This window comes from Callithrix jacchus, chromosome 6 (assembly GCF_049354715.1).
Source record: "Callithrix jacchus isolate 240 chromosome 6, calJac240_pri, whole genome shotgun sequence".
Classification (NCBI taxonomy): Eukaryota; Metazoa; Chordata; class Mammalia; order Primates; family Cebidae; genus Callithrix; species Callithrix jacchus.
The window spans coordinates 122,788,181-123,076,538 of NC_133507.1; the positions used below are offsets into that span (position 1 = coordinate 122,788,181).

General features: G+C 39.7%; 4 protein-coding genes, 1 long non-coding RNA gene and 2 pseudogenes across 23 annotated transcripts; 4 read left to right on the forward strand and 3 right to left on the reverse strand.

The window, feature by feature from the left end:
- Positions 1-435: 435 nt before the first annotated feature.
- On the reverse strand, positions 436-23,708 carry TMEM237 (transmembrane protein 237). The gene is given in 14 exon segments (XM_002749644.7): positions 436-1,656; positions 3,082-3,203; positions 4,356-4,449; positions 5,106-5,179; positions 6,252-6,443; positions 6,770-6,893; positions 12,525-12,682; positions 13,818-13,938; positions 16,928-17,065; positions 19,720-19,776; positions 20,992-20,996; positions 21,665-21,696; positions 23,493-23,546; positions 23,548-23,708. Coding segments are annotated over 14 exon segments (1,296 nt in total). The 5' UTR covers positions 23,605-23,708; the 3' UTR covers positions 436-1,588.
- Positions 23,709-26,449: 2,741 nt separating this feature from the next.
- On the reverse strand, positions 26,450-79,792 carry MPP4 (MAGUK p55 scaffold protein 4). 7 transcript variants are annotated; one of them, XM_078328175.1, is made up of 22 exons: positions 79,671-79,770; positions 74,841-74,933; positions 73,573-73,694; positions 69,785-69,862; positions 66,927-67,007; positions 65,590-65,721; positions 64,827-64,908; positions 62,915-63,000; positions 61,330-61,401; positions 60,604-60,800; positions 55,010-55,074; positions 49,311-49,328; positions 47,030-47,068; positions 44,960-44,980; positions 41,372-41,386; positions 39,411-39,452; positions 37,174-37,344; positions 35,822-35,902; positions 31,218-31,311; positions 30,724-30,832; positions 28,778-28,912; positions 26,450-26,977 (listed from the first exon to the last, which is right to left on the reverse strand). In XM_078328175.1, exons 2-22 carry the CDS (start codon positions 74,917-74,919, stop codon positions 26,786-26,788), a joined length of 1,911 nt encoding a protein of 636 aa, XP_078184301.1. In that variant the 5' UTR covers positions 74,920-74,933; positions 79,671-79,770; the 3' UTR covers positions 26,450-26,785. The 7 variants fall into 7 exon arrangements, with proteins under 7 accessions (XP_078184301.1, XP_078184304.1, XP_078184303.1 ...); XM_078328178.1 differs by having other exon boundaries at positions 74,841-74,953; XM_078328177.1 differs by lacking the exon at positions 74,841-74,933 and having other exon boundaries at positions 79,671-79,792.
- On the forward strand, positions 27,778-27,878 carry LOC118154936 (U6 spliceosomal RNA; annotated as a pseudogene).
- LOC128932412 (uncharacterized) lies at positions 68,786-70,730 on the forward strand. Its single transcript, XR_008482242.2, has 3 exons — positions 68,786-68,922; positions 69,037-69,102; positions 70,605-70,730. It is a non-coding gene; the product is annotated as an uncharacterized LOC128932412 (long non-coding RNA).
- Positions 79,793-81,625: 1,833 nt separating the features above from the next.
- On the reverse strand, positions 81,626-162,266 carry ALS2 (alsin Rho guanine nucleotide exchange factor ALS2). 7 transcript variants are annotated; one of them, XM_078328141.1, is made up of 35 exons: positions 162,221-162,266; positions 151,206-151,286; positions 149,587-149,741; positions 144,198-144,428; positions 142,429-143,366; positions 139,044-139,401; positions 135,917-136,085; positions 134,591-134,687; positions 131,002-131,079; positions 127,768-127,950; positions 125,515-125,686; positions 122,915-123,095; positions 119,950-120,015; positions 113,847-114,009; positions 109,887-110,018; positions 109,352-109,480; positions 108,856-108,926; positions 108,363-108,429; positions 107,815-108,017; positions 107,635-107,700; positions 106,512-106,610; positions 105,744-105,908; positions 104,789-104,900; positions 104,508-104,585; positions 99,781-99,914; positions 96,875-97,042; positions 92,311-92,428; positions 91,205-91,362; positions 89,192-89,314; positions 87,839-88,015; positions 86,524-86,569; positions 86,245-86,306; positions 85,572-85,721; positions 85,237-85,333; positions 81,626-82,940 (listed from the first exon to the last, which is right to left on the reverse strand). In XM_078328141.1, the coding sequence occupies exons 5-35, from the start codon at positions 143,200-143,202 to the stop codon at positions 82,902-82,904; spliced, it is 4,635 nt and encodes a 1,544-aa protein (XP_078184267.1). In that variant the 5' UTR covers positions 143,203-143,366; positions 144,198-144,428; positions 149,587-149,741; positions 151,206-151,286; positions 162,221-162,266; the 3' UTR covers positions 81,626-82,901. The 7 variants fall into 7 exon arrangements, with proteins under 7 accessions (XP_078184267.1, XP_078184268.1, XP_078184265.1 ...); XM_078328142.1 differs by having other exon boundaries at positions 96,875-97,039; positions 144,198-144,469; XM_078328139.1 differs by having other exon boundaries at positions 144,198-144,469.
- Positions 162,267-187,167: 24,901 nt separating this feature from the next.
- On the forward strand, positions 187,168-277,132 carry CDK15 (cyclin dependent kinase 15). Of its 7 annotated transcripts, XR_013519036.1 has the most exons (15): positions 187,168-187,372; positions 188,086-188,235; positions 188,446-188,543; positions 193,444-193,523; positions 203,184-203,278; positions 204,040-204,102; positions 215,214-215,337; positions 217,022-217,142; positions 231,633-231,726; positions 236,951-237,014; positions 253,305-253,353; positions 260,984-261,123; positions 272,099-272,241; positions 274,351-275,433; positions 276,641-277,132. XR_013519036.1 is itself a non-coding variant. In XM_035305320.3 (14 exons), the coding sequence occupies exons 1-13, from the start codon at positions 187,250-187,252 to the stop codon at positions 272,206-272,208; spliced, it is 1,311 nt and encodes a 436-aa protein (XP_035161211.2). In that variant the 5' UTR covers positions 187,168-187,249; the 3' UTR covers positions 272,209-272,241; positions 274,351-276,496. The 7 variants fall into 7 exon arrangements, 4 of the variants coding, with proteins under 4 accessions (XP_035161211.2, XP_035161212.2, XP_054113769.1 ...); XM_035305320.3 differs by lacking the exon at positions 276,641-277,132 and having other exon boundaries at positions 274,351-276,496; XM_035305321.3 differs by lacking the exon at positions 276,641-277,132 and having other exon boundaries at positions 188,449-188,543; positions 274,351-276,496.
- LOC108592062 (ubiquitin-conjugating enzyme E2 variant 1 pseudogene) lies at positions 204,366-205,399 on the forward strand (annotated as a pseudogene).
- Positions 277,133-288,358: the final 11,226 nt, after the last annotated feature.

The window sequence follows — 288,358 nt, forward strand, 5'->3', positions numbered from 1 at the left end:
CTGGAACTGGCAGGGTGCCTTCAGAACTGCCAGCAAATTAACAATTCTGTGGCAGCAGGGAGAATCCCTTTCAGCAGCTCCAGCCTTACAAACAGCAAGAGATTCCTAGTATAATGTTCACACCAAATTTAGACCTATTCTCAGGGCCACCCATCTCTATCATCAATTTGTCAGTCCTCTTCTGTTCTGACATTCAGTTTCTTGCTAATCAGGGCAGGCCCAATAGTTTTATCGTTGTACTCAATGGCCTTTGGGATATTTTTTCCCGTAGCTAGTCTTCTCATCATCTTGACCTCTATGGTCTCACACGCAACAGCTGAAGTATCACTGGATATAGCTCTGAAGAGATCTTTTCCAGTTCAGGACCCATCTCAAGAGTGGGATTTCCTGGAAAGCCAAAAACCTCTCTGACAAAGAGCTGGAGAATAGAGATGGTGAATTTCTACTCAAATTTATTGTTGCTCAAAAAAAAGACACAGAGGAAAGGGTACTGCAGATGTCAACTGGGAGCCCAGGAAGCTCACAGGTCTCTCCTTTGTTCCCCTGAGCCTTGCCCTGTTCAGCCTCTTTTGCTACATAGATTTTTTTTGAAACTCCCTCTATGATCCTGATGTACCACCAGATAAGAGAACCACTAGTACAATTTATAATGAGAAGCAACTTTTTAGTTACCTCTAGGTAAAAATTTTAGGTTATATTATACAATTTTTCAAACAAAAGATATTCTCTTATTAGCCATAATGTAAAGCATCTTTAAAGCTAAATTACATAATTATTCATGATACTCAATCACTAAGCCAGTTTCGAAAAGACAAATTTTGTTTTTCAATTTATTCAGTAAGGGGATGTCAAAAATGAAGGCCCTTCCTCCCCCCACCAAAAAAAAAAAAAAATGAAGGCCTTTTGTTTCCCTCTATGTATTCACTAAATTTACATTTAAACATGATATATATTTCATAACACTATTTAAGTTACGGCTTTTTCTGAACTGGTGCTTTTTTTTTTTCCAGACAGTCTCGCGCCATCACCTGGGCTGGAGTGCAGTGGTGCAATCTCGACTCACTGCAACTTCCACCTCCCAGGTTCAACCAATTCTCCTGCCTCGGCCTCCTGAGTAGCTGGGATTACAGGCGCCCACCACCACACCTGGCTAATTTTTTTTTTGTATTTTCAGTAGAGACAGGGTTCCACTATGTTGACCAGGCTGGTCGCAAATGCCTGACCACGTGACCACCCGCCTCAGCCTCCCAAAGTGCTGGGATTACAGGCGTGAGCCACTGCGCCCTGCCCCACCAGTGCTTTTTAAGATAATGATTATAAATACAACTATTTTGAGAAAACAGGAAATACAAATTTTCATTTGCTGGTTTTCTAGCTCATTATTCCCTTTGTAAGATGATAATGCTGTACAAATTAATATTTGGACATAAACAGCAAATACAATTTTAACATTTTTCATATTGAGAAATGTTTCAGTATTAATTTAAAAATCTATTACAAATACACATGTACACATCTTATAAAAATACATTTAAAAATAAAAATGGGACAAATACTGGGTCATTATTCCTCCAAAGGTGAGCTGGTATTACGAAGAGGCTTTGATTTCTTTATCTTTATCAGGATATTCTTCCACCTCTGAGGAGAACATTAACTCTGGAGAAGAAAATGATCAGATCATACTTAAAATTGTTTGCCAGTGCCTCCAACAGAGTTGTGTAGCTTATTTATAAATAGTCTCTTAAAATACTGACATAATATATAGTAATAGAAAGCCCTGAACATTTCTTGACAGTGAAATATGATTTAAAAGATAAGCTGATAACAAATGTATATGTTTTACATTTTAAAATATTCAAATTTTAAATTTATTATAAACCCCTTAAAAGTAAAACATATATAATAGAGATAATACACAAAATCCTACCTGGAAATTTAAGTCACTTTGAGAATGAAAGATCACTAAACAGCTAAAAGGTCTAATTCTACAGTGATTGGATCATCTAAAATATAGGCGACAGATACAGAGGAAGGACTTGGAACTAACAAGAGATGTGTGCCAGGATATTTTAAATGAGTCATCCCATTTCATCATCAAAACAACTCAATAAGCCAGGTATTATCATCTTATTTTAGATTTACTTTTTAAATCCACATGTTGTATGAGTAACATGGCCTGGAAAGAACAGGATTCTAGAAATATTTACTAAGTAATACACACTTTGTGATTTAGACTGTACAACCCAAATGCAGTTTTGATGCCAACCACAATGTAGAATGTTATTAGCTGACGTTTTCTACATTTAAACTATTACTTAGCATAGATGTTGGCAAAATTCTCCATGCTAAGGCTTCTGAGGCAGACAGATTGTAAATTGTTTATCAAATCAAAATTAAATTAATAACCAAGGTCCAGAAAATATCCATAAAAGATGTTCAAGAGTGAAACTACTGAACATTGGCCAAGGAAATATGATTTACAATACAAATACCTAACAGTTCCTCAAGCAGCATAAAATGTTAGCAGCTTGCTAATATGATGATTCTTCTTCAGGTGTTCCAGAAGAAGTCTGAGGACTAGAGATGAGTGAATCACTGCACACTGAGCATGTTGAAACTAAGAGTACTAAACACTGTGTCAGACAATGAAGGGTTAAGAATTTGTACCAAATAGAGGAGGTAAGTATAATTTGAGTATGTGTCTGTAGTCTGACAGAGAGGCTATGTAGATGAAGCATGATTTATTTCAAATTAAGAGATACTTATCAGCAGGAGACTAAGAGAAGCAAAGACTTTCTCTAAATTACTTGAATGGTTCCAAGAGAAGAAATACCTCCTGAATATGAATAAGGACCACAGAAGCCCCTCATTAAGCAGCTCCAGACTCCAGTCCTCCTAGACACTCCTCCCTGCTTCTCTTGGCATTCTGTTACACCACTTTATTTTCTCTCTGCTTGTATCATTTTAATTTAAATGTGTCTTTGTTATTGGAATGTTATAAGCTATACCCATTGAAAGAAGGTTTATAAAATCATTATAGGAGATTTCAGGATATTCTTATACTGTTTTTTTCTGTAATACCTTCACTAAGATCCATGCCTGGCCTATAAGACAAAAATAGCCAAGATAATCCAACCAGAAGAGCCACCACGAGATTCACCACAATCCATGGCTGCAGAATCTGTTCCTCAATTCCTGCTTCCCTAAAAATGTAGAAATACTCATTAGAATGTCTTCAATTTGGTTCATATATACAAATATATCTACTTTATGAACTTTAAGAAAAAACAGCAGTCCTCTCCTAGAGAAAAACTAGTAAAGCATGAAAGAAAATATAATTTTCCTGTAAAATATACCATATATATATCATGAGAACAAGTGTTCAAAGGTTATTTAAACTCTAAACAGATCTGTTCTATACATTAATATAAATGCAAAATTAGTATTCCCAAGAAAATTTTCTCAAAGTTTCCCTTCCAACTACCATGACATTACTCATCAATAAAGTATCTTTGCCTTCTCTTCACCCAATGTCCCTAGCCACTCTCTCAAAATGCTGCTACATGCAGCATTTTGCAGGAGGGGAAGACTGCTCCTCTGAGTTTTAAGAACTAGAATCTCAGCCATCATGTCAGCTTCATGGCTTGTCACTAATCTGCACATGTTGGTTCTCCCTATTCTGCTCTTTCTAGCATTGCTTCGTTTTCTGAATCTATCCCAGCTACTCACTCCCACCACTGTTCTGGGATATGAAACTCCCTGATAGTGAGTAAGGATGCAGGGCTCCTTCCATTCATCATATGATGACTTATTTTAAAACTATAACTTGGTTGGGCACAGTGGCTCACGCTTATAATCCCAATACTTTGGGAGTCCAAGGTGGGCAGATCACCTGAGGTCAGAAGTTCAAGACCAGCCTGGCCAACATGGTGAAACCCAGTTGCTACAAAAATACAAAAATTAGCCAGGCATGATGGCGGGTGCTCTAATCCCAGCTACTTGGGAGGCTATGACTACAGAATTGCTTGAACCCGGGAGGTGGAGATTGCAGTGAACCAAGATCACACCATTGCACTCCAGCCGGGGCAACAGAGCAAGACTCTGTCTCAACAAACAAACAAACAAAAAGTATAACTTGAAGATCTAAAACAGATTTTTAAAAAGAAGATATTTCATTAAAAATCCAGGTGAATATAACAATAGTTACCCATTAACTGAAGGAATAAGTATTTTCTTGCCATAGGTTTGGAAACAAAAGCAGAGCCTTCATTATTTATAGATAAAAAAGAATGAAAGGATAAGAAAAGTTGCTGTTATTGCCATTAAAAATTGCGAAAGTCATTGTGAATTCTTACCAGATGCTCCCATTAACGGAAGACGGTGTGTAAAGGTGGATTCTGTCACTTGTCATTTGCTGACTCAGAGATAGTATTAGAGCAGTAAAGTATACTGAGGAAAAGACAAATGAAATTACTAAAAATTTTTAACAACCTGGTTTATTTTGAATTTATAGATGAATATCAAAAATAATCTGTACTTTGGTGACTGATGATATAAAAGAAATTTATTTGACCAAATAAATATATTTCAATAGGCTAGATATTCTTATATAAATTTCCAAGAACAATAGGTGCAGAAGGATCTCTTTAGACGTTCACTATTTCATCACTAGAAGTGACAAGAACCTAGAAGATCTTTTTAAAAGTTAAATGACTTTCTCAAGATCTTAAAACTGGTTTTATTAATATTCTCAAAACTTACAACAAAATGCATTCCAAATGATCAGAAAGATATAAAATAGTGTTTGTTATTAAAAGGCCATATCAGCTGCATCTGTTTAATGTCAAGTAGAAAATACGAGTTTAAAAGTAAGTAATATAGTACAACAAATGAAGCTTTTCAAAATTATTTAGATGAACCTCTTGAAAAATAATTCTATCAATATTATGTCTACTCTGCTTCTAATTACAAAGTCACTGAACATCTCTAGGCAATGTTTAAAAGAAGCAATAATACAACTTGTTAAAAAAATTATATTTTTCCTGGTTCAAAATTATGGTATAACTCAAGCATTACACAGTTCTCAAGTTAAACTGTTTACTCACAGAAAGATGCTAAAGCTGTAGGATCCAGGGCCAAAAAGTTTCTGACTGCTATTGATATTTTAGCAAAGTCAATCCTAAAAAATATAAGAGCTTCTTGTCACAGTGCAGTTATAAACTTTCAAACAAAACATACTTTCTTGACTATAGTTTTTTCCTTCTCTATTCTAATGCTACCACATATACTATTACTAGGTTTTAAGTAGCTACAGTTTATACTTAACACGCATGGAAAGATTATCTTCTTTACAAAGGCCACATAAAAACATCTAATCAGACTACTTTGGGCAACATTCCTTTGAGGTTAAGACATCCTAAAGAAAAACTTGATCTATAATATGTGATTAGTTTCTACCTCTTCCTATTACCCATATCATTAGGCTATAGTTAGGTGGGTTTTTTAAAAAACGGGTTAAACTGTGTTCCCAAAAAGATATGTTGAACTCCTCACCCAGAATACTTACAAATGTGACCTTATTTGGAATCAGGGTCTTTGCAGATGTAATAAAGTTAGGATAAGGTCATTAGGATGAACCCTAATCCAGTATGACTGGTGTCCTTATTAGAAGAGACACAGATATAGAGATAACGGGGGAAAGCACTGTGTGACAATAGAAGCAAACATTGGAATGACGCATCTACAGCCAAGGAATGCCGAGGATTGTCAGCAGCCACTGGAAGTGAGGGGAAGGGTATGAACCAGACTCTCCCTCGGAGCCCTCAAAAAAGGAATCAACCCTGGCCACATCCTGATTGCAGACTGCTCACATCCAGACCTGAGAGAGAATAAATGTGCTGTTTTCAGCCACCCAGTGTGTGGTACTTTCTTACAGCAGTGCTAGGAAACAAATACAAACGCCCTGAGTCTCACCTGATGTAGACAATATTTAGGAACTTCTGAGTTGATTATATTTGGAAGACATTTCGGACTTATGAATCAATGCTGGAATGGGTGAAGTCTTTTGGGAATATTTTCTTTACAATAGTCTCATCTCCTCAAAAAAGAACAGAGGTAGACTGGCCTAAAAACTTTTTGAAGTAATATTGATACTCTATTATTCTATTTTGAAAACTGTCATGGTCAGTGACACATTTTGCCCAGCATTTCCTCCTGAAGAAGTTAGATAGATCTGGAGTCACTGGCATTACCTGTCAAAAGCTGAAATTGTACTCAGAGTCAAAAGCAAGTAGAGAAGACTCTGGAACGGATACACTAGGGTCTTGTACTGTTGCAGAAGGTTTGTGAGGTTGGATAGCTGATCTCCTGCTAAAATATATATCACAACAATATTCCACACAGCACAGCCAGCCAAGAATCCATGAGAAAAGAGACCAATCATCCTGAATGGAAAAGGGTTTCATTATTATACATGAATTACTAAAGTAAAAAGCTAAAACATGTTTAAAATATCTTCATATGCAAGAATAACATTCAACAGTTCATGACAAGTAAAAGCAAGCTTTTTCTTTTTAGTTACACTGATAGGTAGATGATTCTATTCCAAAAGGATGTTTGAAAAATATAACTACCTACCATTTTAAGTTGTCATTTCTTTAACAATATTGAACAACCAAGACATTTGTTTTTTCTTTAATTATGGAACTCAGTTAACGTTTGTTTTTCTTTTTTTAAAAAAAAAAAGTCCAACGAAAGCAAAAGCATCCACCTGAAAGCCCGGTGCACTGTAAGTGCCACATCTCTGGTGGTCCAGGAAGGCTTCATGTCCATTGACACATCTATGGTTTCTGTGGTCTTTATCAACTCTGAACGATCAGCAGCCTGGAATCTCCCTAAGAACACATAATGTAATTACTAACAACTAGTGAGAGAGAACACTGGTAACCTCTTTTTTAATTCCACACTCAGGAAGCCACAAACTGAGACCGAAATATTGCTGTTCTATCTAAAAATTCACTTTGACTCAGTACCTATTTCAGAAGGATCTTTTCTTTGGGTTCCTCAAACATAATATTTTTTCTTCTTGAAGAAAAATAAGCAATGTCAATATATTTCTTCTCAAACCAAAATGAATATTAAATAACAACTTCAGAAAATATATAAACTTTTAACTCAGAATAAAGTCTAGAAACCTTTAATATGACCTAGTCTACAAAATTCTAATTTAGAGACTTTAGAAGCTTTAAAGTTTATATGTCTATACTATTGCGGTAAGTCAATATTTGAAATCTAACTTTCTTAGGAAAAGATGTCAGGATGTGTAGCATGACTTTCTGGGATGACAGAACAGAAATGGGCTGCTTCGCCACACTGTATTTATTCTAAAATCGACCACATAATAGGAAGTAAAACACTCCTCAGCAAATGCAAAAGAACGGAAATCATAAAAAACAGTCTCTCAGACCACAGTGCAATCAAATTAGAATTCAGGATTAAGAAACTCACTCAAACCCACACAACTACATGGAAACTGAACAACCTGCTCCTGAATGACTACTGGGTAAATGATGAAATTAAGGAAGAAATAAGTAAGTTCTTTGAAACCAGTGACAACAAAGACACAATGTACCAGAATCTCTGGGACACAGCTAAAGCAGTGTTTAGAGGGAAATGTATAGCACTAACTGCCCACAGGAGAAAGCAGGAAAGATCTAAATTCGACACCCTAATATCACAATTAAAAGCACTTAGAGAGGCAAGAACAAACATATTCAAAAACTAGCAGAAGACAAGAAATAACTAAGATCAGAGCAGAACTGAAGGGGATAGAGACATGAACAACCCTTCAAAAAAAATCAGTGAATCTAGGAGCTGGTTCTTTGAAAAGATTGACAAAATAGATACACTACTAGCGAGACTAATAAAGAAGAAAAGAGGACACAATAAAAAATTATAAAAGGGCTATCACCACTGATCCCACAGAAATACAAACTACCATCAGAGAATACTATAAACACCTCTATGCAAATACACCAGAAAGTCTAGAATAAATAGATAAATTCTTGGACACATACACACTCCCAAGACTAAACCAGAAGAAGTCAAATCGCTGAATAGACCAATAACAAGTTCTGAAACTGAGGCAGTAATTAATAGCCTATCAACCAAAAAAAGCCCAGGACCAGATGAATTCACAGCCAAATTCTACCAGAGGAACAAAGAGGAGCTGGTACCACTCCTTCTGAAACTATTCCAAAACAGAAAAAGAGGGACTCCTCCCTAACTCATTTTATGAGGCCAGCCTCACCCTGATACCAAAACCTGTCAGAGACATAACAAAATAAGAAAATTTCAGGTCAATATCCTTGATGAACATTGATGCAAAAATCCTCAATAAAATACCGGCAAACCGAATCTAGCAGCACATTGAAAAGCTTATCCACCATGATCAAGTCAGCTTCATCCCTGGGATGTAAGACTGATTCAACATATGCAAATTAATAAACGTCATCCACCACATAAACAGAACCAATGACAAAAACCACATGATTATCTCAATAGATGCAGAAAAGGCCTTTGATAAAATTCAACACCACTTCATGCTAAAAACTCTCAATAAACTAGGTACTGATGGAGTCTATCTAAAAATAATAACTATTTATGCCAAACCCACAGCCAATATCATACTCAATGGGCAAAAACTGGAAGCATTCCCTTTGAAAATTGGCACAAGAAAAGGATGCCCTTTCTTACCACTCCTATTCAACACAGTATTTGAAGTTCTGGCCAGGGCAATCAGACAAGAAAAAGAAATAAAGAGTATTCAAATAGGAAGAGAGGAAGTCAAATTGTCTCTGTTTGCAGATGATATGATTGTATATTTAGAAAACCCCATCATCTCAGCCCAAAATCTCTTCAAGCTGATAAGCAATTTCAGCAGTCTCACAATACAAAATCAATGTGCAAAAATCACAAGCATTCCTATACACCAATAGTAGACAAACAGCCAAATCATGAGTGAACTCCCATTCACAATTACTACAAAGAATAAAATACCTAGGAATACAACTTACAAGGAGTGTGAAGAACCTCTTCAAGGAGAACTACAAACCACTGCTCAAGGAAATAAGAGAGAGCACAAACAAATGGAAAAACATTCCATGCTTATGGATAGGAAGAATCAATATCATGAAAATGGCCATACTGCCCAAAGTAATTTATAGATTCAATGCTATCCCCATCAAGCTACCATTGACTTTCTTCACAGAATCGAAAAAAAAAAACCTTAACCTTCATGTGGAACCAAAAAAGGGTCTGTATAGCCAAGACAATCCTAAGCAAAAAGAACAAAGCTGCAGGCATCATGCTACCTGACTTCAAACTATATACAAGGCTACAGTAACCAAAACAGCATGGTACTGGTACCAAAACAGACATACAAACCAATGGAACAGGGCAGAGGCCTCAGAAATAATGCTACATATCTACAACCATCTGATCTTTGACAAACCTGACAAAAACAAGCAATGGGGAAAGGATTCCCTATCTAATAAATGGTGCTGGTTTTATCTGGCTAGCCATATGCAGAAAACTGAAACTGGATCCCTTCCTTACATCTTACACAAAGAGTAACTCAAGATGGATTAAATACTTAAACATAAGACCTAAAATCATGAAAACCCTAGAAGAAGACCTAGGCAATACCATTCAGGACATAGGGATAGGCAAAGACTTCATGACTAAAACCCAAAAGCAATGGTAATAAAAGCCAAAATTGACAAATGGGATCTATTTAAACTAAAGAGCTTCTGCACAGCAAAAGAACTATCATCAAAGTGAAAAGGCAATCTATAGAATGGGAGAAAATTTTTGCAATCTATCCCTCTGACAAAGGGCTAATATCCAGAATCTACAAAGAACTAAAACAGATATACAAGAAAAAACAAACAACCCCATTCAAAAGTGGGCAAAGGGTATGAACAGACACTTTTCAAAAGAGGACATATATGAGGCCAACAAACATGAAAAAAAGCTCATCATCACTAGTCATTAGAGAAATGCAAATCAAAACCACATTGAGATACCATCTCATACCAGTTAGAATGGTGAACATCAAAAAGTCAGGAAACAGATGCTGGAGAGGACGTGAAGATATAGAATGCTTTCACACTGTTGATGGGAGTGTAAACTAGTTCAACCATTCTAGAAGACAGTGTGGCAATTCCTCAAGCATCTAGAACCAGAAATACCATTTGACCCAACAATCTCATTACTGGGTATATACCCAAAGGGTTATAAATCATTCTGTTATAAAGACACATGCACACCTATGTTTATTGCAGCACTGTTCACAATAGCAAAGACTTGGAACCAACCCAAATACCCATCAATGATAAACTGGATAAAGGAAATGTGGTACATGTATACCATGGAATACCATACAGCCATAAAAAAGGATAAATTCATGTCCTTTGCAGGGACATGGCTGAAGCTGGAAACCATCATTCTCAGCAAACTAATACAGGAACAGAAAACCAAACACCACATGTTCTCACTCATAAGTGGGAGTTGAACAATGAGAATAGACGGACACAGGGAGGATACATCACACACCAGGATCTGTTGGGGGTGGAGGTTAGGGGAGGGATAGCATTAGGAGAAATGCTAATGTAGATGATGGACTGATGGATGCAGCAAACCATCATGGCACATATATATCTACGTAACGAACCTGCACATTCTGCACATGTATCCCAGAACTTAAAGTATAATAAAAATAAATAAATAAATGGGCTGCTTCATAAATTTCTCTTTAGAACATTCCCGTGAAGAACATCAGTTCAAGAATCAGCACTGCAATATTGTGTGAGCAGAGCTTCAGCCTTTTTACTGTTGATTCAAAGGCTCCTTCTTATATATCTAGCAGTCCACAAATAGAGTTCAGGACGCAGGAAAGGTTCCATTTCAATTATCCTCACCAAACCAGGTTCTCAGGTGTTTGGGAGGATGAAAGACAGGGGTATGACAATTTTCCCTAAGAAAAGACAACTTCTGGGCAGACAATAGAACCACTGGTGATTTTTATGGCCAGTTACTCTAGTAGGGAAATTTCTATGCTAAGTAAAGCAAGAATAAAAATGAGGATTGAGTGATATTGCTTGAAAAAGAACTGGAGTAAATTAAATAGCCACATGGTAGATGAATAAAACCACATGACTAGAAATCATAAAACGGCAGTTCAAGTTCCAGTTCCACCCTAACCAACTGTGAGACACTGGGTAAGTCAGCCTCTCTAGACCACAGATTTCTTATTGGCCAAGAACTGCAAGATCCCTTAGATGCGATCTTATGAAGTCAGAGGTTTAAAACAATGTACACAAAATCTAAATTATAAATTTTAAGGACTAACCTTTTTGTTTCAGGTGAATTATTTAGGCAGCATATCCTTAACATATCCATGGTAGTATATGGTCATGACCATGCTTTGGGTACGTTTTTATTAAACACTGTGTTACAGACTGAATGTGTCCCCTAACCCCCCAAAGAGTTGGTATTTGGAAGTGAGGCCACTGGGAGGTAATTAGATTTAGAGGAAGTCATGAGGGTGAGGCTCTCATGATGAAATTAATGTCCTTTTAAGAAGAGGAAGAGACACCGAGCTCTCTTTGCCACATGAGGACACAGTAGCAGCCATCAGCAAGTCAGGAAGGGGCCTTCACCAGTAACCCAACCTGCTGGAACCTTGTCGTAGACTTCCTAGCATGTGGTTTAAACCACTCAGTCGGTGGTATTTTGTTATAGCAGCCTGAGCTAAAATGCACTGCAAACCCAGTCTTATAGCCAGTATGTATTATACAATGTCAGAACTATTTTGCAAAAGAATCTATACCTATAATGTTGTATTTCTTATTTAATATGGTAGTATCATCATGTATTTTCTCTCTTATTTTCAGTTTTAAAATTTATATCATTATCTGCCCCACCACAACTACTACCAATTGCAGAAAACTAGTAAAGCACAAGAAAGAATAAAGAATCAGGCAGGGGTGGGGAAGATTTTTTACATTACCCATAACCCTATAAATCCAGAAACAACCAGCATTAATATTCAAGCCTATTTCCTTCAAGTCTTTTGTGGTATGCATAGATCAAACTCTGTGTGTGTGTGTGTGTGTGTGTGTGTGTGTGTGTGTGTGTGCACGCACGCACACGAACACGCGCACAAGTGTATATGCTCATATTTTATCAGAATCTTTCCATAAAATGAAAAATTCGCCCTAAACATTATGTTTAATGAAGAATATTATTATATAGATACACAACTTACTGAAATCATCCCTCTCCTATTTCACATTTAGGTTGTTTCCAGTTTTTCACTCTCACGAATCATAGCATGATGATTAGCTTTGTGTATAAATTGTTGTACATATTTTTGCTTAATTCCTTAATTCAGATTTCCAGAAGTATAAAGGATATCCTTGTACAATTTTTAAAGAGCTCATATTCTAAAACAAGGAACTTACGGCTTTTTTCCACAAATACTTTGCCTACAGGCTGGCTAATGCCTGTGGGTGCAGTGAATACAGACTGCTGTTCCAGAGTAGTTGGCTCATCAGTGATTATGTCTTCATCTTCTACTCCTAGCTCATTGGCATACTGTAATTCTGCTGGCTGGGTTTTCCTGTAATAAGGAAGCATGTAAGAAAAATGGATGACTATTGAATTTTTACAGACTTACAGAAGGAACTAACTATAAATATAATGGAAAGAACCCTGGACTTGGAATTAAGAAATTTGGTTTTACTCAAATAAATCTGTTATTAACTGTTATATGCAGTAAGTCACTTACATTTCTGAGGGCTTCAGTTTTCTCATTTGAAAACTGAAGTGACTGAACTAGATCTGTAAGCTTGTTTCTAAATTTAAAATTGTATGATTCTATATAGACACTGATATGGTTTGGCTGTGTCCCCACCCAAAATCTCATCTTGAATTGTAATAATCCCCACCTGTCAAGGGTGGGACCAGGTGGAGATAACTGAATCATGAGGGCAGATTCCCCCATACTGTTCTGGTGATAATGAGTTCTCAGGAGAGCTGATGATTTTATAAGAGGCTTCCCCCTTCACTCAGCTCTAATTCTTCTCCTTCCTGCTGCCCTGTGATGAAGGATGTGTTTGCTTCACCTTCTGCCATGATTTTAAGTTTCCTGAGGCCTTCTCAGTCATGCTGAATTGTGAGTCAATTAAATCTATTTCCTTTATAAATTACCCAGTCTCAGGTATGTCTTTATTAGCAGCATGAGAACGAATTAACACAGACATTGATCACTATTTGTAGGTTCATTTCAAATACAAACAACAGTGCTATACATATACCTTTCACTGTTATTTCTTTAAAGTATACTACTCATTTTAGCTTAATGCTAAAATACAGTTTTACTTATTGCTGAAATAATCATAATTTGAATTCTGTTAACATGAAAAAATAAGTCACAATAGCCTATTTTATTATCTTTAAAAATATTTTTAATGTTTAATTTTGCTACTTACGTATTCTATTTGTGTTCCTCTTTTTTAGAAATGGCTCCTAAGTTTATTTAAGTACAATCTTAATATTTTTACTTTCTCAGTGGTTTACTCTTCTCAAATTTATCATTAGATTGGTTTAACTGATATTTTGTTAATACTACCTATCCTAGAGATATACAAATACAAGCATTTAATAAGACTTAATGAGAAGCTACTGTTTGGGAGCTCCAAACAAAGCATCAGGGTAATCCTGGAGAATAGTTAGAAGGATAAATAAATTCTTACTTTGTCTTCCTCCGAGGTTTTTGAATAACTGCCTCCTCAGCTGGCTCTGCATCAATACCATTTTCATTTCGTAATAAAGATGAACTAGATGCCTTTTTTTGGGTGGAAGAAGTCTCCAATTCTGAAAACAAAATAAACTTTTCAAATAACTAAAGCAAAAAAGAAAAGTAATGTACAAGATTTGTATAAGGCAAAATAACTTTAAGAATTTTAATTGGGCAAAAATATTTTCACTATCTTACAAATTTTTAACTTTTAAAAAATGTTACACATCTAAACTTTCAATGTAAAAATTGAAATTGTAATGCCAAACAATATGGAAAAGAAAATTAAGTACCCCAACACTCAGGCTGTGTGGAAGATCCCCAAGATTATCTTCAGGTTCACTGACTTTCTAGAAGGGCTCACAGGACTTGGAAATCATTACATTCACAATTATGCTTTACTACAGCAAATAGATATAAAGCAGAATCAGAAAAAGGAAAAAGTACATGACCAAGTCCAGAGGAAACCAAGTACAAGCTTCCGAGAGTCCTCTATCAGTGGAGTCAAACAGGATGCACCAATCTCTCCAGCAATGAGTTGTGACAACACATGCGACACATGTTCTGCAATGGAAGCTCACAAGAGACAGTGCCCAAGGTTAGGGGCTAGTCACATAAGCCTAGCACATACCAAAATTCCAGATGCCCAGAAGGAAAGCAGATGCTCATCAAAAATCACTTTGTATGCACAAATGCACAGTGAGCCACCTTATAATTTAAGGAAAGTTTCCTATCAGTGTAGGGAGCTGCATATCATCCAAGTTCCCAGATGCCAGCTAACGGCCAATCTTATAAGCAGGCCTTTCCAAGGATAGCAGTCTCAGGCCTGCTATATTAATTTTTCCTGCACACTGGGTAGGTATTAAGTTTAAACAAGTCAGTGAAGCCTTCTTCTAATCCACTAGCTACTCTTCCTACCTGGAAATACTAGCTTCCTAGAATACCTTCAAGACCTTATAATTCTATTGTAATAAAACACTTAACCAGCCTGGACTGGAAATATAATGCAGGCAGTAGAGCCTACCATGGTCATCCTGAACAAAATAAAATGAAAACACCATTTTTAAATCCAGAAATTTAGAAAGCTGAACCTGCCAGGCTTGGTGTACTTTGGAATGGCAATGACAGGTCCTTTTTGGTCCAAAACTTAATTGGGTTCTACATTTTCTAAAAAAGGTCACTTCTGTAAAGACACTTTTCACAAATGATAGAACTAAGTATTGGTATCCATCTTGATTTTTAAACTTGTATCCTAACTAAATTACTAAAAGGGCAGTTTTAATTAAACTACATTTACTACTAAGGAAATAAATTGTAGCATAGTTAAAACTAGTCTGAGCATCATTTCTGCCTCTTCTTCTCCTGCCATCTTCCATCCTTTCCTTCTCCTCACAGATCCTCAGTGACCATACCCCACTTCAACTTGCCTTCCAAAATTATGTTCCAGTCTCCTGACTTTTCTAGTTCCTGCCCTTTTACTCCTATCATCCTTCCATCCAATCAAAACATGCTGTTTTCTAAGAGGACAAGTAATGAGTCAGGAGAATTAATTTACAATAAATTATTCACAGGGGCCGATGTTAATAGGAGAGCCTAATCTCTCTATCTTTGTTTCTTCCCTGTGTTTCACTTTAACCCTTTGTTCTTTTTCTAATTATTATAAAAGTCATGATGCTCAAAATATAAAAACTTAGCAAAATATAAATGAAGAAAATTTTAAAAATCATATTTCCTTCTTCTAAAAATTCTACCACTTTAACACTGCTATATTCTTCAATTCTTTTTACTATGTATATGTATTTATATATTTATGTTCTGGGTTGAACCGTGCTCCAAAAAAAAGATATGTTCAAGTCGTAACTCGTAATACCTGTGAATGTAATCATATTTGGAAATAGGGTCTTTGCAGGTGTAATCAAGTTAAGATGAGGTCATGCTAGATTAGAATGGGCCCTAAATCCAATGACTGATCTAAGAAGAGGGAAATGTGAACACAGACACACAAGGAAAAATGTGAAGATGGAGGCAGAGACTGGCATAATGCTGCCACAAGTCAAAGAATGCCAAGGACTGTCAACAACCATTAGAATCTAGAAGACACAAGGAAGGATTCTTTTCTAGAGACTTCAGAGGGAGCACAGTCTGCAGACAACTTGATTTTGGACTTCTAACCTCAAGAACTGTGAAAAAATAACTGTTGTTTTCAGTCCCTCAGTTTGTGGTAATTTCTTATGTGAACCCTAAGAAATTAACATAGTATATTTTACAAAAATGGGATCTTCCAATACCTACTATTTTATAACCTTTGTTTTTTTATTTAATAATACATAACTGATGATTATCTGTGTCACTCTTTAACGTTCCTTTTAATAGGTATCTGATTTCTATTTATGGATAAAGTATGATTTATTTAGCTGGTTTCACACTGTTAAATATTTGCATCATTACCAATTTCTACTCTTATAAATAATGTTACAATTAACATCCTTAAATTACTGTAGCTATTGAATTTACTACTATTCCTAGAAATCCGGACAGGCTGTATCTATGCGCCCATGAACAAAACATGAGTGAACCCATTTCCCAGCAGTATTGGATTTTACAATTTGAAAAAAGCATTGCCAATTCGATAGGCCAAAAAATGGTACAGTATTTTATTTACCTTGTAAACTGCCCGGGACATAGAAAGACTGAACAAATGTTAGCTGTTGTTTCATTATATTGTTGTTAATACAGAATCTATCATTTCCCTACTAATCTGAAATGTGCATTTCATCATTTACTTGATTTTTCTATGCATTGAGATCTGAACTTTCTGTTTTAGTCTTGCATTTGTAGCCTTCCTTTCATAATCTATCTATCTATATATATATATATGATCAAAAGAGACCTGTAAAGTATTCTTGGCTTAAGCCTTGGAGTTATTCTAGTGAGAAATATTTTACACACAAAAACAAGAAACCACTTATGGGATATGGATGGGAGAAAAAATGAGAGCAGAGAGGTTTTTTCATGCCACCAAAATGACAACTGCTATCACAACCTAACCTTGGTTTCTTCACATACCAAGAGGTAGCCTTGTCTTTTTCTGTCTCCTTTGAACAGGAGCCTCTGGGTGCTCTTTGAGTTCTTTAGTTGATGGCTCGCTGTCCTCAGAGGGCCTTCGACCAGCAGTCTGAGCAAGGCCTTCCAAAGAAGCACTGGCTATAGAAAAAACAGAGTATAAAAAAACGAGATTACTTGAGCAAAGATCACTGAATCTTAAAAAGATGGAGGAAAAGGTAACTAGAATGTTTCCTATGGAATAACCCCATCTCTTTCAAAACTAATTGTCCCACAAATGTTTACTTCCTCCTCACCTGTTAAGCTGGGAAAAGAAATAAATGAAGAAATAAGAAAGGCTGAGGAAGAAGAAAGAGGGGGCTAAAAAGAAGAGCAAAAGATAGGAGGAGGAGAAATTGCTTCAGAACATTTAGAATTTTCAAAAAGGTGGAAAACATAATAAAAACTGACACCATAGAGTATTCTCTTACTTGTCTGTTGCCTAAAAATACAAATTAGCTGGGCATGGTGGCATGTGCCTGTAATCCCAGCTACTCAGGAGACTGAGGCAGGAGAATTGCCCCAGGAGGTGGAGGTTGTGGTGAGTCGAGATAGCGCCATTGCACTCTAGCCTGGGTAACAAGAGCAAAACTCCGTCTCAAAATAAATAAACAAATAAATAAATAAATAAGAATTTTCATCAGCCTCTATATAGTAAAGTCCCTCATTAATAAATTAAAGAATGATAAAATCATCATGGATAACTGGAGTTAACAGGTAATTTATAAATTTATTTGGTCATTCATTTCAACTTCTTCCCTCATGAAATCTTTAAAAAGAATTTCAGCACATTTTGGCAGATTTGGATTTTACCTGACTACATTCCCTTCCTTGCTTTTCTTCACAAAAGAAGAAACAGAAATGTGCCGGGCGTGGTGACTCACGCCTGTAATCCCAGCACTTTGGCAGGCGGAGGCGGGCAGATTACCTGAGGTCAGAAGTTCAAGACCAGCTGCCTAACATGGCAAAACCCCATTTCTACTAAAAATAGAAAAATTAGCCAGATGTGGTGGCATGTGCCTATAGTCCCAGCTACTTGAGGAGGCTAAGGCAGGAAAATTGCTTGAACCCAGGAGGTGGAGGTTGCAGTGAGCTGAGATCACACCACTGTACTCCAGCCTGGGCAAAAGAGCAAGACTCTGTCTCAAAAAAAGAAAAAAATATATATAAATATATTAATAGACAAATGAGAAGATGCTTAGCCTCACTAGTATTTAGAGAAATGCAAACTAAAGTAAGCTACTTTTTGCCCACTAAATTAACAAAAAAAATTTTAATAATTAATATTGTCCAATATTGTTAAGGATTTAAACAATGAGACACTCTCAGACTCTACAGGGACCAAGATAAAAACTAAAGCTTCCTTGAAAGTAATTTAGCAGAGTCTATCATACCAATAATGCACACATCCTTCACCTAGCAATTCTACTGCTAGCAATCCATCCTACAAAAATACCTCTTCCCTACCACCCACTATTTTATGTAGAAGGGCAATGTTTGGAGTGAAAACTTTGCAATAATCTAAATAACCTAAAATTTTGAAATAGCCTAAATAAAGAACAGAGCAGTGATTATGGTATAATCTTACCATGTAATACAATGAAGTCACTGTTTAAGAACACAGAGGACTCTGTGTATTAAGAAACAAAGACTGTACGTATGATTCCTTTTATGCTATCTATCTATCTATCTATCTATCTATCTATCTATTTATTTATTTATTTAAAAGGGGCAGCAAACACAGAAACCTCTTAGGAATGCGAGAGGTCACAAGCAAAGTTAAAGGATCAGTTAAAGATAACTTTGAGGGGACAGGTGTGGTGGTTTACGCCTATAATCCCAGCACTTTGAGAGGCCAAGGCAGGCGAATCACGAGGCAGGCGAATCACGGGGCCAGAAGTTCAAGATCACTCTGACCAACACGGTGAAACCTGTCTCTACTAAAAATACAAAAAATTAGCTGGGTGTGGTGGCACATGCCTGTCCCAGTTACTTAGGAAGCTGAGGCAGGAGAATTGCTTGAATCCAGGATGCGGAGGTTGCAGTGAGCTGAGATAGCGCCATTGCACTCCAGCCTGGGTGACAGAGCAAGACTCCATCTCAAAAAAAAAATAAAGAAAGCTAATCTTGAGGTTTCAAGCCTGAGTGCTGGGAAAATGGCAAGTTCCATTAACATAAAATCATGAGATGTAAACAATCATTTATTCTTAAAGCCGATGATGGACTCTAGATGTGCTGAGTTTAGAGTGACTGATACAATGTCCAGGATTATTAGTGGATGACTAGGACAAAAAGGAGTTCTGCTCATTGCCAAAGCTTTAATATTTAAATGACAATGGGGCCATGCCTTCAGACTCATGCTCTAATGTAGAGATATTCTGACTGAAGTAAGATTTAAGAGCTCTGTTTCTAAATCCAGTATCTTGTTCAAGGGTCTAGAATCAACCATAGCTTAAAACCATATATGTTGTCTAGGAATAAAAGACCTTAAAGAGTCTAAGAATATCATGGAAATAAGAGTTTAGATGGCACCACCTTTTATTCCATGACTGTGTCCAGATACTTGGGCTGCCCACTGCCCTGCACCTCACCACCACCAGGAATACCACTGCTTCAAACTGGCCTTAATTCTATCCTCAATGAAGTGGTGATTCAGGGCTGCTGGGGCCTTACCTCTCCCTGATCTGGGATGTTTACTATGTTTACAAGGTTCTGAGAAAACTTGTGCTCCCACACAACAAAGAATAACATCTTACCTGGTGTGTTTTTTATTCTGGGCTTCTTTTTCTTAGGACGACTAAGTGGAATATCATCTATAAAGCAGAAAAAAAGTCAACAGAAAAGGCTGCCTAAAATCCGATGCAGAGAACAGTGGGAACTTTAAGTAGGGAAAAATTTTCCCTCCCTTCCCTGGGCCTAGCAAACTTTTACAGATTAGGGGAAGAAGGCAAGAAATTGAGAAAATCAGACAGAGCCCACAGTGTGGTACCAGTAGCACACAGCGGGTTAGTGATGTTAGAAACTGTGATACAGAAAGTGGGTGCAACAAAGATTCATCTGATACCCTACATTTCCCAGCCCCCCTGCACATAGGTGTGGTCTATGACTGGTTCTGACCTATAGGCTGTGAGCAGAAGTGATTTGTGTCATTTCAGAGCCAAACATTGAAAGAGCCAGTGAGTAATCTTCCAGCTTTCTCTTCCCTTGTGGTGACTGAGGAAGCCTCACCTAAGATGGTGGGACCACAGCACAGAAGTAGCCTAGATGCAGGCCAGGCATGGTGGCTTATGCCTGTAATCCCAGCACTTTGGGAGGCCAAGAAAAGGCAGATCACTTGAGCTCAGAAGTTCAAGGCAAGCCTGGTCAATGTGGCGAAACTGTGTGTCTACTAAAAATACAAAAAGTAGCCAGGCGGGGTAGCACGTGCCTGTAATCTCAGCTACTTGAGAGGCTGAGGCAGGAGAATCACTTGAAACCAGAAGGCAGAGGTTGCAATGAGCTGAGATCACACCACTGCATTCCAGGGTGGGTGACAAGAGTCTCACTCTGTCTCAAAAAAAAAAAAAAGAGCCTAGATTTCTGTATCAATAGTAAAAAGGCAGTGAAAAGCAACTGTCCTCTATTTTTGCCACAGCAGACTTTGTATTAATTAGAAATAACCCTGTGTGATACTAAGTCACTAAGATTTGGGGGTTTAAGTATAATATAACCTTGCCTACCCTGACGAAATGAGACAAAGGAAGGTGCAGTCCCTAATACAGAGCTACAAACTAGCCAAAAGTTATGTGCTGGGTGATCCCATTCAGGGATGAAGTGCTTTTATAATGGTAAGGTCATCCAGTGCTATATACCAATGTTAATTTTTAAATGGTAGTCATGGGAGATTATTATGACAAAAAGATATCATAGAATTATAAATTACACCATTCAGATTCAATTTTCAGAGAAACAAACCAAGGAATCAAACTAACTTTTGAACACCAAATACTATATTTAGAAAATTTCATATTGACATTAAACTAACTCACCTTGACTAACACGTCATGTAACACCGAACATATTTAACCAGCAGGACAAAGACAAAAAAAAAGAAACAATTGGAAACCTGTTATTATTCACAATGAAAACTCACTTATTACAAATTTAAAATAAAATTAGCTTCACAGTGTATCAGCTAGTTTACAAACTAGCTTATTGTTTATAATTCAATAAGCTGTTTAATAACACTGCTAATAAAATAATGCCAATATTTCCTGAACCTACATATACATATTCCCTACTGTCTATTAATAAAGTGGATTAAGCAGATTAAGAACTCTTACTTGACACTGATTAAAATCAGCTTAAACTCTGAGGAAACTATTCTCACAAACAAAAGATCAGGATTTTGATATTAAAAAAAACAGCTTCAAATAAGGTAATATTCTAAGGTTAAAAAAAATACACTAAAACAGTTAGAATGGGAATGGATCCATTATCCTGCTATGTTGATATTCAGGCTTTTAAATATAACATTCAATTATAACTGTTAGTCTTATAATTCAAGAATTTTTCACCTTCAAAATTTTAGAAAATCCCTAAATTTTTCAGAAGATTTTCCTGAATCATTATAATTTTGCAATGGTACTAGTCAAAAATTTTTCCACTGTCTTCATTTTCCATTTTTAAAGCTCAATAATGAAATTACTATATATTTTTTACCTTGGCACAGGTGGAAGGGCTCGTGGAGGACGCTGTGGGAGGAAAGAAAATGAAATTTGCTTGTAAGTAAAAGCCTAGAGAATCTTTACTTCATGTATCCCAAATATCATAAAGCTATTCTTTTTTTTTCTTTTTGGGATGAATCCTGCTTTGTTGCCTAGGCTGGAAGGCACTGGCACGATCTTGGCTCATTGCAACCTCTGCCTCCTGGGCTCAGGCGATTCTCCTCTCCAAGTATCTGGGATTATAGGCACCAGCTACCATGCCTGGCTAATTTTTGTATTTTTAGTAGTGATGAGGTTTCAACATGTTGGCCAGGCTGGTCTTGAACTCCTGACCTCAGGTAATCCGCCCAGCTCAGCCTCCCAAAGTGCTGGGATTATAGGAGTGAGCCACTGTGCCCAGACAAAGCTATTCTTTCATGTCTGTTGTTCTGACATGACAGAAAAATATAATGGATCAGAAATGGGATCTTCAAATCTCTTGATAATCCTGTTTATCAGTGATACTTGAGAGGTACTGATGAAAAACATAGGCAATTTAAAATTCGTTCTGCCATTCTAAATTTCATATAAAATTCTTTCCTTCCTACATTCCTTTCTATCTCTAGGCCAGGCTCTTTTCTAAGCATTTGGGATACACTAATGAACAAAACAGAGAGAATCCTGCTTTTATGGAACTTACATTCTAGTGGTTGAGTATTAGAAACAATGTTAAAAATATATATGATAATATATACTATCATGTGCAGCATATATGATAAAATATATATTATATGCTACATTTAAGACATCTTGTATACATATATATCTCTTGTATAGATATGTGTATATGTATACACACACATAAGAATACTATATATTATGTGCAGCATATATGATAAAATATATATTTATATGCTACATTTAAGACATCTTGTATACATATACACACACACACACACACAAGATGTATGTATATATATACACAAAATGTAATGAATGAGGAGACTGAGTGCTACTTTTGTTGGGGAAAGTTTCTCTGAGATATTTGAGCTGAGACCTGAATAAGAAAAGAGCAACAGGAACAAATGCAAAGGTTTTTAGGGAAAATTGGGCTTGGAATGTTCCAGGTAAAAGGACAGCAAGGCTGAAGCACAATTATCAAGGAGAGGTGGTCAGGAGCCAGAGTAGTTAGAGCCTTGCCCAAAGGAAGGAGTCTGGATTTTGTTTTAATTCAATGGGAAACCAATGGAGGTTTTAAACCACATTCTAACACAATTTTTTAAAAGGCCACTTGAAAATACGGGGAAGAAACAGTTTTAGGGCAGAAAGAATGATGGGGGAAACCATTCTAAATGCTCATTTACATGAATAAGAAAAGTGAAGTTCAGAGAGCCTTAGTGTTGAGAAGTGTTTTCAGAATCAAATACTAACAGAAATGCCTAGAAGCCGATTTAATGTTCCAAGTATCTCATGCTGCTTGCAAAAGATATTTATTCAAAATGGTTAAATTTTAGATACTCTTGTAGTTTGTCTCATTTAGCAATCTATTCGTTAGAACAGGTTAATGCAGATTCTACAAGATTAGGACGGGGCAAGCTGCCGTAATACCATCGGGTAGTCAAAATTACATCCGTAAAAGAAACAGTCACGGGAATGCGTTATTGTTCTAAAGATGCTACCAAACGCGCGATCGATCTAAGGAATCAGTTCACGTCACTGATTTCAAAAGTCCCGCAAAAATGACGTTCCACCCACCCAAAAACCCAATCTTTAATCCTCAAAAGTAGGACGACTCAACTGAAGACAAAAATCCTAACAGCTAAAAGTAGCTAAGGCTAGCTTACCACAGGCTTCTTCCCCATTCCGCGTATAGCCAGCCCCGGCCGCCGCCGGCCCCCAGGCGCAGGGCACCCCACCCGTCTTGGCTCGGCCGCGCGCGCAGGCGCAATGCGTCATCGGGCCGCGCCGCTGGGCTAATTCCCGGCGCTCAACCCCCTGGGGGGATGTCGGGGTAAGAGGCACGCTGGGACGTGGACTGGCCGTCCCAGACTAGCCCTGCCGAAAAGGGGACCTCGGAGTTGGGGGTGATATGCCCAGGAGCAGAGATCCGGCGGCCGTAGCGCTCCAATCAGTTCCCGTGGTTTCCTAAGTAGTCGCCGTGATTTGTTTGCGGGGAGTGGGGAGTGAAAGAAGACCTTGGTTAAAGAACTCCGCAGGCAAACAGCGATCTCTCTTCTGGGCGGCTACAGCCTTCTCCTCCAAGGAGTTTAGGAGAGGCCCAGCTGGAAGCCCCGGAACCCACCGGGCCCCAGACCCCAGAGAAGTGAAGCGTTGTTGTGGCAACGCGGGCTCAGGCCCCCGGAAACTTCATGGCAGTCCCCTCTCCCACTCCTAGAGTTCGGGTCCCGGCCTCGCTTGGGTCCCCGTCCTACTCCTAGAGGGGCGGATGCGCTCACTCCACGAACAAGGCCCTCCTCTAGTCATCCTCAGCTCGTTGGCGCCGCCCTCCCATTCGCCCTGCCTGGGTAGCTGCTGATCCTCCACCTCTCGAGGTCGACCCGCCCCTCGCCGCTCACCAGGTGGCCCTCCTCCAGCCGAGGCCGGGAGTCAGCTCTCATGGTGCTCTCCCCGCGGGGCTCTCCCGGCGCAACCGCCGGCGGTCCGAGCCCAGCTCCCCACGACGCCGCGGCCTCCGGGACCTGCGGGGACGCCGGGCTTCTGGGTGCTTGGCGAGGCCACTGCCTGCTGAGCCAGATCACCGCCCGCCTCGGCTCTGCCAGACCCTTCTGGGTTACAGACGAACGCGTTTACTCTCCAGTACCAACAAGTCTTTGCGGGCCTGGGTGTGTGGATGTGTATTAATACAGGCAATTCTCCCATTTCCTCCAGTTGCTTGCCCTTCATCCCGCAACCGTGTAAATCAGATTTGGAAAAACTTTTTCTCAAAGAACCTTAAAATCAAATCCGACCTCACATAAATATCACTACAAACGACTTAATTTCCATCGTTTTGTTTGGTTGGGTGTTGGTTTGTTTTCGTTTTTGTTTTTTTAACATAACTTTAGCAGAAAACTACAATTTTTTTTATTATACTTTAAGTTCTGGGGTACATGTGCAGATCGTGCAGGTTTGCTACATAGGTATACACGTGCATGGTGGTTTGCTGCACCCATCCCCACCCTCCTTAGGTATTTTTCCTAATATTAGCCCTCCCCAATCCTCCCACCCCCTGCTATCCCTCACCTAACCCCCCGCCCCACAGCAGGCCCCAGTGTGTGATGTTCCCCTCCCTGTGTCCATGTGTTATTGTTCAACACCCACTTATGAGTGAGAATATGTGGTGTTTGGTTTTCTGTTCCTGTGTCAGTTTGCTGAGAATGATGGTTTCCAACTTCATCCATGTCCCTGCAAAGGACATGAACTCATCCCTTTTTATGGCTGCACAGTATTCCATGGTGTATATGTGCCACATTTTTTTTAATCCAGTCTATCTTTTTTGGGCATTTGGGTTGGTTCGAAGTCTTTGCTACTGTGAACAGTGCTGCAATAAACATACGTGTGCATGTGTCTTTATAGTTGAATGTTTTATAATCCTTTGGATATATACCCAGTAATGGGATTGCTGGGTCAAATGGTATTTCTTGTTCCAGATCCTTGAGGAATCGCCACACTGTCTTCCACAATGGTTGGACTAATTTACACTCCCACCAACTGTGTAAAAGTGTTCCTATGTCTCCACATACTCTCCAGCATCTGTTGACTCATTTTTTAATGATTGCCATTCTAACACGTGAAATGGTACCTCAATGTGGTTTTGATTTGCATTTCTCTACAATTATTTTGAATCGTGCATTCTGTTTACAGTTAAAGAGGTGGGAAACATGGAATAATTGTGTAAATAAGGAGAAGAGAATGATGCAGAAGATGAACATATACAGGGACAGGGAAAGCACCTAGAAATCTCAAATCTGGGGGGAAGAAAGAGAAACAAGACTTTGTAATGGCATCCTAATCTTGCTGCCAAACAGTCTTGTTGCCCTAGACACACAGAAGCAAGTGTTATGGCACTGGCTTTTTGAGAAAAGTTTTTATTGTGAATCAACTAACAAGGAGAGAGGATTATAGCTCTAATCTGTCTCCCTGTGCTGGCTTTAAGACAGTATTTTTATTAGAAAAGGTTTAGGGAGTAGATTCTGGGATTAGTAGGTGGTTGGTAGAAGGAAATAAGCGGTCTGGAAAATCCTCCGGCGTTCAGTTATTTCATGTCCCTTCATGGGATGCATGTGCAAATTCTGGAGGAAGTCAGTGTGAAACATGGGGGTAGATTCGAGCTGTGATGCCAGCAAGCTCATTTTGTACAGACTCCAAGTAGCGATTTGTGTTAGTACTAACCAATTTCAGCCTTTTTTTTTTTTTTTTTTTTTTGGTTTTTAATCTCACAATGGAAGAAGTTTCAACATTTTAGCTTGTTTTTTATCTGCCATCCTGCATGCTCAAGAATTTCTGTTAGTCCTGGTTTCTTTAATTCTGAGACACGGCTTCAATCTTGTGATTTTCTACATATAGGTAGGTCTCTAGGACCAATCCATTGCCTTTTTCTAATTTAGGCATGCATGTAGATATTGGCTGTAAGGAAAATTAGTGTTTGTCACACCTCTGATGAAGGCAGTGCAGTTTTTCGTAGGTTTTGATGTTAGGTGTGTGAAAATGTGTATATTAAACCTTTCTTGCTGAGTTAGTCAAGTAGGCACTTTTTGTAAAAGATGTTTTCATAAAACACATTTCATAGAGTAGAATACAATTTCTAAAATTAAATGTTGCTTATTTTATTTAGGAAAGCTCCTTATTTGAATCTTAAAAGATCATGTGAAATCTGCAAAAGTCTCATACTCAGTGTCTTAACATTATTCAGATTTCTACCACAGCTTCATATGAGGTAAATGAAAAAAAATTAATAGCCAAATAGGTAACTACATAACCATACAATAAATTTTTTTCCAAATAAGATTAATAAACTGCTGCACTTTTAAAGTTGTACACATTATAGTGGGTCAAATACTGCTGTTTTAGATTGCAGTTGTAGATGGCTGTGACAAGGGTACAGTGTTAAAACTCTGGCATTCAACGAGAAGTCTCATTAAGACTCAGTATCTGAGGAAATCCATGTTGCTGGTACCCACTGAGGCTCCTCCTGAGCCTTCTGTATGGCAGACAACAACTGGGCACATGCATCTTGCAAGCTGTCATTCACAATCACATGATCAAAAAATTGACCAAACTGAGTTTCCATTCTTTGGGCCAAATTTTCCATCTCTTGTAGGTCTTCATCCTTTAGGAAAAATAGAAAAATACGGATAGTACAGACTTAGACAAATGGAAAAAATACGGTTTGCTATGCTGTCACATTCAGTTGTGTAACTACAACCAGTGAGGTCCAATAAATGTCTTCTAAATTACAAAACGTATGTTTCCATCTTTACTCTTAATGTCTGGTTGATGTTTTGTAAAATTTAGTAATAGTTTACAGACAGATTGCTCCCTTCAACTTCCCATGTGAATTAATTTTACTCTTATCTAAACATGAAGCTCTCTAACCATATACAACATAAAACGAAAGAAAATGTACCAGTTTAAGTAAAATTTAAACATAAATTTCAAGTGAACATTAATCTGATAGTAATAATATTATTTTAAAGATATAAAATGGCCACTTTCAACATGAGAATGGTATAAGCCAGTTATATTATCTATTTCTACTATTGTGAAATGTTCATTTAATGAAGATAGTTTGGCCTTCACTTGGCCCTAATACACCAAATTCATTGCTGCTATTTTCTTATTAGTTCATGACAAAATAGTAAAACTTGTCACCAATACAATCTGAAACACAAATACAAATGCAGGCACTGAAATCTTATGGCTTTACAAAGTGACTATACATACAATCCAGAAACAATTTTGTTAATTTGTTTAGACTGTCATAAAAAGAAAAAGTTAAATGCCCATAAGATTCAGCAAATACATTCATGGACTCCACTGTTCACAAGGCAAGCTGGAAAATCAGACCTCCAAAGTCATTGAAAAAAAAATAAGAAAAATAAATAAGAGAAAGAATAAAGATACCTGTGGTTGCTTTGGCAGCATATATACTAAAACTGAAACAATGCAGAAATTAGCATGGCCCTTGTACAAGGATGACATACAAATTTTTAGTGTATCATTCATATTTTTAGTTTCTGTTTTGCCAGGTAAATAAATTCTGGAGATCTGTTTCACAACAATGTGAATATACTTAATGTTAACTTAATATTAACGCTGAACTTACACTTAAAACAGTTAAAATGGTAAGTTGTATGTGTTTTTAACACACACACACACACAAAATAAGTGGCTATAATATCTTTATCTGGGTAATGGTTTTCTGGGTGCATACACAGATAAAAATTCATTAAATTGTACTCATTTTATACACCTTACTGAATATATGTTATGACTCGCAATATTTAAAGTGTGTTTAATGTAAAATATATGTATCCAACTGGAAAACCTCCCCTGTTCTGGGATGAGATCACTGATTAATTTTACCTGGCTTGCCCCTTTATTACCATTATCATTAATAAAACTTTTTGTGAGATGCCTCCTTTTACAGATGAGATATACTCCCTAGAGCATTTTTAAAGTAAGCTTTTAAGTAAAATCTGTTTAAAATACAAATATCAGGCTTGCATATGCCCAATTTCTGTTTGGCTGTTCAAACTATGGCTCAAGGATTTTTTTAAGCTAGTCCAAAAAAAAAGAAAAAAGGATAGCATCATAGCATTTATTAAACTTTATTTTTATATAAGTGATGTCTATCAAAAAGGATAAATCATAAGGGCATTACCATTAGAAACAAAAAGTACATTCTCTAACACAGGTCCTGTAGAAACAATACAGTTTTAAATTTTTTTATAGATTTTTTTTGGTAAAATAATATTATAGTAATAATTTTATTGAGGACCTTTTAGGGAGGGGGTTCAAAAAGAAGGAGGAGGACAATGAGATCAGAGATCCTTGGCCTGACCCAACCCAAATCTCTCTCACTCAGAAGTCACTGAAAGCAATACAGTAATTTTTGACTTGCTCTTACCTTGAACTTCATGTCCACAAAGTAGTCAGTAATAATCTTGGCATTTTTCCGAGATTGTTTCATACACCTCATATTAGATGGCTTTATAAATATCACATAGGGCTTCAGTTCATGTGTTCGAGCCACTTGAATATCCTACATAGAAAAATTAAATGCACATTTATTTTTTGTTTGTTTTGTTTTGAGACATGGTCTTGCTCTCTCACCCAGGCTGGAGTACGGTGGTATAATCATAGTTCACTGTAGCCTCATCCTCCCAGGCTCAAACAATCCACCCATCTCAGCCTCCTGAGTAGCTGGGACACAGGCACATGCCACCATTCCCAGCTATTTTATTTTGTTTTGTTTTTGAGACAGTGTCAATCTGTCACCCAAGCTGGAGTGCAATGGTGCCGTCTCGGCTCACTGCAACCTCTGCCTTCCAGGTTCAAGCAATTCTCATGCCTCAGGCTCCCTAGTAGCTGGGATTACAGGCATGTGCCACCATGCCCAGCTAATTTTTGTATTTTTAGTAGAGATGGGGTTTCACCATGTTGGCCAGGCTGATCTCAAACTCCTGACCTCAAGTAATCTGCCTGTCTCAGCCTCCCAAAGTGCTGGGATTACAGACGTGAGCCACCACACCCAGCCCCAGCTAATTTTTTATTTTTTGTAGTGATAGAGTTTTACTGTGTTGCCCAGACTGGTCTCAAATACCTGTCCTCAAGAAATCCTCCCAGGTTGGCCTCCCAAAGTGCTGGGATTATAGGCATGAGCCACTGCACCTGACCACTGCACCTAACTTTCTAGAGTCAAAATGAAGCTTCTCAAAATTTCTAAGACCAGAAATTAGGAATTATTTTTAGTTAGAATATAGTCTCATGTGCCCCAATTCCTCAATTCTAAAAAACATTTTAATAATTTAGAGATGGGGTTTTATACTAAAAATGAAGGTCAAATCCTGACTCTTACTAGCTACGACTAGCTACTGAAATCTTACTAGATGAGTAAGAGTCTATACATGTGAGAATCCCATGTACTAAGAGTAGGATTCTATACATTATCTCATATGACAAAGACAAACCGTCAAGATGGATGAGCTCTGTTTCACCTTCACTTCCCTTTCCTCTTGCTATTATCTCACATTGGATACTACTGCCATCTTTTTTCCTCTGATTCTCTAGAAACAATGTAAATTTCTAAATGACTAAGAAAACGTGGCTGGGCGCAGTAGCTCACGCCTATAATCTCAGCACTTTGGGAGGCTGAGGCAGGAGGATTGCTTAAGCCTAGGAGTTCTATTGCCAGACCAGCCTGGCAAACATGGCGAAACCCTATCTCTACTAAAAATACAAAAATTAGCCAGGCATGGTGGCTTGCGCTTGTAGTCCCAGCTACTTGAGAGGCTGAGGCACAAGAGTTGCTTGAACCCAGGAGGTGGAGGTTGCAGTGAGCTAAGATTGGGCCACTGCACTCTAGTCTGGACTACAGAGGAGGGCCTTGTCTCAAAAAACAAAACAAACAAACATACACACACAGAGAGAAAATACAAAGGTCATAAAAATTGGGCCTACAGATTGCATGTTCTTTATCTTACCTTAATTCACTTACCCCTGCTCCATTCTACATGTGGTCTCAGGAAGGTAGCCACAGACAACATAGAAACCTCACCTCCTTGTACAAAGCAACAAGAAGTTACCTTGATGCCTTTGTGATCAAGGTTAAAGCAAGAAAGATACTCGCTTCTCTTCTTGGCCACCCACTCAGTTCTGCTTTTCTGTCTGAGAAGCAAGACTTCTTTCTCAACTAAAAGCAAAATGTTGTCAACTGACATATTATGTAAGATCTTAGATATGAGAAATGGCCTTATTCTTAAAAGCCTAACAGAATAAATGTCTCAACTATAACTTACAGCATGTGCACAAAAAAATGAATGACATGCATTCAGTATTCTACCATGGACCCACCTGGGGCTCTAAGTCCATGACACAGACCTTTCCTTCGTCAAGAACTGTTTGAACGGCATCCGCACTAGTGCCATACAGGTGGCCTTTGTACTCACCATGCTCCAGCATCCTGCAAGGGCAAGCCAAACAAAACAGAATGCTTTCTACAAGGAAAATATTATTAGTAGTAATATGAGGATAAATTGTACTAGAGTTGAATATAAATATGTGAACTTTATTAGCACAGAAAGAATTAATAGATATTCAGGAGGTGAAAATGAGGATATCTAAAGTTTATGTATTTCCTCAAGTTCTCCTAGGTTTGCAAACTCCATTCTGATCCCTTTCCAAACCCAGTGAGTTGGTGTGTTGGTATATCAATGTACATTTCTTGCTTAACTCCTCAGAAACAAAAGGAATTACTCAGGAGCTTTGGAAAATACATAAAAATAGGGAATCTATTTCAAATGTAAAACAACCAGAGGCAAGAATTAGCTTCTGAACCTCTACTTTACCTGTGACTATATATGAGGCTTTCAAATGTTTCCTTGGACACATAGTGATACTCACGCCCATTCATTTCATAACTCTTTTTAGTACGAGTAGTGTCTATCAAAAAAAAGGGAATGAAAGGTTTCAGAGTCTTCAAAATTCTTTATTACCAATATGCATTTGAATAGAGATAGCTAATCAAAATAAATAGATGAATATATAATCAAATAGATAAAGAAAATGCTAGAACTAAAGAGAAGAAGTCTGAATTGGTGGCAAGGTCTTATATCAAAATCAGTTAGTCTATAAACCTTTATTGAGTGCTGATGGTGTGGAAAAGAATGCACTAGATAGTAAGCCAGGATGAGAAAGACCTCAGGGGACACCTGTTATTACTTCAAAACAAGTGCTAGTGAATTATGTGTGAACTCTAAGATGCGTAAAGATTCCTAGGTAGCAATACCAATAATATCTTACATTTCGATAGTGCATTTCCCATGATCTAATTTCATCTTCCACACTCTTATCCTAGGTAAACTATTAATATCTATAATTTACTCACAAGTAAAGCTTTTGGAGAAACTTGCTCCAAAAAAAGTCATGAAAAACGAAGTTGAATTAGAACCTCTCTTCTGACTCCTCTTAGATGAATATTTCCTATGACAATAGATTCTTAAATTTGAAATGGAAAAAGCCTATGACATTCTGCAGTCTTGACCAGATGCATTATGGTCAAGACTGATGCATTAATACCCAAGTGAGTGGTGATTCATTTAGGGATCTCTAGGAGGGAAAGATTGGATGAGTCTAGATTCAGTCTGATTCTTTGATATGGCCACTTTGATTACAGACCCTTCAACTTAAATAGTGCCAGGTGGTAGAGAATATAGGAGTTCATCAAGTATCTAAAAGTTATTTGTAATCTGCTCATCATTTATTCAACTAGTGTGTGCTGAATACCTTCTATGTTCCAGGTATCATGTTAGGTTCTGAAAACCCAAAGATAAGTAAGACACAGTTTCAGCTCTGCATCCTATATGCTGTAAAGCTAGTCCCTTAATCTACATTACCACCAATTACCTTTATTCATAAAGAATTTGTATTTTTGCATTTGACAGAGTTTAAGGATGCAATAGATCAACATCAGCTAATATCAATACAGGGAAATGATCAAGTAGGAGCTCAAACCAGCCTTAAATTATCAAAGGAGTTACCAACCTTTAATGGGGTCTAAAAGCATATGCCATTTTGGAGTCATTTTTGTTTTTCCTAATTCAAGCCTCTCATCAGATCCTCAGCATTCCTGCAGTTATGCCACATCTCCCATAACTTCTTACTTAAAAAAATTCTAGTAAAACCTTATAGCTCTCAGGTGATGGTGAATTATGTCAATATAAACCCAAGATGACTCCTCCTCTTTTGCTTGCATTGGACTAATATTTACATGGTATAAAGTCTGTGAATTGATGTATAACTCAAGGTATTAATTTTAAGCTTAAAACTTCAATTTAAAAAGCAGAATATGGGCAGTATTTTCTCACTTTGAATAATTAAAATTCTATGTTGAAATTCTTAAAATTCTTTCATATTCTGTGGGCATTTTTATCCAGACCATCCAAAAATGGCGATTTCAGCCAGGTATGGTGGCTCATGCCTGTAATCCCAGCACACTGGGTGGCCCAGGCGGGTGGATCACCTGAGGTCATGAGTTTGAGACCAGCCTGGCCAACATGGTGAAACCTCATCTCTACTAAAAATACAAAAATTAGCTGGACATGGTGGCATACATCTGTAATCCCTGCTACTCAGGAAGCTGAGGCAGGAGAATCGCTTGAACCTGGGAGGCAGAGGTTGCAGTGCCGAGATCGTGCCATGACGGCACCCCAGCCTGGGTGACAGAGTGAGACTCTGTCTCAAAAAAAAAAAAAAAGAAAGAAAAAGAAAAATGGTGATTTATTTGGTAATTGTTGTTTTTGAGATGAATGCCCATTCCTGTACATAGAAGCAGTACTTCAGAAAGCACAGCCTATGGGATGTGATCATAAAGCAACTTCTTTGTCTCCCACTGCTCTTCTGTGAGGCAAGATCTTCCCAAGCCCCTGCATAAAAATCTAGCAGTTTCCTGGCTGGGCTCAGTGGCTGACACCTGTAATTCCAGCACTTTGGGAGGCTGAGGCAGATCACTTGAGGTAAGGAGTTCGACACCAGAGTGGCCAACATGGTGAAACCCTGTCTCTACTAAAACTACAAAAATTAGCTGAGCATGGTGGTACGTGCCTGTAATCCCAGCTATCTGAGAGACTGAGGTAGGAGAATCACTTGAACCCCGGAGGTGGAGGTGCAGTGAGCCGAGATCACACCACTGCACTCCAGACTGGGCGACAGAGTGAGACTCTGATTCAAAAAAAAACTAACAGTTTCCATGATTCTCTCACTCAGGTTTAATTTTAAAAGTCTATCATCACTCATGCCACAATTTCATTTTCATCATCCAGTCTCAACTGAGTAATTAAAATTCCATTCCCACATAATCATCAAAATTATAAACTTCCCTTAGATTTTAGGCTGCTTCTCCACACATGTGGCTCAGATTTGCTGCACCAGGGAAGCCTGCGCTCAGAGAAGCCAGACATCAGGAAGGAGAGTATGAGTCACTTCTCTTTCCTTTCATCAACTTCTACTGCTCCTGCTTCTCCCTGCCCCCAACCAATCTCTCTCCCGCTGGTTCAGAACTCTCCAAGCCTAGAGTGTGGACAGGGAGAGGAAAGCAGGAAGGAAGGTTCTGGTTTGGCAAATACTGATGCTGGCTGCTATTGGCTCCCTTTAGATTTGGCAGATGCTTAAATCTGGCTCTTTCTCTCCTAAACGATATGTTGGGTTATTTTGCAAACCCTCTCACCACCACCACCAGGCCTCTCAAATCCATTCCTATTCCAGTTCATCATCTGTGATTCCTTCCAAAGCCTGATGTATTTGGGAGCCCACTTTTGGCCTTTTTCTCCTTGAGGCTTCTTCCTGGGCAGTCATCAGCTAATCCTGGGCTGAGTTTCTTACACGTTATCTGCCCAGGTCTGGTCCTTGGGGAATATCACAAGTATAGCTGTGATGGGCCCTACAAGGACAGCTACTTCCCAAATTACAGCCATTGGCCACTTCCTGTAAGCTCTCCTCCTTTGGATTTTTCAGGTATAATTTGGGCACCATTCTTCAGTGTCCCCTAAAGTGCAGGGGACATAGGAAGCTCTCTAAGTGGTCCCCCTAAGTTCCTCTGTCTTGCCTTGAGTGGGAGGGGAAGCAGGTACACACACACTCACACACTCCTCCCACACCCAGTGGTTCAGGAACACACAGCACAGCTCTCTCCAATAAAAGCCTCCCTGAAAAGCCACCATCAATCTCCCTCCCCAAGCCTTTTATACCTTCCAGCTGTGTGAAGAGTTTAACTTGTTTTCACATTCCTCATTTAAAGATGTACATCTTAGTGTCTCAGTCAAAATTTTAACTTCCTTTTACACATATTAGAAACTATGCATTATTATGCATTATGATAAACATGCATTATTATGAACTTTCTATTTTCTTGAAATCAGGAATTCTATCTCAAGTCTTCATCTTTTCTATTTTTATAATAAAACAGGTTTTCTTAGAGTGATTCTAAAGCTTTTTTTTAAAGGCTGGATCTCCATATGTAGAATTAGAATTTAGAATTGTAGCTCTCAAATGTCTTAAAGCTTAAAAAAAACCTTCATACAACAACTCTAAATGGGTAAAAAAAAACCTCACACAATTCTACGTAGAAGAAAGCCTAGAAGATTATGTTTCAGGAGTTGGTTTGGAGCTGCTGGTAGTGTATGGGGAGCTTAGGAGAAATAAAGGAGTTATGAATAAAAGGAAATAAGAAAACACCCCCCCTTTTTTTTGAGTCAGAATCTCACTTTCTTGCCCAGAATGGAATGCAATGGCATGATCTCAGCTCACTGCAACCCCTGCCTCCCAGGTTCAAAGGATTCTCTGCCTCGGCCCCCCAAGGAGCTGGGATTACAGGCATGCAGCACCACACCCAGCTAATTTTTATATTTTAAGTAGAGATGGGGTTTCACCATGTTAGCCAGGCTGGTCTTGAACTCCCGACCTCAGGAGATCTGCCCAATTTGGCCTCCCAAAGTGCTGGGATTACAGATGTGAGCCACCATGCCCAGCCAAAAGACCATTTTTAAAATGGCTATGTATTATATAATCATACTCATAAATTGATATAAAATTATGTGTGCATATATCAATTTTTAGATTAAAAAATAGATAAGGCATTTAAAGAGCCAAGCACAGTGCTGGGAGGATAGTGAGCACTGAGTGTACATGAGCTATTATTGCTAACTATTAGTTTACCTGAAAGGCCAGCCATATAATTGTTAAGAAATAGAAAAAAAGACCTTTTAAAAGCCTAGCTGCTTATATTCCAATAGGTCAATTTTCCTTACTAAAATAAATTGGTTAGAAATACTAAATTCTTCAAGAATCCCTTGAGTTGTATACTTTTACAGCAAAGATGGAATGACATAGTTAAATGAGACCAGCAAAGGATGTTTTAGCAAAATACAAACCATTATGAAAGAAAAACTAAACATACGTGGCACAGCACTTTGAAAATGGCTGGGATTAAATTCAATAAGTTGTCTTCTGAGCTCATTTACTCCAACACCAGAGGGTCCTAAACACAAAAAGTCACACACAGAAATCATCAGATGTGGATAAATATAATTATGTGATGAATTCATTTTAGTCCTTCTATTGAAGAAACTGGAGAGCAAATATTTTTAGGGAAATTATTTAACTTCCTTTCTCATAACTTGGAACAACCCCAGAAAACTCTTGGGAATTTTCCCATGAATGGAATAACCCACATTGCTTCAACATTCAGAAATGAGGTAAGGAATCACAGTAACCTGACCCTCAGCAAACTTCGTCTAATGTTGAGTGCCAGGAGAATTAGCTGATCTCATTTTAGAGAATCAGAGAGCTCTGCCTTTCTTCTTCAAATGAAGTATTTATCAAGTCACAACCAAAAATCAGCCTCAACAATTATAGATTCTGTGACTTACAGAATGCAGGGGCACATTCCTGACAGGTGATTGAGTCAGCACCCCAATGTCCAACTGGAGGCAGGGCTGACTTCATGTCTATAGAACCTGTGCAGTTACACAGGGTCCATGCTTAGAAGGACGCCGTGCTTGGATGAGTTCACTGCTAATGGATCTTGAAATCCTTGATAATTTTTTAACAAGGCATCCTTGTATTTGCATTTTATGATGGGGCCTGCAAATGATACTGCTGGTCCCAGCTGTAAGGCACATTGTTCTGCTCTTCAGGGACCTGCCTTACTCATGAAGCTGAACATGAACACAGGAAGGCAGTAGGATACAAGTTGCTACTGCTACAGCGACCAGCTTTGCAAAAGTCATGGTCACAAAAGCAGGTCACTCCTGCACTATATTTTTCCTGATCCTTATAAAGCACCAAAGATACAGTCCAGAAGACGTTAGATATTTTTCTAAAATAAGTAGTTACAAATTTCTTAGGGAATGGACTTTAAGGATTTAACACAGTTCTCAGAGAAATGAACTTTAAGGATTTATTTTCATGATGCAGGCTAATGATCTGTCTCAGGGAACACTCATCTATGTTTACAGAACAATTCTAAGCAGGCAAAAAAAAAATCTCAATTATTACCACATCATGCTTGTTATATAAGTTCATGGACACCATGGTACATCACATTCACTTGTAGATTTTTTTAAAAGCCTGATACAATAAAATTTTACTTATGAACACACATGTACAATGGCTTTTGTTTTTTAAAAAAGGTATTTGTATGGGGTCCATAAAAAATTCTACTTTTACCATTATTCCCAATGCAAGACACCTGAATCTAGAAGGAAAAATTCTCAAGGATGAGGAGAGATAGTACATGCTGGGACATACCCACAAGCACTATGAGGCGGTACTTGTCTGAAGGGCGTCGCTGGTACTTCACCACCTCTTCATAAGGGGCACCCACTGCACTGTAGCAGCTGCCATTGCAGCACACACTGGCATGCAGGGGGCTGACGTGAGATTTCCTGCGACAAAGGCGCATGCTGCGGCGGAAGCCAGCTGGGGAGGGGAAGCACACAGAACATAAGATTCAGGCAGGAGAGATCACTTCTAGCTTCATATCTGATGAAATGTGTTGCAACCATGATCCTAAAGTGTTCATTAATATAGTCATGTCTGTCTGAAGTTAGAAGATGGGAAGCAATATGAGGGAAACATACAAAAATGCCCTCTGTACTAGCCCATCTAGCACCCACTCCAGGCCAGGCATTGTCCTGGGTACTGAGGATAAAGGGGTCAACTAATCCAAGGCCATTTTCTCATGAAATTTATGTTTTATAGAAGAGGAGAGACAAACATAAAAAACAACAAAAAATAAGTACTTAGAGGAAGACTGGGTGGATAGAGAGTAATAAAGGTGCTTTTTCAGATAGGCAGTAAGGTTAGAGTATCTCTGAAAGGTTGGCATTGAGTAGACATCTGGATGAAGGCAGGGAGCAGATGGGGAAGCCTCTGTGGGGATGAGCAAGCCAGGCCGAGGGAACAGCAAGTGCAGTGGTGTGGAGAAAGGGACTGTGCTTGGAGCATTTGAGAACCCCAAGGAACCCTGTGTAGCTACAGGGCAGTAAGCAACAGGGAGTGTGGAAATGGGGTTGGGGAAATGGCTGGAGCCAGATCACACGGGGCCTCTGAAAAGTGCTGGATTGTGGGTGAAAGTGTGACGGGAAGCTGTTGGCGGTGACATGATTTGATTCATGATTCTGAAAGACTACTCTGGTTTCTGCAGGAAGGGTGTAAACTGTAGGGAGAGTAAGTGTGGCCTTAGGAGAGAGCAGTTAGGAGGCTACTGCAGTGGTCTGGGTGAGAGATGAGGGTGGCTTAGGCCAGGGTAGAAAGACTGGAGCAGATGCATTTTTCATATTTTTCAGGTGCCTTCACTAAGACACAGACAGGTTACATGGTTGATTAGGGCTGTGTTATCAGTGGCAAAGCTGGACACATGGATCATGATTTCTGAGCTCCTAGATTCCTGCTTAATCTGCCTCTGGAATCACAGGGCTTTCTGGTATCTTCAGAGCTGTTCCCAGGTCCTCTCAGGAGACAGAGTTAGCAACTCTATGTGTACTTATAAATACACATGCACACTTCCATCTATATTTGTATGTCTATATATTGAAAACCATGAGTTCACACCAACACCACAGGATTCACTCTAGACTTTCCCTTTCCATGCTTATGACTCCCTTCTCTAACAGCAATAACCCTGGCCCTTGTCATCCTCAATACATTTGCATATTGTATCAATCAAGAGCACTTGTGCAAGATGGGAGACAGACAGTGTCGATAGCTGGCAGAAAGTGTCAGAGCCCAAGCTAGATGAGGCAGGGATCTTTGTAAAACCTGTTGGGTATCAGAGGCCAAATGAAGGCAGCTGACCTCTTGATTTTTCTCTGGCTGTGACAATCTGCACCAGGCTACCATTGTCCCCTGCACAGATGCCTTCATCACCCTGCTCATGCTCCGTATTCTCTACCTCTGTGTAGCTGCCTACTCTGCTCAGCTTTACCTAAGAGCATTTAGGCTGAATGATTCTGAAAGCAATACAGAAAGGTGCCGCCACCTTTTTTTTTTCACGCTCCCCTGATGATTCCAACATGCATCCAGCTTGCGAAATAACCTTCTAGTTTACAGACCCTGCAGCTCTGCTAGTCTCCCCCTGCCTCCCTGTAGAAGGAAGCCCAGAATGATTTTAGATGAGTGGTACCTGGTCTTTCACAAAGCTCTGCCCAGGTGACAGATTAGAGAAATGTGGCCATAAGAAGTAAGTTAAAAGTCAGAGACTTTGTCTCTTTAGCATAAGTTAAATAGATTATGAAACAGTCTAGAAGAAAACAAAAAGATTTGTGTTTGATGAGTAATTAATAGATACCCAGTGGAAATTAGATGAATAACAATGAATGCTTAATAGATCAGAATATTGACAAGGAAATAAGGACAGAAAGAAAAGGAAACTAGAACAGGTTTGGAAAGGTCCATAAGCAAAAGAAACTTTCAAAACAGAGTCAGGCTTGGAAACATAATTTAACAAGTGACAGAGACCCACCTCTTATTAATTTACCACCTACCTATAAAGAACTTCTGACCATAGCCAACAAATTCTTCCTTGTCTGGAACACAGAGTACAGCAGGAGCAGATTATGTGAGAGCAAGAAGTTTATTTAGGCAAATTCATGAAATCATCTTCAACATTTCAAGTGACTACCTTAGTAGATGGCAGTCTAGTTGAATTTAGGAGATGGAGAGGCTCATTGAGTGCTCTAAGCATTTTTCATTCTATTATTCACACACAACAAACTGTAGAGACGCACTTCACAGAATTTGAGCATTACAGCGAATGTATTCTGTCTAGTATGGTTAAAGCCAAAACCAGTTTATTAATTTTTTAAGATAAGTTTCCTTAGGATCTGTTTAAAAACACACACCCAGTTTTTATGTTTTTACTATGATTCAATATCTTATAACTTTAAACAAGTTTAAAGTAGCTTTTTATTTTATTTTTTTTTCTTCTGCTCTTGTTGCTCAGTCTGGAGTGCAATGGCGTGATCTTGGCTCACTGCAACCTCCACCTCCCAGGTTCAAGCAATTCTCCTGTCTCAGCCTCCCGAGCAGCTGGGATTATGGGCATATACCACCACGCCCAGCTAATTTTTGTATTCTTAGTAAAGATGGAGTTTCACCACGTTGGTCCGGCTGGTCTTGAACTCCTGATGTCAGGTGATCCACCTGCCTCAGCCCCCCAAAGTGCTGGGACTATAGGGATGAGCCACCATGCCCAGGCTTGTTCTTAACCATACTGTATTTATAACATTATTTTTTCTGCATGTCCTATAATTAATCTCTTTGCTAGATATGGGTTTTTATTTTCTTCCTCTCAAACTGGTTTATTCTATAGCAAATTATCTTTGCTCTATGGCTGCCAAATGTCTCTAACTGGCCAGGACTCTGAGAGACAAAATGAGGAAAACTGCCCAATGCCTCTGAAGCATTGAGAGCTAGTTCAGACTCCTGTTTCTCCTTTCACTGAGACCTCAGAAAAAACTCCAGAAAAAAATATTATAACAATATTATTTTCAAACTACTTTTTACTTAGGTTCCTTCTCATTTATATAGCTCTGCTCTGATCATTGAAATAATATATGGCTGGTCATGGTGGCTCACACCTGTAATTCCATCACTCAAGGAAGCCAAGGCAGGCAGATCACTTGAGGTCAGGATTTCAAGACCAGCCGGCCCAACATGAAACCCTGCCTTTACTAAAAACACAAAAATCAGCCAGGCATGGTGGCTTGTGCCTGTAGTCCTGGCTACTTGGGAGGCTGAGGCAGGAGAATCTCTTGAACCTGGGAGATGGAGATTGCAGTGAGCTGAGATTGTACCACTGTACTCCAGCCTGGGCAAGAGAGAGAGACTTTGTCTAAAAAAAAAAAAAAAAATATATATATATATATATATATATATATATATAGAGAGAGAGAGAGAGAGAGAGAGAGAGGGAGAGAGAGAGATTTTGTTCATAGAATAAAACTTTTTTTCTTAACCTTTTTTTAAAAACGTGTTTTAAAATACAAAGTAAGAAAACACACCAATATCAATTCTATCTTCTGGTAAGTAAGCACATTTTCTCATTTAGGTATGTCAGTAAGTTTAAAAGGAAATGTTTTCTTGGGAGTACATTCATAAAGCTTAATTATTTTCATAGTTCTTTTAAATGTTGTCTATGAAACTGAATATTTAATCATAGATTTCACCCTTAAAATATCTTATCCTTGGAGAAACCTCACAAACTTAGTTTGGAAGTATGTTTCCTGAGGAAAAAATGTAAATATTAGGGGGAAACTGTAAACAACAACAACAAATACCATATCGTTTTTTTCTTTTTCTTTTTTGCCATATTCTACCATGCTGTCACGTTCAACAAATATCTTATCTTCATCTGAAACACCATCCTGTCAAGTATTCATTTTGAGGCACTGAGAGATTTTAAACATAGTTCTATTTGGCATATCTAGGAAATAAAAACAATTACCTTCTGAAAGTTCCTCTGGATATTTGGGTAAGTGCAGAAACAGACATGATAAAGTTAAGCCTTTAAGATCATGTTAGCCACCAAATCAAGGCAAATTACATAAGCAAGCATTCACATCACCACTAGCAAAAGGTAACTCAGATAAGGCCTGGCAAGGCAAATGAATACCACACAACTCACAACTGGGACTGAGAAACCCATTCACCCTGACTCCGCTGCTTGGGACAGTAACTGTTTCTCAAAGTTGCCTATCAAGACTCTCCCTGAAGGCTTTTTTTTTTTTTTTTGAGACGGAGTCTTGCTCTGTTGCCAGGCTGGAGTGCAGTGGTGTGATCTGGGCTCACTGCAATCTCTGCCTCCCAGGTTCAAGTGATTCTCTTGCCTCAGCTTCCTGAGTAGCTGAGATTACAGACAGGTGCCACCACACCCAGCTAATTTTTGTAATTGTAGTAGAGATGGGGTTTCACCATGCTGGCTGGGATGGTCTCGATGTCCTGACCTTGTGATCTACCTGCCTCGGCCTCCCAAAGTGCTGGGATTACAGGCATGAGCCACCTCGCCTGGCCCTGAAGGCTTGGTTGGCACAAAATGGGGCTTCAAAGGGAGAGGTTATAGGAAGGTAACAGGTTTGAGCCTTCTCTCTCCTCTCCCCGAGGCAGTACTGCCAGCTCTGTGAAGCGGGTGGGGGGATGTGGTAGAAATGGCGCTGGGGCTGGCAATGCAGCAGCCTTTGGCACAAGTGAGAGTCCTCATTCCTTCCCCTTCCTGTGTCTCACACACTTCCATTCCCTGCTGCCCCTTGAAGACAGAGGCAACCAAATACAAACCAAACTGTTTAATTTGTTTTCCAGACATCACAAAACAGCCATATTCTGTTTTTTGGGTTGTTTTGAGATGCAGTCTCCTTTGTCACCCAGGCTGGAGTGCAATGTCACTATCTTGGCTCAACTGCAACCTCCACCTCCCGGGTTCAGGCGATTCTCCGGTCTCAGCCTCCTGAGTAGCTGAGATTACAGGCATGAGCCACCATGCTCTACTAATTTTTGTATTTTTAGTAGAGATGGGGTTTCATCATGTTGGTGAGGCTGGTCTCAAACTCCTGACCTCAAGTGATCTGCCAGCCTCAGCTTCCCAAAGTGCTGGGATTACAGGCATGAGCCACCATGCCTGGCCTTTTTTTTTTTTAATGGTGTTTCTGATTAAATAAACGATATCATCACCTCATCACCTCCCGGAGAAATTCAAGGAAGTCACATTATACTTTATTCAGACTAGAGACCGAAACTGAAGAACCTTGATTGCTCACTAAGCGGTCTAAGTAACAGAGTTAAGCATCACGGAATGAAGCCAAGCATCCTTCGCTTAGAAAATATGCCAGCTGGGTGCTATTTGTTCCTTAATTGAGCTCCTAAGAAAGCTGGGTTCAGAACATATTAACTTTTTCAGCCAAGAGGAGTCAACAAAGGGTGCTTTACAGTAGGCACCTCCCTCTGCAGGGCTGCTCTGAAAACACTAGCTGCTGACTCATGCAAGGAACAAGATTTCACAATAATAACACCCACTAACACTCGTGTAGCACTTCCTGTATGCTAGGCACTGTTCTAAGCACTTTACTCATATAAACCATTGATCCCATTTTAGAGATGGGGAACCCGAAGGGCAGAGAGGTTAAGAGCCAGAGAACCCGCAGTTAGTGAGTAATGAACCCAGGATTCAAACTGGCCAATCTAGCTGGAGTCCGCAGTCTTACCCACAGACTCCCAAACTCCCCAGCCTCAATCACAGGCTTCGAATGTGGAGTGTCTTCCAGATAGACAGAACAAAGAAGGATGAGAATAAGCTAGAGGAATGAAAAACTAAGCCAATTCCAAACACTGAGCAAGTATAAATAATCAATTAAGTTATTCCTAACAGGCCAACCATCTAATGGAAAATAGGAAATTTCAAAACAACATAAATGTAAATAATTTAGAAAAGTGGTTCACAACTCATCTGCCTCAATGGTGTCTTTCTTATAACCAATATTTGTAGCACTCTCTCTTTTATGAAAGGAAAATCATAGATAGTGTAATATACAACAAATGTAATTTAAAAAATCAGTACAATGCTCCAGGTATAATATAAAGAAACATTTAAAAGGAAATAATTTATATTTTAAAAGTATTTATATCAGCCCAGGCACAATGGCTCATGCCTGTAATCCCAGCACTTTGGGAGGCTGAAGCAGGTGGATCACTTTAGGCCAGGAGTTTGGTACCAGCCTGAGCAACATGGAAACCTGTCTCTACTAAAAATGCAAAAATTAGCTGGGTGTGGTGGTGCACACCTGTAATCCCAGCTACTCAAGAGGCTGAGGCAGGAGAATCACCTGAGCCTGACAGGCAGAGATTGCAGTGAGCCCATATCACACCACTGCACTCCAGCTTAAAAGTAAAATTCTGTGAGGCCTATTTTGTTTTTAAGAATGTCAACATTATTTTGAGGGACAGATATTTGCCATATGTGATCAATAATAACAAATAATATATTAAAGAAAAAGAAAATTTAGTATAAATGTCATACTTTCCAGTTTATTTACTAGCAATATCGAGCAGACAGGATATGTGGATCATTCAATAATTGCAAGGCAATGTCTGCATTCTGTTTGAATGTCTCCTTCCATAATGACCATCTTCTAAACCACTGTGCTTCTCATGCTAAATCTTATGAAAACCTTTTGTGTTAAAGATTGACCCGTTTATATTTATGATGAGTTTTGTCCAGCAGGACATTCAGAAGACCTGTGGGTCAAGAGATACCAGTCAAAGCCCAGGAGTATCCTCAATCAATGTGGCAATTAAAAAAAAAATGCTCCCATAGAGTTCCGAAATGCTGCATCAGGGACAGAACCAGCCCTGTGAGAAGTACTGGTTAAGGTAAAAGCTACGTCTCACAACTGCACTGTTCCTGTATTTTTAAAAATACATTTTACTGGGACCAGGCATGGTGGCTCACTTTGAGAGGTCAAGGTGGGAGAACCGTTGAGGTCTGGAGTTGGAGACAAGCCTGGACAACACAGGGAGACCCTGTTTCTACAAAACATTTAAAAATTAGCCCTGTATGGTGGCATGGAACTGTAGTCCCAGCTACTTGGGAGGCTGAAATGGGAGGATCACCCAAGCCAAAGAAGTCAAGGCTGCAGTGAGCTATGATCATCCCTCTCGCACCTCAGCTTGGACAGCAGAGTGTAAGACTCTGTCTCAAAATAAATAAATAAAGTAGCCAGGTGTGATGCTATATGCCTATAGTTCCAGCTATTTGAAAGGCTGAGGTGGGAGGATCACTTGAGCTCAGGAGTTCGAGGCTGCAGTGAGCCATGATCACAGCACTGCACTCCAGCCTCAGTGACAGAGAAACCTCATCTCAAAAAAATTTATAATGTATATTTGAGGTTGACAACATGATGTGGGATACATGTAGTTACTTTTTAATTGTTTTACTGTTGATATATTTAACCTATTATTATAACCCTAAATATGTGTCTAAATTGTATGAAAATGTGGAATATACATTTAAAAATCAATACCAAATATTCATTTTTTTACTTACCAGATTCAAATGTTTCTTCATCTATGATTTTCCATAGAGGCAAAAACCAAAAATGTTATTACATGACCATCTAAACTGAGTCTATATTTTAAGTCTAATTCTCCGGCCCCTACTTCTGCCCATACACCACCTTTAAAGTTTTTTTCCTAAATCAAGATTATATTAATGGTGTCTCAAAGGCATATATAAACTTTAAATAAAGGACGTGGTATTCGGCAGTTGAGCCATGATGACAGTCAGGGGTGCAGCAGAGCTTAAAATAAATATGTAAAATAATAGAGACTAAATAAAACAAAATGTAAAAGAAGCTCAGAGGGAAGGGGAAAGTGGAAACCCCCATAGATGGTTGGATCCTACTCAGCTTTGCTGCAGAGGGCCTGCAGATGTGGGAGGGGTGCATCCTGCCTGAAGAGTAGGGCACCCGCAAGAGGAGGGAGTGAGCATAGGAATGGCTTGATCAGGTGACTGAGAAGGATGTGAGATAAACAAATTCCTCGTTAGTTAAAACAACTCTTGTTTGCATTTTAAATGTGGGTGAAGGGGAGAAGGAAAGAAAAGCACACTGCCATGTGTGTCCCTACGCAACTGTCTTACACGCTCTGCTCATGTACCCCAAAACCTAAAATCCAATAATAAAAAAAAAATAATAAAAAAAAATAAAAAAATTAAAAAAAAAGAGATGAAGGATTAAGAAACAAGAAAGTATACGAAATTTGAAATATATGGCAACATTACCAGTGCATGCATCCTTAGATCAGGCAATGCTGCATCTAAGGTATTCTCACACATGTGAAATGATATATTTATGAAGCAATTCACTGTAACACTGTTTATAATAGAAACAAATGGACATAAGACAAATGCCTACAAATAAGTGACTGTATAAGTATATAATAAACAGTAAGCTGTTAAAAAAAATAAAGACTGAGGCTCTTTATGTGCTAAGAATCACCTCCAATATATGGAATGTTAAATTAGAAAAGCCAGGAACAGAAGAGTGTGTGCATTTTATGCCATCAAAGGGTATGTGCATTTGGATTTGGGGAAAAAAAAGATGGGAATGATGAGGGAACGAGGAGAGATGTATACATCATTGCTTTTATGTGCACAGAATTATGTCTGGGGTGATACTGAAGAAACTATTAACATTTATTTCTCCAAGAAAGAAACTGAGGAGGAGAACAGGGAAAGAGAGGAACTTCTTACTGAATATACCTTTGTAGCTTTAAAATTTTGTGAATTTTAACATAGCTTTAAAACTATGTGAATGTACTACCTGATAAAATTGTAATGAAAATTATGGAAAATAAATGAATATTACTGCAAGTTTAACAAACAATGTGTGCTTGGTAAAATAAACATAATGTCAGCAGTATTCTGCAGTTGTTCTGGAAAATATATGTGAATCATTGAAATGCCCACTGTTTTAAAATTTTATATTGTTTTTTCACTTCTAAAAACTAGATTAGCCCATAAAGCAAAGGCAGATGCACCTGTCAGACTAAAGTTCTCCAACTAGTCTCCCAACAAAATCCTAGTGATTCTTAAGCCAATCTTAGTTCTGCCACTAAATTTGAAAAATCTTTTCCCAATTTACAAAACAGTTAAAGAATAGAAATGTAAAACCTTTCATGCATGTCTCATAATTTTGGAACCTACTATTTATCTATACTAGAATCTACCAGAAGACGGCATCAAACTTAATAACAAAATATATATTGCTCTTTAAAAATTTGATACTGCAATATGTTATGGTATTTCACAAAGAGCAGAGGTTTCCAAGTGTTCCACCATCTGACACACTGAGTGTTCCTAAGTGTTCCTGAGATCATTTTCAAAGCACTGCTTTCTAGGACATTTTCTAGTACATTGGTGGGAACCTGGAGACATTACCACAGCTTCTCCTTCCAAGTGCCAGAACTACAGAAGAAAGATGGTGTGGGTGGTCATTTTACACATTTCTCCCAGAGGAAAGGTCCATGGCCCTTTGGACACCTCTGCTTCAGATAATCTGTAATTAACATGCTTCATATTTCTTCTAACAGCAAAGCAATCAAGAGAAAATGTTACCTGCTTCCACACATTTCTCGTCAATCTTCATGTCATCTTCTATAAAAGAGTATAGAAAGGGAGAAATAGAACTTAAAATGTATCTGCATTAAAAACAAAATTCCCAGCCAGGCATGCTGGCTCATGACTGTAATCCCAGCACTTTGGGAGATTGAGGTGGGCAGATCATCTGATGTCAGGAGTTCCAGACCAGCCTGACCAACACGGTGAAACCCCATCTCTACTAAAAATACAAAACTTAATCAGGCCTGGTAGTGCATGCCTGTAATCCCAGTTACCAGGGAGCCTGAGGCAGGAGAATCGCTTGAATCTGGGAGGCGGAGGTTGCAGTGAATTGAGATAGCTCCATTGCACTCCAGCCTGGGCAACAAGAATGAAATTCCATCTCAAAAAAAAAAAAAAAAATCCCTATATATGTCAATAAAACTCATAAAATAAAAATAAAACTATGTCAATAAAACTCAGGCCACCTTATGATAAAGTTACTTTTACAATTAATGCTCACTTGGAGAGATAAAAAGGGCTCTGCATTAAATGAAAATGTATGACAGGGTAGGCTATGTAACATTAAATGGTTAAAAATGTATAGCCATAGGCTTCTGCACAATTAGTTGATCTCTAAGCCCCTGTTCTTCATCTGCAAATGGGGATAGTAATAGTACCTACCACATAGGCTAGGACTGAGAAAATGTATGAAATGCTCAGGCATATGGCAAATAATAAATGTGAGCTCTCTTTACCTTTACCTGAAGTATGTATAAGAGAATAAATGAATATAACATTAAAAACTATTTATCATAATTCTGAAAACTCTCCACAGCATGATCTGAACCCAGCTTGGAAGGGTTCAAATCAATAATTCCACATTATCAGCTAGGATAATATACTGAATTGTGTTCCCCCCAATATTCATATGTTGAAGCCCCTGCCCTCTCGGTATGGCTGTATTTAGAGATAGGGCCTTTAAGGAGGTAATTAAGGTTAAATGAGGTCATATGGTTGCAGCCCTCATTTGATAAAACTGGTGGCCTTATAGGAAGAAAACACACCAAATCAATCTCTCTCCCTCTCTCCCACCTCATCTCCCTCTAAGCATGCACAGAGGCAACACCACATGAGCACACCGCAAGAGGGTGGCCGTCTGCAAGCCAGGAAGGGAGGCCTCACCAGAAACCAACCTTGGTGGAACCTTAATCTTAGACTTCAGCCTCCAGAACTGTGAGAAAATAAATATCTGTTGTTTAAATCACTTAGTCTATGGTATCTTATTGTGGAAGCTCAAAGCTAAGCCAGTGGCCTGATCACCCACCAAGACCATAGAGTTCCCAACACCCCTTCCCCTCAAGGGCCATGCCCAAGCTCCCCTTCACAACTCGTAACAGTGGAGCCTGTAACATGACCCTGAGTAAACAAACCAGAAGCAGGCACCCTGGACTTGCCCCCCTCTCCCTCACCTTCTGCTCTTGTCTTCCTGTGTCATATACCTTTTTTGTTTTGGGGGTGACACAGATTGGAACCTTATACTCATAGATCAGCCTTCAAAAGTCATTCTGCAGTTCTCTGGTTTCCCTTTCCAAATTCAAGGATGAAATGTGGGTACTGGTGGCTAAAGGGACTCCTCTTCTTTTCCCTCTCTGGAAGCAGACAGCATCTTGCTTTGTTGCATGCATGCGCGCGCGCGTTGTGTGTGTGTGTGTGTGTGTGTGAGAGAGAGAGAGAGAGAGCACGTCATCAAAATGAGTCATTCAGTTGGTTGGGCATGGAGAAGGGGAAAGACTAGTAACTGAAGGTCCCATTTGTTCCCTAATGCAGGGCCTTTTAGACAGATGGAATCTTGAATCCATACTACACTGTTTGCAACTGACAACTGTTTTTACCTTCTCTGAATGTCAATCTTTTCATCCATAAAATGGGAATAATAATAACAATTTCACTATGATGTTATTGTTAGGTAATGTGTATAACGCAGTTGAAACAAAACATCTCATCAGTTTCACAGTTTTATTGAGTTATTTCCATATGCTGTGCTTAACTCTGGAGATGCACATAAATGTTACTTCCCTTTTCTTTATTCATCTCAGTGTCAGGACAATTATACTTTGCATACATATTTTTAAATGACATATTTTTGCAAATTAAGATGTCAATGACTACCACACCATTAGTTATATAGGAAGAGCTTAATAAATAGCTGAACTGAATTAATGTGAATTTTTTTAACTACAAGAAATTTCTAAAAGACTTTGGAGATAAGAGTTTTTTCCCAAATACTATTTCTTACCTTCTTCCATAGAAATTGCTGAGTACAAGCAAATGATTGAAGCAGGGGAGAAAAAAAGAACACAATATATGTGCTATAGTTTCTCAGATTAATTTAAAATAAGAAATGTACTGTGCAAAAATTATTCTAATTAGTATTCTGGGTTTATTCTCTAGAAATTCAAGGAAGATTTAGAAATAAAATGATAAATGAATACCTCAAAACTGAAACATTTGTGAGCCTTGTAGGAAATGGGGATCTACTTGCTTCTGGTAAACCCCACCCTTTTCCATCCCAGCTAGCTCTACAAGGGTAGCATCCTATGAATTTCTGAATTAACATGCTTAGTTCAGCATATTTTAGGAACCAAAATTTTGAATGGGAGGAAGGAAAGAAGACAGAGAGATGGAGGGAAGAAGGAAGGGAGGGAGGAAGGGAAAGAAAGAGGGAAGACAACTGTAAGTGTACCTTCAGTAAATTTTTTAATAACCATCTGCAAACTAACATCAGTAACACTTGATTAATAAAACTGCCTATTCCTTTGGACTCAGTAGCCTGCCCCTAATATTTTTTGGTGGAGAGGAGGGTATCATAAGATTTAGGCAGAGCAGAAACATACAAAATAATATTAATTGTAGGATCATCTACAATAGTTGAAAAGAAATGATCTTTTTAGTTGTTTAGAAAATAATTATGTCTATCAGAAACATTCCATGAGAGAGGGGACCCTTTAAGTCAGTGGCTCCAACCCTGAGGCTCATGGACCTAGAGATTTGTAAAGATAATAATACAGTGTTGCAAACTATTTTCAGCATGGACTTCTATAAAGTCTGATATAAATCACACAGGCCACACAAGCAAATTAAATCCCAACCAGAAGTTACACTACAGGTAATTATCGGATGCTAATTAGAAACTGTAATTAGCATTTTCATATGCCTTTGATAAATGAAATAGAAAGTTTGGTTTAAAAAAAAAACTTTTTCAAAACATGGAAGAAGTAACTCAAATATCACTATGAAGATTGTGTCATGAAAAATGTTTCTGATAAGATGTTAAGTAGCTGTCAAGCTGACCGAATAGGAACAGCTCTGGTCTGCAGCTCCCAGCAAGATCAATGCAGAAGGCAGGTGATTCCCGTATTTCCAACTGAGGTACCCGACTCATCTCACTGGGACTGATTAGACAATGGGCACAGCCCACAGACAGTGAGCCAAAGCAGGGTGGGGTATTGCCTCACCTGGGAAGCACAAGGGGTCCAGGAACTCCCTCCCTAACCAAGGGAAGCTGTGAGGGACTGTGATGTGAGGAATGGTGCCTCTGGCTGCTTTTCCCACGGTTGTCACAACCTGCAGACCAGTAGATTCCCTGGGGTGCATACACCACCAGGGCCCTGGGTTTCAAGCATAAAACTGGGCAGCCATTTGGGCAGACATCAATCTAGCTGCAGTTTTTTTCATGCCCCAGGGGCACCTGGAACACAAGCAAGAGAGAACCACTCGCTCCCCTGGAAAGGGAGCTAAAGCCAGGAAGCCAAGTGGTCTATCTCAGAGGATCCCACCCACACAGAGTTCAGCAAGCTAAGATCCACTGGCTTGAAATTCTCACTGCCAGCACAGCAGTCTGAAGTTGACCTGGGATGCTCGAGCTTGGTGGAGGGAGGGGCATCCACCATTGCTGAGGCTTGAGTAGGTGGCTTTCCCCTCACAGTGTAAACAAAGCTACCAGGAAGTTTGAACTGGGCAGAGCCCATCACAGCTCAGCAAAGCTGCTGTAGCCAGACTGATTCCTCCTCTCTGGCCAGGGCATCTCTGAAATAAAGGCAACAGCCCCAGTCAGGGGCTTATAAATAAAACTTCCATCTCCCTGGGACAGAGCACCTGGGGGAAGGGGCGGCTGTGGGCACAGCTTCATTACACTTAAATGTTCCTGCTTGCTGGCTCTGAAGAGAGCAGTGGATCTCCCAGCACAGCACTGGAGCTCTGTTAAGGGACAGACTGCCTCCTCAAGTGGGTCCTTGACCCCTGTGCCTCCTGACTGGGAGACACCTCCCAGCAGAGGTGAACAGACACCTCATACAGGAGAGCTCTAGCTAGCATCTGGTGGGTGTTCCTCTGGGACAAAGCTTCCAGAGGAAGGAGCAGGCAGCAATCTTTGCTGTTCTGCAGCTTCATTGGTGATACCCAGGCAAACTCTGGAGTGGACCTCCAGCAAACTCCAGCAAACCTGCAGCAGAGGGGCCTGACAGTTAGAAGGAAAACTAACAAACAGAAAAGAATAGCATCAACATCAACAAAAAGGACATCCACACAAAAACCCCATCTAAAGGTCACCAACATTAAAGATCAAAGGTAGATAAATCCATGAAGAAGAGAAAAAACCAGTGCAAAAAGGCTCACCAGCAAGGGAACAAAACTGGACAGAGACTAAGTTTGACAAATTGACAGAAGCGGGCTTCAAAAGATGGGTAATAACAAACTCTTCTGAGCTAAAGCAGCATGTTCTAACCCAATGCAAGGAAGCTAAGAACTTTGCAAAGAGCTAAGAGGAATTGCTAACTAGAATAACCAGTTTAGAAAAGAACATAAATGACCCAATGGGGCTGAAAAACACAGCATAAAAACTTTGTGAAGCAAACATGAGTATCAATAGCCAAATCGATCAAGCAGAAGAAAGGATATCAAAGATCAACTTAATGAAATAAACCGTGAAGACAAGATTAGAAAATAAAGAATGAAAAGGGAAAAGCCTCCAAGAAATTTGGGACTATGTGAAAAGACCAAACCTACATTTGATTGGTGTACCTGAAAGTGACAGGGAGAATGGAACCAAGTTGAAAAACACACTTCAGGATATCATCCAGGAGAACTTCCCCAACCTAGCAAGGCAGGCCTACATTCCATTTGAGAAAATACAGAGAACACCACAAACATACACCTTGAGAAGAGCAACCCGAAGACACATAATCATCAGATTCACCAAGGTTGAAATGAAGGAAAAAATGTTGAGGGCAGCCAGAGAGAAAGGTCGGGTTACCCACAAAGGGAAGCCCATCAAACTCACAGCAGATCTCTCTGCAGTAACCCTGCAAGCCAGAAGAGAGTAGGGGCCAATATTCAACAATATAAAGAAAAGAAGTTTCAACCCAGAATTTCATATCTAGCCAAACTAAGCTTCATAAGTGAAAGAGAAATAAAATTCTTCATGGACAAGCAACTGCTAAGAGATTTTGTGAGCACCAGGCCTGCCTTACAAGAACACCTAAAGGAAGCACTAAATATGGAAAGGAAAAACCAGTACCAGCTGCTACAAAAACACACCAAATTGTAAAGACCATTGACATTATGAAAAAACAGCATCAACTAATGGGCAAAATAACCAGCTAGTATCATAATGACAGAATCAAATTCACAGATAACAATATTAACCTTAAATGTAAATGGGCTAAATGTTCCAATTAAAAGACACAGACTGGCAAATTAAATAAAGTCAAGATCCATCAGTGTGCTGTATTCAGAGACCCATCTCATGTGAAAATACAAACATAGGCTCAAAATGAGGGATGGAAGAAGATTAACCAAGCAAATGAAGAGCCAAAAAAAGCAGGGGTTGCAATCCCAGTCTCTGATAAAACAGACTTTAAACCAACAAAGATAAAAAAAGAGAGAGAAGGGCATTACATAATGCTAAAGGGATCAATGCAACAAGAAGAGCTAACTATCCTAAATATATATACACCCAATACAGGAGCATTCAGATTCATAAAGCAAGTTCTTAGGAATCTACAGATACTTAGATTCCCACACAATAATAGTGGGAGACTTTAACACCCCACTGTCAATATTAGGCAGATTAATGAGATGGAAAACTAACAAGGATATTCAAGAGTTGAACTCAGCTCTGGACCAAGTGGACCTAATAGACATCTACAGAACTCTCCACCCCAAATCAACAGAATATACATTCTCCTCAGCACCACATCTCACTTATTCTAAAACTGACCACACAATTGAAAGTAAAACACTCATCAGTGAATGCAAAGAACAGAAATCATAACAATCAGTCTCTCAGACCACAGTGCAATCAAATTAGAACTCAGGATTAAGAAACTCACTCCTGATGCCTGATGTAGGCGACAAGGGGATGGAGACTGCAAACCACCATGTCATGTGTGTATCTATGCAACAACCCTGCAGGATGTGCACATGAACCCCAGAGCTTAAAGTACAATTTAAAAAAAAGAAACAGAAAATAATTTTTAAAGAGAAAAAAAGAAACTCACTCAAAACCACACAACTAATTGAAACCGAACAACCTGCTCCTGAATGACTATCAGATAAATAACAAAATTAAGGCAGAAATAAATAAGTTCTTTGAAACCAATGACAACAAAGACACAATGTACCAGAATCTCTGGGACACAGTTACAGCAGCAGTGTTTAGAAGGAAATTTATAGCACAAAATGCCCATAGGAGACAGCAAAAAGATCTAAAATTGACACGCTAACACCACAATTAAAAGAACTAAAGAAGCAAGAGCAAACAAATTCAGAAGCTAGCAGAAGATAAGAAATAACTAAGATCAGAGCAGAACTGAAGGAGATAGAGACATGAACAACCCTTCAAAATGTCAATGAATCCAGGAGCTGGTTTTTTGAGAAGATTATTAAAATAGATAGACAACTAGCCAGACAAAGAAGAAAAGAGAAAAGCATCAAAGAGACACATTAAAAAATAATAAAGGGGATGTTACCACTGATCCCATGGAAATACAAACTATCATTGGAGAATACTAATAACATCTGTATGCAAACCATCTACAAAATCTAGAAGAAATAAATAAATTTTGGACACATGCATGCTCCCGAGACTAAAACAGAAAGAAGATGAATCCCTGAATAGACCAATAACAAGTTCTGAAACTGAGGCAGTAATTAATAGCCTACCAACCAAAAAAAGCCAGGAACAGACGGATTCACAGCTGAATTCTACAAGAGGTACAAAGAGGAGCTGGTACCATTCCTTCTGAAGCTATTCCAAACAATAGAAAAAGAGGGACTCCTCCCTAACTCGTGTTATGAGGCCAGCATCATCCTGATACCAAATTCTGGCAGAGATACAACAAAAAAAGAAAGTTTCAGGCCAGTATTCTTGGTGAACAACGATGTGAAAATCATCAATAAAATACTGGCAGCCGCTTAAACTCAGCAGCCTTTATAAAGCTAATAAGAGATTATCAGGTTAGTGGGAGGAGAGGAGCCTGAATTCTGCTAAGGTGTAGACTGTTATAAGATATGCAATTTCCCTAATAATTTCTGCCAATAACATCACTATTGTAGAACCTAAAATTGGCCTTTTGTGACATCTTTTTAGGTTTTTTGCATGTCTGGCAACTGTGACTCCATCTGGACCCACCAACCAATGGTTCCTGTGACTCCACCCAGAAGCAACTCAGTGCAAGAGGACAGCTTCAACTCCCTATGATTTCATCTCTGATCCAACCAATCAGCAGCAAGCACTCATTGCATAGCACCTCCTTCCTCTCCCAAACTACCCTACCCTAACCTAGGGGGCTTCAAGGAGATTGATTTGAATAGCAACTCCATCTTTCACGTGGCATGCCCAGCCTCACATCAATTGGACCCTTTATTTACTGCAATGCCACAGTCTTTATTTGTGCAGCAAACAGGAAAAACCTGTTGGGCAGTTGCAATACTCACATAGAGTTGATTTGAGGCAGGTGTGAGGCTGGTATGGCTGAGACCACCAGAATTCCCGTTGCTTCCTATGGGGGAAAACAAAAACTGCGAGACAAAACACAAAATACAAAAAGCCGACCCCAGTTAACCCAGGTGAAAACGTCCCAGGACAACCACAAACAGAATGATTCTTAGAATTCTGGTGCCTTCACCCAAGTGAAAAGGGTAATCACTTCTCCAAATACATTGTCAAATACATTTTCCAAACATATAGCCTCTCTCATCTCTTTTTATGCCTCACAGGATCTTTTCAGAACAACAGAGACTAAGAGTGAGAATCTTGCCCATGATCACAGATTTGCACATGGAGTTTCAGTAAATGACCATAGTAAGCTGCCTCTCAGGCATGTTAGCCTGTCTCTGCAGTCTCCTTCAAATTCTCGTGACGTGTTCAGGTTTCCCTCCCAGACTGTTAGAGGCTCTCTACAGTTTCTTTAGATGACTTTGCTCCTTTCTTGATCTCTAGAATCACCCCTGGGCTCCAGGGCAAGGCTTCCCCTTTTCTTGGCACCTGAGACCTCTGTTGACTTGTTCCTCTTCCCTTGGGTCCCCCAGCAATTCCTTTGGGCAGCTTTTCCTTGCCTTGCCTACTTCAAAGCAACTTTCTAAGCAAAGTTTCTCTTCCTTCTTCTTTATTCAACACCGTTTGGAGCAAGAGAAGACCTTGAAGATGCTCCATTCTTTGTATTCCCAGAACTGCAGCATCACCTTCACCTGGGAACTTGTGAGAACTGCAAATCTGTCTCCACCAGAAGGCTTCCAAATTAGAATCTCTATTTTAATAAGAGCCCAGATAAGTCATATCTATGTTACAGGTGAGAAGCTCTAATTTAATCTCTCAAACTTTGGAATGCATCTGAGGTTTTGTTAAAATGCAGATATCAGGGCCTCTGAGATCTCCTGTCTCCAATTCTCTGGAGATAAGGCCAGGGCATCTGCATGTGTAAATCAGACTCTCCATGTGATTCTAATTCACAAGGCAGTTTAAAAAGGGCCAATTTAGTCCACCTTCCTCACTTTAGAAATGAGAAAAACGATCAAGGGTAGTCAAGCAATGTGATGGAGGTTGAACAGTTCGCAGCAGGAGGCATCTATGTCGTAATCTACAAAGTGATGGGCTGGAATTCAAAAGACCTGGATTCCAAGCATGCTTCCCCTCCTTAGGATCTTGGAAAAATCTCCTAACATCTGAAACTTAGTTCCCCACTTATGAAATGGGGCTCAGTGCATTTGAGGGATTGTGAGGACTAAATGATACATGAAACCTTACTGTAAACTCAATTAGCATGGACATGCAGGGCATTCAGATTCATTAATTTTATGAAGAGATAACATATAACATAGTAAAAATCTTAACAGCCTAAAAAGTAGGCCAAATGTGGCTCACGCTTGTAATCCCAGCACTTTGGGAGGCTAAGGCAGGTGGATCATGAGGTCAGGAGATTGAGACCATCCTGGCCAATATGGCAAAACCCTGTCTCTGCTAAAATACAACAAATTATCTGGGTGTGGTGGCGCGCACCTACAGTTCCAACTACTCAAGAGTCTGAGGCAGGGGAATCACTTGAACCCGAGATGCAGAGGTTGCAGTGAGCTGAGATCGAGGACTCCAGCCTGGCAACAGAGCAAGACTTCGTCTCAAAAATAATAATAATAATAAAAATGTAAGGCTTTTTCCCTTCCTTCCACCCAGTTCCTTGTGCATTCTTCCAGAAATATTTTCTGCATAATTAAAGTGCTTTAATTCACAGCACATGCAGGCCTGAAACCAAGATTCTTGATGCCTAGTTATGATGAGCTCTCTAAATATCTGTGTTTCCTGTTTTTCAACCTTCTGTACCTTCCCTTGGCTGCTCCATGGTTAATTTATCCAGTAGTCTGCCCTCTCTCTATCTCTGTCTCTGTGTCTCTCATTCTCTATCAGCTTCCTCACAAGGCTTCATCCTCGCCTTTCTCCTCCAGGAGGTCCTGGTTTTTTATTCTTCTACAATGATATCCTATAAGTCTTCACATATTCCCTTTGGAGGAAACTCGAGAGGAATGGGGCCTCTCACTGGAAAGTCATGTCCACTTGCCAAAAATATTTGCTACTCTGGTACAAACAAACCAACAACATCTAACTCCCCCAATTTATAATATAGACATCCAAACTCCTTTAGATGTGTATTATTTTCCACCCATATGCCCTTTTTGGAGAAGCCTTCCTCCTCACTCTTTCTCAATCTTCTAAACTCAGATGTAAATTTTCTACCTGTTGAAAGTAAAAACAAAAACAAAACCCCCAGCTACTTGCATTCAAATCTGTCACTCTTCTAAAGAGCTCAAAAAGTATTGCATGTGCTCATTCACTATTCCTAAGCACAGTGCTGCTCTTTGTATCATACTCTGAGCACCTGAGGTGCTTGGTGAAGATGCAGATTCCTGGCTCAGTCCATATCTACTGAATCCCCTCAGGGAGGGAAGGGCAGAGCCCAAGAATCCATATTTTTAAAAATACCCAGCTCATTGTTACTCATAGTAAAGTTGGAGAGGTGGGAAGACAGAAAAATTGTAGATATCAAGGACCTCATTTATTGAGGCTCTAAGAAACTGACTTCTCAAAAGCCACATCCGCCTGTACTGGGGACAGGCCTCTTGTGCAGATGTGGTAGTCGGTTTAGTCTCAACACCCTCCCCCAGTCCTCCGATGAGCCTCTTGGTTTTCTGAATGAGATTCAGGAGAACCCAAGGTGCCTTCCATCATTCCATCCCCAACAAGACATTTGTGTAGACTCTGCTATTGATATTTTGCTTCTAAATGAGATTGTTTAATTTCTTATTTTCATATTAGGTTTTCATGTGGCAATGACTCCAAGCAGCATGAGAACTTCCTATCAACCTTTATTTGTGTGCTCCCCCAATAAACTCATAATTGCATTCTGTGTGCTCCTTGCAAGACCCCTACTGGACCCTCCTCACCTATTTCTGACCTGAAACCACGAGTACTAATCTCATTAGGCCTTTATCCCTGCTCATGTCCTTCAGCCCCCTAGTTCAGTTCACCTCTCATCCCTGTGCTTTAATCCCTATAAGACCCCTGCCACCAACCCACGCCTTCTGGAACTCACAGCAAATCTTCACCAAACTTTCTCAGACTTCAGCCTCTTCTTTGAGCCTTTTCTTCTTGTTCTAACTGAAGCCCAACTCTCCCTGCCGTCTGCTTCCCCCGCAACCTTCAAGAGGAGGGGATGTTTCCTTTCCCATTCCCAGTGGAGTGCTGGTGAAACAGCTCCGGGGGAAGGGAGCCCTGACTCAGAGCCTCGGCTGATTTCTGCAGTGCTGATGCTCTCACCATGGCTGATTTCAAGCTACCACCCTGACTTCACTGAATGTGGATGTGTGAAGAGGTGGCTCATGTCAGATGGCTCCAGCACATCACCGTGTGGATGTGCCTTCCTTCCACTGGGCCTGGAGGTGGGGGGTGTGTCCCTGCTTCTCACTGCCATTTCCAGATGATTCTTCTTCCCTAGGAGCCCCAGCTTTGAACATCATCCCACTACTTTTCTGGTAGCCATCGCCAGCTCACGCCTGCTCGCTCCCAGGTCTCAACAGTGTGCTGTCACAGTTCTCAATGATTTTATCACACATACAAATGTCCCTTCCACCACCCTGGCCTCTTGGGTGCTTGATCCCCTCTTTTCCAATGACCTTTCCCTCATCCAACCTCAGCCACTGCCTCCCACTGTCATACCCCAGATCTCATCAGTACCGATACCAGCAATCTCTTTTTCATTTTGACTTCCAGTATCACGTTCTTCTACCAACACCTCCCATCTTCCCAGCCCCAATGCACTGTTGACCTGATAAAGACCTGCGATCCATTGATCTCACTTCCTTCTCACCAATCCTCACCTGCTTCATTTCCTCATCTCCCTCCTAAGCAGCTTACCTGTCACACTCCATCTTATAATCTCTCCCTTGGCCCCCTCTTGATTTGCTGTTAAATCCAACCCTCTGTCTAATCTGGATCCGAACCCTAGAAGCACTTCAAATGTGTGACCTTTAACTTAAGAGCGCACTTAATGCTGATCATGCTATGTTTTACCTAATCTGTTTGCTCTCCAACTCTCACGGAAACTTTTCAAGCTTTCTACTCTCTCTTTCCCAATGTCTCCTTCCCACCCTGCTCTCTGCTTATGGCTTCTCATTTCACTGAGAAAATAACAGGAGAGAACTTCCACAAGTGCCGGACATATGCTCCATCCTCAGCTGTGCCCTGTACTCAGCCTTCCCTCTAGTACCATTGCTATGGATGAGCTGCTTATGATCCTAGGTTAGGCCAAGCCCTCTTCTTGAACACTAAAACTTATCTCCTTCCACCTGCTCAAAGACTGCAACAACAGCAATTCTCTTCTCTTTCTCCCATATCATCAAAATGTTCCCTCTCAGTGGATTACTACGCCATCTAAACATTTCGCTCACACCACTCCACACTCCCCTGTAGCTATTTCTCCATTGTTCTGCTCTGCTTTATCCCAAAATGTCTCAAAGAGTTTCCCATGCTCATTGTCATCCATTTCTTCAAATCCCACCCTGATAAGGAGTTTGGCCCCATTCCTCCACTGAAATTGCTTTTATTAAGATCACTAATGACTGTCATACTGCTAAATCCAATGGTCACTTCTCAGCCTTCTCAGCAGGAGGTAATATAGCTGATGAGGGCCCCATACACTCTTGATTTTCATCCTACCTTATTGGTCCTTCCTTCTCAATATCCTTTACTCGTTCCATTTTTCTTCTTGATCTCTTAACAGTGGCTGCACCTGGGACTGCTTCTTTCTATTTGCATGCCCTCCCTTGGTATCTTGTCAACCCTCAGCAGCATAAGGTGAGGGTATTCGGTTGAAATTTAGTAATTGAGGTCTCAACTCAGCCTTGAAAGATGAATCCTTTTTTGTCTTAGCCTGTGCAAGTTGCTATAATGAAGTACCATAAACTGGATCACTTATAAATGACAGAAATGTATTTGCTCTTAGTTCTGGAAGCAGGGAAGTCCAAGATTGAGAAGCCAGTGGATTCAGTGTCTGGTGAGGGCCCGCTCTGTGCCTCATAGATGGCGCCTGTTAGCTGTGTCCTCACATGGTGGAAGGGGCAAATAAAGTTCCCCAGGCCTCCTTTATAAGGCCACTAATCCCCTTCATGAGGGCAGTGCTCATGACCTAATCACCTCTTAAAGGCCCACCTCTTAATACTATCGCATGTGGGATTAGGTTTCAACATATGAATTTTGGAGGGAAAAGAAACATTCAGGCCATAGCACTTCTTTAGTTTAATTTAGTTTCCTAAGACTTTTCCCTGTTTTCTAGCTGATATGATTATTCTCATCTCCTTGGTAGTTTAAGATGCTTAGGGTTTTATCAATAAGATGACATTTGGATTTATAAACCGGTGTGTGTGTGTTCATTCATCTGCTCGTCTCTCTTGATCTCATCTTAACTGTGGTAACAGAAGCCTGAGAAAAACATTTTGTTTCCTGATGGTTCAGCCCTGAGTCCAGGAGTGATGACGTTCCTTACCTCTTCAGAAGGTGGTTAGAAGGGACAAGTCCAGCACAGGTGGCAGGGTCTGAGATTTTTCGGGCTTGCCACCAGAGGGCATCATTCTGGTCCACAATCTGGAGGATGTCCCCCTTCTGGAAAGGCAATCCAGCGTCCATGCAGGGGATGTCGGGGTCCTCCTGGGGCCAGTACTCAGTCATGGCACGAACGTACACCTGATGGCAGGTGCATATTGGCACTATCAGAAGAACCCTTGCACATGGCTATCATGACTTAAAACCATTTCTCCCACTCCTCCACCTGCTACTCCTAACTTTCCTCTCCACCCTCACCAAAAAAGAGAACTTGCCTCCTGAGCCTAAGTACCATGACAAAAGGTATGTTTGGGAACAGAATCTCTTAGCCTATTGAAGTTTAGGCTCAAATTTTCACCATTTTTGATGTTGCTGCTTTACTTCTTAGTATCCCATCTTTCTTTCTTTCTTTCTTTCTTTCTTTCTTTCTTTCTTTCTTTCTTTCTTACCCAATTTAATGATATTCTGTTATAAGCAGTATCCCATCATCTCATACTGTACTCATTTACCCATTTGCGCTTTTCAGGTTATCAGTATTGAAAAATATCCAACACAGTCTTGAACCCACGTCCAACACAGTACAAAGGATAGGATTATTATGTGTCATATTTAGTTGCTGTTACTTAGGGGATTTACTGTGTGTGAGATTGAAGGCTCGGTAAATTCTTACCATCTTCTGGCTATTCACAGGAGGGTCAGACACTGGAACCACCTTGAACATGATGGTGCCTCGAGACATGGCCTGGAAAATGAGAGGAGAAAGCATGACTGGGGCTCAGTAGACAGAGTTACAGTGGAATGTGTCCAGGTCTAATGGTGACATTGCCCAAGAGCTTTTCAAAGGGCTCTACAGCTAACTGTCACCATTCAGAAATGGAAATTAGGAAGCAATTTACCCTGCATCTGCCCTGCTGTGAGGCTCTGGGGTCACTGGTCTGCTAAAAGCCACGGGTCCGCTCTGTGACTGAGGTGGCTTCTTCCAGGGACCACCCTACCACCACCACCACTGCCACACTGCTAACAGAAACACCCGTCCAGCAAGGTTTTCTTCACATAGTCCCTGGGGAGAAAGGATCTCTGTCTGACCTTCCCTCCTTATACCCTTACTCAGTAAGCATTTCCTGAATGCCTGTTTCTACACCAGATACTCCAGTCTGATGGGGAAGAAGAGGGGCTCCTAGGTTTTCTGGGAGAACTGACAACCTTCCAAACTAATGGCGGAAATAGGGAGCTCTCAGACTGGGGAAGGAAGAATTCCCCTGTTACATGCACTGTGACAGGCATTAAATATCTAGAGATTAAGACCCTGTTTGTACTCAGGAATTTCATAATCCCACTATCCTGGTAACATCACAGCTGGTACCAGGTGGGAGAAGCCATGCATATGGGTGATTTCTAGTACTTCAAGCTTCCTTCGCAGCACCTTCTAGACCACACAGAATCTTGCAGCGGTGGCTCACGAAGTATTTAGGTGCTGGTCTCATAGCACCACTGCTCACCTCAGTCTCTAAGTCACTGCTATGAAATCCCAGCAGGGACCCAGCTTGAGAACCACTGGTCTATCCACGATACCATATAGTGATCAACCCAGACCCCACACCTGGGCTGTGCATGGGGGAGGCAGGAGGGGCATACTGCTATGGTTATTAACAGCTGAACTGCCATTCAGGGAATGGCATGAAGGGCAGGAATAGGAAACTGAGAAAGAGCAAATGCTCACTGATCAGGTTATCAATCCTTAGCTCCAACCACAAGGAACAGTGGCAGGGTCACCAAGGATGTCCCCGTCCCTATATGCTGCCGTCTGGTGACTCCTTTCTTCCCCCAAAGCTGCCCTCAAGGAAGATGTTAAACATTTCAGCTGTAGAAAGTGTTTGTGGGGGAAGGAGTGGTTTTCTCAGGTTCAGACTCTCCTACAAAGTCTCACTCTGTCCACCCCAGGCTCAGTTTCCAACGGAGCAACCCAGGTGATGAGGGAGCTGGGCTGAGGGCCCTGGCAGTCTTCCAGAGGCTGAAGGAAGAAGGAGCAGCTTGGGAAGGGAAATTTCCCAGCCAGGACCAGAACTTCTCGGAGTAGAGGAGGGAGGTCAGCAAGCGACAGGGGTGACAGAAAAGATCTGGGAGCCTGGAGGGAGAAAGCTGCCGAGAGAACTCGAGTCCCTGGCACATCCCAGTGCACACAAACGTGGGCTTGATGGGCCCAGTTCAGCCTTGGCATTTCACCAAGACATAAACAAAAAGGCAAAAATATTTACCAGAATATGGATCACTTGTTCAGGGTTCAGTCCCTCCACTGAAACTCCGTTCACTTCTACCAGTTTGTCTCCAGCATACAGCAACCCTAAGCAGACAGTAACACAAAACAAAGAAAGATACAAAGAAGTCGGATGAAAATAGCAGCAGCTACCCCAACAGCTATTTAACAAACTCACTAACCGAAGCATGTTCTAAAAATGTTTAATTTAATATAAGATAATAATAGAAAACTGGTCATTTCAACTTACACCACCACCAGAAATGTGTGAGCAGTCCATTTTTCTACCTCGTCACCAATACCTGGCATTGACTTATGGAAATATTTTTATTTTTGCTAGCCTGATGTCATAATATAGAACCAGAATACTGGTAAGAAAATAGCACTAAAAACAAAGATGTCAGGGTCATAAGTAAATGACAGATATAAAGGAAATGGGGTGGGTATTCTTTAAAAGAGAAAATGTGGAGAAACTTGGGGTTTAAGCTAAGACTTGAGAACTGTGAGGTAAAACAGTGGAGTTGTCAGATGGTTGAGAGGCGAAGCAGGATGACGTCATGGAACGGAAACCAAGGATGATGAAGAATTGAAGAAAGATATCAATAGCACCAGATGTGGTGAAGAAGTAGAAATAAAACTGACAAGGGGCCGGGTGTGGTGGCTCATGCCTGTAATCCTAGCATTTTGGGAGGCTGAGGTGGGAGATAACTTGAGGCCAGAAGTTGGAGGCCAAACTGGCCAACATGACGAAACCCTGACTCTATTAAAAATACAAAAAAAAAAAAATTATCGTGGGAGTGGTGGTACATGCCTGTAATCCCAGCTCCTTGGGAGACTGAGGCAGGGAAATTGCTTGAACCCAGGAGGTGGAGGTTGCAATGAGCAGTGTGATTGCCCCACTGCACTCCAGCCTAGGTGACAGATTGAGACTCTGTCACAAAAAAAAAAAAAAAAAAAAAAACCTGAGGAGGAAGAAAGGGACAGTGAACTTAGCAACTATGAAATCCTTGCTATTTACAATGAGAATGTTGAGATATAAAGCATGTGCCAGGTTTAGAGGTTCAGGGTACTGAGAATGTACATCAGGTATAGAACCACTCATTGGAGAAGCACAACAATAGCCAGGTGTGGTGGCTCACACCTGTGATCCCAACACTCTGGGAGGCCAAGGCAGGAGGACCGCTTGAGCCCAGGAGGTTGAGACCAGCCTGGGTAACATAGCAAGACCTTATCTCAACAAAAAACTGAAAATTTGGCTGGACATGGTAATGTGCACCAGTGGTCCCAGCTACTGGGAGGGCTGAGGTGGATCACTTGAGCCCAGGAGGTTGAGGCTGCAGTGAGTCATGATTATACCACTGCACTCCAGGCTGAGTGACAGAGTGAGACCCTATCTCAAAAAAAAAAAAAAGTTTTAAAAAGGACAGCAGTGAAAGGATAAAAATCTGGTTAATTGGTAGAAAGTGTGAGTAAAAGACATTTCAAGATGGGGAAGAGCTATGCCTTTCTGAAAGTAGGACAAAGTGCAGAGAAAAAGTTGGAAATAGACCCAGGCAGATCTGGACTTGAATTCTGACTCAAATGGTATAACTTTGAGCAAGTCAGTTTCATCATCTTTTTGAGCCTCAGTTTCCTCATCTATAAAATGACATTATAATACTTACCTTTGAGGTTGCCTTGAGAATGTAAAGTGAGAGACTTTAATGTGGTACCTAGAATGGGAAGGACTCAGTGGAGAGGAGTAACATTTCTCTGGAATATGTTTCTTCTTTCTTTACTGCTCTATCCAAGCAACGGAACTTACTAAAGCCCTGACCCAAGTTAAGAAAGAGGGATCTCTCTGGAAAGAAGCCTGAATAGTCAAGGGTTTCCTGTTTTTCTGGTGACACTTGATCCCTGCTGCTCCAGCTTACCACTCCTCTCCGCCAGCCCACCATGGATGACCCTGGCCACCAAGATGTCCCCTGTCATCTCATGGCGCTTGATGGTGGCTCCCTGAAGAGAGAATAGACGAGATCCCTCTATTACCAAATGTGACCATTTTTCAGGTGGCTTCCCTCAATCAATGCAGCTCTGGTCTTTCAAATGAGGCTATTCATGCCAACCAGGGACAGAGGGGCCACACAGTACCCTGTGGCCTGTCAGCTATAGCATGCCATCAAAAAGGAAAGGCCATTCAACTTTGGATTCCTGTGGTGTCATTCCAACTACATAGACATAAAATAATATTTAGATTCTTCCAAAGATACAGAAACCCCCCTCAATTAAAACCTAATTAGAGAAACTGTTCTTAGGAAATCAAATTAATGCCTTCCTCAGCTTCTCTTTAATACATGAGGAAACAGGCAAATGCATTGGAATTGAGTGAAATACATGCATAGGTCAGAAAGCCAAATATTAAAATAAAACAGATATGTCTTATTTCTCACAAAAATGTCTTATAAATCTCATCTTGCTTTTTACAAAACAAAAACAGCCAAAATTTTTCCTTAGCAAAAACACTACGACATGTAACATATTTGAAACCACAGGCAAGACTAGTGGAGTTTACAGCCGTTATTTTCACTGTATGTGTGATCGCAGGCAAGACTACTGCCCAAGTAACCACAGATATAATTTGGTTCACAGTTAACATAGGCATATCCTAAATAGAAAGATAAAAAGTGATTTCCTTACCAGGGGCTGTTGGTTTTTTACCAAACAAACAATCCTCATTGCTTCCTCACTCTCAGGGATATTGTCTGGCAGTGGAGGGAGAAGGGGTTCAAAATCTTTCTGAGCTATCGTGTCATGGGCACTGAGCAAGGCCTGGGCACAGGGAAAGAAAAGGTGAGCACATGTCACACATGAGTCACACCCTTCTAGAAGACAGTGACATAATACTGTCTAATACACACAACCACAACAAACATCGATACAGCCATGCCAGACACAGCGCAAAGCGTCTTACAGGAATGAATTCAATCTTCACAATAATTCTATGAGGCAGGTACACTAATTGTCCTCAATTTGTAGATAAGGAAATAAGGTGCAGAGAGGTAAAGCCATGCACAACACACTCTTTCATTTCTGCTAAAATGTATTATGACACAACATTCCTATTTCCTGGCAGCCTGTGTAATCTGTGGTGCTCCTATGGAGTTTGAACTACAAAATAACTTTTGTAACAGTTTCCCTAATTAAGGCAGAATGAAGGGCAGTCATCAAAATATCTTGCTGATTTAATTTGTCAGTAACACCCAAGGGTTCATGTGGTCCACAATGAGAAGTTTAGGATATAATCAAAGAGTTTCTTTGACTAGCCCACTAGGTTACGTTTTTCATTCCATGGGGTGGGGAAGCTGTCCTTCTGCAGCCCTGACTGACACTGGTAGACAGAATTTAGCTGGAACGCAGAAAATTCTCTAAGTAGTGTGTGCTGTTGAGGATATTGGATGACTGATGGTTATGTTGTGAACTATAATTTTTGACTACTAAATTTCAGCACTCCAAATGCAAACATTCTCTTAAAGTTCTAATTTATTGATAAGTTGGTCTCAAATCTGTAGGTACCAAGAGATAGGTTTCTGTTCTACAATCAAATGTTCCTCATAAACCCTCTCACACAGACAATCATCATTATACTGTGTATTCCAAATACCTTACAAACATTACCTAAAACTTAAAATAATCCCACTTTGGAAAGGAAGCATGGAGCTATTCCTCTATAACTAGAAGGTTCCCTGTTTGCTACCCAAGATTTTTAGATGGGCAATAGCTTTGTAGAGGAAACAAGGCAGCGTGGAAAGTTCTGGATGCCTCCTCATAAACACAGCAGGCTTGGCTACATGATTGACAACACCGAGCTAGTCACATCTGAGTCCCACATAAATTTAAGTACAATCTGTTGGTCACTCATGTACAGTAATAGAACAACTATTCAGAGAGAACACTTTCCATCACATACATTTCTCCTTCCCAACTTTGTCTATGTGCCAGATGAAGACATCTTTTCTATCTTAGCAGGAACTTGCCTTAAAGTGTGGAGCCTGGAGTGTTTGTCTCAGCTCTTGGATCTCAGAGGAAGAAGGAGTTTCACGTAACAACTCTACTACCTGGTTCATGGAAAAGCATACATTATAAAAATTTTTTAAAAATCTTTATCACCTACTTAACCTCACCCAGGTTCGATAACATATATACTGACTAACATGATATTGACCTTTTAAAAGCTATTATTGGAGCCTTCTTTTTCATCTTTAAAGCCAGAACATACCATCCTTCTTTATTCATTAAAATTGCTACTTTACTATGGCAAATAGAATTCAATATCTGAGATGGATCTAAGCCCAATGCCCCATCCTGGCACATAGGGATGGAGGATGTACCAATTTTGTAATAGCATATGAACCAAGGCACTTTTCCTCCTGTGTCTCTTAAAGCATAATAGCTGTTTGATGATGTCAATGCTTTGCTGGCCTGTGAAGCTACATGAGTTTCTCTAGGAATGTACCTGGGGAACTCAAATAGCTTAATCCCATGGGATGCTCCATTCTTCACATAGAAAATGAGAATAATAATTTCTATTTCAGAGTATCAATTGATTAGCAATTTTAATGATTGTTACAATAAAAGATGCTAAGCAGAAAATAATTCTGATCTCTCTACTGTGGTTTCGGAGTAGATCTGCTTTCAGAGGACATAAGACCTTTCAAGACTTCAGTCAACCCCATTACATGCAGTCAAAGGAAAACAAGCATTTACAAAGCTTTCTCTCCACTCACTGGGATTACAACTGAATAAAATATTATATGTGTGCTTTTCCTGCGGAAAAGCTGAGAACAATTTGAGTTGTTGATTACTGGAATTGAGAGTAGAGTTCTTTCTTTTTTGCTATTTCTCTTAATATGGCTTGGGCAATAAATAATAAAATGGATATTTATTCATTCATTCAACAAATATTTATTGAACACTACTGTGTGCTGGACACTGTTTTAGGTGATGTGAAAACAGCAGTAAACAGGTAGACAAAAATCTCCATTCTCCTGGAGTTTACGTTCTAGGGAGGAAACAGAACAAATGAAATATGTGAGTACAATCATTTTGTTTGATGGTGACAAGTGTTAAGAAAAATAAAGCAGGGAATGTGCCTCGGGAGTGCTAAGAGGAGCATAGTTTTTGATAGGTGACCAGGAAAAGCCTCACCGAAAAGGTGGCATTTGAGTGGAGACTGGAAGGAGATGAGGGACACATCATGTGGATACCTGGGCAGGAGCAGTGCAGATACAGGGAAACTCCCCAGGCAGAAGCTTGTTTTTTTTTTTTTGTTTTTTTGTTTTGTGTGTGTGTGTGTGTGTGTGTGTGTGTGTGTGTGTGTGTGTGAGACAAAGTCTCCCTCTGTTACCCAAACTGGAGTGCAGTGGTACAATCTTAGCTCACTGCAACCTCCACTCCTGGGTTCAGCAATTCTCATGCCTCAGCCTCTGGGATTACAGGCATGCGCCACCAAACCCAGCTAATTCTTTTTGTGTATATGTATTTTTAGTAGAGATGGGGTTTCACTATGATGGCCAGGCTGGTCTTAAACTCCAGGGCTCAAGTGATTCGCCTGCGTCAGGCTCCCAAAATGCTAGGATTATAGGCACGAGCTACCACACCTGGCCTGATGAATTTAAACAACAAGGGGTCAATGTGGCTGGAGCAGAGTGAGTGGGGAAAGCACTGAGTGTGAAGTCACACAGCTTGACTGTGTTCAGCTATGTAAGAACATAGGCACAGTGGCTCATGCCTGTAACCCCAGCACTTTGGGAGGCCAAGGCAGGTGGATAGCTTAGGGTCAGGAGTTCGAGACCAGCCTGGCCAACATGGTCAAACCCCGTCTCTACCAAAAATACAAAAATTAGCCAAGTGTAATGGGTTCCTGTAGTCCTAGCTACTCAGGAGGCTGAGGCATGAGAATTGCTTAAACCCAGGAGGCAGAGGTTGCAGTGAGCTGAGATCATGCCACTACACTCCAGCCTGGGCAACAGAGTAAGACTGTGTTTCCAAAAAAAAAAGAACTTTGGTGTTTACTCTCAGACGGGAAGTCATTTGAAGGGTTTGAGTGTTAGTGAAGAAGTGACATGATCTGACTTGCTTTCAAAGGGGATATCTTTGGTTGCTGAATTGAGAGTAGACAATACAGGAGCAAGAGTGGACACAAGAGACCAGGTAGGTGGCTATTTTATGATTGTTTATGTAAGAGATGATGATGATGGTATGGGGTGGTAAGATCCTGGATATATTTTGAAAGTAGAGCTGAGAGGATTTGCTATCTGATTAGGTATGAGGTATCAGAGAGAGAGAGAGAGAGTCAGAATGACCCCAAAGATTCTGAGCTGAGCACTGCAAGAACAGAGGTTTCATTTCTGAGACAGAAAAGGCTGCCAGAAGAATGGGTGGGGGTGACTGGTGGATGGGGAAGATCGGGAGCTCAGTTTAGAACCTGTGAACTTGGAAGAGTCCATTAGACACCAGAGTAAGATGGAGAAGAGGCAGTTGGATATTTGAAACTGGAATTTGGGGACATCTCCAGGATCAAGATATAAATCTGAGAATTATTACTATAAAATTACCCTGTTTATGTAGGCCAAATAGAGTACAAGGTTTAGGAAAAAAGAAAGAAATGCACACATGCTAAAAATGATGTAGATGCCGGGCAGGGAGTGTTTTAATTTGGGGAGATATCCAGCTAATGTTCTTCCTTATAATAAACTTCAATGAAAAACATTTATTAGATGCATAATCATCAATACAACTTTTCCTTAGAATCTTTCATTCATTTGAACTAGCAGTGCAGGTTAAATGGCACCACATCAGAGTTCTGCCAGGCTGTGGAATAAAATCTCCTTACCTCATAGGATAACGCCTGTGCATGGGGTGTGGCAGGAACTAGTTTCTTTTCTTTAAATTCCTGAAGGCAGTCATAAATCTGCAGAAGGAAATGGAGGGGAAATTGACATTGACAATACAACTACTACCATTTTGGATTTAAGACTCTCAAAGGGAAGAAACAGCCCAGACCACTGCACCAATAGCTGAACAGCATGGTGTGTGTTGGTGTTTAGTAAGTTGTGTCTCCAGTTGCCAAAGAGAAATGAACTTGAATTTGGTGGCCTTGTGCTTCAAAGGCTTAATAGTTGGGTGCCACTGGGAAATTGATCTTCCCCAAGAATTTCAGTAATAAAAAGAAATTCAAACTTTTACTCCTGTTAAACAGAGTGAGGGTAGGATATCTGAGACTGAAACCAATGGGGATTCATAGATGACGTGTAAAGGGGCAGCTTAAAGGAGGGGCCCTTTGGGACCAGACATCTGTGAGGACCTTATGTTGGTCGTGCTGTGTGGCTCAGGGCCACTGAAGATTCTGAATAAGAGGTGGGCATGCTCTTTGGGGCTGTTTCCCATTCATCTCCTAATTCTCCAATACGAGTTAATTTTTTAACATTCTAACTTCATCTCTGCAGACCCTTGGGAATTTTTTTCCATACCAAGATCTAGGGTTGGGTTAAGGACACCAAAGCCTGCCTAGCTCTGCATTGCAGCCCTTGATCTTATGTTAGGAATTGAGTTTATCTTACAGATGAATAAATAAATAAAACCCAAGGGGCCAGCTCAGCCCCAGTCTTTTCTATCCAGATCTGTGATGATGCTGCTTCCCTGCTCTATCTCAGGGCTCACACTCAGGTTTACCTGGAAGTGATGAAGGCTGATTGGATGACTAACTAAAGGCCTAGAAGTGGTGAGCAAGGGCAATGCCCACCATGAAATTGAAACTCCTGTCTTAGCTGATCCTGTGGGACAATGCCTGATAGAAATCAGGCGTTTTAAAACAAGTGCTGTGAGTACTACTTCTTTTTCATGCCAAAGATGTTGCCACTTTTATTGTATAATATTAACACGCATTATAAGACAGACCACATTTCACACTTAAGTGAAGGAAATACCCACATCCCAAAAAAACAACTTCAAAAGGATCTTCCTTAATAATATTTGTTCAGAACAACAAAATTACAGTAGTAGCATCTACTAGATAGTAGATGCTATTTTTCTAGTATCTACTAGATGCTATTGTATAGTGCATGGAATTTTAGCCAAATTAAAAAATAATAAACTTTATTTATTCTATTTTATTTATTTTGAAATGGAGCCTCTCTCTGATGCCCAGGCTGGAGTGCAGTGGCTCAATCTCGGTTCACTGCAACCTCTGCCTCCCCAGTTCAAGTGATTCTCATGCCTCAGCTTTCCAAGTAGCTGGGATTACAAGTGCATGCCACTGCATCTGGCCAATTTTTTGTACTTTTAATAGAGACAGGGTTTCACCATGTTGTCCAGGCTGATCTCGAACTCCTGACCTCAGGTGATCCACCCACCTCAGCCTTCCAAAATGTTGGGATTACAGGTGTGAGCTATCACACTCAACCAGAAGAAACTTTAGAATAAGAAATTTTAGGGTGCCTAAACAGAATTGTAGATAGCTTGCTTTCTAACTTTAACAAACAGGAATATTTTTTTCAAGTATTTTTATTTATTCAGAGTTGTTGCAAGGACAAACGGTTGTAGCCAGTTGATAAAGTGTTGCCAATGACCATTTGGTGGCCGTTTTGTGATTCCAGTGGGGCTCTGGAAGAAAAAGAGCTGTGGGGAGAAAAGGAAGGGGCTACCATATTCTTTACCTAAGTTAATTCCTTCCTAAGCTAAGAAGTTTGTGTAGCTCTTCTCTGAGAGTTATCTTCTAAGAACCTTTTCCAAGTTGAAATTTCCTGCCAGTTGATAAACGACACCATTGAATAAGTAGTTGCTATGATGTGAATGTGTACTTTCAAAATTCATAAGTCAAAATCCTCACTCCCAAGGTGATGATATTAAACGGTAAGGCTGGCAGGGAGCAGAGGCTCATGCCTGTAATCCCAGCACTTTAGGAGGCCCAGGTGGGTGGATCACTTGAGGTCAGGCGTTCCAGACTAGCCTGGCCAACATGGTGAAATGCTGTCTCTACTAAAAATACGAAAATTAGTCTGGGCACGGTGGCCCATGCCTGTAATCTTAGTACTTTGGCAGGCCGAGGCGGGGGGATCACCTGAGGTCAAGAGTTCGAGACCAGCCTGGCCAACATGGTGAAATCCCGTCTCTACCAAAAATACAAAAATCAGCTGGGTGTGGTGGCGCACGCCTGTAATTTCAGCTACTCGGGAGGCTGAGGCAGGAGAATTGGCTTAACCCAGGAGGCGGAGGTTGTAGTGAGCCGAGATGGCGCCACTGCACTCCATCCTGGGTGAGAAAGTAAGACTCCATCTCCAAAAAAAAAACAAAACAAAAATCAGCCAGACGTGGTGGCACTTTCCTGTAATCCCAGCTACTCAGGAGAAGCACTTGAACCCAGGAGGCAGAGTTTGCAGTGGCTTCCCGGAGAGAATGCTGTGGGTTTTTGGCCTCCTTTTTTTTTTTTTTTTTTTTGAGATGGAGTTTCGCTCTTGTTACCCAGGCTGGAGTGCAATGGCGTGATCTCAGCTCACTGCAACCTCCGCCTCCTGGGTTCAGGCAATTCTCCAGCCTCAGCTTCCTGAGTAGCTGGGATTACAGGCATGCGCCACCATGCCCAGCTAATTTTTTGTATCTTTAGTAGAGACGGGGTTTCACCATTTTGACCAGGATGGTCTCTATCTCTTGAGCTCGTGATCCACCCGCCTCGGCCTCCCAAAGTGCTGGGATTACAGGCTTGAGCCACGGCGCCCAGCCCTCCAATCTCTTAAAGAATAAGCGATGGGACCACTGCAGGTGCACTGTATGCTCGTAAAAGTATCAGACCCAGGAAGTGTTGCAGAAAGGTGATTTTATTTAGGTAGTAAAAAGAGAAGGAAAAGGAGAAAACTTCCACGAAGAGTGTGGAAGGGGATTCCAGAGGGAAAATCCCAGAGGGGTAAGGAAGCTCCCACCATATGGGAGGGGATTCCAGAGAGCTGGAAATCCGGCATGGGTGAAAGAGCAGGGGAATTTATCGTAGGAGAAATTTCCACCTTCCCAAGTTCCTCTGGCCAATGAAAGGAGTTCCTTTAAACTTCCGCTGGGGTCATTGACTCTTAGTTTCTTCCCGCGCCCGGTGAAATTTAAACATAAACAGTTAAATCTCCCAGATGGAGAGAGATGGGAGCGGGGCATGAAGCTGGGAAATTTTTGCCCTTAAAACTACGTCCCCTGGTGAACCCGGAAGGAGAATACCTTCCCTCAAGATCAGGCCGCTGTACTCCAGCCTGGGCAAAAGAGAGAGACTGTGTCTTTAAAAAAAAAAAAAAAAAAAAAAAAAAGTAAGGTCTTTAGGAGGTGATAGGTCATCAGGGTTCTGCCCTCATGAATATGGAATTAATGTCCTTATACAAGAAACCTTAGAGAGCTGGCTAGCCCTTGCCACTATGTGAGAACACAGTTACTATTTATAAACCAGAGAGGGAGCCCTCAACAGACACTGAATCTGCTGGCGACTTAATTTTGTACTTTCTGGCCTCCTGAACTGTGAGATATCAATTTCTGTTGTTTATAAGCTATTCAGCTATTCAGCCTGAATGGACTGATGGTCCATTCAATGGTTTTCTGCACACTCCCCACAATCCCTTCAGCAAAGGCTTCCAAGCAAAGCAGCACTACCTTTAGCAGAGCCTGCAGCCATGGCGAGTGGAGGAGATCGTACAAGAGACATACTCCATTCACGTCCCGGCTGTAGAACAGACTCAGCTCTTGCAGCACAAGCCTCAGGATCTGGGAGAGGCCTAGGAAAGGAAGAGAGCAGAGATGGGGTGGCTGGTGTGGGTGTAACTGTGAAAGGCAACTCGGAAAGGCATGCCGTGGGCTCTCACGAGGAGTGGAAATGACACAGGATTTCAGGCCAAAAGATCTGGCTTCAAGCCCTGTTCCATCTCTCTGTGAACGTTACAAAGCCACGTAACTATCCAAAACCCAGTTTCTTTGCCCAAGATGAGAAGGTGCTAGCTTTGTCATCGTGTCGTTCTTAATATTAGGTAAAATAATGGATCATGATGTGCAGAAGTAAGATATCATGAAAGGAAAACGATTGCTTTCCCCTCCCCCATCTTACCAGCCTGTCTTTTATCCCAAAATTATCTAGTTGTATTCTGTATCCTCTTTCTCTAACTCAAACATAAGAGTTATTTATTCCTCTCAAAAAATTCTTATTGAGGCCGGACGCGGTGGCTCACGCCTATAATCCCAGCACTTTGGGAGGCCGAGGCAGGTGGATCACGAGGTCAAGAGATCGAGACCATCCTGGTCAACAAGGTGAAACCCCATCTCTACTAAAAATACAAAAATTAGCTGGGCATGGTGGTGCGCGCCTCTAGTCCCAGCTACTCAGGAGGTTGAGGCAGGAGAATTTCTTGAACCCAGAAGGCGGAGGTTGCGGTGAGCCGAGATCGTGCCATTGCACTCCAGCCGGGGTAACAACAACGAAATTCCGTCTCAAAAAAAAAAAAAAAAAAAATCTTATTGAGAGTGATACTGAAAAATGCTAACTCCCAATAGATCTTTAATGCAAATCTCAGTATTCTCCTGATTAAAGGGTCTAAACAGATTTCAGTAAATATTCTATTTTTTTACAGTATTTTCATAGTGCTGGAGTGATATTTTAAATGTGAACAACTTAAGAAATTCTAAGTTTTACATAAAATATTGTTGGGTAAAAGAAAAAAGGTTTTTGAATCCACCATGTCAATTTATTTCCTTCCTGTCTTCAACTTTGCTCGTAAAGTTATCGCTGGTAGGGCAGTCATGCAACCGAAAGTGTACAGATCCTAATAGGATTCACAGTAAATCTGTCAGAATTTCTGCCTATTCATTTGATCACAGGTCAGAGGTGCTGTTATTTTCTGGTCCAGAAAAGGAACCCTGGTGGCACATACCATTCTGCGGATTGGTGGCGGTAGAAAGTTTCATGTCCTTCTTGTCTGGTGCATCTGCTCCTTTGTCTGACTGTATCATCCTCCTTGCTGGAGCTTCCAAAAGGAATTCAGGACTAGGAAGCAGGTCAATAAACAGCACACAGCTCACTCAGCCACAGTGGCCACCAGCCCTCAGCACGCTGGGATATATTTTCAACAGCATTTCCTGAGCAAGCTAGGCCCTGTACTACACACTGGGATACACATCCAATGAAACACAGTCTTCCCTTGTGGGCCTACTCTTAACCATCACCAGTGATGTGAAACAGAAAACTACTGTTGCATAAAATGCTCCCCCTAACTCCATGTTTTAAACGTTTTTTTAGCCTTTGAGAAGGATTTATTTCCTGGAAACCACCCCCACCCACTTTTTAAAAAAAAATGACAAATACTGTGTTTATTTATCTTTTACCTCTTTACCCAGTTGACTTTACCCATCATTAGAGCTGAGAAGAATCTTCCATGGACCAGCTCCACTCAGGTGCCCCATTTCCTCTCATCTCACCTTATAGTTCTTCATAGAACTAGCTGGTCTGGTCATAATTGCAAGAATTATGGGTTATTACCAAGGCACAGTCTTAGAATTTAGAGACAACCGTGTAATGATCTGTGTTTGTTTTTGTTTTCCTTCCTAGAGTGCTTTCCTGGCTCAATCCCATAATCTGTCTTGATTCTAGACAGTTTCTTTTTTTTTTTTTTTGAGGCAGGGTCTCCTCACTCTGTTGCTCAGGCTGGAGTGCAGTGGCATGAGCATGACTCGTGATCAGCACCCCGCACCCTAGGTTCAAACGATCCTCCCACCTCAGCCACCCGAGTATCTGGGACCACAGGCATGTGCCACCACACTGAGTAATTTTTAACTTTTTGTAGATAGGATCTCACCATGTTGCTCAGGCTGGTCTCCAACTTCTGGGCTCAAGCAGTCTTCCCACCTTACCTGAGTGCTGGGATTATAGGTGTGAGCCATCGCACCTGGCCTACACAGTTTTCTTAACCCTATCAGGTTTAATCTGTCTTTAAAAACTGGTATGTAAGATGACATGAAAGGAAAATGATTGCTTTCTCCTCTTACAGCCTGTCATTTATCCCAAAATTATGTAGTTGTGTTCTATATCCTCTTTCTCTAACTCAAACATAAGAGTCATTTCATTTAAAACTAGTTTGAAATGCTTAATGTTTATTTTTGATATTGCTTTAGGTAGATTTAGTTTCAAGAAGTAGAAACCCAAAGTAATTTTGGCTTAGCAGAGTAGTTTATACCTTGTTCATGTGAAAGTTCAGAGACAGAGAGAATCCAGAGCTAACGGGCAGCCTTACTCCCTGAAGTCCTCAGGGAATAGGTTCCTTCCGACTCACTGCTCTGCCACCCTAGGGTGTAGTATGGTTCTCGTCTACCTGCTCCAGGATGGCAGCTGCAGCTCCAGCCATCACGTCTACATTTCAGCCAGCAGGATATGGATTAAGAAAACATGGGCAAAGGAAATATGCCTACTGCTCTTTAAGCAAAGTTGCCCTGCACAATGAACAATTGCCTCATGCCCTGTATAATTTTCAAATGTCCCACTGAACTTTCATGTCACTGAAAAGCAAACAAACCTGTAGTTATCTGAATCTAGACACTAACTTTTCTTTACATATAAACACGAGACACTTTTACACAGGTTTAATACACAATGTAAGGATCTGAATCTAGACACCAACTTTTCTTTATATATAAACACAAGACACTTTTGCACAGGTTTAATACACAATGCAGAGTAGCGTATTGAGGCAGGGAAGATGAAAAAGCCAGTAATAGGTTGCTGTCAAGAAGTAACCACTGTGGGCAACTGGAGCTTAATCCCATGGGGGAACACAGGCCAAGGGAGTGAGGGTATTTATACACCAATGGCAACAGGAGGGTTTTTATGCACCAATGGCAACCTTGGTGTGTAAACACCTTCACTCCCTTGGCCCCTGTTGAGAGCTAACAGGTTGAGACCTCTTCCCAGAGAGCACTATTTCTGGCTTTTCCAGCATGCAACATGTATACCTTCAGATAGCAAGTGAAGAGGCTGGCAGATGGAGTGGGCCCAGTGTGTGCCAAAATGGTAAGGACTAAGGAGCGTGGGCAGGGACCAACAACATTCTTATATTAGGACAATAAATAATAAATTACGAGATTTTTAATAAAAGGAATATTTCAAATTGTTGGTTAAAGACTAGAGTATTGAATCTGATAGGCTTGAGAACCACTGTCTAGAACCTAGACAGATTGTGAGTTGAAGCCAGGAAGGCTATCTAAAAGAAGAAAATATCATGATTATTTTGTCTCTAAATTCTAAGGCAGTGAGAAGAGCAACACAGAAAGCTGTTGCAGGATTTTAGATAACTTTCCTGTATATACACATTCCTTTCCAGTCACCCGAAGTCTTCTAGTTTGCTAGGTCCTACCAAAGCTTGACATTGTTATGCTTTTTGATTTACCTCCCACCACCCACCCTGCCCACTTGCAATTGAGTCAGATTAAACCATGCATTTTCCTCTGTTCTGCGTTTTTGCCTCTCTTGATTCATTAAGCATCACAGTTGCATATATGACTCATCTTCCTCCCTGGAGGGGAGAACTTCCAGGGTTAGAAATTGAAATGGGAGATGGAGTGCCTGCCAGACAGCTGACAAAAGTCAGAGCAGACAGATGAGGCTGACACTCAGGCTGACTCTTACAGTTGATTCCCTGCCAGCATCTCACAAATCACATGTCCTTGACAAAGCAGTGCAGATTAAACAAGCCAGCTGTTGTTTACACATCATAAGGTGGACCACAGTCAATGCCCAGATGATTGTGCTGAGATAGGCCTACCCATTCAGCAGTTGGGGGCATGCACTAAGGACTGCAAATTTCTGAGATGAATTTATTGTGAGGGAGCTTTACAGATGGACTATGCTTCATAGATAGGCAGTGGTTTCTTGAGTGAATGCAATAGTTAAAATAGCTTCTAATAAATCCAGAGCCAACTTCAGGACTACCTAGTAACGAATTCATATATTCTAAAAAGCTCATTTTGACCCAAAGTTTCTCAGCCACAGAGGCAAAAACAGTAATTATAGTAATCTATAGCTTACATTAATTCTAAAAATTCTGTTTGCCTATTTATCTTGAGGTTTCTTTGACAAATTTACTGTGTACTGAATGTTGCCTCCCCACCCCCAATTCATATGTTGAAACTGTAATCCCAGTGTTGAGGGTATTTGAAGATGGGGCCTTTGGGAGATAACCAGGTTTAGTTAAGGTCATGAGGGTAGCGCCCTCAGGATGGCATTAGTGTCTGTGTAAGAGCCATCAGAGCTCGTGTGTTCTCTCTCTCCCTGCTAAGTGAGGGCACAGTGAGAATGCGGCCATCCGAAAGCCAGGAAGAGAACTCTCACAAGAACGCAACCATGCTGGCACCTGGATCTTCAACTTCCAGCCTCCAGAACTCTATGAGAAAATACATTTCTGTTGTTTAAGCCACTGTCTATGGTATTTTATTATGGCAGCCAACGCTAAGACAAAACTCATAGAAAGAAATTTCCAGAAAATGATTTTCCCTCCCTCCGGGTAGCTATGAAAACAGTTGCAACTCATTGTCCTCATTTTCCCAGTTTTCTTATCCATTGGTTCACTCAGTGTGTCTCCCGCAGGTGGAAGGTCTGCAGAGGGCCTAAGGAGCAGAGACGTTGCTTATTTTGTTCATGCTGCAGCTTCACCTGAAACAGTGCTTGGGCCATAGCAAGCACTCGGTATGTTCAGTTGTTGCTGGGAAGCGATAGAACAAGGAGGGGCCAAGACCCGGAAGTAAAAGACTGGTACCTCCTTCAAGGCATTGGCCAGCAGGCAGCTGGGACTTCAGTCCTGAGGTGGGAGGCAGCTGAACTCCAGACACCGTTGCCCTCCCTTCCTCTCCTCCCTGGCCTAGTATCCTGACTTAAACCTCTTTCCCTAACAAACTTTAAAACTGGGGGCAGAAGGGGATCTTAGAGATTATCAAATGCAACACCTTTGTTTTACAGATACGGAATCTGACATTCAGAGGTATTCAGTAGAGTTAACATGTAGTAATATCCAGTTTTCCTCTTTCGTTTCCTTAGTCCTGAAAGATGCTAATGCCTGGCAAGACTTGCCTTCCTTTCCATGACTTCTCTACCACATTTGTCGGTTGAAATTTATCTATTTCTGCTGTCTTGAGAGTGAGAATTCTTGATTGAGACTGCAAATAAGTAAGCACCCCACCACATGCAATTCTAGACTCAGTAAACCAGAAAGGATGGCCAGTTCTTGGCTCAGAAGATGCATTAGTGCGACTGACTCCTAAGGAATTTGTCCTAAATATTATTTTAAAAACCAGTATGTCCATTAGCTTTTTAAAATGTACTATTGAATGCCACAACCCGTACCCCTACCATGCTTTTCAAAATAATGCTTTTTGCTAGACAAACCCTAAAAAAGCACTTGAAAACTTAATGATGAGAAACGGCCCTTACAAAAACGGCTGGCTTCCTGTGTCCAAAGGCTGCTGATTAGGACCAGGGCAAATACCCAATTATACTCAATCTTTCTGACAACCATTATTCCATACTTAAGAAATGACTTCTCAAAGCAAAACCTGCTGTTTCAAATTCATAAAATTCCCTATATAATTTACATTAAAACTAAGTCATTTGAGTTAGATTACCCTGATTTATATTTTACCTATTAAAAACTGACAGGCAAGCTAGGCAGTTATGGGATACATCTTCCAGTAACTGAGGATTATTTGGCAAGGTCTCTTACCTGCAAGACTGTAAACACGCAATGTTGCTCCTATCCAGACAAAAGCTTTAGTGGAAGATACTAGTGGTCTGTTAGCTGCCAAAGTCACCTCACTGCTCTCGATAAAATCTCTGCACATCCTCTTTGATTTAATCCACAGATGCCTAACCCAGCCTAACAACTAAATTACTCACCAGCCTTTCCTGCCACAAATCTTCTTACATATTCCTTGCACTGAAGTCTAATTTATAATTTTCAGTCTACATTCTAGTATTTTCTCTCAAATTGCCAACACATGGTTAACAGCAGAAAACACGAATATTTTTGTTGACTATTTCAAGATGACAGACATTCCACAACAGAAGAGAGCATTTTTAATTAAAGAAAAAAATATGGCGGAACCAGAAATCAAGCCAATAACCTACTAACCTTATTAAATCTCTCAGGTAATGGTGAGAAAACAACGGAAGACTCTTCAGCTAATAATAGAAGCCAATCAAAAACAGTACCTTCTGGTCAATCCCCTCCCAAGCCAGTGTTCTGAACTTAATAAACAGCCTGTTTTCTACCTCAGATAGCAGCTACTTCTTTATCTGAAAACTTGATATTGTAGGGAGTGGTCAGTGGGAAGAGCATTTGGAAGGGGATATCACAGAAAGCAGATGAAGGGTACCGCTGACAGCAAGGCAAAAGGTAGAGACCAAATGGCAATTAGAGAGTCTTCAGCTTTTCTATCCCACATTAAACACATGGCTTCTTATCTCTCTGTCACAGATGAAAACACAAGCTGGGAATGTGATACATTTGTGAGTGTTTTAAGTACAGGGTATTTTGTGAAAAGCACTTGATTTTAATATGACTTTCATTTTTAACTCTAAGAACTTTCAATGCATAATCAGCTATGAAATGACATCTCTGGCAGCTACAGTAGCAAAAAACACTGAACTTAGAAGGTAGGTAAGTTCTAGGCTAGAGTCCCGGCTCTGGCAGTGAACAAATCTTGGCCACTGCTTGTCTGAAAAACGGGGAGAAATGGGGATAACACCTGTGTCCTTGGGCTGTGAGCGTTCATCATGCACGTGAATGATCATGGTAAACTGCTGCAGGAGGGCCGGGGACTTCTATTTGCACACATTGGCCTGGAGATTTAGGGTTTTTCTCCAAGACACTTCAAAATTTATCATTTTAATGTGCTATCTGAAAAGCATAAAGTAGGAAGAATCCAAAGTAACTGAACAGTTTCATTCAAGATTCCAGTAAAAGGATGAATGGTGACATGGCTTTTCTTAGAACTGAGACAGCTTATCATCACTGGAAAATTTCTCAGTGGGTTAATTTGCTTCAAATAAAGTTTTTGCTTGTCTATTTCCACCTATTATCCACCCCCCTCTCCAGTCAAGATATTTGGTAAATTTGTCTTTACTGGCCAAATGTGATTATTTATGTGTTTGTTGAGAAACTCAAAACAATCTCTAATGTAAATGCAAAGTATTTCACATAAATGAATCTTTAAGGGTTGGTCCCCTTCCAACAATGGATAGGCACATTCTGGGAGAGAAAGCAAAAAGATGGAAAGGCCTCTTGAGAAAACATGACAACTGGGAGATAATTAATACCTAATATTCCTAACCAGAATTTGAAAGCCTCACCTTCCCTGAATCTGTTTAGGAGGAAAAAAAATAACAAGTAAATATCAAAACATGCTTTTTATTCAAAGAAATAGTAGATTTCTTTTGAGACATTGTCCTTGGATTACTGGGGTCAGAAAGTTAATTTGCTCTTTGCTAGAAAGGGTTCTATAACTATTGGCTTATGGTGATTTTAAAGAGAGAGATTTCTAAAACCTCAGAGGGACTTCTGAGGCCAATACGTAGAGGCATGGATTACGATGTGGGCTACAGAAATACTAAGTCTGGGTTTCCTTTCATTTTTTAGGCTGCCCTGTTCATTTCTTCCACAATCCTAGAACAACCACATAAAGATGAATGACTTTTATTATGAAAATTGCTGTTACATTACAGCCAACATTCCAAAACAGTATTTTAATAAACACTTGTCTTGATTATAAAGTAGAGCAAAAACCATGATCCTTTTTCAAAAGTAATTAACATCTTCAGAGTCACTTAACATAAATCAGGACACTCCATATGCTCACCACGGTGTAGGAGATGAGATGAGGAAGAGCACCTATGTTATTCAAAACAGCTTCTAGTGTTACTCATACAGTAAAACCAACAACTTACAATGGGGCATTTTTTTAAAAAAGCAAAACACTGAAATGTTGAGGTGCCACAATACTTTTGAGATGGAAAAAGCCAAAGCTTGTTTCCTTTTCCTTCCCATCCTAAGTTCAGTGCGAGGTATAGGGAAGAACAACACCAGGCTGGGGAATCAAAGCAGTTTTTTGCTTATTTCCCAATTGTTAGTCCTACATGCAAAACCTCCTCAGGCTGTCATTCACAGGTCTCGGAATACAGCGTTTGTACATGGACAAATGAGGTTTCTAGCAGCTCAGAGTCGGTGTATGAATTCCAGTGCATTCACTCTCTGCAGCGTGATGAAACCAAAAACAAAATTCCTATGTTCCTTTTAGTGAAGAGGCAGAAGACTATTTGGATGCATTCCACATTCTGGGGACAGGATGTGGTAGTTTTGCACAGAACCTCTCCCATCGAGAAAAAGCTTAGAAAAAGTTAAAACTGCAGTTTAAAAGTTCCTTTTTCCCTTCCCCCAGCAAAGAAGCATGATGCACACATGCCTGGACGGACTGAGGAAGGCAGAGTGTGGCCACTAGTTGCAAGTACGATCTGGTTCTTGCAACAGGATCGGGGTAACTGCAGGTGGATTCAGGCAAACCAGAAATTCAAAAATATCCATCAACTTCTTTAATACAAGAAGGTCTCCTGGAAACTTTTCTTACAACTTCATATAGCAGACATACCCTTTACTGTAGGAAGGAATATCCTCTTCTTTTTTCAAATAGTAGATGAATGGTATTTTTGGAACTTAACATAGGCCAAGAACTGGTTTAATCTGATTTTTTTACCTCCTTTTCAATCCTCCCTTTAAGCTATACAGTCTTTTTTTTCTGGGCTCAGCGCTCTTATTATTAGTAAGGCTCATTTTAACAACCTAAATAACACAAAGTCCTTTCCAATTTCAACACTGTTCTTTTTTGCCACTACAGGAAGACTCCAGATGGTGTTATAACATTCTGTAGCAGATAATCCAGTTTTCAAGCTGTTATGCAGCCTAGTTAAGCTTCTCACGCTGAATCTGGTAGTAACATGCCTGGAAAAAAAGTTCAAAACAATTGCAAATTTACTTTTAAAGAAATTACATAAAGAGAGCAATGCATATGGGACTAAAGAAACAAATATTCATATCCTTCATGAATACATTCAGTTGATGGCCCAACAGGTTTAGCTGATTTTACTTTTCCCTGTTCCCTTCTGGTTCCCCTATCTAGTGGCTATCTCTTGCCTACTTCTAATTAGTATAGACAAAATTTTTTCATTTCCCCTCTAATTCTAAAACAGTCAAAAAAGTTTTTTTTATAAGCTATCTAATATTGTTCACCAAGTAGAGACATCATGATTTGCCATTATTGATTGGACGTTTAGAGTATACCAATCATTAAAAGGTACAACTCTAATTAGAATCACCCAGTATGATTAATAAATGCACAGATTAAGCATCATTGCAGACCTGATGAGTCATAACTTCCAGGACTGCAGTTTTAAGAAGCACCCTGAATAAGTTTCCAGGTATGGGAATTACTCATACCCCAATGAATAGTACATCTAGATAACATGTAATTTTTCCATTCTTTAATTTCTTAGGATAAATTCCCAGGGGCAGAACCATTGAGTCAAAACTCCACATTTTTTGATGTTGTTGATATCTATGTTAATAACAATTGCTTCCCAAAAGGGTAATGGCTGCTTGCCCCATTATCAGCAATGTGGGAATAATGACTTCACTATAACCCCACCAGTAATTTTAAAACATTTTTGCTAATTTAGGAACACAAAATGGTACCTTACTTAAATCTTCAGTACTATGATTTTCAGTGAGGTTGAGTATTTATTTTTCTGCATGTGAACTTACTAGTTCAATTTCTTCTTTGGTGATCTGTTTAGAGACACTTTTCATGCAATGTAAACACTAATAATCTAAGTCATCTGTGGCCAGTATTTTCCCCAGTTTCTCCCCTTTTTCAGTTTATTTAATAGAAGTGTTAATGGTAGGCTGGGCACAGTGGCTCATGCCTGTAATCCCAGCACTTTGGGAGGCTGAGGCAGGTGGATCACCTGAGGTCAAGGGTTCGAGACCAGCCTGGTCAACCTGGTGAAATCCCAACTCTGCTAAAAATACAAAAATTATCCAGGCACGATGGCAGGCACTTGTAATCCCAAGTACTCAGGAGGCTGAGGCAGGAGAATCACTTGACCCTGGGAAGTGGAGGTTGCAGTGAGCCAAGACTGTACCACTGCACTCCAGCCTAGGTGACAGAGTGAGACTCTATCTCGAAAAAAAAAAAAAAAAAAAAAAAACAAAGGTGTTAATATTTTAGTTGAAAAGCATAAAAAGTGAACCCATGTCAGAAACTTGACATTGAAGTCTAGTTCTTTTTCTCATTTTAATTTACCTGTCTTTCCTTCTCTCTTCCTTTCTCTATATTTAAACCCCAAAGCATCTATAATTTGCTATTCTACCCTCCCTCCAAAACTGCTAATAAGCTATCCAATACTTTGTTTTACCATTTGTTAAATAATTCCTCTTTTCCATTTTTTGTGTTTGATGTTTCCATTTTCATGTGAAGTTTTTATTATGATAGTGTTTACATGGGAGATATCCCTTCTCTTTAGGTATCTGTCTATTCCTGTGACAGTTACATACTATTTTATCTTCGTATTAAAATTTTACAAATTTTACTAACTAGAAGGCTAGGTCTATTCTTTCTCTTTTTTTCACAAGTGTTTCTGCACTTTCTATCTGCTGTTCTTTCAATAAACTTTAGAGCAATTCTTCCATATTCCAACAAAAATCAAGGTGGGAAACAAATGACTTCTAACAATCTCTCCAGGCCACCCAGATCGAAGGAGCTCATTTGTAATCTATTGGTTACAGATTACAAGGGAAAGAAAGAAGATGGAATTCAAATTCATTATTTGCCTACTGGCTTCTGTGTTTTACCCTTGTTCCAATAAATAGCTCTCCTGTTGGAAACTTTCTTGGACACTAAGAATCCTTTCTGTTTCTTTTTTAGAGTTACAATTCTTTATATAAATGTAAGCATTTATAACAGTTTGAATGATTCTTTATATAAATGTAAGCATTTATAACAATTTACAAGGAGGATTAGATAATGAAGAATTTGCTTTAGTATTCTGAGGAACAACTGGCTTATCCTACTTTAATGTACCATATCATGTTTTAAAGTATAGAACAAAATGTGTTCTAAAGGTATTTAAGGTTTGCATTAACTTTTATACAAAAAAAAAGGTGGTTAATGACATTTCTAATATGGTAAACAAAGGACGGATATGAAGATAGGAATGTATTAAGTAATAACTACACTTACCTTCAAAGTGGTGAACATTATACCCTGTTCCCCATGCTGAAGATAGGGGTCCATTAGATCCTCAATGAGGTGTACCTCAGAGCCTAAATTCCTAATCCTGCCCCAAAGAGAAAAAGATGCTGAGTTATTTTCATTTATATGTCCATTCTCCTTCTGAATCTAGCTGATGGGAAAAAGAAAGAACAGCTCGGCAAAAAGGTAATGGCTCAGTGGAATGGGTTTATCGATTTTTCTTCTAGTGGAAGAGCATACTCCTGCCATCAGTTCAGAAAATGTAAGCAGCAGACTTTTAAAAATAACGACTCACTAATAATAAAGTCAGAAAACACTGTTACCTGGCCCGTAGCACCACATATAAGAAAACAGGAAATAAGTCATCCATGGACCACAAGAAGTCTTCCTGGAGTGATGCCAGGACACTCTGAGAGATCTCCTCAAAAGCCTGGTGGATGACCTTAAGTTTGTCTGATGGGGTAAATGTTGTGCTGTTATAGAAACAATGACAAAAAGATATCCTATAATTTTCTTAATAAAGCCATTTGATCATGCTTTTTTCACAATATCCCTTGCTAAGGTTCACATGCCTTAACCTGGACACTTAGGCATTATGAATTGCTGGTAAGAATGACTTTGTATTCCCATGGTGCTATGACAAAAGAAGCCTCCAACTGTCTATGATTCACATATTGTTTCCTTTTACCCATGTGAAATCTCTTTCTTCTAATATATGCTCTTTACTGAATGAGAAATTTGGTTAATTCCCAATTGGGTAAAGATGTGATTATATGAATAAATTTCTGGATAGGCTCTCCACTACTTTTGAAAATGCAAGGTCATTTTAGAGTAAAAGATAGTCCAAGGCTTTCAAAGGAGTTTTTCTGATTTCCAGGTTGAGTTTGACACTATCAGCATACAGAGTGCAGATGGTTAAGGCTTAGATAAAGATAAGATCTTAATAGGCCAAGCACTACTTGGATTTGTGTGGCTTTGCAACAAATCAGAGATTACCTGATCTGCTGCAGACATTCTACTGCTGAGGCAAAACAAGCATCTTTTGTGGTTGGCAAAACCTGCAAAAAAGAGAGTGAAGGTCAAGGAGGAAAACTATCTTCTGCAACAATAACAAAAATCAGTGATATCGATGTCAGAGTGCAGGTCTTTGGTGAATAACTGATACAAACGCAAGCTTGGTTACTGTTCTATCAAAGTGAAATGAAAGTTTTGCTATCTCCAATCCTTGCCATTACAGAAAAGCATATTTGCTCAGGAAACGAAAATCTACTGTACCTTTTTACTCTCTCCAAGGGTTGACAAGGTTGCTGGCCAAAATTTCCTATAATGGAATTGATAAATTGTTAATACAAGTTGTTACTTATGGTAGACAACATTTCCATAAAAATACTTGACAGCTATATTGGCTTCTCTGTCCCCATTAAAAAGAACAATTCCACAGTAGGTTAAATTTTAATAAACATTCCAGATTTAAGAGTTTTTATCAACTGCCTAAGGGATTTGTCATTCTAAACCCCAATAGCCATACACATTACAGATATTACCAAATATATTTCCTTCACTTAGTTTTATCTCATTTCTACTACTGAATTATTCCATTGAAAACAATTAAAGGACAAAAATACAAAAATTAGCTGGGCATGTTAACACAGGCATGTAATCCAGCTACTTGGGAGGCTGAGGCACAAGAATCACTTGAACCTGGGACGCAGAGGTTGCAGTAAGCCAAGACAGCACCACTGCACTCCATCCTGGGCAACAAAGCAAAACTCCATCTCAAAAACAAAAACAAAAAACAAAACAGTTGAGGCTTATTCACTTTTCTCAATAGCACAAATAAATAATGATTGGGGAGGTGGAATCAGTTTTATCACTGCACTAGAAAGAAAACATAATCATTTAGTATTCCCTGGACAACAAGCAATAATGCCTTCTAATAAAAACAGCAGGGCCAGGCACAGTGGCTCATACCGAAAATTCCAGCACTCTGAGAGGTTGAGGCGAGATCACTTGAGGCCAAGAGTTTGAGACCAGCCTAGCCAACATGGCAAAACTCCATCTGTACTAAAAATACAAAAATGAGCTGAGCATGGTGGTGCATGCCTGTAATCCCAGCTACCTGGGAGGCTGGGGCGTGAGAACTGCTTGAACCTGGCAGGTGGAGGTTGCACCACTGCACTCCTGCCTGCAAGACAGAGCAAGACTCTGTTTCAAAAAAACACTTCAAAATTTTTAACTTAAAAATTGCAAATGGGAAGGAAGGGGAGAAAAGAAGAGAAGGAAGAATTCCAAAGATAGGTATTCTGCTCTTAAGAACTATAAAACACCAGGCAAGATAGCTCACACTTACTTTATACATATATATGAAAACATAAGAATAAAAAACACATTCCAGAGACTCAGGTTTCATACTCACCCCCAAATATTCTCAGAAATACAGATTATATTATTAACTATCACAATTTTGTTAAATCAGACATATGCAAACATGTAAATAATTGCAAGCCATATATATAATTAGATATCAAAGTGCCAAGTTTCCAATAATGCAGTTTTGCATTTTAAATTAAAACCATTTGGTTGTGCTTACCTCTGCACCCCAAGAAACCCCAGGAGAGCAATATCTGGCTGCTTATTTAGTCGAAGAACACATTCCCAGTAAATGTCTTCCTCCCGATCATTATCCAAAGCATAAAGCATAAACAGTGGTGGGTAGAGCCGAGGTAGCAGCACAGGCAGCAATAATCCAGAACTTGTTACTACGTAACTACAAAATAATGGAGTGGGAGGAGAGGAACATTTTTCATATTAAAACTGAATACAGAATCCAAAATAGAGCTTCAGTTTTAAAAAGTCCAAAGCAGAGATGGGAAGTTTTTAAAAAGTTATATTACTCTGCTCTTTTCATAAGGAGTTGACATGAAGACCTTACCACCTATCATTTTGACTTAGAGGAAACTGAATTCTTTTCATGAATTAAAAATCTAACTGAAAAGCTACTATGTTTCCATTTTGAGGCTGATTTCTCTGAGGTTATTCTAGGTCAGTGTGATGTTACCTCCTTTGCTCAGCAGCCTGTGTGCTCAGATCATCTGTGGTTGCATTTTCCTGGTGTATAGCTAATAGTGCTTCAGAGACCCAAAAGGGAACTCAGAGAGGTCACCTACCCAACCACATTTTTTTTTTTTTTTTGAGACAGGTCTCGCTTTGTCACCCAGGCTGGAGTGCAATGGTTTAGTCACAGCTCACTGCAACCTTTAACCTCCCAGGCTCAAGTGATCCTCTTATCTCAGCCTTCAAATAGCAGAGCCCACAGGTGTGCGCCACCATGTCCCGCTAATCTTTTTTTTATTTTTGTAGAGATGGGGTTTCCCTATGTTGCCCAGGCTGGTTTTGAACTCCTGGGCTCAAGCAATTCTCCCGCTTCTGCCTCCCAAAGTGTGGGATTATAAGTATGAGTCACTGTGGCTGCCCCCAACCCTCCTGGCCCCAACCACATCATTTTAGAAATGAGGGCCAGGTGCAGTGGCTTACGCCTGTAATCCCAGCACTTTGGGAGGCCGAGGCAGGTGGATCACAAGGTCAGGAGTTTGAGACCAGCTTCACCAACATGGTGAAACCCCATCTTTACTAAAAATACAAAAATTAGCCAGGCATGGTGATGCACATCTGTAATCCCAGCTACTCAGGAGGCTGAGGCAGGAGAATCACTTGAACCTGGGAGGCGGAGGTTGTGCTGAGCCGAGATCATGCTACTGCACTCCAGCCTGGGCAACAGAGCGAGACTCCATTCCCTCCTCCCACCCCGCACCCCCGCCAAAAAAAAAAAAGGAAAGAAATGAGGAAAGAGACCTAGAAAACACACCTTCTCCCTGGGACTCTTTGGGTAAGATCATCTAGTCCCCACTCCCTTTCTTCACTATCCCTACCCAACTCCATTTACCCTGGCTCTGGTGATTCAGAGCGGGAATCTGACTTCCCAGTGCAAAAAGACTTCCTTTCGGTTGGCAGAGGAGCAGAGAGAGGGATTGTGCTGCCTTCTTCAGGAAGCTCAGGAAATAAGAACCTAAGGAATAATAAAAAACATAATTATACAATTACACCTCTAGGGGGGTTGAAAAGCATAAAAACACATTTCCATTAGCTATGAAAGCAAGCTTTATTATCAACTAAGTACTTTAGTTCCCTGAGAAAACTGATGTTTCTTACAAGATAAAATTAAGACTGCAGTTAACGAATAATATACCACTACAAGATCTTCATGTGCTATGGTTTTCTTCTGTTGAATTACTAAGGAAAGGAGAATTCTGATCTAAATGAGATATGTGTTCCTTACTGGGAAATCTCATCTGAGGTCAATTTATATTAAATCTGAGCAAGGACCACTATTCTCCAAATATAAGCACATACTTACGGAAAAAATGATTAATTACAGAAGACAGAATGTAAAGTTTTTATTTTATTTGTATAAATCGGGGATACATATGCAGTCATGTTACATGGACACATCAGACAGTGGTGAAGTCTGGGCTTTTGGTGCACCCAACACCCAAATAGTGAACACCGTTTCCAGCAAGTCATTTTTCAGCCCCCACCCTCCCACACACACTCCCCACTTTTAGAGTCCCCAGTTCCCTCTGTACTCAATATAAAATTTAAAAATGTGTTTTTAAAAGTTATTGAAAATTAATTTTTCAAAAACAAGGAAACAAAAGGATAAACTGGAGAGGTTGTTTTTTTCCCCTGGGCTTTGAGTTTTGCCCTAGATTTTCTCTCTGACTTCTTGTATGTTGGTTGACTCTACCATAAACAAGTTTAGTTTATCTTATTTTTATAGGCTTACATTTTGACCCTTTAAAGGCAATATGCAGTCTTCTCTCTGTAGACTTACATCTTGCACCTCCATCTGCCCTAATTTTATAGTTGAAACACCTGAAAAAGGTTAGGAAACTTACTATACTCATCTAGCTAATGTCAGAGCTAGCCCAGGCTAGTGATCTTTTTAATAGATCTCACTTCTCCCTCAAAACCTGAAACATTTCCAAATGTTGAGGCAAACAATGTATGGAAGTTCTGGGATGAATTTATAATCTTCTGTATAATTATCTCACTATAGTATCTACTTGTTAGCTTCAACTCAGTAAAAGATCTTATATCTCACAAGCTCAAACTGTTTGCTGTCTGGAACTCTCTTCCCAAAGATGCTTACTATCTCATTTAATTGCCTTCTTTGAAGTCTCTGCCCAAAAACCACCACCTTATTAGTTAGGCTGCTCTGACCTTCTATTTAAAATAATAGCATCTCACATCTAGTGCCATCCTTTCTCCCTTTTTCTCTGTAGCACTAATCACCATCTGACATACTATATATTTTTTATGTTTACTCTTTTCCCCCCAAAGAATGTAAGCTCCATGAGAACAAAGACTGTTGGTTTGTCTTTGTTCACTGATAAATTTCTTGAGAGCCCAGAATGATGGCTATTCATAGAAACACTCAATAAATATTTGTTAAATAAATGAATGTACGTGATACTGTTGCCAAAGGACAAGACATAAAAACTATGTCTTGATCAAGATTAGTAATTCTATTAGGAACTCCATCTGTTAAACTTTATCTACTCTGTGGTTGGGTTTTAGACACATAATTTTTTGCCAAGAGACTGAATTCAAATAAGACAACTACTATACTTCATACCAAAATTAGAATTAAAAAACCCCACACATTTATTTTACCCTTCTGTTACACTTAATAAGACACACACAAGAAAAAAACAATAGCTAATTGTTCATCTTTTTGATGTTTCTAGCTTACACATACATTTAAAACATGTTTATTTAATCTATTAAAGGACTCTGGCATAAAACTATTTCCTTGATGATTCAGGGTGAAACTAGCCAAGCACTGGTATAATGTAGTATTCAACAGCTTGCAGACTTCAGTGAAAAGCTGGCTTACCTCACCAGCTGGAAAATTCGCTTAAGATAGGACTTAATCTCCTTTACAGCCTCTTGCAATAACCGGCGGTTGGCTCCTACACCCACGTATGTCATTCTATACACTGCAACCAGTGTCTCCACAAGCCTGCCCAGGGGGTGCAGGGGAGTGTCACAGGCCTGAGTAGGAAGAGAATCAATGAAATCAGTCAATGTGCATTAACAGCAGAAACAATCAATTAATAAGAAACAACTTCATAAATGCCAAACAACTGTCAAAATGTCAAGAGTCAATTTTCAGACCAGGAATATTCAAATACTTTAATTTTTCTGAAAGTACTGAGTCTAGCCCAATTACATAGAGCCAGAGGTCCTAATCTTGATCAAAGACTCTCCTTAACATTTTGGGCAAATAGCTTTGGAAGTGCTGATATGGAATATCACTAAAAGAGATTTTGCCAGATATGGTGGCTCATGCCTATAGTCCCAGCTACTACGGAGGCTGAGGCAGGAGGATCAACTGAGCTCAGGAGTTTGAGGCCAACCTGAGCAACACAGTGAGACCTCCATCTCTAAAAAGGAAATAAGAGAATACAAAATTTTAAAAAGATTCAAATATACTTTAAACTTCACAAAAATGATACGAAATGTTACCATGGAGAAAACTAAACACTGACTGTTAATGACACTCTGAAATGGTCACTCTTCAGTGCCCTTGACGTCTCAGAAAACTCCTTCCTGCACTTCCCATCAATATATGACAGACTTTAAATTGTAGCTGCTCTTACAAGGTTTAGAAAGAAGCAAAGAGCCTATCCAGGGGTGACAGCAGCATGCTTTACTTATACAATCTCTAGTTTGCTAATATTATTAACAAAAAGCCTTTTAAACTCCAATCTTATTTCTTAAGAACCCCCTTGAATGCCTTAAAAAACTTTAAAAAGTTCTATTATAATAATGGGACAATCTTCAGGTAGAAATGTAATCTTGGTAGTCAGATAATTAACAAATGCACAGGATGCAAAGACAGGATTAGGATAACATTAAGCTGTGAGTCTATTTGAATGATATACTGTGGTAGTTGAATCATTAATTCACAAGACCAATGTAATTTTTACTCTAGTTTACCTTTATTAAATATTTCTTGATGTCATCATATTTCTCCACAGAGAAGGCACCAACATGCTGTGGAATGAATTCCAAACTCTCTAGTGTCTGAGTCTGTGAACGACTTAATATTTCTGGACTAAAAAGGGAAAGAAAAGTCTATCATGTATTTCACATCAAGAAAGCAAGACACATGTAAATAGTCACATGAAACACAGTCACTCGCTCAAGTCAAAGTGGAGCATCCAGCAAAATACTGGACCCGACGAGCTCAGAAACCATCATGAACCTGCTATTAAGTACTCAGTTTATATCACATTCATTCAAAAAGCATGTAGTGTTACTTTGTGCCAACTACAATAAATTAATGAAGGTTCTACTCCAATCTAAACCATGGTGTTGGAAATATGACATTGGCTTGAAGATAAATACAGTATTAGCTTGAAGGTGATAGATAGACCTGTCAGTGACAACAGAAAAATGGAATCAAAGAGAGAAGGGAGCTAAGGAAAAGGGGAAATAAGTGAAAGGGCAAAGGAAGAAATGAAAATGAGGTTAAGAAGCAAGGAGATAACCACACTCCAACAGGTGATAAGGTAAGCACGTAACAGGTAATAAGAAACTGGATGAAGAGGCTAAGATAAAACACATGCTAGTAATCAACTGAAATTATTAATAGTATTCTATCATTAGATGACAGCCAACGAGAAACTGAGCAGTGCATAATCACTATTATTATTTGATTTTAGATAAGCAAATAAGGTATTTGTAATAGCAACATCATTTTATATAAAGAGTTCATTCATCTTCACTTCTCTGAAACACCTAACAAGAGTTAACCCAGCTTAACTGGAGGGCTAAAGTCTCAAGGTTGAACTGACAGGCTGCACCACACTGATCATCTGCATCACACACAAGGGGCAGTCAATGGCTTTAATTAATTCTGGGAGTTTCAATTTCTTCTACTGATGGAAAGAGTAGAAGGTAACAATTATGAACTTTATGAATGAAATACTAAAAGCAATTCCTATTTATCCCAAATTAAAAAAATACTTCTTTCTCCATTCAATTTCTTGAAACACACACACACAAATATCAAGCAAACACTAATTATACTATGGTTTCCTTTAAATATCAATTTTGGGGGTACTCAATTAGAATCTAATCTCTTCAGGCTTGAATAACAATTAGTATTGTTAGACTTGACTGTGAACCATTTAAAGTTCCTGAAGTATCTTTCAACCTCTGGAATTTAATTTCTATGTCATTATACTTTGGTATATTAAAATTATTTGAATATTAGTAATTTATTTACAGAATTTGATAACTTTTAGCAAACTAGAACATTTATTCAGAACAAGTATTTACATTCTGAACAAATGGATATATTCTGAATGCTCAATTTTTTTCCTTCAATTCCTGAGCATTAGAAAGTAACTGACAAGTGGAAATGAGGACCAGCATAAAACTGATTTAAAAATTAAGTGCATGTAGTTACACAGATTAAAGTATGCTCTTTGATATTTTAACAATGAAGGCATAGCTCAAACAAACCATTATCTAGAATTAAACTCAAGAAATTCATAGTTAACTAGGAAGTTTTGCTCCAGGGATTAATAAATTCTTTAGGTCCAAATGCTAAGCAATGCTTGTGAGAGTTATTGGTCAAGTTACAGAAGAAAGGCAGATCAAGAAAAGCAGGAGAAAAGAAAAAGTGAAAAAGAGAAAATTTTAAAAAGGAGAAAAAGAGAAATGAAAAAGTACATCTGTAACTTTTCTTTCAGCATTTTGAAAACACTGTGCTACTTCCTTCTGGCTTCCAAGGTTTCTAACAAGAAATATGCAGTCATTTGAATTGCTGATTTCCCATTATTTTACTCTAGCTGCTTTCAAGATCTTTTTGCATGAATTTTAATACGATGTGTCTACACATGGTTATCTCTGGTTTTTCCCAAGATGGGGTTTGCTCAGCTACTTAAATCTATAGGTTTCATGTCTTTTACTAAACTTGAGAAGTTTTCAACACTTATTTCTTCACAAAATGTTCCATCCCTCATTCCTTTTTCTTTTCTTTCTTTTTTGAGACAGAGTTTCACTATTTTTGCCTAGGCTGGAATGCAATGGTGCGATCTCAGTTCACTACAACCTCTGCCTCCCAGGTTCAAGCAATTCTCCTGCCTCAGCCTCCGAACAGCTGGGATTACAGGTGCCCACCACCATGCCCGGCTAATTTCATATTTTTAGTAGAGACAGAGATTCACTATATTGGCCAGGCTGGTCTTGAACTCCTGACCTCCGGTAATCCGCCCATCTCAGCCTCCCAAAGTGGTGGGATTACAGGTGTATGCCACCACGCCCGGCCCATTTTTTCTCCTTTTCTTTTGGAATTCTAATAAAAATGTTTAGAGCCACAAGTCCTTGAGGCTGTGTTCATTCTTTTTTTTCTTTTCATGTTTTTTTCTCTCTGTTGTTTATATTTGATAATCCAAATTGATCTATCGTCAGGTTCACTGACTCTTCCATTGTCATCTCTATTCTGCCACTGAGTTCATAAAGTAAGCTATCTTGATTAGTGTAATTTTCAACCCCAAATTTTCAATTTGGCTCTCCTTTGTCTCTTATGTTTCTTTGCTGATACATCTGTTCTAATATTTGTTTCAAGGGTGTTTGTGATTACTCATCTGAGCATTTTATAATAGCTGCTTTAAAGTTCTTGTCAGATAACTCCAACATCTATGTCATCTGTTGATAGTTGTTGATTGCCTTTCCTGAAATTGAGGTTTTCATGGTTTTTTCATTGCTGAGTAGCTCAATGGGTATTTTGAGCATTAATCAAACTCTGAGTCTTGTTTATATCCTATGGAGAATGTTGACATTCATAAAAGAGTAAACATAGCAGGCTTGAAACTGTTATCTTTAGAAAAGGGGTGGTCGCTCACGCCTGCAATCCCAGTACTTTGTCAGACTGAGACAGGAGTACTTTTTGAGGCCAGGAGTTCAAGACCAGCATGGATAATACAGCAAGACCCTGTCTCTTTTTATAAAAATAAAATAAAGAATAACTTGCTTAAAAGGTTGACCTTTGGCTGGCACTTGGAATTAAGCTTGCTAAAAGTTCTGTATACTGATAAAGGTGTTTTGCTGTCATCAGATTAACAATTTGATTTATGGTGAACATCTGCTTTCCTGTGGCAAGGCTAGGACTGTGGAATTTTGGCAACTGCCCAGCACAGGGTACCTATGTGACCGGCCCCCAACATAAACCCTGGGCACAGAGTCTCTAGTAGGCTTCCCTGTGCAGAAACATTAGACGTGTGGCTGCATTTTGCTGCAGGGAAAACTGTTGTGTGTGACCCATCCCAGAAAGGAAAGATCATGGGAAGCTTACATTTGGATTCCTCCAGACTCTACCTGTGTCTTTTTCCCTTATTATCTGGTTGTGTGTCCCTACTGTGCTGCTGTAATCTTACTTGTGAGTACAACTATATGCTGAGTCTTGTGAATTCTTCCAGCAAATCACTGAATGTGTAAGTGATACTGGGAATCCCTACTACAGCAGACATTTTTGCCCTGGTCTCCTGTGGGCCATGGTGCTAATGCCAGTTCACTTGTCAAAACCTTTGCACCCTTTCTGGGTTTGTCCTGTGAGTCTACAACTTAATGACCACTTTGGGACCTGAGTGGTCTACCTATGAGGCTGGTTCTCAAACTCGTTGGTACTAATTACAATCAACCCATGTATGTGCAGGTCTAGGGTGAGCCCAGAAGTTCACACACAACTTTACAGGCTTGTTTCCCAGGGCTCTTCTCTCCATTCCACCCCCAGTATTTTATGGTTCTCAGGCACCCCTTTTTATTTAGGTCCTCTGGCCAAAAACTGTCCACTTCTGTGATTGTGCCACATCTAGGGACAGATGGTGACAACAGAGAACAAAGCCAAACATGCATTGGTGTTGGAACTGGCCTTCTCTTGACCTAAGGAGCCACCAAAGGGAGAAGACGTTTCTACTCTCTCAGAGTTTCGACTTTTGCAAGTTTCCTGTTCATGGTTGCTCTAACTGCTGCTATTACTACCCCTGCCACAGAGGTTCCTGGAGGTTTGGACATGAGAGAATAAAGAAAAAAGACAAAGAAAACTGAGTATGTATCAGCCACTCTGAGTTTTAGAAGTCCCCACTCCTTGAGCCAGAACCACAGGGATTTTTTCTGTATCCCTGTCTGTCTGCACCACACTGCTTGCTTTCACGTTTCTGGTTGCACTGAGTTCTGGCTGAGGAATATTGAAGCAAAACATCTAAATAAACTCACCACAGGTTTTGTGGCACTTTGAATTCAGGTTTTCTTCCTCAATCTACTTGTTGATATTTACTTTTCAGAGTTCATAAATAGCTGTCCATGTATTCTGTTCAGGGTTAATAGGTGAGTTCAATAGAAGATAAAGAAAGCGTGTTTTAATCCCTCTTACCCAGAAGCAGAAGTACACCATTACATTTTAAATTAAATGCAATGAGTCTTGACTACTTACTGGTCTTAAGTTTCATCCTCCGAACATGCTCTGTTCTATGTTGAGCAAGCGTTCACTCACCTGTCTCTGTGTTGGCGCCGATTGGTGGTCAAGGCCACAGCAATATTGTCCCATGCTTTCCAAACTTCGCCTTGGCCTGGGCCCTCGCAGCCCAGTTGGCGCCAACATTCATCAAACACCGCTTTCCACTTCTCATCAGCTGGCACTGCCAGGTTTCCTAGCTTCCTGCTAATAAAGTCATATCAACCTTTCATTAATCATTTATTTTGTGCAATATTGTTCCAAAAAATAGAAACTTTCTTAACATACAACTGAGAATGCTTTTTTGTGATCAAAACTGGCCAGACTGATGGCAATTCTATTTTTAAAACACTGAATGAAAAATTTAAAAGGATGCCTTTTTAGCTAATTATTGATTTTGGATATTAAAATGTATGGATTAATAAGTACAAAGCACATCAATTTACTCTGCCTCCTATAATTCCACAGAATTAATTTTTAAAAATTGGTTTCTGGCTTGGAACAGTGGCTCACGCCTGTAATCCTAGCACTCTGGGAGGTCAAGTAGGGTGGGTCACATGAGGTCAGGAATGCAAGACCAGCTTGGCCAACATGGTGAAACTCCATATCTACCAAAAACACAATAATCTGGATCCTAGCACTTTGGAAGGCCAAGGCGGGTGGATCACTTGAGATAAGGAGACCCAGCCTGGCCAACATGGAAAAACTTCATGTCTACTAAAAATGCAAAAATTAGCTGGGCGTGGTGGAGCATCCCTGTAATCCCAGCTACCTGGGAGGCTAAGGCAGGAGAATCGCTTGAATCAAGGAGGTAAAGGTTGAAGCAAGTCGAGATTGCACCACTGCACTCCAGCCTGGGTGACGGAGCAAGACTCTGTCAAAATAAAAAAAAAGAAAAAAAACCCAAAAACTTAGCTGGGTGTGGTGGCCCACAACTGTATGCTTGAAAGTGGGAGGCAGAGGTTGTAGTGAGCTGAGATCACACCACTGAACTCTATCCTGGGTGACAAAGTGAGACTCTGTCTCAAAAAAAAAAAAATATTAGAAAATTAGAAAATATAAATAAAAATAAAAATTGATTCCTGTTAGAATAAGGACTTTCTAAACATTGCACATCTTATGAGAATTTGTTGTTTTTGTTTTTTTTTTGAGACGGAGTTTCGCTCTTGTTACCCAGGCTGGAGTGCAATGGTGCGATCTCGGCTCACCGCAACCTCCACCTCCTGGGTTCAGGCAATTCTCCTGCCTCAGGCTCCTGAGTAGCTGGGATTACAGGCACGCGCCACCATGTCCAGCTAATGTTTTGTATTTTTAGTAGAGACGGGGTTTCACCATGTTGACCAGGATGGTCTCGATCTCTTGACCTCGTGATCCGCCCGCCTTGGCCTCCCAAAGTGCTGGGATTACAGGCTTGAGCCACAATGCCAGCCGAGAATTTAAAATACATTATATACAAGCCAGGCGCGGTGTCTCATGCCTGTAATACAGCACTTTGGGAGGCCGAGGCAGGCGGATTACAAGGTCAAAAGTTCGAGACCAGCCTGGCCAACACAGTGAAACCCCCGTCTCTACTAAAAACACAAAAATTAGCCAGGTGTGGTGGCACGTGCCTGTAGTCCCAGCTATTTGGGAGGCTGAGGCAGGAGAATCGCTTGAACCCGGGAGGCAGAGGTTGCAAGTGAGCTGAGACCACACCACTGCACTCCAGCCTGGGTGACAGAGTGAGAGTTCACTTCAAATAAAAAAATAAAAAATAAAAAAAGTAAATAAAATGCACTACATACTGGGTTTTATAATACTCTAAGAATAAACATGGTACAGAAAAACATATCCTTGGGAACAAAAAACTGGGCTGCTACCAAATATAATAATAAAATTAAAGCTGTAATCAATAAAGAAAACAGACATATGCCAAAAACCGTCCACTTCTGTGAATGTGCCATGTCTAGGGACAGATGGCGGGAGAACAGAGAACAAAGCCAAAAATGCAGTAGGGTTGGGCATAACGTACTTAGATTTTGTCTTTTTTTCCTGCAGATTTTACTATTCCACTTGGGGGGAGAGAGAGGAGGGAGAGGAGGGAGAGGAGGGAGAGGAGGGAGAGGAGGGAAGGGAGAGGGGAGAGGGGAGAGGGGAGAGGGGAGAGGGGAGTACAGTGGCGTGAGCTCACTGCAGCCTCTGACTCCCTGGTTCAACTGATTTTCCTGCCTCAGTCTCCCGAGTAGCTGGAATTACAGGCACACGCCACCACACCCAGCTAAGTTTTGTATTCTTAGTAGAGATGGGGTTTCACCATGTTGGCCAGGATGGTCTCAATCTCCTGACCTTGTGATCTGACCACCTCAGCCTCCCAAAGTCCTGGGATTACAGGTGTGAGCCACCACACCCAGCCTGGAACTTTTCTTTTAAATGTCTGTGCTCTAAGGCTTATAATCTAAACCAAGACTATAGATTTAGTCATCTATAGCAGTGTCAGCTGACAATTCAAGGAGGTTACATCTTGCTTAAAAAAAAAAAGACAACGACTTTGGCCAGGTGCAGTGGCTCATACCTATAATCCCAGCACTTTGGGAGGCTGAGGCAGGAGGATAGCTTGAGCTCAGGTTCAAGACCAGCCTGAGCAAGAGCGAGACCCAGTCTCTACAAAAAAATAGAAAAATTAGCCAGGCATGGTAGTGGGTGCCTGTAGTCCCAGCTACTTGGGAGGCTGAGGTGGGAGGATCATGTGAGCCCAGGAGGTCAAGGCTGTAGTAGGCCATGATCACACCACCTGCACTCCAGCCTGGTGACAGAGTGACACCCTGTCTCAAAAAATAAAAATAAAATAAAATAAAATAAGAAGACTTTAAGAACTTGATTTTGCTTTAAAAATATTAACCAGCTTTGATAAAAGCAAGACAACTTCAAATATTCAATAATTAATCCAGAATTAACATGTTACTCACAAAACTTTGGGTCTGTCTTTATCACTCTCATACAGACTAGGTTTGAAGTAGGTTCCAGTGATTTTTATCCCAGATCCCCATTCTCCACTAAAATAACCTTCAATGTAGTCTCCATTTGGCATAGTTAGTGTTCCCTAGGTAAAGTCAGAGAATAAAATGCAGAGTTAGAGGAAATATATTCAATATTTATTTGTTTAGAGACAGAGTCTCACTTTATTACCCAGGTTGGAGTGCAGTGGTGTGATCTCGGCTCACGGCAACCTCCACTTCATGGGTTCAAATGATCCTCCTGCCTCAGCCTCCCAGGTAGCTAGAATCACTGGCACATGCCACCACACCCAGTTAATTTTTTTTTTTTGAGACGGAGTTTCGCTCTTGTTACCCAGGCTGGAGTGCAATGGCGCAATCTCGGCTCACCGCAACCTCTGCTTCCTGGGCTTAGGCAATTCTCCTGCCTCAGCCTCCTGAGTAGCTGGGATTACAGGCACGTGCCACCATGCCCAGCTAATTTTTTGTATTTTTAGTAGAGATGAGGTTTCACGATGTTGGCCAGGCTGGTCTCAAACTCCAGACCTCAAGTTATCCACCTGCCTTGGCCTTCCAAAGTGCTGGGATTTCAGGTGTAAGCTACGATGCCCGGCCCTCAATTTTTTAAATCAAGAGAAAGAAAGCACTAAATGATTGATGCTTTCCTTTTTAACTTGCTCTTTACCAGTCTCCAACTCTTTAAAACTCAAACAAAAAATGGGCACATGCATGTCTTAAAAGAGTATATGAAAACAATCCACGTGTAAAAGAAAAAAACACATACACAGGGAAAACTGGAAAATATTTTGAACTGTATAAAATGATCATACAATATATCAAAATTAAGGATGATGCAAAAGCAGTGCTGAGAGGGAAACTTATAGCTGTTAACACCTATCTTTTCAGGAAGATCTTGAATCAGTAATATAAATTTTCACCTAATAAAATTGCAAAAGGAGAAACAAACAAACTAAACCCAAAGCAAGAAAGAGGAGGGAAATGATAAAGATTAGTGCAGAAATCAATGAATGAGATAGAAAACAAAAAATAAAGAAAAATCAATGAAACTAAAAGTTGCTTCTTTGAAAAGATACAAAATTGGCATTTGACTAGATTAATCAAGAAAAAAAAAGAGGAAACATAAATTTTTAAAATCAAGCGTGAAATAGGTTTTTGCTACCAGCCTACAGAATTAAAAAGGCTAGAAGGTGCCAGTTTGAAAGGGTGTCTTCTCTAAAATCTGTGTTAAAACTTAAACCCCATTATGGTGGTGGTAAGAGGTGGGGCCTTTTGGGAAGTGATTAGGGACAGTGTCCTCATGAATGGAGTGGTGTCTTAGAAAAGGGCTGGAGGGCCAGGTGTGATGGCTCATGCCTGTAAATCCCAGCACTTAGGGAGGCCAAGGCAGGTAGATCACAAGGTCAGGAGTTCAAGACCAGCCTGACTACCATGGTAAAATCCTGCCTCTACTAAAATTATAAAACTTAGCTAGGCATGGTGGCATGCACCTGTAATCCCAGCAACTCAGGAGGCAGAGGCAAGAGAATCGCTTGAACCCAGGAGGCAGAGGTTGCAGTGAGCCACGATTGTGCCACCGCACTCCAGCCTGGCCGACAGAGCAAGACTCTGTCTCAAAAAAAAAAAAAGGGCCAGTGGGAACTATCTTAGGCCTTTTTGCCCTTCCATCTTTTGCTATGTGAGGATTCAGGAAGGCCTTCACCAGACAGGGAATGCTGTTGTCTTGATCTTGGACTTTCCAGCTTGCAAAATTGTGAGAAAATAAATTTCTCACAAAATACGAAGACAGAATGGAATAGTAAAAGAACAGCTTTATGCCAACAAAGTAGATAATTTAGAAAAACAGAAAAATTCCTAGGAAGACAAAAAGTACCAAAACTGACTTAATAAGAAATAGAAAATCTAAACAAACCTAAAGCACGTAAAGAAACAGAGTTAGAAATTTATAACTTTCTCACAAAGCAATGCTTAGGCCCAGACGACTTCTTTGGTGAATTGTCCCCAAACATTCAAAGAAGAAATAATACCAAAGCTTCGCAAACTTTCAGAAATTAGGGGAGGAGGGAACACTTCCCAACTCGTTCTATGAGGCCAGAATTATCCTGATATCAAAGACAGACAAAGATATCACAAGAAAAGAAAACTACAGCCCGTTACCTCTCATAAATATAAATGCAAAAATCCTCAACAAAGTATTAGCATTAAATCCAGCAACATCAACATCTAAAAAACTATACACCATAACCAAGTACAATTTATCCCAGGAAAAAAAGGGAGGTTTAAACATCAGAAAAGCAACCAATATAATACGCCATATTAGTAGATAAATGATAAAAACCACATAATCATCTCAACGGAAAAGCACTTTAACAAAATGCTTTTCTGCCAGGCATGGTGGCTCATGCCTGTAATCCTAGCACTTTGGGACACTCAGGTGGGTGGACCACTTGAGCTCAGGAGTTTGAGACCAGCTTGGGCAATACAGCAAAACCCTGTTTCTACAAAAAATTAGAAAAAAAAAAAAAAAAATCAGCCAGGCATGGTGGCATGTGCCTATAGTCCCAGTTACTTGGGGGGCTAAGGAGGGAGGATCAGTTGAGGCTGCAGTGAGGTGAGATCATGCCACCGCACTCTAGCCTGGGTGACAAAGTGAGACCCTGTCTCAAAAAAAAAAGGTAAAAATGTCCAATTTTACCACTTTCCTATTCAACATTCCATAGGAGACTCTAGCCAGTGCAACTGTACAAGAAAAAGAAATAAAAGCCTTCTGTATTGTAAAGAAAGAAACAAAAATGCCTTTACTTGTAGGTGACATAATTCTATATGTATAGTTTCTATATATGAGAAATCCTAAGAAATCCACATACACAAAAAAACTACTAAAACTAATAAATTCAGCAAGATTTCAGGATATGAGAATAAAATACAAAATCAACTGCATTTTTATATCATAGCAATGAACAATCTGAAAATGAAATTTTAAAAAACACTTTATAATAGCATCAATAAAATACTTAGAAATAAATTTAACCAAAGAAATGCAAAATGTTCACATGAAACCTAGAAAACATTGCTGAGAGAACTTAAAGCTCTGCATAAACTATGAGATGTTCTATGTTCATGGGTTGGAAAAGTTAATATTACTAAGATGGCAATTCTCCCCAAAATGATGTATAGATTCAATGCAATCTCTACCAAAATCTTAGCAAGGTTTATTGAAGAATTTTCATAAGCCAGTCCTAAAATTTATATGAAAAGGCAAATAATCTAGAATGGCCAGAACAATTTTGAAAAAGAACCAATTTGGAGGACTTATATTCCTGATTTCACAACTTACTAGAAATCAACAGTAATCAAGCGGTGTGGTATTAACACAAGGAGGTACATGTTGATCAATGAACTACAACTGAGAGACCAGAAATAAACACATTTTCTGGTCAATTAATTTCAACAAAGGTGCCAAGATTTAATGGGAAAAGATGCTGGGAAATTTGGATAGCCATATGCAAAAAGATTAATTTGGACACATAACTCAACCCATATACAAGTTATCTTAAAATGAACCACAGACCTAAATATAAAAGGCAAAACTATAAAACTTTAAAAAGAAAATACAGGCAAAGCCTTCTTAGACATAACATCAAAAGCATAATTCATAAAATGTTTATAGAGTTCATTAAAATTAAAAACTTTTGTGCTTCAAAAGATACCATTAAGAAAATAAAAAAACAAGTCAGAGACTGCAAGAAAATATTTACAAATCATATATCTGATAAAGGACATGTATCCAGAATACAGAAAGAACCTTTACAATTCAACAAGAGTACAAACAAAATTTTAGAAATAAGCCAGAGATCTGAATAGACATTCACCAAAGAAGATAATGAATCACTAAGAAGCATGTTTTACATCATTAGTCACTGGGAAATGCAAATTAAAACCAGGAGATACCACTTCATACCCACTGGAACAGCTATAAGAAAAAAGACAGAAAATAAATATTTTTTGATATGAAGAAGTTAGTATCCTCGCACACTGCTGATGGGAATGTAAAATAGTGCAGATATTTTGGAAAAAAGTTTAACTGTTTCTTAATATGTTAAACATCAATTTGCCATACAACCCAGCAACTACATTCTAGATATCTACTTGAGAAATGAAAATGAAAACATATGTTCTACACAAGAGACTGCATTCAACAGTTTATAGCAACATTATTCACAGTAAAGTTGGAAACAACCCAATGTCCATCAACTGGTAAATGGATAAACAAAATGTAGTTTGGAATACTATTCAGTCATAAAAAAAGAACAAAGCACTATACATGCCACAATATGAAAAAACCGAAAACAGGATGCTAAGTGTAAGAAGCCACATAGAAGGGATTCCATGTATGATTCCATTTATACAAAAGGCCCAGAAAAGGCAAATCCATGGAGTGATTAGTGTTTGCCTGGTGAAAATGGAAGTAACTGAAAAAGCAGAAAGGATTTTCTTGGGTGATGGAAATGTCCTAAAACTGGATTGTGGTGGTGGTTTGTACAGCTATGTTTACCAAAAATCACTGAAATGTGTACTTGAAAGGGGTGAATTTTATGGCAAGTAAGTCAGCTTTTTTTAAAGTCAAAAAACATTAGTAAAAGAAGCTATTAGAGAGAAAAAGAAGAAAGCTAGTTTCCAACCTTTCCACTAAGAGTCCAGTCATCTGAAAATTCTCCCTCATAGATAGTATCATCTTCGGAAAGCAAAATCCCATTTCCCTACAAGAAGAAACAAGAGAAAATTTATAACACATAAAATGCAGAGTAACTTAAGAGTGCACACAGTTATATACCCCAAGCCTTATGGAGTCTTTAAGTAAAATAGTACTAAGAAGATGGAAACTAATCAAAAGATGATTTAAAAATTTAAGGACAAAGGAATTTTAAAGTTAATAATAACTACATGCAAACATTCCACTCACCATCATTTTATTAAGGTGAAAGTTGCCTTCATAGTATAATCCAAACTGGGTAACCACCACACCATTCCCTTGACACACATCGTCTTGCCACATTCCCATATACTTCTCCCCCCTGCATAGAAATAAAAAGAAAAGAAAAATCAATGAAGACAAGGATAAAGTAGGGAAAAGACAGTTATCACAAGACAGATCCTAGGCATCAACCCAATGTTGGTCTTGCTCTCATTTTTCTAGTTAAAGTGGTTAACTTTGTCTCCTCAGATATGGAACAAGGTGATAGCAAAAGACATCTCACTCAGTAATGTTCTCTGAGGAATTTAACATTGTGGTCTATCTGACACAGATCTGTATATACCCCAGGTAGTTACCTGACACTTTAAATCATATGCTTTTTAAAGAGAAGGCCAAGAATTCAACTCTAAATAATTTCATTTAAAATGTAATGAGCAGAATAAAACCTATGCACAGGTTTTTCTTACACAAAAGTTTGCAAACTTAAAAAAAAGAAAGAGGTTGGGTGTGGTGGCTCATGCCTATAATCCCAGCACTTTGGGAGGCAGAGGCAGGTGGCTCACTCGTGGCCAGGAGTTCAAGACCAGCCTGGACAATATGGCAAAACTCAATCTCTACCAAAAACATGAAAAATTAACTGGGCATGTTGGTGTGTGCCTGTGGTCCCAGCTACTTGGGAGGCTGAGGTAGGAGTATCCCTTTAACTCAGGAGGCAGAGATTGCAGTGAGCCGAGATCACACCACTCCAGCCTGGGTGACAGAGTGAGACCCTGTTTCAAAAAATAAATAAATAAAAGGGTTTGTCACAAAAGAAGGTTCATTTTTTACCTACTCAAACTCAAAGAAGTCTTACTAATCTCCATTAAAAAGATAAAATAAGTATAAACTGCTTGTTAAATAATCATGTTGCTTAATCATGTGCTTAACTGTGAAAATACTGTACCTAGTGATATCATCAAAGACACCATATCCTGCTTTCTTATCCATTACCCACTGGCCAATGAACATACTAGGAGAAGAGGAAGTCAATTTCCCACTTCGTAGAAGGCCATGACCATGACGCATATTATCTTGAAAACAGCCCTCAAATACTTCACCAGAGGCATAGCTGTGGTTGGAAAGAATGGATAAATATCATATGCACATTGAATTCTGATGCTCATTTTTACAAAGTTTAGACAATCCAAAACCATACTCAATCTTACTGGTAGCTACAATTATTTGTTTATATTATTATTTTTCACTAATTAAAAAATTTCATTTCTGAATGATTAAAGTTAAAAAGTTAAAGACACCATGGGTAGAATTTTGCACTAACATAACAAAAATGTGTTTTTAGTCCCTTACGGGAAAATGAAATAATGAGTTATTTATAAGAGGGATGAACAGAAGTTTTGTCCATTAGAATCAAGTAATAAAAATAATATAAATTTATAGATAGGACATATAGGAGACTCTATGAGAAAATTATGGTTTATAAGGTATGTAAAATTTAGGTAAGAACTTAAATTTAATAATCCAGTATTTTAATCCTGCGATAGATGAGGGGTTGACATTTAAAAGAAGACTTCACACAGAGTTTGTTTTATTTAGTCCTCTAAATTTTATCTACAAGAGTTAAACCTTGGAAATTTTGGCTATGCAAACATTTAGGTTTACACAGTTATTTGAAAAACCCATACCAGTCTGACAGCCTTTCGAATGTTATTACCTATAGACTCCTTGACCACACATTTTTCCTTCTTTCCAATGGCCTACATAATGGTCTTCTTTGTTCATTGCCTTGTTTGGGATTCTGTATTCTCCATACCTGCCAGGAGAAAGAAAAAATAACAAAAGAAGATGCATTTATGACATATTCGCCTTTTATATGTATATCCTGGTAAATATTTTAACAAGGAAGGCAGAGGAAAAATTTATCCATAGGAGTAAAGGGGTAAACAGCATCTTGGTTTAAGGTGCATCTATATAACCCAAGCTGTTTGGCAAGTCTTAGAGGAGTGGGACATCAGCCCCACTACACTGAGATACAATCGTTTAATCCAAGTGCAATGAAAAACAGAAGACCTGTGTCCTTCGCCTATCTCTGTCACTAATTAACTACACCACCACAGGATAAGCCCAGGTATCTAGCTCCTTTATTTGGATAATAAGGGGGCAACTCAGTGGGTAAATTAGATGATCTAAAGTCTCTTCTCATTCTAAAAATCTATTAAAAAGAGATTTTAACACAGCACAAGAAGTTACATGATCACAGAGACACGTACATCACTGCCCAATATTTTTATATACTAAATTACGTTCTTAACATTATACATAAAACCGCCATAAATTAATCATGTAAATACAGTATTAGAAAACATGATTCACTTATTTTAAAAAAGTCATCAGAGTATCATTAGGATAATATGGCACTTTGAAGATTTCTCCTTTAATATATCACAGAAATTAAAGGTGATTTAAAACAACTGAAAGGAAAATTTTTCTATGTCCTTTGTGTAAAGGTGCACTACCGTCTCAATAGTCCCTCCATTAACGTTACCAAAGTTCTCAGTCTTCACAACTGAGAAATGAATAGAAAACATAGCCTCATTTTAACAGAAGGAAGGCTGTGTAATTTGAGGTCACACGGCTATCAAGGAAAATGACCCAGTCTATGTAAATCAGAGGTTGTACCCCTAACTCCTCGCTCTCTTCATGCTCATACATGTGCATTCCTAAAAATAAACAACAAAAATTGACTATTTGTTTGAAAAGCAGGTTTGCATACAAAATAACATCATTTATGACCTTACTGAACTTGAATCTACTATCATATTTTACAGTTTTCTTACCCATCTTCCAAGCCATTCCTGAACATGCCAGAATACATCTTTCCATCAGGCCACTTCAAAACCCCTCTGGAATGAGTAAGCAAAGAATAATGCATGTCAACTAATATTTCAGATAAGCAATACTTTTTCCATAATGTGATAATCATCCTCACCCCAGGCATAAATCTTCAACATTTTCACCTGCCATGAGGCTTCCCTGAAAGCCACCGTCCATCATAGGTCGCATCCTTTAGGCGAGGATCCTTGTAGAAAGTATATTTGGCACTGCGTGAAATGGGTGGTTCCTGTCTCTGAACACTGCTGCCGCTTCCGTAAGGGGGAAGATCAGACATCCCTCTCAAAGCCTGATCTACAGCTTGGCTTATAGCTCGTAGCCACTTTGTCTAGGAGCAAAAAGTAACGTCAATAAGCTTAAGGCAACAATTCAACAAGCATTGCTTTAAATACTGCTAATTTTCCTTGGTGTGAATAAATTATTTGTATCCTAATGCTATTCTTATTAATAGAGTACCACTGACTGGCTCTTGGATTTCTCTACTATATGTTTAAAATTAAGTCACATTAAAAAAAAAGCAAACCACCACGAACCTACAGTTTTGGCTTAATGAAGATTATCAGACAAAACTGTGCATCATTAATCAAGTAAGAACAATTTACATTTCTTCTTTATTATACAGGAGGCAGAGAGCCAGGGCGAAGACTGAAAAAAAATACCATAACGAACTAACCTTTTCCTGGGGTGTAGATGAAATGAGAGTGAACTGCTCCTCAGGTGTAGTTATCTTTAAGCCATTCCTAAAACGTTCACAAGGATAAATACCAGTAGGTTTAACAGCCTGTCACTGCAGTATCAATCCTCAAATATGAAAATCAACCTCTATTTCAGAAGGAGCAGAAGCCAATTAATGTAAATGCTCATTTGGTTTTGGGTCCCACAGTGGTGGAAAGAACAAAGAATTACTCTGCTCTGTGTTGAACGATGGGGATGTGTGCAATGAAGATGCCCTTTTAGCACCTAATCGTGACTTGCCATGGTCTTTGCAACAGGCCAGCTTATTATCGATAGACTACTTTACTGTCTAACGTGCTGGGAGATGGGCCTCATTATGCAGAATGGGGAGGCTGTCTCCCAAGCCCTCCTGAGCTTTTCTTCACATTTAAGGAAGCAACCTGGGTAACAGATTTGGACGGGGTGGGGTGGGGAGGGGGGAACGCACTTACACACCACCAGCTTCTTCAGATAGTGGCTCTGCCCACAGTGTGGCCAGAGGGAAAACATGGTGCGTGGAGAACTGAAACAGAGAACACGGAGGTACTTTTATGAAAGCCCATGTAGACCTTGGGGTCTCTGCCCATATCACCTTCATGTCATTACCCCACATGGGCCCTGCCATCTCTGCTGCACAACCCCTTGAAATGGTTAAGCCCATGTAGGTGCCACCAATTCTGCCACATTGTCCCCATAACACAGCTAACCCAGAGGGCCTTGCTATCTCTGCTACAGAGCCCTCTTCACATGGCTGACAATCTTTCTCAAGCCAGAAACTTTAAAAGTTCTCTGAAATCCAGCCCATACCGCAAATGCATGCTGTAGCTAAACAGTCTCTTTTAGTCAAGAGTTTCAGTGAAATCACACTAGTTTTGAACATAAACTGACAATAGAATTAATAAGACTCAACCTTTCAGGGATTCTTCTAAGGTTAGGAATCCAGCCTACCTGGGCATGGACCAGGGCATCATTAAAGAGAATGAACCAATTCACAGAAAACCTCCCAGCATGCTGCAGAGACAGGGCTCGGTTACTACTTTCACACAGCAGTCGACGCTCTGGCTTCCTCAAGGAATCCTGGAATTAAAGACAAATACTAAGTCAAACAATCAAAATTATTTTAACATGTAAAGAGAAAATAAAACAGACACAAATCACATTTAAGGGAATTTGTTGGTCATAGCTTAGCTTGGTGTAAAAACTAAATTTATATGGGATCGAAACACTTCATAAAATTAGGGCTCAAAGGGATTAAAAAGAAGACAGAAACAAACTAAGGAAGGTGAGGAAGTCTTCAGAGAGGACTTCTAGAAATGAGAGAAGGTATTTAGAGTACCCACTGGTATGGTTCTTAGACATTTTAGGAAAGGCTTCATTAAAACGTTATTACCATAAACAAGTGAGGAACAGAGAAAATTATATCAATTGTTATCTAAACGGTTGCTGTTTCTTAGAGTAACAAATGACAATTGGCATGACTTACTGTCATTTTTCCGGGGAAGGTCTTCCAGAAGCCCAGTGTGTATTCTGCTTCCTTCCTTTTCCTGCCGAGATGGAGAGCAAGACATTCATAACATGAACTGGAATCCTGCAGCTTCTGATATTCTGGAGATGCCTACAGGCAAAAATTAAAGAGAGAGAGAAAAAAAGAACATAAAACCATTGTCCAGAATCTGTAGCCTCAGTCTGCTTTAAATACATAGTATTAAATGTAGGGGAAAATTCGGCCCGAGAGTGTAAGCAGCACACTGCAGGAAAGTGGGAAAAGGAGACTGGTTTCAGGAAAATTCTGCTACATAAAAGTACACACAAATAGGAGTATAACTCAGGGGAGAGAAACAAAACCTGGCAGTTAGTGAGGGCAGCAGCAGAGACCTCAGGATAGGGCAGGAGTTCTCAAATGTTTTGGTCTCAGGATCTCTTTATTTTTCTTATGTGGCCTGTATCTACTGATATTTACCATATTAGAAAATAAAGAAATTTTTAAAACTTTTATTAATTCACTTACAAAAAAATTTTTAGTGAGAAAAGTGGCAATGGTCCACATTTTTTCAAATCTCTTTATTATTTGGCTTTAAAAATGACAGCTGGACTTTTACATCAGCTTCTACATTTAATCTGTTACATGTTATTTGGTTAAAACCTATGAAGAAAATGTGGCCTTATAAAGGTATATATCTGGAATAGAGAAGCATTTTAATAGCCATTTCAAGTAAATGTGGATATTCTTCTTTGATACTATATTATAACTTGTTATGTGGAGGTTCTTAAAGGGAGCTGCAATGTGGAATCTGCAAACACTGCAATGAACTTTTTGTACTCTGTGACGTTAAAATCCAGGGGTCTGTCGTGCACTTTGGGTCTTTTACAATCTATGATTTTGTATCATCTCTGATTGTGGACTGGACATATGGAAAATATTGGTTGACTGAATTATGCAGATCTTCCAAATGTTGACACCTTTTTTCTACGACATCAAAAATCACATGATGATAGAGCTACCAATCTCATGAGAAAATGTCCTTAGTATTAGGAAACTTTCAGACGGACGGTGGCAGATCCATCTCTAACATTCTAATTTTTGCTTAAAAGTTGAGATTTTATTTTGGCAACAAATACTATCAGTTGTTCTCTTTGAAATGACAGGTTCGTTTACTCATTTCTGACAAAATATCCGCCAATATCCAAATCTGAAAAATCAGTTTGTCAATTGTCAAATTAAAAAAAAAAAAAAGCAACCTGTTTATTTCAAGAGAAGCTCTCAACTCAATCATGATTGTGCTTTTTCTTAAAAAACCACCACACTTCAGCACACAGCAGAACTGCTTTACATGTACTTTGCACGTCACCACATGGAACAGAACATTCTTAATTATAATTGCATTTTAACTGCAAGTGCATGGCAGTGAAGAATGTAACACATAATAGAACATTCTTAAGTGAAATTGTATTTTAGCTGCCAGTGCATGGCAGTGAAGAATGCAATGACTACTAGTACAGTTTGGTGCCACTTCCTTGATTCCTACTAAGGAGCCAGCAGTTTTACCCACCTTAACTTTTTACCCACCATCAATGCAAAGGACAACATAGTGGAAAAGGCAAATATCTTATTATTGCCATGAAGATAGTTTTGATCTTGTGAATCTCTTAAAAGGGTCTTTGGAACCCCCAGGGGTCTGCAAACCAAGCTTTGAGAACCAACTACTGGGACAGGTGTAACTGCTGTGCCATGTGGTGAGTGAGTAGAAGGTAAAATCAAAGGATGATCTCTCACATTTCATGAGTAATTACTTGCCACAATTCTGGAAGTCACTCATTTTCATTTTTTCCATTCATTTAAGAAACATAATGAGTATCACATACAGAACATTCTGCTAGAGTGGTAGGGGAAAAAAATAAGGCATGATCTTTGTACCATATTAGGCAGAGAAGATAAAAAAAATGTACCAGAATAACACAGTGGTTTTTAAAAATAGGTTACATATCACGAAAGACAATTTAGAACAGTAGGTTGAGAGACAGACTCTGGAATCAGAGCCTGGATATGAATTCTAGCTCTGCCAATTCTCAGCTGTGTCTCAATTCTCTCATCTGATGAGAGAAAGGCTGATGATGAAGTAGGTATAATGATAATACCTACTTCACCGAGTTGATGTGGAGATTTAATGAATACATATATAACTTGCTTAGAACAGTGCCTGGCATATGGAATTCATTCAATAAATGTTAAGTATCAGTATTATTTTTATATGGAGACATTTAAAAATACATATATGTGTATACACATATATGATGTCAAGGCTGTGCCTTCGACTTACTACATTATAATGTATGGCGATGGAATACAGGCAGATTTGTTTTGAAAAAGCTTCCAGAGTTGACTTTGGTGCCCTGTGATATGGATAGGGCCATTGATATAAGAAGTGAATACTGGAGAGATAAAGTGTTAGCAAAACACAGAGTAAATAATCCTTTAGAGACAGGTAGGGGAAAGAGAAGCAGTATAGTCAAACAGGGCTTTATTTTTATAATAAAATGACTTTTGTCCCAGAATGACAATGGGAATAGGGGTGTTTCAGGAAGGAAATACAAAGCACATGAAAGCTACATCCAGGGAATCTGAACTCTGACTCTGAACAATTCTAAGCTAATCTGGTAGGAAATTTTTTTGTTAATTCAGGCCATATTGAGATGAAAGCTGTATTTCATTGGGATTTTTGATAGGTCAAACCTTCACAGCTAAAGCTAGATCAGTTTAAAGATCTTGTAGGTCTTTTCTTTAGTCTGGTTTCAGTTTCAGTTTCAGTTTTGAAATCTATAAGATCACAGTAGGCTCAAATGTAGAAAGCCTACATCAATCAGTTCCTGGGTCACTCTGAGGGGTGAAATCTGTCTAGATCAAGAGATAGACCCAAAGATTAAGAAGATTCTAAAGCTATAAGGGGCCAGCATGGTGGCTGACACCTGTAATCCCAGCACTTTGTGAGGCTGAGGCAGGCCGATCACTTGAGGTCAACAGTTTGAGACCAGCCTGGCCAACATGGTGAAACCCCCATCTCTACTAAAAATACAAAAATAAACAAACAAACAAACAAAAAATTAGCTGGGTGTTGTGGCACACACCTATAATCCCAGCTACTCAGGAGGCTGAGGCATGAGAATCACTTGAACCTGGGAGGTAGAGGTTGCAAGTGAGCCAGGATTGCACCACTGCACTCCAGCCTGGGTGACAGAATGAGACTCTGTCTCAGAAACAAACAACAACACAAAAACCTATAAGGAACTTTGGAGTCATAATTTCTCTAGAGCCTTTCAGGATAGAAACAAAATGAAATCACACATTTTGATGAGATTTCAAAAGTGAATGTCTCACTACCAGCTTTAACATACATCCACATCCAAGTGTGGTGCTAACTTCCTAGGATTCCACCTAATTAGTTTTATGTAAGACTGGACTAGTTAACATTTGAGAAAATCCTGTAACACTGATTCCTCTCAGCATTTGCTAAGGTAACCTAAACACCTGGCATAAAGTCTAGCATTAATCCAAGCTGAGTAATGCCCCTCCCTTACAGGTGTATGCCATTATACAGAAAGCCAGGGATTTAAAGAACTCTGTTTAACTCTTAGTCAGTATGCAACCAATAAATTTTGATAACTAGTGAATGAGTAGCATCATGATAGGGTCTCAACTTTAGACAAAGTTTCATAAAATGAATACAGTTCATTCATCTTGATAAGACCCTAAAAGGAAACTGAATCCACAGAAAACTCAATTTATCTACAGTCATACTTTCCTCTGTCATTTCCCTGAAGAAAACTAAATTTGACACATATAAATATTAAATTACTGGAGTTCCAGATCTTGTGGGGGCATAATCCTTACAAACAACTACGATCCTTGGCTTTCCAAACGTCCAAAGAGGCACATATGGGAGCTTACCACTTCAAAACAAGTAGCAAGCTTTAGCAAAACTTTTGCATAATTATGAAGTCGTCTGATTGGCAAGAAAAACAAAGTATTCAGTATTTCCATCAACTGAGTGTTTTCATCATTCACTTCTGATAAATCTTGCAACAGCTCTTGGTTTTTATTTAGGAAATCACTAGAGGTAGAGGAAAGAAAATTTAGTTAATCATTTTGAAATTGATAATAAAATATTAAATTTAAAATTTCACTAGAAAGTACTTCTTTCAGAATGCACATTTTTTAGGGGCTATGAAAGTAGAAAATAAATACAATGAAATAAGCCAGATATAATTAAAAGAATTTCCCTATCTATAAAATAGATAGGGAAAAGTCACAACAATAAATGGTAAAAGTCACAGCAATAAATGGCAAAAGAATGAAAAATGGTGTCACATTAAGATCAAGAATTTTAAAGTTACTACACAAGGTTAAAGACATATTCTTGAAACTGTCATTTTAAAAAATGAAGGCCAAACCCCTATATTTTGGAAGTTAGATTTTTTAAGTATAAAAAGTAGCAAATGGTAGCAATACAAATGGTTAATCACAGACTTGTGCCTATATTCTAGGAAATGAGTCACGCATCCCACAATTTAAGGTGACTAATCAGAGACCAGCTGACACCACTACCTGTTAAATTTCAAATCCAAAAGTCACAGCAATAAATGGCAAGACTAATTGCTCTAGGCAGCTGTGCTAAGCAGAAACACTGAAGCAAAGCAAAGCTCCCTACTCCAACAGAATTAGCGTGAATATTAAAATACTTCTAATTTATTTTTTCTTGCAATTATTGATCACCTAATAAGAGCTTATTATAGGAAAGTAACAAAAAGCTGCAAGAACTAGTATTACAGTTAACAGGAAACAATAAAGATAATTATATGTGAAGATTTAAATGCTGAGATCTTCAAAAGCATTTCAAACTGAAGCTAACAATTAGTTTTTAATATTCAGTTTTTAAAAAATTCATTGTAAAAATTCTATTGCAAATTTTAATGCTGATCCATTGAGGCTTAGCTCACCAAACCAAAATACTTAATGGTAAAGTAGTAAGAGTTGGTGAACTGGGTGTAGTGGTTCATGCCTGTAATCCCAGCACTTTGGAAGGCCAAGGTGGGTAGATCATTTGAGTCCAGGAGTTCGAGACCAGCCTGAGCAACATGATGAAACCCTGTCTCTACAAAAAATACAAAAATTAGCCAGGCATGGAAGTGCACACTTGTAGTCCCAGCTACTCAGGTGGCTAAGGCAGGAGGATCATTTGAGCACAAGAATTTGAGGCTGTAGTGAGCCATGGTTGTGCCACTGCACACCAGCCTGAGTGACAGAGTAAGACCCTGTCTCAAAAAAAAAGAGATCTTACATGGTGGGCCCACATTTTTACTTGTATTTGGCTTGTGCTAGTGTTTCTACTTCTTTCTTCATGTTCTACTGCAGAGATCAGCTGAGGACTTACTTAATTCTATACAAGTGTTCTGTTTTGACCTGCTCCTGAGAGACAGAGGTAAGACATAGTGAACACATACTCCCTTGGACCTTATTTCTCCTCAATACTCAGTATTCAGTCTACAGTAGCCCAGAAATGTTCCAACTCCTGTGAACTCCATTACTTTCCAGGACTCACTCATGTCCTTACCTATAATCTTCCCAGAAAAGAGGCCTAGCTACACCCTAAGAAATCTGAACCAGAAATCATATCTGATCAGCTTATCTTTTCTTGGGAGTTTTTAATCTAATAGTGGCAATATTACTCTTTCCTTATATGGCAAGGTCTATACTTTTTAACTCAGATTTTTAAAATAAAAATAAATAGAATATAGAAACAACCTAAGTGTCCATCAGTAGATGAACTGATTGATAAAATGTAGCAGTGTGTACATACAAGAGAACATTATTCAGCCAATGAACCTTGAAAATACGATGCTTAAATAAGCCAGACCCAGAAGGACAAATACATGATTCGACTCATATAAGGTACCTAATAGGCAAACTCATAGAGAGAGGAAGCAGAATAGGGTACTAGAGCCAGGTAGACAATGGAGACAGTATGGGGAAGTTATTATTTAACAGACACAGAGTTCTCCTAGGGGATAATTAAAGAATAGTGATGGTTATACAACATTGTGAATGTATTTGATGCCCCTAAATTATACACTTTACTTATAAGCGTACACTTAAGATTAAAATGATAAATATGACATTACATATCTTTTATCACAATTAAGAAAAAAACTTGTGCCGGGCGCGGTGGCTCACACCTGTAATCCCAGCACTTTGGGAGGCCGAGGCAGGTGGATCACGAGGTCAAGAGATCGAGACCATCCTGGTCAACATGGTGAAACCCCATCTCTACTAAAAATACAAAAAATTAGCTGGGCATGGTGGCGCGTGCCTGTAGTCCCAGCTACTCAGGAGGCTGAGGCAGGAGAATTGCCTGAACCCAGGAGGCAGCGGAGGGTGCAGTGAGCCAAGATCGCGCCATTGTACTCCAGCCTGGATAACAAGAGCAAAACACCGTCTCAAAAAAAAAAAAAAAGAAAAAAACTTGCATAATAATCAAACCACTAGGCAAGCCTGATGCGAGCAGCTAAGTGAAAAATCAGATGAATGATAAGCGCTTGCACATCATCATCCAAGATCCACTAATAGTCATCTGGGCACCATAGCTGTGCTCTCGACATTCTTAAACTCTTCTCTTAAAATGAAATCTTTAAGATAATTTTAAATATTGACTTTGTAAATAGAAATTGGAAAAGGATGTCATTGCTGCCTTTAATGATGTAAAACCCAGGTTCTGAGCATGGTGCTGTGCAAAAGGCCAGAGGCTTTCAACTTATGTCATCTCATTTTCCTGCTCTAACAACGTCAATTCTTCAGTACTGTGAATCTAACTCGGAAATAATAGAGGAAGGTCAACAACAGCAGAATAAGGAAACAGGGTCAGCAACTGCCGGAGCCCTTCAAGAAGCCCAGAGGCTTTGCATTTAAATTGTCACAAGTCTCCATCTATTTTCTGCATCTTCCTGTAATTAAACTTGCTTTACTTCAAGCATTACTATTTGCAAAAATAAGTATTGCATTTCTTTCTGCTCCATTTAATTATTGGTTTGGCTACAAGCCCATTTTCTCTTATTTTCTTTGGCTATGATTCAGCATTTCACCAACATTATGGGTTAACTAAGCTATTTTAGTCATTGTAATAAAGAGACTAAAAATAATAAAGTCATTGATTACAAATGTAAACTTGTCAAAACTAGAAGTTCTCAAATGTAAACAACAACAACAATAACAACAATGTCTTTTGCTGCTTATAAGAAATATATGAACACTGCAGACAGGCTGAAAGCAAAAGAATGGAAAACGGTCTCATATTAAGATCAAGAATTTTAAAGTTACTACACAAGGTTAAAGACATATTCTTGAAACTGTCATTTTAAAAAATGAAGGCCAAACCCCTATATTTTGGAAATTAACAAACATGTGAGTCAAAGAATTCATAATGGAAATCAGAAAAATATTTCTGAAAATATTAAGAACTGAATGATTATAAAAACAAAATGTATTAAGACTTGTAAGATTCAGCTAAAGCAACAATTAGAGGGAAATTTATAGCCTTAAATGGCTAATTAGAAAAATTCTAAATTTGAAAAATTAATGAACCAAGTGCTAAACTCAAAGTTGTAAGAAGTTAACAGGTGAACACAAAGAAAGTAGAAGTAAATAAAAGGTGGAAATTAATGAAATTTTTTAAAAGAGATAGAAATGATGAATTTTTGAAAAAAATAATTTAAAAAGGGTAAACTGCTGACAAGACTGATCAATATAAAAAAGATAAAGGCCCAAATGAATAATCATAAGAATGAAAAATAGGGGTTACAACTACAGTTATTGCAGAGGTGAAATCATCTTAAGACAATGCTAGGAACGTTGTGCCAATAAATTTTAAAATAATTTTTAAATTTTAAAATTATTTTATGCAGTGAATAACTTTCTGGAGAAATATAAATAACAAAAGCTGTAAGAAGAAATAAAGACCTAAACATATCTATTCAATAAACTCAGTAAAAAAACTCACTACAGCAAATGCCCCCATGAAGCCAAGATTATTTTTACAGATGAATTCTAGCAAATCTTCAAAGTAAAAATAATTCCTACTTCATACAAACTATTCCAGGAAACAGAAAAAAAGCTCCTTCACATCCGTGGGTTCTAAATCTGTGGATTCAACCAAGCTCAGACCAAAAGTATTTCAGAAAAAAATTATGTCTCTACCACTTTTTTGTCGTTAATCCCTAAACAATACCATATAACAACTGTTTATATAGCATTTATAAGTAATCTAGAGATGATTTAACATATATGAAAGTATGCACACAAGTTATATGCAAATACTATGCCATTTTATATCAGGGACTTGAGCATCCTGGGATTTTGGTTTCCTTTGGGAGGTCCTGGACTCAATCCCCCACAGGTACCAAGAGACAACTAACTGTATAAGCAAATTAAATCTAGCAATATATTAAAAAATTAATACATAAAGATTACTGAATTTTAGAATTTGGGAACTCGAAGATACTTAGCATGATAAAAATCAATTCCTCTACAACTTTGAGAAATAGAGGCTTTTTACCCTATAAATTATATCTACCAAAAACCTAATCATTTTTAATGGTGAAATATTAAAAGTACTGCCATTAAAACTAGAAATGAGATGAGAATGTTAGTATTCCTTCTATTAGGATAAACAATCAAAAGCAAACATAGGGCTGAGCACAGTGACTCACGCCTGTAATCCCAGAACTTTCTGAGATGGAGGTAGGTGGATCACTTGAAGTCAGGTGTGTGAGACCAGCTTGGCCAACATGGTGAAACCCTGTCTCTACTGAAAATACAAAAATTAGTTGGGTGTGGTGGTGCATATCTGTATCCCACTTACTCGGAAGGCAGAGGCAAGAGAATCACTTGAACCCAGGAGGAAGAGGTTGCAGTAAACCAAGATCATGCCACTGCACTCCAGTCTGGGCAACAGAGTGAGATTCTGTCTCAAAAAAAAAAAAGCAACTAGGCATGGTGGTTCACATCTGTAATCCCAGCAGTTTGGGAGGCTGAGGTGGGAGGATCACCTGAGGTCAGGAGTTTGAGACCAGCCTGGCCAACATGGTGAAACCCCGTCTCTACTAAAAATATAAAAATTAGCCAGGTGTGGTGGTGCACACCTGTAATCCCAGCTACTCAGGAGGCTGAGGCAGGAGAATGGCTCCTGAACCCAGGAGGCAGAGGTTGCAGTGAGCTGAGATCATACCACTGCACTCCAGGCTGGGTGACAGAGCGAGACTCTGCAAAAACAAAAAACAAAAAAACATGGCATAACATCTGCTAATATTTTCTATTAAAATACAGAACTTTTGGTCTGGCACAGTGGTGCATGCCTATAATCCTGGTACTTTGGGAAGGCAAGACAGAAGAACCACTTGAGCCCAGGAGTTCCTAACCAGCCTGGGTAACATAGTGAGACCCTGTCTCTATTAAAAAAAAAAAAAAAAAAAAAAGTAAAAAAGTTAAATTAAATACAGAATTTTTAAAAGCTTGCCTTTATTGCTGGGTCAACACTTGTTGAAAAACTATCTGTTCAGAACTACTGCCTTGTGTAAGGAGCCTTTAAATTATTTACCCAGAAGCTAAATGCAGATACTTTCTATCTGCACCCTTTGTACTGTCCTGTGTGTCATCACATACATTATTTGTTCCTAACCAATGGGACAGAACATTCCCATTTTTCAGATGAAAAAAACTAGGCCTACTGAGGCAAAGAGAGATGTCCAAAGTCTCAGGGATAATACAAAAGGACCCAGAACCTGAGCCTATCTGTTCAGTGTTTTTCAATAGCATATTACTTATAACAATAACCAGGGGCTAATAGTACCTGTCCTTTATAAGACTTACTGAAAGTTTACATTTTGATTGTTTGGTAAAATGATGAAGTCAAAGCTTTCCCTGGGCACTCAAAAACACAGAACACTATAAAATGCGATCTTCGACGGAAAGAATGATAACTGGAAGGTATGGGTTTGCTTACATGGCAGGCTTAGCAAGCAGCTGGAATCCTCCCATAACCAGGAAATTTGTAATAGATGTGCAATACCTTGAGCAGAAAAGAAAACACATGTACATTAGTTAAAATGTAAACTAGTTCTTCTGTTTCCAAACACATACCTGGAACAGATAATTCTTCATTACCTCACCTATGAGTTTAAGAAGTTTTGTGATGTCAACATTTGTGAAGGTCAGGTTGTACAATAGTCACAATAATGGCGGTGAAGGGAGGGGTAGGGGAATGCCAGCTTAGTAAACATGGGAATAAAAGGCTGGGCACATTGGCTCACACCTGTAATCCCAGCACTTTGGGAGGCTACAGTGGGGGGATCACTTGAGCCCAGGAGTTTGAAAACATGGGGAAACCTGACACTACAAAAAATAGAAAAATCAGACAGGCATGGTAGCACATGCCTGTAGTCTCAACTAGTTGGGAGACTGAGGTGGGAGGACCCCTTGAGCCTAGGAGGTTGAGGCTGCAGTGAGCTGTGATTCCGATACTGCACTCCAGCCTGAGTGACAGAGTGAGACTCTGTCTCCAAAAAAAAAAAAAAAAAAAAAAAAAGATGGTAATATAAAAGGAAATTTTAAAAACACCTAACACTACGCAGAAGATGCAATAATTTACCTGGTAGATATTATTACTTGGTAACTTAATTAACAAACTTGAGAAAACATAATTAAAATAGTTGAATTTTTAATGAACATTTTCTCTAATCTTCACTTCAGGTTTCCCAATTAAGAAATGACAGGGAAGGCTGGGGGCGGTGGCTCACTCCTGTAATCCTAGCTCTTTGGGAGGCCAAGCCGGGCAGATCACCTGTGATCAGTTTAAGACCAGCCTGGTCAACATGGTGAAATCCCATCTTTACTAAAAATACAAAATTAGCCGGGCATGGTGGCAGGTGTCTGTAATCCCAGATACTTGGGAAGCTGAGGCAAGAGAATCACTTAAACCTGTGAGGTGGAGGTTGCAGTGAACCAAGACCATGCCATTTGCACTCCAGCCTGGGTGACAAGGGCAAAACTCTGGCTCAAAGAAAAGAAAAGAACTGACAGTTAAGGTAAGAAAATATTTTAAAAGTGCTTGAGTGAGACAGTTTTAGAAAATGTTGATTAAATATTGATACACTGCTAAAGACAAGTCTAGTTATACTGCTTTGAGCCTTGTACATTTCTTGCACACACCGGAGCTGGCAAACAGAATCAACTGACTTTGAGGAAGAAGGGAAACTCCTACTAAAATCAGCCCTTGATACTGTACAATTAAATATAGTTATGATGGTTAATTTTAAATGATGTGTATTTTATCACAGTTAAAAATAATTTTGGCCAGGCACAGTGGCTCACACTTGTAATCCTAGCACTTTGAGAGGCTAAGGCAGGAAGATTATTTAAGTCCAGGAGTTTGAGACCAGCCTGGGCAAAATAGTAAGACCCCCATCTCTACAAAAATTTAAAAAATTAGCTGGGCATGCTGGCATGCACCTGTAGTCCTAGCTACTTGGGAGGCTAAGGTGGGAGGATAACTTTAGTCTAGGTGTTCAAGGCTACAGTGAGTTGTAATAACGCCACTGCACTCCAGCCTTTAATAACTTTAAAATTATCATAAAAATAATTTTAAAGATTCACACATAAACCCAAATGTTTGACTTGCCCATTTATAGGAATAAAATGTTATGTTAAAAAAAAAGCCCAAAGTATCAAAACAAAAGCATTTCTAAGCATAAGGCCTAAAGTACCAGAGAAGAAAAAGAAGTGAAATAGAGGTATGAGATGAATTCAAATCAAAAAAGGAAAATTATACCAGTAAAAGCTGGAATCACAGAAACAACAAAATCAAGTTTTAAAAAAGTAAACTAGTATCGAGTTCTATTATTTTCATTTTTCATTTCTGAAAGATGATGAGTTAAAAGACTCAAACCAGGGTATTTCCTCTTAGATAACAGCTTCAAATATTTTCAATTTTGCTTAGAATTAAACTAGCATTCAACTACCTGCACATATTACATCATTTGGAAAGGAAATACATGAAGATGATAAACAGTGGTTAGTTCTAGGGGTAGGATTATGTGTTATTTTTGATTATCGTTATTTGTGCATTTTTTAGTCATAAACACACATTATTTATGTTTAAATAATCAAAAGAAAACATGAACTCCCTGAAGCTTGGTGCTTTTTGTAGGCCCCATGCTGTGCTGCAGAGCTTGGAGCTCCCCGCAAGTGCCTGGCACTGAGTGGGCACTCGGTCAGTGTTTGTTGGATGGCTGAGGTGTGAATGAATAAAGAACAAAACCTATACATACTTCAGATCAAAGCATAACCTAACATACATTAAAATAACACTTAAATTATGCCTCCCATCATTACATCAAAATACAAATTAAGAAAAAGTGAGAAACGTTTTAAGTTATATTTTCAAGTACACTTGGGATATTTTACTTGAAAATACGCAAAGAACCTTGAATAACTATTTTAGGTTTTATTAGGAAAAAACATCTTCACACTAAAAATAGCTGGGTCTTTTAAAACTTCCATTTACACAAAAGTAAAAAGCAGACATCAGAACAGCTCCATATTTACAATCAGCAGTTGGTCTTAAAATAATTTGTTTAGTTACTTATTTCCTCAAGTTTTAGTCCAATTTAGTCAACAAAATTGTTTTCTAAAGAACCAGATTATAGTAAATTTTTTGTAAATTACACTATCACTCTGCTAGAATATAGAAGGAAACATGATAATTCATTATTTTTAAACCTTTTTTTCATTTGGAGAAGACTAAATTTTAGCAATGCAGAACTATAGTTGGCTTAAGATTAAAATACTGCTTTGCAATTTCTATTACCTTATATCACTCTCCCTAATCTAGTCTCTTCTGATTAAGGAGCTGTTCTCCTTGGCAGAATAACCCTGCAGAGATTGAACATGACACGGGACTGGATACTTGCTCTGTATAACTATCCAAGAAGAGACTTGCATGCTTCAGGATGACCAAACTCCTGGCTTCCTTTATCCCATGAAGGAAGCTGCTCAATGAGGCTCCATGCTGACCAATGAGGTAACACAGCTTGCTGAATCGGCTAGCCACCTCCTGCAACAGCTGGACTGTAGCTGTGGTGCCCAAATTTTCTGTAACAAAATGATGATGATGATGATGACAACATAAATTGAAAACCAATCACTTTATTATGATCATATGATGACAATTATGAATTCCTCTAAGACTACTTAACTTGTTGCCATGTGCTCTCATCTAAGTAACCCAAATGATTCAGTATTAAAGCAACCTCAAAGATCACAGTATCCAGTCATTTGAGGAACTTGTTAAAAACACATTCACAGGAACCTTATAGATTCCAGGATGGCTTTTTCTTTTAAAAGACTCTCCAGGTGACTTTAAGGATCAGCAAAATTTGAGAACCACTGAGCTAATGCAACTCTCTGGTCATTTTAAAGATAAGTAATCTGAAGCCAAGAGAAGGGAAGTAAATTATCTAATTTAAGTAACTGATAACAGTCAGGAATTAAACTCTTTTTGGGAGTTATCTTTGTTAACATTTTCAGCTTTTTGTCCTGACTTCTGCTCTACTTGCCTCTTTGACAAGCCCAACCCTTCAGTGCAGAGAAGGCAATCCAAACACTGAACTGCTGAGGATGCTCTGAATTTCAGAGAGCACCAGGACATTATTTGCTTTTGGCCTGTCTAAAGTTCCTCATTTCTAGGACTTCTTTTCAAGCAATTAGGAACGCAGATCCGGAAGACCAACAAAGAAATCAGCAACCAGGACAGGAAAGAAGCAGATTTAACCTTCCTTTCAGAGCAATCCAGGAAGCTTCCAGCTTAGATTGCTTCCTTTCCCTTGGCAAAGTCCCAGAGTGTTCAGCCTACCCAGAGGAGGGGAATTTATAGAACAGAGACTCCACAACACTTAAAAGGCAAAGATAATAAAAAACAAAAACACAAATGCAGACAGTTGTCAGCTTACAAAGGGATTATATTCACAGAGACTGCAAAATAGTTGTTTGAAAAGATGTTTTTCCATTACAAACAATGGGCAGGCCAGGCACAGTGGCTCACGCCTGTAATCCCTGCACTTTGGGAGGCCAAGGCAGGCAGATCACTTGAGGCCAGGAGTTCAAGACCAGCCTGGGAAATGTGGCAAAACCCCATCTCTACTAAAAATACAAAAATTAGCAAGCGTGGTGGTGCACACCTGTAGTCCCAGCTACTCAGGTGGCTGAGGCATGAAAATTGCTTGAACCCAGGAGGTGAAGGTTGCAGTGAGCCAAGATTGTGCCACTGCACTCCAGCCTGGGTGGCAGAGCAACTCTGTCTCAACCAAAGAAAAAACAAAAAACAATGAGCTGACCCACACAACACAATGTCTTCAACGTCGCGAAACTGACGTACTAGAGTATTAGCCTGAATTCTGGGTCAACACAGGGGGCCAAGGAGTGCAGGAGAGAGAAAGAGAAAGAAACCTTCCTTTCTGCTTTCTGACTGTATGGCCAAACCCAGAAAAAAATATTCAAAATAGGTAAAGTTTATCTGCAACAGTCCCCTCGACTTCAATTCTGCATTCCCTGCTATTCTCCTGGAGACCCCAGGTACCCAGTATATCTGGACCGTGGCATCCCATTTAGCACTACTGTAACCCATTCCCTCTGTATTACCTCCTCACTTCCAATCTCTCTTTGTAGCTGGGCATAGCTGAGAAAAGAATCAGACTTAATCAACTCATGCTCAGGAATAAGATCTTCCCCCACCCCTACCCCCTCAAGATGAGTTGTGCTCTGTCACCCAGGCTGGAGTGCAGTAGTGTAATCTCAGCTCACTGCAACCTCTGCCTCCTTGGTTCAGGCAATTCTCCTGCCTCGGCCTCCTGAGTAGCTGGAATTACAGGCACCTGCCACTGTGCCTGGCTAATTTTTGTATTTTTAGTAGAAACAGGGTTTCACCATGTTGGCCAGGCTGGTCTCGAACTCCTGACCTTGTGATCCGCCCACCTTGGCCTCTCAAAGGGCTAAGATTACAGGCGTGAGCCACCCCACCCAGCCAGATAAGATCTTTAACACTCTTATAGTTATCCACAATTTTAAGAGACTACTTGTAAATCCAAATAAATCTCTACTTGATATAATTCTAAGAACTATAATGAGAAAAATAAAAAATTCAGATAGCATACTGGAAGATCTCTTAGGACCAGCAGGGTGAGAAGTGTTGTTTGGAAGTCTAACTTTATATGGGGTCAACTTTCCCGAAGTTGTTTTTGTTTCTCTGCCATGAATGTCCTAAAAGTACCATTTTCTACTTCTGCAAGCAGAAGGAGTTCTGAGAGTGGTAGGAGAGGGCTGGGGCAGCTGGGCTACTGACAAATTGGAAACAGTTTGTAAACTGTTGACTGCCTGTGTACACACAAACACAAAGACAATGCATAGAAAGAAGTAAACCATAAACTAAAAGGTTTTCATTATTTGTGATATAGGAGGAAGAGATAAAACAAAGCCCTGATGATTTAGGGGTGGGTGAGAGAGGGTTTCAACTTACCTAAACTGAGAAGAGGCCTGAGAATCTGAGATTTGATATCACTTAGTTTTGAATAGAATCGTCTTTCTGTAGTAGCTAACTCGTGGAGACTGGCAATATACCCCATAATGTTTTTATCCACCAAGGCTAGATAGCTATCTTTTCCTGCTGTCACTCTGCTTATATATCCAAGCTGAAACAGAAGAAAACAAAAGGATTAAATATAACATATAATTATGTTAGTAATTTGGTATACTGAAGCTGGCTTTTATCGGCTGACAACAGCTAACTGCTAAACATTCAGAAAATTTGAAAGCAAGTAATTAAACCATTGGTAGCTTGAAAATTAGCCACAGTGAAAATCTGCAAACACTACAGACTAGGGTTTTTTTTTGGGGGGGGGTTGCTTCTTTTTTTTTAGAGCTGGTTCACCAGTACATCGTTTTATACGCATATCTGGATCTATATATAACTCACCTACTTTCAATTATCTCCAAGATACCTTTCATTTCACATTACAAGTGTTTGGAAACAGACATCCTGGATATATAAAGATCCAAATGAGAGGATACATGTCTCAGGACTCCTTTCTGAGTAAAATAAGATTAATGAGATCAGACAGGATCTCTATGCTATACATCAAAATAATCAGGGATCTAAGAGTTAACCTGCCTTTTGTACAACGAAAAGAGATGTTCTTTAAAAGGGACTTTTTGTCATTTACCCAAAATACCCATATAAAAAACATTCCATGTCATTGTTCACATATCCCATTAAATCAAGCAGGCAAGCTAGAGACCCAATGGACTATTAACATCCCATGGTAACCAAAGACACACAAGAGAGCTTCATCCCTTTCATCAGCCTATTTGATCCTTTATCTAAACTGTGAAATCATTCATGGAGAATGTGAAGCCAGGGCCAGCAACTACACACCAATCTTGGCCAATGTTGCCTTTAATTTTTAAATATTTTTTTTGTTTTGGTAGAGATGGGGTCTTGCTATATTGCCCAGGCTGGCCTTGAACTCCTGGCCTCAAATGATCCACTAGTCTCGGCCTCCCAAATTTCTGGGATTACACGGATGAGCCATTGAACTTGGCCCCAATGTTACCTTTAGCAAGAAAGATCTTGTCCCCAGAACTTACTAACCAGAAAAACAAATACAAAGACTTAAAAAAAAAAAAAAGTCCACATGCTATAAAAACAAGAAATCCAGAATATACTAGTTTTGGGGGTCAATTTCCCTGCAGCATGTCACTTTGAGGATGTTAAGTTACTTTATGGGGAAAAGGAAGCTACAAATAAGCCAATGGGTTCAGTTTACAAAAAGGAGGAAGAAGGGAAAACAGAGTAGGAAAGCAGAGCAAATGAAAAGGGGATAAACAGTAGGAAATAAAATTAAGGCCAAGAAAGGTGGCTAAGGCCTGTAATCCTAGCACTTGGGGAGGCCGAGGCAGGTGGGTGGATTACTTGAGGTCAAGCGTTTAAGACCAGCTTGGCCAACATGGTGAAACCCTGTCTCTAGTAAAAATACAAAAATTACCTGGGCATGGTGGCAGGCACCTGTAATCTCAGCTACTAGGGAGGCTGAGGCAGGAGAACTGTTCAAACCCAGGAGGCAGAGGTTGCAGTGAGCCAAGACTGTGCTACTGCACTCCAGCCTGGGTAACAGAGTGAGACTCTGTCTCAAAAAAATAATTAATTAATTAAATTAAAAGCCAAGAAGTGAAGCAGGGGAAATAGAACACTGTTGGTTGTCTGTTGGATCTTTCATGGTCTGCCATGAGCCTATCTCAGGCTCTTGTATTGTTACTCCCCACTTACAGTTAGAAATTCATCTACTCATTTCTGTTCTAATTCACCTTGAGGGCTCTATGACTGCAGTCAAGAAACTTCATAGTAAAATGTACTTTCCAATATTCCTACATGAGGGTGTTAATTCAACAAATATTTATAGAGTATGTAGTATGAAGCTGTAGCAGTAAATGAGATAGCAAAAAATCCCTAGCCTTCTGAATCTTACATTATAGGAAACAGGATAGACAATAGACAAAATAAGTAAATTACAGTGTATTCGATGGTGATAGGCCCTATGGAGAAAATAAGGAGAGAAAAGATAAGGAATGAAGGGGGATTGAAAGGAGTTTGCAATTTTAACTAAGGTAGTTAGTGATGCTTAGTAATAATTAGGCATACATACAAATAAAAACAAAAACAAAGGACTTCTCTTGTGTTACTGAATGTGGGCCTTAGGAACCAATTCCTGTTCACCTTACTACAGGAGAGAAGTACTGGAGTCTTAGAACCACTGTGATTCTCTGGAAGGTTGTCACCTTCTGTAGGGTCCTGTCGGCCACTGTAATATAACCCAGGCTGGAAGTCTTCTGTATCCACTAAAAACAGGGAATAATCCTGGCCTGCAGCTATGCTCCAGACTCCATTTTCACTGCTGACCTGCAATGACAGAAAGATAGTGTCTGTTCAAGGTGAAGGCAATCAGAGAGAACTTTGGATCCATAGGAACTGAAATATTAGGTTGCTTAAATAAGCATGGTGCTAAGGCAGTCATATCTGAGAGCAAGCTCACCCAGCAATTTGCCCAACCAAATGCAGAGCAGGTGTAGGAGTAAGACTGAATCCCTTGTTCAGCTTTTAAATTTAGAACTGTTTTTATAAAAATCTGAAAAATTGGAATTTAAAAAATAAAAACCAGACATCCAATTTTTTATTGTTACTTTTGGAAGTCTGCACAGACTGTATTATAATGAAGAGACCCAGAAACTTCCAGAGCTCTCCTCTAGAAGCGACAGTTAGGACATACCTTTGTCCTTCCTCCACATTTGGCTGTGTGCACAAAAACGGACATAAATAAGGCTAAATTCTCTTCCGGCCAACTAAACTCTTGGGTATTAAAATTCAGTTTTCCCACTTGGAACCCTACTGGTCCTATGTGACTTTACTGTGCATACTCCCCGGATGTTAAAATAGGCAGGGCCCCTTAGAAGCCCATCTACATGGATTCCTTAGACCAGTGGTTCTCAGTGGTCTTTGCAGTAGCAGCAGCCATCACCTAGGATAGAAACATGTTAGAAACACAAATTCCCAGGCCCCAGGGCTACTAAGGGAAGAGGAAATAGGGTCCAGCACTCTGTTTTAACAAGCATTCCACAGGTGATTCTGATGTATGCAGAAGCTTGAGAACCATTGCCTTTAAATCAATAATTTTCTAATCTGGCTAGAAATAAATTTCTAACCTGGTGGCTCAGAACTCCACATAGTGATTCAGTAGCCACCATGCAAAGGCAGGTGCCAGGGCTCTAGGCCCCCATTGCATCCTTAACCAAAGTTAATTCCTCATTCATGTGTTTCATGTGGGACTCCTCAAAAGAGTTCATTTAGAGAAAGTGTGTTACTGCAAAAACTACTGCCCCTAATCTTAGACTCAGCTTCAGCTCCTAGACTGATAGGCAAAACAAACAAACACAAACACACTCTCTAATCTGTCAGATTCTTTGTGTTTAGATAGTTTCAGCACTGACTCCTGGACTAATGAACAAATAACCTCTAATCTATTAGATCCTTAGTACCTAGCTAGGCTCCAAATCATAGGTGATTTTGTGTGTGTGTGTGTGCGTGTGTGTGTGTGTGTGTGTGTCTGTGTGTGTGTCTACTATTAATTTTTTAGCTATCTTCTTCTGGCATGACACTATGTTCTCAAATTCAGGCTAGCCACATAACAAATTTCCCATTCATTTTGCAAAGGATGCATTAAAATGTTTGCAGGCCAGGTGTGGTGGCTCACACCTATAATCCCAGCACTTTGGGAGGCCAAGGCGGGTGGATCACCTGAGGTCGAGAGATCGAGACCAGTCTGACCAACATGGAGAAACCCCTTCTCTACTAAAAATACAAACTTAGCCGGGTGTGGCAGCACATGCCTGTAATCCCAGCTACTCAGGAGACTGAAGCAGGAGAATTGCTCGAACCCAGGAGGCAGAGGTTACAGAGAGCTGAGACTGTGCCATTGCCCTCCAGCCTGGGCAACAAGAGCTAAGCTCTGTCTCAAAAACAAAACAAAAAAATATTTGCAGGAGAAAAGTCTTCTTCCTAGCCTCAAAACTAATTCAAATCTCATTCTGCCTTCACTTTTAATTCTCAGAGATTAATCAGAATGACTTCAAAAATGTTTTTCTCAATCTTCCCCAAATAAAAACCCAACCTCTTAATGATGTCAAGGAGTCATGAAACTAAAACCTTGTAACAAACTAATCTCTTGTATGACTCTAAAATGTTAAAAAGAAGTTTGATTTTCTTGTCTCCATACTACATTATAAAACTTTCCTTAGTATAAATAAGTGCAAGCTTTTCTTTATTCAAATAAACAAAAACAAGGAACAATAATTTGCAATATCTTTGTAATAATGTATCAGAAACTGAATAGCTTACTACTAAGATGTTTCATACTGAAAACATTTCAGATTGGAGCTAAGCTCTGTCTCAAAAAAGGCTTAATAAAACAAGTAATTGTTCCCTAATGTTTTATTAAGCCTTTTCTTTCTGGTAAAATTAAGTTCACCAAAAGAAAGGCAGCATGTAAAAGTCTTAGACAGTGATAGATGCACAGTGCACACTGCATGTATGAATTATTGGAATATTTATTAACTGTCACTTACATTCAAATCCTGTTCCTGAAATTGAGGTAACTGCCCTTCATTAGTCTCCATTACTCCCGAGGGAGCATGTCTTGGGGTATGGGAAATATAAGGATCAAACTACATATCTATGACCTCCATATTCCATTCTGTCTTGTGGGGAGCATCTCTACCAAAAAACCCTAAAACTTTTGTATAAGGAACTGAGACAATTGATGAGAATTTGGTATTTCCAGAGGGTGATGAGGCGGAAAACAAGGTAGAGAATTACTGCTACAGAACTGCACCAAAGAGACTAGAAGCTACCAATTAGTATTACATAACTACCAATTAGCATTACATAAACAAAACCAATTCATCTAACAGGAAAAAAAAAAAGAGAAAACACCTCTACTTTTAGCTTTACTACAGAAAATGAAAAGGCTCCAAAAAGGTGTTACTACTCTGCATGTTATTTTTAGACATACACACAAAATTACACCACCAAACAATGTTATGTAAAAGTCAAACAATGAAGAATTCAAAGAGTAGACATTATCTGGTAACACAAGAAAACAGCACAGTCTAGAAACATGTTTTAAAAGAAAGCACTTTTTGATTTTTTTACTTAAAAAAAGAACTATGACTATTTAATGAATAGTTGAAGTTAAGAAATATAAACTAACATAAAAAAATGGACATTTAGCTTGAAAACACGTGGCTTCCTGTTGTTAAAAATTTTCTTACAAAAACCAAAACAAATTTAAGTTGTATGTATAAAACTGCCCTGATTTTTAAAAATAAGAAATGGGGAAATATAAGGTGTTACAGCTGAGAATTGTGGACTAAGTTGCTATCAAGTTCACAAAAGTACCTTTGCAAGACGAGGAACTGTTGTTGGAAAATCCGAATGCCCAAGCTGACCAAAGGTATTGCTACCCCATGAGTAAACCTATCAAAAAACATAGAAAAATGGGTAAGAGTTGTGAATCTGATTTTGCACATCAACTCCGAAACTGTATAATAATTAACATATATACACAAACAGTTATATATAAATTATTAGTCTTTCACTCTTTAACAGATATTAAGGAAATTCATTTTTAAACAAGACTAGAGATAATGGGCAAATACAGTCCTGGTACACAAGAAGACACAAAGTCCAAAAATCAGCCAGGCGTGGTGATGCACGCCTGTAATCCCAGCTACTTGGGAGGCTGAGGCAGGAGAATCGCTTGAACATGGCAGGTGGAGGTTGCAGTGAGCCGAGATTGCACCACTGCATTCCAGCCTAGGCAACATGAGGAAAACTCTGTCTCAAAAAAAAAAGACAACATGGAGTTGAAGGATCAACAATAACAATAACTAACACTTTTCAGGTGCTTACTAACTGCCTCACTTTGTTCTTAACACTTTCTGAGTATTAACTGATGATGCATTCTCACAACAATCCTAAAAAAATAAAAATAAGATAAGAAAATCCAGAGAGGTTAATTAATTTACCTGTGGCCACAAATTCATATGTAAGAGTATAAGAGGCAGGATTTACTCCCAGGAATTACTGTATACTGCCTCTTTTAGAGAAAGTAATAAAATCATCAAGTGATAGAGTAAAAGTAATCATGATTTCCTACTCTGTAGATAAAAGTAATATGAAATGAATAGAAAACCTTTCATACGTGAAGTTACTGTAAGAGAAACACAAGTACCTATGCACCACTACAGACAAAATAAACTACATTACAATGACTATGTTTAATTAAAATGTTTGTTTATTCTGATTATGAAAATAATTCATGGTCATTGTACAAGACTGTGACAGTACAAAAATAAAAGTGAAAATCACTGATCAACCATTTGGGGGCACCTACTCTTTTGTACATCAATAAGTATAGCTCTATAAACATCATTTTTAATAACTATCTAGAACTCTACTATGCATATACTTTAACAAATTACCTGCTGAATTATTAAGTTATTTCCAATTTTTTTTTTTTTTCTAAGACTGAGTCTTGCTCTTGTCACCCAGGCTGGAATGCAATGGCACGATCTCAGCTCACTGCAACCTGGGTTCAAGCAATTTTCCTGCATCGGCCTTACAAGTAGCTAGGAGTACAGGCACTTGTCACCATGCCCGGCTAACTTTTTTATTTTTAGTAGAGACAGGGTTTCACCATATTGACCAGGCTGGTCTCAAACTCCTGACCTCAGGTGATCCACCCACCTCAGCCTCCCAAAGTGCTAGGATTACAAGTATAAGCCACTGCACCCAGCCTCCAATTATTTAATATTTAAAAAGATAGAAAAAAAATCCTTGAGTACATATATTCATGCATCTATTTGCTTAGGATAAATTCCTGGGCAAAGGCTATGCCATTCTGATTTTTGATACATATTGACAAACTGTCTTCAGCAAGGTCCAATTTCATTCCTGCCTGTACTGCATGCACGTTTTCTCCCACAGCCTAACCAATGCTCAGCATTAAATGCACCTTGTTTGCATATGTTAATCCCATAAGTGAGAAAAACATTGTACTGTTGTTTTAAGTTAAATGTATTTGCTAAATGATCATCTTTGCATTTATTGCTGGCCATTTCTACTTTTTTCATGACCAAAATAGAAATATCCTTTGACAATTTTTATCTTTTGACAATTGCTACTTTACATATGACAGCAACATTTTATCTCGTATGTTGCAGATATTTTTACCCAGTTGTATTTTCATTTTGTTCACAGTGTTTTATTTGCTGTTTGGGACTGCTGAATTATCATGTTGACAAACACATCTTTATTTTCTAATTTCCAGCTTGATGTTATATCTTTTTTTATGCCTGAAAGATGCATCTTAATTTTTACACACACACACACACACACAAACATACACACACACATGAGGTTCTAGTTTTTAATGACATCATTAATACATCCAGAATTAGAATATGTATAGCTATCTTAGTTTTCTTGTTTTCTTCTACAAATAGGAGGTCAGTAAACATTTACTACATTTACCAGATACTCAAGTCTTGTCTTCCCAACTGAATTAAAACACTCACTTTTATATCTTAAATTCTCATATATCCTTTATTATTTCTAGCCTATAGGCACATATTTCTGTCATTGATGTATTTAATTTTATAATACATAAGGATAAATCTCTCTTCCTTTCTCTTCTTTTTCAGAATTTACCTGGCTCTTTATTCTTCTAAAGTAATTTTGGGATTATTTTATCAAATTGTAATATTATACCAGAATATTTTGGGGATTGTACTGAATTTTCACTGTGCTGATAAAATGATTTAGAGAAAAATGACATTTTTTGCAACTGACACATCCCACCCAAAAATAAAATCTCTCCCTTTACTACTACTTTCTTTGATGACCCTTCAAAAGAGTTTTAAAGTTTGTATCACATGGATTCCAAGCATTTTCTACTTATTCCTACTTCCTTAATGTTTTTGGTGTAATTGTGAACAGAATTTCCTCAAGTATGTTTTGTTTTATTGTATGTATACAATAAGACCAGTGATTTTTATTTTGTAACTGACAACCTTCCTAATCTCTCATTTTTAAGTCTTTTGAATAAATCATGTTAAAAACAGTAAATTCTCCTTTATCTTTCCTAATATTAATATGTACAAAGGTTACGTTAGTTTTTTGGCTATCCTAGTATGTGAAATTTGCAATCAAATCAAATATTAAAAGGGTTTAGAATCCTTTATTGGCGTCTTAAAAAGATAAAGGAATTGGTGAAGAATCATTATCTGAATATATGAATATATTTAAGAATAACTTACTGCAGATAAGCAGTCTGGGTTAAAAAAAATAAACAATCTGGGCATGGTGGCTCACACCTGTAATCCCAGCACTTTGGGAGGCTGAGGTGGGCAGATCATGAAGTCAGGAGATCAAAACCATCCTGCCTAACACAGTGAAAACCTGTCTCTACTAAAAATACAAAAAACAAAAAAGAAGAATAACTTAAAACAACTTATTTTCTTAAGAGTTTACACATATATGGGGATGGTTTTAGTAATCCTAGAGGTCACTTTCAGTTCCCACAGTTTTAAAGAAAAATGTCTTTGTTTCTTTTCTTAGTGTTTTACTATGTATTTTCTTTGTCAAGTAACAAATAAAAATTCACCAATACCCTGGAAAATCTGGGGTTCTTTTTTTAGATGAGAATACATTATAGAAAACTCCTAAATCAGGGAGACCAGTATTTAAATCCAAGCTCTACTGTTACGTATATATGTGGCTTTAGACAAGTTACATAATTTACTTTTTCTTACTCCACTTCTCTCATCTGTGAAGTGGAAATAATACCATGTAAAATATTGGAAAGCTAAAATGAGATATGGTATCATTGTCTGACAAATAGCAGATACTCAACAAATGATGGTCCACTAATGTCATGTTGGCCTTCCATGAAAATAAGGTAAGCATTAAATGGTTTGCCTCCTACCTGGGATTTTGCAGTAAGTGCAAGAGAATGGTAACCACCTGCCTCCAGATGGATTACTTCTTTGCCATCCAAACATTTTACACACAACGGTTGAAGCCTTAAAGAGAAACACATACGTACACAAAGTATTCTCAGCAAGAATCATGACCTTCCCCAAATTATAAAGTGCTTTCATGTAAAAATAAATATTTCTAAAAAAAAAAGCATTAAAATAAACATAACAGACACATGCTCAATCTACTCCTAAATTTCATAAATAATTTTTTTGGAAGGTTTTAATCTTTGCCTATTAATCACTAATTAATCCCCATAATTTAGAATCTGTTAAGAATCATAAAACTACAAATGATTCTTTATAGCAGAAAGTATACTTAGGATGCAATAAAAAAATAACCATAGAAGGTAATTTTTAAATTAATTCCAGTTGCCTTTACTCTGCTATGAATAGAGACATTTATATTAGCTCACTACTTTAGATAATGATTCCAATTACCCACTTAAAAATTTCCCAATATCTAATTTGTTAATATCATAACAGTTTCTAATACACAGAATGTCAGTTTTACCCTAATATTCATGAATAGATATAGTTTAATATTTCAATTATAGTTATTTTGGCAATGGAAGAGAGACATCTTTCAGGTTAAAAAACAACCTGTTGGCTCTTTTTCTCTCCTATGTGACAGGCAGGGCCTCTTTTTATCAATTAAAAATCTAAGTCATTCCTGTCTTCCAATGAAATATGATCTTATCCCCAACATCCATTTCTGTTCTCCAAAATGAACACATCAAAGATGTGGGAAAGTGTGCCGTGTATACTTAAGTCCTTTACTGCTTTTTTTTTTGAGATGGAGCTTCACTCTTTCACTCAGGCTGAAGTTAAGTGGTGTGATCTCAGCTTATTGCAACCTCCACCCTCCCGGTATTCAAGTGATTCTCCTGCCTCAGCCTCCTGAGTAGCTGGGGTTATAGGCACTCATCACCATGCCCAGCTAATTTTTGTATTTTGTATTTTTAGTAGACACACGGTTTTGCCATGTTGGCCAGTCTGGTCTTGAACTCCTGACCTCAGGTGAACCACCTGCCTCAGTCTTCCAAAGTGCTAGGATTAAAGGGGTGAGCCACTGCACCCAGCCAAGTCCTTTACTGTTGAGAAAAAATTCAAGACTAAAGTGACAGCTTTTCATCAGAGTTAATGGTGCATAATAATCTGAAGCCAGAAGAGTCCAGATTTCCTCTAGAAGGTAAGTAAGAGTTACAAACAATCACAGGAGAGAGGTTATTTGTTTAAGCTAACTCTTATCAGTAAATACTGGTAGCGCTTACCTTGGCAGAACATCGCCGTGTCCCAGCTGCCCTTCCTTCCCTTTCCCCCAGGTCCACACTTCTGTTCTCAGAGAAGGCAGGAGTGCATCTGCTTCTCCACTGTATGTGGGGGTTAGAACCACAGTCCTTGTTTTCACCCGTGCAGCCTTTCTTAAGAGCCTGGGGGAAACTGAAAACCAACCAGACATGGGGTGAAGGAGTGGGGTTCCAGAAGGGAAGAAAACATATCATTTGGACAAACTTAAGATTTAAAAAAACATACACCACTCATTGAAGCATATTCTAGAGGTTCTCTGTAGAAAAGGGGACTTATTAGTCAAAGGAGACTGGTAAACACTCACTTCTACAATCTATCCTCCCACTCCCTCCTCTGCAGAGATTCACACACACACATTAGCACACAGAAGGTGCTGACAAATCCTGCAAATAAAAGCCCTGTTTAAATATGTTTAACCTAGCCGGACATCCAAACATTTAGCCACAGAATCCTTTTCTGTATAACATCTAGTGACATCCTATAGAATTTGTATTCTAAAGAATATGCTGAATAGAATAGCTACTCCAGCCTGGGCAACATAGTGAGATACCAACTCTTTTTTTTTTTTGAAATGACATTTCACTCCTGTCATTTAGGCTGGAGTGCAGTGGCACGATCTTGGCTCACTGCAACCTCTGCTTCCTGGATTCAAGTGATTCTCCTGCCTCAGACTCCTGAATAGCTGGGATTCCAGGCATGTACCACCAAACCTGGCTAATTTTTGTATTTTTAGTGGAGACAGTGTTTTGCCACTTTGGCCAGGTTGGTCTCAAACTCCTGACTTCAAATGATCTGCCTGCCTCAGCCTCTCAAAGTGCTAGGATTACAGGTATGAGCCACCACGCCTGGCCCTGACTCTTAAAAAACAAAAAGCCTTTCTAAATCAAGGTCAAAGTTCAAATATATTATTAGTAATTGTAATAAAGAATTTATTTTAGCTATAAAATATATTAATTTCTAAGGCAGGAAAAAGATTATGAAAGGGAAATACCAAAAAGCTTTTGATTTGCCTATTTGAAATGATTTTACAGAGATGTTCATGTTGTAAAAGAACACTGCCATCTTTTATAGTGTTCAAAATTACATCAAACATATACAACACTATGTGAATAGTGCTTGATGCCAGGATAAGTTTTGAAGAAAATCATCAAATGTCACTCAGTAGAGACTTAGCCATTCAGTTATTAACTCGTGGGCCACAATGAAGTGATCATCACTGCCTAAGATTAACATCTTGTCTCAGAAATGAATGTATCATTTCTATGCATACAGAGACTCAAAACTACTTGAAGATTTCTCAAGACGTACTCCAGATAATTCTTAAATAGAGAGGGTAAAAGTACATGGAAAATTTTTTTAAAGAGACTTTAGGTTATTAAGTAAAATTTAACCTTAGGATGTAAGTCTTATCAGTGGGATTCATGATCTAATGACATGAAAAAAATCAATTTTCACACTTCAACGAGATTGCAAATATATTTATATACTTAAAATGCTAAAAGACATTTAAGAATAAGAAAAGTTTGGTGCAAGAGTCTCCTTCAGACTTAATAGAGAACATAGGCCTTCTTATACATCATATATATGTGTAAGATAACTGGCTCCTTCTACTTAATTATATTTAAAAGTACAGTAAGTAAATAAACAAGCCCTCCCCCTACAAAAAACATAATTTTCTATTTTGACGAAAGATAAAATTTTAGGAGTTCCAGTCAACCAATAATACTTTGGTTTATTTCCCAAGTGAGAGAGTCTCGGTTGTATCTTGCCAGAAGAGAAAAAACTTGCCCCAAAACACATAAAGTCCTCATGAATTAACTGCATGATTGAGATGTTATTTATAAAGAATAAATTAAATATAATAGAAACACAGTTCTTTAATTAAAATAAATTTAATTTAACAGAAACACATTGTTACTAGCCTAAGTAACAAAAACTTCCAGTGTTTAACAAAGTTAAATGTAATAAGCATATATATATTTTCAAATTAATCAGGACTAAAGTTTTATTTGTGTAGAGAGAAATCTGGTGGTCATGAGAACTAGAAGGCAGAATAAGAGAAGTGCTCAGAGCCACAAGAGTGTTCACTAAGTAGAACAAGGGAAGAAAGAGGTGCAGAGTAGAAATAAGTTTTAGTACAGTCTAGAATTCCTAACTTTTGAGCTTTGCACAAAATCATGTAAACCAGGAGTTGGTCAATTATTGCCCTGGGGCCAAACAGGGCCTACCATCTGTTTTTGTAAATAAAGTTTTATTGGGATATAGTTTCACTCATTCATTACATATTGTCTCTGGCTGCTTTTATATGACCACACCATAGCTAAGTACTTGTCACAGAGACTAGATGGCCTACAAACCTTAAAATGTTTCTCTTTGGCTCTTTACAGAAAAACTCTGCCAACTCCTGGTCTCATTAAATGATTCTCAAACTTTAATGTGCATACTAATCACCTGGGGAATCTTGCTATAATGCATGTTTTGATTGAGTAAGCTGAGAGTGGAACCTGAGAGTCTGCACTTCTAAGTTCCCAGATGCTGCTGATGCTGCTGGTCTGCAGGCCACTCTTGAGAAGCACAAGTCCAGTTGGCTGAGATTGCTGAACTGATTGAGAAAAGGAGAAGAACCAACTGCGTAATATTCTTAATATTCTAAAAAGTTTATTGCCTATGGTTTCAGAAAATGAACTTTTCTTTCTCTTCTTGAAGCTTAAAAATTATCTCCTCTTTCCAGTCAAGTACAGTATTTCCTCACTTATCCAATGGTCGTATCTGCAACCTCAACAATTTGAAGTGTAAGTCCCAATTAGGAAATAAGAAGGCTATTGTAACATTCCAGAACAATAAAATAAGATTCATAGTAAGGTTCATAAGCAGGAGCAAACATCAAGAAAAAGTTATGTTCTAACTTTTCGGTGATTTCTAAAGCAGATAAACATGTAACTTTCTTTTTAAACCACCATTAAATAAATTTTAACATTTGATTATGTCAGCTTCATAATAAGCAAAGCTTTTTTCATAGTACAGCACGTGATGTCAGGAGAATCCTGGATTCACCAAAAGTCAGTTCACAAAACCTGGTTATTTCCTTACCTTGTGACAACAATCCAGGGAGGGAGAGTCTTCGACTGCCTCCCTCTGTTTCTTCTTCTCTGATATCCACAAGACTTGAACTTTTCTTTCCTTGCATTGATTCCTGTTTAACCTGTTCTTCCCTGCTATCTTTCAAACCTTCTGGGCCAACAGCACTACTGCCTGCCTGAGCTCCAGTTTCACAAGGGGTTGTACTATAAAAGTTCATAACTTTCTTCAGTGACAAGGCACCAGCTTCGTAAGTAGCAGCCACTCTCACACCAACAGCAGATGCACAAGAGACCACCAGGCTGTTCAGGGCTGAGGTGCTTGTGGTAGGTGGGCTGTGGAGATTAGGAAATGCTTCTTCCACAAGGGGCTAAAATATACACACATAAAAAATTACATAAAAATATAATCCCTTATACAATAAGTAATCAATAAAAAGAAAGTGTAATATCCACCTCTATTTGCATATAAGAATCTAAAATGATAGAAGTTCTCTTCATCTTCAGCTAAAGGTATCTCTTCTTGATCACGGAGTTAACACAGTATATGGAAATAAGTACTCAAAATACAGTTTCTTTTCCAAAGTACTTCCTTTTGTCTAAATGCTCTGTTTTCCCATGGTGATTAGAAATAAGCCCCAGTTGCTTTTATAAAATTAAACACGGTAAAAGGGGAGGGGAGAAAAGGCATTGAAAACACTGCCTTTAATACCATGTGCCTTGGACAGAAGGTTGAAAAAATGCAAAATTCATTACTGATCACTTTTAGGAAAATTTATACAGACTACTAACTAGAAGTAGCAGGAAAAATATTAGATTTATGAAAAAAAAACTTTCCCTAAAATGCTTTATAAATTGAAACTTATGCAGAGACAGAAAAATAAGTTATTCCTATAACCTATCATCTCCCAAATTACATTAAGTTCGAATGCCTTTACTGGCTCATCAATGAGTTATTTTCTATGATCCAGGGGCTAGACATGCTGTAGGATTACCTTTGCTCTTGCTACCTAGAGGGCAAATGTGGTAGGTTAATAATTAAACATTTGGAACCAATGTTCTTAGTGTGATTCTAGAAAATCACACTGATGTTTTCTGATACCTTAATGAAAAATCCGCTGAAATTTACTCTAAGCTGTCCAATATCATTGTTTCCTAAAAAGGAAAGTCATGAAATGCACCTACCAAACACGCAAAAAGCTTTCGGCTTGTCAGCATAGCTTACGTTCAAAAATTTGCTTCTTATTCTACCCAAAGATCTCAAAGGGAATATACACATTCCTTCATTTATCCTAAATTAAAAACCAAACCTATGTATACATATTTTTTTTTAACATTGGCTTCGGATTTCTTAAAGGAAATAATTCCTGCTACTCAGCAAAGTACCTGACATGTAAATACTCAACACATTTTCTTGAATTAAATGCTAAATTCAGAAGAGCTATTTCCACTCAAATGAGTAGTCTGTAAACAAAACAGCCAATAAAATAAACAAATATACTTAATAAAACAAAAAATAAATACAAAGCCTATTACTTGTTTGGTGACACAGCTCCCAAACAGCACTACTGTCACTATCTCCACTTTTTGTTTACAAAGGCTCCTTACAGAAGCAGTGATGGTATTTAGAGGCAAGGGGTTCTTAACCACTACATAGAGGAAAGTCACAAAACTCTACCTTATATAAACCTTGAACTACTGTCCTAACTGGCTCCTTCTATTGAACTGAATTTAAAAATATAGTAAGTGAATAAACAAGCCCTCCCCTACAAAACACATAATTAGCAATTTTGATGAAATATGTAATTTTAGGAGTTCCAGTCGACCAATAATACTTTGGATTATTTCCCAAGTGAGAAAGTCTCAGCTATATCTTGCCAGAAGAGAAAACACTTGCCCTAAAACACATAAATTCCTCATGAATTAGCTGTATGACTGTTATTTACAAAGAATAAATTAAATGTCATAGAAATACACATTTATTCAACTTAATAGAAACACACACATTGTTCCTAGCCTAAATAACAAAAGCTTCCAATTTTAACAAAGTTAAACATAATAAGCATGTACAGTCTAAGAACTTCCTACAGTCATTCTTATTAAATTACTACTTTTGTTTTATTCAGATTTTGTAATGCCTTTCTCTAAATAGCTTATCCTTGATTTTTTTAAAAAATTCAAATACCCACAAGTGTCAGTGAATACACTGTGAAATAAAGACTATTTCTAAATAAAAACATCTTCATGTTCACATTCTGACAGAGTAAACAGTAAGAACCAAGAATCAAGAGGTCATCTGGTTACAAAAACCTAAAAAACAACACCGAAGGACAGATCTTTATTATTACGATCTTTTGTTTTGTTTTCTTAGAGTTTTGGTAAAGCAAAATCAACAGGCCACACTAAGAGTAAAAACAGAAATATCATTTTAAAACAATTTGTTTTAAGCAGGAACTCAAACTTTACCATGTATTACTGGCAAATGGCTTTTGTTGATTCTATCACAAATCTTCAAAATGAAAATAGTTTTAGTAAGATACAAAAAATAGCCTGGGCATGATGGTTCATGCCTATAATCCCAACACTTTGGGAGCTTGAGGTGGGAGGATTGCTTGAGCTCAGTAGTTTGAGACGAGCCTGGGCAACAAAGATCAACCTCCTCTCTACTTAAAAATAAAATAAAATAAAATCAGCAGGTGTGGTAGCACATGTGTGTAGTCCCAGCTACTTGGAAGGCTGAACTGGGAGGATCACTTGAGCCTGGGAGATCAAGGCTGTAGTAAGCTATGATCTCACTACTGCACTCCAGCCTGGGTGACAGAGCAAGACCCATCTCAAAAACAAACACAAAAACAAAGAAAAACACTTCTTCAAATAAAGCCCAGTAAGGACCACAGCTATAACTAAAAAAAATTCAAACACCTAATTGCCTATAAATTTTAAATTTGCCTGCAATTGAAGGATCTGCCACATGGCAACCTTCCCTGTTAAAGAAGGAAAGGACTTTTCTCTAAAGAATTCTGAAGAGTGTTACAAACAAAAGTAAGAATAATATCTTTGTGAATCTATAGTTATATTAAACTATTCAGGGCCCACCAAAATTCAGTACCTTAGCCCCAGAAAAAAAGTACTACCAAGAAAAAAAAAATGAAATGTTGCTTCTTATAAAACGAGCCCAACATGACATCTTTCAGCATGATCATAAAGGGCCAGAACATAGTGATTTTGAATTAATCTAGGTTCTTTCCTGATCTAGGCTTTCCTGATAAAACAAAATTGTAGTCAAACTCAAAAAAATTAAAAAGGCTACCAAGCCTCCCTCATTTTAAAATTTCTAAAGAAAAGTTCACATGGTTCAACTCTAGAAACACCTTTATTTTATAAAATTTGGCAAGTACCTGAGATGGCATTGGCTTTTCACCATGATCTGAGTCCTCTCTTACTGAATGATCTGACAGTTTCCGCAGGTATTCATTTACTGCCTGGGTGTCAGGGTATGATGGTATGTTTCTGGCAGAAGAAATTTCAGTTGTTCCCATGATGTTTTGTTGAGAGGATACAGCATTGTCACTCGTGGTCTGGGCACTTACTGCATTCAGTTCTGTAGCAACAGACTGATCATTTGCTACAAGAGTGTTCTCAAACACTTCTTTCTGCCTGTCAAGGGTTTCAGTGGAGGGGCTGAGAGCAGTGCTGGCATGGTTTTCTGCCTGAGATTCGGACAATGTCACACCTAATGGGCAACAATGACTGTCAGATATAATCACATGGTCTTCTTTGTCAGTCATAGTAATCAAGAGCTGGCTGCACTGGTTGCATCGTTCTGGGACTGGTTTCAGATCCTGGGAAGGCAGGCATTGTACAAGGGCTAAGCTGTGGAAAGCACCACAGGCAACCTGAAGCACCACTCGCCCAGCAAGATGTTCTACCTTTTGCGGCTTTGTCACTGGGAAGACAGTGGTAATGAGACCCAACTGACAACCAGTACCCCATGCCCAGATCTCTCTGCTTATTGACAATGCCAGAGTGTGCTCTTCACCACATGCCAACTGCAAAATCCTGACTGCTAACAAAGGGCTGGCCTCAGAATCAGCGATGCTGACAGGGTTCGGCTCCGGCACATACTGCTGATTGGCTACTGCACACTGCCCGGCAGAATTCTCTCCCCACATGTACGCAACACCACTGTCTGTCACTGCTCCACTATGGAAGCTTCCTGTTGCCACAGTAACAACATATTGCCCAACCAGGGCATTTTCTAGAATGGGGCTACTTGGACAAATCTCCACTGGTCCACTTCTCCAGGGAAGGGTCCCAAAGCTGTAGACCTCACCATCTAAAGGTTAAAAAATAAAAATAAAAAAAGGGGAAAAAAAAGAGGGTTAGTGAATTAACTAAAAATTTTATCAGCAAACTTTCAGTCTCATCTAGATTTAACAAAATTGGATTTTCTTTTTAAATTTTCAAAAGCAGTTGTAGAGATCTGGTTCAAGCACACAGTATTTCACATTAATTCATCTTTTTAAAAATGACTCATTTTAATATTCTGCGCTATAGTAAGAATTTCTACAAATTGCAGGAGGCTACTCCTTTCCTTCAGCCTCATGCTACAAACTCACATTAATCCACTCCTCATGGCTATCATCACAGGCTATTACATAAGCAGATTCCAAGTGTTCAAAGGCAAAATAATAACAATGTTAAGATAAATTAAGCAAAACATAAAACAAAACAGACACATTCACTAATATCTATAATTTACTACTAAACAAGTTGGAACAGCAGAAAATTATGCCACGGCTTAAAAATATTAGAGATTTATTTTGGCCAAAACTAAGAAATTAACTTCATGCCTTTAGGCTGTACAGAAAGTACCAGTTCTTAACAAGACATGCTGTCTTCACATTGTATGTCATGTTATGTATAGTTTTCAGATGATAGACAAACATACACATTGAGTATCACTTATCCAAAATGCTTGGGACCAGAGGTGTTTTGGATTTCAGGTCCGGGCTTTGGAATATTTGCCTTATACTTACTGACTGAGCATCCCAAATCTGAAATGTTCCAATGCGCATCTCCTTTGAGAATCATCATATCAGTGCTCAGAAAATTCTGGATTTTGGATCATTTTAGATTTCAGATTTTTTAAACGTGCAATGCTCACCCTGGACTTTACGTATTGGCTAGTGCTTCTGAGGTGAGAGTTGTTTAAAAAGCAAATCATCTTCTTCTCCAAGAAACCATCAAATGGCAGATGACACCAGTACAGCGGGAGGGCCCAGAAGCCCCAGAAGCCCCAGAAGCCCTGGGATGGGGAACCACAGCAACTTCCATAGAGGCTTGGGCAGTGGCATCCAGGGCCAGGGTGAGGGCTGCAGAGCTTGAGGAGGCAAGGCTGAGGATAAGGAGTGGATGCCTGTCACCAAGCCGCGCTGCCTGGTCAAGGACAGGAAGATAAGTCCCTGGAGGAAATTTCTTTCTTCTCCCCACCCATCAAGGAATCTGAGATCATTTACTTTTTCCTGGGGGCCTCTCTCAAGCATGAGGTTTTGAAGATTATGCCCGCGCAGAAGCAGACCTGCAATGGCCAGCACACCAGGTTCCAGGTGTTTGTTGTCATCGGGAACTACAATAGCCTGTGGCTCCAAGGAGGTGGCCACATCCAAGGGACTATCATCCTGGCCAAGATCTCCATTATCCCCATGCGTAGAGGTTACTGGGGGAACAAGATCAGCAAGCACCATGCAGTCCCTTGCAAGGTGACAGGCTGCTGTGGCCCTGTGCTGGTGTGCCTCATCACTGCACCCAGAGGCATGGGCATCCTCTTAGCCCTGATGTCCAAGAAGCTGCTGCTGACCGCCAGTATTGATGACTATTACTCCTCAGCCAGGGGCTGCACTGCCACCCTGGGCAACTTCACCAAGGCCACCTTTGATGGCATCTCCAAGACCTACAGCTAACTGGCCCCCAACCTCTGGGAAGAGACTGTATTCACTAAGTCTCCCTATCAGTAATTCATGGAACACCTCTTCAACACCTACACCAGAGTCTCCAGGCAGGGGACCCAGGCTCCAGCTGTGGCTACAACATAGGGTTTTTATACAAGAAAAATAAAGTGAATTAAGCCTAAAAAAAAAAAATTTAAAAATTAAAAGCAAATCATCACAACAAAACAGCAAAAAAGCAAATGAAGCTGTCAGAATAGCTGGCTATCTTCAGAATTAATGAAAGGCACTAGTGAGTTGGGTATATACATAACTTACATATATCCAGGTGTGCTACCAAGTCTTAATTTTACTGTAGTATTGTGGGAGTTTGGGAGCAGGTGCACATAATCTACACTGGCTAAAAATTCAGTGGGACAAAGACTTGGCTACGGGTTTTGAAAAATACTGAACCAAGCCCACTATCCTTTCTTCTCTATGTGACCAGAGACTTACGATTTTTTTAAATTAATGAAGAAATAAGCACTATCTTTTTTCTCACAAGACAGCAATTGAGTTGATGATGAAAACATATAAACTTTATCTTTGACCTATTATACACGGCAGATACATGTATACACTCAAGTTAACTCATCACATCATCCATGTAAGGAGGGACTCAATAGTGGCTAGAGGGAAGATAAGTGCATCTATTAGGAAATGTAGTCTGAATCAAAAATACTGAGATGAGAAAATAAGCTCACTGGTTAACCTCTTTTCGACTTTGTTTCCTAAGAAATACAACAATATACTTGAAAAAGCTCACCAAGTCTTTCAATTAACATTATTCCACTAAAAAGAGCAATACTGCAAAGAAATGCATACTTAGATCCCACTCCTTTAAAAAACAACAACAACAAAAAACCTGGAGCATATCAAAAATAGTGAATTAATGAAGTATCTTCACTGAATTATGAGTTAATGGCCAAATTCAATAGAGATGAAGAACCTTGAAACTTTCTAGCAGTCAACCATTTCTTCAGCTGGAAAAGATAACACTGGAGATCTGTATGGAATTTCAAACACATGTTAGAAAGGATTTTTTTTTTTGGTAACTGTGACACTTAATACCAGGACACTGCTTAAACATAAACACTGATAGGCTATTTAAATATTTTTGAAAAGTTTTCCCTTAGTTGTCTTAGCCTTGAAGATATGATTCTAAAGATATCATGTTTATAGTCAAATAACTTTTTTTTTTTTTTTGAGACAGGATCTTACTTTGTCACCTACACTAGAGTGTAGTGGCACAATCACAGCTCACTGAATGCAGCTTTGGCCTCCCAGGATCAAGCTGTCCTCCTACCTCAGCCTCTGAAGTAGCTGGGACCACAGGTGTGGGCCTCCATGCCTAATTTTTTAAATATTTCTTGCAGAGACATGGTCTCCCTATGTTGCTCAGGCTGACCTTGAAACCCTGGGATCAAGGGATCCTTCTGCCTTGGTCTACCAAAGTGCTAGGATTACAGGCATGGGGAATAGTGCCCAGCCAGTTTCATTATCTTAATAAAAATATTCCAAACATCTTATTGAAAACAACAACAAAATTACACTTATATTTGCTTGAGAACTATATATTTTGAAACTCATAGGACAGGTATGGAATACAGTTCACATTTTTAATGTAAGATTGTTTCTAAAGTCCTGAATAATATAGTAATATTAAAATAAAACATATAAGAGAAACTATAAAGAAATCCATGTTTATCCCATACAACCACCAGGACCAGATTTAATCCTTGTTTCTTAGAATTTGTCTTAGTTCCTAGAAAGAAAATACCAAAGCATTATTTAATACCTTAATAAATGCTTACAGAGCAGAAATTTATAAACTAGTGAAGCTGATGGCAATTGGTGCCCAAATCAAATCTGCCATGATTGAGTTCATAATGATTGAGTTGATAAAGTGCCATTAAGATTAAAGGCACCTCTCTGAATCAAAGCACATGTTTCTGTAATAGATTCATAGATGTTATGCTTTGTGAGCTGATATTTATGCCTGAAAAAAAAATTATACTGACAATTTCAGCCAAGTAGCTTTAAAAGCAGGCTTTGAAATCAGACTGAGTTCCAGTCCTGACTCTGACAATTTAATAGCTGTATGTACTTGGGAAAATTGAATCTCCCTGACTTTCAGTTTCCTTATCTGTGAATAATAAAAGAAGCTACCTACTTCATAAGATAGTAGTACAGATTCAGTGAGATAACCCTTGGAAAGGGTTTAGTATAGTGTCCGGCACACAACTGCTTACCAAACATTAGCTATTATTAGTCTGATAGATTTAATGAACAAAAGTTAGAGCAAAAGAGTCTCTAAATAGGTAACCTCTTTAAAAAGTTAATTTTTCATGTATTTATTACTATAAAATTTAAAACTATAATTCTCCCTCTTATTCTAGTTAACTGTATTTTTTCTTCTTTTCTTTTTTTTTTTATCACCTTAACCAATTTTAAGTGTACATTTCAGCAGTATTAAGTACATTCACATTATTGTGGAACCATCACCAATGTCTATCTCCAGAACTCTTTTTATCTTGCAAACCTGAAATTCTGTATTCATTAAACAATAACTCCCCACTCCACACTCTCCTCAACATCTGGAAACTGCCATTCTTTCTGTCTCTACAAATTTGACTACTTCTAAGTACTGCATTTAAGTGGAATCATACAGTATTTGTCTTTTTGTGATTGCTGTATATGATGTAGCATAATGTCCTCAAGATTCACCCACATTGTAGCACAGGTCAGAGTTTCCTTCCTTTACAAGGCACAGTAATATTTCATTCTATGTATATATCTTGTTTATCCTTTCATTCATTGAAGGACTCTTGTGTTGCTTCCACATTTTGATGATTGTAAACAATGCTGCTATGAACATGGGTATACAAATATCTCTTTGAGACTCTGCTTTAAATTTTGTTAGACATATTCACGGAGTAAAGTTTCTGGATCTTATGGCAATTCTTTTTAAGTTTTTGAGGAGCCGCTATAATACATTCATAGCAGCTGCACCATTTTATATTTCCACCAACAGTTCAGAAGAACTTAATATCTCCACATCCTCATTAACACGTTATTTTTTGGTGTTTTCATAGTAGCCATCGTAATGTGTGTAAATTGTTATCTCATTGTGGTTTTGATTTGTATTCCTCTAATCATTAGTAACCTTTTCAGGTGCTTGTTGATCATTTGTAGATCTTCTTTGGATAAATGTCTGCTCAAGTCCATTGACTATTTTTTAATCATTTTGGTTTTTTGTTTGTTTTTTAAATATATATTTTATTGCGTTTTAGGTTTTGGGGTACATGTGAACAACATGCAGGATTGTTGCATAGGTACATACATGGCAATATGTTTGCTGCCTTCTACCCATCACCTATATCTGACATTTCCCCTCATGATATCCCTCCCCAACTCCCCACCCCCTGCTGTCCCTCCCCTAGTTCCCCCCCACAGACCCCAGTGTGTGATGCTCCCCTCCCTGTGTCCACGTGTTCTCATTGTTCAACACCTGCCTATGAATTAGAACACAGGGTGTTTGATTTTCTGTTCTTGTGTCAGTTTGCTGAGAATGATGGTTTCCAGGTTCATCCATGTCCCTACAAAGGACATGAACTCATCGTTTTTTATGGCTGCATAGTATTCCATGGTGTATATGTGCCACATTTTCCCTGTCCAGTCTATCATCGATGCACATTTGGGTTGGTTCCACATCTTTGCTATTGTAAACAGTGCTGCAATGAACATTCATGTGCATGTGTCCTTATACTAGAACGATTTATAATCCTTTGGATATATACCCAGTAATGGGATTGCTGGGTCAAATGGAATTTCTATTTCTAGGTCCTTGAAAATCGCCACACTGTCTTCCACAATGGTTGAACTAATTAACACTCCCACCAACAGTGTAAAAGTGTTCCTATTTCTCCACAACCTCTCCAGCATCTGTTGTCTCCAGATTTTTTAATGATCACCATTCTAAGTGGCGTGAGATGGTATCTCAATGTAGTTTTGATTTGCATTTCTCTAATGACCAGTGATGATGAGCATTTTTTCATATGTTTGTTAGCCTCATATATGTCTTCTTTTGTAAAGTGTCTGTTCATATCCTTCACCCACTTTTGAATGGGAGTCTCTGTCACCCAGGCTGAAGTGCAGTGGCCCAATCTTGGCTCACTCCAACCTCTACATCCCAGGTTCAAGCGATTCTCCTGCCTCAGCTTCCTGAGCAGCTAGGACTACAGGCGTGTGCCACCATGACCAGCTAATTTTTGTATTTTAAGTAAAGACAGGGTTTCACCATGTTGGTCAGGCTAGCCTCAAACTCCTGACCTCATGATCCACCCACCTTGGCCTCCCAAAGTGCTGGGATTACAGGCATGAGCCACCATGTCCAGCTAATGGTATATTTTAAATTTAAGAACTAATCTGATTTCTGATAAGGGAGTAAGAATATGTATCTTGAAACAAAAACAGTTCATTAGGAAGCCGTAGTATCCAATGACGCCCATACCTGATCTTTCCCACCCAGGCATTTGTTAGAATTTCAGTTAGTATTCTTTTTATTACCTTCAGTCAGAAGAACTCCATGTTTCATGCCAAGGGCTGCCTGCAAAACAGTCTTTCCTCCCCAGCCTGGCAATCTCTCTGGTGTTATGGGAAAGGATCCTGCCTGCCAGATATGGACCAGGCCTCTTTCTTTGGATCCTTCTGCCTCTGTTGAGCTACAAACATCAAGAAACATAGCTTAATTGTTTCTACATTTCACAACAGTATCCCTTGTTCTTAATACTTTTCATGAGATTGTACCTTTTACCAACACAGGGATGACTGGGTCAGATAGCTGAAATAGCACTTATTTTATGCTTTGGTTATGTCACAGGAGCCAAAGTAACACAACTATTTATAAAAAAGACTGAAGGATACTCTAAATCCACAAATTACTTTTCTCCATCTAAGAAGCAAACAAAACTTGGGCTATTTTTGGAAGTTTTAGCATTTGGTAGCATAAAATTCCAAGAATCTAACTTCTCAATATATTCACTCCCTGTTTAGATATCAAAGCTACAATATGCCCAAGTGGAAGTCTTATCATAAAATTTTAGCTTATAGTAAGTAAAAAATATTTGATGAGAACAATATGAAAAACAGGAATTCATATTTCACTTTGAGTTTAAAGGTAGAATTGCCACATTTTTAGGAATCAAGTTTACAATAGGTATCAGTAAACTTCTTCATGCTTTGTTCAAGTTTGAGCTAAAGAATTCTACACATCTGATGATTTTGGTATAAGGAATATAAAACACACGGCTGCATGGTAATGACCGTATCCTAACTGCCTTCTTCTAAGAAAAGACCACATTAAGATATGTGCCACCACTGATAATATATTTTTTCATTTTCTTTTTTCCAGAACACTGATGCCAAATTTTTTTTTTCTTTATGAGACAAGAGTTTCGCTCTTGTTACCCAGGCTGGAGTGCAATCTTGGCTCACTGCAACCTCCGCCTCCCAGGTTCAAGTGATTCTCCTGCCTCAGCCTCCTGAGTAGCTGGGATTACAGGCATGTGCCACCACACCCGGATAATTTTGTATTTTTAGTAGAGATGGGGTTTCTCCATGTTGGTCAGGCTGGTCTCAAGCTCCTTCCCTCAGGTGATCCGCCCACCTCAGCCTCCCAAAGTGCTGGGATTACAGGCATGACTTACCATGCCTGGCCTGGTGCCAAAATTTTAATGCGGCACAGAAACTCTTCTGAATACCTAGGAATTTATCTATGTTTGCTAAATAATATTCCCTTAAATTATAACTGGACATAACCATGGTTTTATAGGAGGAACACCATAAATTCAACCTTTGTTTTAAATATCTTCCATAACTAGTTCTCTAAGGATGAAAGATGATTAAAACTAGCAAGGCTACTTCTGAAAACCTGAAATTATTTTTGAGGGAAAAATGGCTACAAGAGCTTTAAAATGATGAAGACATTTAGTGCTTCTTACAAAGCTTACAACTAACTAGCTTTATTTTAATATTTTTCTATCTTTACCAATCAACTAACTACAAATGTCACTATTTCCACTTAACAACCATCAACAGAAGATTAAACTGAAGAGAAGCTACACATATGTGAAGCTGTTTGCTATGTTTTCCTAGAAGGATAAGAGAAAAGGAAGAAATGGGTTTACCTTCTCTTCTTTGAGTCCATCGGTCAGTGGCAACACTCCATCACCAAATCATTTCCTTCTTTACAGAAAGTCTATCAAGACCTAAACAGGACAATACAAGTAAGGAAAAGAGCAGTAAAAGAATATTTTATTCCTCAGACATTAAGAAAAAAAAAAAAGTAGCCCTCTAACAAGTGCACATTCACTAGGAAATAAATATGCAGTAAAACTATTTAAACTATTTCATATCTTGCCTGCCAAAGTCAGACATAGACTGAGCCTGCCCACTAAGCTTATAACAATGCCTGTAGACTGTCAAATGTAAAGTCAAAGGAAGAAAAGACCTACCCACAATTAAGATGCACTCTTCCAGGCAACAGATTTTTTTATTAGAAATAAAAAAGTTCAATCTGAAAAATCAATGTGTTAAGTAGAAAAAGTACACACACATTAAGTTATTAAGGTTACTTTTCAAATGCTCTGTCTGGAATGCATGAAGACTTAAAACACCAATTAACTCAGATTTTCAAAAATCTCTTCAGCAATGTAACAGATTCAAGTAGTTTTAATTTATAATTTTCAGTAATGCACAAAAAATTTATGTCATTAAAATACAAAGTTTTCCACTTATTGCAAAAAGGAGCATTTTCCCCAAATCACCTTCAATTCAGACCAACATGCCTCAGAACCCAAAATGCTGAAAGCAGGAAGTCTAAATTTTAAGTCAGCTGTTTTAAAATTTACCTTTAATAGAAAATAGTTGCATGAAAATTATGTTACATATATCATGACCCATCATTTTAGAAACTCAGTATTTAATAAAATAAGAGATAGAAAAATAAACAGAAATCCACATTTCTGTACCAAAACACATGAAAACAAAAGCAATTAGGTCTTATTTGTGTAAACCATAAAAATTTGGGGGCCAAATTTGTGGTTTTCCTGCAAAAGGATATGGAATGGTCACTGTGTCCTGGAAAGAGCCCAAACTGGCAGGAGTGATCTACGGTCCATCTGTTTCCTCCAGGTTGCCTGTGAATTCTTACCATTTCCCATCTGTACATCTGAAGAAAATTACTTTCTACCTAATGCTTATTTTAGCAAGATTATGAATCACTCAAAGTTGGAAGAAGGGTACTAAGTTAACAAGAGATATATCTGAATAAATTTTAAAAATGCTATTATTTAATAAATACAATTAAGTGCTACTATGCTTTGTCCATGATAGTAATTAGCCTTTTATAAAATGTACATTTCATGGTGTACAGAGCAATTCTGAAGCCAGATCTAATCTGTGCTTATCTAGCAGAGATCATGGAGTTACTATGACCTTGATTAAATTTCAACAATACGTAGCGGAAGCCAGAGAATTTTTCTGGGAGAATGTGGAAGTACACAAGCACACCTCACTTCACACAATGGATACACTGTATGTAAATGGAATTTTGTCCTACTGCCCAAAAATAAAAAATGTTGAGAATCTTTTGATAAAGTGAATAAAGTCGACCTTTATTCTTAAAGGTTTTGTTTTTTTGTTTGTTTTTTCAGATTTTTGAGTACAGGTTTCTTAAAGTTGGTTACACCTTACTCCAGATTATTTATCACCACCACTCTTTTTTTAAAAAACCCAAATGGAATTAAAACTCTATACACTGTTTTTACAACTCTCTTTTCTTACTATATAGGGCAGGCTAAATCATGGTCTCCAAAGATGTCCAGGCCCTAATGGCCAGAACCTGTGACTATGTTAGTCCCAGCTACTCAGGAGGCTGAGGCAGGAGAATTGTGTGATACTAATCAACTGTCCTTAAGATAGAAAGATTACCTTGGTTATCCAAGTGGACCCAATGTAATCATAAGCATCCTTAAAAGTGGAAGAGGGAGGCAGGATCAAAGAAAGAGACATGATGATGGAAGCAGAGTCAGAGATGATGCTACACTGCTGGCTGAAAATGGGAGAAGGCGGTCATGAGCCAAGGAATGCAGGTGACAGGTAGCAGCTGAAAAGGCAAGGAAAAGGATTCTCTCCTAGAGCATCCAGAATAAAGCAGCCATGCAGACATGTTGACTTTAGCTTACAAGACCCAGGTCAGAAAGACTTTCAGTCTACAGAACTCAAAGATAGTGTGTGTGTGTGTGTGTGTGTGTGTGTGTGTGTGTTTCTTTGAGATGGAGTTTCACTCTTGTCTCCCAGGCTGAAGTGCAGTGGCACGATCTTGGCTCACTGCAAACTCCATCTCCTGGGTTCAAGCAATTCTCCTGTCTCAGCCTCCTGAGTAGCTGGGACTACAGGTGCAGGCCACCATGCCCAGGTAACTTTTTTGTATTTTTAGTAGAGATGGTGTTTCATCATGTTGGCCAGGTTTGTCTCAAACTCCTGACCTCAGGTGATCCACCCACCTCAGCCTCCCAAAGTACATGGATTACAGGCATGAGCCACCACAACTGGCCCGATTTGTATTATTTTAAGCCATTAAGTTTGTAACAACTTGTTACAGCTGCAGTAAAAAATTACATACTATTTCATAGACTTCTTTTTATATCAGTATTTACAGATCTATCTCATTTTGTTTTAAGGTGTTTAATAAGTTTGACATCTTCCAACAATATATATCTGCCTGAAACTCAAATAGGGCAATGAAGAAAACTGATTGCTGAGGAAACATAACTAAAAAGGATTATTGCAACTAAATGTGGGAAGCTTATGTTATTAACATACTCACATACTTAAATACGGGTGGTATTTACCAAATCCATTTAATCTAAAATTTTTCTCAATTATGTATCCATCCAGGAAAAGAAAGTAAATGAAAAACTTTTGTCTTTCTAATATTTTTATGATTACCTCTCCAGGAAATCAATTAAGACTCACCTCAACCAGTCAAATAGTATTCAAATTTCTGTATGTTATTTCATTGCTTTAATATTTTGAGTTTTTATAAAATTGCCTAAACATAAGACTTCCTCTAGGGATATTTCTTCCAGAGGAGCTTTAAGGTCCTTACTCTACATTCCTTAAGGGGGCAAGATCCTTGTATTCTGCTGCTTTTCTTCTGTTACAGTAACTTTCCTGCATAGACCTATTAACTAGCTCTGATAAAGAAGCTGTGTGATGCTGTATAAACAGCATTGACTGTGGGACCCTCTCTCACCTTGCATGGCCTCTCTACAGATAAACGGCATCTCTGTAAAACGAGCAAACCAGACTTCAGCCTTCTGAGACACAGGACACAGCTACATTCACTTGAAAGTATACCACGCTACCCTTCAAATTATTATCTCCCTCACAGTGATATGTAAAGTAATTAAACCCCAGGTAGCCCTTTAAACAAAAAGCAAACCTTGCTTCTTAGTAAACTGGTGCCACTTTTAGACTCCACTGGATATACACCCTTCTGCTATATATAACAGAGAAATAAGTTGTCTTGTACAAGCCAAGGATATCAGTTTAATACCACGATCTGGAAGTGCCCTTAACAACAACAACAACAAAATCTAATCTAGATGTCCAAATTATCATTAGAAATATGAGCTACAAACCATCTACAGGTCCACAGTACCTTAACCAGAAATGTATAGCTCTGAAAACTAAAAGTTTTTCAATAAAGCTTTTGGTGGCAAAATCTAATCTGAACTGAACTCATCTGACAGCAAAATCTGACCGAACTAATATGAGTTTATCACTTTTATCCCTTTAGTGTGAATATTCATACATTGTTTTGTAGACATATCAATATGAATATAAGGTAGCACCACAGATCCCATGGGATCAGAGATCATGGAGTTACTATGCCCTTGATTAAATTTCAGCAATATGTAGCAGAAGCCAGAGAATTCTTCTAGTGGGATATGGAAGTATTAAACAATATATGGTTTATGCACCTTACTGTAAAGAACAAAAAGTAAATCTGAATTCCAAAATGCATCTTGCCCCAAGGGTTTTGAATAAAGGACAAGGAACCTATATTCCAAAATAATAACTATCATTTTTTGGTAGAAGTCTCAAAACTTTAAACTATTTTATACTTAGCTTGGTTTCTTTTATGTACTTTTAACATTGACTTCATCTTGGAGAGTACATTAGGGTGTCGCATTGCTTGCAGTGGGACAGTCTATGGATGCTTTAATGGTTTATTTTAATGACAGTGATTTACATTTGTTTCAAAAGTTTTAAACCAATTTTATAGTCAACACTCACGGAGCCCCAAAATGAATTTTTGCAAGGAATATCCTGACTGCAGATACTCAATTGGCTCATCTTCTCAATGGAGGGAGGAAGCCTGGGTTCTTAATATTCATACAATGCTGCCAGTTTGGTGAAGAAGAGGTGAATAAATGAGAGAAGCTTTGGGGGCAGAAAAACTAGTACTTGGTGACTAGACATAGGTGGGGGATAAAGGAGAAGGAGGTATCAGAAATGATCTCCAGATTCTGCCTCACACAGCTGCGTGTCGGTAGTTTGGTGGTTCCACTTCCTGAAACGGGACCAGTAAGGGAGATAGGATTCTGAAGCAAAGATAAGATTCTGGTAAGATAAAATTTATTTTTAAGTTCAAGATGTCTGTGAGAAACACAAGAGTACTTATCAAGTGAGCAGCTGAATATATGAGTGTGGATTTCAAGAGAAAAGTCTCAGCTACTGCTAAACTTGGGAGGGCTTATGGATAAGGTTTGAAATCAAGACAATGGATAATGTCATTGGGGTACATGAAAAGAGAAAGGAAGGCACAGGATCAAGCTTTAAGGAGCTCCTGCACCTGGAAGTTGGATAGGAGGAGGACCAAAGAGGTCTGAGATCGAGAAGTGGTCTGCAGGAAGGAGAAACTTGAGTGTAGTGTGAGCACATGAAAGCAAAGCAAATCACTTCAGGGAGGAGGTCAATTAGGTCAAGGCAGCTGGGGTCTTGTAAGATAACTAAAATGTCCACTGGATTTGCCAATACAGGTAACCGCTGAGCGTGTCCACAATCTCAGTGGTTTGTTTGGGCACTGAAAACCAGATTGAAGTAAGCTGAATAGAAATACCTTTATTTTCAATGGGTGATTCTTTTGAAAAATGTTGAAATGGAGCAGTAGCTGGAGGAGAGTGAAAATGAAGGATTTTCTTCTGCTGCAGGTTGGGGAGATGACAAGAAGCTGAACATGTCTGCATGACAAAGGCTGTGATGCTGGATACAAGGATGATGAGGACAGTGGACAGAGCCAAAGTCTTAGACAAAGTCAAGGAGAATGCCATCCAGAATATATGTGGAGACATTTTTTTTTTCATAAGAAGAAAGGTCTATGTTTTTGAAAAAAGAGAGATGACAGGTACAGACATAAGCAGGATTATAAATTTTGCTGTGGGAGGATGAGTCCCATATGAGGGTATCTGTAAATGACGAGAACTTCACAGTATGCATGTTGCATAGTCTAATCTTACTCCTGGCTCTACTCATTCTGTTTCTTTATTTTATCCCACCCTACTATACATTTTTGTAAGCTGCTTTAAATCTTTTGGGAACAAGGCAGGATATAAATAAAAACTTTAAATGCGGTACAGAAATGTGTTGGGTCTATTATCCCAAAAGCAAAAAGAAAGTTAAATCATGCAGGATCCTATGTATTCATCTCTACTAAACTATTTTCTGGATAAAGTATTTTTGCCTTAATTCAGCAAAAGGTAAATTCGTGAGCCATAATTATAATGACAACTTTCAAATACTTAAATTTCAACCACTAAAACCACATGTATTTTTTTCATCTATGTTCCAGGTACTATGCAAACCTAAAATTTCCATGGAAGCAGAATGACAAATATCTTATTCCCTAGTACCTCCCAGCAGCTTAGTCCCAATATATAACAGGTATTCAATAAATTTCTATAAATACATGAGTTTCTGCCCTTAAGAAATTTCCATACTAGTATGTTCTCTTTCTCACTAGAATAATGATTCTCTATAGAGTAGACAGTACCCTTAAAGCCTACGAAAACTAATTTACACTAGCAAAGCTGGGCCTTCCTAGTCTTATTCTCCTGCCTCATGTGCTGGTTTAAAATAGCAAAACAACAGTAATAATTGTAGATATAAGAGCAATGATAATCAGTGATTAGAATGACAAGACATTCAGATAGAAAGGCAATAAAAATAATAGAGGAGTAAACTGTACCACAATGCCCTGAATGGAATATAGACAGAGTGAAGAGTTACTTGGATACAAAATTACCACAGATTTCATGTAGCCATTCACACTTCCTTTTTAAAGTCTGAGTTGGTTACATTTTATTACAATGTAGTAAAGGAGTAACTTGGATACAAAATTACTAGATTTCATGTAGCCATTAACACTTCCTTTCTAAAATCTGAGTTGGTTACATTTTATTACAATGTAGCAAACCAGAGTTTACACTTTTTTTTTTTTTTTGAGATGGAGTCTGGCTCTGTCACCCAGGCTGGAGTGCAGTGGCGAAATCTTGGCTCATTGCAACCTCTACTTCCCGGGTTCAAGTGATTCTTCTGCCTCAGCCTCACAAGTAGCTGGGACTACAGGCATGTGCCATCCATCACACCCAGCTGATTTTTTTGTATTACTAGTAGAGATGGGGTTTCACCATATTAGCCAGGTTAGTATCAAACTCCTCACCTAGTGATATGCCCACCTCAGCCTCCCAAAGTGCTGGGATTACAGGTGTGAGCCACCACACCTGGCTCTGAGTTTACACTCTGAATGCAGTAAACAACAGAGTCTGGTATTTTATACATGGTAAGTGCTTAATAAATAATTTGGTTTTAGAGGCTAGGTCAATGTTTACACATGGATTACAGTAACCTTTGACTCAAACACCTGACTTACAAATAATCTACATATGAACAACTGCTACTTCCTGAATATCCTGCCACTGAAGCCTTCACCAACCATTGCGGAAGGTTGAGGAAAACTCATCTTGCGCTGAAGCCTTGACCAACCAACCACCAAGGAGGCCACTTCAAAGCCCAGGCCTCTCAGCCTTAACTGTTGCACATAAAGTATTGCCTGATACAACTATGGGAGCTGATGAGCCTTGAAATCTTGACTCAGAGTAAGGGAATTCAGAATTAAGGCATTGGATAAATTCAGTAGGCTGGCCTAGAAAGCTACTTATTATTTATAATGTTGTTACTAATAGGACATGCATTTATTAAGTCATTGATTCAAAATATATTTTAAGCTCCTGGAGGTCACAGACTAACAACTGAATTTCAAATTCCCAGGTACTGCAACTATTTGTGCCTGTTATTACATGGTACGGTGAATGTCCTGGTAAGTCCTGATACAAATTATTTATTCCCTTAATATTTCCAACTACTCTCATTAAAATGGCCACAATTTTTTAAAAGGCAGTATTATATTTACAGTTCAAAGTATGATGACTTATTTTACTAACTGACACTTAGTGCTCAGGATCATTCAAGGGCCACATAACTAAACAGAAAATATACAGACTAAAAAAATATTACTATGGTGATACAAGTTTCACTCAGTTTAAAAACGCTAGTAACAGGGATTCTTGATTAGAAATGAAAACACTGGTTACCTCACAAGTTTAAATACTGAGGTTACATGAGGGATCGGCTACTAAATTTATTCATTAGTCAACCATTTAACACATTGACATCAGGTTACTTATTAATATCTATAGAAAGAATTATTTTCTTTGAACAATAACTAGGACACTTGCATTCACAGTATAAACTCAAGATAACTACATTGTAATAAAATGTAACCAACCTAAGTTTTTTAACGTGTTAATGTTAATACTACACAAATCTGTAGTAATTGTGTATCTGAGACACTCTATGTCCAAATTCCTTTCAGGGCCTTATTATACAACTTGCTCCCCTATACTTCCAGAGCTCATGATTGGTATATGCCTACATTTCCCAAGCATCTCTAGAATTTTAATTCCCCTGAAGGCTTCATGTCCTAAAGAAAGCATTTTCCCAGGAGCACAAACAGCAAAGCAAAACTGACCAAATAATTGGTCTGTCTCCTCTCCTTAGAAAAGCTTTACACAGTGGAGCTGCACTGGCACATTCCTTTCTTATTGCAGGGAGAGAAGAGTTCTTTTTCCACAGTCTTTTAATTTGAGAGTACACAGTAAAATAAAGAAAGCATATTAGGGAACACTCCTGATTATAAATTTAAAATGTTAAAGTGATAATTTCACAAACGATCTTAACTATACATAAAACTGTAAAAATAAATAACAAATCTATATACTCACCATCTAGTTTTAATATATATTAACACAATTTCATACTGGCTTCAGCTCTTTCTTCAAAATACAAGAAAAAATAAATTATAGCAGTAAAGAAGCCCCACTCAGAATTAGTTACTACTTCAAAGTTAATGTATCCCATTCCAACATTTTGTATTTACTTTTAGGTACTTTCATTAGACATACACATATCAATAAATAATGCATGCTATTATGTTCCTCTTGAAGTGTAAATAAATGCATCTTACTGTATAAATCCTTTAGCATTTTGCTTTTTTCAGTCAGTATTACATACTTGAGATGTATGTATGTTGGTAAGTATAGATCTAGCTCATTCATTTTTATGAGAGGAATAGCATTGAATCACATGAATAAACTAGTTTATCCATTTCCCTCCTAATCTTTACAGTTGGATTGCTCTACTTTATTGCTCTTTTAAAGAGCTGCTATAATCATCCTTGTTATATGTTTGCTTGGGCAACTGCCCCAGGTTTAGTTAAGATCTTGGCTCAATGAAAATTTAGGCTGTGGAATAAAAAAGTCATGGAGGGAATGTTAGCCCACCCAGATGCCATGATTGGGTCTAAACCACTCTCTTCCTAATAGGGAGGCCATGAGAACTGAAGAACTGTGTAATAACTCAAAAGAAAAATATTCAAAATGTGATAATTATGGGAAGCACGAGATAATCAATTTGTGGAATTAATGAGACAAAAGCTTATCTTCTCTTTGGACATAATTCACTAGCAGCTAAGTGAACCTCTGCCAACAAGCCCCAGTCTTTTCCTCATAGGTGTCAAAAAAACTGTAAATTTTTTTCAAATTTAAAAGAAATATACAATAGCTCCAAAAACTACTCACTACCTCACCAGTTTAAATATTTTTCCTCTACCCACCCAGATCAATCAGTTCAGCTACATGCAGTCAAACATCAAGACAGAAGCTAAAGAAAGTACCATCACATATACAGACCAACAAGAGATAGGGAAGGGAGAATTAAATGCAATACTAAAAAGAAACAAGTCAGAGTTTATTGCTATTTTATTGGTTGTTACCTAACATTTTCTTAAGGACTGACACCTTACAAAACCAACTACATTCTTATTACTGATAACAAAATTGTTTGGTCATCAATGAAAGGTTAAGAGAAAACAATCTGTTAAAACTCTACCAGGAAAATTCATATCCCGAATATACTTGAAATAGGCGATAGATTTAATTCCACAAAGTTACAAAAGAGCTAAATGATTTAAAAGTCACAAATCCTATTAAACTGCTCTGATGTCTTCTTGTTATTACTATAAATTTTAAACCTGCCAATACTGCTCACAGTTTAGAAACTAATAAATTCAAACCACGTATGGATTCTGTCAGGATCTTTTCCACATTAATATGTCCTTATGGAATACCAAAATTACTACAGAAGAATTTGCAATCATATTTTACAGCTACTTCCTTAAAATATTCAGTTCCCTTCCTCATCACTTAGAAAAAGAGTTTGGATCATGATGTAGTGGGAGGAATTAACAATTATGAAAATATCTAATATGTATTGAATAGTTATCATAAAATAGGCACTATAATAAATATGATATATGAACCATTACATGAAAAGGTACTGTTATCAGGAAAATATTTTAATCCCAAATTTAGAGACAAGAGAACTGAGGCAGAGAGATTAAATAACTTGCCCCAATTCAAAGACGTAAATAGATGTGACTCTGGGTATGTTCAGATACAACGTCTAGAATCTTAACCACGATGCTCATGTTATTAAGGTGAAAACACTGCAGTTACTGCAAAAGCTAATTTTCCACTGCTTTAAATTATTCATTAACTCGAAGGTCAAGAGGTCACTCCAAATCATATGATAAATGGCGGGGGAGGGGGGGATGTGGGACCAACAGGTTTGCTGAAGTTTTGTACCCGCTCAGAATAAAGACATCACACAATTCTACTCCGTACAGCCAAATACAAGGGTAACTAAGTAAAGATCTTCATTTGGGTAGAGTAGCTAGTTCCTTCTCCATCGTAAACCAGAAAGAAAACACGTACTTGGATATGTGTTGAACCCCTTCAACAAGAGTGTTTTTCCTCTTCCACCATCAAAGCCCTAAGCAATAGCACGATTCTACCAGTCTAACCCGAGGACCAACATCAGGGTCAAGGACCTGTGTTATTTTCCTGGCTTCGCTTCTAAAAGAACTATCTTCTCCTCTAATCACTTGGTACGCTCAAAGACTTGCCCAAACTACTAATTCTTATAATAAAAGCCATTTTCTTTCTCTGCAACCGCCTTTTCAAGCAACCGAAACCCTTGCTCCACTCTTCATCGCGATTTGCACCCTGTATCAAGGCCACCTGGGACACTCAGCAGGGTTCCCAGCCAGGGACCGGGGTTTATCTGCTCAGCGCCTAGTGTGGGCATTCAAGAAATTTTCATGAATGAATAGGTGGATGGCAGCGTGGGTGGAGGCGGGAAGAGGGGGCTTGAGGAATTTCACGCGGCTGAGACCACTGCAGCGGCGCCCAGTCTGGGGAGGGAGAGACTCGGGCAAGTGGGAGAACCTGGGGCCAAGGCAGGGGCCACCTCGGGCGCTGCTGGACAGGCAGGCGCAGTCGGTCGCTCGCAGGGCTGGGAAGATGCGGGCACCGTCTCCACAGGCCCCCTAAGCGCGCTCTCCAGCATCGACCAGAGCCTCCGCCTCGCTCCCTGGCCCCGGCCTTCCGCATTCAAGGGGTCCCAGTCGATGAGACCGCCGAAGCCAAGAGCCAACCCGGGACCCGCGCTCGCTCACCTGAAGCTCCACCAGCAGCAACGCGCTCAGCACCCAGCGCGAGACTGGCAACCCCCTGGGTCCGCTGGATCAGCTGATTCATGGAGGGCGGGGCCTCCGGACAGGGCGGGGCTGCTGGGCTACTAGCGAAGGTGAAGGCGGGTGGGGTAGGTCTTGGAATAGCCACTCTTGGAAATTGCTCTTGGGAGACTGTCGACGGCGTCTGTTGGGGGTCAAAATTACTGAGAATGCGTTAGGCACTGCAGACTACGCTCTTGGGAGCACTGCCCCTCCCTTCGGTTAGGGCGGAGCTATCAGTCCTGGGACACGCTTTGACGATGACGTAGAAAAGAGTCGTCCGAGCCTAGCTACCCGAGCGCTTCCATGGTAACAGGCGACGGTGAGAGTGGTTGGGAGCTGCAGTCGTTTGTTATCACTTCAAATCCGAAGGGCCAGAATTATAAAAGTAAAAAGGCTGAAATATTTTCAAACTGCCTCTATGAACTGTACCCTAACCGTGGTCGGTGGTCGCTACTCGCTCCCCGCGAATGACGTCATCGCCTCGCGGCCCCGTTTTGCCATTGTGTCCACAATGTGTAAACATACTGGTTGGTTGCAACCCCAAAAGCTGGGGTGGGATAGGAGAAAACGAATTGGCCTCTCCAGTGATTCCCGTTAGATTCCCCAATATGCAATCAGTAAATCAGTTTTCCTGTCCCGCGCGCAGTTTCATAACATTGTCGCGGCCACAATCGCACCCCATCCAGCCTGCACTCCCAAGTCCTCCTACGATTTTCTGATTTTCCAGAGCCGGCACTCGTGTCGCACAGTGGGTGCGAACCTTCTGCCCCTAGGCATCGTGCCGTCGCTGACCCTGCAAACCTGCAAATATTAGACCGTCAACGACAGATGTGTAGTAAGGTTCTGAAGCTCCTACATCATACTCACCAACACCCTTAACTCAATTTCCCCCCGATCCTTCGCCCACCTGCAAAACTGTTAGTCTGCCATGGTTCAACCAACCTTCCTCACTCCTGCATCGGTGCAGAAAATCACACAACCCTGAGAATTGGCAACACTGCTAACCGAAAGAATCCAACTTAGGTCGGGACTTCCACCTGTGGCTAAGCAATATTGCTGAGCCTAAGATAGTCACGTTTACACATTGCTACTCAGATTATCTCCTATTCCCCTTCCCTGCTGTTCCCAGCCCTCACACTCTCCTAACCTCTTAATGAACTCTATTCACTCACCTGCTTTGGTAAAAATAAAAATAAAAAAACTTGGTCTCTAACATCTCTGAGGAAAGTGAGACCACCAAAGGTGAATTTCCTTAAATCCCAAATCCCACCAGCCACTACCACAAAACCTACGTGCAACCAGTTTTATTTTGTTTTTGTTTGTTTGTTTGTTTTCAGACGGAGTCTCTTGCTCTGTCATCCAGGCTGGAGTGCAATGGCGCGATCTCGGCTCATTGCAGCTTCCACCTCCCAGGTTCAAGCAATTCTCCTTCCTCAGCCTCCAGAGTAGCTGAGATTACAAGTGCCCACCACCACGCCCAGCTAATGTTTGTATTTGTAGTAGATATGGGGTTTCACCATGTTGGCTAGGCTGGTCTCCAACTCCTGACCTCAAGAAATCCACCCGCTTCAGCCTCCCAAGGTGCTGGGATTACAGGTGTGAGCCACCAAGCCCAGCTCCTTTTCACTGAGTTCTTTTCTTCCTCTTTCTTCCTAGAAGAGATGTTCTGTCTTCTCAAGGTTAATCTCCCCACCTGAACTCAGGATCCCTCCAATCACCCCAAAGGAAAGACTTTGTTCTGTTGATAAAAAAAAAAGAAACTGTAAAATATTTGAAGAGGGTGAATATACTCTGAGCCCAACATGAGTGACCATGGCCTGGAACACAGCCTCAAGAAGTCCTGAGAACATGTGCCCAAGGTAGTTGGGTTACAGCTTGGTTTTATACATTTTAGGGAGAGAGAAGTTATAGGCAAAGACATAGAACAATACGTGTAAGGGGAGGTGGTACTCACAAATCATAGGTGGATTCAGAGATTTTATTATTGGTTGAAAAAGCTAAGCTTTTTCTAAAGAGTTGAAGTTAGCAGAAAGAAATGTTTGTATTAAAGTAAGGGAGGTTGTGGAAGCCAAGGGTCTTGCTATGTAGATGAAGCCTCCAGGTAGCATATGTTATAGGATCTTTAAAAGTGTCAGACTCGTAGTTAAATCTCTCCCGGATCAGGAAAATACCTAAAAAAGGAAAGAGATTCTCTACACAATGCAAACTTCCACACAAGAGACAACTTTGTAGGGTCATTTCAAAATATGTCTAAGAAATATATTTTGGGGTTAAATATTTTTATTTTCTTCGGGGCCTACTATCTGTCTTGTAATGCTATACCATAGTCAGGTTGGAATTGGGTATCTTATTTCTACAAGAGTCTGTTTTGTCAGTCTTATGATCTCTATTTTCATTTCATGAAAATGCTTTAGACCAGTTTAATGCTGGTCTAAACTCCAAAGGGAGGGGATGTAATGAGGTATGTCCAACCTGCCTTCCCTCATGGCCTTAACTAGTTTTTCAGGTTTTCTTTAAAATCCCCTTGATCAAGGAGGGTGTGGGGAGATCTATTCGGTTGGTTGGAGAGCTAAGAATTTTATTTTTTATTTACATTTATTTACATTTTTATTACTTATCCCTTCTCTTTCATGCATTTTCAACCTCTGCCTGTCTTCTTATTCCTAGATACTTATAGTGTATAAACCTGTTATCTATCTCATCTTTAATTTTTTACCTTCTGTCTTCTTTCCTTTGCAACCTAATTTTCTACCTCTACTTTCTGACAGTCTTTCTCGTGCTTTCTTTAAGTCTACTGAAATCAACAGTCACCTTCTCATTTTCTAATCTAGTGATACTATCATAGAATGGAAGTATTCTGTGCAACCATCTAAAAGAAAGAGGAAGATTGCTGTATACTGATATGGAATGATCTGGAAATTAGGAGTTAAGAGAAAACAACTAGATGCTAAGTCCAGTGCATAGTATTCTACCAATTGTGTGTTATGTATGTGTCTTTTCAGGAGAGAGATAGGAAGGTTGGAAGATAGTGTAAACTGAGGAATCACTTTTCTAAATTTGAGATATACAAATTTAGAAAGAAAACTTCTTTTCTTTTTCCTGAGATGGAGTCTTGCTCTAATGCCTTGGCTGGAGTGTAGTGGTGTGATCTCGGTTCACTGGAACCTCTGCCTCCTGGGTTCATCTGATTCTCCTGCCTCAGCCTCCCAAGTAGCTGGGATTGTAGGTGTATACCACCACGCCCAGCTAATTTTTGTATTTTTAGTAGAGACAGGGTTTCACTGTGTTAGCTAGGCTGGTCTCAAACTCCTGACCTCGTGATCCTCCTGCATTAGCCTCCCAAAGTGTTGAGATTGCAAGTGTGAGCCACTTGACTCAACCGAGACTTCTTTTCTTACAAAGAGTTACAACCTGCAAGGTGGTCATACTGACAGGCTGGGAAGTATAGCCTACTGTAGAGATCATTAGCAGGCACTTCGAAGGAGGAAAGATTGAGGCAGGAGCTTTATGCTGAACAGGTTGGCTAAACATATACATTCAACAGAATGAATATTCATGAAGAGGGGTCCTGACACGTATACTGAATAACATACATGTTACATGCATCCCATGTTCACTTTGGGATAGAAACTTAACATTAATTGCATTATATAATTATAATATCATTTTGATATATAGGGCAATTATAATTATGTAATGCATTTAATGTTGAAGATGAAGCAGGAATACAAAGGAATTCAAGTCCTCAGCCTCTGTGAACTAGCCAGAACCAGCCCATGGTCAGTGTTCTCTTATCAGGAGAAAGTTACTGAAATCAGTCTCTTGTCCAATCAAAGCTGTAGTTATGGCTTGTGGAACACAGGCTCAGGTAGTCAGCCTCTGGTTGTAAATGAGCTGCAATTGTTTTAATATTGCTTATTTCAATGTCAATGCTTGTTTAGCTGCTAGGAAAAAAGAAAAAAAACTATGGCAGTTAGAACATAGGTCATTCATTTATTCATTTTTGAGATGGCATCTTACTCTGACACCAAGGCTGGAGTGCAATGGGATGAACATGGCTCACTGCAGCCTCAACCTCCAGGGCTCAGGTGATCTGTCCACCTCAGCCTTCCAAGTAACTGAGACTATAGGTGCATGCCACCACACTTGGGTAATGTAAAAATTTTTTTGTAGAGTTAAGGTCTCACTCTGTTGCTCAGCCTGGTCTGAAATTCCTGGGCTCAAACAGTCCTCCCACGTTGGCCTCCCAAAGTACTGGGATTACAGGTGTGAGCCACTGTGCCTGGCCCAAAACATAGATTATTCTTTAAGTGTAGGGGTGCATGACATAACCCTTTCCTGCATGGCCTTAGAGCCTGTTTATAAATTGGTATTTTATTGCCACAAAGAATCTGTTCCATCAGTTTCGTGATCTCTATTTTAACAGGTGGTCAGTTGTGTCTCAGCCACAGAAGGGAGGGGTTATAATGAGGCATATCTGACTCTGTCGTGGCCAGGAACTCAGGTTTTAAGGTTTCTCCGGGGTCCCTTTGGCCAAGAGAGGTCCATTCAGTTGGGTGGGGGGACTCAGGATTTTAATTTTAGTTATCAACAAATAGATGGATGTAACATATATCCTTATCCTTGTATATGCATATATTAGCTCTGAAAGATACATCAAAGAGTGGCTACCACTGGGAAGGGGAATTGGGAACAAGAGGGAGAGGAAAATTAACTTTTCTCTCTATGCCATTTTGAGTTGTTTAAATGTTTAATCATATGCTCTTTGCTTATTTTTAAAACTTTTAAACATTATTTTATTTTATGCGGGGTCTTTCTCCATCACCCAGGCTGAAGTGCAGTGTCATGATCTCGGCTCACTGCAGCCTTGACTTCCCAGGGTCAAGTGATCCTCCCACCTCAGCCTCCCAAGTAGCTGGATTTCAGATGCACACCACTATGCCTGGCTAATTTTTGTATTTTTAGTAGAGAAGGAGTTTCACCATGTAGCCCAGGCTGGTCTCGAACTCCTGATCTCAAGTGATCTGCCTGCCTTGGCCTCCCAAAGTGGTGGGATTATAGGTGTGAGCTACCACACGCAGTCTAAACATTGTTTTTAAAAGGGTCTAGTTCTCAATCATATCTTCCTTTTACTTTTTTCTTCCTCGACTGCTGGAACACACTCCTTCCAGGATTCATAGTGGTTTTCCCCCTACTCCCTCAGACTTTTCCTTTACCTTTGCAGACTCTTTCTCTCACCTGCCCCTTAAATTCAGGGGCAAAGTAAATATTTCTTACATACTTATTATGTGTCAGGTATTGTTCTAGGTGCTGAAACAACATAATAATGATAAAATAGACACGAGTCCTTGTTCTCATGAAACCAACACTCTGGTGTTGAGAGAATCTCAACATAGAAGTCATCACTTCCTCCCCCCGTGCATACAAATGTCACTGCTGACATCAAGACATGGAATCTGTGTCCGCTCCTAACAAATATAGGCTAGCCTTGTGATTTTTTTTTTTAAGTAATAGAATGTGGCAGTAATGAAGTTCTGAATTAAGGCCTTAAAGAGAACTGGAAGCTTCCACGTTTCTCTCTGAAAAGCCAGCTTCGATGGTATACTCCAGATAGATTGACCACATGAAGAGAGCAGTCACATGGATAAACATTGAGGTGCCAGACATGTGAGTAAAGCCTCTGGGACCTTCCAGGCCAGGCCAGTCACCACCTGAATGCAGCTGAATAACTGTGACATCAGCCAATGACAAAGGGAAGCAGAACAACAGCCTAGTCAAGCACTTCCTGAATTCCTGACCTAAATTCCTGAGACATAATACACTGTTGCTTTCTGCCAGTTTTGAGGTGGTTGGTTATGCAGCCATAACTGAAACAAGTGGGCAGAGTGGGAGATAATAAACAAATCTAAAATATGGCAATGACCAGGGCTATAAGGAGGCAAAATAGTGCAGTAACTAAAAGCTGTTGGAGCCAGACAGCCTGCATTCACATTTCAGCTCCAACTTTGTGACTTTGGCACAATTTGTTTAACCTCCCTGTGCCTCAATTTCATCATCCAGAAAACAGGGTAGGTATGTCACCTACTTCGTGGAGTGATGTGAAGTTTAAATGACCTACTATATGTAAAGTGCTATGGTACCTGGTACATAGTAAATGTTATGCATGTTGTTATTATTATTACTACTATTATTTTTGAGAACAACAAAGAAAGGTAAGGAAATAGAAGGCAAAGGGTCTAATTTTATATTAACTGGACAGGAAAAGCCTCTCTTTTAAGAAGACATCTGAACAGAGTCCTGTAAAGAAGTGAGGACGTAAACCACATGGACATAACTGCAAAGGCAAGGAGGGCAGTGCTGTTAGAGCTGAGAAAAGGGTGGGAAGGTGAGAAATAAGACAAGTGTCAGTAGATAATGATCTGGTAATAGGGCCAGGAAAAAACTATGGGTTTAACTGAGTGAGACAGGCAACCAACCATTGGAGGGCTTTTCGCAGAGGGTTTTGTAATCTGGCTTCCCTTTTTCAAGGGATGATTCTTCTGCTGTGTGAAGAGTAGAGAGCAGAATGTAGGAGTGGAAGAGAGGAAGCAGAAAGATCTATAAGAGGCTACTGTAATAGGTGGAAATAGTTATGATGGTTTAGCCCAAAGTGGCAATGGAGGAGAAGGTAAAAAGCAGTTTGGCTCTGGATGTATTTTGAAGGTAGAGCCTGCTGTATTTTCTCATTGATTAGACATGAGCTTTGAAAGAAAGAATAATTAAGGCCTGAGTTATCGATAAACATAAGCTGGCCAGGCTCAGTGGCTCATGCCTGTAATCCCAGCACTTTGGGAGGCTGAGGCAGGTGGATCGCCTCAGGTCAGGAGTTTGAAACCAGCCTGACCAACATGGTGAAACCCTATATCTACTAAAAATACAAAAATTAACTGAGTGTTCTGGCATTCGCCTGTAATCCCAGCTAGGGAGACTGAGGCAGGAGAATCGCTTGAACCCAGGAGGCGGAGATTGTGGTGAGCCAAGATCATGCCATTGCATTCCAGCCTGGGCAACAAGAGTAAAACTGCATCTCAAAAAAAAAAAAAAAAAAAAAAAGATGCGCTGTCATTTACTAAGATAGGAATGACTGGAAAAAGAGTATGTTGAAAGCTATGGGAATATGGGAAGTATTCAGTTTTCATGTTTGGAAAATGGCATTATTTTACATGGCTACTACGCATTGAATGGAGGTGTCAAGTAGACAGTTGTGTATAGGAGTCTGATGTGAGGAGAATTATCAGGGCTGGAGATGTAACATTGGAAGTCACTGATAGAAATGAGAACTGGTCTGAAACCTGAGCCCTGGGACACTCGCACTATTTAGAGATTGCGAAGATGGAAAGCATCTAGTCCAAGATCCTGCAGGGTTCTCTGAAGGAAGAAATTATTTGTGTTTGAGAAACACAAAGAAGGCAAAAATAGCTAGCAGAGAAGGGGTGAGAGGGAAGAGTGGCACAAAATGTGGTTGCAATGATCATGTAGGGTTTGTAGGCCAGGGTATGACTTTGTATCTTATCCTAAATGCATCAAAAAGTTTTAAGTGGGGAAATGACCTGACCTGATTTGTATTTTTGAAGGTTCATTCTAGGGTATGCTTTACATGTACTTCCCATTTCATTACACGGAATGTTTAAAAGATGTTTTCTTAAGAATTAGGATTTCATAGAATTAATATTATATTTTAAATTCATTCAGAATGAGAGATTGGAAATGTAGAAAGAAAGTAACTGCCCAATGCCTTCACCTTGCCTGCTGCCTAGTCAGAGCCAATTTATCAAGATAGGGAAATTGTAATGGAGAAAGAGTCATGCAGGAGACCAGAGTTTTATTACTACTCAGAGCTTTTAAAGATAAAGTGGCAGGTACAGTCTTGGGAAGCGGAGAGTCCTGATTGGTCAGGTTGGAAATGGAATCATTGGGGGTGGAAGTAAGGTTTTCTTTTCTGTTTTCTGTTCCTGGGTGGGATGGCAGAACTGGTTGAGCCAGATTATAGGTCCGGGTGGTATTAGCTGATCCATCCAGCACAGGGTCTGCAAAATATCCCAAGCACTGATCTTAGGTTTTATAGTGATGATATCCCCAGGAGCAATTTGGGGAGGTTCAGACTCTTGGAGCCAGAGGCTGCATGACCCTAAACCATAATTTTCTAGTCTTAAAACGAATTTGTTAGTCATGCAAAGGCAAACTGGTCCCCAGGCAAGAAGGGGCTCTTTTTCATGAAAGGGCTATTATCAACTTTGTTTCAGAGTCAAACCATGAACTGAATTCCTTCCAAAGGTAGTTCAGCCTTCATCCAGGAATGAACAAGGACAGCTCAACAGCTCAAAGGATAGAAGCAAGATAGAGTCAGTTAGGTCTGATTGCTTTCACTGTCATAATTTCCTCAGTTACAATTTTTGCAAAGGTGGTTTCAGAAGCAGGAAAGCTTAGTAGAAGGAATTGCATTAGGCCAGATGAGGGATGGTGATGCTTAGACTAGGGAAAGACAGCTGTATGAATAGAGAATTACATAGATTTGAGTTATTTTCTGGAAGTAGAATTGACATGATTTACTGGTGGATTTGATATGAGATTTTATTTGTATGCTGCCTGGGTTTATTTTCCTGAGTAACTGATCAATGGGAATATCATTTTCTGAACTGGAGAAAACTAAGGAGAAGCCATCTTAGCATGGTTTGAGAAATCTGTTTTTGACATATTATTAAACACTGGAATACCTTTTAGGCAGTCAAGTAGAAATGTCAAATTGACAGTTGGTGTTGTAGAGAGAAGTCATGGCTGGAGATAGAGATTTGAGAATTATTTGCAGGCAGGTGCCATTCAAAGCCAAGGGACTAGATGAAATTACCTAGAAGCAAAGTACAGATAAGCAAGTGTTAATCAGGCCCAGACTGAACACTAAGTCCACTCAAATTAGGAAGTTGAGCAGGGGAGGAAGAATCAGCAAAGATGTTTGCAGAAGAGTCCTCAGAGAGGTAGGAGGAAAACCAAGGAAGTGCCCACTCCACAGAATCAAGGAGGCTCTCAAGAAGGGTGGCATGACTATGGCATTAAATGCCACTGAAGAGTAAAGCAAGGTAAGATCTGAGAAGTAGCCTTTGGATTTTGTTAACATGGAATCTCTGGTGACTTGGCAAAAAGCAGGTTTGTTAAAGCAATAAATACAAACACTTTGCTGGGATGAGTTAAAGACAGAATAGGAGGTTAGGAAGTGAAGACATCTCCTTCAAGGTTTGCTGTGGAGTCAAATCTGGAGCAGTATCTATAAACGATGTGAGGTCAAAGTATGGAGTAGATACCCCAAACCCAAGCTTTTAAAAATGATGACGATGACAGATAGATAGTAAGACAGCAAAGCTAGATTTCCTGTTAGAATCTGACCGTAAAAGGAAAACAGAAAATATATCTAAATATATCTCTATGTTGTCACAGACTTAATACTGTGAGTGCACAATCTGGGTCAAATCTACTTATAAGTTCTTTTATCATGGCATATAACACTAAATTATAAATCTATCTGTGTCTCTTATTAGAGCCTAAGCTCTCAGACAATTTTACCCATTTTTAAATTCTCGAGTCTTGCACAGTGCTTTGTACTTTACTGACTATTCAATGATTTCATTTATTGAGGTTCAGCAATTTAACAATGTGTTGAAATGCAATTCATTGAAATAAACATTGCCTTTTCTGTCACCTGTCCAGGTGCCATTGGTTATAGTTTGCATCCTCTGATTGGCTGCCCACTGGGAAGAATTGAAGAGAGTTCTTCCCACTTCCCTATCCTTAAAAGTTATACAAGACAAGGATCTTCCTCATCTCAAAGGGCAAAAAAACTGAAGGCAATGGCTTTTCTGCCCCAGAGTGATCCACAAGTATGGAGTGGTATGTGATACAGCCTCTGGGAGGTGATAATATTTGGGCTAATTTTAATAATGTTGCAATATGATATACTTCTAATGCACTATTTGCAAAATTATTTGTGTGTGCATTTTATCCTCAGAACAATCCCACAGTAGGCATAATTATTCCTAAAATACAGATGAAGAAACTGAGGCCCAGTGACCTAAGTTAATTCAACTATTCTAAGTGGGAGAGGGACTCAAATCCAGGTGTCCAAACTCCACATCCTCTGCTTTCTCCCTACTTCAACCCCCACTGAATCAACGTGTTTTTATTTCATTTTTTGAGACAGAATCTCACTCTGTCACCCAGGCTGGAGTACAGAGGGGCAACCATGGCTTACTGCAATCTCTAACTCCTAGGCTCAAGCAATCCTCCTGCCTCAGCATCCTGAGTAGCTGGGACTACAGTTGCTTGCTGCTACACCCAGACAATTGTTTATTGTTTATTTTTTGATACAGAGTCTCACACTTGTCGCACAGGCTGGAGTGCAGTGGTACTATCATGGCTCACTCCAGCCTTGACCCCTTGAGTTCGAGTGATCCTCCCCCCTCAGTTTCCTGTGTAGCTGGGACCACAGGTAAGTACCACTATACCCAGCTAATTAAAAAAATTTTTTTTTTGTAGAGACAGGGCCTCCCTATGTTGCTCACACTGGTCTTGAACTCCTGACCTCAAGTGATCCTCCCATCTAAACCTACCCAAAGTGCTGGGATTACAGGTATGAACTACCACTCCCGGACAAATCAAGGTGTTAAGCACAGTTCAGGACTGATACAAAAAGTACGGTTCAAGACAGAGATGACAGAGGATGACATGTTCCCCTTCTTCTGTGCCTAGCCCTCCTTCAAGTCCAGATTGAAGTGCCATCTCTGCTTTAAACCTTTCCTTGCTTCTTTGCCCTCCCCTCCCAAACACTGATGTTCCCCAAGGCTGAGCTCTGGATCACAGATTTTCTGTTTTGTGCATTCTTTTTTTTTTTTTTTTAAGATGGAGTCTTGCTCTGTCACCCAAGCTGGAGTGCAGTGGTGCAATCTTCACTCACTGAGACCTTTGCCTCCCAGGTTCAAGTGATTCTCCTACCTGGGAGAGAATCACTGGGATTCTCTTGGTAGCTGGGATTATAGGAGTGTACCATCACATCTGGCTAATTTTTGTATTTTTAGTAGAGACAGGGGTTCATCATGTTCAATGAATAACAAGTGAATGTTCAGTCCGACGAGCATGGAAGGTTGGTTAGAAAGAGGAGCTGCTGGTGTGGCTCCTGTGAGCAGAGGTAGGTAGGGCACAGTAGTCAGGCAGTTAGAAGCCAAGCTGAGGAATCGACACTTGATTTCATAGGTCCGCAAGGGATCTTTGAGGATGTTTAATCAGAAATGGTCAAAGAGGCATTTACAAAATAAACCACAGAAAGATCTGTGTTTTCAAAGTACAGCTGTAGTCTGGGTAACTTATTCTACTTAACTATTAAAATAGGGGCTGTGTGTGTGTATGTGTGTGTGTGTGTGTGTGTGTGTGTATGTGTGTGTGTGTGTGTTCATGTTACATTTTTTATTTTTACTGAATTAGATTACATTTCCTCTCTCAAGTTAAACAAAGTAGTTAAGAACAACTTAGACTAATTTTTGAGATGGAATCTCACTCTGTCACCCAGGCTGGAGTGCAATGACACAATCTCTGCTCACTGCAACCTCCGCCTCCCAGGTTCAAGCGATTATCTTGCTTCAGCCTTCTGAGTAGCTGGGATTACAGGTGCCCACCACCATGCCAGGCTGATTTTTGTATTTTTGTAGAGATGGGGTTTCACCATGTTGGCCAGGCTGGTCTTGAACTCCTGACCTCATGATCCGCCCACCTCGGCCTCCCAAAGGGAGGCTTTTGTTTTTAAAAAAATATATACTAAGTAGATGAGACCTTAGAAAAGGGGCACTCAACCCTCATGGACATCTGGGAGTATTTTACTATGTGGCTAAGCTTCATGCAAGAAGATAATGCCCAAAATGAAGAGCAAAGACCTGCTGATGACGTGTGGTAATTTGGAGGAATTTTTAAAATAGCAATGCTTCTACTCATCTTCTACCAAAAAATAATTAGTGGATTGAATGACTAATCAGCAGCTGCAGGTAAGCAGATGCTAGCTTGCTATTTTTAGAATGGAAGCACATGCTGTTTGAGACTTGTTGAAACACATATTCATAAATCCTATATTGACTTATAAGTAATTAGACATCAGAGCAAGAATATTTTAGTAAAATATATATTTAAATAAAATGTCCTTCTATGTCTGAATATTTTTATGCAATGTGTCTAGCATTCTCATCTCAAGCTAGGCATTACATGCACCCTGGTTTGTTTCTTCTTAAAATTTATTTCTTCTTTCTTTTTTTTTTTCTAAAAATTAAGGCCAGTAGTTTAGGGCTAAAGAGCCTCTTTTTTCATGTATTACAATGCACAACACATACATTTCCATAAACATTTTTTTCAAAAAAGCATTAGTCCCTCCATCTACCACAAAATCATGCCTCAGATATTTATTTGCAAGTGAGTTATTTTCCCATAGACACAATGAGGTAAATAATGGTTTAGTTCCTGGGCTAACTTATAATTACTGATTTTGATGTTGTTCTTAGCTGAAAGCAATGCTTCTGCAATATTTTTAAATTTAGAAAATGAGAAGAAAAAACCCCTTGCTGTGGAGTGAGTCATTTTTCATGAATATCAGTGCTTTAAAAAAAGCATTCAGTGTACCAGGACAGAGAAAATACACAGAAACTGTGGAGTTGGGGGGCACAGCGAAGAAGGGGTTGGTGAGCAGAAAGCAGCACCCTGCCCAGTCACATGGGAGCCTGAGGCAGAAGAAACAATGTGTGCTTTTTTACTTATGGATATCAAAATATCCTCCCACATAATGAATCAAGTAGGAAAAATTAATACAATTCCTACAATTTGAGAAACACCTATATATAAAGCCCTGCGTTGTCAATCTGTTCTCACATCGAGATCAGCTCTCATAAACCTGCCCTTTAAGGTCTGGGGCAGAGAAGAGGATGGGGCAGGGGACCCTCCTGGCAGCCCAGTGACTTGGGACCTGCAGACTGATTGAAAACCACTATTTTCTTTTTAAAATTCTGATACTGATTATTTGGCTCATCATGGATTTTTTGTGCATTAATGTTTATTTTAATTTTTTTTAAGACAAGAGTCGCACTCTGTTGCCCAGGCTGGAGTGCAGTGGTTCAGTCTCCGCTCACTGCAACCTCCACCTCCCGGGTTCAAGTGATTCTCCTGCCTCAGCCTCCCAAGTAGCTGGGATTACAGGCGCCCAACACCAAGCATGGTTAATATTTGTATTTTTAGTAGAGATGGGGTTTCACCATTTTGGCCAGGCTGGTCTCAAATTCCTGACCTCAGGTGATCCACCCACCTTGGCCTCCCAAAGTGCTAAGAGTACAGGCATGAGCCACTGCACCCAGCCTATTTTAATTTTTAAAGTTTGTTTTAGAAATATTGCATTATGAGATTATTTCTTCATTATTCTTATGCATTTAATTACTGAGTGTTTTGGGGTCCCCTTATGCTTCCTCTCAGTCCCAGCATCCATGGGAAACAGTGATGAAGGAAGCTATATAAGGGGTCCTCCAGGTGAAAAGATTCCCTCTTTCTTTTTCTTTCTCTTTCTCCATTCTTTCTTTTCTTTCTTCTTCTCTCTTTCTTCCTCTCTGTCTCCCTCTCTCTCTTCCTTTTTTTCTTTTCCGTTTTCTTTTCTTTTCTTACTTTTCATTTCCACGTCCACCCCTGGCTGCTACAGAGGACTCTGCTATGGGCAGGAGCGAACTGGATATCAGGGGCTGGGATCTGGGAGGAGGGCAGAATTTCTGAGGGGTGAATGACCAAATCAATTTGCACAAAGCTTTAAAATACTGATTTTTTTAAAAACGTCATTAGCCTCTCTACATTTCAGAGCCTTGGGGTCAAGTCTTGCTTGTCCAGCCTAAGCAACTGCTAGGCTTATGTATGTGATAAAGGCAGTTGGAGGAGTGAGAAAATCTTATGAAGCAACTGGGTATGGCGAAGGAAAAATATTTTTTTAAACAAAGGATGTGTGTACATTTGAGAAAGAGTGCCTGAAGTGGAACCAACTTTGCTGTGAGTAGCAAAGTCCAAGGAAAATAGGGGTAGGTGGAGAGGTTTGGGGTTTGGAAGGGCATCATCGTCTCAAGAAAAAAGAAGTTGGGAGGGAAGAAAAGTTGACTTGATCAGTTCTCCATCCTGGCCACCGAGTGGTGCTGTCGGTACAAGGCTGTCTTTTTTCTGGAATGAGGGCCAGAAGCGGTCCAGGCATCCTGGGATTGAGACGGGGAGTGGGAGTCTTAGAGGGTCTCCCACACAATTTGTGAATATCAGAAATTTACAAATCAGATTTTTGTAACTTGCATTTATACCTCCACAAAATATGCATATTTTAAAGTAATAATAACTTGCAGAAGATGTTTTCAAACAGTTCTAAAACTACTGTTTTTAGCACTGCGGAGCGTGCTGAACTTCATGAAAAAGGAGGGTTTCCAGGCCAGACCACTTTATTCTGACAGAGCAAGAAACTTTAGGATAATGTTAAAGAAGTTAATGGGAGTGTTTTAATGCACTCCACAGGAATTAACAATGACAAGTTGTACCAAGATAACATTCATTAGTCAGCAGGCTGGGCACTTCTGTAGTGGACTGATTGTTCTGCGTGTACACTGACCATGAGGGACTGCTAGAAAGAGGCGTGGAATTGAAGACAGCAGGTGGAGGAAGCTCACCTCAGCCTCTATTTTAGTAATGCATGTTTCCTGCCAGACAGGAGGTTTCTTCACATGAGTACCAAAAAGTAAATCCCACATACAAGGACTGATATGCTGAGCTGTTGGATACCACTGTGTAGGGGAAAGGGTGCTTACTCAGAGTACCCAGGTCCTTATTGTGTGGAGACTTGGCGAAGACCTTAGCGTCAATACCAGTGAGTTTATTTATTTATTTATTATGTTTTTGAGACAGAGTTTTGCTCTTGTCACTCAGACAGGAGTGCAATGGTGCAATCTTGGCTCACTGCAACCTCTGCCTCCCAGGTTCAAGCGATTGTCCCAGCCTCCCGAGTAGCTGGGACTACGGGTGTGCACCACCACATCCATCTAATTTTTGCATTTTTAGTAGAGGCACGGTTTCACCACATTGTCCATGCTGGTCTCAAACTCCTGACTTTGGGTGATCCACCTGCCTTGGCCTCCCAAAGTGCTGGGATTACATGCGTGAGCCACCGCTCCTGGTCCCAGTGAGTTTAAATTCTAGTTCTGATATCTGTGCTTTAAAAAGCTTTGAACAATTTGTAGTTTTATTTGGTAATAATGCCTACTGAAGGAAGGCAGAAGCAAGCACAGGCATATAAACTCTTTGGTATGACTCATCATCTCTATGTTTTTAATTTGTATGAAGAAGGAAAATGGTCAAGTGGGCCAAAAGCATGGCCTTTGCAGCTGATCCACCTTGGTCCAAATCCTACTTCTAGGATTTGGATCTAGGATCCTAGTTCTAGGATAAGCTGCTTGTTTGGCCTTGGGCAAAGTATCTAATTATTTTGCCACAGAATGGTTATGAGTAAACATAAGTAAACCATGTGTTTGCCTTCTTATTATTGCCACTTCCTAGAGCCAGAAGACCTGGACTAAAGTCATGACAAGTTGCCTCACTCTGGGACCTGATTGTGCTATATTTGCAACCTGTTCTTTATAAAAAGAACATTGAGTCATTCTTTTAAAAATTCATGCTGTTATATTGAAAGTGGAAAATTAAATATAAAGTTGTCCTCCATTTCAGAGGAATCACATCATCAGTTCAAGCCCTTTCTGGAATTTTCCCTTAGTCCATTCAGACTCAAGAAACCAATCAACCATACAAATGCAGAGAAAAACAGAGAGCATCTGATCTGTAGAAGCATAATTTTTTGGTTTAGACTGAAAATAAGAAGTCTTCCACTTTCCCTGTTTCTACAGCTATCACAAGTGTTCCTATCTAAACTGTATCACTACAGTTTGAGATGATGAATCCTTTTTTAGGATACAGTGCTCAATATACAGTAGTCCCCCTTTATCTACAAGGGGTGAGGAATATGTTTCAAGACCTATAGTGGACACCTGAAACCAAAGCTAGTACTGAACCTCTATATACTATGCTATACTCTATATACTGAACCTCTTTATCATAGGTATGTTTTTTCCTATACATACATACCTGTGATAAAGTTTCATTTATATTGGGCACAATATGAGATCAACAACAAAAACTAATAATAAAATAGAACAGTTGTAACAATATATCAGCATCGCTAGTCTTGCACTTTGGGGCCATTAGATAAAAAAGAGCTATTGAACCCAAACATTGAGATACAGTTGATCTGATAACCTAGAGGGCTACCAAGTAATGAATAGGAGGGAAGAATACACAGGGTGAATACACTGGACAAAGACACGATTCACATCCTGGGCGGATTAGTGTGAGATTTTTATCACACTACTCAGGATGGCATGCAATTTAAAACTTATGTGGTGTTTATTGCTGGAATTTTTCATTAAATATTTTCAAACTGTGGTTGACCATGGGTAACTGAAACCATGGAAAGCAGAACCATGGATTAGGGGAGGACTACTGGAATTGCACTGTTTCACAAGCTAAGCCATTCTGTCACAGGAACACCTTGCAATGAGATTTCCTTACCTGCCTGTGCAATGGCTTTCTTTTTTTTTTTCTTCTAGCACGTCAATGCTTTCCAGTAGATTTAGAATGTGGACCTACACATATGGAATCACTCCGCATTCTTGAGCATTCCATTTGTAGTTAAAAGAGTTTTGATCCACAACCAGTAATCTTCTGTTTCAGGAGTAAAGTCCAGGATGTAGAGAAAGCCTGCATGAGAGGCAGGAATCTAATATCAAGGCAAGAACCATGGAATTTAAGGCTAGAAACCTAAGCATGTTATTCCCAGGGCCCCAGGAATTGTCTTTTAAAGTCAGTAAAAATTCAGTAACTCACAAGTTTGGAACCTTACTCTTTATTAAAAACAGTGGAAATAGAAGATAACACTGGAATTTGCAACATCAACTTCACTGTGGAAAGTAAGTACAAGTGAACAAATAGAATACTATTATGTAATAATATATATAGTATGATATAAAGAAAGAACAAATATGTGTGCAAGGTTACAAAGGAGACCTAGATAACATGTGCCTGCAGTTTGGCTGACTCAGCAGACAGCACTCTGAGCATGTCAGTTTCAAGTTAGGGTACTCGAGGAAGAAGGAAGAGGTGTGACTTAAGAACTGGCCGGTGCAGTGGCTCACACCTGTAACCCCAGCACTTTGGGAGGCCAAGGTAAGTGGATCACCTGAGGTCAGGAGTTTAAGACTGGTCTGGTCAACATGGTGAAACCCCATCTCTACTAAAAATACAAAATTAGCCAGGTGTGCTGGTGCATGCCTGTATGTCTAGCTACTCAGGAGACTGAGGCAGAAGAACCACTTGAACCCAGGAGGTGGAAGTTGCAGTGAGCTGAGATTGTACCACAGCACTCCGGCCTGGGCAACAAGAGCGAAACTCCATCTCAAAACAAAACAAACAAAAAAAAAAAAAAGAGAGAAGAAAAGAATTGTACTCTGTTGCTTTTCTTTTTTACCAAAAGACATACCATCTCTTTACGAAGGATAATGTTACATGTCTCCTGATTAATGAACTAGAGTCACTTATTGCTAATTTAGTTTATCTATTACTGGTTTATTCCAAATATAACAACTCATTTAAACTTAAGCCTTATAATTAGTGAGAAATGTGACCACACTGAGAGAGAGTTCATGCTCTTTTGCATATACAAGTTATTAGTGTCTCCTCATTAAATAAAATTTGTGAAATTTGGTATATAGTTGTTGGGGAGTTTTATAAATATTTTATATTATTTGCTAGCTTATTTTATTAATTATCTATTTTGAAGCAGGGTCTCACCCAGGCTGGAGTGCAGTGGTGAGATCTTGGCTCACTGCAACCTCCACCTCCCAGTTTCAAGCTATTCTTGTTCCTCAGCCTCCCAGGTAGCTGAGATTTCAGGTACCTGCACCACATCCGGCTAATTTTTGCATTTTTAGTAGAGATGGGGTTTCACCATGTTGTCCAGGCTAGCATCAAACTCCTGACCTCAGGTGATCCACTCGCCTTGGCCTCCCAAAGTGCTGGGGTTACAGGCATGAGTCATCATGTCCAGCCTATTTGCTAGTTTAATAACCTTGTGGGAAAGTTAATTAAACTCCCTGAACTCAGTTCCCTCAATGATTAAGTGTGGTTAATAATGGTACCTACCTCACTGTCATGGCATTGTTAGGATTCATCTCTGCCTGCATGGAGCCTGGCGCAGAGCAAGCACTGACGTGGTAGCTGCTGCCATGATGATGATGATGATGATGATGATGATAATGATAATTGCTATGCTTTCAAAAGCCTTCACCGCCCTTGATGAAAGTAGCTATGAACATAAAAAAAGAAATACATTATTGAAATGTACAGATTTTGTATAAATGTGTTTTTTTAAAAATACTTTTATTTTTCTGCATTTTGATCCAGAAGTCTTATATACACAAAAATGAGGCTCCATATAGCTATCACTCAGCTTAAATGATGATCAATATTTTTACCACTTTTGTGTTCTCTATCCCCAGCATTATAGGCCTGGAATATTTTAAAGGAAGCCTGGAAATTATGTCATTCTACCTATAATTACTTTAGTATACACCTCTAATGACAAGATTGTTTTTAAAATGTAATCACCATGTTTTAAAAGTAAAATTCTTTAAATTAAAAGTAAATTCTTAAAATTATCTAATACCATATTTGAATTTCAATACTTCTTTCAGGAATGTCATTTACAGTTAAGTTGTTCAAATCAGGATCCAAACAACATCTACATATGGCATTTGTCATCTTTTGCCACATATACACCCCTTTTTTTTTTTTTGAGAGACAGGGTCCTGCACTGTCATCCAGTCTGAAGTGCTATGACACAACCATGGCTCACTGCAGCCTTAACCCCCTGAACTGAAGCAATCCTCTCACCTCAGTATTCTGAGCTGCTAGGGCCACAGGTGCATGCCACCACACATGGCTAATCTTTTTTAGTTTTTGTAGAGATGGGGGTCTCACTATGTTACCCAAGTTGGTCTTGAACTCCTAGATCAAGCAATTGTCCTGCTTCGACCTGTCAAACAAAGTATTGGTATTGCAGTAGTGATCCACCATGCCTGGCCCTTAAGTCTTTTAATTTCTCTTCATTTTCTTCTTATTTAATGCCATTGATTTGTTAGAGAAATTTGTTAGAGTTTTTTGTACTTCCTGATTTGACTATTTGATTCCTTGCTGTGTTATTTAACTTCTGCATCCTCTGTGTTTCTTGTAATTTTGTTTTAGAGCTAGAAACTTTATTAGATTCAGGTTTAATTGTTTTCTTTAGTCAAAAATGCATCACAGGTGGTGCTGTATGTCCTGATGCATTATAATAGGAGGCAGATAATATCTGGATGACTCAAATTTAGTGAAGCTAAGATTGATCAGTGAGCTCAGATGGTGTTGGCCTGACCCTTTCATTGGAAAGTTCCTCATCAATCCTCCACCTAATGATTTTAGCATCCAGTGATGATTGTTTTCTTAGATCATTGCATTAGAGATTGCATGACAGTGATTTTCTTTGTCTATCCCTTCTTCTGCATTCATTAGCTGGAATTCTTCTACAAGAAAAAAGTTTCCCCTCATTGAGTATTTGATAATCTTGGAAAAATAATTTATATAGGAAATACAAAAAAATACTTGATTTTTCTCCTTTATTAATATTCAGAGTAATAAGTTTGTAAACTAGAAATCTTCAAGTGACTGTTTTGTTTAAAATTACTGTAAAGTTGTAGATTTTACACATTCTATGTGTTTCAATCCATTGCAGTCATTATCTTTTTTTATTATTTTTTATTTTGGCTACTCTAATTTCCCATTCTTAAACCAATGGGAGTCCCTTTCAGGTTGGCTTTCATATCCTTCTAACATGACTCCAGTTGGCTTAAAATGCGCCTAGGACAACTTTCTTGATAACCACCTTGCTTTCTGGCAAGAAAGATATCCCAGGCTCATTTGTAGAGTTCATACTCCAGACCTGGATTCTGGAACCCACTATTTCTCCACAGATGTATAGCTCTTTCTTTTTAGTGGAAAATGGTATTAAGAGACCAAAATTGGAGCAGTAGGACTGCTCATTGCTACTGAGTTGTCATTGCTTCTAGGTCTTTTTAATTGTCATTGCTTCCAGGTCTTTTTGGTTGACAGCACTTTTTTTAAAAACAAATAAAAACCATAAGTTTATATTTCTAAATCAAATTTAAGATCACATAATTTTACTTGATTTCTTCGATTTAATATTTATATCTATTTTCTCTCATGCTGAAAAGTTTGGTTTCCAATGACATTAGCATAATTACTCACTAGTTTTAACCTGATATATGCCTATAATAATGATGGGGTTCAGAATATGCTACCCCCAAATATGGTGCCTTGATATTTGAGTAAACAGCAGAAGCAGGAAAGTCATTCTCATCTTCCCATCTTCCTGTCATCCCTTCTCCCTCAAAGCAGGTCATAAAATCTAGTTGACTTCCCTCTAAAGTAGGTCATAAGACCTCAACTCCAGAGATAAGTTTCCTATACCCAATAGAAAGGAATATCCTTATCCTTGAAGACACAGAGACGCCAAGAATAATCTGAACAAACAGGTCTCGCTAGGTTCTCCCCAGTTTCTTGCCATTAGATCAGACCCTTTTGTCCTCCAATCACATTTCTTCACAATTATCCACTTTTCTTCATCGAGCTTAGCATAAAAATACAGATTTCCCTGTTTCTTTGGGTCTTCATTTCTGAAGGCTCCTGTATTGTGTAAACTTGCATCAAGTAAATTTACATGCTTTTCTCTTGTTAATCTGTTATATGAATATCGTCCATGAAGCTAGAGATGGGTGAGAAATCTTTTTTCCTCTACAACAGATTTAAAACAATAGTAATAATACTGCTACTATTGGTAAGGTTACTACTACTACACTTTTTCATTTGTTATTTTTATTTTTGGGGTTGGGAGTCTCACTATGTTGCCCAGGCTGGCCTCCCACTCCTGGGCTCAAGCAATCCTCCCCCCTTGGCCTTCCAGAATGTTGAGATTACAGGTGTGAGCCAACATGCCTGGACCTGACTACACCTTATTTACCTTCATTTCTTTGCCACCAAAGGTAATATACTATAAATATTGTTCTGCATTTTGCTTTTTTAACTTAATATATTTTGGTGATCACTCCATGTCATTATATATAGATCTCCTTTCTTTTAACAGCTGCTTATTACTCCATTGTGTGGACATATATGAATTCTCTAATGTCATTAAATAATATATGAATCATTTTCAATGTTTATGACATAGATTTTACATTATTTCTCATATCTTTTGAATGCTGTGATAATCAACATGTTCTAGAAATGTTATATTTGGCTAAATTTAATAAAGGCAGATTGCAAAGATTGGGAAAAAATGGCCAACTCTTAACTAAACATAGTAGTTTGAATTCACACCACTTGAGAAAGGAAAAAGAACTCCAAAAATGTGGTGGGTGGAGAAGCTAGCCTGAAATGATCAGTAACCTAAAATTTTTACTGCCAATTTTAAAACTGCCTACCATTTGTTGTCACACGATTTCCCTGAAAACAGAGCCTGGAGCAAAAGGGGTGGGGTTGTAGGGGCAGCTTGTACAGTCCTAGGGAAGTAGAAATGAGGAGAAGAATAAAGCAAATTACTAGGATTATTAGGTTGGTGCAAGAGTAACTGTGGTTTCTGCCATTGAAAATAATGCAAAATTGTAACTACTTTTGCATCAGCCTTATAAATGGAAGATCTTTTTCCCTTTACTTATGTCTCTCTCTCTCTCTCTCTCTCTCTCTCTCTCTCTCTCTCTCTCTTGCTTTCTCTCTCTCCCTCTTTCTTTCTTTTTTTTTTTAAGAGACAGGGTCTCACTCTTTTGCCCTGGATAGGGTACAGTGATGCAATCATATCTCACTGCAACCTCAAATTCCCAGGCTGAAGCAACACTCCCACAATGGATCACGTTTCTGAGCTGATCTCAGCTCCACAACAAATAGCTCTGGTTTCCCAGTGGTGGAAGTGCACTCCACGGAACTTCCTGCACTTCTGGATTGTGTCACCTGACCCTTGCAAGCAGTTGCTATGGAAGCCTGAGCCTCTTGGGCTCTTGGTCTATTTAGGCTGGTGGGGAAGCACAAAGGTCTTCTCCTTGTCCTATGATGGGGGGAGGTAGTAGCAACAGTGAGTGTGCTTCAAGACCCCAGAAATGGCCTCTCTTGCTATGATGGTGACCAGGCTGCTAAAGTTGGTGCAGCAAGTCAACCTGGAGCAGTTCACAAACTGAGCCTAATGTACAATGCTAAATGAAATTGTCTAAGTATTCTCTCCTTCAGAAATCTTTCAGAACAAACTTATTTCTGACACAGAGCAAGAAAACATCTTAAGAAGTCACCAGATATTTTTCCTTGGCTTTAAACAAGACCATAAAGCCAGTGTGGTGGTGCACGCCTGTAGTCCCATCTATTTGGGAGGCAGAGGTGGGATAATTGCTTGAGCCCAGGAGTTCTAAGCAGGTACACAGTGCATGCCTGTGAATAGCTCCTGCACTCCAGCCTGAACCAGAAGGAAGACCCTGTCTCTGGAAGAAAAGAAAAAAAAAAGTAGCTCATTCTAGTACCTAAATATAGCAATTTATACCTTTAATAATCAGGCTAGGCAGGGTGCAGTGGCTCATGCCTGTAATCTCAGCACTTTGAGAGGCCCGGGCGGGCAGATCACAAGGTCAGAAGATCGAGACCATCTTGGCCAACATAGTGAAACCTCATCTCTACTAAAAATACAAAAATTAGCCAGGTGTGATGGCATACACCTGTAGTCCCAGGTACTGGGGAGGCTGACGCAGGAGAATTGCTTGAACCTGGGAGGCAGAGATCGCAGTGAGCCGTGATTGTGCCACTGCATTTCAGACTATGACAGAGTGAGACTCCGTCATCCAAAATGATAATAATAATAATAATAAAAATAAAATAATAAATAAATAAATAAATATAAAATGATAATAATAATATTTATTATTATTATTATTATTATTTTCAGGCTATAGGGTAGTGCTGTGGCTCATGCCTGAATTCCCAGCACTTTGGGAGGCAGAAGGATCACTTGACCCTAGGAGTTGGAGACCAGGCTGGGAAACATAGTGAAACCTCTGTCTGTACAAACAATTAAAAAAATTATCCAGGAATCAGGGCATGCACCCCCAGTTCCAGCTACTTGAGAAGCTGTAGGAGGAATGCTTGAAGCCAGGAGTTGGAGACCAGTCTGGGCAACATAGCGAGACCCTGTGACTATGAAAAATAATGAGCTGGGTGCCATGGCACAGGCCTGCAGTCCTACCTACTTCGGAAGGCTGAGATGGGAGGATCACTTGAGCCCAGGAGGCTGAGGCTGCAGTGAGTCATGATCGCCCAGCTGGATTTCAGCCTGGGAGACAGAGTGAGACTCTGTTTTCAAAAACAAAAATGCAAGAAAAGTCATTGTAAACTTGATCTGGAACATAATTTTTACGTGATGAAATTCACAATCTTTTAGGAAGAAATTAGCATTTATGATAAAATGTATTATAGTTATGTTATTATAAATTTGAATGTTATTAAATATTCTAAGAAACTAGCTTCTCACTCTCTCAATTGTCAGTGTAATGGTCTTTAAGCCAAGTATTCTTCCTTTTCTTTTTTTTTTTTTCACAAAATATCTCTAATTTGATTGAATCTTGGAATTGGTTAAAGTCTCTTGTGGCAATTTTGAAATGAAAAAATACATGCTCCTAATTAAATTAAACATTTTTTAAAAACCATCATGAGATTCAAATATCAAATATTCATAAATATTGTTGTGATAATAGACATGACTCTTATTTTTTTCCCTTAATAATGATTGTTTCTATATTCTCCATTCTGTCTCACTCTATGATTAGTACATTATAGTGCAATAATCTTAGGAGTCTAGCAGGGAAAAATGCTGTGTTTGAAGACTACAGACTGCAAACCAATTTGAGTCAGAGTCTTTGACATGTCTGCTATTAATATTGTACTTTACATATAATAAACATTAATTACGTATATGTTAAAGGAATAAAGTATTTCATTTAAACCCCTTTCTCTCCATCATCATTGGCTAATATCATCATCTGTAGGTTTAAGAAGAACACAGGTGCTCACCACATAGTTTTTGAATAAATGAATGAATGGCAACACTTCTGAGACTATTAGATACATTATTGTTCAAGGCAAGAGATGGAGTAGATATCTTCAACTTTCTTCCTGTTTTGTGATTCTGTGATTTCTTTGACTATTAAAAGTTAACTAGGTAGCAAATTTGTTTTAAAGTCTGAAAACCAAAATGCTTGCAGATAAAAGGCAGGGAGAAAATATTCCTCAATGTATCCAGCTTAATACCAGGAAGACCTAATATTAAACCTAACATCACTATCAATGATATCATATACATTTCATTACATAGATAAGCAATGTCAATCCCTAAAAACTATGTATACCAATAGCACTAACTTGTGGCCAGAACAACCACCTTAACTGTGCCAAATTTTATTCTATTCAATATCAGCTGTGTCGTTTTCAGCGGTGCACATCTGACTGCAAGCAATCCCTTTCTGATGTAGAGTTTCTTGCACTGATAAGGAAAAACTGCTGAAGTCATGAGGCTGCTCCAGGCAGAGCCCTCATGTGAGTCATATGAAAGCTCCACACTGCTGACCTCTGGCAAAAAGGGAGAGAACGAGGATAGGAGAGGCAGAGGGGGAGAGGTTCAAGTGCGAGTTTTCTCCTTGAACCTAGAAGATTATGGGTCAAGAGCTGTGTGCAAAGACTGTACAGCCTGGATGCAGCTGCTCTCGTTGTTCAGAGGGAGGTGAGGCTCGCAGCTGTTGGAGGAGCCAGCCTGAGACCATGGAGTCTGCGTTCAAGGTATTTGTATCCCAGGAGGAGAGCATCTTTCTCTATTGACAAACCAAGGAGTTCAGGCACTCCCTTTTTGTTAGCAGGGTCTGATTCTTCTGTGGTAGGTCTAAACCAATAAAATGAAAATTCTATTAAAGTCACAGAAAATTTATGGCTGTATTTATCAAATTTGGGGAATTTCTTGTAAACCAAAAGGGAAAAATAATCCATGGCTTTGGGCTGCACGAAACTCACTTGGCTTGAAGTTGAGAAAGTAGTTCTCTCAAAATCTCTAAGGTCCTAAATTACGGAGCTGAAACTTAAAAGGCAAGCTGCAGTATTGGTTGGTATGCTGTGGATTCAAAACTGTCATAATTAGTTCATGATTATTAGCAATGCCATACTAGATTATTCCCCTACAGCAATAAATTAAGTGCACATGATTTTTTAAAAAGCCCAACTTAAACAGAAAATACTTGAAAAACATCCATCCAAGAGGTTTAGGTTAACCTAAAAGTTAAAGACATATTTTTAGGTGAAGAAAGAATGTAATATTTCAACAATTGATACCATTATGGTCTTTTTCAGGGGTCTTTCAAGAAAAGTGACTTTTGGGGGTGTAGAAAGCTTAGAAAACATTTGAAAAGTGAAAATGAGGCAAATGAAGAAAATATGGTTTTGCCAGGCACTGAATCTTTACTTTGCATAAATTTTATTTCTGCTCTTTCCTTTTTCTCTAGCTAACAGACCTAAAAGAAGCATCATGTTCCATGACTTCATTTCACCCCAGGGGACTTCAGGCTGTCCGTGCCCAGAAGTTCAAGAGTAAAAGGCCACGGAGTAACAGTGATTCTTTTCAGGAAGAGGATCTGAGGCAGGGTTTTCAGTGGGTGAGTGAGCAGCTGATGTTGATCAAGAAGAATTTAATGTGTGCTTGTCTAGGGAGGCCGGCCCTTACTTCCAGGGCAATTATTGAGCGAGCCTTCCCAAGTCTGCTTTGGCAATGCTGTCTAATTTCCCTGGGGGAAAAAAGTCAACATTATAAAAAGTGCTCTTTCTCTCTTCCCTCTCACCCGCCCCTTTTCCCTATTACTCTTAAGCAGAGAAAGAGCCTCCCTTTTGGGGCAGCCTCATCTTACTTGAACTTGGAGAAGCTGGGTGAAGGTTCTTATGCTACAGTTTACAAGGGGATTAGCAGGTGAGTGCCACATAGGTGGGAGAGACTCTAGAGATGAGGGTCCCGCCCCCATCATTTCACATTATAAGACCAAGTGAGACATCACAGAAGTTCATAGCATTGAGGACCTGTGCAAGACACCACAGCCAATAGGGAGAGAGACATGATGACTTAAATAGCCTTGAAAGAAAAACAAACTTGCCCTGCTTTAATTAAAATCAGCCCTCTTAAATGTTTATCAGCCTTTCCTCTCTTGCATTCAATTCAAAGAAAATGGACTTTCTGACCCAAAGAACAGTTACCACTCTTCAGGCTGGTGGGAAGCAATTGGTAAAGTGTCTCTAACAGGTTTTTTATATCCCTCCCTAAATCACAATGACAGAGGTTTGCAATGACAGCCTGGAGTTGGCAGCCTCATTCCTCCACCTGCCCTTGTAGAAGAACTTGAAGTTGGTTTCTGCAAATTATGGTACATGCAAAAATGATAAATCCTAGATTTTCTACACTTGCAAAATATACAAAATGTCTAGAGAATAAAAAGACTGCTTATCCAAAAGCTAAGTACTAATTTTGGTAAATAACAAACTTTGTTAAATATATATATAAAAGATTCATGAATTCCTCTTTTAGTTAAGGTGGGAAAGTTGGAAGGTTGTTTCCTTAATTTATGTTACTCCAATAGAGAAAAATAATGGCTCATTAGTGGTTAAATATTAATTTTAGAAACATAATGTAGCTGATCCTAATGCAGTGGTGTCTACAACTACTTGTCACAATCAGTTCTCCCACTGCTTCACTTAACTGGCCAAAAAAGAAAAAAGAAAAAAAAGAAAAATTTTATATAACTACTACAAGACTAAATATTCATTATTTATCTTAATATTTATGTTGTTGTTATTATTTTTACTTGTTAAAACAAGATTGCAGGGGAAATACAATTTTATTTTATTTATTTATTTATTTTGAGATGGAGTCTCATTCTGTCACCCAGGCTGGAGTGCAGTGGCACCATCTCAGCTCACTGCAACCTCTGCCTCCTGGGTGCAAGTGATTCTCCTGCCCCTGGTCCTTTATACTTTCTTAATCTTTTTTAGTCATGGTGTACTTTAACTTTTTTTTTTTTAATGCTGAGAATATCTGCAATAAAGGACCACATTTCATTTTATTCTGAGGTTCCTTATATCAATTTGGCCATGATAACTGTCTCAAGGTGGCTCAGAACTGGGGCACCCTAGAGCATACTCCAGTACATGGACTCCATGGATACTTCTGATCTTCCCTTCTGAGTCTGACTTGATTGTTACGCACAAACAGACGTTTCCAGGCCAACATTTACACAGAATTCACTTCTCTTTTCTTATAGTTACTGTATATTTTCTTTTTCATTTAACTCTTTATCTATTGGGAATTTATATTGTATGTATATTCACAATCATCCCAGCTCCATTTATTAGATTTTCTTTTCTCTGATAGTTTGAAATGCCACCGTGATTATATATTAGATCTCACGAATACTTGAAATTGTTACTGTTCTAATCTTTTAAAAATCATGTTTCTTTGATCTATCTTTTCTTATATTTGTGCTGTATGATTTTCATTATTGTGGCTTTAGAATATTTTTAGAATATATCAAAACTCTAAATTAGAGAATTATTGACATCTTTGCACTATTTCTTTTCCTTTTTTTTTTTTTTTGAGATGGAGTTTCGCTCTTGTTGTCCAAGCTGGAGTGCAATGGCGCAATCTCGGCTCACCACAACCTCCACCTCCCAGATTCAAGTGATTCTCCTGCCTCAGCCTCCCAATTAGCTGGGATTACAGGCATGCACCACCATGCCTGGCTAGTTTTGTATTTTTAGTAGAGACAGCATTTTTCCATGTTGATCAGGCTGGTCTCGAACTCTCAACTTCAGGTGTTCCGTCCGCGTTAGCCTCCCAAAGTGCTGGAATTGCAGGCATAAGCCACTGCACCCAACCTATTTTCTAATACAAATATCCTGTAAATAGCTAATACAACAGTCCCTGGAATGGTCATTGTACAAGACCCTATACAATCCCTATCCTCCATCCCCCAGCACACAGTCAGCTCCTCCCTGTCCTCATCTCCTTCCACTCTCCCGCTCCAATGCCAGGACTGCTCCTGCCTCAATCAAGGACTTATAACTTGCTGTTCCCTCTGCCTGGAGCTGCCCTCCACTGTTCATACACACAGCTGACTCCTACCCTATGTCAGATTCCCAGTTCAAGTGTTACCTTATTTATAAAACTGTAGTCCCAGCTACTCAGGAGGCTGAGGCAGGAGAATTGCTTGAACCTTGGAGGTGGAGGTTGCAGGGACCTGAGATCAGTGACACTGCACTCCAGCCTGGGTAACAGAGTAAGACTCTGTCTCAAGAAAAGGAAAAGAAAAGAAAAAGAAAAAAGAAAGAAAGTATAAAGCATTTTCTATTATATTTACCAAAAAACTTTTTGCAGGAGTTGGGGGAGAATTTCACAGAACCATGTTCTGAGGAAAATACTTACATCATAAAACTTTTAAACAAAATGTCAAAGATACGATAAGGCAAACAAAAGAAACTGGGGGAAAGCATATGTAAAATAGTTCAATAAGAAGATGGGCAAATCGGCAAATCATGAGAAAAACAGAAAAGATCCATAAACTTAGGAAAAGTCAGTTTCACATGTGATTAAAGAAATATGAATTAAAATGTGACAAACCTTTTTGCCTTTCAAATAGGCCAAACATATGAAGATAAAAGCAAAAAGCAAACCCACACGATAGGTCTATGTCAAAGGGACACAGGAGCCACTGAAAGAGCTTCCAAAGGACAAAGCTGCAAACATTTGAGCAACAAAATAAAGTGTATTAAATTATAACCCAATGTATAAAATAAATATCTATGAGTCCATACTGATATAGATGAATGATTCAATAAATTAACAAATGGGAGAGAAGAAACAAATCTCTCATGCCAAATAAAAACAAATAATTTATGTAGATAAGACACCTTCAAAGAAGTGCACCATAACTCTCTACTTCTTAAGTGTGGGCCATTCATAGTGGCATTTCTCTAAAAGTGCTGTATGTAAAGGGGGGAGAAAGAGTAAGTTTATAATGGAGAAACCTGACCAACACTCTCTCAGACAGGTGACTAAGGTCAACATCAAAAGTCATAAATCTTGATGAAGGTATGCACTCTTAACATGATTTGATAAAGATGGTACTTTACCTCCCCCAAACCCATAACCCAGTCTAATCATAAGAAAAATGTCAGAAAAGTTCCAAGAGAGGGGTGTTCTACCCAATGCTTGACTAGTACTCCTCAACACTGTCAAGGCCATCAAAAACAAAGTGTGGGAAACTGCCACAGTCTAGAAGAGCCTAAGGAGACAGGACGGCTGAGTGTAATCCTGAATGGGATCCTGAACCAAAAAATAAAAAAGACATTAGGTAAAAACTAAAGAAACCCTAATAAACCATGGACTTTAGTTAGTAATAATGTGCCAATATTCATTCATTAATTATAACAAATGTACCATATTAATGTAAGATGTTAACAATAGAGGAAACTAGATGGGAGATATATGGGAACTTTTCGTACTGTATTCTGTTTTTCTAGAAATCTAAAACTGTTCTAAAAAGTGAAGTCCAAAAGCCCCTATAACAAAACCTGCCCCATGCTGGTGAGGGAGTGGGAAAATGGCCACTCTCATGACCAGTTACTGTGCCATTATTCCATGAGACAGTTTGGGAACATGAGTACAAATGAATACAAACATGTGCACTGTGTACTCTTGGATTCAGCAATTCTGCCTCTACTTTAAGGAAATAATTGGGGCTTTGTGAAAAGATTTGTCAACAAGTATGTTCATCACAGTATTTTTATGATAGCCCAAAGCTAGAAACAATTGAAAGGCATTTGAAATTGGCTAAATATATTGTAGTATATTTATATGATGAAATGTTACATCATTATTCAATATCGATTGTACAAGAATAAACTGTAAGAGAAAAGTTACATGGAGGAAAAAAGATTACTAACAATATGATTTTAATCCCACTGTATTAAAAACAATGGATTTATACCTGCATTAAAATCTTCTCTGTTCTCAGCACTTAGCTTATATCATGAATAAAATGATGAATAAGGGGATAGTAGGAGGAAATGAAGAGAAAGAGAGAGATAATGGTGCAGCCTGGAAAGATGAGGTAGCACTTAGAAGGCTACTGCAAGAATTTGGCTTTTATTCTGGGTAAAGTGTGGGGATGTGATGGCTTTTGAACAGAAAAGTGACTTGTCCTGATTGTCATTTAAAAGGCATGCCTCAGCTAGGCGCAGAGTGGCTCACGCCTGTAATCCCAGCACTTTGGGAGGCTGAGGTGGGTGGATCATGAGGTCAGGAGATGGAGACCATCCTGGCCACATGGTGAAACCCCATGCCTACTAAAATACAAAAAATTAACAGCATGATGGCACATGCCTGTAGTCCCAGCTACTCAGAAAGCTGAGGCAGGAAAATCGGTAGAACCCGGAGGCAGACATTGCAGTGAGCTGAGATCGTGCCACTGCACTCCAGCATGGGCAACAGAGTGAGACACTGTCTCAAAAAGGAAAAAAAAAAAGAAGAAGAAGACCACCACAATAAGTCAGATGAAAAATAATAATATGCTCCAAATTTTCTATAATAAACATATATATATATATATATATATCTCACTTTAGTAAAGAGGGAAAATGCTTAGGTGTATGTACATTACATATGCATTTATAGATATTAAACTTTCTATTTTGAGAACATTATAGATTTATATGCTAGAATATATTTTGAAGTAAAATTGCTTTTATTAAGCCATCTTTGGTATAAGTTGCTGCTTTGAACCACCTCAATAAGTGTGTGCCCCTCAATCCCTCTCTTCTAGAATAAATGGACAACTAGTGGCTTTAAAAGTTATCAGCATGAATGCAGAGGAAGGAGTCCCATTTACAGCTATCCGAGAAGGTAAGAACAGCAGAAATGAACCCAATAGGTCTCTTTTGAGTCCTTGATTTGGTAAAAAATGCATTGCATTGATCCGTTCAGCATCTATTTTTGATTCTTCCAGAATACTGTAATTACATTTTTACTTTTCTTACAAGTTTTTCAGGAGCATTTACACTGCTATTTTATTACTTAATTTTGAAGAAATTGAGATTTAAAACTATTATATCACTTGACCAAAACTATGAATTCACTGAGCAATGACTAATACTTTCCATGTGTTTGGCCTCATCTAGGTGCTAAGGCTATACCTATATAACCTCAGAAAATTCCTATAAAAGAGAAAATATATAATCACACAAATTCTGAACATAACGTGTTATTTAGCTAGCACTTGGAGAATTTCCAGAAGGGATGCATTTTTATTGTTCTGCCTGTATTTTCTCTGTGCCCTGCAAGTGGGTGAGGAACCTGGTTTCAAAAGGACTTGGGTTTGCAGCATAGGTCCACCAATCACTATGGTATGATGTTGGGTAGATTACCTAACTATGACTCAGTTTATTGCATAAAATGGATAATGATAGTACCTATTTAATGTAGTTGTTATGAGGATTCAACAAGAATATGTATATAAAGCACTTATCACAGAGTCTATTTTTCAGAGTTCAACAAATGTTGGCTACTATTATTCCATTATTACTTCTTTCCCTGGCTAATGTCTTATTTACCATTAAGATAACAAATACTTTATAATATAATCGTCAAGAGGCCAACATAGTGAAAATGAATCATGAAAAAATATAATTTATCAGCCTTTATTGCATGAGCCATTTGAAATAAGATGATGATAGGATTGCTATGCATTTCAGCAAAATTCCAGAGAAATGGCACTTCCCTGGACTTACTTTCTCCCACTTTTAACTACTTCTCTTCCCTTCTTCACTGAGCACATACTATATGCAGAGTATGCTGCTAGATGCTGTGAAGGATGAGAAGAGAAACCCATATCTTTGTTCTGTCATTTGCAGTCTTAACAGAGCACATGATTCAAGTTACAAGTATATAAAAGACATTATAAACTAAGATGAGAACAACTTAGTCTCAGTGTGACTGATGGAGTTCATTGATTTTGATCTGAGCTTGGAAGGATGGGTTATGCAAACAGGCATGGAAAAAGCAATTCTGAAAATGAGTTTATAACTGAATTTGATACCCTTTTCAAAAGTCTTTCAGAGCCCCTGGGAAATACATCATTTTGAATTTAATTGGAAGGGCCAAATGGGCTATTGGTTTAGCCAGATTCATCCTGGTCGGATCAGGTGCATTCTGGGAGAAGGCATGGTTTTAAGTGTTTAATATAATGGAAACTGCATTTACTAAAGTACTTATTAATGGTCTCCATTAAAGGATGATCAGATTTGGAAAGAGATGTATGGATAGGTTAAAGAGTATCTGTGAGCATAATAGAAATTCCCAGGTCACCCGCATAAGGGGAAGGTCTCCTTTGTGAGCTTGAGTCTGCCAATTGCTTAAGACTGGCTTTGCTCAGATACTGCCCACAGCCAAGTTTTTCAGGCTGACATTTAACTGTAACAGTGAAACCTTTTGCCAGGTTTGCTAACAGATGGTTCTCAGCATGGTTCGGAAAAGCTGGTTCTGTTTTGTTCTACATGCTAAATGTTTCTTTCATTGCATATTTATGGAGAAATTGCCTTCTCCATCACAGGTGTTTACAATTATATTTAGTATTCAACTGTGGGCTTTCTTGGTTTGTTTTATGGACTTTCCTTACCCAATGCTTTGCTTGTGTAATATTAAAAACCACAAAAGGATTTCTGACACATTGGAGGTTGTTAGGCATCCAATTTCCAACAAGGAATGTTTCTTTTTACACCAGTGTAAAAGCTTGGAGCCCTTGTTAAAAAAAAAAAAAATAGTGCTCTCCCCTCAAGAAGATATGAGGCTTCATTTGAAAACTTTGGCACTGTCCCATTTTTCCTGTAAGAACTTTAAGGATGTGAGACCAGGGAGACAGGAGGTTAAATGAGAAGGTCTGGAAGGCAAAATAAGAACAGCTGGAGTTCATTAGTTAAAATCCACAGTCACTAGCTGAAAAGGCAACCTAAAGGCACGTGCAGGAAAACTGAACAAGTAATGCAGCCTTCTTTAAAAAGCCTTGAAGCAGGAATTACTTTTCCTGAACAATTTGGCTGCCCTGATGGTATAGCAGCCAAAGATTTATTAAGTATGATTTTACTACATATACGGTCTCTTTCTGTACAGGTAGAATACATGCAGCAATTTACTAGTCTGGTCATTTGGAATATTATTTTCATTTGAACTTAACATGTGATATGAAATTAGCAAAAGTATAAACAGCACTAAGGGAAATAATACATGTGTCAGGTGCTTTTCATACTTATTTTAATCCTCTTCACAACCTTTAGAGATAGATATTATTAACATTATTCCACTATATGATGGTGATGGTGATTCAAACCAAATCTCTCTGATTCAAAAATTCGTATGCTTTCTATGCATCTACTCTAGAAATAATTATTTAGCGCCCACTAAGACCAGGCACTCCTCTTACTGCTAGATACACAGCAATACACAAAATAGACATGTTCCCTACCGCCCTCATCCCTTAGCTAATTAAGAAAAGCAGAAGCCTTCATAGTACCTTAGAAATCTCTCATAATTGACTCTAGAATTGTATTTTGAGTGTTTATTTTTACAACTTGGAGAAAACACTTTAAATATCTTTAAAATGTGCATTGTTTTAAATATTTTTGTTTAAGTGGTCAACATTTGGTTTAAACTGAAGCCTTCAGCCTGTTAATAGCATTTTTCTTGGGAAGGAGCCGTATAACTAATCTTTTTTGAGGACCAGGCATATGACATAATCTCCCCCTCCCCCTACATAATACTTTTTAAAACACCTTTATACCAATCCTAGGAAGTAAAATGTGCTATTTTTGTTGTAGAGATAAAGGAATTCCAGCCTCAGAGAGGTTAAGTAACTTGCCTGAGGTCACAGAGATAGTAATCAGAGTTGTTCGAATCCATATCTATTCTATTTTAAATTCTTTCTACTTTATATGATGAATTTTGAAATGTTTGATTAAAGTGTTTATTGTTTAGCAACAGCAAAAATAAAAATAGAAATCTATTTTTTATTATACATTTTGTATAAACATTAAGGAAAATGCAGAAGTATTTTTTAAACTTTAATTTTAGATTCAAGGGGTACATGTCTAGGTTTGTTACATGAGTATATTGCATGATACTGGGGAGTCCCATCACCCAAATAGTGACTATAGTACCTGATAGGTAATTTTCCAACCCGTATCCCTCTCCCTCCCTCTCCCCTTTTCGAGTCCCCAGTGTGGTGTCTATTATTCCCATCTTATGTCTGTGTGTACCCAATACCCCACTTATTAGCTCCCACTTGTAAGTGAGAACATGTAGTATTTGGTTTTCTGTTCCTGTGTTAATTCACTTAGGATAATGGTCTCCATCTGCATCCATGTTGCTGCTAAGGACATGATTTTGTTCTTTTTTTTTGGCTATGTAGTATTTTTATGGTGCCAGTGTACCAAATTTTATTTATCCAATCCACCACTGATGGGCATGTAGGTTGGTTCTATGTCTTTGCTATTGTGAATAGTGCTGTGACAAACATACAAATCTAGGTGTCTTTTTGGCAGAACAATTTATTTTCCTTTGGGTATATACCCAGTAATGGAATTGCTGGGTCAAATGGTAATTTTGATTTTAGTTTTTTTGAAGTAGGAGGTGGGACTTGACTCCAAAAGCAGGCTTGAATACTAAACCAAATTTAGGACTAGCCAAAACAGGGCCTGGATGGAGGTAGCTTTCCGAAAGACACACCCACCAGTGTGCTATGTCAGTTTACCATTGCCATGGCAACACCTGGAAGTTACCACCCTTTCCCATGGCAACAACCCAACAACCCAGAAATACCACTGTGTTCCTAAAACTTTCTGCATAAACTGCCCCTTAATTTGCATATATGTAAAAGTGGGTATAAATATAACTGCAGAGCTAACTCTGAGCTGCTACTCTGGGCACACTGCCTATGGGGTAGCCCTGCTCTGCAAGGAGCAATATACCTGCTGCTGCTGCATATTGCTACTCCAATAAAAGCTGCTGTCTAACACCACTGGCTCGCCCTTGAATTATTTCCCGGGTGAAGCCAAGAACCCTCCCAAGCACAAGTCTTGGGGTTTGCCTGCCCTGTCTCACTTTAAGAAATTTCCAAACTGTTTTCCACAGTGGCTGAACTGATTAATGTTCCTACCCACAGTGTATAAGCATTCCCTCTTCTTCTGAAGCTTACCAACATCCTTTAATTTTTTACTTTTAAATTATAGCCTTTTTGACTGGTGCAAAATGGTATCTCACTGGTTTTTTTGCATTTCTCTGATGATTTGTGATGTTGAGCATTTTTTCACATGTTTGTTGGCCACTTGTATATCCAGAAAAAGTATTTTAAGGAAAATAACATATCATGTTGCATATTCATCAATTCTGATTCCATCATTGATTCTATAGTGCCGGTAATTGCAGTGTTTAAATTAGAAATAGTGTCAGCTAAGAATCTTTTAAGATCATTCTCTAGTTGAAAAACATTGCAAAGTAATAACTCCCAATCCATATATGATAAAACTGAGCCAAAAATAAGCTAAGGAGCCTCCCTAAGGTCATACAACGAAGCAGGGGAGGAGGCTGATTAGAACCTCTGAACTGCCAATGACCACAAATAGTCTAGGGTAGGCCTGGTTGACAGAAAGTCTGCCACTGAATGCAATCAAATCACATCACAAACACAGCAAATTCATTGTGCACAGTTACATCTTTATAAAACAAAATAGTGCCAGGATAATGGTATATGATTAGCATTACAATTCAAAAAATACCAGTACAACTACTTGTTTGATGCTTGTCTTAATATTTCTCTAACATTTATCTAAAATTATTTCAATTATTTCTTTTTTTGGAATTCATAACTTGACTCATTTACTTGATTCGTGATTCTCAGTTCAGAGAAAATATAACAACAGGGACTAGAAACACTTTTTTATTCAATGTCCAATGAGGGTTGAAGGTGAAGCTTTTTTTTTTATGTATCCATTGTAAATTTTTTATGCATTAGAAAGCTTAACCTAAAAGCCAAAAGCATAGTAAAAAGATATGTTATCTCTGTTCATAGCAGAACAGGTTTAAAAATGTCTATTTTTAAAATATCTTCAGTCAGTACACCTTCCTTTATCGAAGTAGTGTATATTGTTTTCTGTCTATACCTTCATTACATTTATAAACACAAGATTTACACAGCACCCCATCAAAAAAATTAAAACCCTTTACAAATATGTACATATATTTCATACTTATAAAACTTTCAAAGGAGTGTTCTGTTAAAGATGGGCCCTACTTAATGGTCCATTTACTCTGGTGCAGCAAATACATCATTGACTCATTATATGATTCCTCATAAACTCATTACAACTGGCCTGGCTTTCATTAATTCATGAGCACTTATTGAGCACCACATGCCAGGCCTGTGCTAGTGCTGGAGATGCAAAGAGCAAGACAAGTTTAATCCGTGCCCTCAATGAGTTGACAGCTGAGAGATGACTTTGACTATCAGGCCTTTATGACATATAGCCACGTCCTAGGACTTGGAGGATCAGCTTTCCTCTGGAGCCTTAAAGATATCCCTATTTATTTTTGTGTCTTTTCTTCTAAGAAAAACAAAAATAAGTATGCATAAGATACGTGAATCATAAAAAACACTGTTTTATGAGAATCAGAATGCTAATTTTAGGATCTTCCCCCTTCTCAGTTGACTTTTATGTCTCTCAACTGTTTAGTCTGCAGGACAGATGTCACACCCTGCTGTGAAGTTTATAAAATGTCCTTAAAATTAGAAGAAAGACCTTTTCTTCCTGGGTTTAAGACCCACACATCTGAGGTTGTAGGCATTTCAGATCCCTCTGGTGCATGGACCAAAATGATAAACAATACTGTGAGATAAATGCTTTAAACATCATCTGTTCTTTCATCTGAATTCCCTATTCATTATTCAGCAAAATTCACAGTTTTCATGTAACTATTTCAGTAGTTCCGGGGCACTAGACATGGCCATAAAGCATACAATATTTGTAATCTAATGAGGGAGACAACTAAAAGAAAAAAGGAATAAAAGCATCTTCAACAGAAACGCCCTTTATTAACCAACTAGAGGTATATAAATGATATTAGCCAATTAGTGACCACTAATTTAAAGATAAATGTTTATTAAGTGCCAGATATTATTCTAGGCACTGAGTATATAACGATAAAAAAACAAAAAACAAAAGTGCCCACTCTCAATGGAGTTTATATTCTCAATTTGAGATAGACAATAAACAAATATTTATATATAATGTGTCAGGTGGTGGTGACAGGTGCTATGGAAAAGAATAAAGCAAGGCCCCAAGAGAGAGGGTAGGAAGGGGTAGACATGGGATGGGGTGGAGGGGTGCTGAGGTGGGATGGGGTAGAGGGCTGCTATTTCACCTAGAATGATCAAGGAAGTGTGTACCTATATGTATTATTTGAGCAGAGGCCCTGAGGAAAGTGAGGGAGGACAAAGGCAGAGAGATGAGAAGAGAGGGTTACAGGAAAAGACAACAGCAAGTGTAAGACCCTGGGGTGGAAACGTGTTTGCAAGTGTGTCTAAAGAACAGTTAGGAGGCCAATGAGGCTAAAGCCAAGTGAGCTAAGATAGGAATGTGAAGAGATGCAGGTCACCATGGGCACAACCCACAACTGGGTGGGCAGGCCATTGCAAGTCCTTTGAATTTACTTTAAGCAAGATGAGAGGCCAGTGGTGGGTTTGGAAGCAGGAGGGACATGCCCTCACTCATTTGAGAAGCATAGCAGTGTCTAGCTGTCCTGTGAAGTGCCTATAGGAAGAAAGCAGGGAAGCAGGCAGATGGGAGGCATTTGCAATCATTCACCCAACATATGACAGTATTTTGGTCCAGGGTGGTGGCAGAAATGGCAAGAAGGGAGGGGTTTGGGACAATTTGGAAGGTAATCCCAATAGGTTTGTATGTGATTAAAAGAGTTGAAAGGGCTTGTCATGTACAAGTGGCTAATCCTCATAAAATGAGTGTATGATTTAAAAAGATTTCTGCAAAGAAACTGTGGGCTGAAGATAAGACTAACAATTCAAATGCAAGTGAACAACAGAGAAATACAAAACAGACACTTTTCCAACTCCTACAAAAACTGAAATTATCAAGAAAACTACATGAAGTTTATACCCACTGTTGTTAGCAGGAAGCCTCATCCCAGGTAGATATTGTTCCTTCGCCTTTTTAGCAAATGAAAGCGTGAGGCCATCATAATGAACAAAACATGCCATCAAGGTTTAAAAAGAAGCATCAGGAGTTTCAGTAACATAATTAGGTGAGACTAAAATTATATTAAACATAAAATTAAAATATCTTAAGAGTATTCTTAGCAATTTCAGCTTTACTGCATCCTTTTAAAATCTAATTTTGCTATATGCTTTATAACATAGGGGTGGGGGAAAGAGAAATTTATGAGATAATTTATAAATAAATATATACATAAAGTACAAGCCTTCTCAGCTGATGGTCAGAAAATATGGAAGGCGTTAAAAACTCTAGCAGAAACATACCATAAACAAGATTTTAAGACTGAGAGAGGGGTTTGATGGGGTTCAAGGTGAAGGGCAGCAGCAAGAGGCTGAGGGAAGGGATATTATTTCGAATTTACGTCTCTGTAATGCTTTACATTTGCCAAGGTTCCACAAATGGTATCTGATTCCATCCTCATATCAACCCTATGAAGTAAGTCAGAAAAGACGATGTCTCTTTTCCTAAGGAATGAATTGAGACTTGGGTTGAGATACTCTCCAGAGCTTACTCAGATATGAAGTGACAGGGCCAGGATTCATACTAGGGCTTCTGGCTCCACAGACAGTTCTCCCTTAAGACACTCAATAAATATGTTTGACAAATTAAGTGCTTACTCTTGGCTAAGTGTGGTACTAGGTGGTGTGGCAGCATCTCAAAAAGAGGGAAAGTTACTCCCTCAATTTCCATGTGGCCTTCAGTCTGAGACTAGGGAGATTAAACAGATGCCTGGGAAGCTATTTATTACATTTACAAAGCAACACATTTGTCAAAGTGAAATAATGAATTTAGCCCATAGGGACTCTGGGGACAAAAAGTAAAAATTGGAGCATTAGTCATTATTAGTCATTAAAGCAAATAGGGTTAACAGGTGTAATGGAGCTCCTTCCTTAGGTGTAAGTCAGCTTAAACTGACAAATAAAAAGAGAAGTTCACTGGCTCACAGATCTGATACCTACAAGCTGGTAGGGCATAAGCAATATCACCAGGAAGCCATGTTCTTTCATTACCCATCACTGGTTTGCTGTGCCTTCATTTTATTCCCAGGGATGCTGTCACCAGAGTACTGGGATCACAGGTGTGAGTCACCACCTCTGGCCTCATTGTCCCTTTTTTTTTTTTTTTTTTTTTTTGAGACAGAGTCTTCCTCTGTCGCCAGGCACCGGGTTGGAGTGCAGTTGTGCGATCTCGGCTCACTGCAACCTCCACTTCCCTGGTTCAAACAATTCTCCTGCCTCCACCTCCCGAGTAGCTTTGGGACAACAGGCGTGCGCCACCACACCTAGCTAATTTTTGTATTTTTTTAGTAGAGACGGGGTTTCACCATGGTCTCCATCCCTTGACCTGCTGATCCGCCTGCCTTGGCCTCCCAAAGTGCTGGTATTACAGGCCACCGTGCCAGGCCTCATTGTCTCTTTATTGTACCTTTTCTAGCCTCTGCCTTCCTAAAGCCAGAGGTCTTCCTATCTCCGGAACCTCCAAAGACAGCCTTTCAACGCCCCTCCCAGGCACTCCTGGCCTTTTGTGATGACTTCTTCCCTTCAAGGCTGCTTTTAGTAACCTATTATGGAAGAGGCAAGAGAAAGCCTTCAGCCTTCTCCACTTTCACCTCCCTGGGCTCTCCAGCTTTGGCAGACTCCTCTTTTCAAGTTCACATTTTCTCCTTTCTGCAGGTTTGCAACATTACCTTCAAGAAATCTCCAGTCTCTATCATGTTTCAACTCCATGCTCTTATCCCTGCCTCCCACCAAACATATCCACCGGCCCTATTGACATCTTGTAGGACTTGGAATTTTGGAGACTGGTCATATGAGGCAAAGTCCTGCTCTAGAAGGCAGAACACTCCATTTCCTGCTCCTCCAAAGGCCTTTATCTCTCCAGGCCTCTCCTCCTGGAGCTCTGAAGCTGGGATGATGAGATTCCCAGAGGGGAGCATTTAGTGCTCTGAGTGCTTTGCTGAAATTGATTAGGTAAATGGAAACATATTTTTTGCAACCGCTCTAGCCTATAGGAACAGTAAGTTGTGTAAATGCAATGATTTGCCATTTTTGAAATAACGAAGGTTCTCTAATTTTAAATATTCTTTTGCCACGAGAGATTGTTTTCCAGCAGTAAAATAACCAGAATGCTTGATTTGAAATGGTTAAAAAATATATACTGCCTGATACCTTTAGAGCAGCACTTCTATTATCAACAAGGGATTTAACATTTTGTTCAATTTTTCTAGCTTCTCTCCTGAAGGGCTTGAAACATGCCAATATTGTGCTCCTGCATGACATAATCCACACCAAAGAGACACTGACATTCGTTTTTGAATACATGGTAAGTTGTTTGAGCATTTTACAACACATGAGAAAAAGAGCCTGGTGCTTGTATAATGAATCTGTTAATATTTTATGGTGTGATAAAACTTTCATTACAATGTGGAACGTATCATGGAAATTTTCATTATTGTGATTAGTTGAACATTATTGTTCCCACATCCATCTTTGGTCCTGTTTCCTTACCCATGACTTTTGCTGTCCTTTTTCCCCTCATCAGCTATAATAAATGAGGATCTTGAGTTTACTTCCTAAATAAAACTTTGGCATTTATTTTCAATCTAGTTTAATCACGATCTGAGCAGAATTCAGCATTTTTTCATTGACAATAAAGGTAAAAATCATAAGATGTTCAAAAATTGTATGCAAGCTTGCTAAAGAATAACTCATGTTGAATTTTCGGAAGAAAAAAATATTTAAATAAGCAGAAAGAACTCCTAAGGTATGTGTACTTGACTTGCCTCCAAAGACACTTGGAGAGTGAAAAATTCCTGTGTCGTTGTGTTCAGTGCCAGGCATTTAAAATGAGCATCTCTGTGCTGAGAAACAGGCTTTGTTCTAAGAGCAGCCAGTTAGAAAGACACACTGTGTTTGACCTTAACAGTGGGTTCTCAGAAAACCTGGTTATGTTCCTTTTGCACCTTATTCTTAAAATTCCATACTTCGTAATGCCTTCTTACAGTCAAGCCTATGTTCTGCTTTAGGATGCTATCCAAGCACCACTAAATTCACTCTGTTCTCTTTCTCCGCTGTTTTATTTAGCACACAGACCTGGCCCAGTATATGTCTCAGCATCCAGGAGGGCTTCATCCTCACAATGTCAGAGTGAGTACATTAAGGGTCAGGACCCTCTCCTGGCTTGCCCACAGAAGGAGAATTCTGAAACAGAAGCAAAGTCCTATGATACTAAATAAGAGGATAGACATTACTGATATTCCAGAGAAAAGTTTTTGTTAACTTTAAAAAAAGGAATAAAAGGAAAGGAAGGAAGGAAGGAAGGAAGGAAGGAAGGAAGGAAGGAAGGAAGGAAGGAAGGAAGGAAGAAAGAAAGAATACAGAAAAAGAGTTGCTGAGTTGTCCCTTAAGATATGGAGCAACGTTTTCTGAGCAACCTAATGCTTTCAGTTATAGCCACATGAAAATGTATCTTTAGATGAATAAATCAGTGGAGAATTACACTAAAAGGTAAAAAGGATCAAGCTAGGCCATCATAAAATTAATGACTTCTTTGTATCAGATTACTGTGGTCTATGATGAAGTCTGCAATACCTGTTCTAGAAGATACTATTATTTATGTGGCCCTAACTTCCATTTATCCAGTCATTAGAATAGAGACAATAATAAACTCTTAACTAGCTGTAATTCTATATCTGTTATAAATTATAAAAACCATTTATATTTCATACTTTTCATTCCCTAAGGTTTTATTGGCATTAATTAATTGACTGGCTCTTAAAATAACCATATAAAAGTTGTATGTGATATATTTACTCATTTAACTAATATTTATTTACATATTCATTTATTCATTCATTTAAGAAATATTTATTGAGTACTTAGTGCTGTAATAAGTTCTGGGGTTTCAATAATGAATAAGTTGTATTTCTCGTTTTCAATGAGCTTTAAGTCCAGTAAGATATATGAACTTAAATAGGCCGTGAGGGCCAACCTTCAAGTGACAGCAATGCAAGATGGCAGCCGCCATGGGCTCGGACAATTCATGAAAACTGAATATGCAATCTTAAAGTAGAATGTGGATCTAAATACCTAGAAGCACTCCCCTTTGTAAGGTCTGTAACAAAAAATACTATGAAATGAGTTAGTAGATCTAATGGGATAGTGGACCCAAGAGCCATATTAGCACTAGCAAGATGGCAGAATTCATATAGCATCAAAGTTGTCCTGTAAGAGCTTTGCTGCCTAACGATGTCTAAAGAAAATATGTAACTACCTCAGCTACCTGAAGGACAGTGTTACAGCAACTGATCAAAAAGAAAAACCACAGGTCCTTCCCCTTCCCCCACATTCAATGTAAGCAGTCTTCATTTTCCATAGTAGTAAATTTTCTAGATACATCTTGTAGACCTCAAACTACTGGAAAGGAATCTCCCATTCAAAGGAAATTTATCTTAAGATACTGTTAATGATACTAATTTTTGCCCATTTGAAATATATAAGTTGTTGGCAGGGCACAGTGTCTCATGCCTGTAATCCCAGCACTTTGGGAGGCCGTCGTGGGCAGACCATGAGGTCAGGAGTTCAAGACCAGCCTGGCCAACATGGTGAAACCCCATCTTTACTAAAGATACAAAAAAATTAGCTGGGTTTAGTGTCATGCACCTGTAATTCCAGCTACTCAGGAGGCTGAGACAGGAGAATTGCTTGAACCTGGGAGTCAAATATTGCAGTGAGCCGAGATCATGCCATTGCACTCCAGCCTGGGTGACAGGGTTAGACTCCATGTCAAAAAAAAAGAAAAGAAAAGAAAAAAATATACAAATTGTGCTATAACAAATAAATAAATAGGCAGCGAGAAGCAAAGTGTTAAAGCCTATGGCCATGGTAACTAGGAATACTGTGGGAACACATAATAAGGGGAACTAACCCAGTCTTGGAAGTAAGGTTTTGGAAAGGAATGTTTGAGGACAAAGGCTTCAGGAGAGTGAAACAAAAATTAAAAACACCAGTTACCTGTGTGGAGAATGGGATAGAGATCCAACTAGAGAAACCAAATAGGAATGTTTCATGGTGTGTTAAGGACCTGGTAAGGGAGAAGACCATTAGATTATCTGCATGATCATGGGTTTTCTTATGGTAATGCTTGGCAATTTGAATAGAGGAACAAAGAATGTAGACAGTTGGATTGAGTCAGAGTTGAAGTTCTGCCAGACATGTGAAAGGAAGAGACAGGTGGGCAAGACAGATGAAGAGATATCAAGAGACAAGTTAGGTGCTGGCCAGTGGCTTCTAGACTGAGTCTAATCTGAGGGAAGGAAGTGAAGATAAGCAGCTTGCTGATAGTTATGAAGAGAGTGGAAGAGTTCAAGAACCTAGAGGTGTTGATTAAATAGAATAATGGTTGGAGAAAGAATAACTGTGAGAGAGTGAGATTTTCAGGCTGAGTGACTCTCACATACCAGACACTGTGCTAAATGCTTAGAAGGACATAAAAGTAGACATAAAAGACATGATCCCTCCCCTCAAGGAACTTATAGCCAAAAACAAGAGATAAGAAATATGCACCAATACTTTTTTTTTTTGAGACCGAGTCTCGCACTGTTACCAGGGCTGGAGTGCAATGGTGCCATCTCAGCTCACTGCAGCCTCTGCCTCCCGGGTTCAAGCAATTCTCCTGCCTCAGCCTCCTGAGTAGCTGGGACCACAGGCATGTGCCACTACACTTGGCTAATTTTTTGTATTTTTAGTAGAGGCGGGTTTTCACCATGTTAGTCAGAATGGCCTCGATCTGCTGACCCCGTGATCCACCTGCCTCGGCCTCCCAAAGTGCTGGGATTACAGGCTTGAGGCACTGTGCCTGGTCCTGCACCAATACTATTATAGGACACTTGTGTAGAATGTCAAGAAATAAATATGATCTAGTACTGTACATGTGCAAGAGCATCAAAGATAGCTTCTAGTTTCAAGAAGTTTCAGATCTTAAACACACTGCATTTCAAGAGTCTGGAATAGGAGAGAAAATGTTTTCAGCAAAGGTACAGGGTGGGGAAATAGAGGATACATTCAAAGAAGAGGACCCCAGAGTCATGGCTTGTCAGGATTAGAGGAAACACAGTATTTTACAATCTCCAGGTTCTGATCCATTATTGTGTTATAAAATCAATACAGTGGTTAACAACCTGCATTTTAAAAATGAAATAAATTGATGAGAAGAGAATAGAAAATGTTAGAGTGCATTACATTTAGAAAGAGTAAATATTATTTTGTCCAACTTTTGCTCCAGTTGTAATTGTACTTATATTTATGTATGGATGTGAATACCGGATACACATGTATTTCTCACTGTAGGCTGCAGCCAAAAAATCTTTAAAGCACTGGCCTGGTCTAACTTTCTTATTTTGCAGAGGAGGAATCCAGGATTTGAGATGACACACATTTTGCCTGAGATTATAGAACCAGCTTATGCCATTGCTAAAAGTGATTCTTAGTTAAGATTCTTTTCCACTAGTGCCATACTGCATTTCTAGTTCTGTTGGCCTGAAATATGGAATATATCAGTGAAACAGCATACACAAGTCTGGGGAAATAGATTGGGTAGGTGGCTGAGAGCCTCACTTTCTGAGAAATGTGGACCTTAGGCAGGGTGTGGTGGCTCACACCTATAATCCAAGCACTTTGGGAGGCCAAGTCAAGAAGATAACTTGAGCCCAAGAGTTCAAGACTAGCATGGGCAACATTAGGGAGACCTCATCTCTGTAAAAAATTAAAGTATCAGCTGGGTGTGGTGGCATACACCTGTAGTCCCAGCTACCTCGGAGGCTAAAGTGGGTGGATCACTCGAGCCCAGGAGTCTGAGGCTGAAGTGAGCCATAATCTCACAACTGCACTCCAGCTTGGGTGACAGAGGAAGACCCTGTCCCTTACAAAGAAAGAAATGTGGATTTTATTCCTTAGACAGTACAGTCATTGCTCATTAAATTTGAGTTGAGAGAAAATAATATGATTAGAGGAAATTTACATCACTGTGGTCTGTAGGATATATGAAAGGAAAGAAGAGACTAGAGCCAGGGATTCCACTTAAGAGTTAGTTAGTTAGTTAGTTAGTTAGTTAGTTAGTTAGTTAGTTTGTTTGTTTGTTTTGAGACAGTCTCATTTTGTTACCCAGGCTAGAGTGCAATGGAGCAGTCATGGCTCACCGCAGAATCAAACTCCCAGCCTCAAATGATCTTCCCACCTCGGCCTCCTAAAGTGCTGGAATTACAGGTGTGAGCCAAAGAGTTTATTGATGTGGACTGGCCTAGTGCTTCTCAAACTTCAGTGAGCAGACAAATGACTGGGGACCTGACTCAGCAAGCCTGGGGTTAAGCCTGAGCCTCTGCATTCTAACATGAGCCAAAGTGATGCAGGTGGTGCTGGTCAAGAGCCAAGCAGTGAGCAGCAAGGATCTAGTTAGCAATTAGTAATCAAGGCCCACATTATGGTAGCAACAGTAAGAATGGAGAGGAATATGAAAAATCAGTAGCAAAGAAGAGTTCACCTCTTGGTAACACAAGCATGAGGAGGGAAAGGATGGGGTCAAACATGACTGGTTTTGAGTTTGACTGACGAGGAGATTTGTAGCTCTACTAACAGGCATAGAAGTGGGTTTGGAGAGAAAGAGGAGGAGGCCCGTTTCAGACATGTTGAGGTCCCAGGTAAGGCAGATTCTCCAAAGGGAAATGAGCAGTAGGCATCCTTAAAGGAAATCCATCCTCAGGAGGGAGCTGTGAGCTGGACATATAGATCTGAGAGTCATCAGCACAAAGAGTTCAGAAGACAAGGAGTCAGCAACTGAAAGAGCAAATACACAAAGACAGGAAGACTGATGATGGGACTTTTGCCTTTTGGGATGAGAAGAGGAACAGGAAATCAAGGAACAAAGGGAAGCAGCTTGTAGGAATGTAGAGCATCTGGAAAAAAATACACAGTATCATGGAAGTCAAGGGAAGAAGCAATTTCAAGAAAGGGCATGGTGGACAGTATTGCAAGCATCAGGAATACAGCTAAAACTCATACTCTTGACTGCAAGGATTTGTGGATTTGTGAGGGGCACACTAATAAATGAAAGAATTTATTGTGGGTATATGGAGGCACAAAGGAAGAGGTTATCCAAATCAAAGCAGGTGGGAGTAGGGATGAGTTCTCCAAGGTGGAGGCATCAGTGAAGATGTTGGAATGCCAGAGAAGGCATGGTAAGTTCCAAGAACTGAAAGTAATTCAGTAAGGCTGGAGGCTTAAAATTCGCTGTTGGGGTGGTTAGAGACAAAACTCAACAGGTTAAGAGCAAGCCAGGGCATGAAGGGCCCATCTGTGTCATTCTGGAAACACAAACTGTTTTTCCTCTGCTCTCACACCACAACAGTCAACACAAAAGACTTCTGTGACCAAATGTGTGGGAGATTATCTCCCACACACCAGTAAGCAAGCAGTTCTGCAATGGACACCAATTGGGCATCCTCTAATCAAATTCAATTCTGATATTATCTAACTGCAGATGGCATGAGATCTCACAAACTGAAGGCTTAGTCCCCAAGACTGCCACTCCCCCTTTAGATGCCAAGCTCCCTGTTGTTTCACCTGGGCCTCTGACTGCCTGGCTAATGAATCGGGGTTCCCATTAACCCCTCCTTGGGTTTGATGAATTTGCTAGAGTGGCTCACAGAACTCAGGGAAACACTTATACTTACTGGGTTATTATAAAGGACATTACAAAGATGAAGAGATGCACAGGGCAAGGTATATGGGAAGGGGCACAGAGCATCCATGCCTGTCCCATGCAAGGGACTTTTGCCGCCATGAGAGTTCCGCTATCCAGAAGGTCTCTGTACCCTAACCTTACAGGGTTTTGTGGAGTTTTCATTGTGTAGGCATGATTTATTAAACTAAATTAAACTATTGGCCACTGGTGATCAACTTAACCTTCAGCCCCTTTCCCCTCCCTAATCATGCCTTTATCTTTCCAGTGACTGGCCCCTATCCTAAAGCTACCCAAGGGTCTTCCAGCTATCAGTCAACTCTACAAAAAGACATCACTTCGGAAATTCTAAAGATTTTAGGAGTTGGCTGCCAGGAATCTACTTGAAGACCAAATCTGTATTTCACAATATCACAGTCATGCTATTTTATATCAGGAGCCATTAAATGGTTTTAAACAAAGAGGTGATAAATTCAGATTTTCTTTTTATAAAGCTTACTGTGATGACAGTGTGGTGAATAGATTGGAATAAGGGCAATGCTTTTTTTTTTTTGAAAGGTTATATTCCCCTGACCCTACTTTTCTCTTGTTTTTCTTCTCCCTCTCTCCGCCTACTCATATAGAAAGCTTCTCTCTCTCTACTCACTCCCTAAATGCTGACATTTGTTAGGGTTCTAGCCTTGACAGTGAGGCTAATCAGAACAACAGTGGTACAGATGTGAGATGATGGTTGGAGAACATGGACAGATAGGAGACTAATTACTTAGTGGGAGCTGATGGGAAAAACAAGAGTCAGCAACATACATATATATATATATATATTTTTTTTTTTTGAGGCGGAGTTTCGCTCTTGTTACCCAGGCTGGAGTGCAATGGTGCGATCTCAGCTCACCGCAACCTCCGCCTCCTGGGTTCAGGCAATTCTCCTGCCTCAGCCTCCTGAGTAGTTGGAATTACAGGCATGCGCCACTGTGCCCAGCTAATTTTTTGTATTTTTAGTAGAGACGGGGTTTCACCCTGTTGACCAGGATGGTCAAGAGATCACGATCTCTTGACCTCATGATCCACCCACCTCAGCCTCCCAAAGTGCTGGGATTACAGGAGTGAGCCACCGCGCCCGGCCCAATATTTTTTTTCTGGATTTGAGTATTAAGATGGATGATGGTGCCATTCACTGTGATAAAGAATCAGAAAGAAAAATTAATTTTGGAGAGATACAGTGAATTGCGTTTTAGACATACTGAGTTTGAGGTGATTATGGGATGCAGAGGTGAACTCCAGACTATGTGGGTCTAAAGTAGAAAGGCAATCTGAATTGGAGAGAAAAATTTTGAAATCATCAGGCTACAGTTGTTCATTAAAGTCATGTCAGTGGGTACGATAGCTAAGGGAGCATGTGTAAAGTGATAACAGAAGAAGATCAGAGATGGAACCCTAAGAATATCAATATGTTATTATTTTTATTTTTTAAATTTTATTTATATATTTTTTTAGATGGAGTCTTGCTCTGTTGCCCAGGCTGGAGTGCAGTGGTGCAATCGCAGCTCAGTGCAACCTCTGCTTCCTGGGTTCAAGAGATTCTCCTGCCTCAGCCTCTCGAGTAGCTGGGACTATAGGTGCGCGCCACCTTGCCCAGCTAATTTTTGTACTTTTAGTAAAGACGGGGTTTCACCATGTTGGCCAGGCTGCTCTTGAATTTCTGACCTGAAGTGATCCACCTGCCTTTGCCTTCCAAAGTGCTAGGATTACAGGCATGAGCCACTGTACCTGGCCTATTTTTATTTTTTGTAGAGAAGGGGTCTTACAAGTTAGCCCAGGCTGGTCCCGAACTCCTGGACTCAAGCAGTCCTCCTGCCTTGGCCTCCCAAAGTTCTGGGATTACACGTGTGAGTCACTGCACCTGGCCGGAATATCCATAGATATTAGATATCAGTAAAAGTAGAACCTATAGAAAGGACAGCCAGAGATGCAGAAGAAAAACTAGGAGATTGTGGAACCAAAGAAAGAGAGCGCCTCAGGAAGGAAGGCATGGTCTATGATGCCAGATGCTGCAAAGATAAGGAATAAGAGGTATCCATTGGGTTTCACTGCAAAAGTCATGGGCAACCATAGGAAAAAAAAAAAAAAACATTGTGAATGGCATAATCACTGCAAAGCATTTTTATTGGGGGATGAATTTTGTATTTCAGAGGACAAACAGTTCCATACAATGGCAAGATCTATTGTGTGACCACAGGAGTTAGTATCTGAAGTGGACTGGAGAAGCAGATCATTGCAGCTGAGGTTGGCTAGAGCTGTTCTCATGGGCACTAATGTCATGGAGGCAACAGCTGTGATCCAAGTGCCCACATCTTCCATGAATAACAGAGAGTGATTGGGAGTTCACTGGATGATAGCTAAAAGAAGGGTAATGGAAGATGTGGCTGGATGGCTTTAAAATCCAAGAGTCAGGGGTTTTTACTTAAGAGTAGAGAAGTCATGGTTTTGAAGTGGTAGTGGGGAAAAGGGAGGCAGCTTATGACACTCGTCAGTGGTCAAAGGTATGTGGAAGTTATAGAAAAACTAACACCCACTTGAGAATACTATAGGGAAGCAGTGAGCTCATGGTCTTGTTTAAGGAAAGGAGCCAGAAGGAAATTCACCAGAGGTTAGCTTTTAGGTAGTTTTTAAAGCAGGATTGAGGAGTGGAGAGTAAACAGTGAAAAGGTTTTGGAGAGAGAGGAGCAATAGATACAAGGCTGAACAGAGGAAGCACAGAGCAGAATGGAGATGAGCATGTTGAGGGGAAAAGGGATAGTCAGAGGCTTATGTTCTGAGTCATGACCAAGGAAGGCAAGGTGGGAATCCTAGTGAGGTTATCTTTTTTCAGATTTCTAGTAGAATGAGTCCCAGGGATTCCAGGTGGATGGAAAGACTCAGGCTTCCCTGTAAGGAGTTGGCTAATAGATGCTATTGGTTTTTGAGTAACTCCTAGCCCAGATGGCACTAGTTCAGGGGAATTATTTTGTTCCCCCAAGCCTTATTGAGTTGGAAACAGGTCTAACCCCTGGGATCTGGGAAGCCTTTCTGGAAAGAGTCACCCACAGTCTGGCTGATGTTGAACTATGCAGACACCATCATATCTGGTTATGTTAGGATGCAGTAATTGGTGAAGCTTCTGCAGTGTTGAAGGAAGAATCCAGGTTGGGAGGGATGAAAGGGTGAGTGGGTGGTGAGGTCTGTCAGCACAGACTGCAGTTTTGAGAAATGTGGTTATAAAATATCATACCTTAATGCCGCAGTGCTTTACCATGTACAGATGCCTGTAGACATATCTGGCAGAGAGGAAAGAGGTTGAATGGCAAGAAGGTGGGAAGTGACTGTGGCTAATTAGAGAGAACAGTCTACACTTGAGACATAAAAGGCGTTTCAAGCTGACCTACTAAGAAGCTCTGTCTCTGATTCAGCCAGCTGGCTCTCTCCTTCCCGCTCATGTTTTCATTTTCTGTCTTTTCTCTAGTTTCTCAAGATGGTATAGTGGAGTCAGACAAGTCTGAATTTGAGTCTTGGCTCTGACTCTTCCTAGACATGTGTTTAAAGTTACATCAAGCCCTGGTTTTCTTCTCTGTAAACTGAGGACAAGCATGCCTTCCCAAAGGCTGTATCCCTCACTGGTCACCAACTTCCTGTCTTCTACCTACCTGTCTTCAGCTACCTGTCTTCAGCTACCTGTCTTCAGCTTCCTCTTTCCCTAGTCCTGCATATTGAAGAACTTTTTTTTTTTCAAGATGGAGTCTTATTCTGTCATCCAGGCTGGAGTGCAGTGGTGCAATCCCATTTCATTGCAACCTCCACCTCCCAAGTTCAAGCGATTCTCCTGCCTCAGCCTCCCAAACACATGTGCCACCACACCCAGCTAATCTTTTGTATTTTTAGTAGAGACGGGGTTTCAGCATGTTGGCCAGGCTTGTCTCAAACTCCTGACCTCAGGTGATCCTTTCACCTCGGCCTCCCAAAGTGCTGGGATTACAGGCATGAGCCACTGCGTGTGGCTGAAAAACATATTTTTAAGGATATACTATGGTATTTTCTTGTCTTTTACCTGGAATTTAAGCTGGCTCTTTATATTGTTTTTTCCATGAACATTTATGTTTATAACCAATCAGAGGGTTTAAATGTCAGTATAGGAAGTTTGTGCTGTGGAAGCTTTGTGGCTTGGTGAAGGTAAGATGAATAGTATGTGTATTTGAAGCACCAGGAAGAGATAACGCTGGGAAGAGTCACAGAACCAGTTAACATTTGATCTAGGAGTCACAAGAAACATTTAAAATTCATAAATGGTTGATGAACCTGATGTGGTAGCTACATCAGGTGTGCTGCAGCAGCAGGTAAACTCCCCATGCTCCTGCTTCCACTGGACTATGTTGCCCATTCATTTGGCTACAATGTCTCCAGGTCATTGTTAGGTCAGTGCTGGTCCTAGCGTCTCTGAAGGTCCTAGTTTTCTAGGATGCTGCTGGAAAAGTAGATTAATCCACGTAACTGTGTGTCTCCCATTTTGCCCGTGTCCCAGGAATGCTGTGCCTGGCCCTTTCCTTTCTGAACTGCTAGAACATGTTCTCAGTTGACGTAGGTCTTTGTAAACACTGAAGTCGGTGTTTGAATTCTCAATTGCCAGTGGCACTGGAAAATAGCAAAAGACACTTGGAATACTAAGCATTCTTTTTCTCCCAAAGGTTTCTGTAATGATGGGAACCTAGTAATGGCTTTGGTTTCTGTGCCCCATAACCACATGAAACATTTTTAAATTGGGGCTCAGAATGTGTTTTTTCCTTTTATTTCTCCACCACTACCATTTGCCCTTTCTCCCTTCTTCCCCCTATGATTTATCCCTTATTCTTTTTTGATTTTTTTCTTTTTGAGGGAGGTCTAACTTCTTTTGGTCTCTCATCCCTTTTAATCTGTGCTGGTATTTCCCTTGTTTTCAACTTTGAATTTAAAACTTTAAAAATAGGGTTAAAATGATAAGGATTTCTTTATTTTCTAATACCATCTAAAGATATATTTTTTAGCCTGGTCTCCTTGTGTTGTGTTTTTAAAAGGGTTTCATATCAGAGTGTCTAGAAAACTTAAGCAGTTGTAAACTTTAGAATATCATTTCCAGGTCAACTTTGATCTTATATGCCAAGTTCATTGGTGGGGAAAAAAATTAAATCTTTCACATCTAAATCAATAACTAGTGTTCCAAAGGAAACTTCAAAGTTTCACTTTAGATTTTTAAGGAAGGGTAATTCCTTCAGTATCAAAGAAATGAGATGTCAGGAAAAGCCAGAATCCCTCTGTTTAGGACATGGTCTAGTTACTTGACTTTCCTTGTCCTCTTTCTTCCCCCTCTGAATGTAAAATTCGTCTTTTTTTTTTTTTTTTTTTTTGTCTCTCAAGAGACCCTTTTACTATATCCTTTCAGATGACTGTTTTTGATTTAGAGGAGAAATCAGCACATGGTGGCTCAAATCTCCTTATGGATAGTGTTTCTTCCTTCCAGCTTTTCATGTTTCAACTTTTGCGGGGCCTGGCATACATCCACCACCACCATGTTCTTCACAGAGACCTGAAACCTCAGAACTTACTCATCAGTCACCTGGGAGAGCTCAAACTGGCTGATTTTGGTGAGTCGCCCCTCGGGTCTCCTTCTGGGCTGTGAACAATTATGCTTTTGTGTGCACTTGTTTAAGCGTTGACCGGGCCTAGCCTTTGAAAACTGGAGGCCTGAGAACATGATGCTTTGTGAGGATATCAAACTACCATAAAGGAAGTGTGAGGCATGAAACAGGGAGGGATTGGTAGCTTCCTAGGATTCCACCAAGTCTCAGTTTAGTCAAATGGCCAAAAGCTGCGCACCCCTATTGGCCCACTGCCATTTTTGATAGAGAGACATTCGTAGAGTAAACTGTACTTAGTACGTTTTTCTAAATCTAAGTGGATATACAAATCATGTTGGAATAGATCGAGATTATCCCAGGTGATAAAGAGGTTAACCACAGACTGGCATGGACTCCTGTCAGGAGGGAGACTCCAGGACACTTGTTCCAGCTCTCCTACGTATTTATATAGGTGTGAGTGTATGGTATGTGAAGTTTTATTCCCACTAAAGTAAAGCAGATTTCCTCTAAGTATCACAGCATCTTTCCATTTTAGCACTTATCACAGTTTATAATTATATTCACACACACATATATAGATACATACATGCATACACACAAATATATACACATGTGTGAGCACACATGTATTAGCATGATGATTTTGTCACAATTGGACTATAAGCATCATGAGGGCAGCCTGGGTCTGTTTTTGCTTAGTATTGTATCCCTAGTGCCTGGTACCATAGTAGGTGCTTAATAAATACATGTTGAAAAACTGGCTCTATATGAGCTAAAGAACCCCTCTTCTCTGGCAGATTCAAATGGTGATAGTATAGCTGCAGTATTTATTCTGAGATGGCAGCTTTTGTCCTGACATGTAAGCATTTAACAGATGTTTATTTATCAATTCTTCACAACAGCAAACTTATCTATGGAAGTTTTTCCCAACAATAGATCATGCAATTCTGTGAGATAAACAGCTGACTGACAGACTCTCATTTTGCAGAACAGCACTTAGTAATTCGGGTCCTACCAAACTAATTAATTTGAATGAGCAGTCCCTACTCTTTATCTATTAAACTGGGCTTTCCTGGAGTGCCAAAATGGAAGGTGGCAACATCAGTCATGAACTGAGTTCAGTTGCTGTTACAGAGACCCAAAATTACAGAGGTATAACATGCAAGAAACTTAACTTTTTTCTCACATCACAGTCCTGACCTAAGCAGGCAGAGTATGTATGGTGACCCAGTGGTATCTTGGCCCAGACTGCTTCTGTCATGTGACTCCACCATCCCTAGGATTTTCTCCCAATGGCTTCTTTCAAGATGGCTGCCACCTCCTGCTCATCACAGCCCAGAGGAAGGAGAAAAGGGAAGCAGAACACTTAACCCCTCCACTAAGGCATGATCTGGAAGTTCACACATCACCTCTGTTCTTATCATATAGGCAAGAACTTAGTCACCTGACCACACTCAGCTGCCAAGCAGGTCACATCTAGCTGCAAAGCAGGCCAAAATTTGAGAAATTTACTTGATGAAGTGATAGATAAGAGTCAAGATAGTGATTAGTTCTATTAGAAGCACCTAAAGTTCATGTATTTTTTTTTTAATGATGTTTTCCCTGTCAGTTACACTCTCCCTGGTCCAGTGCATCATGGTGAAAGCCAGGGTCTAGAACAATGGGTTTTATTCTTTTTCTCTTTGAACAGGTCTTGCTCGGGCCAAGTCTGTTCCCAGCCAGACATATTCTTCAGAAGTCGTTACTCTCTGGTACCGGCCTCCCGATGCTTTGCTGGGAGCCACTGAATATTCCTCTGAGTTGGACATATGGTAAGAGTGAGTGCCAAGAAAATGAAGAAAATATGAGTCATCCTACTCATGAGGGTTGCTTTTGCATCTAATTATATTTTAATAATAATTATAATAATGGCAATCACTATTTTTTTTTTGAGACAGAGTCTCACTCTGTTGCCCAGGCTGGAGTGCAGTGGCACAATCTCAGCTCATTGCAATCTCCACCTCCTGGATTCAAACAAATCTCCTGCCTCAGCCTCCTGAGTAGCTTTCCTAACACACACACACACACACACACACATACACACACACACACATTTATATACAGACACATAAAATACTTTCAAAGACACATCTCATTTGATTCTTGCAATCATTGTAAGCTTTTACAGTTGAACTGAGACCTCCAGAGGTCTTGCCCAAAGCATCTTCTGAATCTGACATTCTTTTTTTCATTTTATTTTATTTTATTTTTTGAGATTGGAGTCTCACTATATTGTCCAGGCTGGTCTCGAATTCCTGGGCTGAAACAATCCTCCCACTTCAGCCTCTTGAGTAGCTGGGACTGTAGGCTTGCACCACTGCACACTGGTAATCTCATAGTCTTTCTTTCATGCCTTTCCTCCTAGCTCCTCTCTTTAATCCCTTGCCTTATCTCTGCCTTGACACCTTATCCTCAGAGAAACAGACATACATCCCCAAACCACAGACACACAGATGCACACACGTACACATGCACATCTGCATGAGCATATTCATATGTGTCCAAACACAGTTCAGAGCCTGGTTAAAAAAAAAAAAAAAAAAAAAAAAAAAGCATAAAGACCAAGCTTCAAGAGACCTGATTTTCATGCCAAATTAGGATTTCTAATAAACTCTGGATTCTTTTATCTTGAAAAAGTCATGTATACTCTCTGTGTCTATGTTTCTCCATTTAAAAAAATGAAGGTAATAAACTCTCCCCATCTGAGTTAAATGGAACTGTAGTACAAGTATGAGAACAAAATAGGTGGCTGGGCATGCCAGCTCATGCCTGTAATCCTAGCACTTTGGGAGACCAAGGCTGGAGGGTCAATCGCTTGAACCCAGTTTTTTAAGACCAGCCTGGGTGGCACAGTGAGATTCTGTCTCTACAATTTTTTTTTTTTAATTAGCCAGGTGTGATGGCTAAGTAAACACTTCAGGAGGCTGAAGTAGGAGGATTGCCTGAGCCTGAGAAATTGAGGCTGCAGCAGTGAGTCTTGATGGTACCGCTGCACCTCTGCAATCCAGCCTGGGTTACAGAGCAAGACATTGTCAGAGAGAGAGAGAGAGAGAGAGAGAGAGAAGGAGAGAAGGAGGGGGGAGGAGGAGAAGGAGAGAGAGTGAGAGGGAAGGAGGGAGGGCGGGAGGGAGGGAGGGAGGGAGGAAGGAAGGAAGGAAGGAAGGAAGGAAGGAAGGAAGGAAGGAAGGAAGGAAGGAAGGAAGGAAGGAAGGAATCCAGGTAGGTGCTATCAAGTAGAGCCACAGAGTTGGGGAGGCTCTAAGGTTAATGGGGTACAGTAGTCAGCATGGGCTCTCAGACACTCATCATCCTAGAACAGCAGTGTTATTTTCTCTGAATCATATTCCTGGAGATCTCCCAGTCATTTGGGGGCCACTGTTAGATATGTGATGACTTTACAGAAATAGCCAACCCCCCAAAGGTAATAAAATATATGAATCTCTTTCAATACCTTGGAAGAAAGAGTTTGTATAAAAACGCAAAGCCCTGTTTTCAAAAATCAATAATTGATTTTTTAAAAAATTAAATGGTGGTCCCAAAGGCTAAACTAAGCTTTTAGATCTCCCAAAGTATTAAGAAGGGTTGCAGACATTTTTCTCCAGTGTAGAGTCATTGATTTCTGATACCTGGTACAATTTCTAGAAATATCATCTGCTAGTCAAAACCTTCCTGAAACTGTCAGCTTACATGGCTGAGCACTGTCACTTCAAAGGACTCTGGAAGGCTCTGGCTTCCTCAGCTCTTAATGATTGCTTCCTGGTTCTGTTTCACAGAGTGAAACTTCTACCCATCAATTTTAACTATATTTTATTATGGAATATTTAAAACATTCAAAAGTATATATAACATATATGTAGATCAGTGATTCTCAACCAGGGAGCAATTTTGCTCCGCAGGGGACATTGGCAATGTCTGGAAACATTTTTTGTTTTCACATCTGGGGGTGGGGGGCAGAGGATAACACTGGCATCTAGTGGGTAGAGACCAGGGATGCTGCTAAACATCCTACAGTGCAGAGGACAGCCACCTGCAACAAAGATTTATCCAACCCAAAACATCTGTAGTGGCAAGGTTAAGAAAACTGATGTAGATTAAGAAGCTTAATTTTATTCATTTATTTACTTTTAGAGACAGAGTCTCCCTTGGTTGCCCGGGCTGGCTACAGAAATGAGATTGTCTCACTGCAGCCTCCAACTCCTGGGGTCAAGTGCTCCTCCTGCCACAGCCTCCTGAGTAGCTGGGACTACAGGTGTGTGCCACCACACCTGGCTAACTAAAAAAAAAAAAAAATCACAGAGACAGAGTCTGACTTTGTTGCCCAGGCTGATCTCAAACTCCTGGCTTTAAGGGATCCTCCTGCCTTGGCCTCCCAAAGTGCTGGGATTGCAAGTATGAGCCACCATGCCCGACCAATTAAGAAGCTTAATGATGTGAACTCCACGAACCTGCTACCCAGTGTAACACTAGAACATAATCTGTATTGTCCTAGCAACTGTGTCCCCTTCCCGTCAACCCGCCCCTCCACTAGAAGGGCTTCCACCTGATTTCTTTTTTCTTTTCTTTCGGTCAGCATTCTCTTACATCTTTTAAAAATAATCCTTTTACATTTTAGAGGTATTCTAAAAAATATTTTGTTTTACTTGATTTTGAAGTTTTACAAAAATGATGTTATATTGCTTTTAGTCTTCTGTGACTTGGTTTTGTTTCATTCAGTATGTGTCTAAGATTCACTCATGTTGATCTGTTTAGCTACACTTTATTTTCTGTTAGTGAATATTTCAGATTTTTTTTTTTAGATGGAGCCTTGCTCTGCTGCAGTGGCATGATCTTGACTTACTGCAACCTCTGCCTCCTGGTTCAAGCGACTCTCCTGCCTCAGCCTCCCAAGTAGCTGGGATTACAGGCATGCGCCACAACTTCTGGCTAATCTTTGTATTTTTAATAGAGACAGGGTTTCACCATATTGGCCAGGCTGATCTGGGACTCCTGACCTCAAGTGACTCCCACCTCAGCCTCCCAAAGTGCTGGTATTACAGGCATGAGCCACTGTACCCAGCCTGTTAGTGACTATTTCAGTTATTTTGTTTTCTTTTTGTTTTGTTTGTTTCTGTGACTTTGAATAAACTTGGTATTTATATTTAAGGATTTCTCTAGGGTACTTACCTAGGGATGGATTTGCCATGTCACAGGGTATGTGAACGTCCAACTTCATAAAAAAGCACCAACTTGTTTTCCAAAGTGGTTGTAATAGTTGATACACCGGTAGGATGTCATAGTCTTTTGTCTATATCTGCACCAATTTTGTAATACCAGATTTCTTAATTTTTGCTAATCAAGGGTAGATTGATATCATGTTGTGGTCTAAATTTGCATTTTCCTAATTACTAATAAGGTTGGACATTATTTCATGCATTATTTGCCATTTATGTTTTCTATGACATAATCATTTGTGTCTTATTTATTTTTGGTTGCTCTGTCTGTCTCTCTCCCTCCCTTTCCTTCTTGGGATTTGTAGAGTTCTTCATATAATCTAGACATTAATCTTTTAGCAGTTATGTATGTTGCAAGTAGCCTCTGGCAGTTCAGGGTTTATGTATTCATATCTTTATGTTGTCTTTTTTTTTTTTGAGATGGAGTCTTGCTCTGTTGCCCAGGCTGGAGTTCACTGGCTTGATCTCAGATCATTACAACCTCCGCCTCCTGGGTTCAAGTGATTCTCCTGCCTCAGCCTCAAGAGTAGCTGGGATTATAGGCGTGCCCCACTATACCCGGCTAATTTTTGTATTTTTAGTAGAGATGGGGTTTCACCATGTTGGCCAGATTGGTCATAAACTCCTGACCTCAGATGATCTGCCTTCCTCGACCTCTCGTAGTTTGGGATTGTAGGTGTGAACCACCGTGCCTGGCCTATGTTGTCTTTTTGAACAAAGTTCCTTATTATAATATTACTGACCTTATCAATCTTTTCTTTTACGGTTTCTTCTTTTTGTTTCCTGTTTAAAAATTTCTTCCCTCTCTGAGGTTAGAATGATTTTGTCCAATACATTCTCTCTCTTTTTTTTTGAGAAGAAGTCTCGCTCTGTCGCCCAGGCTGGAGTGCAGTGACACGATCTCGTCTCACTGAGCAACCTCCATCTCCCAGGTTCATGCAATCCCCCACCTCAGCCTCCTGAGTAGCTAGGATTACAGGCATGCTCCACCATGCCTGGCTAATTTTTTTGTAATTTTAATGGAGACGGGGTTTCACCATGTTGGCCAGGCTGGTCTCGAACTGCTGACCTCAAGTGATCCTCCCACCTTAGCCTCCCAAAGTGCAGGGATTACAGGCATGAGCCACTACACCTGGCCTATCCAATACATTCTTTTAAAGATTGAAAAGTTTCTTCTTTCACTTTAAATTTTAATATATTGATATTGACTTGTATTTGCTAAACAGTTGTTTCACGCTAATTTCTTCAGTGATGTGCCATGCGAAATCTCTTATATCAAAATTTCATAAATATATAGGTCTGTTTCTGGGCTCTCTGTTCTGCCAATTTGTCTGTTTTTGTACCAGTGCCACACTATTAATGTCAATAGCTCTGCAATAACACTTGATATCTTGCAGGCCAAGTCTCCCAACCTATTTCATCTTCTTCAAGAGTGTTTTGGCTATATTTCTCTTCTGATTTTTCATAGAAATTTTAGATTTAATGTTTCAAGTTTCATGAAAAATCCTTCTGGGATTTTTATTGGAATTCCATAGCAATTATAGAACAATTTATAGATAATTTACATCTTTATAATACAGTAGTATCCTCCAATTTTTTTTTTTTTGAGACGGAGTTTCATTTGTTGCCCAAGCTGGAGTGCCATGGCACAATCTCGGCTCACTTCAACCTCCACCTCCTGGGTTCAAGTGATTCTCCTGCCTCAGCCTCCCAAGTAGCTGGATTACAGGCATGTGCCACCAAGCCCGGCAAATTTTGTATTTTTAGTCAGGTTGGTCTCAAACTCCCAACCTCAGTTGATCTGCCCGCCTTGGCCTCACAAAGTGCTGGGATTACAGGCATGAGCCACCGTGCCCGTCTGCCCTCCAATTTTTTTAACATGGCCTATTGCTCTATCTGTTTAAGTTGTTTTTTAATGACTTTTAGTAAAGTTTTATAACTTTCTCTCAAAAGTCTGACATAAAACAAAGGTTCTGGTAAGTCTATTTCATTATTTATTGTTTCTTTTGGTTCTTGCATATGATACCTTTTTTTTCCATGTTGTGTTTGACAGTGATGTGCTAGTTTGCCTTGGAATTTTATTTGTGAGATTTCTTTGAGGACTTGAATGACGTGTGTTTCCTCAGAGAGGATTTGCATTTAATAATGCCAGATATAGTGCGTGTATGTGTGTGTGTATGTATGTGTGTGTATTTTTTTTTTTCTCTGAGACAGAGTCTTGCTCTGTCACCCAGGATGGAGTAGCTGGGATTACAGGCATGCACCACTGTACCCAGCTAATTTTTGTATTTTTAGTAGAGACAGGGTTTCATCATTTTGGCCAGGCTGGTCTGAAACACCTGACCTTGTAATCTACCCACCTCGGCCTCCCAATGTGCTGGGATTACAGGCGTGAGCCACCATGCCCAGCTGCCAGATATAGTATACATTTTAAAAGAAATGTATTATTATATTTTACATAAATGTTGGTCTACCACCCAGACGTTGCTTTCTTAATATTGTTTTCTGTTAAAAGGAACTTGGATTCTTTGAAGAAACGGCTGATTCTAAAGCTGGGGCAGGGAATGTACACAATGAGCCTGGAGCATCTTGTTGGGCTAAAAAATTTCCTTACAAAGTAATCATAAAATAATAGGAATATGTCAAAAGGACGTGGGAAGCAATTTGAAGAGACTTCTGCTGGTCAAATCTGGGACAATTTGAGCATCAAAGTAAATAATGAGAGTAATGGATTATAATCCATTGAATACAATAAGGTAGTTAGCTAGCTGCCCTGCTAGCTAGCCAGATAAGAGAGGAAGCTCACTGGGTGCAGTGGCTCACACCTCTAATCCCAGCACTTTGGGAGGCAGAGGCGGGTGGATCACTTGAGACCAGGAATTCAAGACCACTTTGGCCAACATAGCAAAACACCATCTCTACTACAAATACAAAATATTAGTTGGGCATGGTGGTGCATGCCTACAATCCCAGCTTCTTAGGAGGTTGCAGTGAGCTGAGGAGCTGAGATCGCTCCAGTACACTACAATCTGCCTGGGCAACAGAGTGAGAATCTGTCTCAAAAAAAAAAAAAAAAAAAGGAAGCTTCTCCTGACATAAGAATGCCAACTAATAACTGGATTGAAAATGACAGTTAGAAAATTACTGTTGTATAACCAGTATGGTAGTATTTAGTTGAAACAAGAATAATTCATGCTTAAGTAGAGGGGGAAAGTTTGATGAGAAATAAGATATTTACATAGTCTCAGAGTACCTCTTCACAAATTACTTGTTAATCACAAAGGAAAAAAATAGTAACTTTATAGTAGAGAAACTTAGCAGACCACATCTTGCCCAACTGATTAAAGCTAATATTATGAATAATGGGACTGACTGGCATCATGTGTCTGCTCATATGATGCACTGAGAAGGATATAATATCATTTATATGGGATTTCTGTTGGGGAGGAAAGCATACTCAGAATCTAATCATGAGGATGTATCACATAAACCTAGTTTAAGGGACATTCTACAGGGTAACTGGCCTGTACTCATTAGAAGTGTCAAGATTTTAAAAGGTAAAGACTGAGGAACTGTTCCAGATCAAAGAGACTCCAGAAACATGCCAACTAAATGCAATCCATGGTCCTAGATTGGATCTTGGGGGAGATGGTGCTCTAAAGACATTAGGTGAAATTTCAGTAGGGACTGTGGATTAGATAGGGGTATTGGATGAATGTTAAATTTCCTGATTTTGATACTTATGCTATTGTTATGTAAGAAGATACTTTGGTTCTCACAAAATACCAACATAATTATTTAGGGATGAAGAGTCATGATATCTACAATTAACTCCCTAATGCTTCAGAAAAGATATAGACAAATAGATCGATGATAGACAGGCAGACAGATAAATAAAATAATGAAACAAAAGTGGCAAAATATTGGCAATGGATGAACTTGTTTGGAGGATAAAAGAGAGTCCTTTATACTGCTGCACCTTTTCTATAAGTTTGAAATTATTTCAAGATTAAAAGTTGCCTCCAAATTGTGAAAACTTCCTGTTTCATCAAAGATAGTGTAAGATGCACTAGTCTAATATGTGATCAGTGTTTGCAATTACTTCATGTGTGTTTGAAAAGAATGTGTATCCCCCAAATTGTTGAATACCAGTTTTTACATGCATTCAAAAATTCAAGGTTGCTAATTGTGTTATCCAAATCTTCTTTATATTATTTTTGTCTTTTTAACCTACCAATGAAAGGTGCACTGAAATTATTCACTATATTGTTGATTTGTCAGAATTCTATCCACTTTTGCTTTATATGCTTTGAAGCTATTTTCACTAAGTGCAAATAAATTTAAAACTGTTCATTATTCATTTATGCACTTTAGTTATCACTTTTATAATTTTTCTTTCTTCTCAAATACATCTTTTAGAGTTTTTTTGTGTGTAGGCCTGCTGGTGGCAAATTCTCTGTTTTTGTTTTTAGAAGATAAACCCTAATTATTGAAAGGTAGTTTTGCTGGGGATGTGATTCTAGATTGACAGTTATTTTCTCTCAGAACTTTGAAGATGTCATTCCCTTGCTTTGTCTTCCATTGTTGCCGTCGAGGAGTTTGCTTTTAGCCTTATTATCTTCCTTTTGCAGGTGATCTCATTTTCTCTGGATGTTTTAAAGACTTTTTTCTTTGCCTTTGTAATTATGCAGTTTTCTCTGGGAGGTGTCTAGTGTGGATTTCTTTTTACTTACCCTGCTTGGGATATCTTGTGCTTCTTCCATTTATGAATTCATGTCTTTCATCAGCCATTTTCTTTCTGAATATTGACTAGATTGTATTCTCTCTCTCTAGAGCTTCAATGAAAGACTATTAGACCATATTCTTCTATTATCCATTTCTCTTCTCTCCTTCATAATTTCCATTTCCTTACTTTCTGTGTTGCATTCTGGGTAATTTCTTCAGCTCATCTGCTGTTCTTTAAGTCTCCCTTAAACTGTGTAGTAGGCTGGAGCAAAAGTTATTTTGCCATTGCTTTCAATGGCAAAACCATAATTACTTTTGCACCAACCTGTATCTCTTACCTTTTTACTGCATATACAGAAATGTATGTTAGTCCATTGATAAGTATTTCATGAATTTAACCATGAGCAACAATGACACTTACAATATAAAAATCCCATTATAAGTTAAAATTATTATTACTCTTATTCATTCCATGTGATAGTTGTTTGCCTGGTAAGACTAAAAATGTACTTTAGAAATAGAACAATATGCATCTTCCATTGAGTTTACTGTATTTGTTTACCCTCAAAGTAATTTCTAGACCTTGGGTGTTTACAGTGAGATCCCTGTCCTCCCATTTTTTCCTTTTTCATTTCAGAGTGACAAGAGAGGAAATGAGAAGGGAGAATATTTCCAGTTGACAAAGAATGAAAAAGAAAGAAAAATAACCCAATTCTGCTAGGCCATGCAACCCCATAGGGTCCAAAGTGAATGCCTTTGTAGGAGATAGATGACACTTGGTGAGCATTAGTGCCTTTGTCTTAAATTATAACACATAGTGCAGAGCCTCTCCTTCACAATGAGGCCTGGTGGCAGCAGTGTCAGTAGGGGGGCAGAGCAAATAAACAGGAGCTCTAGTTAATTATGGAAAATTTGCAAGTAGGACATATTGGTTATTCCCAATGCTCCCAGCCAATATTCTCTCATCCAGTATTCTCTCATCTTCCAACATCTTTTCTTCTCTCTCTTTCTGCTACCTTTTCAGACCTTAAAAGATTCCATTAGGGACTTTAGTGAGAAAAACGCAATATTTTAGGTTTATTAAATGGTTGTGGTTTTTTACTTTTTTGTATTGTGTTAAAACACATAAAATTTACCATTCATTGCCATTTTCAGGTTTACAATTCAGTGGCATTCATTACATTCACACTGTTGTGTCACCATCACCACTGTCCATCTGCAGAACTTTTCGTCATCCCAAACTCAAACTCTGCACCTATTAAACAATAATTTCTCATTACCCCCCACCCTCCTTAGTGCCTGGTAACCACTATTCTGCTTTTTATCTTTACAAATTTGACTATTCTTAGGACCTGATGTAAGTGGAATTATACAATATTTCTGTGTCCAGCTTGTTTTGCTTAGCATAACATTTTCAAGGTTCATCCATATCGTAGTACACTGAGTTTTCAAGAAGCATTTATTTCAGTAAACAAGGTCCTCTATTCAGTATGAGTTTCAGGCAGCTGCTGGTTTTAGGACTAGAGAAAGTTGTCTCTGCCTAACAGATCCTTTACTGTCACATTTCTCACTGCAAACTTCCAAATATAAAAAGAGTGGTCTAGAGAAAAGCAAGTGAGAATGTCATGTCGCTGCCATATATTATGTTGTTCTGAATTAACTTCAACAGTAAAAAATGAAATACTGATTCATTTCTCCCAACAACATTTTGATATGCTCCTTGCACCTCCAAAAAGCCTAAAACTCCTGAGATGGTATTTTTTCTCCAGGGATTGCCTAAGGAATCTGAGGAATCTTTTCTCCTCTTACGGAAGAATTTGTTCATGCTCAGAATAGAGAAAAGGTAGGAAAAGAACCAGAAAAAGGAGAAAACATGTAAGCAGTTTCTCGTAACTTGACTGAAGAACCACAGTTGGAACAATAAAATGACCCAGTGCATTTCTCCCTTCTGGAAGGATTTAATGTTTGATGTCACCGGGTCTTTTCTCCCCTGCATCTGAAGTTCCCTTCATCTAACGGGCTGCCCCAAGGGTATCTCCATAGAGCAGCAATCCTCAGAGAAGCTTAAAGATATGTAGGGTAAGAAGAGCCCCAGGAATGAAGATTTAAGAACAAAACAGAAAAATAAAAGGAAATAGAAACTGGTTCCCCATCTGGATTTGAATGTTCAGAATGTTTAAAATGTTTGCTTTAAGACTAGTCTAGGGTGGGCAAAATATATAATAGCCATATGACTTGTATTCTTAAGGGTAAGAAGCAAATTAAAAAAAAAACAGTTCTGAACAGAAATGAAAAAATAAGATAAACTGCATAGTTTTTAAAGAACAATGCTTACACCTAGAACAGATCTGTCACCTTTCAAACAGTGTGGACTTATTTTGTTACCAATGCATTGATATTTACAGTACCTATGGATAGTCCAGGTACTGAAATAAAATTGATTTAGGAATTTTGTCTGTCTTGTAAGTGTTCTAAAGACATGCACAAGTACACAAATGCGTGCACACACATACACACACACACTATATATATATATATACACACACATGTATATTCTGCTTTTATCATATATATGTATATATATATATGTGTATGTGTGTGTATATATATATATATATATATATATATATAGTGTGTGTGTGTGTGTGTGTGTGTGTATAAATGAGTAACCTTTGATTTGTTAGATAAGGAAGGTTTCAACCTTCCCCAAAATGCAGATGGAGAATTTCAACCATATAAACCAAATATTAGCATTTTATCTCTGGAAAGCAATTATCTTGTGTTACTTCATAGTACTTACATAATGGCCTGAATGCTCTAATTTTTGCCAATATATTTTACATAATTTTGTTTGCCATTTTAGTGGCATAGAAGATAAAGGGCACTAAAGAATAGTGCATCAAAATGACTTCTTGGTTCCCCACAGAGCTAAGGATGAAAAGACACCATGAAAAGGCAACAAGCTGCTTCTAGGCAATGGAAGCCTTTTGCAGGAGGAAAGAAAATGAACTACAGGTTTAAACCTAGGAATGTCATTTTCTGAACCTTGTTTAAAATGCTTTCAATCCTTCTAGTGGTTTGTGACCTCCTGGGGTTTCTGGAAGGTGTTTGGAAACTGGATAGAGTGTTAGTTTATGTTTTTAAAAGCCAATACATTTCCACTTCTATTTTATAACCAAGTAATAAGCTGATTATGTATATGTATTATATACACAGACACGTATTTATTTTCACTTCAAAACAAAATTGTCTGAGGCTTTTCAAGAAGGGGATGTGGAGAAGTCACAGGGGCAGGTGGAAACCATCTGGTGGTGTCCACTAACTCAGTTTCTCAGTTGGCTTATCTCTTAGTGGACCATTGCTAGCAACCTGGATGTTTTTAACCATTTGATAGTTTTTCATCACTCTTATTCTCCTTCATATAGTGTTTCATTTATACCCTTAATATCTCTTGTTTTAAAGACAGGAGATAAAAAGAACATGGATATTTAAATACAAGTTAATGAGAAGCTTTAAAATAACAAGAATTCTACAAATTTACCTCAAGATACTCTGCCAGATTCATAAGTTACATTTGTCTAATCAAAATTCTTGTATCACATATCAAGATGTTTCTTATACAGCAAAAATCAGTGGAAAGGGAAAAATAGTCCAGGCGCGTGGTGGCACACACCTGTAATCCCAGCACTTTGGGAGGCCAAGGCAGAATGATTGTTTTAGCCCAGGAGTTCAAGACCAGCTTAGGCAACATAGTGAGATCCCATTTCTGTAAATAATATTAGAAAAGAAAAAGAGTAAAATGGGCCTGTTATATCCAAATTGGCTTTTTAAAAATCGGCAATAAGGCCAGGTGTGGTGACTCACTCCTATAACCCCAGCACTTTGGGAGGCTGAGGCAGGCGGATCACTTGAGGCCAGGAGTTTGAGACCAGCCTGGCCAATGTGGTGAAGCCCTGTCTCTACTAATAATGCAAAAATTAGCCAGGCATGGTGTGCATATCTATAATCCCAGTAACAGATGTAATCCCAGTTACTCGGAGGCTGAAGCAGGAGAATTGCTTGAACCTGAGAGGTGGAGGTTACAGTACTGTGTCACAGTACTCCAGCCTGGGCGACGGAGTGAGACCTTGTCTCAAAAAAATAAAAATACTTTTTAAAAAAGGCAATAAAAACAACCTGTTCCTTGATGGAGGAAAAACCTCCTTGCAAAGCTCAGTCTGATAACATTTTTTAAAACAAAACTCTAAGAACAAGCCAGTCAGTTAAGTTAAAACCAAATATTAGATTATGAAAAGAGTTTTTGTCTATTTTTACATGATTAGATACAAAGTAATTTCAATCTTTCTTTTAATATGTATTCTGTTCCCAAACCAGACACAAAGCAATTTTAAACTTGATTGTCAAGAAATCTGCTTTCTCCTACATAATCAATGAAAAGTAATCTAAACAGTGTATGTCAGGCCAGGCACGGTGGCTAACATCTGTAATCCTAGCATTTGGGGAGGCCTAGGAAGGTGGACTACTTGAGCCCAGAATTTTGAGACCAGCCTGGGCAACATGGCCAAACCCCATCTGTATTAAAAAAAAAAAAAAAGAGCATATATCTGCAGTCAGATGGAAAAAGTAAAAATATGTAATAAACACATATAAGTAATATTAAAACTATATTTTAAAATAAACTTTATGATAATTTTTAATAATATTGTTATCTATGATAAAATGTTTTACTTAAATTTCCTTCTCTATCATGCCACACAAAAATGGCAAAATGATTAAGGAAGTTTGCACAACTATGTGGTATAGTAAAAGAGGTTTGCAGTAAGAAAAAAAGAGAGGGAGAGAAGTATGGGACCACGGGGATAGTCTCTGTAATCAGCCGCCTAAACCACTCTTAACCCTCAAAAGACTTATGAGAATTAAAATATGTATTATTAGTAAAATAAACCTTCCTTCCTGTCCCTCTGTAATTATCCTTCAGTTTGACGATGTATGAAAGAGAATTTACATATCACTGTTTAATCTATTTAAAGATTAATATTTCCTGTTAAATTAGGATGTACCTCATCTAACAGTAGAATTCAATCAGGCAACAGTTGTGAGGGTAGTTAGAATTGCACATGTGTGAACATCAAATGAGCCAGCATCAAAATTTACAGAATGGCCAGTCATGGTGGCTCACACCTGTAATCCCAGCACTTTGGGAGGCCTAGGTGGGTGGATTGCTTGAGGTCAGGAGTTCAAGACCAGCTGGCCAAGATGGTGAAACCCCATTTCTACTAAAAATACAAAAATCAGCTAGGCATGGTGGCAGGTGCCTGTAATGCCAGCTACTTGGTAGGCTGAGGCAGGAGAATTGCTTGAACCTGGGAAGTGAAGGTTGCAGTGAGCTGAGATTACACCACTGCACTCCAGCCTGGGCAACAGAGTAAGACTCCGCCTAAACAAACAAACAAACCAACTTGCAGAATGGCAGTAAGTGACTTGGAAGAAAACTCTGCAAACAAAAATGCTTCTTTTTTTTTTTTAAAACTCCTAGGAACCAAATAAATGGTTGTGGAGAAGGAATGAATCAGACATGTTTAGCAACATTCTTTAAGCAGGAGTCAAAAGTAAGCTAACACTACATAACAACAAGTCCAGCTTAGGAGCCCAGGACCAATGACTCTCAGTTATTTTATGGATTATTTTAAGAAATGCTGCATCATCAAATTCTTAATATAGAGGCTGATACATGGGTAAATGTAGACATCAAAGAGTCTGAGTCAAATGCTGAATGTGAAAAAGTTTTAGAAATACCTAAACCAATTTATTTTGCTTGATGTTTCTTTTTTTTCTTATGCAAGCATGCTATATGAGAAAATAATCTATATTTAATTAAATTTGTAACAGCCCTTTCAATAAGTATAAAATGAACATTCTGATCATATCATAGTTTAAGTTGCTTTTTTTCTTAATGGCAAAAAATTAATGATGCTTCTTACAATGATAGCATCTTAGACTCAATGAAAAGCGGGGATGAAATGAAATTTGGGGATACAGTACTTTACCTTCTTCTCCTAAAATAACTAATGAGCTTGAATGATCTACAATGTTTGCTAACTATACTGTTTTCCTAACTGCTGCTCATTAGGTTCCATTTTAACAAGCTGTGGGCTGTTCTTATTTTTGTTTGACATAGGGACTTTTTTTGGCCCAAGACTTTTAATATCATGTGGTCCTTATTTAACTCTCCCTAAAAATATGTCTTGGGAGGAGAAATTCTAGTAGTTCAGTTTCGCTTGTATGGTTTCTTTGAAAGTGTCAGTTTACTCTTGTTTCCTTTGCTAGGGGTGCAGGCTGCATCTTTATTGAAATGTTCCAGGGTCAACCTTTGTTTCCTGGAGTTTCCAACATCCTTGAACAGCTGGAGAAAATCTGGGAGGTAAGAGAAGAATTCTTCTAAAGAAAATGAAATATCTGCATTTTAAGTTTTGAACCAAAGTTGCCTTGCAGACAAATGAAGCAGTTCATCTGCTTTGAGATGTTAAGCCATATATGACAAATGTAGAAACCGTAGCATTTGCCACAGGCATAAGCACCCTGGGAATCCTTGGTCAGGAGACTAGACTCCCTGTTGTCCCATAGTAGCCCATGAATCCAGCTCACTAAATGACGTCAGGTCTCCTGCTCACCTTCATTATCATTGTCTTAACCTCCCAGGGCAATTTCTGCCATTAATACTCAGACACGCCCCTACCTTGCTACCTCCAGTTCTAATGCTACCATATATTTGGCCCTGGATCTTTGTCAACTGAAAATAAAACACAGAATTTTTAACTGGACGCAGTGGCTCATGCCTGTAATCCCAGTACTTTGGGATTGTTTGAGCCCAGGAGTTCGAGACCAGCCTGGGCAACATGGCGAAACTCCAACTCTACAAAAACATACAAAAATGAGTGGGTTGTGTGGTGCACACCTTAGTCCCAGCTACTCAGGAGGCTGAGATGGGAGGATCAGTTGAGCCCAGGGAGGTCGAGGCTGCTGTTAGCTGTGACTGTGCCACTGTACTCCAGGCTGGGCAACAGAGAAAGATAATGTTTCACAAAAAAAAAAAAAAAAAAAGAAGACACAAAATTTTCACAGAACCCTGATAGAACAGAGGCTTTCCCTCTTAGTATGAGAGAAGTTTGCCATTTATCATGCTTATCCACACCAGGTTCCTAAAGTGTCAAGGTGCCTTTGTGTGTGTGTGTGAGACTGTGTGTATGTGTGGCTCCATTTTTCTTGAGACAGAGTTTCACTCTTGTTGCCCAGGCTGGAGTACAATGGCATGATCTTGTCTCACTGCATCCTCTGCCTCCTGAGTTCAAGTGATTCTCCTTCTTCAGCCTCCCAAGTAGCTGGGATTGCAGGCATGCACCACCATGCCCAGCTAATTTTGTATTTTTAGTAGAGATGGGATTTCACCATGTTGGTCAGGCTGGTTTCAAACTCCTGACCTCATGATCAGCCCACCTCAGCCTCCCAAAGTGCTGGCATTACAGGTGTGAGCCACCGCACCCTGCCTTGTAAACTGATTTTTAAAATACAACATACAGTTAGGCATAGTCATATGTGCCTATAGTCCCTACTGCTTGGGAGACTGAGGCAGGACGATCCTTTGATCCCAGAAGTTTGGGCAACATAGTGAGACCCCCATCTCTAATAATAATGATAATAAATACAAATTTAAAATAAAATTTTAAAATATGACATACTATCTTTGAATGATGACAAAATTTTAAAATGAATTATTTTATGGTTCTTTAGTGTGCAGTTAGCACAACACTTAGAAATTATAGAATAAAGTGAGCAACATCCTTCTCAAGTCCTGATGACTCTTTAGGACTCATAATGCGCCAGGCACTGTGCTAGAAAGAGAAAAAGTAATAATTTTCTAACCTGCTTGAGATATAGGGGTATAAATAACAACACAGCTGCTGAACTTGATGACTTTCTCATTTTGTCCACAGAGCAAGAAACTACAGACGCAATAACAAAACTGTATTCAATGAACATGGGTCTGTAGATAACATACTAATTTCATTTCTTTGAATACATGCCCCATGCTGGGATTGCTGGATCATATGGTAGTTCCCATTTTAATTTTTTGAGGAACCTCCATACCATCTTCCATAATGGCTGTAGTAATTTACATGCCCACCATCAGTATGTACATGTTCCCTTTTCTCCACATTCTTGCCAACACCTCTTTCATCTTTTTTATAATAGTTGTGAGGCGATATCTCACCATGGCCCTCGCCTGCATTTGTCTGATGATTAATGACATTGAGCATTTTTTTCATATACCTCTTGGCCATTTATAGGTCTTCTTTTAAGAAATGTGTATTGAGGTGCTTAGGTCATTCCTACTACTATAACAAAATACCTTAAGGTGGATATTTTATAAGGAACAGAAATTGGCCAGCCATGGTTGATCATGCCTGTAATCCCAGCACTTCGGGAGGCTGAGGCAGGTGGATCACTTGAGGTCAGGAATTCAAGACCAGCCTGACCAATATGGTGAAATCCTGTCTCTACTAAAAATGCAAAAATTAGCCGAGTGTGGTGGCATGTGCCTGTAGTCCCAGCTACTTGGGAGGCCGAGACAGGAGAATTGCTTGAACCCAGGAGGCAGAGGTTGCAGTGAGCCAAGATCTTGCCACTGCACTCCAGCCTGAGCAACACAGCATGACTCCATCTCAAAAAAACAGACAAACAAAAACCCCAGAAATTTATTTTTCACTGTTCTAGAGACTGGAAAGTCCAAGATCAAGGCACTGACAGGTGACAGGCTCAATGTCCAGTGAAAGACTTGGTCTCCAAGATAGTGCCTTGTCGCTGCATGCTCCAGAGGGCTGAAGCATGCTGTGTCCTTCCATGGTGGAAGGACAGAAGAGCAAAAGAGCCAGAAAAAGCTGGCTAATTCTCACCAGCTCCTTTATAAGGGCATTAATCTCTGTCCTCGTGTCCTAATCTTCCACTGAAGGCCCCAACTCTTACTACTGTTGCATTGGGGATAAAGTTTCAACATGACTTTTGAAGAGAACACAAATATTTAAACCATGACAAATCCTTTGCCTACTTTTTAATGGGGTTGTTTTCTTGCTATTGAGTTCCTTATATATTTTTTATATTAACCCCTTATCAAATGTATGGCTTGCAAATATTTTCTTCGATCATAGGTTGCCTCTTCATTCTGTTGAATGTTTCCTTTGCTGTGAAGACACTTTTTACTTTGATTTATTCCCATTTATCTATTTTCACATTTGTTTCCTGTAAGCAGGTTAGAAAATTAAACAGATTATGAATAGTTCCTGAATTTGTGTTTTGCTAAACATAGCCTACACAGATGAATATAGGAAAGCTACTTCAGAATCTGCAATAATTGATATTGGAAGTGCATCTTTGAAAGCAATGGGTCCATTCTAAATCTTCCAACCTCTAACCATAATTTGTTCTATTTATCCTGAGATCTCATTCTTAGGAATAAAAACACATTGAGAATTCCTGAATCTTTATTTTACTATTTTTTCTGAAATGCCTTTGAGTGTGTGTATTTACTTCTAAATAAAAACTGTTACCACTTTCTGATCAATTTTAAAAATGAATTCTTTCAATAAGTGTTTTTTACAAAAAAAATCCTGGATTTAGTTCTAAAATCAGAATAAACTATGCAAACTTTGAATCCATTAATCAAAATGCTTTTAGTTTCCCTTCCAACAAAGGCAGATAAACAGCCCCTCAGACCACTGTGGTTTGAAACATAGCACTTACTGGCTGCCTTTTAAGAGCCTTCAGGGAGGGAGTAAAGCAACAATTTTTGGTTTTCAGTTTCCCAGACAGTGAAGGAGAGATTTAGTAATTTTCTCAAGTGAAAAAGAATTCAATAACTTTACAATAGAAACTGAGATCAAATTTCCAAATAAAGTATATTGAAGTTTTGTTTAAACTTTTAAAATCTCAAGCTTAAAGCTTTGGAATATAAGATTAAAAAAATTTTTTTAGTATCCATTTTGTTGGCTTTAAACATCACACAAAGTAACCAACAGTCTGTAACTTTCACCTTAGAGAAAACATGATAGTGGTTGTTATGTATTTCCTGTATTGTTTTCTCTTCACTATCTTTGCTTTCTTTTCATTGCACTTTGCCAGCCAACGGAGGATGTATAAGTACATGTGACTCACACCCACTTGTTTACACATGCATCTCTGCGAATACATAAGACAGTAGGTTAAAAAAGAAGAATTAGCTTCCCATCCCCTGGCCCTCTCCCACAAAAGAAGAATTAGTCCAGTCGGTGTTTCAGAATGGATTCCAGGATTCTTAGTGTTCCCTCGGGCTCAGAGTGGTTGATAGGAAAAGCCTATAATCCTCTCTGTCGCTTTTCAGTTTGTTTAGGGAATGGATCAAAGAAGGATGATTTTACTGGGTGGCATGATTTTTTTATTATATGAGGGAAAATAGCACTTCAGTGTCTTTTGTTTGAAGACAAGCTTTATAGAATCCAAAAAGTATACCTCTCAGCCAGAGTCCTAGTCAATAAGCTGATAGATATTAAGATTCTGAATTCTTCATTGATTATATTCAGTCATTGTTGGGCAGTTGACTCCCTCCCCTAATAATTGCACCAGTATCTATAACCAGCATTTTACAGATGGATTTTCTAGACTCTTTCTGTAAGAGATGTTTCTAAAAAGAGTTATAGTGAGATATGCTTCTATAATGAAAACTACTAGTGTTTTACTAATATTTCACAAAAACAATGTTACTCTGGCTCCCATATATAACTGCCTATGGGTTTTTATGATTATTTTAAAAGAATGGTAAGGTAATGCCTACAGGGGAACTCATGGTGACAGCTCCATCCAAAGTCTGAGCTATTTTGGCTTTGTACTCCAAGACTTTATTTTCATAAATCTTAACTAAAATCTAGAGCTTTAACTTGGTAATTCAAAGCATAGGGACAGCTCTTTTTCAAGTGATGTTCTTCCCATGACAATCCATCAGTGAGAAACCAAATACCATATTCCAAGCTGCTGGTCACGAGAAAACAAGCAGATGAGATGAATGTGATAGAAAGGACTAGAGTTAGTTTTGAGGTCATCTTTAGCCAACATTCCATTGCCTGAAGGTCAGTAATCTGAATCCTTTCCATTTGAGCACATCGGGGAACAGCTGAATACCCACGCTGAGGCATAATTTTAGCTGTCAGTGTCTCCTGTCAATATACATATGGTCATCTAACATAAGGCAAAGAGACAGGCACTCCTGCTTCTTTATATTCCTGACTCCCAACATGGTGTCCTAATGAATGACGATCATGCAGTAAATGTTTAGTGATGAGAACATGACTTTAAGCAAGGCTGTAGGATTTGCCTCAGACAAGTCAGTCAGTAAGAAGGCAGGCCTGGAATCATAGAAATGTATTACAGTTTTGCCCAAGAAACCACGAATGTTGGAAACCCTAAAGTTTCTTTCTTACATACATCAGCTGGTTTCATGCAATGGGGCAGATATCTGACTCTTCTCTGTTCTTCCCTGATCTATCCTGCATGTCTCTACACCTCCTCCATCCCCCTTATCTCCCCCTCACCTTTCTTTTTCTTTGTTTGGCTCTATATAGGTGTTGGGAGTCCCTACAGAGGACACTTGGCCGGGAGTCTCCAAGCTACCCAACTACAATCCAGGTAATATTGATCTGAGCTTCTGAAGACTGAGTATTAGTAATGTAAGGAAGGAGAGCACTGGCCATGCTAACAGGGTGTTCTTCTTATATTACGAAACTGGCAGCACAGATGGGTCTTGATGAATTTCTACATTCATATATCCCCTGATTAATCTTTGTATGACGAAGACACTGAAATAGTAGTTGATGTTAGAGCAGTTCCCCAGCTCTATAAAACACAAGCAGCAAGCAGAACAGAATTTGAAATGACTATTACTGCAGATTCCACATCCATTGTCAAACACCCAATGGCTCAAAAGAACAACTCAAAAGATGGCTCACCTTTGCACCCCTGACTCTCATAAGTTTATTGATTAGATTGTTAAATTTCATATATTTAAAAAGAAAGCTAATGCAACAGAATAGAGGTAGAGGCTCATTAGGCCTAGGACATGCCAGGTAAGCTGTCTCTAGATTATATTTACTAAGTGTTCATTCATTGCCTCTAAACCTGACACTTGGTCATTTTCTCTCACACATTTGGTCTTTCAAGACTGGCTTCTGGGATAAATTTAGAAGTCAACCATGGGGGAATTCTTTGAGAAGTTTTCTCAAGGCCACATCGAAGGAATGAGGTTAGTCACCTCAAGGATGTTGAGACAGAAGGGAGGAGACAGACACTGAACTACAGAATGAAGGATCACATCAGAAGCTGGAGAAACAAATAAAGACTATGCTGAAGCTGAGCTCTCACTGGCAGGATGAAAAGGGAGGTAGACAGGTACAGAGAAGGACAAGATTAGGGTGGATATGCTCAAAACTAGATTTTCGGCGGGATCTTGGCTCACTGTAACCTCTGCCTCCTGGGTTCAAGCAATTCTCCTGCCTCAGCCCTGTGAGCACCTGCCACCATGCCCAACTAATTTTTTTGTGCTTTTAATAGAGATGGGGTTTCACTCTGTTGGCCAGGCTAGTCTCAAACTCCTAACCTCAGGTGATCCACCTGCTTCAGCTTCCGCACTCAGCCTGTTGTCCTTACTAAATTTAGAATGATATTATCCTAAAAGGGTTTCATGAGAGCAAGAAATTGTAGCTAGAGTTAAAATGTGATTAAAGAAGAAGATAGAAGACATAGGGAGCTGGGCCTTTTTTTCTTCTTTTCTTTGGCATCCAATACTTTTGTTCAAACAGCTATCCATAGGGATCAGGCATCTTGAACCATCAGGATTATGGAAGCCCTACAGCAAGCTAAAGACTACCTGTAAAGTCCTTTCAGCTGCTTTGTGAATAGCCATATCCATTGCTAAAAGGCCTTAAAATCATTTGCAAATGGTTTATGATTTCTAACCATTTTGCTAGAGTGTAGAATCTGAGAAAAATGCCACTCTCTGGTCACAGGGCTTGGAATAGTGCCTGTTACCATTGGTCTGAGATAGAGAAAAAAGAACAAGCTTCTTGTAGAGCCATGGTCCAGCCTGCAAATTGGTCCTATCTCCAGTTGCCATGGTTTCCAGTAGAACTTGGGTCTCACCTTTTCCTACCCTGCTTGTACTTCTCCCTGTCCACGCTGTTCTCTTTTCCCTCAGCTAACTGAGGATGCCAGCAGAAGTGTAGAGTCGCAGATGGATTACAGGAAACAATTTGGATGATGCCAATACAAAACTACTGTGGTGGGCATATGTTACTCCCCAAACTTCAGACATTTGGGTTTCAGGTTGGCCCAGGCAAACAACAGTGATCCTTAATACAAAATGTCTTGGTGAGAGCAATAATCATAGAAACTTGGCCAAAGTGCTTCCCTGCCAGACTGTGTGCTTAATAAGATAACTAGGTTCCAGCAAAACAGAGAAAATATGTTGCTTTTTTTTTCAATTTTCTGTTGTTTCAAAACAACATGAAGTTTTTTTATGTTAGAAGAAAATTCTCCAGGCTCAACATCCATGGGGCTCATAATCAATTGTTTTTCTTGTAAGTTTTCAATTTAATTCAAATAAATCAAAGATTTTCAAGCACCTACTATCTGCCAGGTGCTGTGCATGCGCTGGGCTACCCAGAGGGAGAGGGTGCACTCTCGGATCTCTAATGTTTGGGTTTGGATTCATTCATCCACACTCTGTCACCAGTTCTCTTTGTTGCTGGGGTGCTCATTTGTGAGCCCTGCTTCCATGGCTTGGGGAGTTGTGGCTGTGGGCCAGGCTGAGCTTATGGAACAAAGGGAGTTGGAATCTCAGCCTTAGCCAAGATGTCTACACCTGGATTTGGAACTCTTAAAAGTCCAGCCTATTTTGTGCATGGGGTCAGTACTATCAATAACTCAATTGTAAGGACTGTGTTTTAAAAGGGTCTTCAACATCTGTGTTTCAGGAACATCCCTTTATGTGAGTCAATAAGTTCCTTTTGAACCACACCCTACCCATCCTCATCCCTGAGCTGCACCACTTCTACACACTTGAACACCAATTATTAAGGGGAGCAGAAGACAAGCTGGGAGCCAGAAAAGTGTCACAGATGAGCGCAGCATTCTGGATGAGCTTCCCATTCCTTTTCTTTTCATTCTAAGTAGTCCTAGGAGCCCCCAGACTTTGAATCGGTCAGTAAAATTTTGAGGGAGTCCAATTCTTGGGAACTTGAGGGAACCATCGGTGTCCATCTACACCCATGCCGCCAATTCTAGGCCTTATCTGGACACCTTTAGCAGGACAGCAAAGTTTCCATTTGCACAGCTTTTAAAAAGTCTCCTGATGCTGACCCAGCCAGACAGGTTTCTCTGACAGTTAACTGTGTTCTCAGATCTTTGATGAGCAGAGTTGTAAGTTTTGCAGCCATCAATTCAGATTCTAGTCCCTGGTTAAATCTGGGCAAGGTAAGAGGGTTGTATAATTTTGGAAACTTGCTTTTCCTTTCTTCCTTCCTTTTTCTCTCCCTCCCTTCTTTCATTCCTTCCCTCCCTCCCTCCCTTCCTTCCTATGTTCCCTCTCTCCCTTGCTCCCTCCCTCCCTCCCTTCCTTCCTATGTTCCCTCTCTCCCTTTTTCCCTCCCTCCCTCCCTTCCTTCCTTCTCTCTCTTTCCCTCCCTCTTTTCCTTCCTTTTCTCTCTTTCCCTCCCTCTTTCCCTTCCTTCCTTCATTCCTGTCTCCCCCACTCCCCGTTTTAAGCAAGCTAGCTGAGAACTCTATGTCCTCCACTTCAAAGGGCCAGTTGTCTTATTTTGATGTGGGCAGATTGAAAAGTAGGCTTTGAAAAGTAGGCGCTTTTTTTGTTTAATCTTTTCTCCTGGGATAGCTTTCAGAGCAATATATCCAAGTGTCAGTGAGGGGGTTCTGACGAGCATGGATTCCCAGACTCTCAGCAGGATCATTCTCTAACAGAAATATAAAAGTGAAATATTAAAAACCCTGGAACGTGAACTCCATCTGCAGAGTACCCAGTGTCTTGCCTGCTTGCACCATGGGAAAAAAAAAGTCTTGAAAAAAGTGCTTTGAGTAAGAGGTTTACAGGTTTAGTAGAGCATAGTAACATCCCCTCAAAGAAGTGGGTGTTGCTCTGTGACCCCCCAAAATGGTCCTCCTTTGACTCAGCCGCCAGAACACTCACCCTCCTCCAGCAGCACACCCCCTTTTCACATGCTAACTGAGACGTCAGTGATTGGTTGAACAATAAACTGGTCACACTTGCTAAAGGGCTGCCGTCTTTCACACAATTAGCCAAGACACATTAATCAAGCTGGCAGGACGGAGCTTCGAGGGCCTCCTGCTGTGGGGGAGGGGAGAGAGTTTGGTGAGCCTTAATAATACTCCACAGGAAGCTATAATAAAAAACAGCAAGCTGGACGGGATTTTGCTATCAGAAAGTCGGGAGAGTTTGAAGCCCCAATGGATGCTGTGGTTAGAATGGACAGGAGTTGTGGTGCTGAAGAGCAAACTGAATGCTGGTCTTGGCTAACATCTGCTAATAGAAGACAGTACTATGCATTCAAATGGTGAACCCCTATAGACATTTTTACAAAGTTCTTTTAGTCTTCTTAGCTTCCCCTACCACTCCCACGAAAATGCACTCAGGAGCCAACACTACCCTTTGGAGACTAAAGCACTGGCTATGCCAAACCTTATAGTGTAGGTTTCACCATCAGAACCAATAGAAATGAAGAATATACAAGAAGCAGAGAACACCATTCTGGTTGAGATTCCCATTCCTTTCTATTTCATTCAAAGTAGTCATAAGCACCCCCAAACTTTGAATTCAGCCAGTACAATTTGAGGGAGCCCAACTGGGAGCCCCATTGAGGGTTCTCTCAATTTAGACCCAATTAAGAGAAAGTAGTCACTGGAAAGATATTGGTCCTAACTAAGTATCTGAAGGGTATTCAAAATAGTTACTTTCGAGAGAGAAAAATTAATATTTGTATTTTAATAATATTTTCTGATTTTTCTTTTTTCAAATTCCCTTTAAATAGATGTTCCAATGGCAATTCAGAGCTGATAAGATCATACCTTAGAGCCCAGTTTGCTACAGAATCATGTAGGGCTTTTAAGAGAATCAACTAAATATTTAGACATTTCTCAACTAAAGTAAACGGAGGCCTTGCTCCTCTGGAGGTTGTCCAGTCACCATCTCATTAAATGCAAAGATCCTGCGATAAAGAGAAACTTTCTTTTCCTGCCTACATGATTGCAGCCCAGTTGTGGTTTCTAATGTGTCATTGATTGTTTCATCCAACTCCTTTTGCTCCACTGAAAGGGTCTGTCATAGCTCTGTTTGCTTCCTTAAACATGGTTTTTGAAAGCGCTCATGCTGTGTGAGCTCAAATCCTAGCATTAATGTACTGCTGGGTTCATTTCACCACACTCAAAAGCACTGAGTTTAAATCCCTCTCAATTCCATTTGAGGCACCAGAAGACTTTATCCTTCTCCACTAATGGTTCCAAGTTTACATCTAGATACTGGGGGTCAAGGACAGGAGAGGATTTAGAAATAACAGTGCATGACATTAGTCAATGCATTTGCCAAATTGGCAATTAGTTCCTGATGTGCGTGCAAAGCATTTTATTCCTGTCTCTTTGATGCTTGTTCCCATAGAGAAGGGAATAGAGTCCACAGAGGCCTTCAAACTTTTAAAGAAATATCTGCTGAAAATCATGCCTGATTTGTGACATGAGCTCAGCCGCAGGGAAGCATCCGGGATTATCCTGGTTCTTTTAGTCCCAGGAAAGAACACTACACGTGGGAAGTTTTTCCACTAGAAGAACGTAATGAAAATCAAAAGGCAGGAAAGCGGTACTAAAAGCCCTGCAGGGACCAGAATCAGATGTACTATAAGCAACAGGCCAAGGGATACCCAGTTGCTTTTCAGTACACTTGCTTTATCAACTTCTGACCACCAGGTGGAAGCAAGAAACAGCATGGATGGCACACTGGTATCAGACAGCACTGTACTGCAGCAATGCAGCCTTGTTCTTGGAATGGCTTATTTTGACCTTAAATCCAGTGTGAGAGCTTCACTGCATCTGACACCACGATGGGACAGATGATGATTAAAATGGTCCTTGTCCCCACTGAGATGATAAAGAGCTATGCTACTTTGGGTTCACTGGGTTCTGAGCAAGTCTCTCTGTGTTAGCTGTGAACCCAAGCTAAGGTCTGTTATTTGGGTGGGCATCAGCTTGGTTGCATGAGCTATTTAGCCAAAGGGGCTATTCAGTGGGCTGAACTAAGGGGAAAGATACTGACTGATAAGAGAGGCTCAAACTATGGCCATCAACTCATATGGAACTGTAAGTCCAAGCTCCCCCTTTTACTATCTGGGGTAACTTGAGGAATTTGCTTATTTCCTCATTCCCTAAATCTGCAAAATGCGAGAAATCCTATCATTTTAAAAGTGTTTCCTGTGTGCCAGACACAGAACATACACAATTGCTGATCCTGTTACTGCTGAGATGGATGCTGGAAGGAGTAGCACCATTCTACAGATGAGGAAATAGAGGCTTTCTCCTAGGCCCACACAGAGGCATATTTACTTATTAGAAATGGGTGAAATCTGCATCCAAACCTTGTTCTCCTTTCATTAATTACATTGTATTCCTCTGTCTTATTTTGCAGGATGAGTCTGAGATATAAATGATGTTACTGAATTGCATCTGCTATAGTGACTAACTGATAGTAGGTGATCAATAAAAGTTCCTATTCAGTTTTTTACACAGTGTGGAAGTTCAGCTGCTCAGGGACTTGCCATGGTTCAGACCCAGTGACAGGTGTGAGAAATGATGCTATCTCTGCTTCTTTATGGTTAGCCCCCTTAGAAATCTTGGCCTCCTTCTAGAGGTCAGACATACCTCCAGATACCAGAACTGACTTTTGTTTTTACTGGCTTGGTCTAAACCTGGCCTGAATCTGCATATCCTAAGAGCTGACTCAGTTTGCAAATGCCTACCAAAGTCAGTTGTGCGCCCATTAAGGCTGTTCTTATTTGGTGACGGGTCCTTTCCGCTCCCTGCGCCTGGACTGCAGTGATATGTTTGCCCCCTCTATGCCCACAGGGCCCTTCCCTGGGAGAATCCTTGTCACCTTCACACCATATAATGGGTATCCAGTAAGCGCTACTAAATCACAGACAATATCAGTGTTACTAATTTCACCCAAACATGGGATAGTGGAAAGAGTGCTGAATTTTCTTTCTTTCTTTCTTTTTTTTTTTTTTTTTTTTGAGACAGAGTTTCGCTCTTGTTACCCAGGCTGGAGTGCAATGGCGCAATCTTGGCTCACTGCAACCTCCACCTCCTGGGTTTAGGTAATTCTCCTGCCTCAGCCTCCTGAGTAGCTGGGACTACAGGCACGTGCCACCACGCCCAGCTAATTTTTTGTATTTTTAGTAGAGATGGGGTTTAACCATGTTGACCAGGATGGTGTCGATCTCTTGACCTCGTGATCCACCTGCCTCGGCCACCCAAAGTGCTGGGATTACAGGTTTGAGCCACCGCGCCCGGCCCTGAATGCTGAATTTTCTATAGAACACACCTGACCACTTCCTAGTGCTTCTAATATTTTACACAAGCCCCCTAACTGGCACCTAATGGGCAGTCAGTAGGTATATGTGAAATAAAATCAATGACTAAGAGTTAGAAAACCTTAGTTCTAGTTCCTCTTGGACTCCAAATAATTCTTGTTGTCTGCTTTGCATAGAAGAACATATAAGTCATTATTCACCTTATTAATGGTAATAATAGTTATGATTTATTGAGTACTAACTATGAGCTAGACACTTTACATATTTTATTTTACTTCGATTCACAGTACCCCTATTTGATAGAGACAATGTTGTAATCCCTATTTTATTGATGAGAGAGCTAAGGCTTTGAGAGAGGCAACTGGCCTAGGATCACCTAGCCAGGAAGGGGGTGACCCAGAACATCCACACCTGTTAGACTCCAAGGGGGTGCTCATAACAGTATGCTACTTTACCTTAACTATCAAAGGGCAGATGTAATGATTGGGTAATTAAAACAATGCCGTTGACTGGGGACCAACCATAACACTTTTCCAGGTTCATTTCCAAATGATTGTCTTTCCCCCTAGACTTGACTTAAGAATCTGTGAGCCTGGCGACATATTTCAGGAATGTAATCTGAGTGGAGTTCCTACCCTGGGACTCCAGCAGCCTCCCTCGCTACAGCTAATGAAGCCACTGGCGTTCACTGAATCTATGAACCTCGATTGGGCTCATTACTGTCTCACTTCTGGAGCACTGCCGAAAGCTCCTGGGGAGTTACTATTAACATCTTTATTAACCCGTCCCCCAAATCAGTCAGTGAAATTAATTTAGATACACAGCCACTTTGATCTTCATTAATGGTTGCTTCTAGTTTCTACATTTATTTTTAGTTTTCTCATCTTTAATTTATTTGGTATCAATTATTAGTTTTTATTGAGCAGGGAGTAGATGATCTTAAAGTAATTAAGATTAGGAAAAATTGCAAATGAGTGAAAGCAGGTAAAAAGTAATTTTTCTAAAGTAAAACCCCAAGAACATATAAAATTTTAATTTATCAATTAAAAAATGATAAATACATTTTCTTAATGTTAAAAAGAAATAAAAGTAAAGTAAAACCCTGCCATGTTCCTTCCAAGATGAAGAAGAAAAGAGTCCTCATGATGCCAATACCATATAAATGGCTCAAACCAGAGTCTCCCTCATGTTCATGACCAGTGCCTTACACCATCAAGCTCTGTAAAACACAGAGCCAGGGTCAGGTGTGGTGGCTCACACCTGTAATCCCAGCACTTTGGGAGGCCCAGGCAGGTGGATTATCTGAGGTCAGGAGTTCGAGACCAGCCTGGTCAAAATGGTGAAACCCCATCTCTAGTAAAAATAGAAAAATTAGCCAGGTGTGGTGGTGAGTGTCTATAATCCCAGCTACTCAGGAGGCTGCGGCAAGAGAATCACTTAAATCCAGGAGGTAGAGGCTACAGTGAGCCAAGATCACACCACTGCACTGTAGCCTGGGCGATAGAGTGAGACTCCATCTCGGAAAAAAAAAAAAAAAACAGAAACAAAAACAGAGCTGGGTACACAAATGGGCTCACTTGAGTTACTTTAACATTTTAAAAATAAGGCTTCATATATTTATTTCATTTTTATTCTTCATCCAAGCATCTACTTCTTATTTATTCAGCAACTATGTATTGAATGCTAGGTACTAGGGACCGAGAGAGTAAAAAATAAATATGACACTGGTACCTGCCTTCAAGGAATATAGTCTAGAGGGGGAAATAAACAAATCATACAATGTGAGAAGTGGGAAGTATGCTACAGCAGCATTGCCTGGGGATCTTTAAGAAACTAGGGAAGTCTTGGACTTGAAAGAATAGGAAAATAAAGCAAAGAAGAAACTAGGGAAATGGCCCTCTTAATCTGGGGAATTTAGGGATGGCTTTATTTATTTATTTATTTATTTATTTTTGAGATGAAGTCTCTCTCTGTCACCCAAGCTGGAGTGGTAGTGGGGCAATCTCAGCTCACTGCAACCCCCACCTCCAGGATTCAAGTGATTCTCATGCCTCAGCCCCCCAAGTGGCTGGGATTACAGGTGTGCCCCCAATGCCCAGCTATTTTTTTGTATTTTTAGTAGAGACAGAGATCACCATGTTGGTCAGGCTGGTCTCGAACTCCTGACCTCAAGTGATCCACCCACCTCAGCCTTCCAAAGTGCTGGGATTATAGGTGTGAGCCACGCTGCCTGGTCTAGGGATGGTTTTAAAAGAAAGAGATGTGGACTGGGTCTCCAAGACGACTAGACAAAGATGACTGGAGGAATATGACTTCCTCCAGGTGAGCACAAGAGGAAAGACGTTCCAGACAGAGGAAACTGACACAGAAGAATATGAAAGCTGCTATGTTTGGTAATATACCAAGCAAGTAAATTGCTCAGGGCAGCTAGAATGTTGGCTTTGAGGTGGGCCATTGCTGGAGATTAACCTGGAAAGGTAGAAAGGGACAATATTAGAAAGTACCTGGTAATCATTCTAAGAATTTGGACTTTGGCCTATGAGTGAAGAGAAGGCATTGAATTTTTTTTTTTTTTTTTTTTAAGCAGGGAAGTGATATGGCAGGATTTAACTTTTAGAAAAACTGCTGGGAAGACAGTATGTAGAATTGAATTGGTGGCAGGCCAGACCGGAAGCAATGCAGCAATGCCCTGGATCCTGGAAGACACACAGGAAGTCTCCACTGGAGCAGTGGCAAGGGACAAGGAGAGGAGGAGACAGATGTAAAAAGCGTCTAGGAGGTAGAGAAAATGGGAGGTTATATTGATCTGAGATGTGAAGGAGAAAACTACCTCCAATGGGTGAGAGAATGATAGCACCATTCACGGCGGTCACAGTGATACTCCTGCTATTTTTTTCAAAGGAAACAAAAGGGAAAAGGAACAGATTTATAGAGAAGTAATGAATATAAAGTTTTAATATTTTGAGATTAAGATATCTGTGGAACCCCAAAATGGAGATATCTAAAAAGCAAATAGAAATACAGAATACAAAAGTCCAGTCTAGAAATACAGAAGTCACCTGCTTAAATTGGTATTTAAAGCCCCAGGTGTGAATTCAGTTGCCCAAAGGAGAGTGTGTAGAGAAAGAAAAAAGGACAATGAGGGAACCCTGTGGGGCCAGTACTATAGGACTAGACAGAGGGAAGGGAGTCTAGAAGCTGAGAAGGAGCAGCCAGAGGAGCTGAAGGAGACCAGTAGGTAATCCTAGCAATACCATGGAAATCATATGACCAATGCTTACTGGGGGAAGGCTGGATTCCATGCCTGTGTATTCTCAATGCTGAGCACAATGGCTGCATGTAGTGGCCCTTCAATATTTATAGAAACTCACACAGGGAGTGGTAAATGTCAAATGATGCATCACTAAATACAACACCCACAAAAATGCATGATCAAGCCATAGGTCAAAAATCATTTGTTGGGGTAGACAGAGTTCAATCATGACCCCGCCTCTGAGAGAGGGGAGGGTCCTGACTATGCCCATTGCCTCTACCTTCTCCATCCACCAGCGGCAAGGCCTGGCCTCTCCTTCCTCTATAGACCTCAGTAACGGGCTTCTAAGGACAGGAAATTTTCTCAAAATCCACAGAAAGTTTTGATTCAGGGTTAGAAAAGTAACACACTACATATATGAGTTGGAGGGCAAAATTTGAACGATGCCAAGGAGCACCCTCAGTGAGGACACTGGTGTTTAGAGAGTCCTGATGATGCTCAAAGGGGACTCTAAAGCTCAGTAAGGGCTGGGCGCGGTGGCTCACGTCTGTAATCCCAGCACTTTGGGAGGCCAAGGCTGGTGGATCACCTGAGATCAGGAGTTCAAGACAAGCCTGGCCAACATGGCGAAACCCTGTCTCTACTAAAAATACAAAAATTAGCCAGGTGCACACCTATTGTCCCAGCTACTCAGGAGACTGAGGCAGGAGAATCGCTTGAACCTGGGAGGCAGAGGTTGGAGTGAGACCAGGTCGTGCCACTGGACAGCAGCCTGGGTGACAGAGCAAGACTCTATCTCAAAAAAAAGCTTGGGAAGCCTTGAGCTGAAGACCTGGGAAGCTTACAAGCCAGCTACCTGAGGAAGAGTGAATCAAACAGTTGTGAGGGTGTGTGTGTGTGTGTGTGTGTGTGCGCATATGTGTTTAGGGTGAGGGTGAAGGGCAGATAGGAGAAAAAAAGTTACAGATTTTGGCAGTGCAGTTTTCAAGTTACTGCTTAAGATAGTGAAATAAGGCCAACAACATTATCAACTATTTAAATATACGGTATCTCAAGAATGCATTGTATTCAGGAAACTCCAGAGGTGTAGTTCAGTAGACAGCACTATAAGATAACCTTAGGGCGACTGTGGGAAGACTGTGGTAACTAGAAAATGTTTTACCTTGAGCTGAGACTCAAAATGGCGGAGAGATGTTTTACCAATCAATCAACAAATCTCTGTTGACTAAGGTTACCAGACTTGAATTCCGTTGTGAAATGGGCTTTATTAAATATTTATGAAAAATGGACTATTTTTACTACGGTAGCAACAGTTCTGCCCTCATTTTAATTTCATTCCACTTAGTTTGGAAATTTAAATGCTCTGCTTTTTTATTCTCCTTTTACAACTTCCTTTGCTTTTCCTGCCTCGAATTCCAATTAAACTCAAATGAGAACTCTTTTTAGAGAGAACTGCAGAGGGACAAGAAGGAGAAAAATCGAGTCTAATGATTTACTCTCGTCTTTGGAAGGAGAAGGGAAACAAGCTACCTCCAGACCTATTATTTTTAGAGGCAACTAAAGCCAGAGAAGCCAGACTCCTCTTGAAATGGTGCTGTGTGAAATGCCTATCTGTTTGTGTATCATTCTCTCACTGGTCGCTTGCAGCCTACCTACTGGGAAAAATCAATGGGAGAGAGGCAGGGTCATTCAGCCTCAGGTTATCTGCATGAGCGAGAGGGCAGGCCACAAAAAGGCAAGGGGCTTTGCTTCTGCTTCATAGCAGCTCCCTGACTGACCCCAGACACATCCATTCCTGTCTCAGCTAATGTAGCTACACAATAGAGGTGGGAGGGAGTCAGCACAATCCATCCACTCAAGTACAAAATGCTGTTTCTCCTGGAGTCCTGGGGACACTATTACAGGTCATCCTTTGCTGGCAGAATTTATGAGAGCTGAATTTTCCCTTGTCATGCTTCCTCTCTCACATCCCTGAACAAATATATTAAGTATGTGTCAGACACTATGTTTTGCAATGTTTATATACACTGATTAATTAAATTCTTACAACAACCTCATTTGAGTTGTTACAGATGAGGAAATGAGCCTCAGAGAAGTGTGTGTTGAGTTACCGGTGAGTGATAGACCCTGCTCTCTTTGCTAGACTAGAGGTTCTCTGTCTTAGTTCCTCACCAGAAAATTCTGGAGACCATTGAAGACAGTAACAGGCCAGGCGTGGTGGCTCATGCCTGTAATCATAACACTTTGGGAGGCTATGGCTGGAGGATTGCTGGCTACCAGAGTTTGAGACCATCCTGAACAACATAAAGAGACCCTGTCTCTATAAAAAAATTTAAAAATTAGCCAGAAGTGATGGTGTGCACCTATGATCCCAGGTACTCAGGAGGCCGAGGCAGGAAAATGGCTTGAGCCAGGGAGGTCAAGTATGCAGTGAACCATAATCCTGCTCATGCCATTGCACTCCAGCTTGGGCAACAGAATGAGAGCCTCTTTCACACAACAACAACAAAAAAAAACTGTAATAACAGTACAAGAAGTAACCAATGTCTGGACCCTTCCCAGACTAGTCAAATCAAACCTCAGGGCTTGCTTTCTTGTAAAGGCTTCCAGGCAATGCCAGTATGCACCTCCCTAAGAGAACCATCATCTTACCTGTCCAAAATGAAAGACCCAAACCAAAAGAAGAAGAGGAATGAAATGAACACGTACTGAGCCCCTACTACAGACCACATGCTTCATCTTATGTAATTCCCCCGGCAATTGGAAAATGATTCCTGTTTTACAGATTTGGAAACTTCTCAATTATTTCACCAGAGAGGCTAAGCAATTTTCCTAAAGTCTCAAAGCTCCTAAATGATGAAAAGGAGATTTGAGCTTGGGCTTGTGTTCATGTTACCATACTACCAAGCTAAGAAACACACCTCTCACCCACACTGAGGACTCAAAAGAAGTCCAGTCAGACTTAGAAGAACTGGGGCTCGGAGCAGGTTAGAATTTTAGTAGAGGAAGCCATTTGGAGAAGGTTCCAAGGAGAACTAACAAGAAGGCAGAAATACCTGAGGGGGAGAGAGAGGGAAGCTATGTCAGAAAGGGCGGGAAGCAGGAAGAAAAGAGACGAAGAGTGAAGACATATTTATATTGTATTTACCATTCTCGTTTCACAACCCTGTGCAGTAGGAACTGTTACTATCCCCCTTCTGCAGGTAGGAAAACGGAAGCCCAGTGAGGTTAAGCAATATCTTCAGGTCACACAGCCGGTAAAAGGCATAGCGTGGGTTCACTCGGGTCCTGGGTCCAAGTGCCTGGCCACGCATGGTTTATACTGCCCGTCACTTTTCAAAGGAAGGGAAAGAGGAAGGAAAAGCAGATAGGATTTATTTTGCTTAATGGTCCAGAGCAGGCATTTTTGGACTTATTATTGCATTGATTCGCTTCAGGATCCTTGCGAAGTGAATACCACCTTCAATTTGCGTTAAGAAAACTGAGGGTTGCCATTGCACGGTCAAAGTACCTTGCATGAGATCTCAGCAAAACTGAAGCAGCAGAGTCGGTGTTCCAACCCTAAGTCAGCAACCCACGCGCCACAAGAACACCGCTAAAGTTAAAGTCTTAAAATATTGAAGGCCAAAAACACAGCACATAGACCTCTCAGAAGGGAAAAATAGAAAATGGGAAAGGATGGAAATGGATTTCATTATGTTGACTGAAATTGGGAGATGACCGAATGAGGAAATACTTTGATTTTGTTTGGCCAGGGAAGAGCTGTAAACAGGCAGCAGAAAGTGGTTAGAAGAGAAACATACTAAACAAGTGCCAGATATTCTTATCTTGACGGGTTATCTTGAACTTAGGCAAAATCATACTGGACAGAGAGTAAATAGCCTGTACAGACAAGTGTTTCCCTTAGTGCCCACCTGGTACTATAGAATGCCAGCTGAGAGGTTCACATTTGATTGCACCTGACCTTGAAAACTCACCTGAAGTCACTCTCTTTGGTCACTCCTTTCACTCTACAACTCTTAGCACTATAAATTCAATTTTTCACTGAATTTCCTTTTGAAATTACAAAATAATACTGTATATGCTTTATTTCAAAAATGTTTGAGAAAATGGGCAAAGAAGGAAAGGATAAGCTCCTGTAACCACCACCACTATCTAGTGGGTAGTCTTCCAGGTCTTTCTATGTGCATATCAACATGAACACATGAGCATTATCAAGTTAATTTTGGCCCAACCATGATTAAATTCTTTGTTGTGAGGAACAGCCTTGGTTTATTCCATTTACATAGGAACTGGAGGAAGAGATTTTTAAAACCAAAATAACAGCCGGGAATATTGGGCCATGCCTGTAATCCAAGCACTTTGGGAAGCTGAGGTGGGAGGATCACTTGAGGCCAGGAGTTTGAGACCAGCCTGGACAAAAAAAAGTGAGACTCCCATCTCTGAATAAAATTTTTTTTAAAAAGCCAGATGTGGTGGTGCATGCCTGTAATCCCAGCTACGCTGGAGGCTGAGGTGGAATGATCACTTTAGGCCAGGAGTTCTAGGCTACAGTGAGCCATGATCATGCCAGTGCATTCACCAGCCTGGGTGAGATCCTGTCTCTAAACAAAGTAGCAAGCAAAATAATTACATTTCAGGTCTAAGAAAAATATAAGGCAGAAATATCATTTTGAATGAGAGTTGAAATATCCTTTTCTCAATTTGGAGTGGACAATAGAGGAAATTTGATAAAGAGCATCCATCAGCTTGTCTCCCCCCAAGCTCCTCTTACAGCCCTTACATAGAAGCAGCATTCAATTAGTATTTTGTGGGTTAATGAGAAATCATTCCCTTTTAGGATGGTTTTGGTTTGGGTTAAATAGTATCAATACTAAGAATTATAGAAACACATATGCCCAAATATAAATGTGATAGAGTGCTCCAATTTTTATCATCACCTATTTTGGAATATTCAAGCCAGGATTCACTTCCATTTTTACCACAAGTGACATATAAAATTAGCTTGCTTTATTTATTTCTTTGAGCAGGGTCTTACTCTGTCTCCCAGATTGTGCAATAGCACAATAACAGCTCACTGCAGCCTCACCCTCCCAGGCTCAGGTGATCCTCCCACCTCACCCTCTCAAGTAGCTGCAACCATGAGCATGTACCATCAGGCTCGGTAGTTGTTGTAGAGATAGGATCTCACTGTGTTGTCCAGGTTGGTCTCGAATTCCTGGTCTCAACTGATTCTCCAGCCTGGGCCTCCCAAAGTGCTGGAATTACAGGAATGAGCCACCACACCTGGCTCCCTCGACTTTTTTTTAACCACTTGTGAGCCTATAAGACTGCCTCATTATTCATCACATTTCATGTGCATATTCTTGTTCTCCCAAATGAATTGTAACCTCTGCAGAGGTAGTGGGGTTTCTTTTGATCTGTTTTGTATTCTTCCCAGCACTTGGTCATGCTGTGCACACAGTATATTTTAAACAAATGTTTGTTGACTTTACTACATATGTTGACTGTATGAGTTTGCTAGAGTTGTAACAAAGTCACAAACTGGGTGGCTTAAGCAACAGAAATGTATTCTCTGACAGTTCTGGAGATGGGGAAGTCTGAAACTGAGGTGTGGGCAGGGTTGCTTCCTTGGGAGGGGTATAAGGGAGAACCCCCTCACCTCACCTTTGCTGGTGTATGTCTATTTCTGGGCCCACATTTTGCTTTTTTAGGAGGACGTGAGTCAAATCACATTAGAGCCCACCCTAATGATTTCATCTTAACTAATTACATCTGCAATGACCCTATTTTCATATAAGCTCATATTCTAAGGTAGTTGGGGTTAGGACTTCAACCTGTCAATTTTGGGAGCACATAATTCAACCCATAATAGTGACCTTTCGCCAAATCATAAAAATTCAGCAGGAGATGAGGCTTTAAAAATCATGGTAGCCTACCTGATACCTGAATCCTTTTTTTCCACCAAGCCAAGAAGAGCGTTTAGAATTTTAACAATATATTTGGCAACAGGGTTTTCGGGTTAATTTTATTTTTTAATGCCCTCTGTATGCTTTCCAGAATGGTTCCCACTGCCTAAGCCTCCAAGCCTTCACGTTGTCTGGAACAGGTGAGTACTACCTCCGGAAGGTATCTTTAAGCAGGATTGGAAAGATGTTTCCTGGATCTCAGTCCGCTGAATGGCAGCCCCCAAGCACTTCCATATGGGGGCTCTAATCTGTAGGAAGATGCCTCTAGGAGAGTCAGACCCCTGCCAGTCTGTTAGTTTTTCTCTATGAACCATTTTACTTTCAGCGAGTTTGGTCATTAAAATTGTTTTGTGTCCCTCAGCCATGCCCCAGGCCCTGAGAACGAGGGAGTGTTGGCCTGCAAGAAAACCTAGTGGGTTTATTATTCTCTGGCACAGAGAAACCAAATAACATCATTGAGTGGCTATTGGAGGGGGGGCAACTTGATTCATGGGGGTCATGCTTTCCCAGGCCCTCTCTACGCAGTCTCGGCTCAGACCAGGGCAGACTTTTATTACCAGCTTTCAACAAATCCCTAGTTTCTTTTGCAAAGTAAAACAGATAATAGAGACATTCCGGGAATAGTTAGCTAACTAAGCTGTGCCAGGCAACCTCCGGGCTAAGAAGAACTCAGTGTTTTCGGACAATGACCAATTACAATAACCAGTATTATTTGATCTGAGAGTAATTAGCCGAGGCTCTGTTCTTTTTGCTTCAGTGAGGAGGCAAAAAGGGCAGTGAGGAAAACATCAGAGACAGGGGAAACGAGCTCAAATGTCAAAGAAAAACACACTCTTGCAGGTGGAGAGAAGTGGAAGAGTTTCACCGGCCAAGATCCTGACTGAACATTTGAACATTGTTTTTCCCTGAAAATATGATAGAATTTAACTTCACCAAAAGTTGTTTGAATTCTTCGTTCTTAGTGTTCATATCCCTTAAAATGCCTCCACATAGAGTAAATATCAGGGAACAAAGAGCAAAATAGGTTGGGAACATAGAGCTATGGACCACCAGAGGATCTTTCATTGGGGGACAGGTGTTTGAAAATAAGCGACTCTGAAACTCCCCCTTATTTTGGAGACAGGTTCTAGGGAACTGCCGTTTATCACTTCATTCAAGATGTGCACATGTTCTTTTGTCAGTGTAGTTAGGCTCCCTCCCCTCTGCCTAGAGACCTGTGGATTTTAACACTGCCCTGTGGCTTTCTTTGATGTCACTATCAGCTTCCAAAGTAAATGTCAACTCCCAACCTGAGAACCACATTAATACTCCATGCTGCTCCTGCAGCTGCTCCTGCGACTGTCCCATGGCAGAAGACAGTGCCACGAGCCTCCTGCTATCACCCCACCAGCCTTTCTTTCTAAGGCTGAGCAAGACTTGAATTCTCTAAATGTCTCTGGCTTTTCTGACCATCCAGCACCCCTGGCCTCTGCCCCTTCCCTTGGCCCCCAGCAATATGTATTCACTTTTTCGCAGACTTCTGGCTTCTCTGCTCATATCCTTAACACAGGAGGTAATATCTAGACCAGGCCTCATGGTTTACCCCGGTAATCCCAGTACTTTGGGAGGATGAGGCTGGCAGATCACCTGAGGTCAGCAGTTCAAGACCAGATTGGCCAACATGGTGAAACCCTGTCGCTACTAAAAATACAAAAATTAGCCAGGGGCGGTGGCCCATGCTTGTGGTCCCAGCTACTCAGGAGGCTGAGGCAGGAGAATCGCTTGAACCCAGGAGGCAGAGGTTGCAGTGAGCCAAGATCAGGCCACTGCACTCCAGCCTGGGAGACAGAGTGAGACTCTGTCTCAAAAAAAAAAGGAAGTAATGTCTACAGGTATGTAGCCACTAGCCACATGTGGCTATTTAACTTTTAATTTACTTAAATTACATTTAAAATTCAGTTTTACTGCACTAGCTGCATTCCAAGGACTCAGTAGCCACATTCGAGTAGTGACTATGATATTGGACAGAGCAAAAATAGAATATCTCCATCATCATGGAAAATTCCATTGGCCAGCGTTAGCCTAGATTATCACATGGGAAAATTCTTGGCTCTGGGAAGGGGTCTATGAAAGGGTTAACATTAGATGCGATATATACCACGTACCTAGCAGGGTGCTACATATATTATTACATCTAATCCTTACAAATGTCATTCCCGGGTCAAAGAGGAGGAAACTGAGGCTGAGAGAAGTTAAGTAACTTGACCAAATTAGTCCAGCTAAGTTAGAGCCAGGATTCATCTGTTACCCAGGCCTCTATGGATGTTTTGTCTGTTGAATCAGGTTGCAGCTGTGGTGAGTAACGAGTAGCTGAGGTGTCACTGGCTTTTCTACACAATCCCTACAGAGGTGCAGTGGAACCGTGCACAGGCCTGTAGACGAATCCCAGGGGCTGGCTTGAGGTTTGGTGGTGATCTCGTTAGTATGGGACTAGTCGGTAGGCACTCACTTTTTAGATTGATTGGCAAATTGTAGGACAGCTTCTCCAATGTTTCTTCCTAGTATTGGATGTATTTCTTACTGTGGGCATCTACAACATCCCAAACTGAGAACATTAGAAAGTACCAACTCTATCCCTGCCCTGTTCCTCTTCCTGTAGGTCTAGGGGGAAAAACAAAGAACCCAGTTGAGCTCACGGTGGCCAGCCTGTCCTGCACCTCGGAAGTAAATGGCAGTGCTGTGAGTGGGAGACTTTTATATTCAGAGCCAGGCTGTGCTAGGAAATCAAAACTGCTGTACCAGACCCCTGAGAACAACCAGATTTTAGAAGTGTGGAGTGATAGGTTAGTAGATGGTGATTTACACAGTCACAAAGCTCTATTTTCATTTTTTTCTTATTGTTTGTGTTTCTTTTCTGGACTTTTAAAATTACATGTAGCTGTCCTGGCCTCCAGCACATCTTTTAGGATTGATATAAAATTTTAATTCTTTTTATGACTTTTATGAGCAATGGGGCCCGTGGGAATTCAGGTGGGCTGGAATGAATTTATTGTTCTTGCCCACAGGGATGAGCACTCTCCTACGCTACTGGTGGAAATGGGAATTGGTGCAGCTTTTCTAGCTGATAGTGCGAATCTATAGCTTTTCTAGCTGATAGTGTGAATCTATAGCTTTTCTAGTGGATAGTATGAATCAAATAGTTTAACATGTGGTATATATCCTTCCGACTGAGGAATTATCAACTCTAAGAATTTGTCCTAAGGAAATATTACACAAACACACAAAGATTTCTCTTTGAGAGTATTTGTTACAGCATGATTTTAACAGTACTATCTCCATCCCAACAGTAAAAGAAACAACTCAGACAGGAGTCTAGCTATGTAAATTTATGGTATGCCTACATAATGGAACGCTAAGAGCCAGTAAAATTATGTCCTAGAAAGTGGTTCAAAGTTATGGGAAGATGATCAAGGGAATTAAATGGAAAAAGTAGGTTATAAGAGTATGTATAGTATGATCCCTTTTTTTTTTTTTGTAAAACAAAAACTATAGCTGTCTAAAAATAAAGGACTGAAGAAAACAAAGACCTCAAGCAATGGTGATTATCTCTGAGTATAAGGGGATTATCTCAGAGTGGTGGGATAGTCATAATTTTCCTTCTCTGCGTTTTCTAAGTGCTCTACAATAACTATGAATTATTTTGGCATTGGAACACTTCTCACCTCTTGAAATGTTACTAGAAGGAGTGGTTTATCACAGGATTCTTTATCTTTAATAGCAGATTCTTATTAATTGAGTGGGTGGGTTTTTGTACCTCTGCAAGATACTCCTGGCATGTTCAGTAGTTAACGTCACAAATTTAACAGCTTGAATTTACATTTAGCTTACACGGAAAGGGGCTGGTAGGCAAATTAACATTTGTGATGTTCATTTTTTATGCCAATGTTTGTTTTCAAAGTAGCGGTTGTAACCAGTGGATAATTATTCCAGTGGGAGTTAGTGGTGGCGATGTGTAGGACTTAGACGGTAAAGACAATTGGGCCGTAGATGATAGGAAAAAGCATAACGATACAAACACAGAAGAGGTCAGTAAATCAACATTTGTGCCCAAAAAGCAACATTTGTTTACCGGGACTCTTTTTCTCAGCCCCGCAGAAAGAGCGTAATGTGCACTAGCAAGATGGTGATCACTGGGGCGCTTGGCAAAGGCCCGGATCCTAATGGTCTGGCTACCGCTGCTGCCAGTGAAGGCTTGCATTCATGTGGGTGGCGTTGGCTTGTACAGGGGAGACCAACACACACTTGGCTTTTGGGAGGAAGAGCCTTCGTCTGCCCACTTTGCCCTGTTACCACCTCTGCCGGCAAAGGAGAAGCGATGTGCAGCAGTCATAGTTCAGAGACTGAGACTGGAACAAGTCTGGAAACTACCAGAAGCCCTGAAACAACCCTGTGGCAAGGATAAGGGTAGGCTCTGTTGGTTGAGATAGAAAGTCCTAAAAAAGAGGTTCTTATATCACTGATTAGTACCTACTTTTCTTTTACTCATTCACCTGGTTAAAAAAATATGTTCTTATTTTATTTTTTTAAGGCAGGGGCTGGCTCTGTCACCAGGCTAGAGTGCAGTAGCATGATCATGGCTCACTGCAACCTCGACCTCCTGGGCTTAGGTGACTCTCCCACCTCAGCCCCCTGAGTAGCTGGGACTACAGGCGCATGCTACATACCCAGCTAATTTTTGTATTTCTTGGTAGAGATGGGTTTTCACAATGTTGCCCAGGCTGGTCTCAAACTCCCGGGCTTAAGCAATCCTCCCATCTCGGCCTCCCAAAGTGTTGGGATTACAGACATGAGCTATGACACCTGGCCAAATAACCTGTTCTTATAAGAAAAGGGGTGCCTTTAATACCCTAGAAGCTCCATTAGCCTTTCTTGGTTTCCCTAGACACTCGACCCAGTCTAAGTAAAAACAATATACCTGCCATGCTAACACAAGTTTAAAACCGGTTTCCTAGGCTTCCCTGTCCAATCAGATAGCAGTCCCTCAGCCCCCCCTACAGGGCAGTTCAGGAGCCACCTGTTATGGGTTAATGTGGGAAGAGCATGAGAGAGAACACATCGCTGATTGGGGTGGGACTGTGGAGGTGGAAGTTGATAGATGCATTGCTCCCCACCACCTACCCGCTCTCCCCATGCCCAGAAATTCATATTTAACCAGAAAGTGTGAAGGCTGCAGAAAGTGGATTCAGGGCCCAATTTTGTCACAGGCTTCACCTCACCACCCAGTAGTATGGGTGGACCAGCTAAAATTTGTTCGTGAGATTTCCTCTAAGTCTCCTTCCAGACAGATCCTAGGCTCTAGTGATTTGTACTAACATCCTCTTCAAACCTCCATTTCATAGGCCCTAAAAACCTCTGCCTGGACAGGATACCCTGGATGAGGAATATATATTTGCCAGTCCTTCTTCAGGCCACAGCAAATGAGTAGCCTTCTACCCTATTTCTTTTTCTCCTAACTAGCCTGGAAATTTGCAAGGATTTGGAAATTTGCAGATTTCTTCTTATCTTGTCTATGAAGAAATCCTGAGTTTGAAGATAGTTATCTGTGTGCAGAAACAGTTTCATGTCTTGGGAATCAAATAGCTCCAAATTTTTCAATGCAAATCTTATGCAAAAATTAGGTAAATTACAGTTCTGGACCAGGACCTCTAGCATCCCTGCATCATGGCACCTGGAAGGGAGAGAATATCTGATCTTTCTTGCTTTAAGTCAGTAGGTATATCTGACATTAAGTAAGTCTATCTATGTCTGCTTAATTGAGGCATTGCAGTGGTGTTTCATGGCCGTACAACTTAATTCTGAATGTCAGTCATCAGTCCCATGATCAGCTGATAGATGCATCCCTCTGGGATATGCACAGTTTTCCCTCTTATGGCTTTCCAGATGTAAACCTATGTGTGGGTCGTGGAGCTGGGTCAATGTAAATGATTGGCATTAGAATAACAAAGACTTTCGAGCATTGTAAGTAAATAGGAAACAAGAAGCCCCACAAGCCACCCTCCCCAGCTGCACATCAGGCCTCTCTCTCCACTTTTGTCCTGAGCCAGCCAACTGGCCTTGATTCCCTTCTTTAAACTCCTGCTTCTCCCTCCCTCTCTAGGGTCTGTATGGGTACCACAGATCCCTGTCAGCAAGGCCTGCCTCTTGCCTGCCCTCCATTCCTCTACTCTCAGCTCAAATGCCACTTCCTCAAGAAATCCTTTCCTGACAACCCCCTCCCATTCTAGGTCAGGTATTGAGGCTACCTTAATCCTTAACATAGGTAAACTTGAGGATTTGTCCTTACTGTGATTTAGGTACTTAATTCTCTCTCTGCCTCTGCTCCATCTCAGGGGAACCAAAATATTATACCTTGGCTGCTATAACAAAATACCTTAACTGGGTAATTGCCAAGCAATAGAAACGTATTTCCCACGGCTATGGAGCTTGGGAAAACCAAGATCAAGGTGGCAGCAACTTAGGTGTTGGGCGAAGGCTCTCTGCTTCACGGACAGCGTCTTCTCACTGTGTCTTCACAAGGCAGAAAGGGCAAACGGGCTCTCTCAAGCCTCCTTTACAACTTAATTACCTCCCAAAGGTCCCACTTTCGAATATTATCACTTTGGTGATTAGGTTTTGACATAAATTTGAATTTTGGAGAGATACAAATAGTCAGACCATAGTAGGATTCTTTTCTTCACAGTTGTACTTAGACATCTGTATGATTATTTGATAAACAGCTGACTCCTCTACCTAAGCTACCAGAAGTCTTATCCTATATCTGCCAAAGCCAATTACTTACTAGCACATAGTAGTTGCTCAATAAATAAATTTGCTCATCTCCAGATATATATTTCAACATAAGGTCAACTTGAAGATTTGTCCTTACTGTGATTTAGGTACATAATTATCTCTCTTCCTCTGCTCCATCTCAGGGGAACCAAGAGAGCTTCCTAATAAGCCTGGCTGAGCTTCAGAAATGCTACAAACAAGTATATTTTCTACCCAAGCTTCACCCTCCGGAATCACCTCTTTAGAATTCTGTGCTTTTCCCCCTCCGGAATTCTATGCTTGCCACACTTGGAGTTCAGAGCCTCGAACATATTTTGTTTTTTGTTTGTTTGAGACAGAGTCTTGCTCTGTCACCCAGGCTGGCATGCAGTGGTGCAATATTAGCTCACTGCTGCCTCTGCCTCCCAGGCTCAGGAGATTCACATGCCTCAGCCTCCTGAGTAGCTGGGATTACAGGCGCATGCCACCACACCCAGCTAATTTTTATGTTTTTATAGAGACAGGGTTTCACCATGTTGTCCAGTCTGGTCTTGAATTCCTGGCCTGATCTGCCCATCTTGGCCTCCCAGAGTTCAAACATACTTTGAATCAGGCCTTTCTGCTTGGTTAGGGCTGCAGTGTTCCTCCAAAAAGAATCCTAGATTATATATTTCTGTTTCTATAATTATATTTCTGTATCTTTTATGTGTACATAATGCCCACACACACAGTGGAAGGCAAGGGAGCTGAGCGACAGAACGCAGAGATTTTTATCCTTCAACTTAGGAACAGGACAGTCAGTAAGAGTTTAGTATGGGGTTACTTTTCCATTTGCCATCAACTTTAGCAATTCCAGGAAAATTCTACCTAAAGCATTCTTCTAAGTCTAGCCATCTCCTTTTCTTTACTTTTTGTTTTTCTCCCCTTTTTCTTTCAGAAGGGAGGCTGCTGGAGAAACTCTATTTTTCTCTCCCACTTTTCCAGGCTGGGCAGAGTTCCTGAAGCTGAAGACCTGGCCTCCCAGATGCTGAAAGGCTTTCCCAGAGACCGTGTCTCCGCCCAGGAAGCACTTGAGCATGATTATTTTAGTGCCCTCCCATCTCAGCTGTACCAGCTTCCTGACGGTGAGCGAGGGGGTGCATGCATATGCGTGAGTGTGTGTAAGTCTTGGTTCTTAAGTAGTTTGCCTCAGGCCCTCCCTTCTAAACATTCTTTTCTCTGGCTTAGGACTTCTAAAACCTAAGTCGTTTGCCTCAGCACTGGAGAATCACAACATTTGCACCCAGGAGTGAAGTTAGAGATCCATTTGCCTGGGAGAAGCAAGATGGAACCCAATCTTGTCCGAGTTTTGCATGAGCTTCTCTCAAACTCTGGAGCACTGATGGGGCAGGTTACAAGGACCTCTTTGTAGTGGTCCAAACACTTCAGAGGTACACACTTACACTCAGAAATTGGATGAGATGGAAGCTGTCCCTGAGTTGTTTGCTTTAGCTACCATCTGCCAGGAAGCCACACCAGTGTTTCTATCAAGACCCTTCTCTCTTTCCGCCAGAATAAGATGATAGGTGAAGTGGATATGTCCTGAGAGGGAGCTGGGCCTTTCTTGATTGGTAATACCAAGCTGTGGAAGGCAGTGCTGGGCTGGGGTGCTGGGGAAAGGGAAGCATCTTCCCAGGCTGTCCACCCCTACAAACACAAGTTACCCTGAAATCAGCCTTTGCTGCCTGGGCCTGAAGTCATCTTCCAAATCTGAAATCTGCTGAGGGATCATGTGGTTGGAACTCCCCTCATGTTTCTCAGACTATGACCAGGAAGGGCTACAGGAGGATGTGGGCAGTGGTCATGGTGACTATCCTTAGGTTGGGTTTCTTTGAAAAAATCCACCATTCAGCTAAAAATAGTTTTAGGAACAAGAGACAAGTAGACAGGAAAAGCAAAGCAACCAGGAGGGGAAAATAGAAGATAGAAGCAGCCGGGGTTGGTTTTAGAAGTCCTAAGCCAGAGAAAAGAATGCTTAGAAGGGAGGGCCTGAGGGCTGGCACTGGGATAAGGACACTGGAATGGGTGTGGGGGATTGGTGACAGGGTGCGGTGGGCTAAGGATGGGGACAGGGTGAGGAGCTACTGTCCATGAGGAGTGGAAATGCCTGGCCTGTCTTGTCAGGGTTCACAGACAACTCCCTTCTGCCTGGGACATCATCCTACAGCAGTACAAAGCAATGAGTTTGGGACTTGTTGAGGCATTCTATTTCATGACTAAAGTGAGTCATTTAGGATCTCCAAAAATAACCATAATCATACAACTGGGGTTAATGTCTTACTTAACCCTGCAGAAAGAGTCAGTCATTAGTATTTATTAAGTTGCCATTAAGTGTCAAGAACATATTAAATGCTATAAAAAGTTGAGGAAAACAAGAGACTTGTCCTTGGCCTCCAGGATCTTATGAAGTGGGAGGAAAATAGGGTGAGGAAAAGGAAACAGGGCACCCTCACACACATATCAGCACAAATCATATCTAAACAGCTGAAAATCTGTGCGTAATCAACTACAGATGTGCAGAGACTATGTATGTGTTAAAGACAATTCTTTGGAGAAACAAAAATAATTGAAATGAGATGGATTAGACTGGAGGTGAATCTAAAGTCGAATTTGGAAGGAGGGGACAGGCAGGGGTTAGCATGTGGGTGAAATAAAAGACGTTGCAGACACATCCACACTTCTCACTCCCTTCCCGGTACCTCTGTCCCCACTTTGGCCCCATTCCTTCCCAGTCACTCCCATCCCAATCCCCTCTTCCCAGTCCGAGCCTCTAGATTGTTCCTTTTTAGCTTTCTCCTCTTAGGCTTGGGACTTATAACTCTACTACTTCATGCAAGTGTACACACTTGGATTTACACACACACACACACACACACACACTCCCTTCTCTTCACTTAAAGAAACTTCCCCCCATTGGCCCTCCTTTAGCATCTATTATTCCACATGCTGAGAATTGCTGGAGATTTTCAAAGTTTTCTAGGGACCAGCTTTTGCCTGATGCAGGGTGATTAGGAAGAAACAATCACTGTCAAACTGATGTGTTCTTAGAAACCTGGGTTTTGATTTTCCTGGCTGATCCAAAAGCAAAGCCACCAACAGAGGGGTGCATGGATATCTAGGGTTGTGGGTATATGTGTGTGTGTGGGTGTGAGAGAGAGAGAGAGAACGATCTGTATTCCTTCCCTGTTCACCAGTCACAGAGCCCAAATCTACTTTGACACTTTTAGAGAAATGAAAAGATGGAATCTTACAGGAGACTGCCTGCACTGGGGGGGAGACCAGGAGTGCTCACAGCAGGAGGGAAGTTGACTTTTCTTTATACATATAGGGGTTTTTCCATGCAGAGTTTAAATTATGCCTGATAAAAGGAGTTTCGTGGATGTTTCAGTTCTTTCAAATTCTCCTGGCTTCCTCCCAATTAAATGAGGTTTGTCAAAGCCACAGGGCTCTGCTGCTGCTGCCTCGGCGGACAAGCATTTCCTGCAGCGACATCTCGAATCCCCAAGGGAGAAGATGAAAGGGCCGGTGCCAAGAGACAGGGGAAGGGGGGGCAAGACTGGGTGTGTGTGTGCCTCTGTGTGTGTGTGCTGATGCACTCATGTGCACGTGCATGTGTGTGCGTGCTTGTGTATGTGTGTGGCAGGGTGGTATAGGAATATGCATAGAGACAGATGGACAGTTGGGAACAAGGGACAAATAGATAGGAAAAGCAAAGCTACCAGGAAAGAAAGATAGAGGAAGAGACAGAAGCAGCCAGGGCTGGTTTGCACACCTTCGTGACAGTGACCCTCACCACTGGCACATTTTCTACTAAGGGATGCAGTCCCTTGGCCTGGCAGTGCCAGCCTGCTTTTTCATTGCCCTTGGCAATGAGCCTTTCTTAAGAGCCTCCTTTGCAGACAGAGCACACCAGTGGGTAATCACAGTTCCCAACCTGCAAGGACATAAACTCCATCCCTGAGGAGGGCTGCCCCAGGCATGAGAATTGTGCAAAAACCAGCATGCTCCTGTGAGTGATTTGTACGGAGAGTTTCTCTGCCATCATTATGCAAGGAATTTTGCTCTCTGGTGGCATTTCAGTATAAAATTATTTAGGGGCTTATCTTTATATCATTTTATTATTCTGGTTTTACTCTGGTTGCAGGATAACAGAGTTGTCACTTTAAAAAATATTCTGTTTCCCCTTTGATCTGGAAGATGCCAGTTCTTATTGTCTGCCCTCTAAAGAAGACAATTAAAGCATAAAGCCTGGGACAGGGAAATATGTGGAGAGTGGAAGGACAGCCTAAATCCCAGTGCAGGAGTGGCACAGAAATTCCCCACAAAATGAAAGAATTGTTTCAGTCCATCTCTATTTTCATGAAGGTAGAAATCCTGAACAATGCTTTCCCTCCCTAGGTTGTAGCAGTATGCTGAGAGCCAAAGGACATTTATCAGGGGTTATTTGCCATGAAAACCAGGAATTTCAGGATTAGTTTCCTTTTGGACAGCATCTGAAGTGGAAAAGTGTGAATATTAGAATGGCAAGCATGTGGGAACGTCTGCCAAGTTCTGACATTTCCCCTTATTGACTCGTGAACACCTGAAGAAACACTTGTTGAAGGAGAAATTATTGGTAGTCCCTCTCAAAACACAGCCAACAGCAAGGTAATTGCTTTTGCAGATGGCAGGGAGTCGCTCTTCCCACTCAGACACCGGCTTATGGCCACACTTGTGGTCCTCATGGCTGAGCCAGCAGGGCAGGACGTCAGCTGGGGCAGCGAGGACCTAAAATTAGGCCCTTGGCGACTCTCTAATCTTAGCTGCAGGTTCAGCTTCTTCATTTAATTCCCTTTGCCCTCAGCATGAACTTGGGCTCTGGGAGAGGAACACTGTTTAATGATTTGGGGGGAGTAGAAAATCATTAAGCTGCCCCTTCTCAAAACTGGCTCCTCTCTGTTCTTGCAGGAAGCCTTCCAAATGTTACCCTTGGAAAGTTAAGACTGATTTTGGAACCTAGCCATTTTGAACTACAGACACTGATCCAGAAAAGTATTTTTTATCTGAGGCAGTAAATGACACATGATTTAGGAGTCTGGTCCTTAAGCCTTGGTTCTTGATCTCATCAGGACATCAAAGGCTGTCTCTCTCTCTCCCTCTCTCCCTCTCTCCCTCTCTCTCCCTCTCTCCCTCTCTCGCCCTCTCTCCCTCTCTCTCTCTCTCTCTCTCTCTCTCTCTCTCTCTCTCTCTCTCTCTGTGGATTGGTCCCATTTTGCTTGCTAGCCAAATCTCATACTTGAGTCTTCCTTCCTGGACTAAATCCCCTTCTCCTTTAAAATGGGTATTAGCATCCTAGGGGGAACAAAATCTTAAAACTTAAAAGCTTGCTCGTTTCACAAGTAATTTTGCAAAAATGCTAGAGCACAGGCCCCATTGTTAGCGTATACTTGTGTACACATAGGGATGGAAGAAAAACATGGTGTTTACCTCTACCTTTCATCACACCACCCCGATATCTATACTCTGAAAGTTCTTCAGCATGCCTCATTGCCCTGTTAAAATCTGAGTCATATTTTGGTTTAGTCCAATAAAAGAACTTGAGGCCTTCTTTGAGTGTTGCCTCCTTTATATATTTGAAGATTCCTATGGTATCACTTCCCAAAGGCCACTTTAAGCTGAATACCTTTAACTTTTGTTTCTGAATACAAATTGTTTCTCCCACTTTTTTTTTTTTTTTTTTGAGACAGAGTTTCGCTCTTGTTACCCAGTCTGGAGTGCAATGACGCAATCTCGGCTCACTGCAACCTCCGCCTCCTGGGTTCAGGCAATTCTCCCGCCTCAGCCTCCTGAGTAGCTGGGATTACAGGCACGTGCAACAATGCCCAGCTAATTTTTTGTATTTTTAGTAGAGACGGGGTTTCACCATGTTGACCAAGATGATCTCGATCTCTTGACCTCGTGAGCCACGGCGCCCGGCCTTCTTCCACTTTTTAGTCATATTGTTGTATTTTTCTCTTCTGAATCTGCTCCAATTATTTTGCTCATCTCTGAGAATATGGAGGCAGCGTAGATTCAAATTTCTTGCATAGTGGGTGAATCATATTCCTTTCCTTCACTGGAGGTTTACTGAGTGTCTATGAGGTGTGATATTAAAGGATACAAAAATGAATTAGTCATGGACCCTGTCCTCAAAGAGCTTACAATCCTTTAGGAAATAAGACAAGTATATAAACAGCTGCAGATCAAGTAAACAAAGTGCTTGAACAAAGTTCAAAGGAGGTGAGATTAACTCCAGCAGTGGGGATCCAGGATGATTTTGGGAGTGAGTCTTGAAAGTTGACGGGTCTGGATGATTGGGGAGGAAGGGTATACCGGGAAAGGAATGTCATGTTCCTCTCAGTATCATCTAAGATTATTCTGAAGTTATCTTCTTTTTAATAATAGTGGCTCAGTCTTAACTCATATACCATTGCAGTTTTTCTTATCATTGTATGCCTTTTTGCAACAATTTAAACATTCTGTGACATGTACTAATCAAGCTCAGTTTAGTCTAAACTTAGTTCACTCTAAATGCTTCCACATAATATCAAATCTATTCTGTTTATTGCTTTTATTGTCTATTCTATTCAAAGTTGAACCAGAATTTTTGTCTTTCTGTGAGGCCAGGTTTCAGGGACTGGGGAGTTGGAAAAAGGGAAGGAAGATTCTCAGCCATTCTCCTGACTCTATACTACTTTTAGGAGTTTGTAACATAACTCAGACCAACCTGTCCACCTTTTGAATCCTCCATTAATCGGCCCTTAAGAAGCAATACATTTAAAAGCAAATTTGGAAGTGTCCTCCATAACACTTCCTCACCTTCTATGCACAAAGTTACCCTCAATCCATTTCAATACATTAGAGGAGATACTGGGTTGAGACATGGTTTATGAGGTTGCATAGCATTGTGTTGCTGGGGAAAGTCCAGGAAAACCAAGTCCCCGAGCCCTACCAAGCCCTTAAGTTGATTAAATTTGTTACATTCATTGCTGAAAGAGTCTACAAGTAAATAGTCATTTTTAACTCTTTTCTGAGTGGGAAAGGATCTTAAAGAGTACTTATTCCATACCTTCATTATACAGGTGAATCTCTGATGCACAGGGAAGAATAATCATACCTGCCTTTTATTGGGCATCTATGTGATTCATATAAATTATCCATCTGTGTGCTAAATGATAAGACTGGAATTGTTATCCTCATGTTACAGATTAGACAGCTGGAAGTGAGGTAAGCTAATTGCCCAAAGTCACACAGCTAGGAAGTTGTAGAGCCAAAGCTACTCCTTTCACACTATTCATTGTTCTTACTAAAAATCTCATAGGAAATTAGCTGCAAAACCAAAATTAGAACCAAGATCTTGAGGCCCAGTCCTGTGCTCTTCCCACTCTCTCAGGCACTGTGTTTATTTTGAAGCTTTTCTGGGAAGGATTCCACACGACCCAGGTAGCATGTTTAATATCTCGCAATTAAGAGGCCTCAATTTATGTTGAATAGAGACTTATGCCCCAGAACCAACTTCTTCCTCAATGCCATCTTAGTTTCTTTTTTTTTTTTTTTTTTGTAATAACGTATGCAATCCCCCTTGGGTTTTAAGATTCATTGATTGATTTTGAGACAGAGTTTCACTCTTGTCTCCCGGGCTGGAGTACAATGGCAGGATCTCGGCTCACTGTAACCTGTGCCTCCCTGGCTCAAGTAATTCTCCTGCTTCAGCCTCCCCAGTAGCTGGGATTACAGATGAGCACTACCACACCCAGCTAATTTTTGTATTAATAGAGTCAGGGTTTCCCCATGTTGACCGGGCTAGTCTCAAAGTCCTAACCTCAGGTAATCTGCCCGCCTCAGCCTCCCAAAGTGCTGGGATTACGTAAAGGCATGAGCCACATGTCTGGCCAAGATGTCTTAATCAATGGTGATAAATGTTTTTGTTTCACCTGTGACTCATTCAGTTTTATAAGAAAAACATCAAGGAATCCAATGGAAAATGAGGCAAAGGCATAAAATAGCAATTTATGCAAGAGGAAACGAAAAGAGCATAACAACACATGGAATAAATCGACTGCTTTACTACAAATAACCATTAAATTAGTTATTTTTTTCTGTAACCTAATAACTCCCAGTGTTGGTGAGGTCGTGGTAAAATGATTCTCTGTTGATGGTAGTGAAACTTTTGCAAAGCACTACAGCATGCATAAAAGGAGTCATAAAATGGTCATACCATTCAACTCTACGCCTTTGTCCCTGGAAATTATCTAAAGAAATCATTGAGTAGGGGGGAAAAAGCCCAAAAACCTAGATTAATGAAAATGTTCATTGCAGTGTTGTCTATACTGTTTTAAAAAATTTTTTAATGAAAAGAAACAATGTAAATATTAAACACCAGAGAACCAATTAGACAAATGTTGGTATATTGACTTAACAAACAGTATGATGTAACCATTTTAAATGATCATTAATAGAAGTGTGTGATATTATGAAAGTGCTTATGCTATCACATGAGCTATAAGAAACTAGAATACAAAATTGTATATTATAATGTACCTGTGAAAATTAATATGCACATGAACAAAACAGAAAGGTAGTATACAAAATAAAAATGCTCTTCTAGTGTAGGGGGGTTATAGGTCATTTCTTTTCCTTTCTCGGAGCTTTCTTTAAACCGGGGTGTTACATCGTCTTAGTTGTTTAAAAGACTAAGTTAAAACAAAATAGCACAGGCAATCTGAGCTGTGAATCGAGAGTTAAAGGACCTGAGTTTTCTTCTTTTTTGTTTCCCAACATAATGTGTGCTATTGGCCTTCATAAACCTTAATTTCTCCATCTGCACAATGGGTTAACACTAGTTTTCTTTACCCCAGATTGATAGAATATTTATTTTTATAATGCTTTTAACTCACTGAATGCAAGCATTCATATAAATTTGGTCCTAGGAGAATGAAGGGCAGGAGAGAAAGAAAGGAAAAAATAAATAGGCATAATTAATTTTAAAATGAAAGATCATCTGCTTTAATTGGAAATGTATGTGTACTGTGCCCTAGTCAGAGTTTTAAGTGCACTTCATGTTAGTTAGCAACTTCAGTCTTAAGTACTGTGTGATCCTCTGGGCTTTGGAGATATGAAGCCTCTATACATACACATGAGCTAAAATTACCACGTAATCACCAGGATGTGTGCACTTTGAATAATTAAGTGTACTAAGCATCTCCAGCTGATGGATTGATGATGTGGAAGAGTAGTGCAAAACCCACGTGACACAGGCGATTACAAGACACTTTGAAATGATAGCTTAATTTTCAAGCTTTTTTTTTTTGCTCATGCTTTCTCTGTTAGCCATTATGGGCAAGTAAAAGAGATTTGATTATCTTGTTTCCTGTGAAAGGTTATTTAGCCCCTCAATCCCATTAAGTCACTTTCTGCACTCCAGTGCACAGAGCCTTCACCAGGTTATCAGCCCAGGAAGAGTAAATGGAGACACTAGGATCGGATTTCTAAAGGAAGGAAAGTTAAAGCAAAGTTTGAAAGGGGTGACAGCCAACAGCCATGAGCTTAGGAACTCAATTAGACTAAAAAGACAACTATCTCATTATCTCATTCCAAAATGATCTAAATACATAAGAATCTAAAAGTTTTAAATAAACTTGTCCTGCCGACTGTCTAGATGACTGAATTTCCCTTCTCAAAAAATTTTTAAACACCCGCTTTCATATTTATTTATTCTAAGCGCAAAGCAGCTGCGATAATTATGCTGTCAGCCTCGGGAAGCTAATGAGGAGTCACCGGAGTGGAAGGTTTTGCATTTGTGAGATTGCTGAAGGAGAGCCACGCTACAGCTTTTTTCGTTTTTTCTTTCCCTTTCTTTCTTCCTCCTCTTTCTTTTTCTATGAGTTGGGAAGGAGAGTCTGGCAGTCCACGGCCAAATTGGAATCCTTTTGATTAACCGGTTCCCTTCCCAACATGTTCTGCCAGATAATGTCTCCCTCTCTCTCCCTCCCTGCTTCTGAGGCGCTGCTGCTTTTGAGGGGCAAGAAAGCCCGAGGGAAATCCCAGCTTTTCATGCCACTGTCCCCAAGGCAAGAGGATACTTCTCCCTGAGAGAAGTTCCCCAAATGATTTGGATTTGAGTTGGTTTGAGAATAATCGGTAAAGTATATGCACTGTTTATTTTAGCTGTTTAACTGTCTATACTATGACAAGAGCTAAAAGAAAGTAGAATACAAAATTGCATATTATAATGTCCTTGTGAAAATGTCTTATGCATAGCAACAAAGTATGATGGTTCCCCTTTCCAGCCTAGCCAATACGCGATTCCAAATAGAAGAAGATGAGACCACAGATTACCCACCGCATTTAAGGCAGAAGTGTAGGCCAGGAGAGGCAGAGCTGGCAAGTTTATTTCTTCCAGCAAACAACATTATTAAGGCATTTTATGCTTTTGGTGCACTAAGAACAGAGGCGTCTCTTTTTGTTAAATTGTGAGGTATTTTGACCAACCCAGGTTTATGCAGATTGTGAACCTGGGAAAAGCAATACTCACATGGAAGGGGGCCCTTGGCCAATTTTGTGGGTGTACTTCCGCGACAATGTGGCTGCTGCCTGTTGCTATTTTTCTCAGGTATCTATGCTAACACTTCTAACAATAGCTACCGTTTATTAAGAACATATTGTGTATCAGAAACTAACCCAAAGTGTTTTGCATATATTCTCTTCTTTAAACTTACAGCAGTCTGCCAGGAAGTTTTATTTTCCCCATTTTTTGGATAAGCCCCTTGCCGTGTCAACAGCAGTGAACTTTAGTGCAGTGAGCATTCGAGAGCAGCAGGCACTTACCAAACTCGGGACTTGGGAAAATGCAAATTGCCAGTGTTCTAAGCTAACCAAATACCTGGTTTGGACTTCAAAAGTAGTATATACATTTTCAAATAGTTCATTTTTTTCAATTTGCAAAAGTTGCACCTTAAAGTCTATATAAATAGATTGCCAGCGGGGCACGGTGGCTCATGCCTGTAATCCCAGCACTTTTGGAGGCCAAGGCAGGTGGATCACCTGAGGTCAGGAGATCAAGACCAGCCTGGCCAACATGGTGAAACACCATCTCTGCTAAAAATACAAAAATTAGCCAGGTGTGGTGGTGCTCACCTGTAATCCCAGCTACTGGGAGACTGAGGCAGAAGAATCACTTGAACCCAGGAGGCAGAGGTTGTAGTGAGTCGAGATTGTGCCACTGCCCTCTAGCCTGGGCAACAGGGCGAGACTCTGTGTCCAAAAGAAAAAAAAAGATTGCCTAAAGTATCTAACAAGAATGGAAATTTTCTAAAACGTATCTAGCCCAACATGATGCTCATTGTCTCTCACCCTCTAACGTCACCCTCTAACTAACTTCACCCTCTAACGTCTCCCTCTAACTAACGTCACCCTCTAACATCCAGACTCCTTGGCATGACATTAGCTTCCTTCACCATCTGGTTCCAACCATTTTTCCAACGTTGTCTCCCAGTCTGTCTTGTTCTAACCATGCAAGATGACTTGCGGTTCTCTCAAGCACTTTTCTTCCTTCATGTCTTTGCTCATGCTGATCCCTCTCCAGGAATATCCTCCTTGAAACTCATTCACTATTGAGAGCAGAGTCATCCTTCAGGTCTCAAAGGGCATCTGGTCTGTGCTCTCTTTGTGCTCCGAAGACTTGGAGGGAGGGGTTAACATAATCCTTTGTTTGTACCTCACTTTTGGTCCTTGTTCATATGTGTATGTGTGTTTCCCTCCCAGTTTTATTCCTATTTTTATCATCTTCAACACAAAGCATACTGCCTTGCACAAGTGTTCACTAAGTAAATATGCATTAAATTGAATTAAATAGGAGGCACTTGCAATTATTAGTAGATTCAGTAAAGTGAGTCACCCGTGAGTCAGTATGAATTATTAGTAAATAAGTCTGGCTCATGTTTTGACATTTCTTCAGGTGACAAACATTACAACAGACAGAAATACACCACAAAAGATCCCAGGAAATAACATATTGGTGCTTCTCTCTTTTCATTCCTACAGAGGAGTCTTTGTTTACAGTTTCAGGAGTGACGCTTAAGCCAGAAATGTGTGACCTTTTGGCCTCCTGCCAGAAAGGTCACCACTCAGCCCAGTTTAGCAAATGCTGGTGAAAAGAAAGGGTGAGATCACCAAGGTTCTTCCAGGTAAGTGGTCACAACAGTGAGGTTCCTTATGGACAAAATTGAAAAGTAATTGCTGCCAGGTGGAGAGGATGTTGCTCAGGGATTCAGAGCACCTCTGTGCTGTTTCTAGTTCTTCCTCACCAGCTCTAGGACAGGTGTCTTCACCTCTTCAGGCCTCCATTGCCTGGCTGGGCAAAGAGAATAATAACATGCATTGCCCTTCTCGCCCACTCCCAGAGCAGGGATAGAGTTCCTAAGACAGAACTTCCACGCTTCCACATCAGTGTGAGGCCTTCAGCTGACACAGGTGGAACCAAGGGGTTTCCTGGGATGCAGGATGCTCAGCGCTAGAACTGGCACAGTCCTGGACAAAAACCAGGAGAGTTGGTCACTTTTATGGCACAAATTACCTTCCAGGGTAATCTTGAGGAAGAAGGGGTGCTATGAAGGATTTTCCCAAAGCCACCAGACCCTTAAATGAGTACGACTAGCAGGCACAAGAAGCCAGGTGGGACAACTCCAAAAGTCACCATAGAATAGACAACCCTACAGATGTTTCAAGAGCACTTCCCATCTGGGGCTTCCATGGTGGTAGATGCGACAGCAATCAAGGTAGAGCCCACATGCAGAACTCGCCAGCCCGCCTGCCTGCCCTGTAGGTGACCCTGGCTATATCCCAAACCATAAGCATTATCCTCTGATTTGGCCACCCATTTGACAATCACAGCTTGGCCATGCTTCCCAGGAGCCTAGATGGTAACCACTGGCATTCCCCTATGAACTTCCCAACAATATCACTCACGTGACCGGATTCACTCTTCATTCTTTCTTTTGATCTCTATCTTTGGCTGTCACTATTTAAAGGCATATACACATTAAAGATGTCTACTTTCTAGGTCTTTTAAGATCATTGTTGTCTTCAAAGAGCAGGGAAGTTTAAAATTATAGCTGATCCTCAGAGAATTTTATGAAATATCTAAGTTTGTATTTTGACAATATACCTTTAGAATTATAATCGGTAATATGATATGGTATTTCCCAAGCAATATATTTTCTAGAGCAGAGCTTTTACCATAGAATTACCATTTCAAACCTCCTAGTTATAAGGACAGAATGAACTTTAGCTGCATTCTGTGATGTGAGGGGCTTACCCTTCATAAAATTATCCAAGACACTAATGAAAATGGGCTCAGATGGTGGTGCTCCACTAATGTTATTACTATTTCTATCGTTATTTTCATAAGCAGCTGGAAGATAGGGAAATAACCTTGCCTTTCTGATCTACAGTAACCTTCCACAAAGAATTGTTACCTGTAGTGTAGACATAAACTGGTCACAATAGAAAATCAATTAAATGCAGCATGTCAAGCTTGTGGCCTCCATCAGCAACTGAAAAAGGGAAAAGGCAGATTTTGCCTCTGCTGGAGTAATCTCATGAGGTCCCTAGGCCTTGGTACGAATGTAAGAAGATAAAACTGAGATGAGCCACAAGAGGGAAAAGCTAGAGCAATTAAACTGTTTAATAAATGGCTTGGGATCAGCAAAATCTAGAGTGCTAGAGTTAAAGAGACTAAAAGCAGTAATCACATGGACACTTGGGGCCTGTAAATCTTTTCCACCAAATTGAATTTATGTTAAAATATTCACTTTTCAGGAGAGTCAAAATGTAAATTGGGGTATTAGGACTTTGTAACTGGAAGCAATGCCTCAAAATTAAGACTCTTGAAAAATCTTCAAAACGTTGGTTTCAGGCAGGGAAAAAAATGTATACTGATGTCTACAGCAGAGAAATTGAGGGGAACTAAAATTTACTGGATAGATACCACACACAGGCACTTCAGGGAGGGCTTTATACATATTCTTTCAAAACTTGGCATGTTTTGAGCAGTCGGTGGTAGTGAGTTACAATGATAGTTTATAATATCTATCTGGAGATAGATTTTGATTATTTGTAAAGCTTTCTTAGTTCTTACAACCGGAGTTAAGATGATACTTCTCTTACACTTTATCATTACCTTTTCCATCAGTATATACAATGTCTTCAATAACTTTGCAATGTTTAACTGATTTCCCTTCATCAGTACTCTGTTGTGCATTATTTTGATTGTGTTTATTTTTCATTACTTCCAGGACTGTATTTCTGCTGTTTTGAGTTTCATTTGCTTCAGCCTACTACGAAGCTTCAAATCTAACTCCATACTGAACAAGGGGTTTTATGCCCTCGCTTATGACCTGGAATATTTTAAATATGATGTTCAAGGTGACAGTACAAATACTAGAAGAAAATGCAATGGAAGGTCATTGCTATTGTCATTTGCGTAGAATTTAAGCGATTGATTAAAAAATTAGACATAAACTAAGATAGTCTGAGAAGAGGGCTTCTGAATAATTTCATTCATTTTGTCATTTGATAGAGAGATTCCTGGGCCAGAAGGTTGATTTCCCAAAAAGACTGATAAGAGACTGATGATTGAAAGAATCTGGAGACAGAGTTGATGCTTAACAGAGACCTGCCACTCCTGTATGTACTTACAATTTCTCTCAACAAAAGGATTTCTGTGGCAAGGAGAAAACTTGTCTAAAGTTTAGAAAAGTCTCTAGGGAAGATGGTTTCTTGGATAACATTGTCAACAAAAGGACTTGCTGAGAACTGTTGATTATTATTTCCTAGGGGGCGCTTCCTCCCTCACTAAACTGGATTATCAGAACACATCACCACCCAACGCAGATTTTAGGAGTTTGGATTTGGCTGCTGGTTAGAATTAAATTTCAGGCTATCTCCTCCTTCTGAATCTTAATTGTCTTTGATGATGGCAACAGTGACGGGGAATCTAAGCACTGGTTTGATGGTGGAGATATTGAATAAATAGATGGGAGCAGAGTTCCAAAGATGTAATTTAAGCTCTGTTTCACCACCAGACACACACACACAGACACACACACACACACCTCAAGTAAAATGAGAGATCTGTCTTAGCTGCACATGTGCCGTTTTATACAATGACTCCTTCTAAAAGAAGCCAGGGAAACTCAAATTACTTCTGCCTAGGGATCTTCTCAGGAAATGCAGTAGCCTAGTAACCAGAGACCTCTGTATATCCTTTGGAAGAACAAGGAGGAACTAATTAAGAGAGAATTAAAAAATAGTAACTATCCCCCAACATCTGAGATGGAGAAAGGAAAGACACATGGATAGCCCAAATAAATTACTGAGTAAGTATTTTATTTTAGTAAAGAATTTGACAAAGATTGTCCAACTATGCCTAAAAGATGAAACAGTGTGGGCTGGGTGATGGAGCAGATATATGTGTTCAAATAATGGTGGTTGTTTAACCTGGAGAAAGGCCAGTCGTGGTGTGGCACAAGGTTCAGTCTGGAGTCCTGTTCTAGTCAAATATTCTTATTAATCACTTGAATAAATCAGAATAGATGGCCAACTTATTCATACAACTCCTTGGAGTAAGTATTATTATTAATCTATGACTTCCATTTTACAAAAGAGGAAACTGAGGCTCAGTGCAGTTAAATAATCCCTTCATAGTAGCGTGCCAGAGTTAAGACACAAACCTCAGGTCTGGCTCTCCAGTGTTCCTGATACCTATCAGATTTAAAGAATATATAACTCTTGCAGAGGCAGCTGCTATTTAGTATTGGATCATGATTCAAAAGAGACCTTGCTAGAAGCCATATGACTTAGTGGAAATTGGTGCTTTTAAGTACAATATGAATTAATAGTACAATTTGGCTTACCCAGAGATAATGCTAGTACCAGTCAAAAGCTCAGGATGCTACTACTGATGCACCAGCAAGCGTTCTTGAGCAGTTTCAGCTGTCCACTGATAAACTGAGTTTCTACCACTGTAGTAGAATTCCTCTGCCTCCCTGAAGATAGAGCTGTAGGAGGGATTCCCATATTGGAGGTTAGAACAGCTGACCTCTAATGTCCCATCTAATTCCAAGATTCTCCAATAATGACCTTGGAACAACTGTAGACAGGCTATACTTGGGATTATGGTAAGATACTATTGCTGCAGGAATGGATAGACAGATTTTGTTTTTAAAAAATTGATTTTTTTCAGTGGAAGTTGACAGAATTATCCTCTTTATAATGGAAGATACATTATGCTTGTGCCTCCTTCTTTTTTCTTCTTTAACAGATTGACCTATTCAAAAGCCTAATAAAAATACATAAGACTCTAAAATGTCATTTACATTTTTTATATCTCAGTTTTGTAAAATAAACATTCCTGGAATTTGTGCATATTTTTTCATCCCATGTTTTTGTTGTTTCTTTTGTATAGACAGGCACCGCACTTTTAAAAACATAATTTATTTTTGTTCAGTTTGAGGCACTAGTTATTTTAATGACGCTTGCTTACTTATCCACTAGTGCTATTCACCTAATATTTCTGTCTTCCAGGCATCTATAATGGGGTGGCACTTCTTGGCTCTCTGATGGATGGATACAGCCATGTGGTTAGTTCTGGCCAATGAATTGTGAGAGGAAGCGACATGTGTCACTACTGGGCCAAGCATTCATTTATTACCAGTGCAAGACCCTCCAAATTTCTTTTTTTATTTGTTTGTTTGGTTGGTTTTTGGTTTTTGAGATGGGGTCTCGCTATGTGGCCTAGGCTGGAGTGCAGTGACTATTCACAGGTTGTGATCACCACACACTGCAGCCTCAAACTCCAGGGCTTAAGCAATCCCCCACCTCAGCCTCCCAAGTCAACTCAGCTGGGACTACAGGTGTCCACCACATATCCAACTCAAATTTCTTTTTACTCCTTGGTTCCAGTGACCAGCAGTGTTTAAGATGATCCCAGAATGAGGAGATGTAGAACAGAGTTCTCGGATGACATATGATGAGGTGTAGTGGAAGAGAGAAATAAAACTTTATTGTTTTAAGCCACTAATATTTTGAGCTTATTTCTTACTATAGGATAACCTAGTTTATCCTGACTGCTGCCAGGACACATAAAACACACACCTGCATGATCCAACATGGTAGCTACTAGCTACATGGTGACTATATTTACATTTGAATTAGTTATTAAATTTAAAGATCAGTTTCTCAGTCATGTTGACCATATTTCAAATGTTCAATAGCTCAGAGGCTGGTGGCTGCCATATTGCCTGGTGCAGATACAGAACATTGCTATTATTGCCGCAAGTTCTGTTGAACAGTGCTGACATAGTGTCAGGATTATATGAGCGTTGATAGTGATGTCTTCTAACATTTCTTGATATTTTAAGTGTGCATTTAATACCACCTTGAAAATAGTCTCAAAAGGTTTTGGCTTTTAAAATGAAATCTCTGGGAGCCTCCAGTGGATGCTGGAAGAAAATAAATCACTCTGAAAAGTAACATTTCTTAAAACCAAACAACTCAAAAGGTCTTTTCCTGAAGGTTATATTGACAGAGAAGATGAACATCTTTTGGTTAGTTTTGACATCTTTCATCAATTTAATAAATTCTGAGGGTAGTTTTATTTTAGTCCATCCTCCTTGATTTTCTGCACATTTTCTACTTCTAACTCTTCTCTATTCCTAAGTGGGTTGATGTGTACCTGATATAAGATCTCATGTCTCAATAATGAATTCATCCAAGTTTATTATCATCCTTGAACACAATTGTTTCTATTGTAAGAACCATTAACAGCATTGAATATTACAAGAAAATCTTGTAAGTAGACCAAAATGGAACCAAGTTATAAAATAATCCTTCTCATCAATGTGCTCAACAAACATTCAGGCAATAGAAATACAAAGATTAACAGTTTGCCCAAGGATCACATAATCTAATGGAGAGTTATCTGTAAATAAATAAGATCCTATGACAACATATTAACCTGCCCTATCATAGAGGAGATGATGTAGACTTTGTCTTGAAGAGGGAGTGTGCCAGGCAGGCAATTGAAGGCATTAGAAGATCCCCAATGTGAGGATGTTACAGAAAGGACAGGAACTGGAGAGGTGGCATGCACCTGTAATCCCAGCTACTCAGGAGACTGAGGCAGGAGGATCCCTTGAGACTAGGAGTGTGAGGCTGCCTGGGCAATAGAGCAAGACCCCTTCTTTAAAAAAAAATAATAAAACTAATAAAAAAAGAAAGGACAGGGTGTTTGGCTTGTAAGGAATTGAAAACCCCTATTCAATGGCTTAACTCACAAGGGTTTTATTTTACATAAGACGTCTAGAAGGAGGTGGCTCCAAGATTGATCAATTTGATGCGTTGATGGCATCACAGGAACGTAGGGGCTTTGTCTTTCTTCATTGCATCTTCAGTGTCCTTCATTGCCTTGGTCCTCAGGCTGGTTCCTATCATGGTCACAAGATCCCACCACAATTCCCAGCATCACAGGCAGACATGTCTACATCCAGCTGAAGAAGAGACCATCTCTTCCTGTATACTTCATTTTAAAAGAAAGCACAGTTCTCTTTATATGTTACTGATCAGACTGTCACATACCTGCTTCTGAAATGCTAGCAAGGGGAATTTGATGGCTGCTTTAGAATGTTCAGAATTTCCTCCTGACCTGAAGCTAGGACCACTCTCCTGAGGGGTTAATTCCTAAATAGTCATGACAACCTGTCAGTCTGCCCTATCACAGAGATGGCTGAAGAAGTGGGGACAGACTGTTGGGCAGACAACCAATAGAATCTGCCACAGCAATGAATTGACTTTGGGGCCTTGTGGTGTAGGGGCAGTGGGAGGTGAAGAATGGGCATAAGGTCCAATATGGGGACATGGATGGCTTGTTACATCATTCACAGTTGGGTACTTCCTTTGAGAGAGACGGTTATGAGCTCACTTCTGGACATCTTGAGTTTGAGGTATTGGTGTGCATAAGACGAGTAGAGCCGCCAGCCTGGGAACAGGATGTGGAGACGTTTGTAAGCGGGTGTCATCTACACACTGGTGGTCCTTGAAGTCCCCAGGATGTGAGTGCCCAAGATAACATATATAAGAAAGGAAACACAAGAATTGTACCTTGGAAAAGACCATATCTAGAGAGCAGGAGACAGAAGAATCAACAAAGAAGACAAAGCATTAGTGGTTAGAAACTGGTGGAAGAGGAGGTGTGATGGGGAGAGGGAAGGAACTAGAACCATTCTGTGTGACAGAAGTTAACAAGAGCCTTCCAAGATTGAGTAGCCTGCAGAGAAAACTGTCAGGAAGGTGCAAATGAAGTAAGGCCATGGATTTGGGAGGCTACCAGTTCTTGATAACCAAGGGAGCAGCTTCCATGGCATGGTAGTCACAGAAAAGCATGATGGATTAAAAAGACAGTGACAGGTAAGAAAGCAGAAGCAGGGAATATGTTTTAGAAATTCTTGCATACAAGGATAGGAAAGAGGAGGACTCGCTAGAGCGTGGAAGGATTGACAGGTTTCCTGTTTTGTTTAGTATAAGAGAGACTATACATTTTTACAAGCTGAAGAAAAAAGAAAGAAGTTGAAGAATCAGTGGATAATTTAAAAATACCAGGCATGATTCCTTCTCGAGTTTTTGCCTGGCTCGTCTCTCTGCCTAGAACCCTTCTTCCAAATGTCCACACAGACAACTTCCTTGCCTACTTCAAGCCTTTGTCCAAATGTCACCAGTTGGTGAAGCCTACCCTCGCCAGCCTATATAATGGGCCACCAATTAGGAAGCCTCCTGCACACCAATCCCCCTTAACCTGCCCTATTTTTCTAAAGCATCACTTGTCATGCTCCATAACTTAGATTTACCTATTTATGATAATTATCGTTTCTCTCTCTCCCCCAGCTGGAACGTAAGCTCCATAATGATAGGAATCTGTTTTATTTTATTTATTTAGAGACAGGGTCTTGCTCCTGTCACCCATAGCTGCAGTGCAATGGTGTGATCTCGGCTCACTGCAACTTCTGCCTCCCAGGTTCAAGTGATTCTCCTGCCTCAGTCTCCTGAGTAGCTGGGATTACAGGTGCACACCACCACGCCCGGCTAATCTTTGTATTTTTAGTAGAGATGGGGTTTCACCCTGTTGCCAGACTGATCTCGAATTCCTGACTTCGTGATCCACCCGCCCCAGCCTTCCAAAGTGCTGGGATTACAGGCATGAGCCACCACATCCAGCCTAGGAATCTGTTTTATTCACTAATGTACCTCAAGCACCTTGAACCCTCTCTTGCATGTAGCAGTCTCAGTAAATGTCTTTTTTGAATGAATGAATGAACTCTACTATGCTTTCAACTGCAACCCAGCATGATTTTTCTCCCTTTCCCTGTTCTGTTTTGGCTCTGTTTTTTTATATATGACATACCAATGTTTTACATTTATTATGTTTTCTATCTCCCACAGTAGAAATCAAGCCCCAGAGGAACAATGATTTTAATATGTTGTTACTGATGTATCCCAAGCACCTAGAAGTGTGCATGACACATAGTCGGTGCTTAGGAAACACTTGTGGGATAAATGAATGAATCAGTGAAGATTCAGAGGTTGAAGGAAATGAGATTAAGAATCTATGTTTGCCTGGGAGAGGGCAAGAGATGCATGTCCTCTGAGACTGGAGAAGAGGAAAAGTACACAAATAAAACCAAATCAAGCCATGGAGCAGGTGTACAGAATCAGGCATTTGTTCAAATCTGCCTCTGCCACTTAATAACTGTGTGATTTGGGGGCAAGTTACTTCCTTTCTCTGTACTTTCACTTCCTCCTTTTTAAGACATGAATGATAATAGTGTCTGACTCATAGAGTTGCTTGTGAGGATTAAACAAATTAATATGTTTAAAATATTTTAAAGAAGTTAAGCACTATGGCTCACACCTGTAATCCCAGCACTATGGGAAGCCAAAATGGGAGGATCACTTGGGCCAGGAATTTGAGACTGGCCTGGACAACATAGTGAGACTTCATCTCTACAAGAAATGAAAAAATTAGCTGGACATCGTGGCACACACCTGTAATCCCTCAGGCTGAGGTGGGAAGATCACTTGAGCCCAGGAGTTCAGAGGCTGCTGTGAACTGTGATTGTGCCATTGGACTCTAACCTGGGTTAGATAGACCAAGACCCTGTCTCAAAATAAATAAGTAAATAGGGCCAGGCACAGTGGCTCATGCCAGTAACCCCTGCACTTTGGGAGGCCGAGGTGGACAGATCACCTGAGGTTGGGAGTTTAAGACTAGCCTTGCCAACATGGTGAAACCCCATCTCTAAATACAAAAATTAGCCAGATGTGGTGGTGGATGCCTGTAATCCCAGCTACTCTGGAGGCTGAGGCACGAAAATCGTTTGAACCCAGGAAGCGAAGGTTGCAGTGAGCTGAGATGGCACCACTGCACACCAGCCTGAGTGACAGAGCAACTCTGTCTCAAAAAAAAAATTAAGTGAATAAATATTTTAAACAGTGCCTGGCACACAGAAAGCACTATAAAAATTAGCTGCTGCTGGTGGTGGTGATGGTGGTCATAGTAAAGTGGAAAAAAAAAAAAGGAACAGCAGAATTAAATATGCTAATATCCATGGGGTTTGACCTGGAAGGGAAGGCAGGAGGACAATATGGAACCAGCATAGATTTAACAGTGAGTTTGGGCTTGGGGATGAAGTTGGGAGCGTGAGTCGACAACACCTGATTCTAGTTCTGTTTGTGACTGTGATTCTGTTTGGTGAGCCTGGCTAGTTAGACCTGCTGTGGGCACCCTGGGTTTCAGTAAACTCCTACTCTGATGAACAGATTAAAAAATAGGATCAGAGTTTAAAAATACAGATATTTTTCTCTGCAGACTAATTCCAATTTCTTAAAACTTGTATGAATAAAATAATGGCACTGATTTTTTCTGCTCTGAGATCTTTTTGGTTTTTGTTTTAATTTTGTAGGTATTTTGTAATTTTTTATGTTTCAATGTTTAGAACAAGATCTAGGGGATTCGAGGCAGGAAACACAAAAGGCCAGGCTAATCACACGAACAGAGCCCACTACAATGGCTGCAGTGGGCCACACATCTCTGGAAAAGACAATTCCCCAAAAGAGTGCCTGGGGAAGGCAGATAAAAGACGAAGTTGGGTCATGTGACAGGTGTCACTTGAGTAACCATACTGGGGCCGGAGATAAAAGCCCACTCCTTCAGGTCACATGACCCAGCTTCATTACACTCCCAGCAGGGGGTTAGAGAGTCTGGATGCCATTTTTTCTTATTTATTTATTTGTGTTTTTCCCCCTTATTCTGTGATAATGAGAAAATGTTTAAACTCCCATCTCTGTGTTTAAACATTTCTTCCTGCTGACAGCAGCGGGATATCCCTTGATCAACTGTCAGATTGGAAAGTGCAATTTTTCTGGAAAGTAAACAGCATGTTAGCTGGTTGGAAATAATTTTCTGTTTATTGGTAGCTGTTACTCTAGGAGTGATGGAGCCCTGTGACAGCCCTTGTCAAGTGAAGAATAAGAAACAAGTTTGGAAATGCCTTTAAGACATGGCTCTGACAATAGGGCCTTACTAGTTTTTGATAGAAATGAACTCTAAAAAAGTTAAATTAAAATGGGCAAAAAAAACTTTTCCAGTATTACCAGCTCTCAGAGATCCTTCTGGCAAAACTGACAGAGAATCAAAGGCAAACTCATGGAATGCTGGAAATGGATGGGTCCTTGGCAGGCACGAAATCCAACCCCTGTGTTTTACTACTGGGGGAACCTTGGACTCTTCTCATAAATAAGAGGAAAGCATAACAACTATCAATATAACAAATAAAAGTTTTATTTTCTTTTATGCATGAAGATAAATACTAAAAGCTAGTGGAAGCAGTTTAAACATTTTGACTTAAGTATACTTAACAAGGTTTAATGCACATATAGATATATACAGTTGGCCTTGAACAACACAAGGATTGGCAGTGCCAACCCCCCACCCACTATCCCGCACTCCCCATTCTGTGTGTGGTAGAAAATCTGCATGTGGCTGGGCGCGGTGGCTCATGCCTGTAATCCCAGCACTTTGGGAGGCCAAGGTGGGTGAATAACAAGGTCAAGAGATCAAGACCATCCTGGTCAACATGGTGGAACCCTGTCTCGACTAAAAATACAAAAAATTAGCTGGATGTGGTGGCAGGCACCTGTAGTTCCAGCTACTTGGGAGGCTGAAGCAGGAGAATCAATTGAACCCAGGAGGTGGAGGTTGTAGTGAGCCAAGATGCACTCTAGCCTGGCAACAGAGCAAGACTCTATTTCAAAAAAAAGGAAGGAAGGAAGAAAAGAAAGAGAAAGAAAGAAAATCTGCACATAACATTTTCTTTTCTTTTTTTTCTGAGACAGGATCTAGCTCTGCACCCGGGCTGGAGTGCAGTGGTACAATCATAGCTCATTAACTTCCTGGGCTTAAGCCATCCTTCCACCTCAGCCTCTCAAACCGTTAGGTCTACAGGCACATGCAACTACACTTGGTTGATTTTTAAATTTTTTGTAAACACAGAATCTTGCTATGTAGTTCAGGCTGGTCTTGAACTCCTGGTCTCAAGTGAGCTTCCCACCTCGGCTTCCCAAAGTGCTGATTTCAGGCATCAGCCGGCACACCTGGACTGCATATAACTTTTGACTCTTCAAAAAAACTTGTCTACTAATCATCTACTGTTGACCAGAAGCCTTACCAATAAGATAAACAGCCAATTAACACAGATTTCATGTATGTACTTTATACTATATTCTTACAATAAAGTAAGCTACAGAAAAAAATCTTAGAAAATCCTAAGGACAAGAAAATATATTTACTTTTCATTAAGTGGAAGTGGCTTATCATGAAGGTCTTCAACTTTGTGTCTTCATGTTGAAAGGGCTGAGGAGGAGGAGGAAGGACTGGTCTTGGAGTCTCAGGGTATAAGGGGAAGAAGAAAATCCACTTATAAGTGGCCCTATACAGTTCAAACCCAAACCCGTGTTATTCAAGAATTAACTATACTTACATATACAATCTCTTTTTTTCTAGTGACTAAAAGAACATCATTAGTTTTTTGTCATCAGGAAAAAAAAGTTACTGAAAAGAAAGTGGTTTTTTGGGGATTTTTTTGTTATTTTGAGACAGGGTCTCCTCTGTCACCCAGGCTGGAGTACAGAAGCACAATAATGGCTCACTGCAGCCCCAACCTCCCTAGTAGTTGGGACTACAGGCACACACCACCACACTCAGCTAATTTTTTTTTTTAAGTAGAGATGGGGTTTCATCATGTTGCCCAGGCTGGTCTTGAACTCCTGGGCTCAAGCAATCCACCTGCCTCGGCCTCCCAAAGTAGTGGGATTACAGGCATGAACTACCACACCTGTCCAAAGGCTTCTCATATAAGTAATATATATTCTCAAGCTATATATAGGTTCATATCTGTCTTCAATTAGGGTAAGTTTAAGGTCCTATTTGTCCCAGAATTCACCTCACTTTTTCCTGATAGTTAGAAAAGTAATTCCAGCTGCTTGATGAGGTGCTTTCACCTAGATATTTCTAACAACTATGTCAAATTCTGCATGTCCAAATTTCTCCCTCCATCAAAAAACAAAGCAAAAAAAGATCTTCTCCACTCCCATTTTGGTCAATAGCATCACCATCCACCCAATTGCCTGATTCCGCTCTCCCTGCCTCCTAAAAACCTTTCAGCCCATCTTCTATGGCCACTGCCAGGCCATGTGGTTCTCAAAGTGAGGTCCCTGTACCAGCAACAGCAGCAGCATCCCCTGGGAAGTAGTTAGAAATGCAAATTCTTAAGCTCACCTCAGACCTACTGAATAGGGAATTGGGTGGGGTAGAGCCTAGGAAATCTCCATTCACTAAAGTGAGAACACTGCTCTGGCTCTACTAGGCAGGTCTTGCCCTGTAGTATCCTAACCAGACTTCCAGCCACCAATTTCTTCTCTGGAGTTTTCCCCATAGTTCTCAACCTTGGCTGCATGTTGGAAACACCATGAAAATTCTGATGCCTGGGTCCCACTCCCGGGAATTCCTGATTCATTGCTCTGGTCTGCACAGGACTTTTCTGAGTGCCCCATGTTATTCTAAGGCGTAGCCAGGGCTGATAATCACTGCTCCACACTAAGTCAGGGTTCTCTTTTTTAAAAAAACAAATCAGATGATGTCACTATCCCCCCTTTAAAAAATCTCCATCAGTCATAGGATAAATTCTGAACCAGCACAGCTCCAACTGAGTGCTCCAGCTGGCTCCATCAGCCACCAGGCTCACTCACTTCCTCTACACTCAGCCACATGGAATTTCTCATTATTCCTTGAATGCAGTATTCTGTTCACATCCCTAGCCTTTTGCACTTTCTGTTCCCTCTGCTTAGAATGCCCTTCTGCATTCTCTTTGCCTGGTGAACTCTCATCCTTCAATGCTCAGCTGAAAATTCCTCCAGCCCAGGGTGAGTTACTCTCTCCTCTGGGATCCCAGAGCACTCTGTTGCTATGTATATCATACTATTGATCCCATTTCATTGTAGTTACTAATTGACACTTCTTTCTCCCTTTTTTTTTGAAATGAAGTTTCCCTCTTGTTGCCCAGGCTGGAGTGCAGTGGCATAATCTCGGTTCACTGCAACCTCCACCTCCCAGATTCAAGCGATTCTCCTGCCTCAGCCTCCCAAATAGCTGGAATTACAAGTGCCCGCCACCATGCCTGGCTAATTTTTATATATTTAGTATAAACAGGGTTTCATCATGTTGGCCAGGCTTGTCTCAAACTCCTGACCTCAGGAGATCCACCCTCCTTTGCCTCCCAAAGTGCTGGGATAACAGCCGTGAGCCACCATGCCCGGCCTCTTTCTCCTTTTTAAAAACTGACAGCATTAGGAAATTCGAAAAATGCTTAGCTTTTTAATTTTATTTCCAGTGTCTAGTGTAAGTTGTGCATTGAGATGTTCAATCAGTGTTGGTTAAGTGAGAGAATTGGAAACAACACCACTTGCTGCCTTCCATTGAGATCAAATCATGGGGCCATTTTGCTTTTCTTTCCAGAATTGGTAAAGATCATATATCTCATATCATATACATATGACTTAGTAATCACATACACATACACGGGACTACAAGCCAACCAGATCAAGTCTGTCACTTGCTGGGCTTTGTTTTCTAATCTTTAAAATAAGGTTAATACTGCTGATTTTGTAGAGTGTGAAGACTCATTGTATAACACCCAGCAGCATGCCTGACACAGACTAGGCCCTAAATAAATTAAAATGTTTATTATAATAATAAGTAAATAAAGCTCACTGAAAAGAAAGTTAAACTGAGCAGCACTTCTGTTTATACATCTGTCTCTCTCTTCAGTGTGAGCTGCTGAAAGGCAGAAACTGTCTTATTTATCCGTGTGTTCCCTGGGGCGGAGAACACAGTAGGCATTCATTAATTAATTCAGTCCCTCATTCACCAGGCATTTATTAAGCTAATGAATGAAATGAATAATATTTGGGTTAGAATGATGGCTTGCTGTTTGGGGCAGAGAGAGACTCACACATTTGTCTATCTTACAAAACAGAGAATCACAAACTTGGCTGCTGGAAGGTGTCTCAGAAATCATCTTTAAAGGTTCTCATTTACAGGCGAGAAAAGGGAGATACCTAACCAGGAAAGCCGTTTTAATTTTAATGTTGAGGATAACATTTCTGGGTTGCAAATGGATGCTGAAGCGAGTTCACATTTGTAAATGTTCTTGGGTGGGTGATACTTAACTAGGACAGCACTTGGCTTTTCATAAGGTGAGAAACTGAGCAATTGAGAAGAATTTTAGCAAAAATCATCAGAGGCATCTTTGAGTATCATCAATTCCATATTATATAGTTTCTCTCATGGAAAATAAAGCACCTTCTACCCACTATGCATTTAAATTTATGTTGCTCTGTCCTTTCAAAGGGCAGGTAGAAGGCACAATTTAGGTCATTTAACAGGTGTTATTCCAAGCAACAACAAAGAACAGATAAAAAAGCATGTAGCAGATGTAGTCATGTAAATAAACCTCTTTTTCAAAATGAATCACCACATGTCCCCAAGATTGGAATCACCCCCAGGAGCTCTGAAAGCCACTTTCAAGACAGCCTGGTGTGAAGTCTCCCAGATACAGAAATGAATGAATGCATGCATGTATGCATGCTCCAGACCAGCCAGAGACTAAACTCCAAGCACTGTTAGGTTTCCCTGTGACCTTTCAGACTTAATGTGACTCTATGAGAAAGCACTGTTTCGGCCCCAGATAACAAGCTGCTCTCCAAGAACGCGTGCTAAGAAAAGTGCTTGATCAGAGTGTCAGCTTGTGGACTGAGTAGGAACACTAAGTGGTTTTGTCTGTCACCTCCTCCACTCCAGCTGGAATTTGGCCAAAATCTGATGGAAACACTTTGCCCACTTCCAGGAGAATTTTCCACTATCAGTAAGGCTGTTTTTTCATACTTCACCTATCACCAAAGGCTTTCAGAACAGTGGTACCACTATCGCCCAGGGAGCTCATGTGTCTCAAGGGTAGGGGGTCAGGGACCAAAGCCACTCTGAGCATGGAATGTTCAGTTGATTGAGGCTTCATGCATGTTGAATTTCAGTCCCTGTTTCCTGAGAACCAGACTGCTAGATGCTGCCCTGGAATCATCTCTTTGTTAGTCTCCTGGGTCACATGACAGGTAAGTGAGTAAGCTGGGCTTCAAACTCAAATCCAGACCCTGAGCTTTCAATGTCCATACTTGAGCCTCTACTTATGATGTCTTCATGTCATTGTGAAGAGGAATGACAGGGCTTCAGAAGCTGCTGTGTGGGAAAGGGTTAGAGGTGCCAGAGTGCCTGAGTTCAAATCCTGACTCCACAGCTTGGCAGCTGAATGCCTTTGGGCAGGTTACTTGTTAAGCCTCAACTTCCTCATCTGCAAGATCGAGTCCAACAGTACCTACCTGTAGGTGGGCTATCATGAGGCCTGAAAAGTTTCGACTCACGACAACTGTATAATAAATGATAGTTACTAGTATTGTCATACACATCACAAATACAATCAGCATTACAGATTTACTCCCATCTAGGTGTGAACAGGCATGTGTTTGTGAGTAGTAAAGAAACACAATGTGATAGTGAAGAAACACAATAGCCACAATTTATCAGGGCTTATTACATACCAGGTAGTGGTCTAGGGGCTTTGCATACATAACCACATGCTTTTT

Coding starts and splice junctions, on each gene's coding strand:
- MPP4 (XM_078328177.1), bottom strand. CDS start 79,788: ATGTGCAGAGATTTTATCGAGAGCAGTGAGGTGACTTTGGCAGCTAAC. Junction 64,909..65,589: donor TAAAAAACCAACAGCCCCTG/GTAAGGAAATCA, acceptor TTCTCTCTTCAG/GGAGCCACCATCAAGCGCCA. Junction 31,312..35,821: donor TTTTCAAAGTGCTGTGCCAC/GTATGTTTAGTT, acceptor TTTTTTTGATAG/ACACTACTCGTACTAAAAAG.
- CDK15 (XM_035305320.3), top strand. CDS start 187,250: ATGGGTCAAGAGCTGTGTGCAAAGACTGTACAGCCTGGATGCAGCTGC. Junction 187,373..188,085: donor CCATGGAGTCTGCGTTCAAG/GTATTTGTATCC, acceptor CTTTTTCTCTAG/CTAACAGACCTAAAAGAAGC. Junction 215,338..217,021: donor GCTCAAACTGGCTGATTTTG/GTGAGTCGCCCC, acceptor CTCTTTGAACAG/GTCTTGCTCGGGCCAAGTCT.
- ALS2 (XM_002749634.6), bottom strand. CDS start 151,225: ATGGACTCAAAGAAGAGAAG. Junction 127,951..131,001: donor CAGTTCCTCGTCTTGCAAAG/GTACTTTTGTGA, acceptor CTGTCATTGCAG/GTCAGCAGTGAAAATGGAGT. Junction 109,481..109,886: donor CCTTCCCCGGAAAAATGACA/GTAAGTCATGCC, acceptor CTTTAATTCCAG/GATTCCTTGAGGAAGCCAGA.